This window comes from Pan troglodytes, chromosome 1 (assembly GCF_028858775.2).
Source record: "Pan troglodytes isolate AG18354 chromosome 1, NHGRI_mPanTro3-v2.0_pri, whole genome shotgun sequence".
NCBI classification, from domain to species: Eukaryota; Metazoa; Chordata; class Mammalia; order Primates; family Hominidae; genus Pan; species Pan troglodytes.
In genome coordinates this window covers 20,973,886-21,238,059 of record NC_072398.2, presented here as the reverse complement: position 1 = coordinate 21,238,059, position 264,174 = coordinate 20,973,886, and the positions used below count along the sequence as shown (strand labels likewise).

General features: G+C 53.3%; 6 protein-coding genes and 1 long non-coding RNA gene across 66 annotated transcripts; 4 read left to right on the top strand and 3 right to left on the bottom strand.

Moving 5' to 3' along the window:
* Positions 1–13,472: 13,472 nt before the first annotated feature.
* LOC107974251 (small ribosomal subunit protein eS28-like) lies at positions 13,473–13,682 on the bottom strand. The gene has a single exon (XM_054678731.1). The coding sequence runs from the start codon at positions 13,680–13,682 to the stop codon at positions 13,473–13,475; it is 210 nt and encodes a 69-aa protein (XP_054534706.1).
* Positions 13,683–18,765: 5,083 nt separating this feature from the next.
* On the top strand, positions 18,766–27,649 carry GUK1 (guanylate kinase 1). 14 transcript variants are annotated; one of them, XR_010149939.1, is made up of 10 exons: positions 18,947–19,069; positions 19,830–20,534; positions 24,213–24,326; positions 24,729–24,770; positions 25,545–25,641; positions 26,109–26,247; positions 26,318–26,402; positions 26,764–26,987; positions 27,074–27,159; positions 27,368–27,649. XR_010149939.1 is itself a non-coding variant. In XM_063790918.1 (9 exons), the coding sequence occupies exons 3-9, from the start codon at positions 24,215–24,217 to the stop codon at positions 27,398–27,400; spliced, it is 594 nt and encodes a 197-aa protein (XP_063646988.1). In that variant the 5' UTR covers positions 18,939–19,069; positions 19,830–19,994; positions 24,213–24,214; the 3' UTR covers positions 27,401–27,649. The 14 variants fall into 14 exon arrangements, 12 of the variants coding, with proteins under 12 accessions (XP_063646998.1, XP_016795744.1, XP_016795736.1 ...); XR_010149948.1 differs by lacking the exon at positions 19,830–20,534 and having other exon boundaries at positions 18,933–19,069; XM_063790918.1 differs by lacking the exon at positions 26,764–26,987 and having other exon boundaries at positions 18,939–19,069; positions 19,830–19,994.
* Positions 27,650–27,737: 88 nt separating this feature from the next.
* GJC2 (gap junction protein gamma 2) lies at positions 27,738–38,528 on the top strand. The gene is made up of 2 exons (XM_001145449.6): positions 27,738–28,716; positions 36,438–38,528. The coding sequence occupies exon 2, from the start codon at positions 36,457–36,459 to the stop codon at positions 37,774–37,776; it is 1,320 nt and encodes a 439-aa protein (XP_001145449.2). The 5' UTR covers positions 27,738–28,716; positions 36,438–36,456; the 3' UTR covers positions 37,777–38,528.
* A 4,298-nt stretch (positions 38,529–42,826) lies between these two features.
* LOC100608445 (uncharacterized) lies at positions 42,827–43,458 on the bottom strand. Its single transcript, XR_010149965.1, has 2 exons — positions 43,337–43,458; positions 42,827–43,197 (listed from the first exon to the last, which is right to left on the bottom strand). It is a non-coding gene; the product is annotated as an uncharacterized LOC100608445 (long non-coding RNA).
* An 889-nt stretch (positions 43,459–44,347) lies between these two features.
* Positions 44,348–64,133, top strand: IBA57 (iron-sulfur cluster assembly factor IBA57). The gene is made up of 3 exons (XM_514253.7): positions 44,348–44,827; positions 55,750–56,087; positions 56,180–64,133. Exons 1-3 carry the CDS (start codon positions 44,487–44,489, stop codon positions 56,569–56,571), a joined length of 1,071 nt encoding a protein of 356 aa, XP_514253.3. The 5' UTR covers positions 44,348–44,486; the 3' UTR covers positions 56,572–64,133.
* A 26,932-nt stretch (positions 64,134–91,065) lies between these two features.
* OBSCN (obscurin, cytoskeletal calmodulin and titin-interacting RhoGEF) lies at positions 91,066–261,446 on the top strand. Of its 43 annotated transcripts, none has more exons than XM_016940278.4 (118): positions 91,066–91,229; positions 94,809–95,814; positions 96,485–96,754; positions 97,218–97,478; positions 97,834–98,142; positions 98,607–98,873; positions 99,465–99,746; positions 100,057–100,332; positions 102,362–102,637; positions 107,506–107,781; positions 126,235–126,510; positions 127,355–127,630; positions 128,472–128,747; positions 129,587–129,862; positions 133,024–133,299; positions 139,711–139,986; positions 142,556–142,831; positions 147,184–147,459; positions 151,604–151,879; positions 154,408–154,704; positions 155,755–156,030; positions 156,254–156,532; positions 156,662–156,928; positions 157,056–157,325; positions 158,245–158,511; positions 158,935–159,201; positions 159,415–159,527; positions 159,645–159,798; positions 159,990–160,151; positions 160,239–160,343; positions 161,177–161,443; positions 161,663–161,932; positions 162,309–162,575; positions 162,667–162,933; positions 163,018–163,284; positions 164,424–164,696; positions 165,511–165,777; positions 165,996–166,262; positions 168,568–168,840; positions 169,263–169,529; positions 170,183–170,449; positions 170,550–170,813; positions 171,089–171,352; positions 174,411–174,674; positions 175,036–175,299; positions 175,863–176,126; positions 176,662–176,925; positions 177,290–177,553; positions 180,956–181,219; positions 181,761–182,024; positions 182,384–182,647; positions 186,179–186,442; positions 186,807–187,070; positions 187,622–187,885; positions 188,870–189,136; positions 189,399–189,665; positions 189,757–190,029; positions 190,611–190,883; positions 191,599–191,795; positions 191,984–192,059; positions 196,117–196,389; positions 197,310–197,576; positions 198,343–198,615; positions 199,205–199,480; positions 199,964–200,251; positions 200,392–200,673; positions 201,384–201,757; positions 203,835–204,705; positions 205,819–206,097; positions 215,325–215,403; positions 215,664–215,788; positions 216,048–216,245; positions 216,976–217,008; positions 217,279–217,377; positions 217,544–217,762; positions 218,256–218,316; positions 218,665–218,735; positions 219,469–219,591; positions 219,709–219,848; positions 220,409–220,609; positions 220,755–220,837; positions 221,318–221,491; positions 222,415–222,574; positions 222,979–223,095; positions 223,197–223,361; positions 223,568–223,726; positions 223,910–224,087; positions 224,618–224,731; positions 232,383–232,550; positions 233,320–233,422; positions 233,800–233,929; positions 235,392–235,503; positions 245,134–245,313; positions 247,564–247,663; positions 248,022–248,146; positions 248,660–248,772; positions 248,986–249,154; positions 249,394–249,475; positions 249,561–249,761; positions 250,472–250,532; positions 250,933–251,010; positions 251,316–251,488; positions 251,730–251,756; positions 252,536–252,688; positions 252,787–252,832; positions 253,273–253,350; positions 253,617–255,678; positions 256,529–256,609; positions 256,911–257,021; positions 257,182–257,349; positions 258,278–258,400; positions 258,584–258,754; positions 259,369–259,450; positions 259,628–259,867; positions 260,057–260,280; positions 260,499–260,574; positions 260,839–260,988; positions 261,186–261,446. In XM_016940278.4, exons 2-118 carry the CDS (start codon positions 94,827–94,829, stop codon positions 261,361–261,363), a joined length of 27,330 nt encoding a protein of 9,109 aa, XP_016795767.2. In that variant the 5' UTR covers positions 91,066–91,229; positions 94,809–94,826; the 3' UTR covers positions 261,364–261,446. The 43 variants fall into 43 exon arrangements, 41 of the variants coding, with proteins under 41 accessions (XP_016795767.2, XP_016795764.2, XP_016795766.2 ...); XM_016940275.4 differs by having other exon boundaries at positions 190,611–190,919; positions 200,395–200,673; XM_016940277.4 differs by having other exon boundaries at positions 190,611–190,919; positions 222,418–222,574.
* LOC107970558 (uncharacterized) lies at positions 239,451–254,947 on the bottom strand. 5 transcript variants are annotated; one of them, XR_008537468.1, is made up of 8 exons: positions 251,681–252,538; positions 250,388–250,499; positions 249,271–249,388; positions 248,286–248,365; positions 244,727–244,895; positions 244,004–244,364; positions 243,375–243,484; positions 239,451–242,628 (listed from the first exon to the last, which is right to left on the bottom strand). XR_008537468.1 is itself a non-coding variant. In XM_063790884.1 (7 exons), the coding sequence occupies exons 3-7, from the start codon at positions 249,340–249,342 to the stop codon at positions 243,462–243,464; spliced, it is 705 nt and encodes a 234-aa protein (XP_063646954.1). In that variant the 5' UTR covers positions 249,343–249,388; positions 250,380–250,499; positions 251,681–252,538; the 3' UTR covers positions 239,451–243,461. The 5 variants fall into 5 exon arrangements, 4 of the variants coding, with proteins under 4 accessions (XP_063646954.1, XP_016795905.2, XP_016795916.2 ...); XM_063790884.1 differs by having other exon boundaries at positions 239,451–243,484; positions 250,380–250,499; XM_016940416.2 differs by having other exon boundaries at positions 239,451–243,484.
* Positions 261,447–264,174: the final 2,728 nt, after the last annotated feature.

Below are 264,174 nucleotides of genomic sequence, written 5' to 3'. Positions count from 1 at the left end.
CTCTACCTCAAATCCCACTTCTGACACAACCTGATAAAAGAAAAACTTCAGCCAAATTAAATTTAAAGGAGTTTAATTGAGCAATGAATGATTTGTGAATTGGGCAGCCCCCAGAATCACAGCAGATTCACAGAGACTCCAGTGCAGCCACATGGTGGAAGAAGATTTATAGACAAAAAAAGGGAAATGACGTACACAAATCGAAAGTGAGGTACAGAACGGTTGGATTGGTTACAGGTTAGCCTTTGCCTTATTTGAACACAGTTTGAACACTCAGCAGGGTATGAATGGTTGAAGTATGGCATCTGGGATTGGCCCAGACTTAGCTATTGTTACAGGCGCATACTCCTAAGTTTTCGATCTTGTCTACCTATTAAGCTAGGTTGCAGTTCATCCACAAAAACTTAAATATAGAAGTATGGAGCCCTCAGGCCATATTTAGTTCACTTTAACACATTCTTCTGTGCATTCTGAATTATAATCCTCATTTCTTCTCATTCCCAAGTAAACTCAACATATTTAGAGATAATTTTCTCCAAATTTTTTTTTAGGTTGACAGTTTCAAAGCAGTTTGCAGGGATTTCTCTTTGTCTTTAAAAACTCCCTTTTGTCCTGATTTTCCTCAGGTGGGCTATGACTTTCATAGATGCTGAGTGGATTAAAACAAAGAGTTTTTCACATTATACTCTCAGAACACACTTTTTTTTTAAAAAAAAATCTTTAATCATTGGCTATCACAACATGCTTCTGACACCAGATGGGGATTTCTCCCCACACACTAAGCAAGCAATCAGTTCTGCAGCGGATAGCAGCTCGGTTTCCTTTGTTCAGTTCGACTCTACTTGAATGCCAATCACAAGCCCCAGGTTGCTTTAGCTGTATTCTGGCCTACCAGCTATAAAGTATGGATCCTAGGACCCCCTTTGGATTTGATTAATTCGCTAGAGCAGCTCACAGAATTCAAACACTTAGGTTTCCTGGTTTATTATAAAGCATACAGATGAACGGATGCACAGGGCGAGTTATGGGGCTGAAAGCTCCACGCTTTCTGTGGGTCAGCCACCCTCCATGAACCTCCACGTGTTCAGCTACCCACGCTCTCCAAACCTAGTCTTTTTGGGGTGTTTATGGAGGCTTCATTACTTAGGCATGATTGACTAAATCACTGGCCATAGGTACTCAGTTTAACCTTCAGTCCCTTTCCCCTCCCCAGACATGGGGAGGTGGGGATGAGGCTGAAAATTCCAATCCTGCCTTGATCTTTTCAGTGACCAGCCCCATTCTGAAGCTACCTAGGGGCTGCCAGCCACCAGTCAACTCATTAGCATACAAAAAATCACTTATTTATAGAGATTTCAAGGACTTCAGGTGTTGTATGCCAGGAAAGGCCTTTCACCCTCAAGATTTGCTGAAAATCATCTGACAAAACAGCGATGGATATATATGACACACAAATTTATTAATATGATGGGAGAAAATCTCAGAGTGACTACCCCACCACTGAGTGGGGTACAGATGGTTACTTGCCCTTAAGGGCAAAGGAGATGGGGAAGCATAAATGATTTTAGGAGCTCAGTAAATGATTTTTAGGGGAGTTCAATGGGCTTGAAGAACATACAATGGCCTCCACGAAGTCTGTTGGGCTCAGAGGGTAGACGGTGGTTTGTGACATCTGTCCAGGTGGACTGACTTCAGACTTTCTCCCTGCAATATGAATTCAGTTAATAAAAACTCAGGGAAGGGACCAGAGATAATTGTTTCCTTCTTTAGGCAGATAAGGGAGCTTCAGAGAACAACTTTATCCTGTGCTTTGGGAGAGACAGAGAATTGGGAGACATGAGGTGGGGAAGGTCAGAGAGACCTTGCAGCTTCTTCATTTCTGCATGTCAAAGCGCCATATTTTGGGGATATCTGTTTCTGAGCCCCCAAAATGGAGACAAAGCCTAAATATGTATATTTCACAATATCATACATGCATACCTTTGGTTGCAATCTTTTGCTATTCCCAAATAAAATGTTTTCTTTTAGGAAGCCAGTCTTTCTAAGGCTGACAACCCAAGGGGGTGGCATGGGTTGACTGAAGCCAGGCCTGCACAGTGGTGACCTATGTCACTGCAGGGGCAAGTGGGGTGGGCCAGTGCAGAGCTGTGACATAAGCAGGTGACTTTCCCTATCAGAACTTTCAGTTAAGTCACTTCCATGGAAGAAGGGGCTCTTCTATGAAGAGCCTCTGTAACAGTACTGACTCCATGTTAGAGGAAAACTTGCTTGCTTGAATACAATTATTGCTTTGCTTGAGTCTTTAGATTATTCACTAAAAACAGCCTCAGAAAAAGAGGACCTTCAACAGAGATTTTTTTAAATGTGCCAACCAACAGCTCTGGGAATGAATTGGCCGGCCCGACCATACCCACAGAAGGCCACAAAGCATTGACCAAGAAGGCAAGGATTAAATGCCCACCTGAGAATGCCCACGTTTCACAAGAATGTTTTCATTATTCTCCCTAATTTCCCTTAAAAACCCCTGATTTAGAAGCATGACTCAGAAAGGTGATCTTTGAACCCTAGTTCACTGCCTTCCCTGGGTTGCTGGCTTCTTGAATAAAGCTAACTTTCCTTTCACCAAAGCTTGTCTCTTGAGTTTTTGCCTTTCAAGCTACAAGTGGCCCAGACCTGAGTTCAGTTACACCTCTGCTAGCAACAGCCAGCACCACCAATGAACAAACACTGCCTGCAATAAGCCCCTGTGAACAGTAATTTCTGTTTCAAAATATCTTACATGCACTTACTCTTTTTTGCCTTCAAAAGCTTCCTCTTGCCCCAACCCCTCAAATATGCTTATGGTCCACAAAAGCACATGCATCCCAGATTGCAATTCCTTGGCTATTCGCAAGTAAACTCTTTGTTTTGAGAACTGGTCTCTCTTGCTCATTTTGATACTGTAGGTAGTTAGGCAGACATGAGCAGGGCAGGAGAGGCCCTCCCCCAAACCAGGAATGTCAGACAATCACCAGGTGATAATCAGGCAGTTGCTAAACTGTTGCTTTAAAATAATTGATTGCAGCTGGTGCCAGGGAAAGCTGTCTCCTAATAGATAGATAACACCTGAAGCTGTTAATAAGCAGCTTCCAAATAAGATCTTAGGAGTTGGGTGAGTGGGGTCAAGCATGAGCACTAAGAGGCAAAATGGCAGAGTTTAACTGGTGTATGACCTTCCTCTAGGAACACTCAACTGGTAAGGGAAGAATGCCTCAGATGAGCATGCATACAACTCCAGTAAACACACTGTGCATGTGGCCCCTCCCAAGTGCTGGCAGGCCACTGAGCATGTAGACCGCCCACCCTAAGGGAAGAATCAGGGGAGAAGAGATGCAAGATCTCAGAAACATGCCAATGTATAAGACCCCAAGTCAAAGGTCAAATCGTGCACTTGAATCTCTCAAGTTGTCCTCATGGTCCTCTTTCGAGTGTACTTTACTTCCTTTCGTTCCTGCTCTAGAACTTTCTAATAATAAACTTTCATTCCTGCTCTAAAATTTGCCTTGGTGTGTCAAGAATTCAGGTTGGTGCAGACCCATACAGATTCACCACTGCTAACAATTTCAGAAAGGAGGAGCTTTTCCCAGATCGGCAACCTCTGGAACCATATGCAGTACCCACCTGAGTCCATTGCACTCTCAGCTTCCATGAGTAATCTTTATTCTGTGTGGTTTAGTTCTATCTTGTATTCAAACTCCCTTTTGGTTGAACTCTCTGACTTTATTCAGGATTTGTTTCTATTGACACTGCGTCCTTTCTCGTGTGTTCTGCACTGGAACAGCCTACGTGCAAAAGGCCGGGGGAGCTGAGAGGCTGAAGAAAGAGGCTGACAAATCTGAAATCTCAGAAAAAAAATTTGATAGAGACTTATGTACAAAAGCCATGACTCAGGCAGCCTGCAGACAGTGGATCCCTGCTCTGTTACCCCCCAGACCCAGGCCTTCATAAGGAAGGAATATGTAGGGCAATTGAAGTCAACCCCACAGGGAAAGACAAGAATTTTCCAAAAGGCAGGATTTATGATCATGTTTATGATAATGTGAAGAGATTGTTTTGACATATAGCAGGATGTGCGGTGAGTCCACACTCCTACACGTCCTAGAACTGGGGTTAATCAGAAGTGAGCATGGAAGACTAGCATCCAAGATGGAGTTGCTTTAGCCTGCACATGGTGAGTATTCTTTTGGTTTCATTTTTGGCTGCTTGCATGCAAATTAGACCTTTTCCCCTTGTTTTCATTGTTTCTAAACATCATTTGAGAGCAAAATAACACAACATTGTTGTACACGGTTGAACACTCAAGAGCCACTGGGGTTCTCACCACCATTTTATAACAGATTCGAGTCTCCAAAGTCAAAGACTCCTTTGAAAGGACAAACTGGTCACATACAGGCAATATTACCACTGGGGGCCTACCAGTTTCAAGAAAATTTCTGTGTAACAAGGGCTCCGTGGTCACAGGTCAGACAACTTAGGGCAAAGGCCATCCGCCAAGCAAAACAAGTATCCTGTGAAAGGCATACTTGTGAAAGCAGAACACTTTGTTCAAGAGTTAGTTTCCTCAAAGGACCAATAGGATTTTCTTTTTGCTTTTGAGAGATTAAGAAAGAGAATGAGATTCCCAAATTCTAAAGCATGCAGGGCAACCCTCCTTCAGGACCCCAGCCAGCTCCATGTCCAGACATTCAGGATCACCCTTGTGCACCCTTTTAAACCAATGGGCAAATTACACTAAGGATAATTTGGAGCTCCAATGGCCATTTGCAGATCAAACTTCTGAAGCTTACTTTTCTGAGAACTAAATTAGGAGACCGTGGCTATAGGGTCAGTCTTAATGGGAGACATATTACAATTGGCATCTTGAGGCTTCAAAGCACATTCAGGACTCAAAAATTACCTCTATACAAAACACTGTCTCAAAGCCAGTTGAGACAAGTAAACAATTAAAAGAGGCAAAAAAAAAAAAAAAAAAAAAAAACCTTAGAGGACCAGACTCTCTCCTCCCTGGAACCTCCTCCCTGGCTTCCTACAGCCCTTCCTATGAGCACTGATGACCCAGCTAAATCCCAAGTCTCCTATGTTCCTTTGACCAAGGCTTGGACTAAGGCTGAACTCGGAGCCATTGCCAAGGAATTCCTAAAAGTTACTGAAGACTGTAACTCATTTGCTGATGAATTCAACATGGTAATCCAGGCCTATCAGTCTGGCTTCCCCAGTCTATAACAGCTGCTTCATACACTTGTTGATGAAGGCCAAGCCCAACATTGGATGGCTAAAGCTAACTGGACCCCACCTGAACTAGACAAACGCCCCAATACTGGGAACAAGCTCACAATCTAAAGACCCACAGAGCTATTCTTAAGTTTTCCTTAAAGCCATAGACTGGAACAAGATTCAACTTGTACCCAAAACCAAATGAACCAGTTCAGAATTATTACAGTGTTACAGTTGACTCCGCATCATCTTTAAGGACAATTCTAGACTTCTGTAAATGTTTATTCTACCCGAGTAGCCTTTAATTCTATGTTTGTGAATGGCCTAACTTGAGAGCTTTCCCAGCTTGTTAAAATAATCCACATGGAATGGGGAGCCATGTCCACTCCACATTTAGTAAGGTTGGCCAATCAGCCCCATGAGGATACCAATAAAAAGAAAATTATCAAAATCCTCAACCACCAGCTGCAACAAACAGAAGCCCCCAAACAAAATCCTCCTGGCCCCTACCATTATTATAAAAAACTGGACACTGGAAGAGAGGTTGCTATAAGTTAAAGAGAGTTAAATGACCCCTCCCTCAAAACCCTCAAGGTGTATATTCCTTTATTAAGCCATTCTTGAATTGCTATAAATACCCAAGACTGGGTAATTTGTAAGAAAAAAAAGAATTAATTGGCTCACAGTTCTGCAGGCTGTGCAAGAAACATGCAGCATCTGCTTCTGGAGAGGACTCAGGAAGCTTCCAATCATGGCGAAAAGTGAAGCAGGAGCAAGAGAGAATGGGGGAGGTGCCACACACTTTTAAGCAACCAGATCTCTCGAGAACTCACTCGCTATCATGAGGACTGCACCTGCACCAAGAGGATGGTGCTAAACCATTCATGAGCAATCCACCCCTGTGATCCAATTACCTCCCACCAGGCCCCACCTCCAATACTACATAGAGATTGCAATTCTTTTCTTTCTTTCTTTCTTTCTTTCTTTCTTTCTTTCTTTCTTTCTTTCTTTCTAGATAGGGCCTCACTCTGTTACTCAGTTTGGAATGCGGTGGCAAAATCTCAGCTCACTGCAACCTCTGCCTCCCATGCTCAAGCAATCTTTCCACCTCACCTCCTGAGTAGCTGGGACCATAGGCGCGCATCACCATGCCTGGCTAATTTTTTTGTATTTTTGGTAGAGACAGGGTTTTGCCTTGTTGCCCAGGCTGGTCTCGAACTCCTGAGTCCAGGCAATCAACCTGCCTCAGCCTTCCAGAGTCTTGGGTTTACAGGTATGAGACACTGCCCCCAGCCTGGGGATTACAATTCAACATAAAATTGGGGCAGGACATTAAAACCATATCAACTCCCAGTAATGGGACTCTAGCGAATTGTAGGGATTCTTCTCATCCTTCCCCACAACCATGTTAGGGAAATAACTCTTAAGATCAAGAATGAGGTCCTAACTGTCCTTATAGTTACTGGAGCCACATTTCCAGGGCTCAACTCCACTAACCTCAACCAGCCTCTGCTTTGGAGTAAATACAAATAGTTTTGAGTCTATAACAAACCTCAAGATGTCTTTGTAGTCCTATCTATCCTTTTCTGCCTCAGTCTCTTACAGGATCTCCTTTGTTCTTAGTAATTCAGCCCCTGTCCACATTCTTGGCCAACACTTTTTTAAAAAAATCTTTTTTATATTAAGAGAGATGGGTTTTTGCCATGTTGGCCAGGCTGGTCTTGAACTCCTAGCCTCAAGTGATCTGCCTGTCTTGGCCTCCCAAAGTGCTGGGATTACAGGCATGAGCCAGAGTGCCTGGCCTGCAAACAAACATCATGCAGGACTTTCTTTCTCCCAAAAGGGGAAAATAATTTTGGGATTTGACAAACTAGGTCAAACTGACTCAATCCTGCAACTTCCTGACTCTTTAAATACCTCAAACAAGGAAGATCTATTGGTCATAAAATCCATCACTGCAGATTATAAGGCACAAGGTCTTGTAATGTCGTGTACCACAGTTCTTTAACACTCCAATTGTGCCAGTAAAGAAACTTAATGGTTCTGAGTAGAGATTTGTTCAAGACCTTTGTGCAATAAACAATATGGTTGCACCTCACCACTCAGTTGTATCAAACCCCCATAATTTGCTGACCTCAATTCCAACTGATGGTAGTTCTTCACTGCAATTGATCTGTGCAGTGCCTTCTTTAACATCTGGTCAGCCAGGCCAGTCAAGGCCTTTTGCTTTCACTTGGGAAGGCCAACAGTGTACCTGGACGGTCATGCTCAATGTTTCACTGAGAGCCCTTCTTACTTTCCAAAACCTTTTTTTTTTTTTTTTGAGATGGAGTCTGGCTCTGTTGCCCAGGCTGGAGTGCAGTGGCGCAATCTTGGCTCACTGCAAGCTCCGCCTTCCGGGTTCATGCCATTCTCCTGCCTCAGCCTCCCGAGTAGCTGGGACTACAGGCGCTCGCCACTATGCCCGGCTAATTTTTTGTATTTTTAATACAGACTGGGTTTCACCAGGTTAGCCAGGATGGTCTCGATCTCCTGACCTTGTGATTCGCCTGCCTTGGCCTCCCAAAGTGCTGGGATTACAGGCATGAGCCACCACACCTGGCCTTTACTTTCCAAATTCTAAAGGCCAACCTGAAGGATGTCACTTTCCTCATGGGTCCACTCTACTGCAATATGTGGATGACCTCCACTGTTCTCCCTCACAGGCAGCATGTGAGGAAGACAGTGTACCCTTGTTAAAACTCCTAGCTGGTAAAGTCCATTAAGTTTCTAAGGAAAAATTACAACTGGTAAAAACCCAGGAAAAGTATTTAGGCCACCTAATTTCAGGAAGTGGACCACACTCAGACCCAGACTGCATACAAGACATTTTATAATTCCCTATAATCCCTATAATTCCCTATAAATCTAGAACTGAGCACCAGCTTTGTGGATTTCTTGGGTTTGCTGGATCCCCAGGTCTTCTCTTCTGGCCCAGTGCCTCTGCTAAAACAAGTAAACCAGACCCCATTGTTTGGGAAGACCCAGAAGATGTGGCTTTTGACAAGCTAAACAGGGAATTTTATTAAATTCCCCAGCCTTGGGACACCCTAATTAGCAACTGCTATGGTTTGAATGTTTGTCCCCTTCAAAACTCATGTTGAAACTTAATCCTCAATACAGCAGTATTGAGAAGTATCGCCTTTAGGAGGTGATTAGATCATAAGGGTTCTGCTCTTGTGAATGGGTTAATCTATTCATGGATTTGGGGATTGATGGGTTAATGGATTACTGAGCTATCCTGGGAGTGAGACTGCTGTCTTCATAAGAGGAAGAGAGACCACCCCCCTCACCATATGATGTCCCGAGCCACCTCCCTTAGGACTCTGCAGGGAGTCCCCACCAGCAAGAAGGCCCTCACCAGATATGCCCCCTTGACTTTGGACTTCCTAGCCTCCAGAACTGTGAGAAATAAATTCTTTTTCTTTATAAATTACCCAGTCTCAGGTATTCAGTCACATCAACAGGAGACTAAGGCAACTCCTCTTCTTCACTTGATCTTAGCCAAAAGGCCGAGAAGCGACACAACCCCCAATTTTTCCTTTCTGTACATGAAAAAGAAGGAAGCACCCTGGCAGTTTTAACTGAAAAGCATGCAGCTGGCCATGGCTGGGGGGCTGAGGTGGGAGGATCACTTAAGACAGGAGTCTGGGACTAGGCTTAGCAACATAACGAGACCCCCCCCCAACAAAAAAATTAAATATTAGCCAGGCATAGTAGCACACCTGTAGTCCCATGTACTTGGGAGGCTGTGGTGGGAGGATGACTTGAACCCAGGAGTTGAAGGCTGCAGTGAGCTATGATCACGCCACTGCACTCCAGCCTGAGTGACAGAGTGAGACCCTGTCTCTGAAGAAAATTTAAATTGAAAATTTTTTAAAAGCATGAAAATCAGCATATTCCCATATGATACTACAGTGAACAGTGGGACCTGGGAGCTTGCAGATCTTCTTGTCTGAGGGCTATCCCTGCCACCACCCTGTGGGTCAAATCCACCAAAGAAGTCGTCAGGGGATCTCCTTGGACCATTTTTGTGCCACATTTTCTTCTAGCCACCTCACCTTTTATGAGACCCTTCTGTTAACTACTCCCCATATTACTTTCTCTTGCTGTAATAAACTTAATCCCACCACTCTCCTTCCTCTCTACTCTGGGATGAGATGCCACAAGACTGTCTGATTTTAGTGGATCATCTTTTTTTTTTTTTTTTTTTTTTTTTTTGAGACGGAGTCTCGCTCTGTCGCCCAGGCTGGAGTGCAGTGGCCCGATCTCGGCTCACTGAAATCTCCGCCTCCCAGGTTCACGCCATTCTCCTGCCTCAGCCTTCCAAGTAGCTGGGATCACAGGCGCCCACCACCACGCCCGGCTAATTTTTTTGTATTTTTAGTAGAGACTGGGTTTCACCGTGTTAGCCAGGATGGTCTCGATCTCCTGACCTCGTGATTCGCCCGCCTCAGCCTCCCGAAGTGCTGGAATTACAGGCGTGAGCCAACGCGCCCGGCCAGTGGATCATCCTTTGATTTCCCGAAAGGATTTACAGAAAACTCCCCTGGACTATGTGAAACTATCCTGGTTCACAGATAGCTCATACTTGCAGGATGATCGCGGTGAATATCCTGCAGGTCATGCTACGCCCACTTGCTTTGAGGTTGGGAAAGCAGCCTCTTGACCTTCAGCCACTTGAGCCCAGCAGGTGGAGCTATTTGCCCTCACTGGAGCCTGCTTTCTCGCTAAGGGGAAATCTGCTAACCATTACACAGATAGCAGGTAAGTATTTGGAGTTGCTCATGATTTTGGAATGTTGTGGAAACAGGTTTCCTCACTTTCAATAATGAACCTTATGATTTATTATATGCAATACAAATACCTGCTGCTGTGGCCATGATAAAGGTTCCAGGCCATTTGAAACTAGACTCCGTGGAGGCTAGAGGATACTACCTTGCTGAGAATGTTGCTAAGAATGCTGCCCTTAAGAGTCCTACGGATCAATTCTCTGTCATGGAGTTATCCAGCTGGAAAGATTTTCAAAGGATGATCTTAGAACCATGACTAAAGATGAACATTATCCAGCACCAGAGGCCAAAAAAACCACAACGGGAAAAATACAGGCTGATGGTCCAGTGATAGAGAGCAACTCTGGTGTGGACCAAGTAAAAGGCCTGTCCTTTTACTTTTACCTGTACTTTTACTTTTCTCCATGAAATTTCTGTTAAGTATTATGCATGAATTGAGCCATGGGGCTATGGAAAAGAGGATCACCTTTATGAATAGTACTGGTGGGGCCACGTCAATGGACTTGCTAAAAAGGGCTTACCTGACCTGCCAGACCTGCTTTGAAATCAATCCTGGAAAGCCAGTGTGAACAGCCCTTGGCCATTCTGACCTGCCTAATGGGCCACTCAGGGTTTGGCAGATGGACTTTATCCAGACACTTTCTTCACATGGGTATAAATATGTCTTAAGTAAGTTAGCATACTGAAACATTAATTACTAAGCATAAGTTTAAACACTTTGGCATCGTGTTTTTGTATGGTATAGAAAAGCTAAGTGCATTTAGGTCTAGTAACATGAAATATTGTTTCCAGAAATTATGAAATGGTGAATGCTGATATAAGTTCACCACAATGCTTGCTAGTGTTCTAGAAATTAAGATTCTAACAGTTAAAAGTTGTAATAACATATGGGATTAAACTACTAGAAAGAAAACAACTCTGTCTGCAAGGAAAAAAAGATGTGTTTGATAAGCAAAGATATGAAGAACACATTTTTGTTTAACAAAGGGGTTATAAATGGTTTGTGGAAATTTTGTGTTGTCAAACCTGACTGAAACTGAATGGATTTATTTGAATGGTTTTATTAAAATTAGCTTTAGCATTAATAGTACACTGGTGCAAAAGTAGTATTTGCTCTTTGTTAAGATGACAAAGTTTTCTTGGAGTATTGGTCTGAGAATGTGAAGGATTCTTTTTCCTTTCAATTGGTGTAGGAAAAAAAGATTTTGTGTTTCATCAAGATAATTTTTTGTGCTTTGGCTTTTATTAGGTCTTTATTTTTTATTTTTATTTAGTTATTTATTTTTGAGACAACGTCTGGCTCTATTGCCCAGGCTGGAGTGCAGTGGCACCATCTTGGCTCACTGCAACCTCTGCCACCTGGGCTCATGCCATCCTCCCACCTCAGCCTCTCAAGTAGCTGGGACTACAGGTGCACACCACCAGGCCCAGCTAATTTTTGTATTTTTTGTCAAGACAAGGTTTTGCCATGTTGCCCAGGCTGGTCTCAAACTCATGAACTCAAGCAATCCACCTGCCTCAGCCTCCCAAAATGCTGAGATTACAGGTGTGCACCACCATGCCCAGCCTGGGTCTTTGATTATTTAAGTGAGTCTTCACAATGTTAAAATACCTAAGTTTTTGTTGACAACTCTGTAATCTATATTTGCCTTTTGAAGTATTTTAATTATTACTCTGGTTAAATCAATGATTGTTATTCCACAGTGACCTGAGATCCTATTTTAATCAAGTGTTTTAAACCTTTTTACATTTTGACAAATTTCCCAAAATCCAATTCTAAATTAAGTTTTGAGTCAAGCTAATTTTGGGATATTCCAGAAGGCCTCTGGAACATCCAAAAGAGATATATCAAACCAATTATTTTCATTTGGCATGTTAAATTATATGGGGGCCAGGCACAGTGGCTTGCACCTGTAATTCCAGCACTTTGAGAGGCCACAGTGGATGGATCTCTTGAGCTCAGGAGTTCAAGACCAGCCTAGGCAACATGGTGAAACCCCATCTCTACCAAAAAACAAAAAATTAGCCAGGCATTGTGGCACGCACCTGTGATCCCAGCTACTGAGGTGGGAGGATTGCTTGAGCGCGGGAGGTGGAGGTTGCAGTGAGCCAAGATCGCACCACTGTACTCTGTCACCCAGAGAACAGATTGGGTGGCACTGGGTGTCAGAGCCAGACTCTGTCTCAAAACAAAACAAAACTATATGGGAAGCATTGTCAAATAACTGATGCTAAGCCATCTTTGAATTATTTTTGTGTGGACGTGTTATTAATATGTGTTTCATAAATTGTATAAAATTCGTAAAACTCTGGTATGTTAGCCATGATTCTGGTTATTTTGTTAAATCATTGTATGCCACAGAAATAATTAAATTTCCTTGTCAACTGAGACATTATTATTAGGCACTCTCACCAGATCTTTACCAATGGCCATTTACAGTGTGGTTGTTCACAGTTACTTAGTTTATACTCATGCTTTTCTAAAAGTGTTTTGCAAGCAACTATAATCCTAAAGTGGTTGTGTCTTCAAGGAGATGCATGGAAACCTTGGTGCTTTGGGAAAAATTCTCTCAAATTGGGTTTTTTCCTTTGTTCTCACACTGCCATGACAATCAACACAGAAGACTTCTGTGACGAAAGGTGTAGGGTTTTTCCCCACACACCAGGCAGTGGACACCAGCGAGGTGTCCTCCAGTTCAATTCTAACACTATCTACCTGGAGACAGTGTCAGATTCCACAGGCTCGGGGCTCAGTCCCCAAGACTGCCCCTGACACTCCCAGACACCAGTTGCAAGTCCAGGTCTTGGGAACGTCTGACCAACTGGCTTCAAGTTGGGGGTGCCACAACCCTCTCTTTGGGTTTTATTAATTTGCTAGAGTGGCTCACGGAACGCAGGGAAACGTGTTTTCTTGTTTTGTTTTGTTTTTTGTTTTTGTTTTTGTTTTGAGACAGAGTCTTGCTCCATTGCCCGGGCTGGAGTACAGTGGCATGATCTCAGCCCACTGCAACCTCCGCCTCCCGGGTTGAAGCATTTCTCCTGCTTCAGCCTCCTGAGTAGCTGGGATCACAGGCGCCCGCCACCATGCCCAGCTAGCTTTTGTATTTTTAGTAGAGACGAGGTTTTGCCATGTTGGCCAGGCTGGTCTTGAACGCCTGACCTGAGGTGATCTGCCTGCCTTGGCCTCCCAAAGTGCTGGGATTACAGGCTTGAGCCACCGTGCCCAGCCAATTTTTTTTTTTTAACTTGAAACACAAATGCTTTATTTAAAGACACATCTCAATTCCTGCGTGGCAGGCCGAGAATAAAATAAAGGAGAACGCAGCACACCATTCCCACTGGTCAAGTGGTCGAACCCAACATCCAAGACCCAGCCAGCAGCCAAGCTCAGCGCAACCTCCCGACCTCTGGCTCTGACTGCAACAGGGTGAGCACATCGCCCTCGTACACGGGGCCTTTTACATTGTGGATGATGGAGCAGCTCGCATCCTCCATAAATTCCATGCACACCTGTGACCACTGTCCTTTAGAGCCCGTTCTGCCCAGAAGCTTGGTGACCCTGACAAGCTTGATAGGCTGCATGTGGCTGGTGTCCATGATGGCAGTGCGGCGGCAGTTGGGTGAAGATAATACTTATGTTTGCTGGTTTATTAAGAAGGGTATTTTTAAGGATACAAATCAACAGCCAGATGAAGAGACGCATAGGGCGAAGTCTGGAAGGGTCCTAAGCGCAGGAGCTTCTGTCCTCATGGAGTTGGGGTGCAACACCCTCCCAGCCTGTGGATGAGTTCTTCTTCACCTTTCTCTCAGTCTCCACATGTTCAGCTCTCTGGATGCCCCCCAAACCCTGTCCTGTGGGCCTTCTATACTTTATTGGTTGTCCATGATAGAAGCATGGACAACTGTGTCAAACACGATTGGATAAAAATAAAGTCTGATCTAAACCTAGCAGGACCTGTCCACGTCCTTCCTCCAGAGTATGGGGAAGGACCCTTTCTGGAATGAGGGTCTTTTGATCCACAATCAGATTAGAGTCCTGCCTTGGGCAAGTGAAAGAGAAGGTCAGAAATATTCTGTCTCCTGAGACCCAAAGCACCCAACATGCTTTGTAACAATGGTTCTGGGAACTATGAGCTAGGAACTGTGGACAACATCTCTATATCAGGACACCACAGATGGAAAAGACTCTGACAAGTACAGATTTCTGATCATTTTAAGATCATACCATTGGGCTGGGTAAGAATTTCTAGAACTCTAAGGGAAAAGCTAGACTGACAAAAATTGCTAACCCAACATCAAGCAGGACAAAAATTAATCACATGAGACTAAATGGACTGATGAATTATGGGTTTCTATGTCTTTTTAGAATTCAAAAATATTGCTGGTTCTTTTGTTTTTCAGATTTAAGGAAACCTTTTCTTTTAGGCTATCTATAGCTTAAGGCAATTTGGTAACATACCTTTGTGAACAAAAATGGAGACATTGCTTTTTTCTCCCTACCTGATCCTTCCAGAATTTAGAAACTACTCATGAGGATTCTTATTTTTATGACAAAATAATTATTGGTATATGCTCAATAGAATCTGCTCTTGGCTGGGCATCTCAGCCTCCCAAAAGTGAGGGATTAATCCCAGCACTTTGGGAGGCTGAGATGGAGGGAAGATCACTTGAGGCTAGAAGGTTGAGGCTGTAGGGAGCTATTATTGCACCACTGTGCTCCAGCCTGGGCAACAGAGTGGGAACAGAAGAAGAGGGCAACAGCCTGGGCAACAGAAGAAGAGGAAGAAAGAAGAGGAAGGAGGAGGAGAATCTGCCCTCTTTATAACAGGACACAATTGGAAATATTGGTTATATTATGACTGGGATATCAAAATTGAGACTGTAGATACAGACTTTGCCTGCAGTACTTACAGACGCATTCTATCTACACTGGCTTCCTAGCATCGAAAGATTTTTAAAAGTTCATTTTGAGATTCCTGATCTAAAGTTCCACCCAAGCAAACTTAAAAGAGCCTATGTGGTTGATGCTATTCTCACTGAACTTACCTAAATAAGCAGGGCAAGTTTGATGAGGCTAAACATTTTGCAAACAAATTAGTCTTACTCTGATTATCTCTGGTAGAAATGAGGGGCAACTGTACAGAGAAAATATATGTTTCAGAAGAAAGAACATTATAGTACACTTGTTATTAGATTGTAGCCTTGTTTGTTGTTCTAGAGTTTTTATTATCTACCTGCAGAATGGACTGGACCCTGAATTCTTCTTGTTTCCTCCAACATATGTTGACAACTCTCCACCTTAAGAACAAAGCTACTAAGCTGGACAACTTGATGTAAGCATCAAGGGACAAGTCTCATGCCAACGTGTGGACCATACAGAGTTCACCAAACCATCTGTTGTCATAATCAGAGACAGTCATATTACAAATCAGGACCAGAAGTTGACCATTTTACATTGTGAAGCTTTTCCCCAGATATCCAAAGAAGACTAGCCTCTTGCCCCTCTCAATTTTTCCTTGCTCATGCCTACCTCTTTCACTTGGCAGGCTAATGCTGTAGTTAGAATTTCACACCAGTAGCTTCTGTGGGTTACCTGATAAATATATCGGGTCTGTCAGGCCAGACTCTCATCTTTATGACCCAACAGATTCTTTAGTTTACTTAGTGGGTAAGTTTGGCAACATCCCTGATGCAACTGTTTGGCATCAAAGCAAACCAGACCCACTTTTTCTCACTCCCTGCCTTAATTTTACATAGATTACCTACTAGCTGAACAGGAAGGGGTCTGTGTGGTTTCTGACACATCTTGTTGCACATGGGTAAATACATCAGGTATTGTAGACTCAGCTGCAAAAAATTAACAAACAGGCTATTTGGTTAAAATGGGTAGACTCCCCATCTGGCTTATTGTTTGATCTATTCAGTTTTCGTTGGTTGGGTTCACAGGGACTCTGGCTAAGGAACATACTCCAAACCCTTGGTACTATCCTCCTGACAGTCACAATAGTAGTCTCCCTGGTGTGTTGTATCCTTTCAAATGTTTTAAATGTTTGCATGTGACCATCCATTGAACATCAAATGGCCCCTCTTCAGCTGGAATGACAAAAACTCAAAGAAATGCATGATCATGGCCAGGCATGGTGGCTCACGCCTGCAATCCCAGCACTTTGGGAGGCCAAGGCGGGCGGATCATGTGGTCAGAAGTTTGAGACCAGCCTGGCCAACATGGTGAAACTCCGTCACTACTAAAAATACAAAAATTAGCTGGGCATGATGGTGGGCACCTGTAATCCCAGCTACTCAGGAGGCTGAGGCAGGAGAATTGTTTGAACCCAGGAGGCGGAGGTCGCAGTGAGCTGAGATTGTGCTATTGCACTGGGCGACACGGCGAGACTCCGTCTCAAAAAAAAAAGAAAGAAATAAAAGAAAAGCATGATCATGAAGACACTGTAACCTATCAATGACGTGTTGAGACCAGAAACCCAAACTGATAGTAACTGAGAGAGGCACTTTTAAGTTTTGGTCAAGCTAGGTGAGAGCCTGATCAAAATGGGTAAAAATTGTTTTTAAAAAATCATGGGAGGCCATTGTTTTGGACTGAGCTCTTGCACTAGATCCCAATAGACCAGGCCAAACCAAAATTAAATCACTTATGTTAAATACCACATAAGAAACTAAATCCCAAAACAGATTAGTTTTTCCTCAGTTGGCATAATAAGGAAGTCCCTTCTGCTCTCTAACCCTTACAAAAGAGTAACCTGAAGTAAGCTAAGGTTATCAATCTGTTATTTTTCTATCTTGTTTCCTCGTTCTCCTCACCTTACAAAACCCATGGTTCTGCTATCGCCCAGGCAGGGGCTTTTTTTTTTTTTTTTTTTTTTTTTTTTGAGATGGTCACGCTCTGTCGCCCAGGCTGGAGTGCAGTGGCGCATCTCAGCTCACTGCAAGCTCCACCTCCCGGGTCCACGCCATTCTCCTGCCTCAGCCTCCTGCGTAGCTGGGACTACAGGTGCCCGCCACCGCACCTGGCTAATTCAGGCAGGGGCTTTTATTCTATTTTGTAGAATGAAGGCTGCCTCAATTCATGAATCACGAATAAAAGCCAGCGAGACCTATGAATACATATGACATAATTTTGCCTCTGACAGTGAACTTCCCCTTTTTTTGCCTAAAAAGCTTCTCCTTGCCCACCTCCCCCAATGCAGCGCCTATGGTATGACATAGCACATGTATTCCAGGTTACAATCCCTTGTCCAACAAACTGTTTTATTATTAGTATTTAAAAAAAATAGAGACGAGGCTTTGCCATGTTGCCCAGGCTTGTCTCCAACTCCGGGGCAACCGATCCATCCGCCTTGGCCTCCAAAAGTGCTGGGACTGCAGGCATGAGCCATGGTGCCCAGCCCCAACACATTTTTTTAAAGTTGTATTTTTTAAAGTTTTACTTTTTTTCTTGCTCTCCTGCAGTTCACATTCCTTTTTTTTTTTTTTGAGATGGAGTCTCATTCTGTTGTCTAGGCTGGAGTGCCGTGGCTTGATCTCGGCTCACTGCAACCTCCACCTCCCAGGTTCAAGTGATCCTCCTGCCTCAGCCTCCCCAGTAGCTGGAATTACAGGGGCCCACGACCACACCCAGCTGATTTTGTACTTTTAGTAGAGACAGAGTTTCACCATGTTGGCCAGGTTAGTCCCAAACTCCTGGCCTCAGGTGATCTGCCTGCCTCGGACTCCCAAAGTGCTGGCATTACAGGTGTGAGCCACTGCACCCAGCCTTCAATAAATCTTTTTTAAAAATTTAAAATAATTTTTAGAAATAGAGTCCCGTGGCCAGGTGCAGTGGCTCACACCTCTAATCCCAGCACTTTGGGAGGCCAAGGTTGGTGGATTACCTGAGGTTAGGAGTTCAAGACCAGCCTGGCCAACATGGTGAAACCCTGTCCCTACTAAAAATACAAAAATTAGCTGGGCGTGGTGGCGGGCGCCTGTAATCCCAGCTACTCGGGAGGCTGAGGCAGGAGAATCGCTTGAACCTAGGAGGCCCAGGTTGCAGTGAGCGGAGATGGCGCTATTGAACTCCAGCCTGGGTGACAAGAGCGAAACTCCGTCTCAAAAAATAAAAAAAGAAAGAAATAGGGTCTCGCTCTGTCACACAGACTGGAGTGCAGTGACACGAACACCGCTCACTGCAGCCTCGACTGCCCAGGCTCAAGCGACCGTCCCACGTCAGCCTCCCGAGTAGCAAGGACTACAGGCACAAAAAAGTTTTTAAATTTTTTGGTACAGAAGGGGTTTCCCTATGATCCCCAGGCTGGTCTCCAATTCCTGGCCTCAAGCGGTCCTCCCGCCTAGGACTCCCAAAGAGCTGGGATCACAGACGTGAACCACGCGCCCGGCCACATTCCCCAATTAATGGTTTTTGGAGAGTGGCCGGTTTGGAACGGGCTAGCGGAGTCGTTCGTTAGTTAGGTCCCTGCAGTGTAGATGAAGAACGGAAACGGCGCTGTGTCATAAGCGGGAGGAGGCGGGCTGAGGCAGCGCTGTGACGTAGCAGATGAAAGCCGGGCCCGCGCTGCACTGAGGTACTTCTCTGAGTGACAAGCGGGACAAGTACGCCGTGGGCGGGGCCGGCGGGTAGTGATGTTAGTTCGCGCTGTGTGGAGGCGGGCCGGCGCGGCGCTGTGACGCAGCGGGAGAAGACGGGCTGGGAGGGCGGTGTGCTGAACGCCCCTGCGGTCGCGACAGGCCAGCGCAGGTGGAGGCGGGGCTAGCGAGGCACTGAGGTAAGTGCTTCCCTAAGGGGCGGGGAAGAACGAGTGAGACATGGGCGGGGCAGGCGCCTCATGACGTCAGTCTCGCGCGCGGGCGGAGGTGGGCCGGTGCGGCGCTGTCACGTAGGTTCAGTGGGCGGAAGAGGTGGCTCCGGATGCTGCGGCGCCCGCTGGCCGGGCTGGCTGCGGCCGCCCTGGGCCGGGCCCCACCGGACGGTGAGTACAACGAGCGCGATCGCGAGGGTGACTCGGGTCGAGGCGGCAGCGGTCCCTGCGCTTTGCGGTCGCCCAGTCCACGCCGCCTCCGGATCTCCTCCTAGCCGGGACGCCCTGTGCCGCGTTCAACTGTGGGCCCTGAGAACGGGGGAGCTCTGGAGGGCGGACGGGCTGGCAACGCAGCGGAGCCCGGGTCCCGGAGGGCGGGGCGCTCCTCAGGAGCTGGGCAGGCCGGTAGTTATCGCAGTGTCGAGCTGCTCCTCGGGCGTGTAGGAGCGCTCGGTGTCTTCCCGACACCTGGGCGCGCCGCCAAAGAGAGCAGCTGGGAGTCCCTACCGCTGGTCTGGCGCGGTGTGCGCTCCGGTTGCCACCTCACCCTGCAAGCCCGGGGGTCCTGGGCGGATGGAGCCGGCTATTCCGGGGCTCCCAGGATTCTGCCTACTCCGCGGCACGGCGCAGAGACGGGGACTTGGGGAAACAGCAGGCCTTCCCGACGCATGGGTGTGGCATTTGGGGTTCGGATTCTCCAAGGCCAGAGTCCGGGTTGGGGTTCTTGAAGCTGCCCTGCTGCCATTCTTGAGCGTCGCCTTAGAAGTATGCCCCAGTAAAGACTGGTGTGGGAAGCAGGTGCCTCAAAGTTGATTTTGACCCTGCGTGTGGTGGGCCTCGGTTTCGTCTCTGCATGAAAGAGGTCGGTCCTGAGGCCCCGGGCTGGGTCCTGCTCTGCTGTCTTTGGGCTCATAGCCCCTTCCTGTCTCAGGCTTGCTCTGCTCTTTACCTGGGGTTGCTGTCGAGGACCCTGTGCAAGACTCGGCCGGTTTTTCTTTCTCCCTGATGGACAGACCCAAACATAGCCGCGCAGCATCGTGAAGGGCTGGGGCCTTCACTCCTCTGTGGCTCTGGAAGAGCCCGGTTTCCTCAGGAGGTAAAGGAATGTTCCTGTCCCCCGGGGGAAAGAAAGTGAAAACGAAAGCGCCCTGGCTGCTCCTGGTGTGGTCCCATTTAAAACGAGGTTGCTGAAGGCCAGGACGCGTGCTACCCGGATGTGTGCCCAGAAACCCTGCAGCCAAGAGCAGCCGCCTGGACCACCAGCCTCCCCTTCATCCAGCTGGCCCAGCCCAGAGCCCAGGCCCACGTCTGGTGGTTTGTGTCTTACGAGAGGCCAGGCGGGGGCTGACTTCTCTCGGTTCTCAGAAGGTCAAGCCCTCTGTTACCATCTCCTCGAACAGTGGGCCGGGGGCAAGGTGGTGACTCTGTTCAGTCCTTAGGATGGCTGGAAGCCAGAAGGAGGAGATTATGCCGCCACAGCAGGGAGTGCCTTTCCAGGAAAGCGGCTGCTGGGGCAGCATGGGAGCCCAGTCCAGGGAGCGTTCTGGCAGAGACCATTCCGGAACATGGATCTGCGCCGGCGGCTCCCAGGAGACCTTCCATCTCGGAGCTCCTGTGGAGACCACGTGCCTGGCAGGTCCTTACAGTTGTGGGTTGTGTGGCTTCTTGCCAGGCAACTGATTGGAGTTTGCGACTGTGGGTTGGTGAGAGTGGAGAGCACAGAATGTTGTTTGCTGGAATGCTTCCCTCTACCCACAGGAAGACACCTTTGGCACATGTGTTCTGGTCAGGGCAAAGGCTCCGTGGTTTCCACCGCAAGACTGCAGGAGCCTTGAGGCCTGGGCCACAGTTTTCTCCCTTGGGTGTGCTCCATGGAAGGTGGCTTTGGTGACCGCCCTGCCACTGGTCTCTCCCCAGGCAGGCAGGCAGCCTGTGCCTCCGCCCTGTCTCCAGCGGTGGTGTGGCTGTGCTTCTGCAAGGCCTGCATCCACTCACTGTCTGCCCTCTGCACTCTCTGGCTGGCCAGGGCCCCCAGTAGTCTGCTCATTGTGCCCTCACGCTTGGGCAGAGCCGAACTCAGGGGACCCAGGAAGAGTGGAGTGTTGGCCCGTCCAGAGTTCTTGGCGATTGGTGTGTCATGTGTGCCTCGTGCCCTGTGCTGGGCGAGAGTGGGCACAGCTGCGCAGACAACGCCCTTGGCGAGGCTGGAGCCTGGACCCCTGCCTGGCAGCAGCTGGGCGAACTGGTGTCTTCTGCCTGCGGGCCCAGCCTCACCTCAATAGCTTACTGCTCCCTCAGGAGGGAGGAGGGGAGGCCTGGAAGCCTGGGCTTGGCGGGGTAAGGGGGGTGCAGGGGCAACACCTGTGGAGGAAACAGGCGGGGTTGGGGCCCACCAGCGTCTGCTGTCTGCTCTGTGCTGGGTTGCATCTGTTGGTGTCTGATCGTTGTCAGGGCCCTGTGGTGAAGAGACACACCTGCCGCTTGCTGCTTGCGAGGAAAGGGGGAGATCCCCAACCCAGGAGCCAGAGGTGGGACTCCAGCACCCCCCATTCCTGGGAGTTGGAAGTGAGGCACGAGCTCCCCAATTCCTGGGCATCGGGGATGGGGTGTGGGGCCGAGGAGGGGATGGAGACCAGGGTCTTGTGGTAGTTTGGTGGGATCCTCAGAAGGTGTGGCTCTCCCCCTTCTGAGGACGCAAAAACTCCCAGAGTTTTTGGCGATTGATGTGCCACGTGTGCCTTGTGCCCTGTGCTGGGCGAGTGTAGGCACAGCTGTGCAGACGACACCCTTGGCGAGGCTGGAGCCTGGACCCCTGCCTGGCAGCAGCTGGGCGAACTGGTGTCTTCTGCCTGTGGGCCCAGCTTCACTTCACTAGCTTAGCGCTCCCTCAGGAGGGAGGAGGGGAGGCCTGGTCAGTGGAGGTCACCACTGTGTTTCCTTCCGTGTGGGTTTGTAGTCACGTAGCATCTAGGTTCAGACCCGAAGAGCTTGGAGCCAGGGACTGGGGGGAACAGGGCAGGACCGGCCTTGGGGCAGCCCTGTCAGGCCCACCAGTGCCATGCTGGTTGTGGGTTGGCAGGGCAGAGTGACCTTAAGAAGGGCCAGCTCAGTGGAGCAACAGGACAGAAGCTCACATGGGGTCCAGCCCACAGGACCATTTGAGTAGCTCTCCCATATCGGGTCCTTCGAAGCACATGATCTAGCTTTACTTTTTCTCCTTCGTATTAGAAAAGTCACCATAATACCATCAAGTCATAATTTCTGTGATCTCAGTGCTTCAAGTAGGTGTGTAGCAATTGCTGGATGTCTCCTGAGAACTGTACCCCTTCCACCCTGGCGAGAAGCAGGGGCTCCAGAAATTCACGCAAGTGGCATGGCTCATTGATTGTGGGAGACTCTGGGGGGCTCCTAGCTAGTGCATTATGGGAACCGGGCTGTGGAGCTTGCAGGGCTCGCTGGCTGGGAGAAGCTGAATGGATGAAGAACCCTGGCCACTGCAGTGTGTGCTGATGGTTGGCTGGCACGTAGAGGAGGTGGCAGGGCTGGGTGAGCAGCAGGAGCCAGGTTAGTGGGGAGGCCCGAGCTAAGCACAGGGGCAAGTTCTGCGGGTGGGAGAGCCAGGAGGGCATGGGGTGCATGGTGAGATGAAAACGATGTGTGCTTGTGACAAAAAACCCAGAAGAGGCAGTAAGGAGGGAGGAGTCTATCCCTTATGGAGAGCACATGGACTTCTGGGTGGGTGTCCTGCAGTTCCCTTCCTCTTGAGTCTTTTTAACTGGGGGTCCGGTGTGTTTGTGATCAATGACATGTATGCGTGTGCATGTGTATCTTTGCGGGTACACATGTGTGGTGTGTGTGCATTTGCTTAGTGTGCGTGCATTTGTGTGTGTGTGTGTGCATGCATGTGTGTGTGTTTGTGGTAGGTTTGTGCACACATCCTGCATACCTTTGTGCCTGGGAGTGGCATGTGTGTGGTGGGTGTCGCTGTGCATGATGGAGTTGCAGCCGTGGTGCATTTGTGAGATTACCTCGGTGGCCTAAATTGGGGATTAGGAGGGCATCCTCAGGTCCTTCCCACTGTCTGCTCGTCTGCCCACAGGTGGCTGTGCCCTAAACAGGAGGAGGCCATTCACGCCTCGCCTGAGTTGTGTCCAAGGTGTGCGTGTGGCCAGGGGTCCATTCGCTTCCCTCTAGCCCAGCCCCTGAACACAGCTGCAGTGCACGGCCCCACTCCTCAGCTCAGCTCCCCATCCCAACTCGAAGACGCTGCCCTGGCCCTGTGTGTGCAGCTCACGTGGACTGGGGGGCAGGGCAGGTGCAGGTCTTGGGGCAAGAGCTGGAGCTGTCTTTTCCTTCCTGCACAGCCGCAGAGCAGGTGGATGGGGCTGCTTCCCTGCAAGGGCCGAGGGCCAGGCCCCCTGGGGATTTATTCCTGGCTTAGAAGGGCGGGGCCAGAAGCAGGTGTGGTGGGGATTAGGGACTCAGCACCCCCAGCTCTCAGTCCAGCAGACAGACCCACCCCAGGCTGACTACAGAGGCTGCACCTCAGCAAACAGGTAGGCCCTGTTCTTGGGGAGGATTCCCACCAGGCAAAGGCCAGCTCCCGGGCCCTCACCTGCCACGTGTCCAAGCTAGGATCCTGTTTGCCTTTCCCTTGGGGGCTGGGAGGGAGGCCTCCAACCCCCTCTGGCATTACCAGCATCACAGATAGGAGTCCCAAGTCCGATGAGAAGTTCCTGGAATAGGTGTAGATTCAGTAGATCTTGACAAGACCATATCTGCAGGGCAAGGTACCAGAGGACAGAGGCGGGGACAGGGACACTTCCATTCCAGACCTAGCAGCCCAACACTCAGCACCATGCATGGGAGCGAATGGCTGGACTCCTGGGTGGGGTGGGGGTCTCAGGGCAGGCTCCCAGAGGGCTTGGAGGTGACTCCACCAGGTGGGGATGGCAGCTCCCAGGTAGGGTGTCATCAGAGTAGACAGCATTGCTTGCCAGGGACCCCTGGGGAGGCTGACAGGGTCAGTGGGTTTCAGTTGGGGGGCTCCCCTGCTGAGAACCCAGTAAAGCCGGCCTTCCATTCATCTCCCGTGTGCCCAGAGCCTGGTCTGAGGGCCGCCCTGTGCATGCCGGGCCTTCCAACGTGGCAGAGCTCAGGGGGAAGAACACCCAGGCTCTCAGGAGACTCTCAGGCCAATGTCTCCATCCCTGGGTCAGCCCTTTCCTGCCATGAATTCAGGAAGGCAGAGGCAGCTCAGCAGATGGGGACTAGAGGCCGCACTGCTATCCATAGCCTCTCTTCTCACCCCCAGGCATGTCGGGCCCCAGGCCTGTGGTGCTGAGCGGGCCTTCGGGAGCTGGGAAGAGCACCCTGCTGAAGAGGCTGCTCCAGGAGCACAGCGGCATCTTTGGCTTCAGCGTGTCCCGTGAGTCCAGGGCTCTTGTGGAGGGGTGCGTAGACCTCAAGGCTGCTGAGTAGTCCTAGCACTGTGAGCAGGCCAGGAGCCCAAACCCAACAGGCACACCCACCCTGCAGACTGTCCGAACTCTTGCACACTCCCCCCCCACACAGAACCTGAGGTTATCACACTCCTGCTGTCCTGCGTGCCTGTGTCTCCCTTCCCTGGGTCTGTTGAGTACTGATAACTGGGCCACAGTGTTTCTTTCTGGGAGAACCCTCGCCTTGTAGGCTCCTGCGCCTTCCCAGTGGTGTGCTCCACTGGCTGCCTGCATCCTGGGGCTCAAGTGCTGTCAGGACTGCAAGGGAAATGCTGGGTGGGGCACTGGGCTCCGAGCAGCCCCCGATGGGTGACAGGTCTCTCTGCTAGATACCACGAGGAACCCGAGGCCCGGCGAGGAGAACGGCAAAGGTGAGTGGGGTGGGGCCCTATGGCTGGAGCACCTCCAGTGTGGGCAGGGCTGCTGGGCCCTGCAACTGTGTTGGCTGTGCTGCCCGTCTCCTGCCCCCATCAATCCCTCATCTGTGAGATGGGTCCTTGCCTCCAAGGGCCGGTGAACTCAATCAGGGTGTCAGCGCCACAGCGTGGTGTCGCCTTCCTTGGGTACAGTGTGAGAGGCCGGCCAAGGCCTGGGGCTGTCTTCCTCCCACCCTGGAGGTGGCCACAGTGCTGCTGTCCCCAGCCCTGTCCTGGACTCGGCACTTATCAGCACTTTTGAGCTGTCTTCTGGGGTCCTGGTAAAAAGGGCTGCTCTGCCTGCCTGATTCAAGACAAGGGACCCCCTTCCCAACAGCACCCCCGCCCCTTGCCGTGCAACCCAGTGGTCTCCAGTCACCCCACCACATCGTCCCCTCTGTAACCTGACGGTCTCCAGTTCCCCCACCACCTTCCCCCAGAACCTGTTGGTCTCCAGTCCCCACCCCATCACCACCAACTCCCAACTCCCCACTGGAACCCAGCAGTCTCGTATCTCCATCAGTGAGGACAGTGTGAGAAATGGTGTCTGGCTCAGGCACTTGGCAGCACTTGAGGGGTCCTCAGATGTCTCCTGCCCGGCAAGGATCTGACTAAAGCAGTCGTGGGTGTGGGAGGGGCCTGCAGGCATGCCTGGGTTGGGGGTGGCTGGCCCTGGGCACCCTGGTGCAGGTCCAGTCTGCCCTCTGGACAGCCCCTCCTCTTCCCCAGATTACTACTTTGTAACCAGGGAGGTGATGCAGCGTGACATAGCAGCCGGCGACTTCATCGAGCATGCCGAGTTCTCGGGGAACCTGTATGGCACGAGGTGGGCCACGCGTGGGTGTGGGTGGGCTCCCAGGGTTGCTGTTGGCAACAGGGATCCAGGTAGTGCCTGCTGCCTGCCCGCCATCCACACCACCCGCCCCATGGTTATGAATGCGGCCAGGTTGTGGCCCAGGGCCAGGTTCCCACGTCTGTGGCCCATAGTGGCTCTTTTCATGAGGCTGCTGGGCCCGGTCCTGCCACCGTGCATTGTCCTGGCAGGGTGAAGGGTGCACAGAACACCTCGTGCTCACTACAGGCACCTTGGGGAGTGGGTGGCCTCTGTTCCCTGTAGGCGGGGCAGGGCGTGGGGGTAGCAGGTTTGAGGTGCTGTGGGGTGCTGGGTCCAGGCCAGGTCTAGGCTCAGCTGTGGGAGGAGAACGCTGGGCCCGGGAGGGCCTGGGTGTCCCTGAAGCTCCTGTAGGCCTCAGAGAGCCCTGGCACCCCTGCTGACCTGGCACCTCTCCCCAGCAAGGTGGCGGTGCAGGCTGTGCAGGCCATGAACCGCATCTGTGTGCTGGACGTGGACCTGCAGGGTGTGCGGAACATCAAGGCCACCGATCTGCAGCCCATCTACATCTCTGTGCAGCCACCTTCACTGCATGTGCTGGTGTGTGCTGGGCAGGGTTGGGGGCTGGGGGCCAGGGCATGCCAGGCTCTGATTGCCACCCCCTTTTTAGGAGCAGCGGCTGCGGCAGCGCAACACTGAAACGGAGGAGAGCCTGGTGAAGCGGCTGGCTGCTGCCCAGGCCGACATGGAGAGCAGTGAGTGTGCTGTGGGATCACCAGGGCATGCCAGGAGGGGAGTCAGGGTTCTGAGGTCTGTGGCACCAGGGACCCTGTGGGTCCCCAGACCTCCTGACACCTGGAGTCCCTGTGAGGGTCCTCAGACCTCTCAACTACCTCCCAACACCTAGAGTCCCCGTGAGGGTCCCCAGAACCCACCCCCAGTCACCAAGGGTCTCATTGAGGGTCCTCAGATTTCCCTCTGTTACCCAGAGTCTCCGTGAGGGCCCCCAGACCCCCCATCGCCCAGGGTCCCATGAGATGTCCCCAACCTTCTAGCCCCGGGGGTGTCATGTGCATCCTCTTACAGCTGTTGCCTCTTCTCTGGGTCTGACTGCAGCCCACAAGAAGAGGGCATTTAACGTTCTGCTGTGTGTGTAGAGGATAGTGCAGCCCCTAACCAGAGTCCTGATGGGTGCTGGTGTCCAGATCCAAGGTCTGGGGCTCCAGAGAGAGCAGGAGTGGTGCCTGAGGACTGAGGCCCAGGGGGCGGCCCTTCCCTACCCTGCACAGGCCCGGCTGGGCTGGAAAGCTGTCCCACAGCCGCAGTGAGGACAGCCGCAGGCCAGTGGGCTGCTCTGGGGGTCGTGTGGGACCTGGGGTGGGGCTGCATGGGCTCACTGTGCCCTGACCCCAGGCCCCACCCACAGGCAAGGAGCCCGGCCTGTTTGATGTGGTCATCATTAACGACAGCCTGGACCAGGCCTACGCAGAGCTGAAGGAGGCGCTCTCTGAGGTGGGCCCATCCTTGTGCCTACCTGGGCAAGGCCCAAGGGGAGGCCTGGGGGCCAGGCCTTTGTTGTCCATGAGGCCACTGAGGTTAGATGGGACAGTCCTACCCAAGCACTGGCATGAGACACCGAGGTCCACAGTGGAGGGAGAGCAGGAAGCCCAGCCCTTCCTGGATACCAGCCCTCCCAACTCCCTTTCTTCCTCACTGGCAGGAAATCAAGAAAGCTCAAAGGACCGGCGCCTGAGGCTTGCTGTCTGTTCTTGGCACCCCGGGCCCATACAGGACCAGGGCAGCAGCACTGAGCCACCCCCTTGGCAGGCGATACGGCAGCTCTGCGCCCTTGGCCAGCATGTGGAGTGGAGGGGATGCTGCCCCTGTGGTTGGAACATCCTGGGGTGACCCCCGACCTAGCCTCGCTGGGCTGTCCCCTGTCCCTATCTCTCACTCTGGACCCAGGGCTGACATCCTAATAAAATAACTGTTGGATTAGAAACTCCATAAATGAGTGGAATGTGGCCCCAAGGTTGGTGGGGCCCCATCATCCCAATCGGGCCCTGAGCTCTGGCAGCCCACCCTAACCACCAGCCCCAAGGAGGGCCACAAGGTGGCCTCTGCCTAGGCATCTGCTGCCTGCCGGCTCGTGGCTGCTGCCCCAGGGCAGCATGATGCTTGACTGGCAGGCAGGGAAGGTGGCAGGGCTGGTCCCAACCCACCTGGCAGGCCGGCAAGTGGGGAGCAGGAAGCGGCTGCATGGGGCAGCCTGAGGCTGCAGGGGTGGGCCCTGAGGGCTGCCTCTTGGTGCCCGACCCTGTGGGTCTGGCATGGGCCAGAGGTTCCAGGAGAGGCCCCTGAGCTCTGGCAGCTGGAGGTTCTAGATCTCGAGGTCTAAGGGGTTCCCTGAGGGAGATGCCCCTCCCCTAGCTGCCCCAGGGGCTGTGTGTGGTGTGTGAGGAGCCTCCTCTGCTCAGGCTGCCTCTCTCCTTCCCCAGTGCTCCCCCAGCTTGCCTGTCTAAGGCAGCACAGGGCCGTGCTGCCAGCCACCCCTAGGGTCAGCCCCAGCCCTGTTCTGAGCCTAGGTGAGGTGCCTCTGGGGTGGGGTGCAGACAGATGGGTGGGAGAGAAGGAGGCAGGCAGGGCGCCCGGCCGGAAATGGGGGCGGGGAGAAGAGTCCCCGCCCAGAGCCCAGACTGCCGGAGGATACAGGCCAGAGCCAGAGCCGCCTGGACTGGGCGGCTGGGCAGGAGAGGGGAGGGGAGGGCCCAGGCAGCCCCTGGTCGCTTGCTCCAGGGCAGGTGGACTGAGCTTCGGAGGCTGGGGCTGGCCTCTGACCTGCTTGGGCTTGGAAAGCCCTGCCCGCTGCCCTGCCCCCCAGGACAATCAGGGATTCAGACCCTGAGGCCGAGGGGGGAACAATGGGGCCCTTGAGGGCCCCTCCTCCAGCCCCCATTGTGCTTGGTGGCGAGAGGTGGCCCTGGCTCGGCCACACACCCTCGGGGAGGACCAGCATCCAAGCAGGTGGAAGGGCTCTGAGGGAGACTGGAATTTTCTGGCCTGGAGAAGGTAGGGTGCTGGGGTCCATGTATGTACCTCATGGGGCTGGGGGCTGTTGCCCCAGGAGACAGCCTCACGCTGTGCCCCTGGCCTTGAGGCCCCGAAGGAGGGAGGGCTTCCTAAGGACCAGCCCTAGGAGGGTGCACTCCTTGCGCCTGCCACCCCCTCCTGGGCTCCGCTGCTCCACGCAGATGGTGGGGTGGCCCCCCCACTCCATGTCTGTGTCCTTCAGGTCCAGCTGCCTTCACCGCAGGGTGGGCACCAACCGGCGGGGTCTGCTCTGGGACAGCTGGCAAGCGGGAGGGGGGTGCCTTCAGTACCTCCCCCAGCAGCTGGGGCCCCTCAGGTAGCGGTAGGGCTGGCCTCTGAAACACCAGCCAGCTGCATTGTGTCCAGGCCCAGTCCCCCACCCTCAGCGGCCACCTGGAGGTGAGGGGGCCAGCCTGCCCCTGGTATAGACAGACCTGGGGCCCTGCTCAGTCCCCTCCATAGAAGGCCACAAGCCACTAAGTTTGCACTGGGGCCCAGCCTAGGCCTGAAGCCCAGCAGACCCTGTGGTCAAGGATCCAACCCCAGTGCCTGTCAGTGCTGTGATTAACTGGGTGGAGGCCCCCCCGGGGCGCTGGGGCAGGCCCTCAGTGCAAGGAAGGGGCGGCGTGGCTGAGGACGGGGAGGCCCACACCCCTCTGGGAGGGCGGAGCACCCCAGGGCTGCTGCGCAGGGAGGCCACAGCCCAGGCGCGGGGGCCCCCATCCCGGAGCTGGATGGCAGTGAGCCCAGGATTCCTGGCTGCTGGGCGTTCAGGAGGGAAGAGACGGGTTCGTGGATCCTGCGGGTGGAGGGCAGGGACAGCCTTAGGAGGCTGGGGTAATCATCACCCCCTCACTCCCAGTATGGATACCTACCAGGGCTCGGTTTCTGGAGGGTGTGTGGCTCAGCTCCAGGCCTGCAACAGCCCTGGAGGCTGGCCTGGGGAGCTGCCCAGGCTGCAGCGATGACACACTCCCAGCCTGACCCAGGCCTAACTCGCCCCCTTGGTCCACCTCCAGGGGAGGAACAGCCCCTCACTTCTGGGCCTGACAGCTCTGTTCCTGCTTGGGACCCCGAGGGAGGGAACTCAAGAACAGGCTGCAGGAGGGGCCCACGCATTCACAGCGCCAACAGCGCCAACAACCCCAGGGAGGAGAGGGCTCCACGGGGGAGGAGGCACCAGCCTGGATGCTGCCTTGCCACCTGCACGTGTGCATGGCCCTGGCAGGGGCTGGGGATCCCACAGACTCATACCTCCACACCACGTTCCTCAGTGTCCCCTCACTCCCCTGACATTCCTGAGCACCACACCCATGCTCTTGGGCTCCTGGGGATCTGGTCAGTTCAGGAGCTGTGGCAGGCCATGTAAGGGGAGCCATCATGTGGGCAGGCACTTGGGGTCTTGGTGGGGGCACCTTGCTTTCCTGGGCCTGGTGGGGACTCCTGAGGGAGGCACGTGGTGAGGTTGAGTCTGAATAGGGAGGGTTAATGGCTATGTGTGAGAGTGAGTGTGTGAGCCCAGCTCCATGTTGAGCTCGAGCAGCAGTGTGCATGTGGCAGTGTGCACTGCTTGTGTGTGGGGGGGTGGAGGGAGGAGCATGCCCTGTGTGTACATGTGAAGGATGCATGAGGATGGCTGGTGCCCACACCCAGTGGGGCCTACTGCTGCACAGGCAGGACAGTGAGGCCGGCCACAGAGCTGCTGGGGCAGAGTGGGCATGGAGGGAGGGTTCCAGGCCTCGGGCTTGGGTCCTAGGTGGCTGAGCTCTGCACCTCCCTCTGGACCAGGGCATCCAGAGGAGCATGGCTGAGGGTGCACTCGGGGCTGACCGTCCCAGGGCCTGGGCTGTCCAGGACAGGCAGCTGGGGGCTCAGGCAGGGACATGGAGGACAGGTAGTGGAGCTGCCACCACAGAGCTGAGCTCTGGGCATCAGGGTAGGGGGCTACGGCCTGTCAGCGGGTGAGGAGAAATTAAGGCCTGAGGATGGGTGAGTGCTGTAGCCCCCTCTGAGTGAGGACTGTCCCCACACAGGGCCCTGCAGTGGAGTGCAGGGGAAGGAGGGGACTGTGCCTGCAGGAGCCCCCGGGGAAGTGGGACTGGGAATCTGCTTTGGACTGTGAGTGGACAAGCGACAGCACAGTGCCTGCCATGCGCTGGGGTACCATCGTTTTCAGGGAGGGGAGGAGCCTGCCCCAGGGTCCCGCCTGGTGAACTGTGTGCGTGGGTGCCTGTCTGGTGGCTGCCCTAAACTGCAGAAAACACCCACCCTTCGCGGCCTGCCCTGGGAGGGCCTGGAGGTGGAAGGAAATACCTGGGCCCCTGACCCTGTGCTACACCCAGCAGGGCGGGGCTCGTTCTGCAGTGCCTCAGGACCCTTGTTCAGACCCAGGATGAGCAGGAGCTTGATGGGGGAGGGGGCCCGGCTCTGACCGGTGTCCTGAGATACCAGGACACCAGGACACTGGTCAGAGCTGGCCCAGCCAGGTTTGCAGACAGGCAGCCTCGGCTTGGGCCTGCTTGCCCTGAAACCCTTCCCAGAGGTGGCCCCCACTGTGAGCCCCCATGGTGAGTCCCTTGGCTCTTGCTGCACACCCCTTTGAAGCCCTTCCTGTGAGCCCCCGATGCCACCAGGGTGAGACCGCCCCCACTGTGAAGCCCCCTTTCACACCCTGGCCTAGTAGCGAGCCCCCATGAGACCCTGGTCCCCAGTATGAGAATCCTGTGAGTCCCCGGCCCTCCACCAATGCCCACATCCTCCTCTACTTCCCACAGCCTTCCCTGAGGCTGACCCTGCCTCACCACTCCCAGACCTGGGCCAGGCAGCGTCCTGGCTGGTGGCCTCCTGTGGTCACCCCCCTACCTCGCCCTGACACGTTACTAACCCCAGCAGCTGCCTCCTCCCAGACTCTGAAGCCCAAGGGTGCCTCCAGCTCTTTGGCCAAGCTGAAGCCTCTCCCCACCAATCCTCATTTTGGGCACCCTGGAGGTGTAGCTTTGGGGTGAGATCTCTTGGACTTGTGTGTACATAGTCTGCAAATCCCGGGCCTGGCTCCCTGGGGGCCAGCAACCCTCCCCTCTCCTCCCGAGTGCCTCCACCAAGCCCCTGCTGACAGCCTCATCCTGCAGCACTAGACAGTGCCCACCTCAGCTTGTCCCGCCTCTCTATCATGGTTCTTTCTTTATTTTAAGTAGGGGTTTATTTTACAGCACTTTCACAGAAAAGGGCCAAGGTGTGGATGGCTCATGCCTGTAATCCCAGCTCTTTGGGAGGCTGAGGCAGGATTGCTTGAGGCCAGGAGATCAAGGAGATGACGGTGAGTTATGATTGTGCGGCTGCACTCCAGCCTGGGCGACAGAGCGAGACCCCATCAAAAAAAAAAAAAAAAAGTAGATAGGGTCTGGCTCTGTCACCCAGGATTGAGTGCAGTGGTGTGATCTCGGCTCACTGCAATCTTTCCCTCCGGGGTTCAAGCGATTCTCCCACCTCAGCTTCCCAAGTAGCTAGAACTACAAGCGCACCACCATGCCTGGCAAATTTTTGTATTAAGACCCCATTTCTTTTTTCTTTTCTTTTTTTTTTTTTGAGACAGCGTCTCACTCTGTTGCCCCAGCTAAGTACAGTGGTGCAATCTCGGCTCACTGCAACCTCCGCCTCCCAGGTTCAAGCGATTCTCCTGCCTCAGCCTCCTGAGTAGCTGGGACTACAGGCACGTGCCACCACGCCCGGCTAATTTTTGTATTTATAGTAGAGATGGAGTTTCACCATATTGGCCAGGCTGGTCTTGAACTCCTGACCTCATGACCCACCCACCTCAGCCTCACAAAGTGCTGGGATTACAGGCATGAGCCACCGCGCCCGGCTTAAGACCCCATTTCTTAAAAAATAAAAATAAAAATTGCCAGCATGGTGGCATGTGCCTGTAGTCCCAGCTACTCAGGAGGCTGAGGTGGGAGAATTGCTTGAGCTCAGTAAGATTTACAGAAATGTTGTGAGGATAGTGCAGAGTTCTTATAGACCTCACACCCAGTTTCCCCGTTGCTGACGTCTTGCATTAGCGTGACATGCTCCTCATAATGAATGGACCAGTATGGATGAGCTGGGATTAACTGAGGTCCTTGCTGTATGCAGATGTCCTTGCCTCTCCCCTACAGCTCCTTTTCTGCCCCGCCATGGATCCTACATGGTGTCAGTCACCGTGTCTCCCTGGACTCCTCTTGGTTTCGGCAGCCTCCTGGGTCTCCTTGTATGGGGTGTCCTCACTGTCTGGATGAACACTGGCCAGATGTTCTGTAGGATGCCCCTTGGGTGGGATCCCTTTCACCCTCATGTTTCCTTATGAGTCTTCAGGGGGATGGGTTTTGGGAGGAATACCATGGAGTTGACGTGACCTTCCCATGAGATGCTGTGAAGCATCCACACCATTCACGATGCTTGTGATGACACCTTGGCTGCCTGGCTAGGGTTGGTGTAGGAGGCATGCTGCAGAGGCGCTCTCCCCCTCTCCCTCCCACACCCTCTGAAGCCAGGTTACCAGGTGCAGCCCACAGGTAGGGCTGGGGGTCATGCTCCCCTCCAGTACAGAGTGTCCACATGGCTGCTTTGGATTGACTCTGCACAGAGGAGCTGTCTCCTGTCCCCCATTTGGTTGTACATTCAGTCAGGTACTTTGGCTTCTAATCTATGTCAGTCTGTAATCTGTAACACAAGACTACTTGATTTCTTTCACTGCTCAGAGGGATCCAGTCTCAGGCACTGGGTGCTCTACGTGCAGGTGCTGCTTGCACAGACTTCCTCTCTGACACTACAGTTTGCTCCAGGCTCTTCTGTACATTCCCAGCCCCAGCCCTCGGGTCTGCCAGTTCCCCACCAGGGGTTCCTGATTCCTGTGATTGGGAGTGGAGGTAGGAACCAAGGCCTGGGCCCCAGGTAGATTCTTGCTCCTAGGGTGTTTTCGCACTGAGGCCTTTGCAGGCTCCAGAGCAAAGGTGTGTGTCTGAACCCAGGTGCATCCACATAGCTGTATTTTCTATGAAACTGCCCACGTCTCTGTGAGACACCCTGTGGTCTCCAGCTGTGATCGTCATCACATGGAATAGTCACTAGCAGCATGGAAGGCGGTGACACAGCGACAGCCTCAGGGAAGGGCTGAACCTGTGTGTGTGCGCCTGTGCATGTGTGTGTGGCGAGGCCAGGTAGCAAAGGCTCCCGGCGGGAGTGGGCTCTAGCCAGTGTGGGAGCCGTGGGCAGAGCACATGAGGGGATATCTGGAGCCAGGCGTGGAGTGGGGGCAGGGGACCTGGCACTAAGGCAGGTGAGGCCGTGGCATTTGCTCTGGTTAGGAGTCACAGGCAGGGCAGGAGTCCTGCTGGGTGGGCGTCCTAATGCTCCCCAGGCTTGCAGGCAAGGAGTGAAGTGCTTGAGGCCCTGCAGGCGGGGCCAGGCTCAGGATTGGCTGGGATAGGGAAGCTGCTCTGCAGAGCAGAGTGGCATTTGGGTGTGGCCCTCTGGCACTGGCTGTGCTTGCTGGGCATCTGAGTGCCCATGTTGGGGGTGGCAGCAGGCCCAAGAGAGAATTACAGGCTGGAGGTGTGGATCTGGGAGTCCCCATAGGCGTGGCCCTGAGACCAGGACCCAGGTTCTTCCAGACCATTCCCAGGACCACTATGTGGGTGCAAGTGACACAGGCCCCCAGAGCTAAGTGCCAGCCCTCAGACGCCAGGGCACATCAGCCCAGGGCCGAGCCACGGTGGTCTCCAGAGCTGAGCCAATGGCGCCGTTTCCTCAGCTGAATCAAGGAAGCCACTCCGCAGTCAGCCACAACGGGAATGCTCACACCATGGGCACTGGCAGGCGCCATTACTGCAGGCTGCCCCCAGAGAGCCATTTGTTCAATATTGCCCCCACACAGCTGGGCAGGCTGGCCCTGGCACTGAAGGCCTCCTGCCCCATCTCTCCCTTGAGCCTGCTCTGTCTCAGGTTCCTGTAGGGCTGGAATCAGTGGGCCTTAGCCTGCTGTGATGGGTCAGGTGGGGAGGGAGGTGGGCCCTGCCTACTGGAGCCAGGGGGATAGGGGAGGTGGCCTCAGGGCTGGAGTGTGCCCGCCTGTGCATATGTGTGTGCCTGATCACACGTGTGTGTGAGTGCATGGATCTGTTTGCATGTGTGTGCATATATGTGTATGTGGTTGTGCATACGTATGTGCATGTGTGTGCATACGCACAAGTGTGTATGTGCCACTGTTTTCATGCATGTGCGTCTGCATGTGAGTGCAAAGAAGCATGTCTGTGGATGTACACATCTGTGTTTGCATTAACCCTGTTTGCATGTGTATCTGAGCATGCACGTGTACCTGTGTATGCACGTGTGTGCATGGGTATCTGCATATGCATTGTGCGTGTTCATGCATGTGCACGTGTGTGCATGTGTACACATGTGAATCTGTGGGTATGTATCTGAGTGTGTGTGCACATGTGAATGTGTGTGGCTCTGAGGGGTACTGCACAGATGTGAGGAAGCAGGGCCACTTCCCCAGGAACCCTGACTGCCCCCTCTTCCTGCCCTGGGTGGGGAGGCCTCAGCTGCATAAAGAGGCTGGGAACCTCACCAGCGACTGCTGCTGGTCCCACACCTGCCGCTGCTGCCTCCCAGGCCAGGTACCGGGAGGGGGCCAGAGGCGGAGGGAGCTAAGGGGTCTCCTGCCTCAGCGACCCAGGAGCAGGTACTGGCCCTGGGGCAACCGCCAGCAGAGGGTGGGCAGGGGAGCTGCAGGAGCTCTCCTTCTTTGGAGCACAGGCCCTGCTGCACAGCCCTTTCCTGGGCACTTGCCCACCTTGGGCTTGGCTGGTCTGCGGCATAGCTGTCTCTGAGGGTCGCAGGTGCTGAGTGTGGCCTCACATCACTGGGTCTATAACCTCGCTGGACACCGTCCCTCCTGGACGGACGACTGGCTTCATCCTGACCCCAGCTAGAGATGGTCTGGGTTGAGACCATGGAGGACCAGGAACCTAGACTGGGCGGGCGGAGCCCTGGGACCCTGGGCACCTGAGAAGGGCAGCGGGACCAGCCGGGGGCTGGAGGGAGGATGGAGGATTTTGTGGAGGTGGAGGGACCCCGACGCCCCTGTCCAGGGTGTGGAGGGAGGCAGAGCAGGGCCTCTGGGGGCCGAGGGGCTATGGGGATTGTGGACTGGTGGCACTTTGGGGTCTGGGAGCTGATGGTGGTGCAGGCACGGGGGGCTGTGAAGGACTGAGGGCTGATGGGGCTGCAGGGGCTTGGGGGCTAGGGAGCTGGAGGGGCCAGGAGGGATTGAGTGGCTAGGCAGGCTGGGAAGACCCTTTGGATGCTGAAACTCTGTGGGACCCTCCCCAACAACCTGGATGCGGCTGGGGCTGGGTTGGTGGCCATGGGTGCAGCGGACACTGAGACCATCAGTCCCCACACACTTGAGTGGTGCTTGCCTCAGTGTCCCCATCTGCCTCATGAAGGCAACTCACCCAGCTGGGGCCCTGCATCTGCACGAGCAGGGGCCGGATCAGGTGGGGGCTTCCACTTCCGTTTAAGGCGGTAAGCTCCACGTCATTGACTGTGTAAGCAGAGAGGGGCCAGCTGCGAGGCAAGCCTGGAGCCCCGGCTCTGAGCTCTGAGCGCCGCGGACTCCTAAGTGCAGGCCCCTGGCTGACCCCTACCCCGCCCCACAGGACCCGCCCGCCCGCCCCTATGACCAACATGAGCTGGAGCTTCCTGACGCGGCTGCTGGAGGAGATCCACAACCACTCCACCTTCGTGGGCAAGGTGTGGCTCACGGTGCTGGTGGTCTTCCGCATCGTGCTGACGGCTGTGGGCGGCGAGGCCATCTACTCGGACGAGCAGGCCAAGTTCACTTGCAACACGCGGCAGCCAGGCTGCGACAACGTCTGCTACGACGCCTTCGCGCCCCTGTCGCACGTGCGCTTCTGGGTCTTCCAGATTGTGGTCATCTCCACGCCCTCGGTCATGTACCTGGGCTACGCCGTGCACCGCCTGGCCCGTGCGTCTGAGCAGGAGCGGCGCCGCGCCCTCCGCCGCCGCCCGGGGCCACGCCGCGCGCCCCGAGCGCACCTGCCGCCCCCGCACGCCGGCTGGCCTGAGCCCGCCGACCTGGGCGAGGAGGAGCCCATGCTGGGCCTGGGCGAGGAGGAGGAGGAGGAGGAGACGGGGGCAGCCGAGGGCGCCGGCGAGGAAGCGGAGGAGGCAGGCGCGGAGGAGGCGTGCACTAAGGGGGTCGGCGCTGACGGCAAGGCGGCAGGGACCCCGGGCCCGACCGGGCAACACGATGGGCGGAGGCGCATCCAGCGGGAGGGCCTGATGCGCGTGTACGTGGCCCATCTGGTGGCCAGGGCAGCTTTCGAGGTGGCCTTCCTGGTGGGCCAGTACCTGCTGTACGGCTTCGAGGTGCGGCCGTTCTTTCCCTGCAGCCGCCAGCCCTGCCCGCACGTGGTGGACTGCTTCGTGTCGCGCCCTACTGAAAAGACGGTCTTCCTGCTGGTTATGTACGTGGTCAGCTGCCTGTGCCTGCTGCTCAACCTCTGTGAGATGGCCCACCTGGGCTTGGGCAGCGCGCAGGACGCGGTGCGCGGCCGCCGCGGCCCCCCGGCCTCCGCCCCCGCCCCCCCGCCGCGGCCCCCGCCCTGCGCCTTCCCTGCGGCGGCCGCTGGCTTGGCCTGCCCGCCCGACTACAGCCTGGTGGTGCGGGCGGCCGAGCGCGCTCGGGCGCATGACCAGAACCTGGCAAACCTGGCCCTGCAGGCGCTGCGCGACGGGGCAGCGGCTGGGGACCGCGACCGGGACAGTTCGCCGTGCGTCGGCCTCCCTGCGGCCTCCCGGGGGCCCCCCAGAGCAGGCGCCCCCGCGTCCCGGACGGGCAGTGCTACCTCTGCGGGCACTGTCGGGGAGCAGGGCCGGCCCGGCACCCACGAGCGGCCAGGAGCCAAGCCCAGGGCTGGCTCCGAGAAGGGCAGTGCCAGCAGCAGGGACGGGAAGACCACCGTGTGGATCTGAGGGCGCTGGCTTGCGAGCTGGGCCAGGGAGGAGGAGGGTTGCGGGGCTCCGGTGGAAACCTGCGACCCCTTCTCCTCAGCCTTCTCCTTAGCCGGTGGCCTCAGGCAGACTCCGCCCAGAGGGGCAGCCAGGCTGCTCAGGGAAGGGGCTGAAAGCGGCAGAGGAGTGCCCTGGCTTGGTCACCACTGGGGCCAAGGTGGGGTGGAGAGAGGGCCTAGGAGCCAGAAAGGGCCCTCTGCTGTGGTCTGAACCCCAGGGGGAGTGGGGCATTGACTCCTCCACCCCTGTCCTGAACTGGAATAGGTCCTCTGGGATGCCAGCTCTCCCCTTTGTGCTTCCCTGCAGCAACCCATGGAGGCCCCAGGGTGCCTGGTATGGGCATCAGTTGGTGGGGGTGCGGGGGTGTGTGTCCCCATTCCCTGCAACAGCAAATGGGGCTCCTTCTTCAGCCCTCCCCTTCCCAGCCCCAAACTGAGACAGACTGGGAGCTGGGAGCCTGGGGTGGACAGGACCACACCCTCTTTGAGCTTCTGCGATGCCGGCCTTCCGTTCCTCTGGGAGGCTTGAAGTTCTGCAAAGATGTTGACATGCCTTGCAGCTTGGACCCAATGGGTGGTGGTCAGGGCCTGGGGGCTTGGCCATGCTGGGGGAATGGGGCTCTGGGTTCCTGCCTGTGGCCTGTCTGTCCTCCTCCCTAATTCAGACCCAGCCTCAAGAGGAAAGGGAGTAAAATAAAACTAACTTGTTTATAACCTTGTGTGTGCATGTGTATGCATGTGCACGTGTGGCTATGTGTGTGCATGCACATGTATGTGCATTGTGTGCATGTCTGGGTGTATGCTTATATGTGTATGCATGGGTGTGTGTGCATGGCTACCACATGGGGAGACATGGCTTAGCTCCAGGCTGGCTGGGAGAGGAGACCCCTCCCCAGGGACTGGCAGGGGAGTATGGTCACAGGCGAGCCCCTGTAGCTTGTCAGACAACACTCAGGGCCTGCTCGGTGCCAGGCAGCGTGCCGGGGGCAGGGGTGGGTGGGGCAGGGTGGAGTGCACTGATGGTGAGAAAGAAAGAAAACACACTCAGAGCCTCAGGTTGGGCCGCAGCTCAGTGGATGGAGGGCGGCTGTCTCAGGCCCCGTCATGACCAGGACGTCGGCCAGAGCCTGCAGGGGTGGCTTTGGCGAGGGGCAGGGGGGCTCATTAGCCCCTGGAGCACACTCCGGGTGACTGGCTACCCCCCAGCCTCCCTTAGGCCTGGTGCAGCCTGGCCGGCTGCCCCTCCTGGGCTGCACACCCCTCTCTCTGTGGTGTCCCCCAGCCAAGACTCAAGCCCAGGCTGAGCCCTGAGTCTCACTGAAGCCCAGCTCTGGGCAGATGCCAACTGCAAGCTGAGTCCCTCTCCTTTCTGGGGCTTGCCTGGCTGACCTCTGGCCCCATGTGAGCCCTGACTCAGGGAGCCATGGACAGAAATGCCGAAAGTGCAGCCTCAGGGAAGAAAAGCAAACACCAACCCCAACAGGTGTCCACTCCAGTGGGGACACACCAGGAGCCTCTCCAAGACAGGAAGGGTTTGGGGCTGTGCTGCTGGCGGTGCCGTCACGGGGGAGGCCAGGTCCCTGTGGTGGGGGCCGCGGTGTCCAGCCATGCTGGGCAACTGTGCGTGGCTTACCCTTCCTCCACCTTTGGTTCTGTTCAGGCCTTCACCTGATCGGACGAGGCCAGCCACATTGCAGAGGCCAATCTGCTTTCCTCAGTCCATCTATTCAAGTCTTAGTGTCATCTGGAAATGCACTCACAGACACGCCTAGAATAATGTGTGACCCCATATCTGGGCACCCTGTGGCCCAGTCAAATGTACACATAAAATGAACCATCACAGGCCAAGCACTGTCTCACGTCTGTCATCCCGGCACTTTGGGAGGCTGAGATGGGAGCATCACTTGAGCCCAGGAGTTCAAGATGAGCCTGAGCAACACAGACCCCATGTCTACAAAAAATTTAAAAAGTAGCTGGGCATGGTGGCATGCACCTGTGGTCCCAGCTACTCAGGAGGCTGGGGTGGGAGGATCACTTGAGCTAGGGAAGTCGAGGTTGCAGTGAGCTGTGATGGCACCACTGCACTCCAGCCTGGGAAACAGAGCAACACCCTGTCTCAAAATAAATAAAATTAGCCATCACAGGCAGACTGGAGGCAGAACTGCTGCTTCTTTGGGAAACTTTAGTCTTTGGCTATATATCTAGATATAGATATAAAAATAGTATATAGTATCTGTGTCTATATTTCCTATGGTTTTGTTTCTCTGGAGAACCCTGGCTAGTACACATCCCCCAGCCAGAGCTGTTCAAAGGGCACCCCAGCTTCGAGGGAAGCTGGAAATGATCTCAAACTTGGAGGGTGTGCCGGTTGGGACTGCCATAGCACTGCATCATCCACTGGGTACCTTAAACAACAGACACTGATTATCTCACAGTCCTAGAAGGGAAGGCCAAGATTAAGGTGCGGGCGAGGCTGGTTCCTCCTGCAGCCTCCCTCCTTGGCCCGTGGATGCCATCTCCCCCCTGTGTCCTCACATAGCTGTCCCTCTGTGTGCATCTGTGTCCTAATCTCCTCTTCTTTTAAGGACACCAGCCACCGTGGATTAGGACCCACCCCAATGAACTCATTTTAACTTAATCACCTCTTTAAAGGCTTTGTCTCCAATTATAGCCACATTCTGAAGTTCCTGGAGGTTAGGGCTTCAACACAGGAGTTTCGAGGGGACAATTCTGCTGGTATTAGAGGGTATATGCCCAGTGGGAAGCTGGATTGCCACAAGAGAAGGGGAGACGGGACCCTGGGACAGACCTCCCTTCTTGAACACTTGGGGGTGGGTGGGCCACATCAGGTTTGTGAGCATCTGCTGGTGGGCTTAGGCTCTGTTACCACACCCTCCCAGCGGGATGGCCCTAGCCAGGAGAGGCTGTGCAAGCCCAAGCCTCCACACCATCTGCTAGTCCTCCCTCTAAGACCAAGTCCTGGATAATCTGGATGTTCCCACAATGTCATGCCTGAGCCCCACACCACCACGCAGGCCTGGCATCTCCCACTACAGTGGGACGTGGTATCTTAGTTGCTCCAGTCTGCGGACCCCCAGAAGCTAAACCCATCTCACACTCCTGGCGCTTGATCAGTCACTTTTAGAAAACCCCTGCCTTGGTTTCCCCAGCCACCTGGGGTGGCCACGACGGTGATGAGCTGAGCCTGGCACTGCTGACACCACAGCCCCCCTCCCTCCTCTGTCCTGCATCTTCCGAGCTCTGGGGCGGGTTGGCAGGGGGGCCAGTCGCTGGTGGGCCCAGCCCTGTACACAGCAGGACACACCCAGAGCAGGCGGTGCTGGAGCAGGCTGGCGGGATGGGACTCCATGTCTCACCTCCATCCGTTTCCACAACCTCAGCCAAAACTCTTGGCTGCTCATGGGAGTGCATAGTGGGGTGAGGGGCCAGCTGCTCAGAGACTCCCTCAGAATAGGGCAGTGGCACTCTCCTTCCTCTAGGAAGGGAGGAAGCCCTGAGGCGAGAATAACAGGAAACCACCTTCCCCCAACCCCCCCACAGTACCTGGGAAGCAGGGGCTGCGACCCCTACGCCCAGGCATTTTCCAGTTCTCACTCCCCTGGCCCCTGCTTCAGCCTGGTCCCTGAAGCCAGGACAGGGGCGGGGTTTCCTCCCCCAGGTGCCAGGCCCCAGTCCCCTGCCTGCTGATAAGGAGAACAGCAGCCGGGGTGGCTGGTGCAGAGAGTCCAGGAAGGCTTCTTAGAGGTGGCCTGGAGTTACGGCCTCACATGGCTCTGGCACTGGAATGTGGCCCCCAGGACTCTGGAGCTGAAAGCTCTGTTTCCTTTGAGTCCATTCGAACTGAAGTGGCCCCTGGTGTTCGTGGTGGCTTCTTTGGGGTGGGGGGGCCTAGGCAGGACAGATTCGGAGCCAGTGGGCCCGGCCCGGGGCACCAGGTTGCCGCACGCCTTTCCTGCTGCCTGTGCAGGGGTGGAAGCAAATTCCTCCTCTGGCTGAGGACCAGGCTGACGTGAGCCCAGAGGAACTCGACCCCCGCCCGTGGGTGTTGTCTGCGCCACTCCCTGCCCTGGGTTTCATCCTGCCTGCCTTCCGCTCTGTCCGCATGGGGCTGCCCAGGGGGTACCGGGTCACCCTCAGGAACGCCAGGCTCTGGCAGAGGAAGGGGTGGCGGCTGCAGCCAGTGGCTAGGGAGCGCATTCTAGGCCTGGCCTATCTCAGTCAGGAAGCTGGCGTCTGGCGGGGGACTGAGGCCCAGGGACCTTGGGGGACCCAGCTGATTTGCTCCAGGCTCCTCACCATGCCCGGAGCCTCGCCTGGTTGGGTAGGCAGGGTCCGGGGCCTCACAGGGCTTGGGGCAGGTGGGGATGCTGTGAGGAGGGTCCAGAAGGGCAAGCGGGAGCTCCAGGGACGAGGAAGCTGCAGTGAAGAGAGTGGGCTAACGGCAGGGCCTCCATGGCCACATCCAGGGCCTGCGGGAATTCGCGGACTGCCCAATGTCACCTGAGCCCCTAAGGCATGCTGGCTGCTGGCCCAGGCCCTTGGGACACGGCAGGGAGCTATGGCAGAGACTTTCTGCTTGGCCAAACTCCGGCTGGGATCTGGAACTTTCTCCTAGGCCCATCTGTGCACTTGCTTGGAAAATCCAGTTTTAGTAAGAGCCCTACTGAATCAGTTTAGCCAGAACCCCACACCCTGGATATCTCACCCTCGATGACATCCAATCAGGTCCCTCATCCTCCACCATCACCTGGTGATGTCTGATCACCCTGCCTGCCTAGAGCAAGGACCCTGTGAGGTGGGTTTAGCCAGACCCCTCAGCCCTGATGTCTCCTTAGTCATTCCCACCCACAGACCCCACGCTGCTCCTCGGCTTCTCCACCCTCTGCCCTGCTGTGTTGGGGTTGAGCTCCATCTCCCCCAAGGCCGCCAGGCAGGGCCCCACACCACATGATGCGCCTTGGTGCAGTCTTCCTCACTGACATTACTACGCATCATGAGGAATTTTTTTATTCAACAGATACACAAAGACCTCTGCTTGCTGGGACTCTGCACCATAAAGACACATTGAATAAGTCTTCTTTGGTGCTTTCAGTGGAGGGCAGTGGAGAGGGGAATGTCAACAGGGTGCATGGGCCCTAGGAGGCCAGCAAGGCAGGGATGGCTTGGACCAGGGCAGTCAGACTCTAGGGCTGAAGGCTGCTGGGGCCACCTTGTAGATGTGTCACCTACTACCAGGGAAAGTGGCCACTGTACAGGGCTGCTCAGCAGGGGGCATGGGACATCACTCCTCGAGAAAGCACGGTGGGGTGGATATGTCATAGCAGTGTGTGGTTCCTGCCTAAATTGTCCTCTGTGAGTTCAGCTGTGAAGAGAGGATGAGAGTTATTGGAAGGATGTTCTGTGGGAGGACAGGCTGGGCTCCAGGGGAGCTTGGAGTCCTGCACTGAAGAGGACTATAGACACATGATGGGGGTGACCCTGGCCTGAAAAAAGCAGGTTACCAAGGATGTGATTTGAAGCTGTGATTGTGTCTCATCATGTCACACTGATTAGGGGTGCGGAGGGGTTGTGGGCTGGATGGTGCCTGTCCTTATCCGTGGAGACACTTGGGGATGGAGCCTCCTGCCACCTGCAGCTGAAGTCCCAATGGTCCAGCAAATGAAAAAAATGACACAACAGCCACACGTGGACGCTGGCGAACTGGTAGGAAAGAGGAAGCGGCCTGGTGCGGTAGCTCACGCCTGTAATCCCAGCACTTTGGGAGGCCAAAGCCGGTGAATCGCTTGAGCCTAGGAGTTTGAGACCAGCCTGGACAACATGGGGAGACCATTTCTACAAAAAAATACAAAAATTAGCTGGTGTGGTGGCTAGTGCCTGTAGTTCCAGCTACTCAAGAGGCTAAGGAGGGAGGATTGCTTGAGCTCCGGAGCTTGAGGCCAGCCTGGGCAACATAACCAAGACCCTGTCTTTACAAAAAATAAAAATAAAAATAAAATGCTGACACATGCTAGACCGTGGATGGACTTTGAGAATACTATGCTGAGTGAAATAAGCCGTCGCAAACGACAAATCCCGTAGGATTCTGCTCCTGTGAGGTCCCTAGAGGAGGCACGCTCATGGAGCCAGAGGGTACAATGGGAGCTCCAGGGGCTCGGGAGTGGGTGTTTAACAGGGAGTTTCAGGTTGGGAGGATGAAGAGGTTCTCGAGATGAGTGACGGTGCCCGACATGGGTGGGTGAAAACGAGGAAGGCCACCGAATGGGACATGGGATGGCGCTTAAGAGGTAGGCAGAAACCTCGTTACCTACCGAGGGTGGAGCCTGCGTGCTGACGGATAGGCCGAGTCCCCGCCCCGAAACACAACTCGCGCACGATGCTCCGCCCCACACGCATGCCCCACCCACCCAGCAGGCACGCTCGCCCCGCCCGCCCCTTCCAGCCCGGGAGGCCCTGCTCCTCACGCACGCACTCTCAGTCGGCCCCAACCGGCGCTGCTCCGCCCCTCAGGCACGCACGTTCCGTTCACCCCTCACGCACGCACTCTGCGCCTGCCCCTTCCCGCCTCCCTCCGGCGGCCACCGCCAGGGGCCGCTGTGGCACCCGCCCCTCCCGCTTCCTTGGGCACTTCCCGCTGCCCCACTCTTGTCCAAGATGGCGACCGCGGCGCTGCTTCGAGGCGCCACTCCGGGGCGAGGCGGCCCGGCCTGGCGCTGGCGGCTGCGCGCGGTCCCAAGGTGCCGCCTGGCCCACAGCTCCTGCAGTCCTGGTGGCGACTCAACGGCCGGAGCGGACTGGGCCTGCTTCCGGCTGGACGGGCGCACCCTGCTGCGCGTGCGCGGCCCCGACGCGGCGCCCTTCCTGCTAGGGCTGCTGACCAATGAACTGCCGCTGCCGAGTCCCGCGGCCGCGGGGGCCCCGCCTGCTGCGCGCGCGGGCTACGCCCACTTCCTGAACGTGCAGGGCCGGACGCTGTATGACGTCATCTTGTACGGGTGAGCGCGTGCTGGGAGGGCGCTCGGGGGCGGGCACCCAGGGGAGTGGCCAGGGACCGGCACCCAGGGACAGGGCGGGCGCCTGGGGCCTGCAGAGGGCGTGCGGGGTGGGCACCCGGGGAGGGCCGGGATGGGGTGGAAGCTCAAGGGTGGGTGGGCCAGCGACTGGCACTCAGGGTCAGGCACCCAGGAGATTCCACTTGGGATGGACACCCAGGGGAAGCTCACCCAGGGCCCAGCACCCGGGGGAGGGCACCCAGAGGAGGGCTTGGCTCAACACCCAGGGATGGGTCAGCGACTCGTCCAGGGGAGGCCTGGGTGCCAGCCCACCATATCAGAGCAGAGGCGTCTCTAGGTGGGCACCTCCCACGTGGGCCACCTGGTGACCCTTCTCCCTCCGCAGGGACAGGGGGTTCAGGGGCCCCGCCTGGTGGCAGAGCTGTGTTTCTGAGTGACAGCTTGTGGTGACACTCCCGAGTTCTGTTTACCTTGTGTTTCCCTGTGTCTCCCCATAGCTGGTCACATTGGCATTTGGCTCAGTCATCTGTGCTGACATCACGACTGTCAGTGATGTTCATGCCGGGTCAGGGCCTTGACTGCTTACAGCCTTGGGTTTCCCTTGCCCAGCTTCCAGGGACCTGGATCCCTGAAACCTCCGCCCGGTGGAGTGGATCTGGTTCGCGGCCGCCTGCCTGCTGTCCCTGCTATGGCGGACCCTGTTCTTGTTCTTTTCAGCTTACTCCTGTGTTTTGGTTTCAGGGGATGGACACCTTTTTAATGACTTCCTGAGCTACGTGGGGTGAATTTTTGGACTCATTGTGTCTCTGCTAGTGGCTTTACCTGATATCCTGGCTGGGTGTAAAAATCTAGCTTGGAAATTGTCACCGACAATGTTCACATCACAACTTTGTTTTCTCGCTGCCAGCTTTTCTGAGAAGTCTGGTGCCGTTCTTATTTGTACGTGAACTGTGTTTTTCTCAGAAGCTTTTCTTTATTCTTGATATCGTGAAATGTCATGCTGATGTGTCTTAGTTTGGGCTTTTTCCATATCACATCTCTGGGCACTTAGTGGGCTCTTTAAATCTAGAACCAGAGTTGGTGAAATACGGCCCTGAGGTCAGACCCAGCCCATTGCCGGTGTTTATAATAAAATTCTCTGGGAACCCCACCCGTTGGATTCCAGGTGGTCTGGGGCTTCTTTTTTTTTTTTTTTTTTGAGACGGAGTTTTGCTCTTGTTGCCCAGGCTGGAGTGCAATGGCACAATCTTGGCTCATTGCAACCTCTGCCTCCAGGGTTCAAGAGATTCTCCCGCCTCAGCCTCCCAAGTAGCTGGGACTACAGGTGCCTGCCACCATGCCCGGCTAATTTTTGTATTTTTAGTAGAGACAGGGTTTCACCATATTGGCCAGGCTGGTTTCACACTCCTGACCTCAGGTGATCCACCCGCCTCGGCCTCCCAAAGTGCAGGGATTACAGATGTGAGCCACTGTGCCTGGCCTGGGGCTGCTTTTGTCTAGAGTGGTAGAGTTGTGGCACGAGTGTGGCCCTCAAGCCTAAGTTATTCACTGGCCCTTTACAGAAAAAGTGTGCCCACCCTAGCTCAATAGGCTTAAATCTTCATGTCCCAGTTCAGAGATATAGTCATCATAGTCTGTCTTATGTATTCATTACATTCTGTCTAGCTGCTTTAATTTCTTCATCTTAAGAACTACAGTCTTTGATTCTCTGGAGCCTTCTATGTTAGTACTTTGCTGTTCACGTTAGCCTTACAATGATGTTGATTTTGGTCCCCAAATTCCCTTCCATATTTCTATAGTCCTCTCTTGTCCTTTTCCCTTTGAGTCCTAGTTCAATTGAATTCCTATTCTTTTTTTTTTTTTTTTTTCTTTTTTATTGATCATTCTTGGGTGTTTCTCGCAGAGGGGGATTTGGCAGGGTCACAGGACAATAGTGGAGGGAAGGTCAGCAGATAAACAAGTGAACAAAGTTCTCTGGTTTTCCTAGGCAGAGGACCCTGCAGCCTTCCGCAGTGTTTGTGTCCCTGGGTACTTGAGATTAAGGAGTGGTGATGACTCTTAACGAACATGCTGCCTTCAAGCATCTGTTTAACAAAGCACATCTTGCACCGCCCTTAATCCATTTAACCCTGAGTGGATACAGCACATGTTTCAGAGAGCACAGGGTTGGGGGTAAGGTCACAGATCAACAGGATCCCAAGGCAGAAGAATTTTTCTTAGTACAGAACAAAATGAAAAGTCTCCCATGTCTACCTCTTTCTACACAGACACAGCAACCATCCGATTTCTCAATCTTTTCCCCACCTTTCCCCCCTTTCTATTCCACAAAACCGCCATTGTCTTCATGGCCCGTTCTCAATGAGCTGTTGAGTACACCTCCCAGATGGGGTGGTGGCCGGGCAGAGGAGCTCCTCACTTCCCAGTAGGGGCGGCCGGGCAGAAGCGCCCCTCACCTCCCGGACGGGGCGGCTGGCCGGGCGGGGGGCTGACCCCCCCCACCTCCCTCCCGGACGGGGCGGCTGGCCGGGCGGGGGGCTGACCCCCCACCTCCCTCCCGGACAGGGCGGCTGGCCGGGCAGAGGGGCTCCTCACTTCCCAGTAGGGGCGGCCGGGCAGAGGCGCCCCTCACTTCCCCGATGGGGCGGCTGGCCCGGCGGGGGGCTGACCCCCCCACCTCCCTCCCGGAGGGGGCGGCTGGCCAGGCAGAGGGGCTCCTCACTTCCCGGTAGGGGCGGCCGGGCAGAGGCGCCCCTCACCTCCCAGACGGGGCGGCTGGCCGGGCGGGGGGCTGATCCCCCCACCTCCCTCCCGGACGGGGCGGCTGGCCGGGCGGGGGGCTGACCCCCCCACCTCCCTCCCGGACGGGGCGGCTGGCCGGGCGGGGGGCTGACCCCCCCACCTCCCTCCCGGACGGGGCGGCTGGCCGGGCGGGGGGCTGACCCCCCCCACCTCCCTCCCGGACGGGGCGGCTGGCCGGGCGGGGGGCTGACCCCCCCACCTCCCTCCCGGACGGGGCGGCTGGCCGGGCGGGGGGCTGACCCCCCACCTCCCTCCCGGACGGGGCGGCTGGCCGGGCAGAGGGGCTCCTCACTTCCCAGAAGGGGCGGCCGGGCAGAGGCGCCCCTCACCTCCCGGATGGGGCGGCTGGCCAGGCGGGGGGCTAACCCCCCCACCTCCCTCCCGGACGGGGCGGCTGGCCGGGCCGGGGGCTGACCCCCCCACCTCCCTCCCAGACAGAACGGCTGGCCGGGCAGAGGGGCTCCTCACTTCCCAGTAGGGGTGGCCGGGCAGAGGCGCCCCCCCCACCTCCTGGACAGGGCGGCTGGCCGGGCAGGGGGCTGATCCCCCCACCTCCCTCCCGGACAGGGCGGCTGGCCACGCGGGGGGCTGATCCCCCCACCTCCCTCCCGGACGGGGCGGCTGGCCGGGAGGGGGGCTGACCCCCCCACCTCCCTCCCGGACGGGGCGGCTGGCCGGGCAGAGGGGCTCCTCACTTCCCAGTAGGGGCGGCCGGGCAGAGGCACCCCTCGCCTCCCGGACGGGGCGGCTGGCCAGGCGGGGGGCTGACCCCCCCACCTCCCTCCCGGACGAGGCGGCTGGCCGGGCAGAGGGGCTCCTCACTTCCCGGTAGGGGCGGCCAGGCAGAGGTACCCCTCACCTCCCGGACGGGGCGGCTGGCCGGGCGGGGGGCTGACCCCCCCACCTCCCTCCCAGACGAGGAGGGAGGACGCTCCTCACTTCTCAGACGGGGTGGCTGCCGGGCGGAGGGGCTCCTCACTTCTCAGACGGGGCGGTTGCCAGGCAGAGGGTCTCCTCACTTCTCAGACAGGGCGGCCGGGCAGAGACACTCCTCACATCCCGGACGGGGCGGCAGGGCAGAGGTGCTCCCCACATCTCAGACGATGGGCGGCCGGGCAGAGACGCTCCTCACTTCCCAGATGTGATGGCGGCCGGGAAGAGGCGCTCCTCACTTCCTAGATGGGATGGCGGCCGGGCAGAGACGCTCCTCACTTTCCAGACTGGGCAGCCAGGCAGAGGGGCTCCTCACATCCCAGACGATGGGCAGTCAGGCGGAGACGCTCCTCACTTCCCAGACGGGGTGGCTGCCAGGCAGAGGCTGCAATCTCGGCACTTAGGGAGGCCAAGGCAGGCGGCTGGGAGGTGGTTGTAGCAAGCCGAGATCACGCCACTGCACTCCAGCCTGGGCGCCATTGAGCACTGAGTTAACGAGACTCCGTCTGCAATCCCGGCACCTCGGGAGGCCGAGGCTGGCGGATCACTCGCGGTTAGGAGCTGGAGACCAGCCCAGCCGACACATCGAAACCCCGTCTCCACCAAAAAAATACGAAAACCAGTCAGGCGTGGCGGCGCACGCCTGCAATCGCAGGCACTCGGCAGGCTGAGGCAGGAGAATCGGGCAGGGAGGTTGCAGTGAGCTGAGATGGCAGCAGTACCGTCCAGCTTCGGCTCGGCATCAGAGGGAGACCGTGGAAAGAGGGGAGAGGGGGGAGGGGAGAGGGGAGAGGGGGGAGGGGAGAGGGGAGAGGGGAGAGGGGAGAGGGAGCTCTATCTACCACACAGTCCTTCTCTGAATATGAATTCCTATTCTTAATAAGTGTTTTGTGGTGTAAAGTACAGCTGACTTTGCACTACATAGGTCACTTATGCGTGGATTTTCCTTCACCTCTGCCACCCTGAGACGGCAAGACCAACCCTTCTTCTCCTTCCTCCTCCTCAGCCTACTCAACATGGAGACCATGAGGATGAAGATGTTTATGGTGATCCATTTCCATTCAGTGAAGAGGAACTACATTTCCTCTTCCTTAGGATTTTCTTCCTGGGATTTGTAGCTTACCGTATTGTAATACAGTATATAATAGCATAAAACATAAAAAATATGTGCCACTTGACTGCGTATGTTATACATAAGGCTTCCAGTCAACAGGAGTCTGTTAGTAGTTAAGCTTTTGGGGAGTCAAAGCTTAAAGGTGGGTTTTCAACTGTGTGGGGGCCAGTGTCCCTAGCCCTTGCATCATTCAAGGGTCAGCTGTCTGTCCTTTCTGTGTCTCAGGGCTTTTTCCTCTTCATCCTTTCTTGCCTGGTCTGGAGCTTGTCTGCAGACCTACTGGGCCCCAGTTCCCCTTACCAAGCATATGCTTGGTGGCTCTTCTGTGGCTTTCTATTTGCTCTCATTGTGGGGGTCTCTGTCCTCGAGGTCTGCAGGAGGAGTTAATTTTCTTCACTTGTGCTGGGTGTCTGGTGTGTCCGCCACTGTTCTGAGTGCTGAGGGCATTGGAGGCGGCTCTGTTCTTCCCCAGCTCAGCACTGAAGGGTGACGTCATCCAACTCTGGTCTCCCTTCTGAGATGTGACACAAAGTCACAGGCCAGGGAGCTCCACTCTGAGGGGTCAGGTGGGGCGGGACCATCCTCCGTGGGATTCAGCATCTGTGTAATAATACTTGAAACCCTCTAGCTTCAGTTCTGTTGGAGTTCATGGCCCTGTTTCTCCTCAGCCGTCAGAAGAGGGACACAACAAGGTTACCTCCTTGAGTGTCTCCCCAGGGGTGGTGGGCGACAGGTGTCCAGATGCCACCCCTCCCAGCTATGTGGCGTGGGTGGGCTTAGGGCTGTGCTCGTTGGGCACGTTTAGTTCAGTTCATGAGAGTGTAAACTCTTTTCCTTGTCAGGCTGCTATTGGCTGTTGACCTCCCTCTCTGTGGTTTGCCCCCTCTGGTCACTCCTCTGGGGAGAGGGCAGCCCACAGGTCAGGGACCACTTCTCCCTGGAAGCCTCTGTGTGTTCCTGCTTCTCTGGTCATTCCCTGCCCATCATTCCTTCATGGTTTTTTCCTGACTGTAGGATTTTTTATTTCAACTTTGATACTTAATATATCATCCTGAGCCATCGCTTCCTTAAAGCACCCTATTCTTTTTTCCTGAGTGTAGCGCCTTCTTTCAGATGAAACTATAGTTTTTTGGTTGTTGTCTTTTAATAGGAGTTGCTTTTTAGAGCAGTTTTAGGTTCTCAGCAAAAGAGCAGAATGTGCAGAGATTTCCCATATTACCTCACAACTTCCCCCACCAGAGTGCTATTTTCGTCACAACTGATGAACCTCTGTTGACATGCCATCATCACTTGGAGTGCAGTTTCCATGAGGGCTCACTCTTGGCTTGGTGTGTTCATGAGTTAGGCAAATGTATGATGACACATGTCTACCATTGTAGCATCACATACAGTAGTGTCACTGCCTTGAAATCCTCTGTGCCCTGCCCATCCATCCATCTCCCTTAACTCCTGGCCACCACTGATGTTTTCAGTATCTCCATAGTTTCATGCTTTTCAGAATGTCCTGTAGTTGGACTCATGCATCTGTAGCCTCTTCACATTGGCGTCCTTCACTTAGTGATATGCGTTTAGATTCCTCCATGTTTTTTCATAGCTTGACAGCTAATTTCTTTTTTTTTTAGACAGAATCTTGCTCTGTCCCCCAGGCTGTAGTGCAGTGGCGCAATCTCGGCTCACTGCAACCTCTGCCTCCTAGGTTCAAGCGATTCTCCTGCCTCAGCCTCCTGAGTAGCTGGGATTACAGGCATGCACCACCACGCCCAGCTAATTTTTGTATCTTTTTTTAGTAGAGACGGGGTTTCACCATGTTGGTCAGGCTGGTCTCGAACTACTGACCTCATGATCCGCCCGCCTCGGCCTCCCAAAGTGCTGGGATTACAGGCGTGAGCCACGGCGCCCGGCCGACAGCTAATTTCTTTTAGTACTGGTTAGTATTCCATTGTCTGGATGGACCACAGTTTACTTGTCCACTCATCTACTGAGGGACATATTGGTTGCTTCCAAGTTTTGGCAATTATGGATAAAGCTGCTGTAAACATCCATGTGCAGATTTTCATATGGGTCTGAGTTTTTTTGTTTTTATTTTTTAGACACAGGGTCTCGCTCCATTGCCCAGGCTGGAGTGCAGTGGCACAGTTGTAGCTCACTGTACCTTCAAACTCCTGGGCTCAAGTAATCCTCCCACCTCAGCCTCCCAAGTAGCCAGGACTACAGGTAGTTGAGGTCTCACTATGTTGCTCGGGCTGTTCTTGAACTCCTGGGCTCAGGCGATTCTCCTGCCTCAGCTTCACAAAGTGTTGGGATTGCGGGCATGAGCCACCATGCCTGGCCTCCTTAGCGTCCCTTTCTATCAGTTGGTTTTGATCTCTCTTCATGTAGGAGGCAGAGAGAGGCTGTAGGGTCATGTTGCAGGTAGGATTGTGGTCCAGTGGCCTTGCTGCGAGCTGGCCGGGGCAAGGATGTGGACTCAGTGCAGGGCTCAGCAGGCCCAAGAGTGTCAGGGCTGTGGCCTTGTGTCTGGCCAGCACTGAGGAGCAGGAGAGACTTGTCAGGCCTCTGGTGGCCTGGGGAGGAGGGAGGAAAGAGAAGGGAAGGAGTCAGGCCGGGTCCCAGAGCAGTGTTTTCCTGAACATGACTGGAAACCCTTGGATCTGATGGCCAGGGGACCCTTTCTTTCAGTTGGCTGGGCCAGAGCCACCCCTGACCTCCCTCCTCTTCCTGCACCCTTGCTCCCACCGGGGCTTCTGGGCTCAGCAAACAAAAGCACAGGACACCCAGGTCCGTCTCAGACGAGCAACGGATGATCTGTAGGTGCATCCTATGTGGTATTTGGGATATACTAAAAAAAGTAATTTGTTGTCGATGTGAAATTCTGATTTAACCAGGTACCCTATATTTTCTTTGGCAACCCTGTCCCCTGCACCCCTCAGCGGTATCTGGAAATATTTTTGGTTGTCATGAGGGGGTGGGGTACAGGCCAGGGGTGCTGCTTAGCATCTGGACAGCCCCCACTATGGAGAATCATGAGGCTGAGAAAGCTCCCCAGGCCGGGGCTCTCCTGTGAGGCAAGTCTCCTGGCAGTCTTCAGGTGTGGCAGGGGTTGGGGTGGGCCCGGGGGTCACGTCCCAGCTCAGCTGGTCCTGAGAAGCTGCCTGGTAGACAGTCACCGGCACAGAGAGCTGGAAAGTGCCCTCGACCCCAGAACCTGGGTCCTGTGAGGATATCCACCCTGTGTGAGGCCAGGGAGTGCTCAGCAGATGGGGGCAGCAGGGGGTGTCAGCATGGGTGGGGGTTCCTGCCAAGGCAGGCAGCTGAGCTGGCCCCACCTCAGAGTGCAGGGGCCCTCAGCTTGATCTTTTCTGGGCTCCACTCTTGACTGATGGACCCATGGGGCACCCTGGCCCCACCCTGCCTGCCTTGCCCCAGCTCCTGCCCTTGCCCTGTAGGGCTCTGTGGCCTCCCCTGTGCCTGTGTGCCCGGCTCACTAGACCCTGGACCTGCGGTCCCTCAGCTCCACTCTAGTCCCCTTACTCTGTCCCTCTACTTCCTGGCGTCGCTCAGCTCCTCCCTGCCTGTCCAGGGCCCAGCATCCTGTGCCCATGACCTCACATCTGTCCCTCTGCCCGGGTCCCCCACTCACCTGTGTTTTGGTCCATCTTTGTCTGCTGACCCCACTATAGATTTTAAAGATACAAATATGCATGCACGTGGTTAAAAACTCGCTGATGTCAGATGGCTGGGATGAAAGGACTGCCTGCTGCCTTTCCTCTTGTAGTGCTCAGACACCTCTGCAGGGGAAGCTCCTTGTTTTTTTTGTTGTTGTTTTTTTTTTTTTCACTTCTTATTTTGAAATAATTATAGATTCACAGGAAGTTGCAAAAAAAAAAAAACAAAACAAAACCCGTGGGAGAGATCGCACGGACCCCTCCCCAATTCCCCTGATTGCACACACAGGGCATATCTGGAGTCTCTGGATTTGTGTGTCTTACTTTGTGCGTCTGTGCACGCATGTGTATAACTGCAGTTTTATCACGTGTGAATATCTGTGGCCATCCTCAGGCCCACGCGGCTTCCTGCTCCTGCCCCTGAATGGGCACCCCCAACACCCCGAAACCTGTTCTCAGCTGTAAAATCGTGTCATTTCAGGAGTGTCATAGATGGATGCATCGGCCTGTCACTTTTTAGCCTTACCCTTTTCCCTCACCATAGTGCCCTCAGATCCACCCACTTCTGTCCATCTCCAGCTCCCTGTTCTTGCTGAGAAGTCCTCCATGGTGTAGTGGCACCTTGATTCTCCCTTTCTGGCTGTTACCAGTAGAGCTGGCTGCTGTGAGCTTTCGCTGCAGGTTTTGTGTGAGCTGCAGTCTTCGTTTCTCAGTGATCCATGCCCGGAAGTGAGAGGGCCAGGTCGTGGAGTAGTTGCTTGTTTGGTGTTGTGAGGACCTGCACCCTGTCTTCCAGAGGGCCACCCATTTTGCCTCCCCACCAGCAGCATGCCAGTGACCTGGTTTCTCCTCATGCTGGCCAGTGTTCAGGTTCACCACTGCATCTGTCTGGGCCACATCGCCTGTGTTTCCCTGGTGGCGTGGTGACCTTTTCGCAGCACACCTGCGGCTGCCCCTCTGTGCTGTCCTTGCTGTTCCTCCCGTCATCTTAGCTCATGTGTGTAAATGACATATGTTCCCCTCCCTTGTGGGTGTTGTTTTTGATGTCCTGTGACCGCTGTCCTGGAGTGTGGGCCAGATTCACTGGCTGTCACAGCTGGCTATGCCCACCCTCCCTGCGGCAGGGTCCGCAGTGAGACCTGTGCCTACTGGTTCTGGGTGATGAGCGTGAACGTTCTCTGTGGCTGCTGGCACGTGGGCATGACCACAGGGTAGAGTGAGACTGCAGAGATGAGGGCAGCAGGCCCCTGCTTGGCACCTGAAGCTCTGGGCAACTGGCAAGGACTGAGCCCTCTCCTGGCTGGAAGGGGCTGGGCCACCTGCTCGTGGGCTCGTCTCTGGAAGGCCCTCTGGGGGTCTTACTACCTCCCTGTCTCAGCTCCCACCGGCCTGTGAAGCCCTGTGCAGTCCACACCTGCAATCAACCCCAGCCATGGAGGTGGCTGTACCCCAGGTGTCTCCACTTAGTGCCCCCCCCCCCGACATGCCCCACGCTGCCCGGCCTCTCCTCTTCCCACCATCCGTCTGGTCAGGGGTCATTCTTGTGGTGCCTGCCCAAATCCTTTGAGGAGGGCTGCCTGGAGCGCAGGTCAGAATGGCTCTGGGGTCCCGATTGGGTTCTGAGACTTGGCTTGGGGAGGCAGGTGGTGGGCATGGGCAGAGTGGGCTTCAGGCATGCTGTACCTCCCTGACAACCTCCTGGGCTCCTTGCTCCTCCCTCCTGCCCACCTTAGGACCCTTGGGCTCCTCGATGGCTTCCCTGGGCTGGAACAGGCAGGTCTGGTTCTCAGTGGCTGTGCACACCGTTCCCCTGCGGGGCCCTGCCCATCCCTGCTCCCACATCCAGCGGACTGTTGTCATTTCTGCCCTAGGCTCTGGGACTACTCCGGATGATGCCCTCGGGCAGGCTATTGTAGTTCTGCCAGTCCCTGGGCAAACGGGGTCTGTCTGCCCTGGCCCCTGTGAGCTCGTCTTTGCCTGCTTAGACGAGAGCTCTGGAGGCTCAGCTGCGCACGGCTGTGGGCAGGGCTCTCCATCCGCTGGTCCAGGTGTACCCTGCCTGGCCTGCTGTGCGTTGTCTGCATGCACCCTCGCATTGCTGTGGGCGCGGCATTCTGCGCTGGTCTCCAAGGTGCCCGCATCTAGCTGTGATGCGCGCCTTGGGAGGTGCTGCCCGGTGTGGCTGTGGGCGTGGCTCGATGTGGGCGTGGCTCCCTGCGTGTGGTGACCTGGGCGCTTGCCTTAAAGGCGTAGCCCCTTGTGGCTGAGGGCAGAGCTCTTTGCGTTGGTTCACGGTGTGCTCCTCTGCCCGGGTAAGGCGCGCTCCCTCATGCAGCCCTTTCTGGCCCACTCAGTTGGTGAGCTGCCATGCGCCCCTGCCTCTCTCCCTGCAGGCTCCAGGAACACTCGGAAGTGTCTGGCTTCCTCCTGGAGTGTGACAGCTCCGTGCAGGGCGCGCTGCAGAAGCACCTCGCGCTATACAGGATCCGGCGGAAGGTCACGGTGGAGCCGCACCCGGAGCTGCGAGTGTGGGCGGTGTTGCCCAGTTCCCCTGAGGCCTGCGGGGCTGCATCGCTGCAGGAGAGGGCAGGGGCTGCCGCCATCCTCATCCGCGACCCGCGAACAGCACGCATGGGGTGGCGGCTCCTCACCCAGGATGAAGGCCCAGCCCTGGTGCCCGGCGGCCGGCTCGGGGACTTGTGGGATTATCACCAGCACCGATACCTGCAAGGTATGGGTGGAGTGGGCACGCCGGGCTGGATTGCACGGGTGGAGCTGGACGATGTTCAATTCTCGCTGGTTTCCCCCCTCCAATCCCTGCAGGCGTTCCTGAGGGGGTCCGAGACTTGCCTCCTGGGGTGGCCCTGCCCCTGGAGTCCAACCTGGCCTTCATGAATGGCGTGAGCTTCACCAAAGGCTGCTACATTGGCCAGGAGCTGACGGCCCGCACCCACCACATGGGCGTCATCCGCAAGCGCCTCTTCCCTGTCCGGTTCTTGGACCCCCTTCCCACCAGTGGCATCACCCCTGGTGCCACGGTGCTGACTGCCTCAGGACAGACTGTGGGCAAGTTCAGGGCTGGCCAGGGCAACGTGGGGCTGGCCCTGCTGTGGTCAGAGAAGATCAAGGGTCCTCTGCACATCAGAGCCTCTGAGGGTGCTCAGGTGGCCTTAGCCGCATCTGTGCCAGACTGGTGGCCTACGGTCTCCAAGTAGTCTGAAGCCTTGGCTGGCGCAGGCTGATGGGGAGGCTGGGGCCTGGGGCCTTTGGCCTCTGTCCAGGGTCTTCCCGTCCCATCTGTCTGCTGCGCCTACTGGGTGGGAGCCCTGGTTTCCATCTGGGAAAGTCCCCCTTGTAGGTGCCCTGCCTGGCCCCACCCATGCTCAGGGGCCCCAGGCACGTGGGTTGTTTTCTCCCTGGACTTCCTGTGGCCCCAGAGGAGCCCACCGTGTGAGTGCTGGGCTCCAGATGGCGCCGGGTCCCAATCGTGGCTCCACACAAGGTTGTCTGGGAGGACGGGACGGTGTCTCTGGCCAGCACTGGCAGCTTCCGGGCCTTGTACCCTACTCTGCCTAGCATGAGCCTCATGGGGGGTTGGTCCCTGTGCCTGGAAGCTGGGCGGTGTCCAGGGTCTGCAGGCTGGGGCTCGGGCTTTGGGAGTTGTTTCACTGTGCTTGCTTCCAGCATGTCTCAGGGTGGGGCTATGCGTGGTCTAGAGGGGTCTGGGGCATTGGATCAGGTGGCATGTGGGTGTCTACACATCAAAGAGCACACAGGGATGAGCCACTAGGTATCCCATGCTGGAGGCTTGTGGAAGGCTGTGCCCATCTCCCATGTTTCCCCACCTCTGTTCCTCCTCAGAGCCCTCCAGGAGCGTGGGGTGGGGGCCAGCGCAGGGCTCAGGAGCCAGCAGGGCAGAGTTCTGCCTGTGTGTGCTAGGTTTTGGCATAGCCTGTGTTTGCAGTGAGAGTGACTTGCTGTCAGTCACGGGGCACAGCCTCCTGTTCACCCACTGGCTTCCCCCTTCCCACTGAAGTGTGAGCTCTATGTTTCAGGGCATCTATTAAAGAGTGAGCCACAGGCAGCCCCTTGGGAGCTCTGGTTTCATTTGGGGGAGAGGGAGGTTGGGGGCTTAGTTTTTGTGATCTGGCTGACTGGACCCCGGGAACAGCGCTCCTTTGAGAACGCCCAGACCTACCAGATGAAGCACTTGGCATGGCTGCAGGCCAGCAGGGGAGGCCTCAGAGGCCCAGGCTGGGCGCGTGGGTGCCGAGTCTGCAAAGGACAGCCCCATGGCTGTGAGCTGTCGGCTGCAGGGCGCAGGGCCTGGGGGGCAGGCGTTTGGGCCACCAAGCTGGACGTTAGGGTGGCCACAGAGGGCCAAGCAGGCAGGGAGCCTGTGCTGCCATCCTGGGGGGCCACAGGTGCTCTCTAGAAATCTGCAGCCATGGCGGTTTTGGGGTCAGGGGTCTAAAGGCAGCTCTGAGCTGCAGTGTAGTTTGTGATCACCTAGGAGGAGGGTGTAGAGCGGATGGACAGGAGGAAGCGGCTGCAGCTGGAGGGAAGAGAAGGGCCGTCCAGCCTCACCCGCTGCAGTCAGCTCTCCCATGGGCAAGGAAACAGCTAGGTGGCCCTGACCCCTGCGGTCCTGAGAGCCGGTGGCCTTCAGCCCCTCTTGGACAGGTCATGGTCTGGAAGTGCCCAGCGCAGGATGGATTCCAGACCAGCATCCCTGCAACCTTTTCAGCCCCACTGGCTGCTGCTTTAAACTGGCATGGAGACATTTGATCAGCTTCCCGGCCAGTTTTCTCTCCAGCTCAGCCAGGAGTGGGTGCCTGTGGCCTGTGTCACCAAGAGCTGGTGTCTCCTGCATGAGAGGCATGCACCCCTGGAATGAGGGTCTGTGCCTTGAGCTCAAAGTGTCCCGGCTCTGTCATCTGCCTGAAGTTGCCTGGCTTTTCCAGCAGGGCCTCCCTGAGTGCTGCAGCATCTGGGAGCATCCTAGCCTGTCCCGTGGGTGTGGCTGGGTGAGGGCTAGGAGGTGAGCCAGGAAGGAAGCACTCCGCTCCAGAGTGAGGTGCCGCCTGAGCCATCCTGTGCCCCCTCAGTGTCTTCAGGTCTCTGCAGGTGTCAGGATCTCAAAATACTTGGTTCAGATCAAACACATTTCGTGTTCTTCTGTGTCCTTTTTTTTTTTTTTTTTTTTTTTGAGATGGAGTCTTGCTCTGTTGCCCAGGCTGGAGCTCAGTGGCACAATCTCTGCCCACTGCAACCTCTGCCTCCCAGGTTCCAGTGATTTTCCTGCCTCAGCCTCCTGGGTAGCTGGGACTACAGGCACATGCCCCATGCCCGGCTAATTTTTGTATTTTTAGTAGAGATGGGGTTTTACTGTGTTGGCCAGGATGGTCTCAATTACAGGCATGAGCCACTGTGCCCAGCCTCTTCTGTGTCTTTAAAAAGGAAAGTGTCAGTCAACAAAAGAGCCCCTCTGTCATACAAACCAAGTCAGTTTTCACCAAAATGTCCTTAGTCCTCTCAGAAAGGCCTGGCCTTTAGGACCTTGGAAGCAGGCCCTAAAGCGCATCGGCAGGGTCAGAGCTTTGTGTTCAGGAACACTGGGATCTGCTGAGAGCTGGTGTAGCCGCTCCAAAACTGCACACTGCTTTTCCTGTCTGCTTTAGTTTGTGTTGTAAAAACATAGGAAGTTTGTGTGTGTGTGTGTGTGTGTGTGTGAATTCAAGGCATAAGCTGCAGTTGTGTTATGTGGGTATAGTGCATGGTGGTGCAGTCTGGGCTTCTTACCCTCACACCTCCTGCCTCCCCTTGTTAGAGTCCCCCGCATCCACCTTCCACTTTCTGAACCCACATTGCCTGTTGGGCAGCTCCTGGTTGTGAGGCAGGACGTGTGGTGTTTGACTGTCTGTTTCTGAGCTGTTTTACTTAACACAGTGTATATGGTGCATCTTTAGGAGAGCATGCTTATATTTTCCTTTCAAAGCCAGATATGGGCGGGTGTGGTGGCTCATGCCTGTGATCCCAGCACTTTGGGAGGCTGAGGCAGGAGGATTGCTTGAGCCCAGGAGTTTGAGAGCAGCCTGGGCAACATATCAAGACTCTGTCTCTTAAAAAAAAAAAAATCAGCCAGGCATGGTGGTCCACACCTGTGGTCCCACCTATTCGGGAGGCTGAAGTGCGAGGATCACTTGAGCCCAGGAGGTTGAGGCTGCAGTGAGCTGTGATTGTGCCACTGCACTCCAGCCTGGGCAACAGAGCAAGACCCTGTCTTAAAACAAAGAAAGAATAAAAAAGAAGAGAAGTTGCAGTTGGTAGTATTTCCAGAGCCCGGCAGACAGTGTAGAAACTGTGAGAAACCCACCTCCAAATCAGGCCTTAGATAGAAAACATCCTAAGAAGTATACGTTCATTGTAAAATCATTATCGTCATTATCTTCTAATCCCCAAGGAGACAAGCTCCCTGTTCTGTGTTCTTGTATGAGGCGGTCAGTCAAGCGCAGCCCGAGAGGAGAGGCGGGAGCCCGGGAGAGCCTCTGCTAGACCTTTCCTGGCGCTTCCCCAGGAAAGGCAAGGCAGGGCAGATGTGCGGCTGGCCAGCTGGAGTGATTTCCATGGGCTCCAAGCTGTAGGAGTGGTCCCTGGCTGCCAGAGTGCTCTGGCCAGATAGAGGTGGGCTCTGGACTGGTGAGGCTGCATCGCAGAGGCGTGCACACCAAGCTGGGCCCTTATCTGTAAGGACTGGCTGGCCTGGGAGGGGCAGTCTCACAGCCAGAAGGTGGAATTTTTTTTTTTTTTTTTGAGATATCAAAACATCCTAAGGTACAGGAAAGAAATTGTCAACACACACACAGTACCATAAACAAGGCCCAGCAGAAAGGCAGACAGAAGCACACACACCAATGTTCTGATCTTAGAGTAAGCAGACACATCACATGGAATGAGGATGTTTAATATATTTAAAGAAAACAATTTATGCACAGGAAGCAAGAGACTATAAAAATGACCAAGCAGATTTTAAAAAGAGAACTTGTTGAAATAAAAATAAAATACTCTAAAAAATAATCCATGATGTGTTTCCTGAAGAATCGGGAACTGTTTGAAGAAATGACCCCAAAGTGCAGCACAGAAAGACAGAGCTGGAAAATATGAGATGGGATGAGACAAGAAGATGGAGAGTTTAGTATGACATCCGCAATTTACGAGTAATTCCAGAAGGAGGGGAAAGAGAATATGGGGTGGAGGCAAGTATTCAGAGAAATACGGCTGAGAACTTTCCCAAACCGACAGGAGCCCCTGCTGCTTAGGTTCAGGAATCCAGCAGCTCCCAAGCAGCATAGTTAAAAAGCTCTACCCAAACAGTCACGTCTTGGTGAAAGTACAGAATCTCATGACAAAGAGATCTTAAAAGAAGGCAGAAAAGAAAGAGATTATCTGGAAAGAAGAAAATAAGTAGTTGATTAAAAGCAACAGTGGAAGCCAGAAAGATAGTAAATAATATCTTCAAAGTCCTGGGAGAAAATAGTGATAGCCTAGAATTGTGTACCCAGAAAATCTGTCTTTCAAGAATGAGGGGCCAGGCGCAGTGGCTCACGTCTGTATTCCCAGCACTTTGGGAGGCCAAGGCAGTTGGATCACCTGAGGTCAGGAGTTCAAGACCAGCCTGATCAACATGGTGAAACCCTGTCTCTACTAAAAATACAAAAATTAGCTGGGTGTGGTGGCATATGCCTGTAATCCCAGCTACTCGGGAGGCTGAGGCAGGAGAATCACTTGAACCTGGGAGGCAGAGGTTGCAGTGAGCCAAGATTGTGCCATTGCACTCCAGCCTGGGCAATAGAATGAGACTCTGTCTCAAAAAAGAAAAAAAAAAAAGAGGGCTAAACGCATTTTCATACCACGAAACTGCCCTCACTCCAGAGTTTGCTGCCAGCAGAGCCTAGAGCGTCTAAGGCATGTCTGGGCTTCTGGCGAGGGATCCTCTGGGGAAGCTGGAGATGGAAGGAGTGAATAGGCAGGAAGGTGGATTTGTGGGCATGTCTAAAACACCACATCTAGAAGCTTCTACTTAGAATGCCTACTTTTGGAGTTTATAAAAAAGATGCCACATGTTGAGTTGGGAGAGAGGTGCCCAAACCTACAGTGTTCTAAAGTCCCCCTACTGGTCGGAAGGAGGGCACTTACACTGACTTCAGCATCTGTTACAAGGCTTATCAAAGTTTTCAGATAATCTCTAAAAGAATGGAAATATATCTTCCAAACTATAGAGGGAAGACCATGGAATTTAAAAGCCAGTCCTTCAAGGAGAAATGAACAAACTCAAAATCGTAGTTGGGAGTGTTTTTTTTTTTTTTCTCTGAGACAGGGTCTCACTCTTGCCCAGGCTGGAGTGGAGTGGCATAAACACAGCTCACTACAGCCTCAACCTCCTGGGCTCAGATGATCCTCCTGCCTCAGCCTCCTGAGTAGCAGGAACTACAGGTGTGAGTCATCACACTCAGCTAATTTTTTTTTTTTTTTTTTTTTTTACTTTTTGTAGAGATGGGGGTCTCACTGCGTTGCCCAGGCTGGTCTTGAATTTCTGGGCTCAGGTGATCTTCCCACCTCAGCCTCCTGAGTAGCTGGGACCACAGGTGCATGCTAATTTTTAAAATTTTTTGTTTTTAAATGCTGGTCTTCAACTCTTGTCCCCAAGTAGCTGGGACTGGGGCATGAGGCACTGTGCTAACTTCATGTTGAAATTGAATTGCCGAGTGCTCAATGGCGCCCAGGCTGGAGTGCGGTGGCGTGATCTCGGCTTGCTACAACCTCCACCTCCCAGCCGCCTCCCAAAGTGCCGAGATTGCAGCCTCTGCCCGGCCGTCACCCCGTCTGGGAAGTGAGGAGCGTCTCTGCCTGGCCGCCCATCGTCTGGGATGTGAGGAGCCCCTCTGCCTGGCTGCCCAGTCTGGAAAGTGAGGAGCGTCTCTGCCCGGCCGCCATCCCATCTGGGAAGTGAGGAGCGCCTCTTCCCGGCCGCCATCACATCTAGGAAGTGAGGAGCGTCTCTACCCGGCTGCCCATCGTCTGGGATGTGGGGAGCACCTCTGCCCCGCCGCCCCATCTGGGATGTGAGGAGCGCCTTTGCCCGGCCGCCACCCCGTCTGGGAGGTGAGGAGCGTCTCTGCCCGGCCGCCCCGTCTGAGAAGTGAGGAGACCCTCCGCCCGGCAGCCGCCCGGTATGAGAAGTGAGGAGCCTCTCCGCCCAGCAGCCGCCCCGTCTGAGAAGTGAGGAGCCTCTCCACCTGGCAGCCACCCCGTCTGGGAAGTGAGGAGCGTCTCCGCCCGGCAGCCACCCCGTCCGGGAGGGAGGTGGGGGGGGGTCAGCCCCCCGCCAGGCCAGCTGCCACGTCCGGGAGGGAGGTGGGGGGGTCAGCCCCCTGCCCGGCCAGCCGCCCCGTCCGGGAGGGAGGTGGGGGGGGTCAGCCCCCAGCCCGGCCAGCTGCCCCGTCCGGGAGGTGAGGGGCGCCTCTGCCCGGCCACCCCTACTGGGAAGTGAGGAGCCCCTCTGCCTGGCCAGCCGCCCCGTCCGGGAGGGAGGTGGGGGGGTCAGCCCCCCGCCCGGCCAGCCGCCCCGTCCGGGAGGTGAGGGGCGCCTCTGCCCGGCCGCCCCTACTGGGAAGTGAGGAGCCCCTCTGCCCGGCCAGCCGCCCCGTCCGGGAGGGAGGTGGGGGGGTCAGCCCCCCACCCGGCCAGCCGCCCCGTCCGGGAGGGAGGTGGGGGGGTCAGCCCCCCGCCCGGCCAGCCGCCCCGTCCGGCAGGGAGGTGGGGGGTCAGCCCCCCGCCCGGCCAGCCGCCCCATCCGGGAGGTGAGGGGCGCCTCTGCCCGGCCGCCCCTACTGGGAAGTGAGGAGCCCCTCTGCCCGGCCACCACCCCGTCTAGGAGGTGTGCCCAACAGCTCATTGAGAACGGGCCAGGATGACAATGGCGGCTTTGTGGAATAGAAAGGGGGGGAAAGGTGGGGAAAAGATTGAGAAATCGGATGGTTGCCGTGTCTGTGTAGAAAGAAGTAGACATGGGAGACTTTTCATTTTGTTCTGTACTAAGAAAAATTTTTCTGCCTTGGGATCCTGTTGATCTGTGACCTTACCCCCAACCCTGTGCTCTCTGAAACATGTGCTGTGTCCACTCAGAGTTAAATGGATTAAGGGCGGTGCAAGATGTGCTTTGTTAAACAGATGCTTGAAGGCAGCATGCTCATTAAGAGTCATCACCGGCCGGGCGCGGTGGCTCACGCCTGTAATCCCAGCACTTTGGGAGGCCGAGGCGGGCGGATCACGAGGTCAGGAGATCGAGACCATCCTGGCTAACACGGTGAAACCCCGTCTCTACTAAAAAAAATACAAAAAATTAGCCGGGCGTGGTAGCGGGCGCCTGTAGTCCCAGCTACTCGGGAGGCTGAGGCAGGAGAATGGCGTGAACCCGGGAGGCGGAGCTTGCAGTGAGCCAAGATCGCGCCACTGCACTCCAGCCTGGGCGACAGAGCGAGACTCCGTCTCAAAAAAAAAAAAAAAAAAAAAAAGAGTCATCACCACTCCCTAATCTCAAGTACCCAGGGACACAAACGCTGCGGAAGGCCGCAGGGTCCTCTGCCTAGGAAAACCAGAGACCTTTGTTCACTTGTTTATCTGCTGACCTTCCCTCCGCTATTGTCCTATGACCCTGCCAAATCCCCCTCTGTGAGAAACACCCAAGAATGATCAATAAAAAAAAAAAAAAAAGAAATTGAATTGCCATTCTAACAGTGTTAAGAGATGGGGCCTGTAAGAGGTGATTTGGCTGTGAGGGCTCCACTCTCCAAGGGCGGAGTTAATGTTATGAAAGGGTAAGTCCAGCCCGCTTGTTCCTCTCTTGCCCTCCAGTGTTCAAAGCACCATCTTGGAGGTGGAATTCCCAAGTCGGCCAGTTCCTGGATCTTGGACTGTCCGGTCTCCAGAACCGTGAGCCAATAAACCTCTGTTCCTTGTAAATGAGTCAGCCTCAGGTATTCTCTTGTAGCAGCACAAATGGAGGCAGACACTTCCTTCACCAATCTCATGGGAGGCCCACTCCTGTGAGCTGCCTCCAGTTCCCCAGGCCACAGACTCCATCAGGGCTCACCTGGAGCCATCCCTGTCTCACCTGGAAGCTCTCCCACTCCTCTGGCCAGCCTGGGCATCTCCACCCAATATGAGTGATGGCGACTGATTCCCTTACTTTAGCAAGCTGGGAATAAGGAATGTTTGCCTGTTCTTATTCAGGGGTCTCTGCATCTCCACACTTGCACAGGTTGTGTGTACATACATTTTCCTGTCTTTCTGGTAAGCCCCTGGGGTGGAGCTCTGGGCCACAGGGCAGGAAAACTCAGTGTTGCTAGGAACTGCCAGACATTTTCCCGGAGTGAGTGCAGCATTTACATTCCCACCAGAAGTGTGCCAGGTTCCTGTCATCCTGCGTCCTCGCCAGCGCTTGGTGCTGTCAGTCTTCTTAGTTTCCATTTAGAGATTCAGTGTTTAAATTTTGAACGTCTTGGGTGAACACCTTGGTTTGAGAAAAGTAAGAAAAAGGGTCTGTCTGGCTATGGGCCATGGAGACCCAGGGCAGTGCTCCACGTGCCAACCCTGGGGCAGGGAGCCCAAGCTAGGACTGTGACTGTCTGGGCTGTGGGCATCTGACCATCTCCAGTGTCCCCGTCTTTGATTTCCCTGGCGATGGTGCTAGCTTAGTTTGTGCGCGTCGGCATTTGTGGGAGAAATGAAGGATTAATACATTTTGTTTTATGTCAGACTCTCTCAGTGAGAAGTTCTCAGGGACAATAATAGCAGGGGGTCCTGCTGAAGAAAAACTGGGAGATGGCTGAGCTCTGGTACATCTTTCATTGATTCATTCATTTCTTCATTCATTCAACCATGTATTGAATGCTTATAGCCAATGAAAATAAAGTACACAGTATATTTTATTGCTACGGGCTCTATGGTGAAAAATGAAGCAGGAAAGCGGGACAGGGTGTGTGTGGTGGGGACGGGGTGTGTGTGGTGGGGGGACGGGGAGTGTGTGGTGGGGACGAGGTGTGTGGTGGGGATGGGGTGTGTGTGGTGGGGACGGGGTGTGTGCGGTGGGGACGGGGTGTGCGGTGGGGACAGGGTGTGTGTGGTGGGGACGGGGTGTGTGTGGTGGGGACGAGGTGTGTGGTGGGGACTGAGTGTGTGGTGGGGACGGGGTGTGTGCGGTGGGGACGGGGTGTGTGCGGTGGGGACGGGGTGTGTGCGGTGGGGACGGGGTGTGTGCGGTGGGGACGGGGTGTGTGCGGTGGGGATGGGGTGTGTGTGGGGGGATGGGGTGTGTGGGGGAGGACGGGGTTTGTATGGTGGGGACGGGGTGTGTGGTGGGTGGGGTGTTTGTGGTGGAGACAGGGATGGGGCGTGTGAGGGCACTGGAGGTGTGGATAGCAGTTGGATACCCAGCTGGGGGTAGGCAGTCTGGAGGGTCCTGAATTTGGGAGCTCAGATGTGTGGGCCACCCGGACATGCTGGAGAAGGGCATTTGGGGAAAACGGCTCTGAGGGGTGGACACCTGCCCTCTGGCCTCACCAGCTGTGGACAGGTGTGTGCTGATTGTGTTTCTGGTCTTTTCAGGACGTCGTGCTGGGCTGCAGATGTTGCTGTTTTTTAATTGAAACTTTATTGCCCACTGGACATGGTGGCTCATGCCCCCTAATCCCCACCTAACCCTAATCCTAATCACAGCACTTTGGGAGGCTGTGGTGGGAGGATCACTTAAGCCTAGGAGGTTAAGACTGGAGTGCTATACAATCGCACCACTGCATTCCACAGCCTGGGCAACAGAGGGGGACCCTGTCTCAAAAAAAAGAGAAACTTTTGTTGCCATAATAGTTGTAAGAAATAATACAGAGCGATCCCTTGTTCCCTCTGCCCAACTTTTCCTAACAGTGAGTCTTTGCAGAACACCACAGTCTCACACAAGGACATGGACTTTGATGCCATCCGGTGGCCTTACTTAGCCTCCGCCCATCTCGCTTAGCATCCCCAGGAAGATCCCTGTGTGGCCCTTTCACACCCATGTCTCTAACGCCATCTTATCCCTAATCCCTGGCAACCATAGCCCATCTTCCGTTTCTAGAATTTTGTCATCTCAGAAATGTCATATCCAGCTGGGCATGGTGGCTCACGCTTGTAATCCCAGCACTTTGGGAGACTGAGGTGGGCAGATCACTTGAGGTCAGGAGTTCGAGACCAGCCTGGCCAACATGGTGAAATTCCGTCTCTACTAAATACACAAAAATTAGTTGGGCGTGGTGGCGCACGCCTGTAATCCAGCTACTCGGGAGGCTGAGGCAGGAGAATTGCTTGAACCCGGGAGACAGAGGTTGCAGTGAGCCAAGATCGTGCCACTGTACTCCAGCCTGGGTGACAGAGTGAGTGAGACTCTGTCTCCAAAAAAAAAAAAAAGAAACATCATATCCGTGGGGTCATCCAGGTGCTGCCTCTGGCACGAGGACATGTGCTGGAGCTCTCTTCCAGCTGTTGCGTAGTTCGTTCCTTTTTATTTCTGAGTTGTTTTTCCTAGGGTGTGAGCCACGTCTCTTTGCCCATCTGCCCATTTGTTTTGGGCTGAATCATGTCGCCCCAACAATGTCACAGGCTGAAGCCATCATCCCCAGGGACTCGGAATGTAACTGTGTTTGTAGATACGATGTTCACAAACGTTGATTAAGTTAAAATGAGGTCATATGGGAGGGCCCTAATTTAATCTGACTGTGTCCTGATAAAAAGAAGAAATCTGGACACACAAAAAGACCCCCAGGGTGCACACAGGGAGTAAAGGCCATGTGAGGGCACAGGGAGAAGGCAGGGGCTGCCAGCTGCGGAGAGAGGCCTCGGAGGAACCAGTCCTGCCCCCTTGATCTCGGACTCCTGCCTCCAGGACTGTGGGAAAATCAGTGTGCTGGTGGCTCAAGCCAGTCGAGGCAGCACTGAAGACACGTGGGTTGTTTGCAATTGTTGCTGTTACACCTAAAACTGCCATAAATATTCATGGTCAATTTACTGTGTGAACATGCGTTTTCATTTCTCTGGGCCTGGAAATGTGATTGCTGGGCCATATAGTAACTGCCTGTTCTGTTTTGTAAAAAACTGCTCAGCTGCTTTCTAGAGTGGCAGTCTGGTTTCACCTTCCACCAGCAGTGTGTGAGTGACCTGGTTTCTCCATGTCCTCCCCAGCACATGGGGTGGTCACTGCTTTTTGGTTCTCCCCATTCTGATCTAAGTGTGGTGACCTCATGCTGTGATTTCAGTTTGTATTGTGTTGATGGCCAGTGCCACCGAACACCTTTTCATGTGCTTACTTGCCATCTGTACATCCTCTTTGGCGAAACGTTTTTTGCCCATTCTCTCTGTTTTTGTTTTTTTGTTGTTGTTGTTTTTTTTTTTTTGAGACCGAGTCTTGCTCTGTCGCCCAGGCTGGAGTGCAGTGGCACAATCTCAGCTCACTACAACCTCTGCCTCCCAGGATCAAGTGATTCTCCTGCCTCAGTCTCCCAAGTAGCTGGGACTACAGGCGCCTGCCACCACACCTGGCTAATTTTGTATTTTTAGTAGAGACTGGGTTTTGCCATGTTGGCCAGGCTGGGCTCGAATTGCTAACCTCAGGTGATCCGCCTGCCTGGGCCTCCCAAAGTGCTGGGATTATAGGCGCAAGCCACTGCACCTGGCCATTTTTTGCCCACTTTCTAATTGGATTGTTCATTTAATTCTCGTTGTTTAGCATGTCTTTTTTATTTCTTTATTTTTTTGAGACAGGGTCTGGCTCTGTTGCCCAGGCTAGAGTGCAGTGGTGTGATCTTGGCTCACTGCAGCCTCAACCTCCTGGGCTCAAGTGATCCTCCCGAGTCACTGGGACTACAGGTATGAGGTGCCACACCCCGCTAATTTTTGATTTTGTAGAGATGGGGTCTCACTCTATTGCCCAGGCTGGTCTTGAACTCCTAGGCTCAGACAGTCTTCTCACCTTGGCCTCCTAAAGTGCTGGGATCACAGGAGTGAGCCCCCACACCTGGCCTCAGTAGATACTGTGATACCATATGTCAGATCCAGTCGATTCTCATTATTTGGAAGTAGTTACATCCGTGAAGTCACCAGGATTGCCAAAATAGCAAATTATTATCTATCTCTCAGCAGAGAAATACTGGGAAGGCTCCTGGGAGCCTCTGGTCACATTTTCATCACCTAATCAATGCATAACCTTGCTTTAGGTGTGTTTTGTTTGAAGATACCTGGTTTAATACAGATTGCTGGTGCGTTCACATGGTGCTCACGGCCTGGGGCACTGTAACTCCTGCTTATCTAACACGATCTTCACCAGGCTTGTCACGGCCTTCCTGCACCTAGACAGCCTTCCTGCACCTAGACGCCAGACAGCACTTCAGCACTGTGCTGGGAGGCACCTTTAAACAGCGAAATCACCCACAAAAAGCACAAACGTGGAAAATGTGGCACCAAATAGACCATTAAATGATGCTTCACAATAAGCCAAAAACCACAGGCAGGGCGCAACCTTCTCCACCCGAGCTGGGAAGGAGTGCACTGGGCCACGCAGAGGTTCTCACTGTGCCTAAGTCCACAGACGACTCTGAACGCTCCCAGAGGATTGATTTCGGGGTTACAAATATATTTTATTGAACAGAATGCACAAATGACAATGGGGGATGGTGTCTGGGTTGCAGTATTTCTTCCTGTCGGCAGGATGTCCTCTAGTCCTCTTCACTGAGGCTTTCACAGAGCAAACGCTGTTAACATTTTGATGACGTCCAGTTGATTAAATTTCCCTTTTATGGATCATGCTTTAGGTGTCAGCTTTAAGAACTCTTTGCCTAGGCCTAGATTCTGACCATTTTCTTCTATTTTTTTTTTTTTTTTTCTTGAGATGGAGTCTGGCTCTTGTCACCCAGGCTGGAGTACAACAGCGGCATGCTCTTGGCTCACTGCAACCTCCGCCTCCCGGGTTCAAGCAATTCTCCTGCCTCAGCCTCCTGAGTAGTTGGAATTAAACAGGTGCCCACCACCACGGCCTGGCAATTTTTGTATTTTTAGTAGAGATGGGGTTTCACCATGTTGGACAGGCTAGTCTCGAACTCCTGACCTCAGGTGATCTGCCCGTCTCGGCCTCCCCAAAGTGCCGGGATTACAGGCGTGAGCCACTGCACCCAGCCTCTTCTATGTTTTTTCTACAAGCTTTGTAGTTTTATATTTTCCATTTAAGCCTGTGATCCTTTTTTTTTTTCAGTTGATGCATATTTTTGGGGTACATGTTATAATTTAATACATTCATACAAGTTGTAGAGATCAAACCAGTACACTTGGGGTGTCTTCATCATCTGCACGATTTGCCTTTATGCTAGAAACATTTGAATTACTCTCTTATAGCTATTTGGAAATGTACAATTGATTATTGTAAACTACAGTCACCCTACTGCTCTCTGAAACAGTAAGTCTTATTCTGTCAAATCGTGTATTTGTACCCATTCATCAACTTCTCTTATCTCTACCTCCCCACCCTCCCTGGCCTCTGGGACCCACTAGTCCTCTCCATCTCCACAAGGTCCACTGTTTCAGCTCCCACATGAAAGCGAGAACACACGAAGTTGTCTTTCTGTGTCTGGCTTATTTCACTCAACATAAAGACCTCCAGTTCTGGGCTGGGCACAGTGGCTCATGCCTGTAATCCCAGCACTTTGGGAGGCTGAGGCGGGCAGATCACAAGGTCAGGAGATGGAGACCATCCTGGTTAACACGGTGAAACCCTATCTCTACTAAAAATACAAAAAATTAGCCGGGCATGGTGGCACACGCCTGTGGTCCCAGCTAATTGGGAGGCTGAGGCAGGAGAATTACTTGAACCCGGGAGGTGGAGGTTGCAGTAAGCCGAGATCGTGCCACTGTAGTGGCACGATCTCGGCTCACTGTATCACTCTAGCCTGGGTGACAGAGTGAGATTCTGTCTCAAAAAAAAAAAAAAAAAAAAGACCTTCAGTTCCATTCATGTTGCTGCTAGTGACAGGATTTCCTTCTTTTTTATGAGTGAATAATGTAGTATACATCCACTAAATATAAGTACCATATTTTCTTTTTGTTTGACCTGGAGGCTCACTCTATCATCCAGGCTGGAGTGCACTGGTGATCTTGGCTCACTGCAACCTCCACCTCCTGGGTTCAAGTAATTCTCCTACCTCAGCCTTCCGAGTAGCTGGGATTACAGGCATCTGCCACCATGCCCAGCTAATTTTGTATTTTTAGTAAAGACAGGGTTTCACCATGTTGGCCTGGGTGGTCTCGAACTTCTGACCTGAGGTGATCCTCCCACCTCAGCCTCCCAAAGTGCTGGGATTATAGTTTCTTTATAATGTGTATATAATGATGTGTATAAGTACCATATTTTTAGATATAAGCCATTTTCACTGCAGTGAGATGGTACTTCGGTATCGTTTTGATGTGCATTTTTCTGATGATCAGTGATGTTGAATATTTTTCTGTATATCTATTGGTCATTTGTATGTCTTCTTTTGAAGAATGTCTATTTGGATCTTTTGCCCATTTTTAAATCAGATTACTATATTTTTTTCCTGTTGAGTTGTTTGAGCTTCTTATATATTCTGATTATTACTCCCTTGTCTGATGGGTAGTTTGTAAATATTTTCTCCCATTCTGTGGGTTGTCTCTTCATTTTGTTTCCTTCGCTGTGCAGAAGCTTTTTAGCTTCTTGTTTGCTTTGGTTGCCTGTGCTTTTGAGATCTTACACAGGAAGCATTTGCCCACACCGATGTCCTGCAGAGTTTCTCCAAAGTTTTCTTCTAGCAGTTTCATAATTTCAGTTCTTACATTTAAGTCTTTAATCCATTTCGAGTTGATTTTTGTATATGGTGAGAGATAGGGGTCTAGTTTCATTCTTCTGCATATGGATATCCAGTTTATTGAAGAGACTGTCTTTTCCCCAGTGTATGTTCTTGGCACCTTTGTCAAAGATGAGTTGCTTGTAAATGGTTGGATTTCTATCTGGGTTTTCTATTCTGTTTCAATTGGCCTATGTGTCTATTTTTATGCCAGTACCATGCTGTTTTGGTTACTATAACTGTAGTATAGTTTGAAGTCTGGTAATGTGATGCCTCCAGTTTTGTTCTTTTTTCTCAGGATAGCTTTGGCTATCCTCGGTCTTTAGCTGGGTCTTTTGTGGTTCTATGTAAATTTTAAGATTTTTTTTCTATTTCTGTGCAGAATGTCATTGGTATTTTGATAGGGATTGCATCAAATCTGTAAATTGTTTTGGCTAGTACTGTCATTTTAACAATATTAATTCTTCCAGTCCATCATCAGGGAATATCTTCCCATTATTTGGTGTCCCCTTCAGTTTCTTTCATCAGTGTTTTATAGTTTTCCTTTTGCAGATCTTTCACTTTGGTAAAATTGATTCCTAGGTATTTTATATTCTTTGTAGCTATTATTATCCATGGGATTGTTTTCTTGATTTCTTTTTCAGATTGTTTGCTATTGGCCATGATCCATTTGGAGGTAATTTTTGCATAAGGTGCAAGGTTTAGGCTGAGGTTCACTTTTTCCCTTTTGTGGCTATCTAGCTGCTCTGGCACCATTTGTTGAAAGGCTGCCCTTCTCCACTGAATTGGAGCTGCACCTTTATAGAAAGGAATCAGTCTTGCATATTTGAGGGGACTTTTTCTGGGCTCTCTATTCTGTTCCATTGATGTGTGTGTCTGTCCCTCAGTGGATGCCACACTGCCCTGTTTCTGTGGCCATGTACGGTAGGAAGACTCACCAGCAGGTACAGCAATTCCTCCCACTTCCTTTTCTTTCAAGATGGTTTTAGCTGCTGGGGGTGGTGGTGGCTCACACCTGTAACCCCAGCACTTTGGGAGGCTGAGGCGGGTAGATTGCTTGAGCCCAGGAGTTCGAGAGCAGCCTGGCCAACATAGTGAGACCCCGTCTCTACAAAAAAATACAACAAAAACAATAAAAATTAGCCTGGCATGGTGGCAAGTACCTGTAGTCCCAGCTTCTTGGGAGGCTGAGGTGGGAGAATTGCTTGAGCCCAGGAGGTCAAGGCTGCAGTGAGCCGAGATTGCGCCACTACATTCTAGCCTGGGTGACAGAGTGAGACCCTGCCTCAGGAAAAACAAACAAACAAAACAAAAAACAAACACAAAAAAGCCCCAGAAACAAAAAAATAAATAATTTTAGCAACTGTTGTGCCTGTGCCTTTCCATATAAGTTCTAGAAGTAGCTTGTCTATGCCCATGAAAACCCTTGCTGGAATTGTGATAGGAATTGAATTAAGTGTGTAGATCCTTTTGGGGAGCACTGGCTTATTCTGTGAAGTAGGCAATAGTTGTGGCTCTTCATGGCTCCCGTGTGGCCCCGGTGGAGTCCCAAGATCCATGACACAGTCTTCCTTTTCTTTTAGGCTCCGATTCTTGAAGTGCTACCAGATAGGGAGCGTCCCTATGGGGTCCTTGCCAACAAAGCCCCTCTGTGACCATATTGTGGTCTTTAGGTAAGAAAAGACTGGGGCTGTGTGGCCGTGGCTGAACTGGAGTGCCACGTGGCCTCAACAACTCTCAGGACGTCCTCTGGATCCCTGTGGCCTATGTCCTGGCCATGTGCCCCAGAGTTGGTCCTCATGCCTCATGGCCCTGCTTATTATTTCTGCACTGGGAGAGCCAACCTGTGGGGCCCAGGCGTTGTGGGCAAGATCATGGTCCCTTCCTTCACCCAGCATTCAGATCAGGGACAATAACAGGCGTGGCCATGGTCCAGCAGAGGACCAACAGTTACAGCTGGGAGAATTAATTTAATGTGAACGCTGACCTTTCCTCCCCTGACCCTTCTGAGAAATCTCAGAGCAGCGTCTTCTGAACCAGCGGCTTCTCTGGTTCATTTTGCTCTGATACAACAGGATGGGCTTCCAGGGCATGAGTCCCGGACGTGAGTCCCGGGCATTTGGCTGCGTTTCTGAGGCTGTGGTCACCAGGGAGCAGCCACGTTCTCCCGACGAGTCCCTGCGAGTCTGAGCCCAGCTTTGTGGTCTCAGCTCACTCGGGGTCAGTTGAGGAGCCTCTGGGTGGGGACGTACCAGTGCCCATGAGAACGGAGCCCTGTGTGTCTGATGGTGACCATGGGGTGGCATTGAACAGAGGCGTGTCCCATGTGCCTGGCTGGAATGCAGGAAGAAGAGTTCTCAGAATTGATGAAATATGAGAAATTAGTTTAAAAAATTTTTATTTTTAAAAATTGTGGTGAAATACACATAAAAAATACCCTTTTAAACCATGTTTAAATGTCTCATTCAGTGGTATTCAGCACATTCACGGGGTTGTGCAGCCACCACCCATCTCTAGACCTCCTTTGTTTTCCCAGCCTGAAATTGTTTCCATCAAACACCAACTCCCCATACCCTCCTCAGCCCCTGGAACCACCATTCTCTCTTCTGCCCCTGTGACAGTGACGACTCCAGGGGCCTCTTATGAGTGGAATCACATGGGATTTGTCCTTTTGTGTCTGCTGCATTTCATTCAGCATGTTGTCATAGCTTGTGTCAGCATCCCTTTCCTTTTCAAGGCTGAATACTATTCCATCGTGTGGATGGCCCGCATTGTGTTTATCCATTCATCTGTGGGTGTACATGTGGGTTGTTTCCACCTTTGGTTACTGTGTATAGTGGTGTGTAAACATGGGTGTGTTAATATCTCTTCAAGACCCTGCTTTCCATTCTTCTGGGCAAGGCTGGGCATGTTGGCTCACATGTGTAATCCCAACGCTTTGGGAGGCTGAGATGGGCGGATCACTTGAGGCCAGGAGTTTGAGACCAGCCCAGGCACCATAGTAAGACCCCATTGCTACAAAAATAAAATAAAATTCCTCTGGGTATCTATCCAGAAGTGGAGTGGCTGGATTATGTGGGAGTTTTGTGTATCATTTTTTGAGGAACCTCCATACTGTTTTTCATTATAGCTGCAGCATTTTACATTCCCAGCAGCAGTGTGCAAGCATTCCCGTTTCTCCACATCCTTGCCAACACTTGTTATTTTCTGCTTTTGGATAGTGGCCATCCTAATGGATACGAGGTAATTTCTTTTTTATTTTATTATTATTATTTTTTTGAGCCTGGGTTTCACACTGTCGCCCAGGCTGGAGCGCAACCTCTGCCTCCCAGGTTCCTGCCTCAGCCTCTTGAGTATCTGGGACTACAGGCGTGCGCCACCATGCCTGGCTAATTTTTGTATTTTTAGTAGAGATGGGGTTTCACCATGTGGCCAGGCTGGTCTCAAACTTCTGAGCTCAAGCTCACCTGTCTCAGCCTCCCAAAGTGTTGGGATTACAGGCGTGAGCCACTGTGCCTGGCCTGGTACAAGGTAATTTCTCATTGTGGTTTGATTTGCATTTCTCTAGTTACTATGTTGAGCACCTTCCCATGTACTTTTTGGTTGTTTGTGTGTCTTCCCTGGAGAAGTGTTTGAGTCGTTTGCCCGTTTTAAGATCAGATTGTTTGTCATTTTGTTTATCCATTCATCTGATGCCTGGACTGCTTCCACCTCGTGTCCATTGTGAGTAGTGCTACTCACATCACCTGGGTGGACAAACAGTTCATTCCGTTTTCAAGCAGTCACTGACAGTGTCGCAACTGGCCCTCCTCACAGCGTCGCAATGTACTTGAGGCCAAACCCAACCAGCCCAGGAAGGACCCCCGGGTGGGGGCCCATAGGGTGCTGGGTCTGCAGTCTTCCACTGTGGGGCAGGGTGGGGGCACTGTTCAGAAACTGTCCTTAGCGGAGGAAAATGACACTTTTTTCCCTGCAGTCCCCAATAAGCGTTCTGCTGCAGAGAATGGAGGGCCGCTGCGAGGGGATCCCAAGTGGTGAGGGTTTGCATTCCTCCTGCAGGCACACAGCCTGCGGGCACATGGCCTGCAGACACATGGCCTGTGGACACACGGCCTGCAGCCCAGGCGCCAGGTGGACGGGTCAGCAGAGGCGTTTCTTGGATTTAATTTCCCGACTGGGAATGGGTTGAGCCCCGTCTGTCCCTCTGTGTATTGGCCACACCCGTTTCTTTCCTGTCCCAGGCCTTTCCAAGTCCCTTGTCCTTCTTGCTGATTTTGTAGGCGTTATCTGCGTATCCTTGTCAGTTCTATGTATTGCCTGTATTTTCTGTCAGTGTGAGGCTTGTCTTTCTTTAATGGTGTCTTTTGGGACAGGAGTTTTTAATTCCAATGCAGTGAACTTTTATTTATTTTTCTTAAGGTTTGTGCTTTCTGTGCCTTGCTTAAAAATTCTTTCCCCACCCTAACCTCATGATACTAACTTTTAAGACTTCTGTAGTTATACCTTTCTATGAATGAATGAATGAATGAATAAGAGGGTATCGTTCTGTCACCCAGGTTGGAGTCCAGTGGTGTGATTATGGCTCATTGTAGCCTTAAATTCTTGGCCTCAAGCAATTCTCCCACCTCAGCCACCCAAGTGGCTGGGACCACAGGCATTGCGCCACCATGCCTGGCTAATTTTTGTAGTTTTTGTAGAGACGGGGGTTCGCCATGTTGTCTAGGTTGGTCTTGAACTCCTGGGCACAAGCAATCTGCCTGCCTTGGCCTCCCAGAGAGCTGGGATTCCAGGTGTGAACCACAGCGCCTGGCCTGGACCTTTCTTCTGTAGATTTTTAATCTACTTGGGGTTGGTGTGGATGTATGGTGTGAGGTGGGAATTAACATTTTCTGGTTGACATAACTAGCTGTCCTAACACGATTCACTGAAAGTTCGTCTTTCCCCACTGACCCAGGGTGCCACTTTGGTCAGACTCCATGCGTTCACCTGTGTGAGTTTGTTTCTAGACTTCTCATTCTGCTCCACCCTGTCTGTTTGTCTGCTTCTGTGCTGGTACCGTGATGTCTTAATTACTGTACCATGAGGATCATTCTTAGTAACTGGCATGACGCTATCACAAGCTAAGGTCTTCTTCAAATAACATTTTGACTTATCTGTGTGAATTTTTGAGTCAGCCTGTTTACACACAGTCATGCACACACACAATAGCATTTTGATCAGCATTGCACTAAATGTGTAGGTCAAGTTGGGGAGAACTGACGTCTTTGTGTTACTGAGTTTTCAAGTCCAAAAACATTGCATATCTCTCGCTTATTTATGCCTACTTTAATTCTGCAAAGTTTGTATAATTTTTCTGAAGTCCTTATATATCTTCTTTTGTTAAATGTATTTATTTAAAATAATTTTAATACTGTGGCAAAAGGCATCCTTGCGAAATTGCATTTATCTAATTTTTTGTTACTGATGTTTAGAAATAAATTTGCTAAATTTTAATTGTTCCTAGTAATTATTTTTATATAGGTAGCTTGGGGCTTTTACTTTAGACAATCATATGATCTTAAATTAATGACAGTTTTGTTTGTTTTTGGTAATCCATAAATGTTTAGTTTTTTTCCCATTCCTTTTCTGATGGGTCAGGTTAAACAGGGGTGCTGGTGCCTCACTTGGCTCTTGATCTTAAAGGAAAGTTCATCATTGTTTTACCACTTGGTCTGGTGGTTGTTGACATTTCTTGGTAGGTACTCTTTTTGAGGTTGAGAAAGTTCTTATAACTGGAAATCCTAGTTTGCTAAGATTTTTTTTTTTTAAATCACAAAAGTTTGTTGAAATTTATCAGTTTTGGGGAGTATGAATTGAAATGATGATTACGTTTTTCGAGGAACTTGTCCATATCACCTGTTTTCAAATTTATTTTTATAACATTTGATACGGTTTGGATCTGTGTTCCCACTAAATCTCACACTGAAATGTAGTCCCCAGTGTTGGAGGTGGGGCCTGGTAGGGGGTGTTTGGATCATGAGGGCAAATCTCTTTAACATCTAGCTTTGATCCTCTGAACTGGAGTCCTGCATCCTTGAGATAACTCCACACTCATGATGGAGTGAGAATGACAAAGGCAAACAATACCTCAACATCACCATGGAAACCACTGGGACCTCAGGGGTCATAAGAGGGCCCCAGGGACCCACAGGCTGCTGGGATCACACTTTGAGAACCACTGCTCTGCTGCTCTGATCAGCTCCTTATACTTGCTGCTCGGTAAGTGTTTGAGGCTGCTCCTGTCCTCAACCCAGCTGGGACCTGTTATTTTTTAACTGCAAATGGGATGTGTATTTGTTGAATAAAATTTAACAGTACAGAAGCACATGGAGTAAAAAGCCTGTCCATTTTCCATCTTCTTGAAGGTCACCATGGTCAGCAGTCTGTGCTCACCTCCAGATGCATCTGTGCGTGCAGACATAGATGTCTCTACTCACACACTTATATCCACACACAACACTTTCAAGTGGCCCTTTTCCCAGCTTAGCTGGGGTTGCACCCTTGATGTTCTGCAGCTTGCCTTTCCATGCTGGGTACAGGTGTCATGATGGTGAATTTTACGTGTCAGCTTCACTGGGCCACGGGATGCCCAAACATTTAGTCAGACATCATTTCTGGTGTATCTGTGAGGACGTTTTTGGAAGAAATTAGCATTTGAGTCAGTGACTGAGTAAAGCAGATTGCTTTTCCAAAGGTGGGTGGGCCTTGTCCAATCAGTTGAAAACCTGAATAGAACAGAAAGGCTGAGTAAGAGGGAACTCCTCCTGCCCGAATGTTTTGAGCTGGGACGTTGGTCTTTTCCTGCCTTTGGACACAAACTGAGACATTGGCTCTTCCTGGGTCTTGAGCCTGATGAGTTTCAGGCTAGAATGGTACTGTGGGCTCCCTGGGTCTTCAGCCTGCTGACCGCAGATCTTAGGACTTCTCAGCCTCCATAGTCGTGTGAGCCAGTTCCTTATAATCACTCAGTCTGTTGGTCTGTCATCTATCTATCAGTATCTGTCAGTCATCCATCTCCATCCATGTATCCAATCTATCTAGATCCATCTATCAATCTTCTGTACCTACCTGTCAATCATCTATTTATCTTATCTATCCATCCATCCATCTCATGTATCATGTATCTTACTGGTTCGTACAGAACCAATGAGAGACACTTATATCCATCTCCTGTTGTTTCTGTTTCTCTGGAGAATCCAGAGTAATACAGGTGTCATCCCCCATCAGTGCATGAGGGTCCACTGCATTTTTTCCTGTGATTGCCCCCACCTTTGACAGACCTGTCCTGTGATTCATTTGATTCTTCCCTTGGTGATTGAGTTTGTTGCCAGTTTTTTTGTTTTTGTTTTTTTTTGCCACCATCAGCTGTCTTGAATATTCTGTTTTTAAAAACCTTATTTTGTAGAGACAGAGTCTCCCCATGTTGCTCAGGGTGGTCTGGACCTCCTGGCCTTATGCAGTCCTCCTGCCTCAGACTCCCAAAGTGCTGGGATTACAGGCATGAGCCACTGTGCCTGGCCTTGAATATTCTTGTATCTGTATTGTAATGCATGGGTAAGAATTTCTGTAAGTCACCTGTGTAGCAGACATCTTTTTCAACATTTGTTTTTGGTGTCTTTTGTTGGATAGTCATTTTACATTTTAATGTAATTAAATTTATTTTTTTCCTTATTTGGGATATGTGCTTTTTTGGTGTGTCTTGTTGAAGAAATACTTGCTTGAAAATGTTCTCAATTGTATCCAAAAGAGTTTGTTTTGCTTTTTTTTCCAGTTGAGTTTTAAAATTCATCTCAGCTTAATTTTAAAAAATTCCATCCCCTACTCCCCCTGCAGACCCTGGCAACCATCAGTCTACTTCCTGTTTTTACGGATTTACATTTTCTGGATATTTCATATAAATGGAAGCATACAATATATAGCCTTTTGTGTCTGGCTTCTTTCACTGAGCATAATGTTTTCAAGGTTCATCCATTTTGTAGCATGGATCAATACTTCATTCCCATCTGTGGCTTACTAATATTCCATTGCATGAATATACCATATCTTGTTTATCCATTTGTCTGTTGATAGACATTTGGGTTGTTTTCATCTTTTGACTATTGTAAATCATGCTGCTGTGGACAAGCAAGCATGTATAAATTTTTGTGTGGACATATGTTTCAATTCTCTTGGGTATTTATCAAGCAGTAGAAGTGATGGATTATATGGCAACTCCACGTTTAATCAGCTTGAGTTTCGTGTGTGGCATTGTATTTATTTCCTATGTCTGTTGTAATAAATAACCACAAATTGAATGGCTTAAAACAATAGACTTTATTCTTCCATAGAGGTCGGAAATCAAGGGGTGGGCAGGGTCATGGTCCCTTCAGAGGTTCCAGGGGACGATCCTTCCTTGCCTCTTCCAACTCTCAGTGGCTCCAGGTGCCCCTGGGCTTGTGGCCACATCCCTCCAGTCTCTGCCTCTGTCTTCATGTGGCCACTCTCTTCCTGTGTGTCTTTATATCATCTCATCTCTGTGTATGTCTGTCTCTGTGACTAAATTTCTCCTCCTTATGAGGACACCAGTGGTTGGATTAGAGCCCACCCTGAGGACAGCATCTTAACTTCATTGTATCTGTATAGCCCCTGTCCCTCAGTAAGGTCCCATCCACAGGTTCTGGGAATGAGGAGTTCAACATATCTTTTTGGGAGGACACCACTCAACCCATAATAAGTGTGAAGTAGTAGTCCAGTTTTATTTCTTTTTAGAAGAAATAAAAGATATCTTGTTATCCAGAACATTTTTCTCACTCCTCCACAGGGTCACCTTGGTATCTAAATGTGTGAGGGCCTGTTTCCAGGTTCTCTTTACTTTCGTTGGCCTGTTTTTCTAACCCCGAGTGACTGTCTTAATTACTACAGCTTCCTGAGTAGGTTCTTAGCACATTCAAGAGTCAATGCTTAGAGAGTAGAGACTGTTTCTTGCTGGGACCGTTTTCTCTGCACACTGTCCTTAATGGCCTGTTCTCTTGACTCTTCTAGATGTGCTAGCCCTGGCGCTGGCTATTGAAGAGCTAGCAGTGGCCACATGGAAGCCCTGGACAGCTTAGTGGTGTGCTCTACAAATGACTCTGTCCAGGGCATCTCCCAACACAGCAGTGGGACAAGAAGACAATGACGGGATGTTGCATGAACTGACCCTCAGAACCCAATGTCCAGGAGAACATGAATTGGGATCTTGAAGTTCTTCAGAAAGATCAGAGTGAGTGGTGGCCCTGAGTCACTCTGTAGCAGTCATGGCAGTGAGAAGAGCCACTCTCTAATCAGAATGGAATTGCAAGATTGCCAAATTAAGTCACCCAGTTAATTGTGGCCCTTAATTTTACTCTAGGAATCTGTGCTGTCCTAATCTTAGCATTTCCAGGGAGACATGGCAGCTGTTGGGGGCAGGAGGAATCACCGTGTTCCATGTGACCACCAGGCTCTACAGGCTCTAATTTTAAATTATGACAGGGAGGGAGAAGGCTGAGAACCATGCTGCTGACACTGAGACAAGGGTTCCCAGAGGTTCATTGTCCCTGGACATGGCAAAAAGACTTTGCACAGCCTTTTCAAAGATTTGGCAAATACTATGGGCCAATTTTTATATGCATTTTCTGGCATTTATTTCAGTGGATGCAGGATAGATTATTAAAATTCCTGCACTTTACATTTTTAAAAATCCTTTTTTTTTTTTTTTTTCTTTTTGAGACAGAGTCTCACTGTGTCACCTAGGCTGGAGTGCAGTGGCACGATCTCGGCTCTCTGCAAGCTTTGCCTTCCGGGTTCACACCATTCTCCTGCCTCAGCCTCCCTGGTAGCTGGGACTACAGGTGCCCGCCACCACGTCCAGCTAATTTTTTGTATTTTTAGTAGAGACGGAGTTTCACTGTGTTAGCCAGGATGGTCTCGATCTCCTGACCTCATGATCTGCCCACCTTGGCCTCCCAAAGTGCTGGGATTACAGGCGCAAGCCACCATGCCTGGCCTAAAAATTCTTACACAGGCTTTGCTTCATGAAACCCTTTATCAAATTGTTTGGTCATTTTTCGATTTTCACCTGAGTTGATAATTGCAACTGAATTCATCTTGAACATTGAGAAAACAGTAAGGACCCATGAGAGAATTTTTAGAAGTCAACCAACAATATCCCAGTCCTCACCAGCAGGTGGTTTAAAGCATCTTTCAGAATTTGAAATCAGTTTTAATGATGGTCACTAACATGAATCATATTAACATAATTTTAAGCATGTTGTACTTAATGTTCTGATTGAGATTTTTTAAAGATTCTGTTTTAATTGCTGTTTTGGTGAGAAGAAATGATTCAGGAGGTCTGTGCTTTGTTACCTGTACCCACATGGTGCTCAAGGTTGGGTGAGGGAAAGATGAGCAGTTAAACACACAAAAGTAGGAATTCCAGATCATCAGAGTCATTTAATTTTGTTTTGGACAAGAAACGTTTACATGCTGAATCACTCTGCCTTGTTTTTTTTTTAATCCCATTGTCTCCTGGTATCCATTATTTCCAATGAGAAATCAGCTGTTAATCTCAGTGGGCTGCCCTTGTATGTGAGGAGCTGGTTTTCTCATGTGTATGTTGGTGTGCCTAATGGTGTCCCACATTTCTTTAAGGCTCTGTTCATTTTCTTCATTCTCTCTGTTTTTAGATTGCAGAATCTCTATCAATCTATCCTTAAGTTCTGACTCTTTTTTTTTTCCCTGCCAGTTAAAAACCTACCATTGAACTTCTCTATTGAGTGTTTTATTTCATACATTGTACTTTTCAACTTCAGAATTTCCATTTGGTTGTTTTTATAATTTCTGTTTCTTTATTCTGTATTTGATGAGACATCATCATCGTACCTCCCTTTGCTTCTTTAAGTGTGGTTTCCCTAAGTTCTCTGAACATATTTATAATAGCTGCTTTGAAGCCTTTGCAAAGTCCAACATCTGGATCCTCTCACAGTTTATGTTGTCTGTTCTCCCTCTCCCTCCAGTATAGGTCATACTTTCCTGTTCTTTACATGCCTCGTAATTTTAATTTTTGTTGAAAACTGGATATTTCAGGCAATATATTCTATCAACTCTGGATTCTGATTCAATTCCTCCCTCTCTTGGATTTCTTTTTCAATTGTTTGCTTATGTATTTGTTTAGTGATACATAAGTGGGTATTTATCCAAAGGAAAGGAAATTAGTATATCAAAGGGCTTCCTGCACCCCCATGTTTATTGCAGCAGTATTCATAATAGCCAAGATGTGGAACCAACCTAAGTGCCTACCAGTACCTGAATGGATAAAGAACATGTGGCATATATACACAATGGAATATAATTCAGCCATCAAAAAGAATGAAATCATGTCATTTGCAGTAACACGGATGGAACTGGAGGTTATTATGTTGAGTGAATAAACCAGGCATGGGGGTCATTTTGACCCAGTCTTTGAGGTTTGTTTTGACCCAGGACATTCTTCTTAGCTGTGTCCTGCTGAAGTTCCTCTGGTGAACTAGCTGGCCTGAGGTTGAGCTTGTTGGTCTTAGGTAAGAGGAACAGTTGTTTTCAAGAGCACCCTTAGGGTTGAACTTCCTTTCCCATGTGCTATTTCAAATAAAGTCAGTTCCTATGGGGAGCGCTTTAGAACTTTCTGTCCTTATGAACTTCTTTTCCCCTTTGGCAAATCTGGGAGTCAGTTTTCTGGGCAGTGGCAGCCTGTGGTCTTCTTGGATTGCATCAAAGACCCAGATATACATGTCCTATGATTCCACAGACCCTGAACTGTTCCAGTAACCCAGCTGTGGAGTATCTGACTGGGAGCTCCGTGACAAGGCTTGGTGGTGTGCAGACTTGGTTTCCAGTAAGATTCTGCAACTATTTTTCTAAAGACACACACATACCTGTTTGAGCGGGAGCCAGGCATGGCTGACTTCCCCACAGAAGGGATAGGGCTGGGTGTCACTAAAGGCCAGGCCCTCTGCTCATGATGCTTTCACACCATCTTAGGAGTGAAGCTGATGGGCATCTCAGATTTGGCTTTCTCTGGCACAGGTAGGATTTAAAAATGAGGCATAGACTTTTCCTATGCATGTGTGACATGCTAGACATATGGCCTTTAAGACCACATTCAGGTCCGGGTGTGATGGCTCACGCCTGTAATCCCAGCACTTTGGGAGGCTGAGGTAGGCAGATCATGAGGTCAGGAGTTTGAGACCAGCCTGGCCAATATGGTGAAACCCCATCTCTACTGAAAATACAAAAATTAGCCAGGTGTGGTAGCATGCTCCTGTAGTCCCAGATACTCAGGAGGCTGAGGCAGAAGAATTGGTTGAATCCAGGAGGTGAAGGTTGCAGCGAGCCTAGATCGCACCACTGCACTCCAGCCTGGGCAACAGAGCGAGACTCCATCTCAAAAACGAAACAAAACAAAAACCAAACCAAACAAACAAAAAACACATTCAGAAACCATCAGGGAGATTAAAAGAGGCACAAATACTTCAAAACCAAGGTAATTACTGACCCTGTCTGCTGAGGCAACATACAGTGGCATTGTGAAGAAATGCGCTCACTGCAGCAGAAAGCCACTTCCTTACAGAGTCCCATCCTTGGGGATGGGTTTCCCAGCACTCCTGCACTCAGGTCTCACGTGTCTGTCCCCAGATCTGCTCTTTTCATTCATGATGCAAACTCTGCAGGGTTCTTTTTTTTTTTTTTTTTTTTTTTCTTTTTTTTTTTTTTTTTTTTATTTTTTATTTTTTATTATACTTTAAGTTTTAGGGTACATGTGCACATTGTGCAGGTTAGTTACATATGTATACATGTGCCATGCTGGTGCGCTGCACCCACTAACTCGTCATCTAGCATTAGGTATATCTCCCAATGCTATCCCTCCCCCCTCCCCCCTCCCCACCACAGTCCCCAGAGTATGATATTCCCCTTCCTGTGTCCATGTGATCTCATTGTTCAAGTAGGGACATGGATGAAATTGGAAACCATCATTCTCAGTAAACTATCGCAAGAACAAAAAACCAAACTCTGCAGGGTTCTTACCACAGGCTTGCCTTTGCAAAGACAATGTGATTTTCCTTCTAAAGCTCAGCCAGAGCTACCCCTGTGCTTCAGAGGAACTGGTCCCAGCCTTGTGATCGGTGGGCATGGAGTCCTGGCATGCTGAGCCCTTGCCGTGTTGTGATTGGTTGTCTCAGTGGCTAGCTCTTCACTTTCCCCCATTCTTCTTCTTGTGTTAAAATACAGAGAACACAACATTTACCATTTTGACCGTTTTAAGTGTCCAGTTCAGTGGCATTAAGCGCATTCATGTGGTTGTGCAGCCATCACCATCACCCATCTCCAGAGCTTCTTCATGTTCCAAACCTGACAATCTGTCCCCATGACACACCAATCCCCTTACCCCCACCCGAGCCCTTGAACCCCCATTCTACCCTCTGTCTCCATGTGTATGAATCCTCTGGGGACCTCACAGGAGTGGAATCAGTCTTTGTCTTTCTGTGCCTGGCTTATTTACTCAGCATAATGTCCTCAAGAATTATCTCTATTGTAGATGTTACAAATGTCCTGCTTTTAAAAGCTGAATTAAAAATAAACTGAAGGCCCAGTGTGGTGGCTCCCACCTGTAATCCCAGCACTTTGGGAGGCCGAGGTGGGTGGATCACCTGAGGTCAGCAGTTCGAGACCAGCCTGACCAACATGGTGAAACCCTGTCTCTACTAAAATACAAAATTAGCTGGGTGTGGTGGTGCATGCCTATAATCCCAACTACTCGGGAGGCCGAGGCAGGAGAATCGGTTGAACCTGGGAGGTGGAGGTTGCAGTGAGCTGAGATTGCGCCATTGCACTCTAGCCTGGGCAACAAGAGCAAAACTCCATCTCAATAAATAAATAAATAAATAAATAAAATAAACTGAATAGCCGTCCTTTGTGTGTATCCACCAACTTTTGTTCATCACTCATCTGTTGATGGACACTTGGGTTGCTTCCAGCTCTTGGCTGTTGGGAATAGTGCTGCAATAAATATGGGTGGGCCAGCTGCGGTGGCTCACATCTGTAACCTTGGCGCTTTGGGAGGCTGCAGCAGGAGGATCACTTGAGCCCAGGAGGTCAAGACCAGCCTGGGCAACATAGTGAGACCCTATCTCTATTAAAAAATGTTTTAAAATTAAAAATAAAATGGGTGTACTGATATCTTTTCGAGACCCTGCTTTCAATTCTTTTGGGTGCATACTGATAGATGGAATTGCTGGGTCACATGGGGATTCTACATTTAATTTTTTAGGAACCATCATACTGTTTTCCACAGCGGCTGTGCACCAACTCTTTATTTTAATAAACCTTCTACCATGTAGAAGTGAAATAAATGATCGTATTTAGTAATTATCATTTTTTTCTCTACAATTTACCTTATCTAAAAAGGTAGGATTTTCCATTTTATTTCCCATTTTTGATGTGACTTTGCCTAATTTTGTAATAGATGATTTTAAATATATTTTGTCACCATAGAATAGAATTTTTTTTTCTTTTTCCTTTTTTTTGCAGCACAAACAGAAAAACCAAGAGCTTCTACCCCTTGGTCTTGAAATAGAAACAAAATGAACAAACCCATTTCAAATTAGGAGAACAAGAGAATTGAAATAAGAGATCTTTTCCTCCATAATAGCATTTCTTGTTGTCAGACCAGCTTTACAAAGTAGCCTAACATGTGATCTAAAGAGGAACGTGCTGAGGTAGGCCCAGGAAGACAAAGGCCCTGTTATTTTTATGGTGCAATTTAATACACATGAATAACTTTGTAAATTAGGTGTTTTTCAAAACAGCTTTAGTCTGTTTCTAATATATAAGGAAAATAACTTTCTTTTGTTTTATGCTACCTAAGTGTGTGGTGTCTATCCAATATGTTACTAGGATACATGTTCACTGTAGCTATTCATGATAGCCAAGATATGGAATCAACTTGAATGTCCAAGAAAACATGGTACATATACACAATGGAGTATTATTCAGCCATCAAAAGAATGAGATCCTGTCATTAGCAGCAACGTGGATGGAACTGGAGGCCATTATGTTAAGTGAAATAAGCCAGGCACAGAAAGGGAAATATTGCATGTTGTCATTTGTATGTGGGAGCTAATTTGCACTATGTAGACATATATCAAAGCATCACATTGTACACTTTAAATATGTACAATTTTTATTATGCATCAATAAAGCTGGGATTGGGGATGCGATGGTATAAAAACTAACTCTCCTCTCTACTTGTGCAAGTGCAAGATTCTCATCTGGACAATTGTCTTCAGACTTTTTTGTGTCCTCCTCAAGAATGTTTAGCCTCTTACAGTTAAAAAAAAAAAAAAAAAAAGCTAAATTCAAGACTATGTTTGGGTTTCACCAGTTCTCACTCATGTTGATTTCATGGAGGTAGAGAACTGAATGATGGTTACCAGAGGCTGGGGAGGGAAGCAGGAAGGGAGATGAAGAGAGGCTGGTTAATGGGTAGAGACACACAGTCAGAGAAAATGAATCAGTTTTAGTGTTTAGTAGCATGGTAGAGTGACTGTAGGTAACAATAATTCATCATATATAGTTGACCCTTGAACAACATAGGTTTGCACCACTGAGTCCACTTATACGCAGATTTTCTGGAACCAAATGGGAAGGGAACCAGCAGTGTTCTCAGGATGTCAAACCTGTGTGTGTAGGGAGGGCCGGCTTGTCCTATGCTTGGGTTCCACAGGGCTGACTGTAGAACTTGAGTATGCACAGATTTTGGTATATGCGGGGGTCCAGGAACCAGCTTCCCGTGTATGCTTCAAAATAGCTAGAAGAGAAGATTTGGAGTGTGAAGAAATGATCAGTGTTTGAGGGAATGGTGTCATAAACCCTGACTTGATCATTACACATTGTATGCAGGCATCAGGACATCACATGTGCCCTGTAAATATGTACAGTTATGTATCAATAACAAGTAAGTAAAATTAAAACAATAACTTACTGGGGTAGCAGTCAGATTTACTTGCTCCAAATAGATTTTACTTTGCTTCTGATATGTTACTAGAGAAAGTTTACTTTGAAGTAGTGTATTTGTAAGCAACCCAGCTGCAATGAAAGGAGGTATTTCCATTAAAATATGACAGCATGACTTACAGAAGCCTTTAATTATAATTTACCATTTCTGGCCAGGCACAGTAGCTCATGCCTGTAACACCATCACTTTGGGAGGCTGAGGCGGGATGATTACTTGAGCCCGGGAGTTCAAGACCAGCCTGGGAAACAGGGAGACCCTGTCTCTTAAAAAAAGAAAATCAAAAAATGAGCCAGGCATGGTGGCTCACACCTGTGGTTCTAGCTACTGAGGAGGCTGAGGAAGGAGGATGATGAGCCTGCACAGTTAAAACTGCGCCACTTCACTCCAGCCTGGGTGATAAGATTATGTCTCAAAACAAAACAAAAAGGCCACATCACATTGTACACTTTAAATATAAACAATTTTTGCTTGTCAATTATAACTCAATAAAGCTGGGGCAGGCAGGGGACACGGCAGTACAGTAAAAATCCCTCACCTATCTGCTTGCACAAATGCAAGCAGATTTCCATCTGGGCAGCTTTTTTCAAACTTTTGGCAGTTGCATCCTCACAACTGCCTTATTATTTATTTACATAATATTTAACCCCTTATGCTTAAAAAAAAAAGCCCACGAAACTACAGACTTCATCAGTCTTTGCACTAATGTCCTCTTGTTGAGGAAGAATCTCCTTCAGGGTGGGACAATGCGCTTAGCAGTCACATCTCTGTGGCCACAAAGGCTGCTTCTCATTTATACCGGGAGAAACGTTGCCAGCACAGCTGCTGTGCAGGCTTAAGCAAATTGTTTTCACCCTGTGAGCCTCAGGCCTCTCTTCTATAAGATGAGAAAACACCCTTGTTTGGGAATATCTAATAAGATACTGACATGAAAAGGCCTTATGAACGCAAAAGCGTGACACACCGGTGTGTTCTCTCGGTGCTGCTGGGATGTGCGTTTGCTGAATGTGTGTCATCTACAAGCTGGTCAAGGATGGAAAATGCCTTCCCTCCTAACATTCAGAAGGGAATGAAAACCCTCTTTCCTCCTAGAATACAGAGGAAGAAAGAACTTCATCTTTACACCCAAGCCAAGACACCAGAGATTCTTGACATGTTCAGATACGACTTGGGGATCATAAAATGTTCAGGAAACCCTGCAGGACTGACTTACAGTTTTTTTTGCCTATAGTTTGTGGGCACCCGGGGCCCAGCCACCCCATCGCCTGGGCAGCAGGTGCAGGCCTGAGGCCTCCGGGCCCACCATCCCCCAGGCCTTGGGAGATGGCTGTGAGAACACCCCCTTCAGTTAAACTGCACCCAGGATGCCAGCCCACCCAGCTGTGAAAGCCCCTGGGAGGAGGGCTCATGGCGGGACATCCCTGTGGAAGCTGGCAACTCAAGGGACACAGTGACATTTGCTTTCCTCAGGAAATTGTGTCTGCTCCTCCTCCACCTGTACCCCTTTGAACAGACAGCAGCTCCATGAAAGTTCTCTTTGCAGTGGATTCCAGCCAGGAATAGGCAAGGTCCATGGCCAGCCACTGCATCCTGTGGCCTCCCGTGGTGTGAAGGACACCCTGGGCACAGTGCCTCCGGAAGCTCTGTAGTGTGAATATCCCACTGTCTTCAACAAATACATTGCAGGGAAATAAGGAACAACAGGGGTCCTGTGAAGGAGGCAGAAAATCCAGCCTGAAGGCTGGCAGTGGTGTTTGGAGATGCAGCGGAGCAGGCAGCAGTGAAGAGGGTCAGGAGGGCAGGCCACTCCTGGAGGCTGTGGGGGCATTGCTTCTCCCAGGTCCAGGAGGCCCTGCAAGGGGCTGGCCCGCACAGCCGTCTTCTCTGCACCCTCCACGGCCCTGTCCGGGAGGGGGTGGGGCACGTATTCGAGCACACACAATGCACACACACTTCTGCATGGCTGGGGCAGCTCAGGGCCAAGCTCCTGGTGGGGGAGTGGGCTCTCCTTCCAGCCTTTCCTTTCTCCCTGGTGCTGTGGACTGAATGTGTGTCCCAGAGATTCACACGTTGAAATGCTCACCCCCAAGGTGACAGGATTAGAACGTGAGCTTTTGGAAGTGATCAGTCATGAGATAAGGCTGCAGAATGGCATAACCGTTACTCCAGAGACCCCTCACCCTCCTTCTGATTGAGGACACATGAGAGATGTTGGCCATTGCCCGGAACAGCCTGAGGTACGCTGTGAGGACACATAGAGGCCTGGCACTGGATCAGGGATGGGGCGAAGCCTGGAGGCACAGAGCAGATTCTGAGCACCCCCATCTTCCCCACCCTCCCTCCTGCCACAGCCTGAGCTGTCCTCCTGGGCCCAGCTCCAGATCCTGCCTGGCCGGCCCCTTCTTTGGCTCCCTGGTGCTGGTAGCTGGGGCCCTGTTGGCAGCACACTGCAGGATAAATGCCCCCAGGTGCGGGGTGCAGGGTCCCGCCTCACATGCCATCCTGGCTCCCTCCTCCCTCCATGGAGGCCCCTGTGGGTAGAGACTCGGCTCCTCCTCTGGACATGGGCCCTCCATGGAAAGGCACAGGGCTCCCACTGGGTGGCCCTCTCTGGCTGCTCTTCCCCCGTTGGGGCCTGCCCAGTGCCCGGTCCACACTTCTTCCTGGCCAGGGCCGTGGGGACAGGGCCAGCCCCTCTTGGGTATGAAGCAGGGTGCCATCAGCATCCCCTCGCCAGGGCTGGTCCCTCCCCCCGGTCAGGCTGGGTTCTCACAGGACACTCCTGTGCTCCCATGTAAGGATGACTCTGAGACCCAGCTGAGTGTTCCAGGAGGGCCCCCAGGTGGGCAGTGGCCTGGGCCTGGCCAAGCAGGGTGCACCAGGCTCCTGCCCCCATCCCTCCACCGCTGGCCCTCAGGTGGGTGCTGGGTCCTTCTAGGGGGTGGTCCTGGGTCCCCTCTGGGGGCAGTACTGGGGCTGCCTCAAGATCCATCCTGGGCTCCCCTTGGGGTGGTCCCTTGTCTCCCTCAGAGCCTTCCTGGGTCCCCCAGGCTCCTTCCTGCCCCACATGCCAGGATGCTGGTTTGAAGGGGGGAGCAGGCCAGCTATGGCCCCTGGCCCGCATCACTGCTAAGGACATGGGGTCCCCCCATCCCTGGCTGTGGTCCCCAGCCCGCATCACTGCTAAGGACAAGGGTCTCTCCGTCCCTGGCTATGGGCCCTGGCCTGCATCACTGCTGAGAACACAGGCAACCCTGGCCTCCATCACTGCTGAGGACACAGGGTCCCCCCCGTCCCTGGCTGTGGCCCCCGGCCTGCATCACTGCTGAGGACACAGGCGTTCCCTGTCCCTGGCCGTGGCCCCCGGCCTTCATCACTGCTGAGGACACAGGTGTCTGTTCCCCATCCCTGGCCGTTGCCCCCTGGCTGGCATCACTGCTGAGGACACAGGGTCCCCCATCCCTGGCTGTGACCCCTGGCCTCCATCATTGCTAAGGACACAGGCATTTGTCCCCCCCTCCCTTGCTGTGGCCCCAAGCATCTGCCCTTTGCCTCCCACAGGGCCAAGGGTGAAACTGAATCCGGGACAGTGACACCCGGGCTATTTTGGGGCTGGGCTGGGCCAGCCTGGCCGGCACAAGGGGTGGGGTGGGGGCGGGCCCAGGCTTCTCCAGCTGACAGTGTCCGCCTGTCCTTTTGTCCCCGTCCAGTTTGAGGAGCGGCCGGAGTGTGGGCTGCTGGTAGGCAGCCTGCTGGTCCTGGGCCCTCGGAGGGAGGTGAGACCCAGCAGCCCCTGCCTCCCAGCCTGTGCCCCCAGCCTGCGTGCTGCCCAGAGCCCCCATAGAGAGAGGTGAGGAGACAGAGCCGGGCAGGGTGGGGGCCGTTCTGTGCCCTGGAGGGTGGCTCCACTAAAGGTCACGTCTGGGGAGTGGGGAAGCCTTCAGGGTCTGGCCACGGTGCAGCTCCCTGTGGCGGGGCTGGGGTTCCAGCCTCTGCTCCCTCTGAGCCCCGGAGCTGGGCTGCTCACATGGGGATGGAGCCACTAGGCTGGCCTGGGGCTGCGGGGTAGCCGGGGCGGTGCCCTGCACCCACCGTCCCCTCTACCCCGGAGTTGACCCTTGCTCAGAGAGCGGCCTGGGGGTCCGGCTGGCCCTGCCCCCAGCACTGCTGAGATAGATGCCCGCTGACAGCTGGGGCTATTTTGGGCCTGTTGGCTCAGCGGAGGGGACAGCCAGAGGGGCGCTGACACCTGACTCCAGGAAAAAATTTCCCCAGAACGCTTGAAGCCTCCGGTGGGGTCTAAGGTGAAGCACAGCCCTGGGGCGCTGCCCTTGGAACTTCATGCTGGAAAGGCACGGGAGCACAGGCTGCCCAGGTTGTCTGTCAGTGTAGGGGTGGGGAGGGCCAGCGAGGTGGCACCCTGGGAGCTGCCTCCCACTCTGGACTCTTCCCTATGATGGTCCCGGGCCCCTGGAAGACCAGAGTGGCAAAGTTCTGCAACAGTCAGGGTGGAGGGGCTGCTGAGGGGTGGGCGGCTATGGGTGGGGCCTGTCACCCGGGGCATGGTTTGGTTGGGGGGGGGGGTCCCACAGCGTTGGAATGAGGCCTCAAGGGGCTGAGGAGCCCAAGTGTGGTCCATGGTAGGTAAAAGGCTTTCCTGGGAGGCTGAAGTCTCCCCCTCCTGGGGAAGCTCGTGGGGTGCCCAGACCCAAAACGTGGCAGAGAAAAAAGACAGCCTCTGCAGATGTCCCAGTGCCCGATGGATTCCTGGGAGCCCCACGGGTGACCGTGGTGGCCCCCTTCCTGCTCGGCCTGTTTCTTCATCTGTGATACGGGTTGTCAGGGAGGAGGATGACTCCTGAACCCTCAAGTGTCTTTGCTTGGTGAGCCCCTCTCTGGCCCTAGGCCTGCTGACTGGTGGGGACGCCTCCTGATGGGGCTGCCATGAGCCCCCCAGACCCTGCAGTCGGCCTCCTGGGCCTGCACCAGGCGACAGAATGCAGGGCTATAGTGCCGTCCCTGGCAGCTGATGAGGACCTCAGTGTCTACCCGCTCTTCCCAGGCCAAGGTCAGCCTGTGCACCTCTGTCCCTTCAGCACAGGCAGTAACGGGAGCTCCCTGACCTGTCCCGGTCCTCTAGGCCCAGAGAGGCTACCCACACATGCTGCCTCATCTGTTCCACTGTGACCCTGGCAGGGCCAGCTGGGGATCTGGGTGTGGCAGAGGTTGGGGGAGAGGATGCCCCGTTCTGCTTTTGGGGAACCCACAGACCTGCTATATGATTTTTTTTTTTTAAAGAGACTGGGCCTTGCTCTGTTGCCCAGGCTGGAGGGCAGTGGCATAATCACAGCTCACTGCAGCTTTGACCTCCTGGGCTCAAGCCATCCTCCTGCTTCAGTCTCTTGAGTAGCTGGGACAGCAGGCACCTGCCACCATGTCGAGTTAATTTTTTTTAATTGTTTTTGTAGAGATGGGGGTCTCACATGTTGCCCAGGCTGGCCTCGAACTCCTGGGCTCAAGGGATCCTCCCACCTCTGCCTCCCACAGTGCTGGGATTACATGTGCTTGCCACCACACCTGGCCTGACTGTATGACTTTGGAGAGTGCTGGGGACAGCCCAGAGCTCATGGGCCCTGCAGAGTTGATGTCAAAGTAGCCCTTTGAGTCCTGGGAGGAGCCCTTAGAGGCAAATTCCCAGAAAGGGTGAAACTCGGACCCCGGTCCCTGCTGTGGGCAGGCCCCTGCCCAGGTCCTCCCCAGCCCCAGAGCTCTGCTGTGGGTGGGGAGGCTGGGCTGCAGCATAGGTGCTGACTGCACAGTGAGTCAGCAGACTGGTACCCGCTGCGCGTAGTCCAGCCCTGCTCCAGCCTCAGACTGCCCAAGGGGATTAAGGGGGATTAACTACCTGAATCACAGGACCAGGAGGAGGGCCCGGGAACGTCGCCCTGGCTCAGCCCACAGTGGGCAGCCCAGGCCCAGAAGCTGGTGGCTGTGGCCTGAGAGAGAGTACAGGCGAGGTGCCCTGGCGGGGGCCTCTCCACCATGGGGTGGTTGTGCCTGCCAGGGCTGGAGGGAGTTAAGGCGCCCTGGGCCAGCCCAGTGCCAGTGGGGCCCACTCACACCCGCTGTTCCTACAGAAGAGCTGCATAGGCAGGGTAGTGTCATCCCACACCATCTATATGGGGGGATCTGTACTGGGGCGGCTGGCCTGCTGGGGTCCGCCTGGGGTGGTCAAAGGACAGTGTCACCTGGGGCCTTTGGCACTGGTGTCCACCCTCAACCCTGCAGCATGTCCAGCTGGCCAGTGTGGCTGAGAACTGTGGGGTGACCAAGTTAGGCCTGGCTGACCCAGCCCAGCTGGTCTCAGCCTGGAGGTCTCTAGCCCTTCCAGGGGGGATGTTACTGGCCTTGCCAGCTCCAGACTCTGGGGTCCCCCAGCTATGCTCCCAAGCCAGATCCCTGACTGTGCCCTGCCCTTGCATCCCAATCCCACCTTGGGGCTCAGTGGAGGGGCCTGGGAGCAAGCAGCTAAGTGGTTTCCAGTCCTTCCCGCTCATGGATAAAGAGCATGCCCCTGGGGAGGAGGGAGGTGTGTGACTCTGCAGAAGAGGTGAGGCCCCTCTGCAGCAAGGGCAGCTTCAGGCCGGACTGGCCCCTCAGTGCAACCTGGAGGGACTGCTGAAGGAGAGCTGCGTAGGGGTCGGGGGGAAGAGGAGGGAGTAAGGGCTTTGCCCAGGGCAGAGGGTGCATCTCACCTAGAAGAGGCTCAGAGGGGAGCCTGCCAGGGTGGAGAACCGGTGACCTCCTTGTGCGATAGGCAGAGGAGACGGGCATGAGACCGGTGCCCATGGTGGGCCTCCTGCACCCAGGCCTGCCGGGGCTCAGCGAGCCTCCCCTTCTTGATGTGGGGGACACACAGGCCAGCTGAAGTTTTAGGCCCGAGAGGCAGCAGTGTGTGGGGTAGGAGAAAAGATACCACCCCGCAGGTAGGGAGTGGCCTACAGTGCACCAGGCAGGTCTGCCTGCCTCAGGAAGGTGCAGAAAAGCTTGTAGGCTGGGAGGAACCAAAAATAGCGGGCACTGCGCGGGAGGGGGCCCTGCCTGGTTGCTAGGGGGTGTAGGTTTGGGACATGTGCTCCAGTAACTGCAGCTGAGGCAGGGGGTCCCTGTAGGTAGGGAGAGGGAAGGAGATGTTCTCAGCGGCTAGAAGAGCCGTTTTCAGGTAAGGTTACCAAACCCCAAATGCCCAGAAAGGGGCAAGTCTGCACTTCTGGGTCACGGTGCCCACCGGTGATGCTTCCTCAGGGCGCGGGGAGTGGGGGGGAAATAGGATGTGTGGAGGTGTTGAACTGGGTTCCTCAGGCGGCACGGTGGGGTGCACCCGGGCCTCATTCCAATCCCCACTAAGGCCATCCCCACCTACTTGCAGGTCCCCGCCGCCACCCTCATGGATCAGCCACAGTTCAGCGGGGCGCCCCGCTTTCTCACCCGGCCCAAGGCCTTCGTGGTGTCGGTGGGCAAGGACGCCACCCTCAGCTGCCAGATCGTGGGTAATCCCACGCCACAGGTGAGCTGGGAGAAGGACCAGCAGCCGGTGGCGGCCGGCGCGCGCTTCCATCTGGCCCAGGACGGCGACCTCTACCGCCTCACTATCCTGGACCTGGCGCTGGGCGACAGTGGGCAATACGTGTGCCGCGCGCGCAATGCCATAGGCGAGGCCTTCGCTGCCGTGGGCCTGCAGGTGGACGCGGAGGCCGCGTGCGCCGAGCAGGCGCCGCACTTCCTGCTGCGGCCCACGTCCATCCGCGTGCGCGAGGGCTCAGAGGCCACCTTCCGCTGCCGCGTGGGTGGCTCCCCGAGGCCGGCAGTGAGCTGGTCCAAGGACGGGCGGCGCCTGGGTGAGCCCGACGGCCCCCGCGTGCGCGTGGAGGAGCTCGGCGAGGCGAGTGCGCTGCGCATTCGGGCGGCGCGGCCGCGCGACGGCGGCACTTACGAGGTCCGCGCCGAGAACCCGCTGGGCGCTGCCAGCGCCGCCGCGGCGCTAGTGGTGGACTCGGACGCCGCGGACACGGCCAGCCGGCCCGGGACCTCCACGGCCGCGCTCCTGGCGCACCTGCAGCGGCGGCGCGAGGCTATGCGCGCCGAGGGCGCCCCCGCCTCACCGCCCAGCACCGGCACGCGCACCTGCACGGTGACTGAAGGCAAGCACGCGCGCCTCAGCTGCTACGTGACCGGCGAGCCCAAGCCCGAGACGGTGTGGAAGAAGGACGGCCAGCTGGTGACCGAGGGCCGGCGCCACGTGGTGTACGAGGACGCGCAGGAGAACTTCGTGCTCAAGATCCTCTTCTGCAAGCAGTCGGACCGCGGCCTCTACACCTGCACGGCGTCCAACCTCGTGGGCCAGACCTACAGCTCTGTGCTGGTCGTAGTGCGCGGTGAGCTCCTGGGTGCGGGGCGCGCGGGCCCAGGCTCCTCCCCAACCCGTGCACCTGGGTCCTTTCGCCCTTGCGGTCTGCCGTTTCCCACCCGCGTCTGTCCGGTCGTGGAATCCAGGGTTGCAGGTGTCCGTTCCTGGGTGTGCAAAATGGGGGCGACGCCCCACGACCTGTCCTAAAGACCCGCAACCCGCTTTCCCCACCCAGTCCCCTGCCCGCCCCGCCCCCTTCGCATGCCGTCCCCCCAACCCGCCACCGCTGGCCCACAGACAGGGGCGAGAGGTGTGAGAGGGGCGGGGCCGCAGGGGATCCCACCTCCTCAGCCCCGCCCTCTCCCTCCCGCTGCTCCCAACCCAACCTCCACCACTCTGCCTTCTGCTCTTCTACTCCCCCGCCCCCCAACTTCCTGTCTCCTCCCCTGCGCCCTTCCCAACCCTTAGCCCCTCTGCCTCCTGCTCGCTCCTCTCCCCAGCCCACTCCTCTACCCTGCACCCTCTTCTTTCCAGCCTCCCAGCCCCTCTGCTCCTGTCCCCTATTCCTTCCCACACCCTCACCTCTGCATCCTCCAGTCTCCTTTCCCGCCCACAATTCCCCAATTTCCCCCTTCCCACCCCGCCGTCGTCCTGCACCCTCCGGCCCTGCCCCTCTCACCAGTCTTCTCTCCTGGCAGAGCCCGCGGTTCCCTTCAAAAAGCGGCTGCAAGATCTAGAGGTGCGGGAGAAGGAGTCGGCCACGTTCCTGTGCGAGGTGCCCCAGCCGTCCACTGAGGCCGCGTGGTTCAAGGAGGAGACGCGGTTGTGGGCGAGCGCCAAGTACGGCATCGAGGAGGAGGGCACCGAGCGCCGCCTGACCGTGCGCAATGTCTCGGCCGACGACGACGCGGTGTACATCTGCGAGACGCCAGAGGGCAGCCGCACGGTGGCGGAGCTCGCAGTCCAAGGCAGGCGGGGCGGGGCACGGGGCGGGGCACAGGGCGGCTTCGGGGAGGTAGCGGGGGCAAGGAGGCACCGAGGAGGGAGCCGGGGGCGGGAGAGGGGGGAGCCAGGCCGCACGGGCTGGGCGGGCACGGGGGCGGGCAGGGTGCAGACGGACTGGGCTTGCGAGGTACGAGTTGGGACTGGGGCAGGCAGGGGCGGGACTGGGGCGGGAAGGGCAGGTAAGGTGGGGGCGGAGGAGCAAGCTCGGGCGGGGCACGGGGTGGTGATTAGGGGGAAGGGGAGACGGAGTGGGCAGGGATCTTGTGGGACCGAGCTGGGACTTGGGCCGGCGGGACAGGTAAGGGGTTGCGCGGGGGAGTGAATCGGATGCAGCTGGGAACCGGGAGACAGGGGGCGAGCGGAGGAGCGAGTCTGGAGCGGGGCGTGCAGGGGCTGGTCTGACTGGCCCGGCTCCCTCCACCCCAGGAAACCTCCTCCGAAAGCTCCCTCGGAAGACGGCGGTGCGCGTGGGCGACACGGCTATGTTTTGCGTGGAGCTGGCGGTCCCGGTGGGCCCCGTCCACTGGCTGCGGAACCAGGAGGAAGTGGTGGCCGGGGGCCGCGTGGCCATCTCCGCGGAGGGCACGCGCCACACACTGACCATCTCCCAGTGCTGCCTGGAGGATGTGGGCCAGGTGGCCTTTATGGCTGGCGACTGCCGGACGTCCACCCAGTTCTGCGTGTCGGGTGAGGGCCTGAGGGTGCTCCCAGGATGGCAGCGCTTCCCTGCTGTCTCCCTGGTCCCAGTCCCCTGACCTCCATTACCTCAGCTCTCTGGGCTTCAGCCTGCTGTACGGAGGGCCGCGGGGCAAGACCATAGCCCTGGCCCTCCAAGGTTAGGCTCCCTGAGCCCCCGCGCAGTCTTTCAGCTGCAACCAGAGAAGTGGCTGCAGGTTTGGGGCTGGAGGTTGTGGCCAGTGGTCCAGGTCCCCAGAGCAGCCCCAAGAGAGCTGGGGATCCTGTGACACCCCTCCAGGTGATTCCAGACCCAGGGCTCAGGAAGAGGCTCCCAGTAGGTGACCTCTGCCCACCCTCTATACAGCCCCCAGGAAGCCTCCCCTGCAACCCCCTGTGGATCCTGTGGTAAAGGCCAGGACGGAGAGTTCCGTGATTCTCAGCTGGTCCCCACCACCCCATGGGGAACGCCCTGTCACTATCGACGGCTACCTGGTAGAGAAGAAGAAGCTTGGCACCTACACCTGGATCAGGTGCCACGAGGCTGAATGGGTGGCTACACCTGAGCTGACCGTGGCTGATGTGGCGGAGGAGGGGAACTTCCAGTTCCGAGTGTCAGCTCTCAACAGCTTTGGTCAGAGTCCCTACCTCGAGTTCCCGGGGACTGTCCACCTGGGTAAGTGGGACCTCCCTGTTACAACCTATGGGGCTGCTCACCTGCCCCGGAATCCCCCAGGTCCAGCCTCAGGGGAGGCCAGAGTGGCCTCATGGAGACTTTCTGTGGGGAGGGGGGCTGCCAAGGCCTTGCCCTGGTGCAGTGTCTGTGGTGGGAAGGATAGGTGACCCCACTACAGGGCCCCTGGGAGCCTGCCTGTCTCCAGCAGACCCAGGGGATGGGGCTCCAGGGCTGCCCCACTCTGGTGGGGCTTGTAGGATGCTGGAGGGGTCTCAGGGCAGCTGTACCTTGTCCTTGTTCCTTCATGAGCCTGACTCGTGCTATGGTAGCTCTGTGTGCTGGCTGGGCTTCCTGGAGGAGGAACATTTAGGTCTAGGCTCTGTAGGAAGAGAAGGGGAAGGCAGAGACCCCCTCAGCACTCCCCACTCCTCCTCGGCCCCTTTCTGACGCTGCCTGCCCCACAGCCCCCAAGCTGGCCGTGAGGACACCGCTGAAGGCGGTGCAGGCGGTAGAGGGTGGCGAGGTCACTTTCTCCGTGGACCTCACGGTGGCCTCAGCGGGTGAGTGGTTCCTGGATGGGCAGGCCCTGAAGGCCAGCAGTGTGTATGAGATCCACTGTGATCGCACCCGGCACACGCTCACCATCCGGGAGGTGCCCGCCAGCCTGCACGGGGCGCAGCTGAAGTTCGTGGCCAACGGCATTGAGAGCAGCATCCGGATGGAGGTCCAGGGTAGGTGGAGGGCCCCAGCTTGGGACCCTGAGCCTCATTTCTCCAGGGTGGGCGGGGTCAGGGCTCCAGGTAGGGCTGCTACAGGTCTGAGGGCCCCAGGACACCCTGTCAGCCTGCAGGTCACTGGGATGAAGCAGGCAGGGTGGTGGGCGTGCGAGGACTCACCCAGGCTGGCTGGTGGCACTGGTCCCTGGTGTCTGGGTGAGGGCCTGGGGCTGCAGGGGTCCTGCTGGGCAGAGCCTCATGTCTGTCTCCCCCCTTTCCTCCTTTCCCCCTCCTGCCTCCTCTATCTTGTTAATCTTTTCCCTTCCGTTTCTTTCCTGCTTTTTTCTGTCTCTGCCATCCCATGCCTGGCTGTTTCACCTCCGTCTCCCCTGCTTCTCTGGTGTATCTGTGACCTCTGTTCTGCCATTGTCTCCCCTGCCTGCCTCTCCCTCGCTGTCCTCCCGTGCTGTTCTCCTGGGTCCCTCCCTTTATCTTTCTGTGCCCCGTGTCTGTCTCTCCTTGTCTCCACTTCCGTCCATTCCCCTCTGTTCACCTTTCTGTGCCCCTCCATCCATTCCCCTCTGGCCACGCATACCCGGCCCCCAGCGGCCCCAGGGCTGACTGCCAACAAGCCGCCAGCCGCAGCTGCCCGGGAGGTGCTGGCTCGGCTGCACGAGGAGGCGCAGCTGCTGGCTGAGCTGTCAGATCAGGCTGCGGCTGTGACATGGCTGAAGGATGGTCGCACACTGTCCCCAGGCCCCAAGTATGAGGTGCAGGCATCGGCCGGGCGGTGGGTGCTCCTTGTGCGAGATGTGGCCCGGGACGATGCAGGCCTCTACGAGTGCGTCAGCCGCGGGGGCCGCATCGCCTACCAGCTGTCCGTGCAAGGTGGGAGCAGCTGGCAGCCTCTGTGGGGTTCTCTGACTTTGTGGGGAGGGTGAGGGACAGGGCAGTGGAGGCGAGCCCAGCTTGGTAGGGGGAGGGACTCCATAACTGGGTGGTTGCTCTGGTGGGCACAAGTCCCAAGGTTAGAGTCAGCAGGCCGCACTGGCTGCTTGCCCAAGCAGGGCCCCTCTGGCCTGGTGAGCCTGGGTGTCCTGTGTGGTCCCAGAAGCCGGACCAGCTCCAGCTTGTGAGCACTGTGGCCAAGTTCATGCTCAGGGCCTCTGCAGTGCCTGACCCAGCCTGTGTCCTGCAGGCCTCGCGTGCTTTCTGCACAAGGACATGGCGGGCAGCTGTGTGGATGCCGTGGCTGGGGGCCCAGCGCAGTTTGAGTGTGAGACCTCCGAAGCCCACGTCCACGTGCACTGGTACAAGGATGGCATGGAGCTGGGCCACTCTGGTGAGCGCTTCTTGCAGGAGGATGTGGGGACGCGGCACCGGCTGGTGGCAGCCACAGTCACCAGGCAGGATGAGGGCACCTACTCCTGCCGCGTGGGCGAGGACTCTGTGGACTTCCAGCTCCGCGTCTCTGGTGAGCACGCTGTGTGTGCATGCGTCTGGGCCCATGTGGGGTGGGGAGCAGGTCCGGCTGCCTCCAGCAGAGCAGGATTGACCTTCCTGACCCTTCTTTTCTCCAGCAAATGGTTGACAGTGTCAACTGAAAAAAAAATCAAGGTTTTAAAAGAATTAGTTTTATTCAGAAGGCTTGAGGATTGCGGCCCAGGAGTCTTTCAGACTTTCTGTTAAGCTGCTCCAAAGCAGAGTTTCAGTCTGCAGCTCATACATAGGTGGGGAAGGCTCTGCAGCTGCTCAGAAGGTACCTTTAGAGCCAGAGCTCCTCACAGCCTGGGTGCACCTGGTTACAGATGACAGAGGCACAGTCATGAATACTGCCAGACGTTATCTCACGTGCAGGGAGAAGAAGGGGCCAGCACCATTGAACTTACCTTTCCTAAAATTGCCGTACTTCAGGCTAGAGACATGGGAACCCGCACTGTGTCCCCCAGGGCTGCGCTCATTCACCGGGCCAGGATTGGTGAATTCTGCTGGCAGACCAGGATGAGCAAACACAGCTTCTTATGTTTGCTGCCTCGTCCCAGAGAACATTTGCTTCTCTGTTTGGGAAAAGAAATGACTGACTAACTTCTTCTCTGTTTGGGAAAAACAGAGTTAGACTAACAACTAACTTCTCTGTTTGGGAAAAACTAACGTTTACGTGGGTAAAGAATCTAAATGTAGAAAATAAGAAAAGATAACATGAAGGAAATTGTGGAAAGTGGACGTGGACCTGGTTTTCTTAGGCTTTAGGATAATCTTTTCCATCTGTACATGGGCCTCTGTCTCCTGCTGTGTCTCGTCCTCGCCGCCAGGGCTCACTCACAGCTCTGCGGACGCTTTTGTGTATTGTGTGTTTGTGGGCCAGGGTTAGGGCTGGCACTTCATTTAAAATGTGTTTTTATTTTATTTTGTATTTTATTTATTTTATTATTTTATCGTTTTTGAGACAGGGTCCGCCTAGGCTGGGGTTCAGTGGCACCATCTCGGCTCACTGAAGCCTCAACTTCGCAGACTCAAGCAATCCTCCCACCTCAGTCTCCCAAGTAGCTGGGACCATAGGCGCGCACTATCAAGCCCAGCTAATTTTTGTATTTTTTGTAGAGATGAGGTCTTGCTATGTTGCCCAGGCTTGTCTCAAGCAATCCTCCCAGCTCAGCCTCCCAAACTGCTTGGGCCAGAAATGTTTCTAAAGCCCTTCTCTTCGTTTTTAGGATGAGGGGACTGATTTTGAGCAGAGCCACAGACTGGAGTGTCTTTGACAGGTTAAGATTTGAATGTAGGGGGCTCTGAGCCCTGGCTCTTTCTGGAAGCCTCCTGGGCTCAGAGATGTTGGCTGGGAGGCTGAAGGAGGAGCACAGAGGGCTTCTCAAGGAGCATGGCTGCCGGGCCTCTGTGGGCCGGATTCCGCTCACAGACCCCACAACAGGGAAGGCCCCATGGCCAGGCTCTGGAAGACTATCCGGCTGGCTTCCAGGGGGAAATATGTGGGCGTTTAACGTATAAAAGTTTAAAAATCATGCCAGCCCAGCCCTCCTTTCACAGTCCAATGGCCAATTCATCCACAACGTAGAACACACCCTGTGCCTGCTCTCTGTTGTTTGAATAATCAGGGGAGTGTCTGTGAAGCTGAACCCTCTCTCTGTCTTGGTCCACGTGATGGCCCGTGTCCATAGGCAGTGGACCTCCAGGACAGGCGGGAGTTTAGGGGAGAGAGAGACAGCATGCTGGGTCTGCGAAGGACACTCAGGCCACCAGGCCCTATTGATAGCTTCTCGTAGGCACACGCCCTGCCCTCGTGGCACATGCCAGGGCCCTCACTGGGCAGGGGTTGGGCATCACAGCTGCCTGTGCATGGGAAGAGCTATGCCTGAGCACACGGACCATGGAGGAGCCCATGGCAGGACTGTTCGTGCCTGGGGTACAGAGTCTGATAACCTGAACCAGGCCCTGCAAACCTCACTTGGAAGGGCCTCTGACCCCACCTCCCCCCTTATGCATCCCAGAGCCCAAGGCGGTGTTTGCCAAGGAGCAGCCGGTGCGCAGGGAGGTGCAGGCTGAGGCGGGGGCCAGTGCCACGCTGAGCTGTGAGGTGGCCCAGGACCAGATGGAGGTGACGTGGTACAAGGACGGGAAGAAGTTGAGCTCCAGCTCGAAAGTGCACGTGGAGGCTTTGGGCTGTATGCGGAGGCTGGTGGTGCAGCAGGCGGGCCAGGCAGACTCCGGAGAGTACAGCTGTGAGGCCAGGGGACAGAGGGTCTCCTTCCGCCTGGACGTTGCAGGTGGGTCCCTAGTGGCATGGTCAGCACCTGTCCAGGCGGTGGAGCGTGTGCTGCACTGGCACTCAGCACCTCTGCCCCTCTCTGCGTCGCCTGTTCCTGGCCTGTAAGGGATGGCTGTGCTGCCCGCAGTGGTTCTGTTAGAAAATCCAGCATTCTTGTGCACACCCACAGAGCACTGTGCTGCACTAGCCAGGATCCCTTGTGTGTTTATTCAGAAGCCTGTTTTCTGCTCCTGGTTGAGACCTTGCACAGACCTGTGGCTTTTGTCTTTGTTCTGAGGGAGCTGCAGTTGTGCCTTCTGTTTAGGGCACTGCAGTCTCAGCTGACCATGGAGTCTCCTCTCCCTTGGGGACCCTTAGTGTGTCCCCTCTGCTCCCAGACTCAGTGTGTGGGGACGGCGTTCCTTGTCTTCCCCTCCTGGCCGCGCTACTGCCTGTAGCTTCTGCCTCTAGAGTAGAAAGAACCAGGAAGGTGCCGGAAGCTCATGCTTGACTGGAGTTGCGTTAAGATGACCTTGTGTGGGCCCCGCCAGGGCTTTAGAGTGAGCCCCCCAGGTGGGTTCGTCGGCAGCCCCATCACCTGCCCCTGAGGGTCCACATGCCTGTGCCCTGCCGAGGTCATGCTTTCCTCCGGGCCACCTCGTTCTCTTCCTCTGCTTCCTAAAACACCGGACATCTTCATCTTCTTCCTGCAGAGGACGCTGGGACCTCTGGGCAGTCCTGTCGCTCCTGCAGACCCCTACTGCTGCCTCGGCTCAGCCCGATCCTGGCCGAGGAAGCTCTGTGCATCTGTCGCCTGCGTGATGCGGGGAGGCCTCTGGCCACTCCCACCTTAGTGTTTAGGCTTTTTGGTGGGAGGCAGAATGCCCCTGTGGTTGGCCACCAGCTCTGGGACAGCTTTGGCACCACTCCCCGTGGGGTAAATGAACCCATCCCTGCCCATCTCAAGCTACACATGTGGCTTTGCTGAGTTTGGGGTTGGGAAGGACGGTGGTGGCTCTCAGGAGCATGTGAGCAGCTCTGGCCGCTGTGGTGCCTTGGTGCCTACAGGTGCTCCGTGTGTCCCCTGGAGGTGCTGGTCTTGGTTGTAGGGGGAGCAGCCCTCTCCTCTCGGTGCTCCATGGGTGGGGCATGGGACGCAGGGATGCAGCATGTCCCTATCCAGCGAGGTCTTTCCCAAGACCCTGCTCTGTAGCTGCCATGCTACTGTGGCTGCTACCCTGTATGCAGGGAGAGGGTCAAATCAGCAAAACTGGTTTTTTGTTTTTTGGTAATTTTTTGTTGGTTTTTGCTTTTTGCTAACTTCTTTCAAGATTTGTCTCTCCTCCCGGCTTCCTATGTTGGACTATCATATCTACATTGTCTTGGTGCCTGAGTTAAAATTTCCAGTGTAATATTTGATCGCACATATGAAGTTGTCTTTGTTATCATGAAATTAAGGAAGCTCTGGTGCCAACAGTTTTTTTGTTTTGTTTTGTTTTGAGACGGAGTCTCATTGTGTCACCTAGGCTGGAGTGCAGTGGTGTGATCTTGGCTCACTGCAGCCTCAACCTTTTGGGTTCAAGTGATCCTCCTGACATGGCCTCCTGAGTTGCCGGAACCACAGGCATGTGCCACCACACGTGGTTATTTTTTAAGAATTTTTTTGTAGAGATGGGGTCTTGCTGTGTTGCCCAGGCTGGTCTTGAACTCCTGGCCTCAAGCAGTCCGCCTGCCTCGGCCTCCCAACATGCTGGGATTACAGGTGTGAGCCACTGCACCTGACCAACAACTTTTTTTTTCTTTTTGAGGTGGAGTCTCGCTCTGTCGCCCAGGCTGGAATGCAGTGGCACAGTCTCAGCTCACTACACCCTCCGCCTCCTGGGTTCAAGCGACTCTCCTGCCTCAGCCTCCCGAGTAGCTGGGATTACAGGCACATGCCACTACGCCCAGCTAATTTTTTTATTTTTAGTAGAGACAAGGGTTTTGCCGTGTTTGCTAGGTTGGTCTCGAACTCTTGACCTCAAATGATCTGTCCACCTCGGCCTCCCAATGTGCTGGGATTACAGGCATGAGCCACTGCGCCTGGCCCAACAATTTTTTAATAATGACATTTGAGATGTAATTGATGCACAGATTTTAAGTGTATCATTCGAGGGATTTTGGAAAATGTGGATACCATGCACCACCATGTCTGCATCAAGGTACTGAGCATCTCCATCCCTCTAGAAAGTTCCTTCATGCAGTCCACCCTCCACCCTGCCCCAGGCAGCTGCTGCCCTGATTCTCTCCCCATAGGTCAGTTGTGCCTTTTCTTTCTTTCTTTTCTTTTTTTTTTTTTTTTTTTTTTTTTGAGATGGAGTCTCACTCTGTCTTCCAGGCTGGAGTGCAGTGGCGCAATCCCAGCTCACTGCAAGCTCTACCTCTCTGGTTCATGCCATTCTTCTGCCTCAGCCTCCCGAGTAACTGGGACTACAGGCACCCGCCACCACGCCTGGCTAATTTTTTGTATTTTTAGTAGAGACAGGGTTTCACCATGTTAGCCAGGTTGGTCTTGATCTCCTGACCTCATGATCTGCCTACCTCGGCCTCCCAAAGTGCTAGGATTACAGGCGTGAGCCACCGTGCCTGGCACAGTTGTGTCTTTTCTAGAACGTCATTGAAATGTTCAGAAACCCACCCTCTACAAAATGACTTGAAATGGGACATCAAATGTATAAGGAACTTTGAAAAAAGGGATTGCCCAGGGACCAAAAAATAAGAGGGGACTGTAGGATGAGTGCAGTGGCTCACTTGTAGTCCCAACATTTTGGTGGGCCAAGAAGGGAGGATCACTTGAGCCAGAAATTTCAAGACTAGCCTGGGCAACATAGTGAGACCCCGCCTTTACAAAACATGAAAAAGTAGAATAATAATAATAATAAAACACAAAAGAATGACTGGGTGAAGTTGGGGTCTGCGTGTACCTTGCAGTACCATAGAGCAGTCAAAACGAGCAGGAGCACAGGGCTCTGCATTGCAGCTGAAGAAGGGCGATTGACGCATGCAGCACTGTGCTGGAAAAGCAGGTTACAAAGCACAGAATGACGTTATGTGTTTAGTGGTTAACAACACGCAGTGGCAGCAACACATGGCAGCTGTGGTTTGTCTCCTGCCTGGAATCTCCGGAGACGCTCTTCTTAGCGTGCCACACACGTCACCTGTGTGAATCCTTGGTCATTCTGTTTCAGACAGCAGGAAGTCGACCCACAGAGGTGAAGTCACTTTGTCCAAGGTCACACAGTGGGTAAACGGTTGAGCAGAGCAGCCTGACTTGCACATTCACCCTCAATAAACACACGTACTGAGATAATAAAAGGAGATTCCAAAACCAGGATTCAGGCTGGGGTTACCTCTGAGGGGCTGGGAACTAGTGGTGATGGCGTTCTTCTTTCTTTAGCAGGTGGGGAGTGTGTGGGTGTTCATTGTATTGGTTTTTTCTTTATTTTCTGCATATTCTTTCTTACCCACTGATCAATAGCATGTACATATTGTTTAGAAACAGGAAGGCAGAACCCAGGGGAAAAATGAAGGGACTTTAAACTGGAGTTTCTGCAGAGCCAAGTAGGGTGTGGGGACAGGTGGAGGGGTAGGGCATGGTGTGTTTTGGTGTGTTTTAGCTTATTTTTTATTGTGGTATTCTAGTTTTTAATACTATTTCGTCTGCATGTGTATTTGTAGCTAGTTAATGGGCACAGATAGCACCTAAAGAGAAAACTGTTCTGATTTCATTTATTCAGAGTTCGAAGACAGGTTCTACGGTTAGGAATGAGAATGGTGGTTGCTTTTGTGGGGGAGGCAGCTGGGAGCTGTGTGGGTGTGGGGTGTGGGTTACACAGGTGCAGATAGCTGCCAGAACTCATAGAATTGTGCACCAGATCTGTTCATATCACTGTGCATACATGTTTGTGCATATCACTGTGCGTACATGTTATCCTAGTTAAGAGGTAGCATAAGAGATTTTTGTTTTTAGAGACAGGAATTTGTTCTGTTGCCCAGGCTGGAGTGCAGTGGTGCAGTCATGGCTTACTGCAACTTTGACCTCTCAGGCTCAAGCAATCCTCCCGCCTCAGCCTCCTGAGGAGCTGGGTACTCGCATACCACCATGCTTAGCTAATTTTTTAATTTTTTGTAGAGACAGGGTCTCACTATGTTGCCTTGGCTGGTCTTGAACTCCTGGGCTCAAGCAATCCACCTAGCTTGCCCTCCCGAAGTGCCAGGATTACAGGCGTGAGCCACTGGGCCCGGCCTCATAAGCAATTTTTCGATGTATGAGTTTCCTCTCTGTGTTGAGGGAAACCCCAGACAGGTATAGGGCAACTCTGGCTTTAGTGCAAACCAGGGGAGAAGTGGCCGGGGGATGGTCTGTTTGGGTCATGGTTTTGTGGGAGAGAGGTTCCCACATCTCCTGTGATTTTCAGCGTGAACCCAAGAGGGTGTCTGTGTTTGCTATTTCTCCAGGCTTTCTGGGTTCTCAGGCAGAGTTTTCATAAGTGCTGAGGGCATGGTGTGGGCATTTCACACAGTACCAGCAGCTTTTCCTTTCAAAGGGGCACTCTGCCGGGGTGGTGCTTTTCTCTAAGGTGTTGTGGAATGTTTGGACTCCAGAGTATCTGCTGCGTGTTGCTGATGGGCCTTGGGAAGTTCTTCCCCATGCTGATGCTTGAAGCTTCCAATATGCATTCTCTTTTGCTCAAACCCATGTCCGGCTGGCGGTTGGTGAGGCCACTGTTCATGGGCCACAGACAGCCCGTCATCAGTGGGCTCCAGCCTGAGCAGCCTCTGCATCTGAAACTTCAGTTTCTGTGCTCTGGAGTCTCTGACTGTGCATCCTTCCCTGTCCATCCCCAGAACCCAAGGTGGTGTTTGCTAAGGAGCAGCTGGCACGCAGGAAGCTGCAGGCAGAGGCAGGAGCCAGTGCCACACTGAGCTGCGAGGTGGCCCAGGCCCAGACGGAGGTGACATGGTACAAGGATGGGAAGAAGCTGAGCTCCAGCTCGAAAGTGTGCATGGAGGCCACAGGCTGCACGCGCAGGCTGGTTGTGCAGCAGGCAGGCCAGGCGGATGCCGGGGAGTATAGCTGCGAGGCTGGGGGCCAGCGGCTCTTCTTCCATCTGGACGTCAAAGGTCAGTTGATAGAGCAGACATTTGAGCATCTCATGGGAGCAGGTGTGGGGGCAGTGTTTCAGCGTAGGCTGGGACAGTGCTTGGCGGCCTCCTAAGGGCCTGTTTCAGTTAATTATCTGCTGCTGTGTAACAGATCACTCCAAACTTAGAGGCCTGAAAGAATGATCAGTTTACCTGTCACCATTCTGCAGGTTGAGAATTTGGTCAGGGCTCAGCAGGGGTGGCTCATCTGTATTTCATGTGGTGTTGGCTGGGGCTGGGGGATCTGACTGGCCTCATTGGTGCACCTGACTGAGGTCCAAGCTGGGATGGCTCCAGTGGATGGGGGATGGCCAGGACAATGGACCTGTCTCTTCTTGTGGTGTCAGCTGGCTTCATTTCCATGCCTGCAACCTCATTCTTTCCTCCGTGGTTGCTCTCTTTTTGGACTTCTTTCCATGGTGACTGGATTCTTCTCCTAGGGAATGGTAGAAACTATGAGGCTTGTTAAGCTGGGTTCTCAGGACTCCCAGAGTGTTACTTTCCCCCATGTCCTGTTGCTCAAAGCTAAGCGTAAGGCCAGCCTAGTCTGCAGGAACTAGGGTGTAGAGAAGTAGACCCTACTGTCAGTGGGGGAGTGGCATGTCCTGTTGTAGAACATTGTGCACCCAGGGTGTCTTGACTCATCACAACCTTTTTAACAGTCTATCATAAGGACATGGGATCTGTTTAATTCTCTGCCATCCTGAACATGTTACCTTTTTCTTTCAAATGCTTGCCTCATGGTCACAAGGTGGCTTCCATAGCTCCAGCCATCATGTTCAAGATGGGAAGATGTGGAAAGGGTGTGTATTAGTTTTTTTGTTTTCTGCTTATTTTTTTAACTGCTTTGTAACAAATTATCACCAACTTAGTGGCTTAAAACAATGCTCACTGAGTAGCTCACAGTTCTGTAAGTCAGAAGTGCAGGCATGGTGTGCCTGGGTTCTCTGTTCAGGGTCTCAGAAGCTGAAGTCAGGTGCCTGCTGATTAGTTCTCTTGGTTCCTATTTCCAGCTTACCCAATTTGTTGGCAGAATTCAGTTCCTTGCAATTGTGGGTCTGTGAGCCCATGGGTCCAAGGCCCTATTTCTTGGCTGGCTGTCAGCCAGGGAGCTGCTGTCAGATCCTAGAGGCCACCTCATTCTTTGCCATGTGGCCTTCATCATCAGGCCAGTAATGGGTAATCTCCCTTGTGTCAAGTCACTCTCAGACTTCAAATCTCTTTTGCCAGGGAAGAGACCCCTCCCATTTATGGCCTCACCTGATTAGGTCCAGCCCACTCAAGGTCATCATCCTTTCGAGGAACTTAAAGTCAACTGATATGAGACCTCATTCCATCTGCAGGCTTCCTTCACAGCAGCACCTAGATTTAGTGTTTGGGCATTCTTAGAATTCTGCCTCCCTCATTATGGATGTTTCTGGCTGTCTCTTCTGTTTGGAAAACAAAAACTTTTCTTGAAGTTGGGAGTACATCAACCCCCATGCCTCCCTGACTTGGTGGGGGTCTTGCAAGACCTTGCTCAGCTCCAGGTAGCCTGGAGAATGTGCCTATGGCCTTATAGCCTTGGCAGGGGGACGTAGAGGAGGAGGAGGTGGACCTGGGATGGGAGAAGCTGGCCTGGGACTGGCCCCACAGCCCATACCCCACAGCCTGGGTTTCCACCCCTTTCTGAGGCAGGCTGGCGGTAGGATCGGTGCATGTGTGGGGTCAGACTGCCACGTGTGTCTCATTCCTGTCTGTCTGCTGAGTGACCTTGGGTGAGTTGTTGATGTTGTATCATCCCCAAATTCACATCCACCTGGAACCTCAGAATGGGGCCTCATTTGGAAACAGGGTCTTTGCAGATGTAATTAAGTAAAGCACCTTGTGGTGAGGTCATGGACTAGGGTGGGCCCTGAATCCAGTGACAGTGTCCTTAGACAGACCGGGAGACACACACAGAGGAGGCAACCATGGGAGACGGAGTCTGACTCTGGAGTGATGCGGCCACAAGCCCAGAGACTCCGGGAGCCCCCAGGAGCTGGGAGAGGCAGGGTGGGTGGGTCCTCCCCTAGAGCCTCCTGAGGGAGCACAGCCCTGCTACACCTTGATCTCAGATTTCTGGCCTCCAGAACTGTAAGAGGATGATTTTCTGTCATTCTGAGCCACTTAGCTTATGGTGAGCTCTTACGGCAGCCCCCAGAAACTCAGACAGTTGGCCTCTCTGTGCCTCAGTTTCCTCATCTGTAACATGGGATTCATGATTGTGGCGTCTGGGGACTGTGCTTGTTTAGGGCACTGTGAATTATAGCTGCTGGGATTGGGTTTTGGGGGATAAATAGGTCAAGGAAGGAGGGCAGGGCCAGCTTGGTGGTGTAGACACTGGCTAGCCTTCACCCCAGAGGGCCGTGGTGCGGGGTGGGAGGGGACAGAGGTGTGCCAGGCTGCAGGAGCTCAGAGGCACTAGCTGCCAGCAGAGTGGGCACCAGGGTCTCTGGAAAGGTGTCAGTGGCAGTGGCTCATCCAGCCTGTTTCCCTGTCTGTAAAATGCGGATCCCAAAGTGCACCCGGCTCTTAGGGCAGGAGAGGGGATTAACATGAGATGGTGCTTGGCAGGGGTGCACTAATTGCTTTATCCCATCTTCCTGCTGCTGTTTTTATCCCTAGGGTGACACACGACTCAGACACTAGGGGGCCCAGGCTTGCACATCTGCGGGCTCTGTCACATTTGTGCTCCAGGGAGAGAAGCAGACAATGTCTGCAGTGTGGGCCAGGGGTCCTGTGTGGCCACACAGAGGAATGCTGACGTTCAGCAAGTGCCTGGGTCCATGAGGGCTGCTAGAGCAGAACACCATAGCCTGGGTGGCTCAGAAACCACGGAAGTGTGAAGTGTGCTGCTTGCAGCTCTGGAGGTCAGAAGTCCAAGAGCAAGGTGCCAGCAGATTCTGTGTCTGGTGAGGCCGCTTCCTGTTTCATAGACGGTGCCTTCTAACTGAGTCTTCACAGTGGAAGGGGCGAGGGAGCTTTTGAGGTCTCTTTTATAAGGGCATTGATCTCATTCATGACCCAAGTGCCTCCTAAAGGCTCCTCCTCCTAACACCATGACCTTGGGGATAAGGATTTCAACGTGGGAATTTTGGGGGCCACAGACATTCCAACCATAGCAGTGAGAATGTGGGAGCTAGGTTTTGTGATGCTCTCAGGGTTTTACCCCAAAGGCAGGACTGGCAGGCTAGCGTGTTCTCTGTGTAAGTGCTTTTGTTAAATTGACTTCTTAACATATTGTATCACGCCTATCTGCTGTTCTTGGAATGTTGTGTCCCCGCCATAGTTTATGTTGAAACTTAGTCCCCTGAGCAACAGTATTAAGAGGGGGCCTTTGGGAGGTGATTAGGCGTCGAAGGCTCCACCCTCGCGAATGGATGAGTACCCCTAGATTATAAAAGGGCAAGTTCACCACTTCCATCCTGTCTCGCATGTGAGACACAGCAATAATGTGCTGTCTTGGAAGCAGAGAGCAGCCCTCACCAGGCAGCTGAACCTGCTGGCACCTTTTCATTTGTTTGGTTTTTGAGACAGGGTCCTGCTCTGTCACCCAGACTGGAGTGCAGTAGTGTGACCACGACTCACTGCAGTCTCGACCGCCTGGGCTCAAGCAATCCTCCCGCCTCAGCCTCCTGAGTAGCTGGAACCACAGGCACGTGCCACCATACCTGGCTAATTTTCTCAATTTTTTGTTTGTAGAGATGGGGTCTTGCTATGTTGCCCAGGCTGATCTCAAACTTCTGGGCTCAAGCAATCCTCCCACCTCAGCTTCCCAAAGTGCTGAGATTACAGGAATGAACCACTGCACCAGACCTGATTGATTTTTTAGAGTACGTAATTCAAGTAACATAAAATTCACCCTTTTACAGTGTACGATTTGGTGGTTTTTAGGTTGCATAACCACACCACAGTCTAATTCCAGAACATTTTCATCAACCCTAAAAGAAACTCTATGCCCCTTCATAGTCACTCCCCATTCCCCTTCTCCTCAGCACTTAGCAACCACTAACGTGCTTTTTGTCTCCCTGGATTTGCCTGTTCCGGACATTTCATTTAAACAGAATCATATAATATGTGGCCTTTTATGTCTGTCTTTTTTTTACTGGGCATGATGTTTTCAAGGCTCATCATGTTGTAACATGTATCAGTACTTCCTTTTCATAGCTGAGTCACATTCCATTGTATGAACAGATCACATTTTGTTTATCTATGCATCAGTGGACAGGCATTTGAACTGTTCCCACTCTGGCAACTATACATAATGCTGCTATAAACGTTTGTATGCAGGCTTTGTGTGAATGTATGTTGTCAGTTCTCTTGAGTAGATACCTAAAGAGTAGGGTGGCCAGGTCATACGATAATATTATTTACCTTAGTGAGGAACTGTCAGACTGTTTTCTAGAGTGGCTGCACCATTTTACATTCTTCAATCAGCAATGTATGAAGGTTCCAGTTTCTCTACATCCTCACCAACTCTTCTTGTTTTTATTTATTTATATTTTATTTATTCTTTTTTTAGAGTCAGGGTCTCACTCTATTGCCCAGGCTGGAATGCAACGGTGTGATCATGGTTCACTGCAGCATTGAACTCCTGGGATCAAGCAATCCTCCCATCTCAGCCTCCTGAGGAGCTGGGACTACAGGTGTGCACCACCACACCCAGCTAATTTTTGTATTTTTAGTAGAGATGGGGTTTCGCCATGCTGGTCTTGAACTCCTCACCTCAAGTGATCCACCCACCTCAGCCTCCCAAAGTGCTGGGATTATAGGCGTGAGCCACCATGTCTAGCCATGATGCTAGACCTTTTTTTTAGATAAATGATCTGCAAATATTTTCTTTCTTTTTTTTTGATTATGTCCTTTGCTGCATGAAGGTTTTAATTTTGATAAAGTTTAGGCTGGACATAGTGATGTGTGCCTGTAATCCCACCTACTTGGGAGGCTGAGGTGGGAGGATTGCTTGAGCCCAGGAGACTGAAGCTGCAGTGAGCTATGATTGCACCACTTTACTCCAGCCTGGGCAACAGAGTGAGACCCTGTCTAAAAAAAAAATTTTTTTTAAAATAAAGCTTAATTTATCCTCTTTTGTTGCTTGTGTGTTAGGTGTCATTTCTAAGAAATCATTGCCCAATCCAAGGTCACGAGATATACACCTCTGTTTTCTTCTAAGATTTTAGTAATTTTAGCTGTTACATTTAGGGCTTTGATCCATTTTAAGTTAATTTTTGAATATGATGTGAAATAGTTGTCCAACTTCATCATTTGCATGTGGAAATGCAGCTGTCCTAGCATCATTTGTTGAAGACATTTTTCTCCATTGAATTTTCTTGGCACCCTTGACCATAAATGTAAAGGGTTTATTTCTGGATTCTCAATTCTGTTCCATTGATTTCTAAGTTTATCCTTATGTTAATACCACAGTCTTAATTACCATATCTTTGTAGTAAGTTTTGAAATCAGAAAGTGAGTTTTCCAACTTTGTGTGTTTTCAAGATTGTTTTGGCTATTCAAGGTCTACTGCATTTCCGTATGAATTTTAGAATCAGCTTTTCAAATTTTGGAAAAAAGGTAGGTGGGATTTTGATAGGGTTTGCATTGAATGTGTAGATCGATTTGGGGAGTATTGCTGTTTCTTCTAATCCATGAGTATGGGATACATTTCTATTTATCTGGGTCTTTTAAGATTTCTTTCAATGGTGTTTTCTAATTGTCAACATATAAAGTTTGCAGTTCCTTTGTAAATTTATTGCTAAGTAGTTAATATTTTGGATGCTACTGTCCATGGAACTGTTTTCATAATTTCAGTTTTGGAGTGCCATTGCTAAGGTACAGAAAGAGAATTGACTTTTGTATATTGGTCTTTTATCCTGCAACCTTGTTGAACTTGTTGATTAGCTCTAATATTTCTTTTGTGGATTCCTGAGGATTTTCTGTACACAAGATCGTGCTATCTCTGAACAGAGACAGTTTTACTTCCTAATTTGGGACGTTTCTTCTTTTTAAAGTGTAGGCATTTACAGCTGTGCATGTCCCCTGAGCAGTGCTTTCACTGCATCCCATAGTTTGGTTTGTTGTGTTTTCATTTCCATTCATCTTAAAGTATTTTCTAATTTTTCTTTTAATTTCTTTTTTAAAAGTGTGTTGCTTTATTTCCACATATTTGTGTATTTTCCAGTTTTCTTTCTGTTTTCTAGCTTTATTCCATCATGGTCAGAGAAGATACTTTGCCTGACTTCAACTTTTAAAAATATATTGACACTTATTTTGTGGCCTAATAGATGGCCTATCCTGGACAGTGTTCCATACACACTTGAGGAAAATATGTATTCTTCTCCTGTTGATTGGAATATTCTATACAGTCTCATGTTGACTGGAATATTCTATAGAGTGTTCTCCCTGTGGGGGATAGGTTCCAGGACTCCTGTAGATACCAAAATCCATGGATCATCAAGTTCCTTATATAGAATGATGTAGTATTTGCATATAACCTACGCATATCCTTCCTTATATTTTAAATCATCTCTAGATTACTCATAGTACCTAATATAATGTAAATGCTATATAAATGGTTGTTATACTGTATTTCTAAAAATTTATATTACTTTTATTGTTGTGTCATCATTTTTTTTCCAGAATATTTTTGATCCTCGGTTGGCTGAATCTGCACACGTGTAACCTGCGAATTTGGAGGGCTGACTGTATAAATCAGTTAGGTCTAGTTGATTCATAGCATTGTTCAAGTCCTCTTGGCTTTAACAGATCTTTTTTCCAGTCATTCTGTCTATTATTGAAAGTGGGGTATTGAAGTCTCTAATATTGTAGACATTTTTTCTTTCTTTAATTCTGTTGATATTTGCTTCTCACATATTGCCCTCTGCTTTAGGTTAGTATATGTTTATAATTGTGATATCTTACTGAGAGATTGGCCCTTTCACAGTGTGTAGTGTTGTTTGTTTCCTCTGGCGGTTTGGTTTCAGGTCTGCCTTGCCTGGTATTTGGGAGCCATTCCTGCTCTTTTGGCTGCTATGGTTTATGAAGCATCTTCGAGCCTTCCACCTGTTTGCGTCTTTGGCTCTAAAGTGTATGTCTTATAGATAGATGAATAATGACTTTTTAATTAAGAATTAGTTTTATAATTGAGCTGAAATTCATATAACATACAGTTAACCATTTTGAAGTGTATACTTCAGTGGCATTTAATGCATTCTCAATGTTGTGCAACCACCACCTCTGTCTAATTTCAAAATTTTTCATCAGAAATTTTTCGCCAGAACACCCCATAGTCATTGGGTTATTACTTTACATTCTTCCCTCCCCCCACCATCTGGCCACCCTGCGTTTTGCTCGTTGTCTCTACAGATTCGTTTGTTCTGGATACTTCATGTAATAGAAATCATGCAATATGTGTCGCTTGTATCTGGTTCTTTTACTTTGTGTAAACTTTTCAAGATTCCTCCAAGTTGTGCGTAACATGTTCCAGTGCTTCATTACTTTTTATGGCTGAATAATGTTCCATTGGATGTGTATATCACAGCATATCACAGATGTTGTTAATTTTTGTTGCTGTTTCTGTTGCTTTTGTTTGTGTATGTTTAGTGACTTTTCTGAACTAATTCTGTAAAGTCTATGTTCCTTATCATGGGTGGCCACTGAAGCCTCTGCTCAGTGAGCTTATTGGCCAGCTGATGATTAGAACAGTGATTTTACTAGATGTCTCCAACAGTAAGTCTGCCTGTCTTTGGGGCCTGTGTGTGGAAGTTGGCCCATGCATTCAACACAGCTAGGCAGACGACAGCTCTACCTGTGCCTTTACTTCTGGCCTCACAGAACCTCAAGGCTAGCCAGCTGTGTGAGTGTTAGGCCTTCTCAGGCATTGCCTGAGTGTGCACACAGCCTGTGCATATGTGTGACCCTCTCTGTGCCCAGGAGTGTGTTGTTGGAGCTTTCCAAAGCCTCCTGTGGATGTCTTGTTCTCCAGTATTTCCTTTTAGGCTAGAGACTTTTGGTTAGACTATTGTTCATTGCAACCGTTCTCCACTGCTTCAAGCAGCCATGGTGTTTGTAATTACCTCTGATATTTTTTCAAAAAATGCTTCTTAAGAAAATACTTTTGCACTGGGTGAACTACTCAGGCCAAATAAATTCAGCCCTGGTGAGCGAGTTTTCCAGGGAGCTACCAAACAGGTGAAATAATGACAGTGCTCTAGGAATGGCCCTCTCTGCGGGTTGCCAGGGTGCTGGTCTTCATCCTGATTGTGGGCTGTTGGTTTTCACAGTTATCTCAGAGCTAGAGTCTGGTAGGTTTAAGAATTGGGTGGGTTAAAACACCACACATCTAGCTACTCTTACTGAGATGCAGTTGTTTTTCATGGGTGAATGCTCCCCAGATTGCTGCAAGTCTTTGATTAATTTTCAGACTTCTGAAAAGTTGATTTCAACATTTTTTTTTGGCCAGTGCTTTTCTTTCTTTTGTGGAGGAGATGTTTTTCAGAAGTTATTATTTTGTCATTTTTGCTGACATCTCTGCCAGGGGTTTTTGAATATTGAACCAGCCTTGCATTCTTTGGATGTGTTTGTGTTTGTGGTGTGTTATTCTTCTTACATACTGGATTCAGTTGGCTGATATATTGCTGAGTATTTTTATTTTTATGTTAATGGAGAATTTTAGTTTGTGGTTTTCATATACTGTCTTTGTCTGGTTTTGATATCAGGGTAATGCTGTCCTCAAAAAAATGGGATGGAAAGCATTTCCCTTCTCTTCTGTTTTCAAGAAGATATTGTGTAGAATTGATGTTATTTCTGTTACTTTTAAAACATCTTTTTAAGTTATTTCATTGACGAAGCAAGTAAAGCCATCTTGGCCTAGAGATTTCCTTTTGTGGAATATTTAAATCACCAAGACAATTTATTTAATAGATGTGGGACTGTACAAGTTGTCTATTTCATCTTGGGTGAGTATTGGTAATTTGTGGTTTCTGAGGAATTGATCCATTTATTCAAATGGATTTAATTTATGTGCATGGAGTTGTTTGTAGTGTTTCCTTATTACCATAGTGTCTGTAGGGTCTGCAGGGATACCCTTGTTTCATTACTGATATTGTTAGTTTGTCTTTTCTCTCTCTTTTTTTCTGTGTCTTGTTAGAGGTTTGTCAGTTTTATTGATCTTTTCAAGGAACCAGCTTTAGGTTTCATTGATTTTCTCTATTTTCATCAATGTTATTGATTTCTGCTTTTTTCTTTATTTCCATCCTTCATCTTGCTCTGGGTTTATTTTGCTCTTCCTTACCTAATTTCTTAAGGTAGACTATTAGTTTCCTGATTGAAATACTTCTTGTTAATATAAATATTTCATACAGCAATTTTTTCTCTAAGCACTGCTTTAGCTTTATCACACACATTCTGATGTGGTATTTTCTTTTTTTTTTTTTTTTTTTTGGAGACGAAGTCTCGCTCTTATCCCATAGGCTGGAGTGCGATGGCACGATCTCAGCTCACTGCAACCTCCGCCTTCCAGATTCAAGCGATTCTCCTGCCTCAGCCTCCCATGTAGCTGGGATTACAGGCATGCACCACCACATCTGGCTAATTTTTGTGTTTTTAGTAGAGACGGGGTTTCACCATGTTGGCCAGGCTGGTCTTGAACTCCTGACCTCAGGTGATCCGCCCGCCTCGGCCTCCCAAAGTGCTAGGATTACAGGCATGAGCCACCACACCTGGCCCTGATGTGGTATTTTCATTGTTGTCCAGTTGAAGATAATTTCTAATTTCCCTTGATACTGCCTCTTAAATGTGTAGATTATTCAGAAGTGGGTTTAATTTCCATGTGTTCAGAGATTTTACTGTTAACTTTCTGTTACTGATTTGTAGTCTAATTCCATTTTGGTCAGAGAACATAACTTTGAAACATTTCAATTCTCTTAAATTTGTTTCCTGAACCAGAATATGTCCTAGGTGGGCGAACATTCTATGTGTTCTGGAAAGGAGTGTTTTCTGCTGTTGTTGGGTGGATCCTACCAGTGTCACTTAGGTCATGATGGCTCATGGTTCAGTTCATCTGTATCCTTGATGCTTTTCTGTCTGCCAGTTTTATCAGTTATTGAGAGAAGAGTGTTGAAATCCTCAGCTATGATTGTGGATTTGTCTGTTTTTACTTTCAGTGCTATTGATTTTTGCAGCATATATTTTGAAGTTACATTGTGAAGATCATTTTGTCTTCTTTGCAAATTGACATCTTTATCCTTATGTAATGTCCCTCTTTCTCCCTGGTAATTTTCTTTGTTCTGAAATTTTCGTTGTTTGATATTAATATGAACAAACAATCCAGACTTGTGTTATTAGTGTTTGTATTACATGTATTTTGCCATTCTTGTACTTTGAACCTGCCCATATAATTATATTGGAGGTGAGTTTCTTGTAGATAACATGTAGTTGGCTCACTACTTTCCAACTGATAATCTCTGTCCTACTATGGATGTGTTTATTCTATTTTCATTTATGTTGTGATTAATATATTTGGATCCAGGTTGACTATTTTATTACATTTTTCTGTTTTTTCCCCTTTTTTTCCGTTCTTCTGTTTCAACTTTTCTGCCCATTTTGGGTTATTTAGATTTTTTTTTTTAGTATTTCTTTTTAATGTATCTATTGTGATTTTTTTTGGTCACCTATGGATTGCACTTAACATACTTAACTCTTCATCATCTACTTAAGATCAGTATTTTATCACCTCCACTGGAATAGAGAACTCCTACCATCACATAGGTCTCTTTTACTCCCTGACCTTTAAATTATTATGGTAGTTATCTTACGTATTATCTCTACATTCATTGAAAACCTCATCAGATAATATAATTTTTGTTTTTTAACTATGAAATTTATTTTAAAGAACTCAAGAGGAGGAATATAATCTGTTTTATTTGCCTAGATGTTCAGCATTTCTGTTACTCTTGCCTCATTCCTGCTGTTGCAAGTTTCCCTGAGATATCATTTCCCTTCTGTCTGAAGGACATCCTTTAGCAATTCTTTTAGAGCAGCTCTGCCATCAATGCATTTTCTTAGTTTTCCTTTATTCAGAATGTGTCTATTTCACCTGCATTCCTGAAAGATATTTTTGGAAAATTGAGAATTCTGGGTTGATGGTTCTTTTCTTTTAGCACTTGAAAAAATGTTCCACTTCTTCTGGCCTCCATGATTAAAAAAATATTTAATTGACAAATAAAGATTGAATATATTTAAGCTGTACAACATCATGATTTTACACACACACACACACACACACACACACACAGAGTGAGAAATTAACAGTCATTCAAACTGTTCCCCTACAAATAATGTGTTGGTCTTCTCTGCTTGCTTTCAAAATTTTTTTCTTTGTCTTTAATTTTTAACTCTTTTAAAATGATACATGTGGGTGTGGATTTTTTTGGGTTTATTCTGTTTGGGGCTTGCCAAATTCATCTAATCTGGTTTATGTCTTCTTCCAAATTTGGGAGATTTTTAGTCATTATTTCTTCAGATTATTGTTTCTGAACTATATTTTATCTTCTGCTTCTAGGGATAATGACTTCAATGTTAGATCTTTCAGAATCATCTTACAGGTCTCTGAGGCTCTGTTTTTTTGTTTTGTTTTGTTTTAAATTCCTTTCTCTCTGTTGTTTGGATTGGATAATTTCTATTGATCTGTCTTCAATTTCACTAACTTTCTTCTGTTATTGATATTCAACTATTGAGCCTATACAGTGAATTATTTCAATTACTGTCTTTTCTTCTTATAAACTTTCCACTCAGTTCTTCTTTATATCTTCTCTTTCTTTGCTGAGACTTTTTAATGTTCCCATTCCTTTCAAGGGTATTTGCTTTTACTTGTTGAAGCATTTTTATATTAACTGCTTGAAAATCGTCAGATAATTCCAGCATTGGTGTCATCTTGACGGTGGTAGCTGTTGGTAGTCTTTTCATGTGCATGCTACTTGATTCTTCCTATGCCCCGTAATTTCAGATGGTGTCCTGGGTATTTTGAAGACTATGTTACATGACTTCGGGTCTTCTTTACATACTAGGGGAATGTTGATTTTTTTTTTCAAGCTGGAAATCAGCCTAGTTGACTTCTGTGGGTTGATGTCTTCAAAGCCTGTGTGGTTTGATCTGTCCTGCCCGTGCACCTCCTGTGGTCGTGTGTATGTGGGCAGTGGTTTGTCCCCGAGTACAGTGACGTGTGCCTCTAGGGGGAGCCCTGGAGTTCTTGAACAACTTTGTGTTCTATTTTTCGAGCGTCTCCCTTTCCAGGACCCTCTCCAGGACTTTCTGCTTTCCTGGAGCTTGCCTTTCAGTTCTACAGACAAAAAACTGGAGCTCTGTGTTTGCTGCCCTGATACTGCTTCTTATGGTTGCAACTGTATGTGCCAGAGCTGAGCGCCAGGAGGACAGAGAAAAAAAAAATCAACAGTGCTTACCCTTGAGATTAGAGCCCCTTCCATTGAAGAGGAGTGTTTCCTTTTTTTGTTTTGTTTTTTTGAGATGGAGTCTCGCTCTGTCACCCAGGCTGTAGTGCAGTGGCACAATCTTGGCTCACTGCAACCTCCACCTCCTGGGTTCAAGTGATTCTCCTGCCTCAGCCTCCCAAGTATCTGGGACTACAGGCACCTGCCACCACACCCGACTAATTTGTATTTTTTGCTTTTTGATTTTTTTTTTTAATTGAGACAGGGTCTCACTCTGTTGCCCAGGCTGGAGTGCAGTGGTGCGATCTTGGCTCACTGCAACCTCTGCCTCCCAGGTTCAAGTGATTCTCCTGTCTCAGCCTCCCGAGTAGCTGGGATTACAGGCATGTGCCACCACGCCTGGCTAATTTTTGTGTTTTTAGTAGAGACGGGATTTTTGCCATGTTAGCCAGGCTGATCAGGTGATCCATCCACCTCAGCCTCCCAAAGTGCTAGGATTACAGGCGTGAGCCACTGTGCCTGGCCACATATGGCTAATTTTTGTATTTTTAGTAGAGGCGGGGTTTCACCATGTGGCTAGGCTGGTCTTGAACTCTTGACCTCAAATGATCCACCCACTTCAACCTCCCAAAGTGCTGGGATTACAGGCGTGAGCCATTGTGCCTGGACAGAGTGTTTCCTTTATCAGGAGTTTAGTTGTTCACACCTGCATGGTCTGGGGTGTGAGAAAGAAGAAGAAACAGGGGTGTCTTCTGTCCTCTCTGAGCACTTGTGCTTCCCTCTTCCATACCTTGAGGGAGGCTGCAGGATTCACTGGGAGCCTGCTCTGCACAAATGCCCGCCTCTGGGTTTTGGGTGCACAGGTCATGGGATGAAGGGTGCTGAGACTTTGAATGCTGTTCCTCTGCCGCCCCCATCTACCTGCTGCTCTCCTTTCTGAGTGTTCAGATAGCAGCTCCTTGGTCTCACGGGTGAGATATGGGGTGTGCACCTCCAAGAGTGGAGCCACCAGTAGGTGCTTTTGAAAACTGCAAGTTTTATTATAAATATGGAAATGAACCCAGACCTTGGCATTTCTTGTGTGAGACAAGTCTAAGCATCCTTGCGAGGGTATTTGTATCTCATTCAGGCGAATGTGGCAGGTAAACCACCAGGTAGGTAGCTGGGGGCCTGATTCAGTGGCTCAGCTGCACTGAGGGGCCACCGAGACTGCTGCATGCCTCCTCCCTAGTGCAGCTGCAGGTGGGCAGTCACCTATGCACTCACACACACATACATGCACACAGTGCACTTACACACACGTACTCTCACACACGCCTACACATACATGTGCACACACATGCTCACAATGCACTCATATGCACACACATATTCTAACATGCACACCTACACACACATGCACTCACACATATGAATGTACACACGTGCACACGTGCACTCACATGCACCTACACACACTTGCACAACATACACACGCACACATGCATTCACACATACACCACCCACACATATGAACACACACACGTATAAACTCACACACACACTTGCACATACATGCATACATATCCCAACAACACATTTACATATGCATAAATACATTTAAACACACACAAACAACACACAAGACATATATACACACACATACATAGACACACACAAACCTAAACATAATACACACACAATACCTACATATGCACTCACCTGCATATATACACGCATAGACACCTCACTCCCACATACACCTATATACACATATACCCCCATACTCACTTATACCATATACATACATTCAAACACATGCACACTTGCACACATACATATACACATTTAAACACATATACACAAACATGTACACACGTGCATACACATGCTTCATCTTCTCATATACACACAAATACATGCATGATACACATACACACACATGAAAACACACTTAAACATACACACTTGCTCATACATATTACATACACATATTAAAACACATTCCCATTCTCAAACACATCCACATGCAGTGTGATTGTGAGTGATTTTGTGAAGTGCATATCAAAGAGACACAGTTTCCCTGAAAGTACTTTGTGAGTCCTTCTCTAAAGCAAACATAACAAATGTCAAAGAGCTTGGGGAAGCCCTCCCTTGGTGATCAGGCAGATTCGAGGGCCATGGAATGAGCGGCAGATGCAGCTGCCCAGCTGGTTGAGTATGCTGCGGCTGTGTGACTGGATTTGCGTCTGTGCTCATGCTTAGAGGTGCTCATGCGGAATGCTGGTCTGCCACGTGCCCAGTGCTAGCACCGCTGCTGAAGACATGTTGCTGACAGGCTGCTGTGTGGGTCCTTGCAAGATCCTCGCAGTGCCTGAATCCATACCCGGGTCCCTGAGAACATCTGGCTGCAGAGGTTCGGCGGTAACACTTAGTCAACTTGGTTTAAAAACACAGCAGCTCTTTTAGTGATCGTTTTGAAGACAGGTGTGGACTTGGAGGTGCATTTGAAAGCTGGTGTCCACTCACTTGGGCTGTCCTGCACACCTCCGGAGTGGACTTTGGTCCTTAATTCCTGGGGATGAAAACATAGAAGTTTCACAGTTAGACTTTGACTGCATCATGGAGACTAGATTAGGATGAGGGGGGATCAGAGGCGGGAGGCTCTGCCCTGCCTGGTCCAAGGAGGGGAGGGCCGGGCCTACAGAGGGACAGTGGTCCCGTGGGTGGAGGAGAGGGCTGGGTCTGCAGAGGGCCCGAGGTCCTGAGGGTGGAGAGGAGGCCATAGGCTCAAGAGCCATTTAAGAGGTGGAGCACAGGCTGGGCGCGGTGGCCCGAAGTGTAGTCCCAGCACTTCGGGAGGCCGAGGCGGGCGGATCGTGAGGTCAGGAGATTGAGACCATCCTGGCTAACACGGTGAAACCCCGTCTCTACTAAAAATACAAAAAGTTAGCCAGGCATGGTGGTGGGCACCTGTAGTCCCAGCTACTCGGGAGGCTGAGGCAGGAGAATGGCATGAACCCAGGAGGCGGAGCTTGCAGTGAGCCAAGATTGCACCACTGCACTCCAGCCTGGGCAACAGAGCAAGACTCCGTCTCAAAAAAGAAAAATGAAAAAAAAAAAAACACAGGTGGAGCACAGCAGAGTGGTGGCCAGGCGGGTTCAGGGTTGAGAACAGAGGAGATGGGAGGTGAACTGCAAGCTTGGGCAGATGCGTAGATGCAGGGGCTGTATCTGAGATGGGGCAGTAGGCAAGGAGTAGGTGTGCAGGGAGAAATGGGTGAGGAGCTGTTCCGTCCTGTCCAACCTGGGGCTGGAGTTGCCACAAAGGCAGTGGCAAGGAGTTCCCACAAGGGAGTGCCCCAAACGATCCCACAGTGGGATGGTTAGGATTCCACAGAAAGAAGCACCAAACCCCAGGGCGATCAGTCCAGAGCTTTATTAGAGGAACTTGCTTACAGAGGAGGACTGCAGCATATTCTTGTAACAGACAGCAAGAAGGCAGATGTCCCACCCAGGCATGTCTGCCATGAGGGGTCAGGGTATGGAGTTTATCTCAGGGTTGAGGACTCTGGCTCAGGGCCAAGCAGGGTGGCTTTCTCTGTATTTAGCAAGATGGCGGATTTCTCAGAGTCTTGAGCAACAGCCTAAACACCTTTATCCATGCCTGGTTCAAGCCTGGAGGGGAAAACTTGCAGGTGGGTCAGGACAGATAAAGAAAGTGCTGGGGATGTTGGGGGTTGCTATATTAGCCTATGTGGGACATCCAGGAGGCAGTAGCTCTCTGGGCTGGACCTCGGTCGATGCTGAGATGACAAGGGAGCTTTGGGATTTGTTGGCATGTCAACGGCAGGAGAGGATGGGCGTGCACCAGGACACCATGGGCAAGGGACCATGATAACAAGGCTCGCCCTGGGGCAACACTGAGGAGGCTGAGACCACCAAGGAAGAGGCCCAAAGGAGCAGGAAGAGAATTTAGAGAGTCATATTTTGGGGTCAGTGAAGACTTTGATGCATAAGTGACGTGCAGGTGTGAATGCCATGGTGAAGCAGGAGCGGCTGGGGAAGGGCTGAAGGACCGCAGCCCCAGTGGGCACAGGTGACCTTAGCAGGAGTAAGGGCTCCATGGCTGCTGAGCAGATCTGAGATGAGGATGTAGACACAGCTGGTGTCTACAGCTGTTTCCCCAACCAGGCTTTGAAGGGCAAGAGAGAGAGAGCAGGGGTAAGATGCAGGGCTGGTTCTGGCCCCTGTGGCCTCTGGTTACTGCTGTGACATGAGGGGGTGTCAGAGCCTCACCACCTGCTGCTGTCCATCTGCCAGCCCTAGCAGAGCCACCAGGTCATCAAGGATGAGCTAGTGAAAGGCAGGCAGCTGGATGCATCATTATTTCCTTTGTAAAAATTAATTTACAACATAAAAACACCACCTTTTGTATGTTGGGCACAAATATGTTTTTAAAAAGATTTTAAAAAAATCTAAGTGTCCAACAGCAGATGAATGGATGAAGAATATGTGTTGTATATTATGGTATGCAGGGGGATGCTATTCAGCTGCCACTCAACAACATGGGTGAAGCTGGAGGATGTTATGTTAAGTGAAATAAAACATAAAGACAGTTACTGCACAGTCTCACTTATATGTGGAATCTAAAAATGTTGAACTCGTAGAAGTGGAGAGTAAAGTACCAGAGGCTTGAGGGGGAGCTAGGTCATGGAGATGTTGGTCAAAGTGTACAAAGTTTCAGTTTGGAGGAATAAGTTCAAGAGATCTATTGTACAACATGGTGACTATAGTTAATAACAATGTATTGTATTCTTGAAAATTGCTAAGAGAGTGGATTTTTAGTGTTCTCACCATAAAACGATACATATATGAGGTAATGCATATGTTAACTAGCACAATTTAGCAATTCCACAGTATATACATATTTCAAAACACATTGTTCATAATAAATGTATACGTTTTAGTAAATTTAAAAAAGGACTTTTAGGATAAACTACAGAGAGTGAGGAAGAAGCAAAAATAATAAAAGAGGCCATGCAGAAAAATTTCAGAAATGATAAACAACATGAATCCTAAATTTATAGATTCACAAGGAATCATTGTAAGTGTAAAGAAGATAAATTCTCGGCTAGACATATCATAGTGAATTGTAGAAGGCCAAAAACCAAGAGGAGAGCCTTAAAACTACCAGACAGAAGAATATATTAACAGAACAACAGTTACCTTTCCTATAGATTTTTCAGCAGCAATGAGGAGCCCAGAAATGAAATAATGGCATAATGTCCAAATTAGCAAGGGAAAACAACTGTCAACCTACAATTCTATACCCAGCTAAGCTATCATTCAAAAGTGAGTGTGAAATAAAGACATTTTCAGGAAGTAGATTGACAGAGTTTACCATTCACAAAACCTTCCTGAGAGAATTACCAATAGATACACTTCATAAGAGGAAAATGTCATCTAAAGTAACAGAATAGGTGCTGAAAGTAGTGATATGAGGAAACCAAAATAATGAAAAGATCCAATCCCAAGGCCTAGGATTAGATTATACCAATGGCAATTGGCCCTCTAGAAGTTGTAGGCTACATTAGCAGTCCTTTGTGAGTCAGGGCTACTGCCCATTTTGCCAGTGTTACTTAAGGAATTATCTCTGAAAATACCTATGCATTGGTGTGCAGGTCACAAACTGTGCTTCTCTTTGTTTGTATACTTAGGAGATCACAGCTGGTAAATAAATGCCAGAGCCTGAATTGCAGCATATACCAGTCTGAAAATTATCTAACTGGGAGGCTTCAGATTCTGAGAACTAACCTATTGCCTGCCCTGTGCATCTTCAAAACGTAAAGTTCTTTTTGTTGAGAAATCCAGGAACAGGGCAGGCTTGTGGCTGAACCATCAGAGTTTTGAGATCAAGAAGGTAGGCCCTCATTCAGTTCTAGTAATTGGAATATGTCTGACCCTGTGTGTCCCACTCTGTCCCCAGAGCCCAAGGTGGTGTTTGCCAAGGACCAGGTGGCACACAGTGAGGTGCAGGCTGAGGCAGGGGCCAGTGCCACGCTGAGCTGCGAGGTGGCCCAGGCCCAGACGGAGGTGATGTGGTACAAAGATGGGAAGAAGCTGAGCTCCAGCTTGAAAGTGCATGTGGAGGCCAAGGGCTGCAGACGGAGGCTGGTGGTTCAGCAGGCAGGCAAGACGGATGCCGGGGACTACAGCTGCGAGGCCAGGGGCCAGAGGGTCTCCTTCCGCCTGCACATCACAGGTGGGTTTCTTGAGATCTTTCTTATGTTCCTTAGGATAATTTTTAGTGACATTAGCGTGGAGGTGCCACCTAATTGCCTCTTTTCTTACAAAGCTTCCCCTAAAATAACAACTAGCAGGTATTAATTTTGTGCCAAGGGGCATAGATTTTGTGAATGCTACTTGTCTTTCTGCTTGCTTAAACTTCAAAACAATCCTATAAGGAGGAACTCTGATTATTCCCATTTTAAGATAACACACAAGGAAGTAATTTACCACAGTTCACAAAGCCAGAAAATTGCAGTCAAGATTTGGACCCAGTATTCTGGGATTATTATTCCTTTTTTTCTTCTTGAAGAGTTCTATTTTCAGTATTTATGTTAGCAGCTCTGCTGGTTATATATATTCTCTCATTTTTTTTTTTTCTCAGATGAAAACATATTTGTTTTCCCTTTGATTCTGAGGGCTGTTTTATGTGGGTATAACGTTACAGTTTAGCAGCTACCCCTCCACCCCCATAATATTTTAAAGAGGTCATTCCATTGTCTTCTGATGTCCATATTTCCTTTGAAATATCAACTGTAAGATTTATTTTGGATATTTTAAGGGTCATGTATCTTTTTTCATCCTGTTGCTTTTAAGATTTTCTTTTTGAATTTGCTTCATGGCATTTTTTTCTTTGATGAACCTAGGTGTGGTTTCCTTTGTCTTCATCCGAGTTGGGATTGTAGAGCATCTTGAGTCTGTGGGTTTATGTCTCTCATCAGCTGTTTGCTGTTACTGAATCCCGAATCTTCAGTGCCTGTGAAATGGGTTGGTCCCAGATTTGTGTCTCTGACTGTGTGTCTGTCCTTGTCCACCCTCAGAGCCCAAGATGATGTTTGCAAAGGAGCAGTCAGTGCATAATGAGGTGCAGGCTGAGGTGGGGGCCAGTGCCATGCTGAGCTGTGAGGTGGCCCAGGCCCAGACGGAGGTGACGTGGTACAAGGATGGGAAGAAGCTGAGCTCCAGCTCAAAAGTGGGCATGGAGGTCAAAGGGTGCACACGGAGGCTGGTGCTGCCACAGGCGGGCAAAGCAGATGCTGGGGAGTACAGCTGTGAGGCTGGGGGCCAGAGAGTCTCCTTCCACCTGCACATCACAGGTGAGTTTTTTGAGGCCTTTCTTGTGCTTTTAGGATAGTTTTTAGGGACTTTGGGTACATATGGAGGTCTCACCCAAGGACCTTTTTTTCTCATAGAGCTTCCCCTGTAATAACAACTAGCAGGTATTAATTTTGTTCTGAAGGCCTAGATTTTGTGAAATGCTTCTTGTCTTTCTGCTTGCTTAAAATTCAAAACTATTCTGTGAGGAGTAACTTTGATTATTCCCATTTTAAGATAACACACAAGGAAGTAACTTACCACAGTTTACAAAGTCAGAAAGTTGTAGTCAGAATTTGGACCCAGTATTCTGGGATTATTATTATTTTTTTCTTCTTGAAGAGTTCTATCTTCAGTATTTATGTTAGCAGCTCTGCTGGTTATACATATTCTATCTTTTTTTCTCATACGAAAATATATTTGTTCTCCCTTTGATTCTGAGGACTGTTTTATCTGGGTATAACATTACAGTTTATCAGCTATTCCTCCACTCCCTAACATTTTAAAGAGGTCATTCCATTGTCTTCTGGCGTCCATATTTCCTTTGAAATATCAACTGTAAGATTTATTGTGGACATTTTAAGGGTCATGTATCTTTTTTCATCCTGTTGCTTTTAAGATTTTCTTTTTGAATTTGTTTCATGGCATTTTTTTCTTTGATGAACCTAGGTATGGTTTCCTTTGTCTTCATCCTGGTTGGGATTGTAGAGCATCTTGAGTCTGTGGATTTATGTCTTTCATCAGCTGTTTGCTGTTACTGAATCCTGAAGCTTCAGTGCCTGTGAAATGGGTTGGTCCCAGATTTGTGTCTCTGACTGTGCATCCTTCCTTGTCCACCCTCAGAGCCCAAGGGGGTGTTTGCGAAGGAGCAGTCAGTGCATAATGAGGTGCAGGCTGAGGCGGGGACCACTGCCATGCTGAGCTGTGAGGTGGCCCAGCCCCAGACGGAGGTAACATGGTACAAGGACGGGAAGAAGCTGAGCTCCAGCTCAAAAGTACGCATGGAGGTCAAGGGCTGCACACGGAGGCTGATAGTGCAGCAGGTGGGCAAAGCAGATGCTGGGGAGTACAGCTGCGAGGCTGGGGGCCAGAGAGTCTCCTTTCAACTGCACATCACAGGTGAGTTTTTTGAGGCCTTTCTTACGCTATTAGGATAATCTTTACAGACTTAGGATATGTATGGAAGTCCCACCCAAGGGCCTTTTTTCTCATAAAGCTTCCCCTGTAATAACAACTAGCAGGTATTAATTTTGTGCTGAGGACCTAGATTTTGTGAAGTGCTTCTTGTCTTTCTGCTTGCTTAAACTTCAAAACAATTTGCGAGGAGGAACTCTGATTATTCTCATTTTAAGATAACACACAGGGAAGTAACTCACCACAGTTCACAAAGCCAGAAAATTGCAGTCAGAATTTGGACCCAGTATTCTGGGATTACTATTCTTTTTTCTTCTTGTAGAACTATGTCTTCAGTATTTATGTTAGCAGGTCAGCTGGTCATATGCATTCTCTTACTTTTTATTTCTCTTGTGAACACATATTTGTTCCCCCTTTGATTCTGAGGGCTGTTTTATCTGGGTATAACATTACAGTTTAGCAGCTACTCCCCACTCCCTAACATTTTAAAGAGGTCATTCCATTATCTTCTGGTGTCCATATTTTCTTTGAAATATGAACTGTGAAATTTGTTATGGATATTTTAAGGGTCATGTACCTTTTTTCATCCTGTTGCTTTTAAGATTTTCTTTTTGATTTTGCTTTGTGGTAGTATTTCTTTGATGAATGTAGGTGTGGTTTCCTTTGTCTTCATCCTGGTTGGGATTGTAGAACATCTTGAGTCTGTGGGTTTATGTCTTTCATCAGTTGTTTGTTGTTACTGAATCCTGAATCTTTGGTGCCTGTGAAATGGGTTGGTCCCAGATTTGTGTCTCTGACTGTGCATCCCTCCTGTCCACCCTCAGAGCCCAAGGCAGTGTTTGCCAAGGAGCAGTTGGTGCATAATGAGGTGCGGACTGAGGCAGGGGCCAGTGCCACACTGAGCTGTGAGGTGGCCCAGGCCCAGACAGAGGTGATGTGGTACAAGGATGGGAAGAAGCTGAGCTCCAGTTCGAAAGTGCGCGTAGAGGCCGCGGGCTGCATACGGCAGCTGGTGGTGCAGCAGGCAGGCCGGGCAGATGCTGGGGAGTACACCTGTGAGGCTGGGGGCCAGCGGCTCTCCTTCCACCTGGATGTTTCAGGTCAGTGCTTTGGGGGTACTAACTTTGTAGAGGTGATGATGAGACTGGCTGATAGACTCTGGTGCTCTTCCCATTAGCCTTTACCTCTGTTGTTTCCTACCCTCCCAATTCTTATTTCATAACTGGTGTGGTTAAGGGAGGCCAGATGGGAAGGATATGTGTGGAGGGAGAGGGGCTGTTGCTGTGTACCTGGAGTGGTGTTTTCATGTGATAATGCTCAATCATACGTTCCCATCATCTGCCTAGAACCTTGCTGCTGTTCCTTCTCTACCAGGCCCTGTGGTCCAAGGTAGACCAGGTGTCTCCACCTGGGGTTGTGTGAATTTCCTTCTACTGAATGTCTGGCACCTCTCACATGCCTGCACCCCATACCTCATGCTTGTTCTCCCTAGTGACAGATGTTTGAATTTAACTTGTCTGGGAGAAGGGGAAATTTCAGCCACACAACCGTACATAGAATTATCTCAAGATCACACTGTGGATTATCTGATTTTCTATGTCCTGGGACCTTCTCCCCTCCTTTGCATGGACATGGAAGCTGCCTGTGCACCCACAGGTAGCAAGACCTAGATCCATGTTTGTTGCAATGTCTGTGTCAAGTAAAACAGCAGCATGGATTGGTACATATGAGCCTGTGATATGCACCCATGAGGTCTGGAATTCTCTTCCAAGAACAACTCTTGTTTTCCATTGTTTTTAGTTAGAACATGTCAGATTCTCCTTGGAGCTTGATTTTTAAATTTAGAAATGGAAAGGAATAAGTAGCTTAGGTGACATTACTAGGTGCTGATACAACTGAGATGCAATAGTAGCAGTATATTAGTCTGTTCTCACACTGCTAATGAAGACATACCCAAGAGTAGGTAATTTATAAAGGAAAGAGGTTTAATTGACTCACAGTTCCACATGGCTGGGAAGGCCTCAGGAAACTTGCAAGGCCTTAGGAAACTTACAATCATGGCGGAAGGCACCTCTTCACAGGGCTGCAGGAGAAAGAATGAGTGCTGAGTAAAGAAGCGAGCTCCTTATAAAACCATCAGATCTTGGTGGTAGTAGTCACTCACTATTACAAGAACAGCATGAGGGAAACTGCCCCCATGATTCAATTACCCCCACCTGGTCTCACCATTGACACCTGGTGATTATTACTATTCAAGGTGAGATTTGGGTGGGGACACTGAGGCAAACCATATCAGGCAGCCCCTGACTGGCAAAAGCAGTATTTATTCAGTAGCATTTCCCAGTAATTATGTTGTGCCTGTGGCTTTTCCTGACTGGGTCATAGAGAATTCTGAAACTACATTTATTTTCTTTTCATTAAGAGAATCTTAACATCAGAGATCTGTGGGCTGCAGCCTCATGTTGACGCCTGGGGGCCAACACATAACAGTCTGGTATTACCACCGTGCAGTGGTTTGTGGGTGGGTATAGATGCCAGTAAACCCACTATATATCTTTCTAAAATGCTATTTTAGGAGAGTATGACAAATATTTACTGGTATTAAATATGAACAGGTTCAACAAATTGTTAAATTGCTTAAAAAGTATATAAAAAGTAACATAAGAAGAAATAGACAACTCAGATAGTCCTATAAGTTTTAAATAAATGGGACTAGTAACAAAAATATTTTCAGTAAGAAATTTCTAAGCAATATCTAACAACTTTACAGTAAATTATACCAAACAATCTGCAAATAAATTATTCCATGTTCATGGAGATTCTTCTAGAGAATACAATGAAGAGAGACACTCTCTGATTTGTTTCATGTAGATAGCATAACATTGATACAAAGTAGGAAGAATTAAAAATATAGGCCAACCTATTATGGATAGCAAGGACAAAATCTTAAACAACATGTTATTCATATATATTTAGCAATATACTAAGAGAATAGTATGCTATGAAGAAAGTCGTATTACCCAGGCATGGTGGTGTGCACCTGTAAGTCCCTGCTACTTGGGAGGCTGAGGCAGGAGGATATTTGAGCCCCAGGAGTTGGAGGCTGCAGTTAGCTATAATCACGTCACTGCATTCCTGCCTAGGGCAACAGAGCAAGATCCCATCTCTAAAGAAATTGAAAAACAATTAGCTGGCTGTGGTGGCATGTACCTGTAGTCCCAGCTACTTGGGAAGCTGAGGTGGGAGGATGGCTTGAACTCAGGAGACTGAAGCTGCAGTTAGCTATGATGGCATCACTGCACTCCACTCTGGGTGACAGAGTGAGACCCTGTCTCAGAAAAAAAAAAAAGAAGAAAAAAAACAGATTTTGGGCAATTAAACCATATGGGAAAAAAAATCAGACCAGGATCTCAACCACACACAAAGTCAACTCCAGTTGGTTAGAGATGTCAGAATCCCGGGGAAACCCATACAAGCCTTAGAGGAAAAGAGAGATGTTTCTAGTGACTTCACAGTAAAGCATGACTTCCTAAACAGAACACACATGCCCTGACCACAAAGAAACACATTTGATATATTTGAATACATTAAAATTAAAAATTTTGATTCTTTGGAAGACACCATAAGAGAATGAAAAGGCAAGCTATGCAGAAAAGGAAGATATTTCTAACATGCTAATGCTCTAGTATGCTAGAGCTCACTGCTGTAGTATTTAGATGTAAAAAGAGATCCTAAAATGAAGGTGTAAAAGAAAGACAGTGCTATTGAAAGTCAGACAAAGCACTTGCACAGTGACACCACAGAAGAGTGGAGACTCCGTCCCCAGACCATCAGAAGGCGCCCAGCTGACAGTCCTCCTGACATGGCCCCAGGAAGACATGGGAGGCCCAGGCCCTCCTCCAGGAGGCCAGAGCTGAACCTCCTGACTGGCAGGAGCAGGAGCTTCAGACTCTGGGGCCCTGGGGTGAGGACGCACCCTGCACAGTCCCATGGGGAGACCCCGGCACATCTATGAGGGGAGCTGTGCAGGCGTCAGGACTCCAGTCCCTGCCCTGGAGGATCTGTCATGGTGGCCCTGCCTGGGACAGCCCATGGCACCATGCAGGATGGATGTAAAAACTATGTTTCTTGTGCTGGGAGGCAGTGGTGCAGCCTGGAGAGCATCTGTCCCTCGCACTTCCCCTCCCAGGCCTTGTCTCCCCAGTGCTGCCTTCCTGACCTAGATGGTGGTGGTAACCCTGTGCATCCCTGCCTTCCCCAGAGCCCAAGGCGGTGTTTGCAAAGGATCAGCTGGCACACAGGAAGGTGCAGGCCGAGGCAGGGGCCATTGCCACGCTGAGCTGCGAGGTGGCCCAGGCCCAGACAGAGGTGACGTGGTACAAGGACGGGAAGAAGCTGAGCGCCAGCTTGAAAGTTCGAATGGAGGCTGTGGGCTGCACACGGAGGCTGGTGGTGCAGCAGGCATGCCAGGCGGACACCGGGGAGTATAGCTGCGAGGCCGGGGGCCAGCGGCTCTCCTTCAGCCTGGACGTGGCAGGTCAGTGCTTTGTGGGCACCGAGGAGCCTCTTCGGAGGTGATGGTGGTTCTGGCTCGTAGCACCAGCATATCTCTGTGCACTTTCCTTCCACCTTCATGTCTCGGGCTTCCCATCCTCCTGCTCCCATTTCCATCCCTGTGGCTGGGCCAAGGGAGGGGTGTGCATGGGAGGGAGAGGGGCTGTTCCTGCAAACCTGGAGGCGTGTTTGCACTTTGTAATGCTCAGTCACTCGTTCCTAGCACCTGCCCAGAGCCTTCCTGGTGCTCCTTGGCTTCTGGGACTCTGGATCTCCCTTGTCTTAGGTTCTGAGGTTGACCAGGCATCTCTTTCCTGGGGCTCTGTGAATATCCTGTCAGTATATGTTCTGGCAGCTACCATATGCCCTCACCCAGCAGCACATGCTAGTTCTGGTCAGCGAGAGATATTTTGATTTTTTTCCTGGTGGAGTGACCCAAACCTTCATTCCTGAAGGGTCTAGGTCATTTGTAGTCCTGCCTGGATTGGGTTGTCGTAGTTTCCCATTGACCTTAATCGCAGGGCATGATAATACTGAGAGATGTCCTAAGAGATTGCCTGTATTCCACGCATATGCCTCCTTACCTCCATTGTGAAGTAGTAGACTGATTTCTTCTTGATAGTTCGGGTCAGTCACCCCAACCAACAATGTAACTCCCTTAGCCTGTTGACTTAAAGGTAGGAGGAGCCCAAAGTGGCCAGGTGGCAATCTTAACTTCCAGTTTAATGGGATCGTTGTTGTGTCTCCTGGTGGCAGCATTCCTCCTTCAGGAACTAAGACCTCTAAGCCGGCAGAACGTAATGTCATGGGAACAGGAAGCAAAAATTTTGCTAGTGGGTCACTAGGGGTGATGGTGAGTGGTGCCACTTCCACTTCCATCCCTTGATTCCTGGATTCGTGAATCCTGGCTATGGGAAAAACAGTGCCATATATTGGACACCGATTCAGAGCATAGACAGCCTCTGGAGAACTTTGCCCCAGCCCTGCAAAGTATTGTCACCTAGTTGGCATTGGAATTGTGACTTCAAAAAGCTATTGCACTGTTCTATCAATCCACTTGCTTCAGGATGATGGGGAACATGGTAAGACCAGTGAATTCCATGAGCATAAGCCCACTGCCACACTTTTTTAACCATAGAGTGCTTTGGTCAGAGGCAGTGCTGTGTGAAATACCATCACGGTGGATAAGACATTCTGTGAATCCATGGATGGTAGTCTTGGTCAAAGTGTTGTGTGCAGGATAGACAAACCCATATCTGGAGTAAGTGTCTATTCTGGTGAGGACAAACCATTGCCCTTTCTATGATGGAAGAGGTCCAATATAATCAACCTGCCATCAAGTAGATGTCTGATCACCCTGAGGAATGGTGCCATATCGAGGGCTCATTGTTCATCTCTGCTGCTGGCAAATTGGGCACTCAGCAGTGGCCTTAGTCAGGACTGCCTTGGTGAGTGGAAGTCCATGCTGCTGAGCACATGTGTAACCTCCATCCCTGCCACCATGGCCACTTTGTTCATGGACCCATTGGGTGATGACAGGGGTGGCTGGGGAAGGAGGCTGAGTGGTGTCCACAGTCATCCTATTCACCTGATTATTAAAATCCTCCTCTGCTGAGGTCACCCTTTGGTGAGCACTCGCATGAGATACAAATATCTTCACAATTTTTGACCACTCAGAGAGGTCCATCCACATACCTCTTCCTCAATTTTCCAATCATGCTTCTTCCAAGTCCCTGACCATCCAGCCAAACCATTGTCTACAGCCCATGAATCAGTGTATAATCGCTCATCTGGCCATTTCTCCTTCAAGCAAAGTGCATAACGAGGTGCACTGCTTGAAGTTCTGCCCACTGGGAAGATTTCCATTTGCCCCTGTTCTTCAGGGATGTCCTAGAAAGGGGCTGTAGTGCTGCAGCTCTCCACTTTTGGGTAGTGCCCACATATCATACAGAACCATCTGTGAACCAGGCCCTAGTCTTCTCTTCCTCTGTCAGTTGATCATAGGGAACTCTCCATGAGGCCATTGGTGCAGGCTGGAGGAGAGAAGGCAGGGTGGCAGGAGTGGGAACCATGGGCATTTGAGCCACTTCCTCATGTAACTTACTTGGGCCTTCAGGACCTACTTGAGCCCGATCATGTATATACCACTTCCATTTGATGATAGAATGCTGTTGTGCATGCCCAACTTTATGGCTAGGTGGGTCAGAAAGCACCCAGGTTATGACAAGCAGTTCAAGTCACATGGTGACTTGATGATCCATAGTCAATTGTTCAGTTTCCACCAAAGCTCAGTAACAGGCCAAGAGCTGTCTCTCAAAATGAGAGTAGTTATCTGCAGAAGATGACGGGGTGTTGTTCCAAAATCCTAAAGGCCTCCACTCTGATTCACCTGTGGGGGCTGCCAAAGGCTCCAGACAGCATCCCTATCTGCCACTGGCACCTTAAGCACCACTGGATCTGCTGAGTCATATGGCCCAAGTGGCAGAGCAGCTTGCACAGCAGCCTGGACCTGTTGCAGACCCTTCTCCTGTTCTGGACCCCACTCAAAACTGGCAGCCTTTTGGGTCACTTGATAAATGATCCAGAGTAACACACCCAAATGAGGAATGTGTTGCCTCCAAAATCCAAATAGACATTGTGCCTCTTTCTTGGTTGTAGGAGGGGCCAAATGCAGCAACTTATCCTTCACCTTAGAAGGAATATCTTGACAGGCCCCACACCACTCAACCCCTAGACATTTTACTGAGGTGGGAGGTCCCTGAATTTTAGTCAGGTTTATTTCCCATCCTCTGGAATGCAAATGTCTCACCAGCAAGTCCAGTGTGTTTGCTGCTGTGTATATCTGTGTTCCCTTGGCTGATACATAGGGAAGCCTGAGAAATACAATTAATGTCCTTTTTTTTTTTTTTTAAATAAAGAGAGTGTTGATGCCAAATAGGGGTGGGCTGAAGTCCCATGGTGACCTCTGGGTGCTAACACATAAGTTTGGTATTACATCAGCATCAGTGTTATATGGATGTGTATAGATAACAGAAATCCCACTGTATATTTCTGTGAAGTTATTTTCAGAGAATATGACAAAATGTTTTATGTAATAAATTTGAAAAGTTGTGACAATTTGGCTAATTCCTAGTAAATTACATGAAAACTCACATAAAAGGTTACAGAAAACTTAGTCCTATAAGTTTTAAATAGATGGAGGCAGTAGTAAAAAAATCTTTTAAACCCAATAATTTTCTAGTAAACTGTTTCAAATATTCTGGAAAGCAGTTACTCCATATTCATGAATATTGTTCTGGAGAATAGAAAAAGGAGATTGACTCCATATGCCATTTTATGGTTTTTTTTTGTTTGTTTGTTTGTTTGTTTGAGACAAGGCCTCACTCTATTGTCCAGGCTGGAGTACAGTGGCACAATCTTGGCTCACTGCAGCCTCTGCCTCCCAGGTTCAAGTGATTTTCCCACCTCAGCCCCCCAAGTAGCTGGGATTACAGGGATGCACCACCACCACAAAAATAGCATGTGTGCCAGCTATTTTTTTGTATTTTTTTTTTTCAGTAGAGACGGGGTTTTGCCATGTTGTCCAGGCTAGTCTCAAACTTCTGGGCTCAAGCTATCCACCCGCCTTGGCCTCCCACAGTGCTGGTATTACAGGCATGAGCCACCATGCCCAGGCCATCATTTTATGTAGATAGCGTAACATTAATACCAAAATCTGACAAAGGAAGTAGGAGGAATTAAATTGTCGACCAATCTATATGGATTTGTCATTATGGATATCAAGAACACAATCATAAACAAAGTATTAGCAAATGGAATTCAGCAATGTATCAAGAAGACAGTGCACTCTGTTGAAGATCCTGGTCCCAGAATGCAAGGCTGGTTTGGCTTTAGAAGCATTAGATCAGTATAATAAGCTTGACCTTAACAGATTGAATGAAGAATGATGTAATTATCTCAATAAATGCAGATTAAAAGTATTTGATAAAATCTAGAAGATATATTTGAGAAAATTTAGCATCAACTCATTTCATAGGATTCTTAACAAACTTTACAGAAGTGTTCTTCCTTAATTTGATAAATGGTACTAGAGAAGCACCACTAGGATCCCACTCAGAGCAAACCTTGAAAGGTTTGGTTCAGAGAAGGAGACAGGGCAGTGTCACCACTTGTATCCAACATTGTACATAAGGATAAGGAGGAAAATAACGCAAAAGGCATAGCACTTGGAAAAAGTAAAAGTGAAATTTACTGATGATATGGCCATCCACTTGGAAAATCCAATAGAGAACTTAGTAGACTAAGTAACATTGAGAATGATTATTCTGTTAAAAAAAAAAATAACACACAGAAAATACTTCTGTATCTATATACAACAGTAAACAGTTGCAAAATGAAATTTGAAAAGACTTACAGTAGCATCAAAATTACAGTGTTTCTAATTCAAAGTCTAATAAAGATGTTTAAAGCCTGGGGAGGGGCTAGGAAATTGCTGTATATTTTGCAAGACGATTAAGAGATCTAATTAAATGGATACAAAATCATGAAAAATTAAAATATATTCATTAACAATCAGGATCCAAACAATTTTTTTTTTGTGGGGGAATGAAAAGAAAATCAAAGTATGAACATCACTCTACCAGATGTCGAAAATTATCATAAAGTTACAGTAATTAAGACAATGGATTTCAATGAATGGTTAGGTATCAGAACAAAGAAACGGAATAGTGAGCTCAGAAACAGTTCTATGCATCAGTGATCTCTGGATGTCCCCCTTCCTTTTTTTTTTTTTTTTTTTTTTTTAACCATGGCATCTGTGCAAGAAGTAGAGAAAGGATAGTGTTTTCTTTTTTTTGTTTGTTTTGAGATGGAGTCTAGCTCTGTTGCCCAGGCTGGAGTGCAGTGGCGCCATCTTGGCTCACTGCAAGCTCTGCCTCCCGGGTTCATGCCATTCTCCTGCCTCAGCCTCCCGAGTAGCTGGGACTACAGGTGCCCGCCACCACACCCGGCTAATTTTTTTGTATTTTTAGTAGAGACAGGGTTTCACTGTGTTAGCCAGGATGGTCTTGATCTCTTGATCTCCTGACCTCGTGATCCGCCCGCTTCAGCCTCCCAAAGTGCTGGGATTACAGGCATGAGCCACTGCGCCCAGCCAAGGATAGGTTTTTCATAACTAGTGTGTGGACCATTTTAAACATATGGGAAGAATTAAAGCATATTGGTAATTCATAGCATGCGCGAGAGTCAGCTCCTGGTGGGTTAGAGACCTCAGGGTAAAAGGTAAAACAATAAACCCCAAGATGGTAAGCATAGGCTATCTACAGAATTTAGGGTAAGGAAGTGTTTAAATAGAACACAAATGCCCTAACCACAATGGACAAGATTGATGTATTTGAGTACATTAAAACTAAAAGGTCTGATTCATCAGAAGGTGCCATAAGAGATGAAAACCCAAGTCACACAGGTAGGGAAGATACAAAGTGCATAATTGTGACCTCTCTAACATTAAAATATATGAAGAAGACCTTAAAGCCAGCGTCCCCAACCCCCAGGCTGTGGACCAATACTGTTTTGTGGCCTGTTAGGAACCAGGCCGCACAGCAGGAGGTGAGTGGCAGGTGAGCATTCCCGCCTGAGCTCTGCCTCCTGTCAGATCAGCAGCAGCATTAGATTCTCATAGGAGCATGAAACCTATTGTGAACTGTGCATGGGAGGGATCTAGGTTGTGCTCCTTATGAGAATCTAATGCCTGATGATCTGAGGTGGAACAGTTTCATCCTGAAACTATCCCACCAACCCACATCTGTGGAAAAATTGCCTTCCATGAAGCTAGTCCCTGCTGCCAAAAATGTTGGGGACTGCCTTCTTAAACTGAATAAAGACAACAAGACAGTGCTATTGATAATGGGACGGAATTGAGTAGTGACACCACAGAGGAGCAAACAGGAATGGCCAATCCTCTAGAAAGATGCTCAGCCCTGTGAGCCATCAAACAATGAAGAAAGCCACAGCAACACACCCCGCTGAGGCCAAAACTGACCGTCCTGACAGTGGCAGAAGCGGGAGCCTCAAGGCTGGGGTTCTGTGGTGAGGATGCGTCTTGCACAGCCGCATTGGGAGACCCTTGCTCCATTCATGAGGGGAAGGGTGCAGGCTTCAGGACCCCAATCCCTGCCCCAGATGAGCTTGTGTGGGCAAGATCTGTCAGCCACCCCACCAAAGACAGCCTGTGGCACCATGCAGAATGGATGGAGAAACTTCCTTGTGCTGGGAGGTGGTGGTGCAGCCTGGAGAGCGTCTGTCCCTTGCGTCTCCCCTTCCAGGCCTTCTCTCCCCAGTTCTGCCTTCCTGACCTAGATGGTGGTGGTCACCGTGTGCATCTTGCCTTCCCCAGAGCCCAAGGTGGTGTTTGCCAAGGAGCAGCCGGTGCACAGGGAGGTGCAGGCCCAGGCGGGGGCCAGCGCCACACTCAGCTGCGAGGTGGCTCAGGCCCAGACGGAGGTGATGTGGTACAAGGACGGGAAGAAGCTGAGCTCCAGCTCGAAAGTGCGCATGGAGGCTGTGGGCTGCACACGGAGGCTGGTGGTGCAGCAGGCGGGCCAGGCGGACGCCGGGGAGTACAGCTGCGAGGCGGGGAGCCAGCGGCTCTCCTTCCACCTGCATGTGGCAGGTCAGTGCTTTGGGGGTTGGAGAGTGACTTTGTGTGGAGGTGATGATGAGACTGGCTGATGGACTCCACGGCCTCCAGTGCCCTTTCCATGAGACTCCACCTCTCCACTTCTCCATGCCCTCACTTCCCGGTTTCATACCCTTGGCTGCGCCAGGCTTGGCCGGATGGGAAGGTGCAGGGAGGGCCAGGCCCTGTGGCGCACCTGGAGCAGTGCTCCCATGCAGTGCAGCCTCATCACACTGAGCCCCTACTCCAAACCCCCATGCTCTTTGGTGTCCAGGCCCCTGGCGCTGTCTGGACCTGTGGTCTGAGGTGGATCAGGTGCCTCCCCTGGGAAAGTGGGGATGTCCTTTCTGTCGTTCAGTACCTGCCTCCCTTCCGCACCACGTGGGGCTTCTAGCCCATGAGAGACGTTTCAAATTCATATGACCCACATAAGGGGAAATTCTGCCCATGCAGTCCCACTTGGAATTCTCTCCAGACTGAACTTTGGGGCATCAAAGCTTTTGGTGTCCCAGGAGCCTCTTTCCTTTTTTTTATTTTATTTTATTTTATGGATCTAGAAGCTTTAGAAGCTCACTGTGCACCCATACGTGGCAAAATCTCGGTCCTTGTTTTCTTGCAGTGTCTGTGCAAAAAATCCCAGCCCAGAGGGCTGGTGACTGTGCCCCTGGGATACAATTGCAAGATTCCAAGTGCTTTTCTTTTTTTCTTTTTCTTTTTTTTTTGAGACGGAGTCTCGCTCGGTCGCCCAGGCTGGAGTGCAGTGGCGCCATCTCGGCTCACTGCAAGCTCCGCCTCCTGGGTTCACGCCATTCTCCAGCCTCAGCCTCCTGAGTAGCTGGGACTACAGGCACCCGCCACCACATCAGGCTAATTTTTGTATTTTTAGTAGAGACGGGTTTCACTGTGGTCTCGATCTCCTGACTTCGTGATCCGCCTGCCTTGGCCTCCCAAAGTGCTGGGATTACAGGCATGAGCCTCTGTTCCCGGCCTCTTCTTAAGGCTAATCTGGCTTTCCTTTTGTCTCCAGTTAACAACTTTCTGAGTCAGAATTCCCCCTTGGAGTCTGATTTATGAATTTAGCAGTGGAAAGGAAGAAAGAGCTTAAGCTATCTCAGCACACCTAATATATGTATATATTTTGTTAAGAGAGTCTGGGCACAGTGGCTCATGCCTGTTGTAGTCCCAGCACTTTGGGAGGTCGAGGCAGGAGGATTGCTTGATCCCAGCAGTTTGAGACCAGATTAGGCACTATAGCGAGACCTCGTCTCTACAAAAACTACAGAAATTAGCTGGATGAAGTGGCACATGCCTGTAGTCCCAGCTACTCAGGAGGCTGAGGCAGGAGGATCACTTGGGCCCAGGAGTTCCAGGCTGCAGTGAGCCATGATCACACCACTGCACTCCAGCCTGGGCAACAGAGTGAGACCCTGTTTCTGGAAAAAAAAATAAAAGCAACAACAACAACAAAACAGGCTAAATGTCAGAGAGAAAAAGGTTGTGGTACTACATTGACTCCCAAATGCCAACCCATGACAGCTTGGCATTCTATCAGTATATAATCATTTGTAGTTGTGTATATATAGATACCAAAAAATCCCACTGTGTATCTTTCTAAAATATTGTGTTAAGAGAGTGTGATAAATTCTTTAATGGTAATACATTTTATAAGTTTTGGAGAATTGCCAATTTGTTAGAGAAAACTATGAAAAAGTTACACAGGAAGAAACAGACAACTCAGATAGTCCTATAGCTTTTAATTAAGTGGAACCAGTAATAAAAAATATTTTTATAAAAGGTCTAAGCCCAGTGGATCTACTGATAAATTATACCAAATATTCTCAAAACAAATTATTGAATGTTCTTAGAGATCCTTTCAGAGAATAGAATGAGAAGATACACTCTTGAACCTGTTTTATGTGGATAGCATAACATAGATACCAATTATGACAACAGTATAAAGATTTGAAATTACAGGCCAGTCATTATGGATATCCAGGCCAATGCTTCAACAATATATTTTCAAAGTGGTATGACCAGTATGTCAAAAGGAAAATGCACTATGATAAAAGGCATAATTTAGAAATGCTATACTCAATATATTCAATATTCAAAACATCAGAAAATGTCATGCATGACATTAACAGATTGAAAGAGAAAATCTCAATAAATGCAGAAGAAAAGTTTGATAAAATTTAACATCATAAATTCTGAACAACTGTTTGATAAAGTTTAGCATCAGGCCTGGCACGGTGCCTCATACCTGTAATCCCAGCACTTTGAGAGACTGAGGCAGAAGGATTGCTTGAGCTCAGGCATTCGAGACCAGCCTCCCAAGCAGCAGGGACCACAGGAACATGCCACCATTCTGCAGGGTGCCCTGGGGATGTGACAGATCCTGCATGCAGAATGGATGGAGAAACTGTGTTCCTTGTACTGGGAGGCGGTGGTGCAGAGCCTGGAGAGCATCTGTCCCTCGCACTTGCCCTTCCAGGCCTTCTCTCCCCAGTGCTGCCTTCCTGACCTAGATGGTGGTGGTCACCCTGTGTATCCCTGCCTTCCCCAGAGCCCAAGGCGGTGTTTGCTAAGGAGCAGCCAGCACACAGGGAGGTGCAGGCTGAAGCAGGGGCTAGCGCCACACTGAGCTGTGAGGTGGCCCAGGCCCAGACAGAGGTGACTTGGTACAAGGATGGGAAGAAGCTGAGCTCCAGCTCGAAAGTGCATGTGGAGGCTGCAGGCTGTACACAGAGGCTGGTGGTGCAGCAGGCAGGCCAGGCAGACACCGGAGAGTATAGCTGTGAGGCTGGGGGCCAGCAGCTCTCCTTCCGCCTGCAAGTGGCAGGTCAGTGGTTTGGGGATGCTGAGTTACCTTGTGTGGAGGTGATGATGAGATTGGCTGATAGACCCCAGTACTCTTTCCATTAGAGTTCATCTCTGGAAGTCTCTCGTAATCCTACCCGCCATTTTCCTACCCATGGCTGGCCCGAGGTTGGCCAGAAGGGATGAATGCGTACAGGAGACACTGTGAGTTGTGTTTCCAGGCAGTAATGCTGTTCACATATTCCCAGCACCCAGTCAGAACCCACAGGTGCTCCCAGGTGTCCAGCCCTTTGGCTCAATTGAACTGAGGGGCTGCTACTGGAGGCTGAAGTAGACCAGATGTCTCTCACCTGAGGCCATCTGAGAGCTTGCACCCAGCCTCACCAGCCCGACCTGAGGGGCTCCCCCTGTGGAGAGATGGTTGAATTCCATTGAACAAGGATAAGGGCAAATTTCAGCCACACAATCATTCTTGGAATTATCTCATGATTGAACTTTGGATTATCCAAGTTTTAGGTGTTCGGGGACCCTCTTCTCATCTTTCTTATGGGCATAAAAAGTCTCTGTGCACCCACATGTGGCAAAATCTATATCCTGGGTTTTTTTATTTTGTTGTTGTTGTTGTTTTTGAGACAGAGTCTGTCACCTAGGCTGGAGTACAGTGGCACGATCTCAGCTCACTGAAACCTCTGCCTCCTGGGTTCAAGCAATTCTCCTGCCTGAGTCTCCCAAGTATCCAAGATTACAGGCGCCTACCACCACACCTGGCTAATTTTTGTATTTTCAGTGGAGATGGGGTTTCACCATGCTAGTCAGGCTGGTCTCAAACTTCTGGCTTCAAGTGATCCACCCGCCTTGGCCTCCCAAAGTGTTGGGATTACAGGTGTGAGCCACTGTACCTGGCTTGTTTTTATTACACTGCCTACAGAATAAATGCAGAACTGGGAATTGGTGGCTCTGGACTGCAATACACCACTGTGAGGTTTGGAATTATCTTCTGAAAGTATATGTTGTTTTCATTTGCTCTTATGTCAGAACATTCTGTGACTGAACTTCCCTTAGTTTAATTTTGTATATTTAAAACTGAAGAGGAATAAACAAATCAAGCTACACCAGCACACATTTTAAAGATGAATTACTATACAGCAGCCACTGACAGATAAAGCAGTATGTGTTTCATACCGTTCTAATAATTCATGGCTAGTTGATAGAGAAATCTGAGAACGAGTTCTATTTTCCTTTAGTAAGAGAGTCTTTTGTCGGATGGAGGTGGAGTGCAGTCACACACTTGTTCATAGGTACCGACACTTAACATTGGTGTCACATCAGCATGTAGGAGTTCTTGGGGGTGTATAGATGCCAGAAACCCCACTTTGTAGGTACTTGAAATGTTGTTATTTGAGAACATGCCATTATTATTATTATTATTATTATTATTATTATTTTGAGACGGAGTCTCACTCTGTCACCCAGGCTGGAGTGCAGTGGTGCGATCTTCGATCTTGGCTCACTGCAACCTCCTTATCCTGGGTTCGAGCGATTCTCCCACCTCAGCCTCCCGAGTAGCTGGGACTACAGGCGCGCGCCACCATACCTGGCTAATTTTTTTGTATTTTTAGTAGAAACAAGGCTTCATTATGTTGACCAGGCTGGTCTTGAGCTCCTGACCTCAGGTGATCCACCCACCTCAGCCTCCCAAAGTGCTCTGATTACAGGTGTGAGCCACCATGCCTAACCCTATATTTATGCAAGTAAATTTGAAAAGTTTTGGCAAATTGATCAATTTCTTCAAAACTATATCAAAAGTAGAAATAGGCAAGTTGAACAGTCCTATAACCTTTTATAGAAATGCAACAAATAATCTTCTCATAGAAGGTTACCCCAGTGCTCTACTGTAAACTGTACCAAATATTCTGGAAAGAAATTATTCCGTGTTCATAGACGTTCCTCTAGAGTATTGAAAAAGGACCTCAGTGCTCTATCTCATTTTATGTAGGTAATAAATATCATTAATACCAAGCTCTGACAGGGTGAATATGAAGAATTAAAATTGGTCAATCTCTTATCAATATCAAGGCTCACTATCTTAAACTAAATATAGCACCCTGAATTCAGCAATTTATCAAGAGGATAACACACAATGACAAAAGTCATAGTCCAGTAATGCAAGGCTGGTTTAACATGAGAAACATTAGAAAATCAGTACAAAATGTGACATTAACAGATTGAAAGAAAAACGAATGTGATTACTCCAATATGGAGACTAAAAGCATTGGATAAAATACAACATCATAAATATGCCAAAAATATGTGGAAAAATTTAGCATCAATTCGTGTCATACAATTCTTAACAAACTCTAAATAAAAACATTTTTCCTTAATTTCATAAGCAATAGTATAAAGAAAACAAGCTAACATTACACAAACATGAAACCTTGAAAGCATTGCCTTTGAGATTGGAAACAGGACAAGGACACCATCCATCACCACTTCTTCCAACATTGTATAGCAGACAGAGGAGGAAAAGAAAGTACAAGGTGGAAAAGTTGGAAAATAAAACATGCACCTCACAGATGATATGGTTATTAATTTAGAAAGCCCCAAAAAAGTAATTATTAGTAAGAGATTTGGGAATGGTTACCACATAAAAGAATCAATATACAGAAAACATTTCTAGATCTATGTACCAGAAACAAGCAGATGGAAAATAATGTTTTAAGAGATTTCCAGTACCATCCAAAATCTTGTAGTCACCAACTGCAAGCCTAACAAAAGATCTTTAGATGGTTTGTGGGGGGAAATTATTAAACATTGTTGAGAGACAGTAAAAAATATCTCAATAAATGGTTAGAAAGCTGTAGGAGACCTGAAAGTGTAAATCCCAGTCAACCATAGTTCTGTTGGGTAAGAGAATGCTGACAAGCGCATAGCAAAGGCCAAGCTGCCCTTGAGGAATGCAGTGTGGGGGCCTTTGCTGTACCAGACAGCAGGGTGTCCTCTAAAGCAGCGGTGCTCCAGATACCTGGACCCAAAGGCAGGAAGAGATGAACAGATCAAAATATTTGAATACTGAGCTCAAAACAGCTTTGATGGAATCAGATTCCTCCTCCCTTTCTTTATTTTTTACCCTGGTGCTAGGAGGTGGTGTAGAGGAAGGGTGATCTTTTCACAAATGGTGCTAAGACGATTAACTGTTTACAAAAATAAAATAAAATTGGGTGTCTACCTCCCCATACAAGAAATCAACTCAATGTGTGGGTAGTATAGCTCTTACCAGATAATATAGATAATATAGATTATCTGGTGACCTGTGGGTAATAGAAGATGTTTTGAACAGAACATGAATGCACTAGCCACACAGGATGAATGATATATTTGCCTGCAATAAAACTGATCACTTTATTTCATCAGAGGACCTTCATACAGGAGTGAAAGGGCAAGGCACGGAGATGGAGAAGATGTTTGTAACATACATAGCATTTAATTATATGAAGTTCCTAAAAATAAATATGTAAAAGACAGTGCTATTGAAAATTGGGGTTGGGCATGGTGGCTCATGCCTGTAACCCAAACGCTTTGGGAGGCCAAGGCAGGAGGATTGCTTGAGCCCTGGAATTTGAGACCAGTCTGGGCAACATAGCAAGACCCTGCCTCTAGAAAATGAAAAATTAAAGAGCTAGGCATAGTGGTACATGCCTGTAGTCCCAAGCTCCTTGGGAGGTTGAGTTGGGAGGATGTCTTGAGCCTAAGGATTGAGCCTGCAGTGGGCTATGATCACACCAATGCACTCTAGCGTGGGCGACAGAGTGAGACCCTGTCTCAAAAAAAAAAAAAAAAAGGAAAGAAAATTGGGCAAAACACTTTAATAGTGACATCACAGAAGAGTGAAGACTCCGTCCCCAAACCATCAGAAGGTGCCCAGCTTGACAGTCCTCCCGACAGGGACCCAGGAAGCCACAGGAGGCCCAGGCCCTCTCCGAAGAGGCCAGAGCTGACCCTCCTGACAGTGGCAGGAGCGGGAGCCTCAGACTCTGGGGCCCTGGGGTGAGGACGTGCCCTGCACAGTCCCCTGGGGAGACCCCGGCACATCCATGAGCGGAGATGTGCAGGTGTCAGGACCCCAGTCCCTGCCCTGGAGGATCTGTCATGGCGGCCCTGCCTGGGGCAGCCCTTGGTGCCGTGCGAAATGGAAGGAGAAACTGTGTTCCTTGTGCTGGGAGGTGGTGGGGCTTCTCCCGACCACACAGCCAGTGCAGAGCCTGAGGCTGGTGAAGGTTCTCTTGCTCCCTCCGCCCTGCCCAGGCCTTCTCTCCCCAGTGCTGCCTTCCTGACCCTGATGGTGGTGGTCACCCTGTGCATCCCTGCCTTCCCCAGAGCCCAAGGCGGTGTTTGCCAAGGAGCAGCCAGCGAGCAGGGAGGTGCAGGCCGAGGCGGGGACCAGTGCCATGCTGAGCTGCGAGGTGGCCCAAGCCCAGACAGAGGTGACGTGGTACAAGGACGGGAAGAAACTGAGCTCCAGCTCGAAAGTGCGAATGGAGACCGTGGGCTGCACACGGAGGCTGGTGGTGCAGGAGGCAGGCCAGGCGGACGCCGGAGAGTACAGCTGCGAGGCCGGGGGTCAGCGGCTGTCCTTCCACCTGCACGTGGCAGGTCAGTGCTTTGGAGGTCCTGAGGAGCCTCTTCAGAGGTGATGGTGGTTCTGGCTCGTAGCCCCAGCATATCTCTGTGCACTTTCCTTTAGCCTTCATGTCTTGGGCTTCCCATCTTTCCACTCCCATTTCCATCCCTGTGGCTGGGCCAAGGGAGGGGTGTGCATGGGAGGGAGAGGGGCTGTTCCTGCAAACCCGGAGGCGTGTTTGTACTTGGTAGTGCACAGTCACACCTGTGGGGCGCCTTCCTGGTTTTCTTAGTGTCCAAGGAGGCTCGCTGCCCCTGGCACTGGGGGTTGAGGTGGACCGGGTGTCTGTCACATGCACAGAGGTGAATGTGCTGTTGTTGAATGTCTGGTAGCTCCTGAGTCCTCACCCTATGGAGCATATGGCTCTTGCCAGGGGGAGGGGAGATGCCTCCATTTCATCCAACCAAGATCATGGGAGTTTTCAGTCACCGAATTGTCCTTGGAATTTTCCCAAAACTAAAATTTGGCTTATCATAGTTTTAGAGAAAGGGGAACACTCTTCCCTCTTCCCATATGTTACAAAATGTAGATCCCTGATTTGTTGTGATTGTGTGAATCGTAAGGAGTGGCGCCCCAGTGGAGATGTGCCTGCAGTGCATCCATGGGCTTAGAATACTATTTCTAAAACAAAGCATGTTTTCCTTTTGTCCTCAATTGGAGTATTTGGTGTCAGTGTTCTCCTTGTAGTTTGATTTAGAAATGGAAAAGAATAAGTAGAGTAGGTGACACCACCACACTTCGTCAAAGGCGAGTTCCCTTCATAGCAGCCTCTGTTTGACGTGTATTTACTTTATAGAATTTCCTAATGGTTACTGTGTTTGAGCCTCCATGGCTGCTTCATGGAGAAGTCTGAGAAACAAATCTATTTTCCTTTCATTAAGACAGTCTTACTGTCCAGTAACCCTGGCTGTAGGTACTACACTGACCTCTAGATGCCACCACATAACAGTTTGTTATTGCATCAGCATAGAGTGGTTTTGGGGGTGTATATACACCCAAAACCTCACTTTGTATTTTTGTCAAATTTTAAGAGAATATGACAAATTATTTTATAGAAATACATTTGTGGTAATAAATTTTATAGTAATAAATTTGAAAATATTGACAATGTGGCCAGTTCCTAGAAATATATCAAAAGTGACACAAAAATAAATAGATAACTCTAGTAGTCCTAGAAACTTAAAAAAAATGGAACCATGAAAACCATCTGCTCATAGCAAAAGATGTAAGCCTGGTGGCTCTAATTGCTAAATTATACTAAATATTTAGGAAAGAAATTATTCTATGTTCATACAGATTCTTCTACTAGGGAACAGAAAAGCAGATATACTCCCCAGATAGTCTTGTAGAAACATGATATAGCCTAGGGCAGTGGCTCATGCCTGTAATCCCAACACTTTGGGAGGCCAAGGTAGAAGGATCACTTGAGCTCAGGAGTTTGAGATCATCCTGGGCAACATAGCAAAACCCTGTCTCTAAAAAACAATTAAAAAATTAGCTGGGTGTTGTAGTGGGTGCCTGTAAGTCCTAGCTACTTGGGAGGCTGAGGTGGGAGGACTGCTTGAGCCCAGGAGGTTGAGGTTATAGTGAACTATGATGGCGCCACTGCACTCCAGCTAGGTCAACAGATTGAGACTCTTGTCTCAAAAAAAAAAAAGAAAAATAAGAAATATAATATGGATATCAAAATATGACAAGGAATGTTAACAAGGATTAAAATTTTAGACCAATCTATTATGGATATCAAGGCAAAATATTAGCAACTGAATTTAGCTATCTATCAAGAGGATAAGACCCTCTAAGGAAGGATGTAGTCCCAGAATGCAAGGCTGGTTTAGTTTTAGAAACAAGTGCATCTATATAAAGGATGATGGAATTGGATGCAATGAAAAAATTATGTGATCTCAATAAATACAGAATACAATGTTTGATTAAATTTAATATTAAAGTTCAGAGGTAATATTTGATAAAATTCAGCATCAATTCATGCCATGAAATTCTTAACAAATTATAAAGTATCGTTCTTTAATCTGGTCAGTGGTACTGCAGAAAACACCAGGTAACTGCATATTTAAAGAGAACCTTGAAAGCTTTGCCTTTGAGATAGGAATCAGCACGTAGAAGCCAACCATCCCCACTTCCATTCAGCACTGTACAGCAGAGAAAGGAGGAAAAGAAAAGAAAAGGTATAACACTTGGAGAAAAACATAAGTGGGATTCACAGATTATATGAGTATCAATTCAGAAAATCCAAAAGATAGAGAGATAAATAATAAGATAAATAATAAGTAATAACAAATAATATGAGAGTTGAGAAACATCACATAGAAATTCAACATGCAGAATACACATATATATGTATGTATGTATATACGCATACACACACACACTAGCAACACAGTTGTAAAGTGAAATTTTAAAAGATTTACAAGAGCGTGAAAAGCATCAAGTATAGTAAAGATGTCTAATACCTCAGTGGAGGAAAATTGTCAGATATTTTTGTTGTTGAGTCAGGATCTCACTCTGCCACCCAGAGTGGAGTTCAGTGGTGCAATCATGGCTCACTGCAGCCTCAACCTCCTGGGCTCAAGAGATCCTCCCACCTCGGCCTCCTGACTTGATGAGAATACAGGCTTGCACCACCATGCCTAGCTAATTTTTTAAGGAATTTTTTTGGTAACGACAGGGTCTCACAATTTCGCCCAGGCTGGGCTCAAACTCCTGACTTCAAGCAATCCTCCCACCTCAGCCTCCCAAAGTGCTGGGATTACAGGTGTGAGCCACTGTGCTTGGCCATTGTGAAACATTTTTGACAGACAGTAAGAAGACCTAAATAAATAGATAGAAACCCATGGAAGACTCAAATATGTTAATGCCCAGTCAAAACCCAAGCAAATGTTTTTCTTTGGGGAGGTGAACGTTGAGAAGCAGATTCTGAAGGCCAAGTGGAGTAACACACTCTTGAAGAGCCACTTGTGAGCATTTGTCTACCAGATATCAAGAACATTCAGCTGCAGGAATGGAGACAGCCAGGCACAACACAAGGACAGTTGTCAGACCAAAGGGACAGAATCGTGAGCTCATGATCAGACCCAAATACATGGATTCTCCCTTTTATTGCTTCTTGTTTTTTTGTGTGTGTGTGTTTTATGTGTTTTTTTTTTAACCTTCACACCTGCACAGGCAGTGGAGAAAGGATGATCTTCTAAAAAAAAAAATAGTTCTTTGATTTTTTAACCTTATAAAAGTTTAGACTAGTAACTTATTTCACACTGAAAAGTGAGTTCCAGGAAGGTTAGAGGCCACAGAGTATAAAAGGTAAAACCATAAAGCCTCTAGATGATAACATAGATTGCTAAAAACTTCAGGGAAAGGAAAGATTTCTTAAAACTAAACAGTGGAACAATGGTATATTTAACTACATTAAAACTAAAACTTTAATTTGTCAAGACATCATTTGAGAGCGAAAAGGCAGGTCAAGGACATGGGTAAGATGTTTACAAATACACAGTTATCATTTGCTAGCATTTAAAATATATAAAGCGTTCCTAAAAATAAGGAAGGAAAAGACAGAAAAGGCTACTGAAAATTGGACAGAAGCCTAAAGAGCGACACCCCAGAAGAGCTGACGTAATGGCCAGAAGTGGTGGAAAGGGCTCCACCTTGCATGTCACCAGGCAATGCATGACAAAGCCCAGGCCTTCCCCGCAGAGGCCACCGCTGACCCTCCTGACAGTGGCAGGACTGGAAGCCTCAGTACTCTGGGGCCCTGCAGTGAGGACACGCCCTGCCCAGTCCCATGGGGAGACCCTAGCATATCCTTGAAGGGAGCTGTGTAAGCATTAGGAACCCAGTCTCTGCACTGGAGGAGCTCGTGCACAGAGGGTTTGTCACAACTGCCCCGCCTGGAATAGCCCATGGCACTGCACAGTGGATGGAGAAACTGTGATTCTTGTGCTGGGAGGTGGTGAGGCTTCTCCCAGCTACATGGCCAGTGCCAAGCTTGGGAAGGTTCTGTTTCTCCTACTTTCTCGTCTAGGACCTCCTACCCTAGGGTGGTCTTCCTGACCTGGGCAGTATCTTTGACCTCGTGTGTCCCTCCTTGTCCATCCCCAGAGCCCAAGGTGGTGTTTGCCAAGGAACAGCCAGCACACAGGGAGGTGCAGGCTGAGGCGGGGGCCAGTGCCACGCTGAGCTGCGAGGTGGCCCAGGCCCAGACAGAGGTGATGTGGTACAAGGATGGGAAGAAGCTGAGTTCCAGCTCGAAAGTGCGCGTGGAGGCCGTGGGCTGCACACGGAGGCTGGTGGTGCAGCAGGCGGGCCAGGCAGAGGCCGGGGAGTACAGCTGCGAGGCAGGGGGTCAGCAGCTCTCCTTCCGCCTGCAGGTGGCAGGTCAGTGCTTTGGGGATGCTGAGTGAGCCCTGTTTGTAGCTGCTGCTGTGACTGGAGTAGAACCACTGCTGACCCAGTGGGCTTTCCATTAGACTCCATCCCTCAACTTCTCCCATCCTCTCACCTCCTACTTTTATGCCTGTGGTGGAGCTGGGCTGCTTAGTGGGGAAGGGAGTGAACGGAAGGGTCAGGGCCCTCCTTGTCCATGTTGGGTGGTGTTTCTGTGCAGACATGCTGGGTCACATTTTCCCAGTACCTTCTCCAAACTACCGATGTCCCGAGGTGTCCAGGACTCTGGTCCTATCTAATGCATGAGATGGCGGTAAGCCAGACGTCCCTCCCTCGGGGATACTCCTGCAGTCCCTGCACGGCCTCATCTGGCCCCATGTGAGGGCTCTCCCTGTGGAAAGAGATTTTAATTCGTTGAGTCAGGGTGTAGGGAAATTCCAGCCACACAGTCTTATTTGGAATTATATCAACACTGAACACTGGGTTCCCAAAGTTTTCAGTGTTCTGGGACACACTTCTGTCCTTCCCTGTGGATGTAGAAGCCCTGTCAGAGCCGTGACTAAAACCCAGATCCACAGCGTTAGTGTGTGCAAAACGAGTAAAGAGCAGCACATTGGCAGGTGCGCACACGTGACGTTGGAATTCCATTTCGGAAGCCAATCTCACTTTCCTTTTGCATTCTGTTAGAATGTTCTGTGTCTGAATTCCCCTTGGAATTTGGATAGATTTAAAAGTGATAGGAATAAGTAGCTTATGGCACAGTGACACACTGGTAGAATTAAGTTATGGTGGTAGCAGTCGCTGACTGGGGAAGCCATATTTACATCATCCTGTTTCCTTGATGAGTCCTGTGCCTGCCCCCTCTCCAGCTGATTCATAGGAAGTCTGAGAATGACCTTTACTTTCCTGTTGTTTGTTAGGAGAGTTTAACTTCAAACTCCAACCCTGAGCCCTGAGTGCCACCACATAACAGTTGGTGTTATATATATCTAAAATGGTTTACAAATGTGTAGATACCAAAAATACTCACTGCAAGTAAATTTGAAAAGTGTTAACAAATTATATAATTTCTAGAAACCAAAAACAGACTTAAGAAATAGATAACCTATATGCAGTTATCTACTGTTACTGAAGTTATCTCAGTTACTACAACCTAGTAAAAACTAGAACCAGTAGTGAAAAATCTTCTCATCAAACATGTGGCCCTACTGAGAAATTCTTCCAAATGTTCTGGCCAGAAATTCTTCCATGTTCATGGAAATTCTTCTGGAGAATGGAAAAAGGAAGATATACCCTCTAACTCATTATATGCAGATAGCTTAATGCCATGACTAAAATCTGGCCAGAAAATAGGAAGTTTGCACATTGTAGATCAAAGAATTATGGATATCATGGCCAATTTTTTAAACAAAATATTAGTAAACTGAATTCAGCAATACATCAAGACAATCATACAGGATGATGAAATTCATAGTCTAGGAATGAGGGCTGCTTTCATGTTAAAAACATTAGAAAATCATGATATGTGATTGAAATTTGAAAACAATGTAATTATCTTAAACTCAGAATAAAGTACCATATTTGATAAAAATTTAACCTCATATATTCAGAAGAAATGTCTGGCAAAATTTAGCATCCATCATGCCATAAAATTCTTAACAAAGTATAAATAAAAGTTTTTTTTTCCTAATTTGACACAGGGTATTACACAAAAATCACAAAGGGAGACTTTGTAAGCTTTGCCTCTGAGCCAGGGGACAGCATGAGGAAGCCAGTGGTCAACACTTCCATCCAGCATTGGATGGCACAGTTAGGGGGAAAGTAAAACGAAAGGTGTAAAAGTTAGAAAAAAGTGAATTGACAGAAGATACGGTTTACCCAGAAGATAAATTATTAGAGAGTTGAGAAAGATCAACCCTTGCAAGATCTGTGTGAAGAAACTTCCGTACATGTAGACTAGCAGCAAGCAGTTGGAAAATGAAAACGTAAAAGATTGACAGACGCCTCAAAGGCATCATGTTTATGATCCCAGTCTAATAAAAGATGTCGAGAGGTTCTGTGGGGGAAGCTATGAAACACTTTTGAGAGACAGTAAAGATCTAAAGTGGATAGAAGCCATGGAAGAATGAAAGACGTTCAGTCTCAATCAAAATCCAAACAAATGGGGTTTTGGGGGATGCAAGGTTGAAAAATGACAAGTGGATTTAAAGCTCCATACATGCTTGAAGAAGAGCTGCATGTGCAGGTACCCTAGTCCCTGCCCTGGAGGAGCTCATGCATGGAGGGTTTGTCATAGCTGCCCCACCTGTGATAGCCCATGGCGCCGTGCACAGTGGATAGACAAACTGTGATTCTTGCGCTGGGAGGTGGCAGGACTTCTCCCGGCCACGCAGCCAGTGCAGAGCCTGGGGAAGGTTCTGTTTCTCCTACTTCCTCATCCAGGCCCTCCTATCCTAGGGTGGTCTTCCTGACCTAGGCTGTATCTTTGACCTTGTACGTCCTTCCTTGTCCATCCCCAGAGCCCAAGGTGGTGTTTGCCAAGGAGCAGGCGGTGTTTGCCAAGGATCAGCCGGCGCACAGGGAGGTGCAGGCTGAGGCAGGGACCAGCACCACGCTGAGCTGCGAGGTGGCCCAAGCCCAGACGGAGGTTATGTGGTACAAGGACGGGAAGAAGCTGAGCTCCAGCTCGAAAATGCGTGTGGAGGCCGTGGGCTGCACACGGAGGCTGGTGGTGCAGGAGGCAGGCCAGGCGGATGCCGGGGAGTACAGCTGCGAGGCTGGGGGCCAGCGGCTCTCCTTCCACCTGCATGTGGCTGGTGGGTGCCAGGGTTAGGCAAAATGGAGGTGATGCTGAGTGTTGGGTGTGAAACTACGAGGGCATGTTTGGGTGGCCCAAGGTGCTGTGGGCCCTGGCACCTTCCCTCTCTGTAGGCCTCAGAATCTGTGTCCCCAGCTCTCCCCAGCAGCTCTCAGGCCAGTGTCCTTATGTCATGAGACTAGAGCAGGCCCATGGGCTGAGTTGACCATGGTGTGTGCCCTGCAGTGGCTGAGCTGGGGGTGGTAGGGACAGTAGCATGATGTCCTTGGGGTGTGGGTCTGGGGTCTGGGTCTGGTCTCATGTGAGGACCCCTGTCTGGGTGGTAGGGACAGTAGCGTGATGTCCTCGGGGGTCTGGGGTCCGGGTCTGGTCAGATGTGATGACCTCTGTCTGGGTGGTGGGGACAGTGGTGTGATGTCCTTGGGGTGGGGGTCTGGGTCTGGTCTAATGTGATCTGCTGACTCCTCTGTGGGTGCTGGGTCATGGGAGGGCCCGGCAGTGACTGGAGAGCGTGTACTGGGTGGTGGGGGCTTGTCTCTGTGTTCTGGGCCCTAGATCTCTTTAAGCCTGTGCTGGGCCCCTTGGTCATCACCATGTGTCCACCTGTCTTTCTGATATCCATCTCCCTTCCACCCTGTCCCTGAGCTGGGGACAACAGACCACGCTCAGCTTGGCACCCTCTTTCCAATGGCCCTGCCAACACTCCGCTGCCTCTGGGCTGGCCCAGGTTGCTGGTCCATCTCTCCTGACCCTTCACGTCCTACTGCCTGTGGCCCTGTGTGGTGGGGAGGGCTGGCGACAGGTGAGGGCCCCAGGGCCCTGGAAGACCGAGGCAGGGAAGGGGCCGCATCCTGTTCCCAAGGGACATGATGGTGGTGCTGCCAACATGCAGCCTTAGACCTTTGGCTCTGGTAGTGCCGGGGGGAGCTCTGTGCGTCACCGTGCACTGCTTAATGATGGACAGCCCTGCCTGGCTGTCACTGGGCTGACACATGGGCTGTGTCTGCTCTGGAGCCTCTGACCCTGCATCCCTCCTTGTCCATCCCAGAGCCCAAGGTGGTGTTTGCCAAGGAGCAGCCGGCATGCAGGGAGGTGCAGGCGGAGGCGGGGGCCAGTGCCACGCTGAGCTGTGAGGTGGCCCAGGGCCAGATGGAGGTGACATGGTACAAGGACGGGAAGAAGCTGAGCTCCAGCTCAAAAGTGTGCATGGAGGCCAGCGGCTGCACACGGAGGCTGGTAGTGCAGCAGGCGGGCCAGGCGGATGCTGGGGAGTACAGCTGTGAGGCGGGGGGCCAACGGCTGTCCTTCCGCCTGCACGTGGCAGGTCAGTGCTTTGGGTGAATCCACCTCGCCTGAAGCTGATGGCCACACTGTATGGTCCCTGGGATTCTGGATGGTGGTTGATGGTGCTCAGGACTGCACTGGGCCATCCTTGAAGAGCAATGGGTATCAGGGGTGCCAGGTAGCATTAGGGTGGCCCTGAAGGGGAGCGGGGCCGGTCCAGGGATGACAGGGTCCCCCTCTCATGCCAACTCACCTCTACCCAGAGCTGGAGCCCCAAATTTCAGAGAGACCCTGCCGCAGGGAGCCTCTGGTGGTCAAGGAGCATGAAGACATCATCCTGACCGCCACACTGGCCACACCCTCTGCGGCCACGGTGACCTGGCTCAAGGATGGTGTGGAGATTCGCCGCAGCAAGCGGCATGAGACAGCCAGCCAGGGGGACACCCACACCCTGACCGTGCATGGCGCCCAGGTTCTGGACAGTGCCATCTACAGCTGCCGTGTGGGCGCAGAGGGGCAGGACTTCCCAGTGCAGGTGGAAGGTGAGCCGGGCATGGGGCGTGGGGCGGGGACTCCTCCAGACACCTCTGTCCCAGAGCTGGACAGGGGCGAAGCTGGGGCTCAAGTCTGGTCTGTTAAGAGCCCGGCTGATGTCCCCTTTGTGCCCACAGAGGTGGCCGCCAAGTTCTGCCGGCTGCTGGAGCCTGTGTGCGGCGAGCTGGGCGGCACGGTGACACTGGCCTGCGAGCTAAGCCCAGCGTGTGCAGAGGTGGTGTGGCGCTGCGGCAACACACAGCTTCGGGTGGGCAAGCGCTTCCAGATGGTGGCCGAGGGGCCCGTGCGCTCACTCACTGTGTTGGGGCTGCGCGCAGAGGACGCAGGGGAGTACGTGTGTGAGAGCCGTGATGACCACACCAGTGCGCAGCTCACCGTCAGTGGTATGTAAGGGGTCAAGTGTCCCTATCCAGGGCAGCCTCCTGGAGGAGGCGGCCTTTGGTACTCCTGCAGCGTAGGGGCTCTGCCAGTCCTGTGCACCCGCCTCTTAAGCAGTGCTCCTGTCTGCAGTGCCCCGAGTGGTGAAGTTTATGTCTGGGCTGAGCACCGTGGTCGCAGAGGAGGGCGGCGAGGCCACCTTCCAGTGCGTGGTGTCCCCCAGTGATGTGGCAGTCGTGTGGTTCCGGGACGGTGCCCTGCTTCAGCCCAGCGAGAAGTTTGCCATATCACAGAGTGGCGCCAGCCACAGCCTGACCATCTCAGACCTGGTGCTGGAGGACGTGGGCCAGATCACCGTGGAGGCTGAGGGCGCCTCATCCTCTGCTGCCCTGAGGGTCCGAGGTGAGTGTGGGGGGCAGCAGGATTTGCCTGGCTGGCCAGGGCTCCTTGCACAGGCACCTCCCCTGTGGGCTGGTTCTGAGTGGGCACCTGGAACTGCTGTCCTGTTACAGCTGGTCCGGCTGACCTCAGGAGACACGAGGTGTGTGGGCTGCAGAGAGGAGACTCGGGTAGGCTGGATGGGCCAGGTGCCTTCTCTTGGTATAGAGAAGATACAATCCTGCAGGTGCACCTGGTGGGGAATGGGTGGAGGCTGAGGCAATCCAGGGAGGCTTTCTGGAGTAGGTGGGTGCATACTTAGCCTGATGGATGGCAGGGAAGAGAGAGTGGGGTTAGCACCAGTGCAAGCAGTGACATGGGCTTCCCATGCTGCTGAAGCCAGAAGCCAGAACTTGCCCTGAAGGGAAGTGGGAGTCATGGCAGGTTCTAGAGTAAGGGAGTGATGCAGCAGATTCACCTTCTGCGGAGTTGACGGGTGGCCTGAGGCAGAGAGGCCCGCCAGCGCCTCTTCCTTAAGCTGCGCAGGAGTCCTGGGCTTTGCTAAACCGCCGTTGCGCCTGGGGAAGCTCTGTCTTCCCCCCCTCTGCAGTTCCTGCCAGTGCTACTAGTGGGGATCACGTCTAGGATTTCGAGGCACAAGGGCCTGGCGTCTTGTTCAGAGCAGGGGAGCTGGAGGTGGGAGCGGGGCTTAAGGAAGCTCCCTGGTTTCCTCGCTTAAAGTCGCACCCGTGAGGGTGCGCAGCTGCGGCCCGCGTGTGGCCAGGGCCGCGCTGTTTGGATTGGGATCCCGGGGCGCGGTGCCGGCAGCTCTGCCTGGGCCCGGCTCAGGGCAGGCGCCGGGGCTGTGCGGGCCCTCTGTACCTTGGCTTGTCCGTGGAGGAGGGCGAGGGCCACCGTGACCTCCCCTCTCCTGCGACCCCAGAGGCGCCTGTGCTGTTCAAAAAGAAGCTGGAGCCGCAGACGGTGGAGGAGCGGAGCTCGGTGACCCTGGAGGTGGAGCTGACGCGGCCGTGGCCGGAGCTGAGGTGGACACGGAACGCGACGGCCCTGGCGCCGGGAAAGAACGTGGAGATCCACGCCGAGGGCGCCCGCCACCGCCTGGTTCTGCACAACGTAGGTTTTGCCGACCGTGGCTTCTTTGGCTGCGAGACGCCGGATGACAAGACACAGGCCAAACTCACCGTGGAGAGTGAGCCGCGGGCGGGAAGGGCGGGGCATCGAGGAGGAGTGAGGAGGGAGGCGGGGCATTGAGGATTAGTGAGGACGTAGGCGGGGTGCTGAGGGGAGGAGGGAGGAGGGGCACTGAGGAAGAGGGAGCGGAAAAGAGAGGAGGGAGGTGGGGCGCTGAGGGGAAGAGAGAGGAGGGAGGTGGGGCACTGAGGGGAGGAGGGAGGAGCGAGGTGGGACACTGAGGGGAGTGGCGGGCCCTCTGGAAGGGGCTTAGGGTTGGGAGAGGGGCAGGTCTCCCGCCCGAGGGGCGAGCGGTGGGGGTAGGCGTGGGGCGGCTTCCCGGCCCTCCCCGAGCTCCTGGGGAAGCCGGCTGTGCCCCAGGGTTCTAAAGGCGGTGGTCTCAGAGCAGCGGCTGACCCGTGACACCGCGTGTGCACCGCAGTGCGCCAGGTACGGCTCGTACGGGGCCTGCAGGCAGTGGAGGCACGGGAGCAGGGCACAGCTACCATGGAGGTGCAGCTGTCGCATGCGGACGTGGAGGGCAGCTGGACTCGTGACGGTCTGCGGCTCCAGCAGGGGCCCACGTGCCACCTGGCTGTGCGGGGCCCCATGCACACCCTCACACTCTCGGGGCTGCGGCCAGAGGATAGTGGCCTTATGGTCTTCAAGGCCGAAGGAGTGCACACGTCGGCGCGGCTCGTGGTCACCGGTACGTTGGGGGGCCGGCAGGGCACAGCACAGAGCACGCCTGCCTGTCCCGAGGGGGCCCCGGGAAGGTCGGTGGGTTCTCTGGGGACCTAGATGAGCCAGCTCCGTATAACTCCGTCCAGCTGGGGCACTGCCCCACCCCTGTCCCTGTCCCCATCCTGAAGGCTCCTCCAAGCCCTTTTTCTCTTCCCACCTCCTCCTTCCTCCTCCCCAGAGCTTCCCGTGAGCTTCAGCCGCCCGCTGCAGGACGTGGTGACCACTGAGAAGGAGAAGGTTACCCTGGAGTGCGAGCTGTCACGTCCTAATGTGGATGTGCGCTGGCTGAAGGTGCCTCCCTGCCGACCCTACTCCGTTGCCTCCTCCCCTCCTCTCATGTGGGCGGGCCCAAGCAGAACCCCAGGGCCGGACCACCTGAGTGCCTGACTGGGCCTCTGCCCTGCACAGGACGGTGTGGAGCTGCGGGCAGGCAAGACGATGGCCATCGCAGCCCAGGGCGCCTGCAGGAGCCTCACCATTTACCGGTGCGAGTTCGCGGATCAGGGAGTGTATGTGTGTGATGCCCATGATGCCCAGAGCTCTGCCTCCGTGAAGGTACAAGGTGAGGGCTGCGTGGGGCATGTGGGGCATGGCAGGTGTGGGCACCTCCTCCTGTCCTCCGTGTCCCCCAGCCAGGGGCTTGGCAGCTCTACTTTCACCTTCACAACCCTTGGCATGCTGGGGCACTGGGTGGGGGGTGCTGGGAGCAGCTCTGTGTGTCCGGGTGTGGCAGGGCCTCCCTTGCCACCCCAGGCCGCAACATCCAGATCGTGAGGCCCCTGGAGGATGTGGAAGTGATGGAGAAGGACGGTGCCACCTTCTCCTGTGAGGTCTCCCACGACGAAGTGCCTGGCCAGTGGTTCTGGGAGGGCAGTAAACTGCGGCCTACTGACAACGTGCGCATCCGCCAGGAAGGTGCGAGGACAGGCGGCTGTAGTGGGCATGGCCCAGCCCCCAGGTCTTCCTCTGCCCCCGCCCATACTGAGCCGCCTTTGTCCCCAGGAAGGACATACACTCTCATCTACCGGAGAGTCCTAGCGGAAGATGCAGGAGAGATCCAATTTGTAGCCGAAAATGCAGAATCGCGAGCCCAGCTCCGAGTGAAGGGTGAGGTGGGGGCTGAGGGGAGGGCGGGGCTGGACGGTGTGCATGTGTGGCCAGCTGGCTCAGCACAGGCCCGGACGCCCCAGGCCCGCTCTCAGGACGAGGACAGCAGGGACTCAAGAGGAGGGAAGGGGGTGTCACCTCCTTGGCAGGAAGATAGGGGCCAGAGAAGCGGCCATGAGGGGCTTCTCCCTTCCTTAAAACAGATCCTGAAGAATTCTCCCTCGGGCTGCAGTGAGTGCTGGAGAGGCCAGGCATGAGGTCCTGTGGGGGAGGCATGGCAGGGGCGGGGGGTTCTACCTGGTGGCAGCGAGGAGGAGGATCAGGGAAAGTGGTGCTGGGGTGGCAGGGAGGGAGGCTCTGCAGACAGGTGGGGTGGGGATGGGCCAGTAGGGCTAATCAGAGGTATGCGGGGAGGAACATGAGTTCCTGGGACTGGGCTAGGGTATGTGGTTATGGTTCGGAAGTGGGGGTTTGGGGAGAGGACTGCAGGGGGTGGGGCTATGTGGGGCAGGACCTACCCTGCTCTTGGTGGGCCAGGACAGCGGGTAGGACCTGGGCGGTGGAAGTGGGAGTGTGGGATATGGGAGGGCAGGGCGGGCAGAGGTGGGTGCATTCCCCTTGCTTGTGGTCTGCTCTGTGGAGCAGGTCCTAGCACAGCTCCAAGGGGGACACTTGGCCTGACCTCCTGCTGGCCCCTGGCGGGCAGACATGGGCTGTTGGGGCCTAGTGGGGTCCAACTGAGGGCCCAAGACCCTCAGTGCCTTGTCGGAGCCTGGGCCTGGGAGCCTGGAGCACCATCTCTGATCCACCCCATGCCCCCACCACGTTCACAGAGCTGCCAGTGACCCTCGTGCGCCCGCTGCGGGACAAGATTGCCATGGAGAAGCACCGCGGTGTGCTGGAGTGTCAGGTGTCCCGGGCCAGCGCCCAGGTGCGGTGGTTCAAGGGCAGTCAGGAGCTGCAGCCCGGGCCCAAGTACGAGCTGGTCAGTGATGGCCTCTACCGCAAGCTGATCATCAGTGATGTCCACACAGAGGACGAGGACACCTACACCTGTGACGCCGGTGATGTCAAGACCAGTGCACAGTTCTTCGTGGAAGGTGCAGGCAGGGAGGGCAGCTCTGCAGGTTGCTTTTGTTGGGGAGAGTCTCCCAGGTCCATGGTTTGCCCTACACTCCTGGAGACGCTGGGTCCGGGCAGCTCAGGAGGATGCTAGCATGCATCTAGCAGGGCGGGGGCTTGTTCCCAGGAAGGAACCCTGCCGGAGGGGCAGCATGTCCTATCCGCGGGATCCGCCAGCGACTGCTCCTCCCCAACAGAGCAATCCATCACCATTGTGCGGGGTCTGCAGGACGTGACAGTGATGGAGCCCGCTCCTGCCTGGTTTGAGTGTGAGACCTCCATCCCCTCAGTGCGGCCACCTAAGTGGCTCCTGGGGAAGACGGTGTTGCAGGCTGGGGGGAACGTGGGCCTGGAGCAGGAGGGCACGGTGCACCGGCTGATGCTGCGGCGGACCTGCTCCACCATGACCGGGCCCGTGCACTTCACCATTGGCAAGTCTCGCTCCTCTGCCCGCCTGGTGGTCTCAGGTGAGCACTCCCACCCCGGTGGGTGGACGTGGGGCAGAGCCACAAGAGGACAAGGTTCAGGGCTGTTGGGAAGCCTGGACAGGGCTGTGGGTGGGTACAGGGCAGGGCCATGGGAGGAGAAGGCTCAGGGCAGTGACAACACAGTTCAGGGCCACAGATGGATATCGCTTAGGGCCAGGGGAGGACACAGTTCAGGACCGCAGAGAACACAGCTCAGGGCCAGGGGAAGACATAGTTCAGGGAATGGTGGACACAGCTCAGGGCCAGGGGCGGACACAGTTCAAGGCCATAGGTGAGCAGGCTCAGGGCTTGGCAGGCAGGGCAGGGTGATTGGTTCCTGTGGTGCCGTGGCCCAGCCTCTCCCCACTCCCTGCAGACATCCCCGTAGTCCTCACACGGCCGTTGGAGCCCAAGACAGGGCGTGAGCTGCAGTCAGTGGTCCTGTCCTGCGACTTCCGGCCAGCCCCCAAGGCTGTGCAGTGGTACAAGGATGACACGCCCCTGTCTCCCTCTGAGAAGTTTAAGATGAGCCTGGAGGGTCAGATGGCTGAGCTGCGCATCCTCCGGCTCATGCCTGCCGATGCTGGTGTCTACCGGTGCCAGGCGGGCAGCGCCCACAGCAGCACTGAGGTCACTGTGGAAGGTGAGGCATGAGGGGCATGGGGCTACTGAGAGGGTTTTGGGGAGGGGTTGCCTGGTGATGTGGACACTGAGGCCTGGTGTGTCTCTTGCAGCGCGGGAGGTGACAGTGACAGGGCCGCTGCAGGATGCAGAGGCCACGGAGGAGGGCTGGGCCAGCTTCTCCTGTGAGCTGTCCCACGAGGATGAGGAGGTCGAGTGGTCGCTCAACGGGATGCCCCTGTACAATGACAGCTTCCATGAGATCTCACACAAGGGCCGGCGCCACACGCTGGTACTGAAGAGCATCCAGCGGGCTGATGCGGGCATAGTACGCGCCTCCTCCCTGAAGGTGTCGACCTCTGCCCGCCTGGAGGTCCGAGGTGAGTCATCCCACGAGTCTTCGGGACTCCCCACTAGGAATGGGACAGGCGCTGGCCTCCCTCACCCTCCTATCCCTCCTGCAGTGAAGCCGGTGGTGTTCCTGAAGGCGCTGGATGACCTGTCCGCAGAGGAGCGCGGCACCCTGGCCCTGCAGTGTGAAGTCTCTAACCCTGAGGCCCATGTGGTGTGGCGCAAAGATGGCGTGCAGCTGGGCCCCAGTGACAAGTATGACTTCCTGCACACGGCAGGCACGCGGGGGCTCGTGGTGCGTGACGTGAGCCCTGAAGACGCCGGCCTGTACACCTGCCACGTGGGCTCCGAGGAGACCCAGGCCCGGGTCAGCGTGCACGGTGTGTGGCTGCAGGCACGGCAGAGCTCAGGGAAGGGAGGCGTGCTGGGTGGGCATGGATGTGGGGCCGGCCACTACCTGGGTGGCCCACATCATTCTCTGAGATTGAAGGGCTGCTCTGCTGAGCCGGGGAGGTCAGGGGAGCCTTCTGGGGGAGCCATGGCTTGATGTGGTCCTGTGAGGCCTGGGTGCAAGCAGGTGGACCCGGGGACAGTGGGTCCCGGAGCCAGAAATTGTCCCCGGAGCCAGGGTTGGAAGCTGTGCTGTCCCTGCCCGCTGGTCCCGACGACATAGCCTGGGGATGTTGCCCTGTACCAGGGGACGTGTCTGCATGGAAGTCATCAGGCCACTATGGGGACACCAATGGGGATAGCCAGGGAGAAGCCGAGATGCCAGGCAGGGGCTGTGAGTAGGCCATATCTCTGTCCTTCACGGGGCCCCAGCAAGGCCCTAAGGCCACTGGGCTGGCAGGGTAGAGCCATCCCTGAACCCAGCCCTGCAGCCTTGGGGGCGTGTGTGCCCTGGAACCTGTCCTGCTTTTCAGGGGAAGTTCCCTCAACTGCAGGGTGGCTACCTGGCCCCCTCTGTGTGTGTGCCCGGTCCCAGTGGCATCCTGGTGTGGGTGACAGGTGGTGTAACCAGCCTGTTTGCTGGTCCTTGACAGTCTTGTAACGAGATGGGAAGGGGCAGGAGGCATGGTGAGTTTGTCCTGGAGCTGGGACTAGCCTGCCTGGAGGCCCCTCATCCGGGGTCCTGTGCCTCCTCTCCTCCCTGTGATGACCATGGGTTCTCCCTCTCCCTGCCACACTGATTGGAGCTCAGATCTGTTGGTTATGCAGATGCCAGGGGACAGCCAGCTCCAGCAGAGGGGCATCTACTCATTGGCTGGTGCAATGTGGCACCCTGTCCCCCAGGGCCTGGCCTCTCCCAGGGTCTGGCACCTCCCAGGGTTTGGTCCCTGTGGGGTCTGGTCCCTCTAAGGAATCCAGCTCCTCCTGGTGTCTGGTCCCTGTGGGCTCTGATCCCTCCTAGGGTCTGGTCCCTTGGGCTCTGATCCCTCCCAGGGTCTGGCCCTTCCTAGGTCTGGCCCAGGGCAGTGCTGTCCTCTTGCCTGGCCTGACAGTCTCTGATGGCCCGCAGATCTGCACGTGGGCATCACCAAGAGGCTGAAGACAATGGAGGTGCTGGAAGGGGAGAGCTGCAGCTTTGAGTGCGTCCTGTCCCATGAGAGCGCCAGCGACCCGGCCATGTGGACAGTCGGTGGGAAGACAGTGAGCAGCTCCAGCCGCTTCCAGGCCACACGTCAGGGCCGAAAATACATCCTGGTGGTCCGGGAGGCTGCACCAAGTGATGCCGGGGAGGTGGTCTTCTCTGTGCGGGGCCTCACCTCCAAGGCCTCACTCATTGTCAGAGGTAGGCAGGGCCTGCCGGACGGGGGCTTATCACCTGGGCTGAGGAGTGGGGACCCTGGGCCTGTCCCCAGGAGTCCAGGAGCTGGGCCCCCTGGCTACAGAAGCTGGTGGGGGGGGGGGCTTTTGGGGCCTGCCTCCCCCAGCTGCTGCAGAGCACCCCTTCTAGAAGCCGCAGGGCCTGAGTCACCTGCTGGATGCTGGGGGCGGTTCTCGAGTGGAATTGGGGTTGCACTCTTTTCTGAGCTCTGATATAGGCCTGGATTCTTTTCCAATCCGTGGTCTGAGTGCCCTGAGCACTTGGTAGCTCCCAGAGCTGTGACTCACAGGGCCAGTCTGGCAGCACTGGCCTGAGGCCCCAGCCACCTGCTCTGCTGACATCACCGCCAGCACCCGAGTTCGCGCCCCTGACGAGCACACTTGGTGCAGCTCGGTGGGGCACACTCAGAGGACGCCAGCGTGGGCCTGAAAGATGCCAGGGGATAAAATTCTGTAGTTTTTGATCTTCCTGCCTCCCAAGTCCCACCGTGGTGACAGTGGGGACACTAACGTTCCAGGACTCTGAAGCTCCTGAGGGCCGAGGTCCCAGAGTTTGGGGGTTGCAGGTTCTATTATCTTGGTCACCAGAGAGTGAATGTTGTCAAACGCTTGTCCTTGCCCCAATCCTGGTCATGGTGGAGGTGGTAGGTTTTGGCTGGGTCTGTGCCTGGGGCTATGGCTGTAGCCCAGATGGTGGCTGGGGCTGTGGCTGCAGTCATCTGTGGCTGGTGCCGTGGCCCTGGCTGTGCTTCAAGGGCAGCTGTCCCTGCTCCCTTCAGAGAGGCCGGCCGCCATCATCAAGCCCCTGGAAGACCAGTGGGTGGCGCCAGGGGAGGACGTGGAGCTGCGCTGTGAGCTGTCACGGGCGGGAACGCCCGTGCACTGGCTGAAGAACAGGAAGGCCATCCGCAAGAGCCAGAAGTATGATGTGGTCTGCGAGGGCACGATGGCCATGCTGGTCATCCGCGGGGCCTCGCTCAAGGACGCGGGCGAGTACACGTGTGAGGTGGAGGCTTCCAAGAGCACAGCCAGCCTCCATGTGGAAGGTAAATGCCGCAGGAGCCCCACACGTGGCCCTGGAGTGGCCTCTCTGCCCTAGCGGGGCACGGGGCCACCCCTGGAGCCTGAGCTGCTCTGTCCCAGGTGGAAGGGCTCAACTCAGGTCCCAGAGCTTCTGCAGCCGGGCCTGGAAGATAACGGGGCCGGCCTGGGGTCTGTGCAGGCCTCACGCCCCACCTATTCTGCCTCCATCTCCCTGCCCCAGAAAAAGCAAACTGCTTCACAGAGGAGCTGACCAATCTGCAGGTGGAGGAGAAAGGCACAGCTGTGTTCACGTGCAAGACGGAGCACCCCGCGGCCACAGTGACCTGGCGCAAGGGCCTCTTGGAGCTACGGGCCTCAGGGAAGCACCAGCCCAGCCAGGAGGGCCTGACCCTGCGGCTCACCATCAGTGCCCTGGAGAAGGCAGACAGCGACACCTATACCTGCGACATTGGCCAGGCCCAGTCCCAGGCCCAGCTCCTAGTGCAAGGTGAGGCGGCCAAGTGTGCTCGGGCCTAGGCTTTGAATGGCACGGAGACTTGGAGGTGGACAGGCCCAGCCTCAGTTTCTTATCATGAGGGTATAGGGGTGCACCCTGGGTGGTCACTGAGGCTCCCCAGCATGGCTGTGAATGAGCTGCTGGTGCTCACTTACTCGTGTGTTTATTTGGTCACTGTGTTTCTCCCACATGCCCCGTGTGCCTGGCCCCCATGCGTAAGCTCAGCGTGTATCTGTACATACAACGTGTCACCCTTATCCCAGAGGGACAGCCTGACTCAGCCGTGCCAGGCAGCCTCAGGTGCTCCCAGGGAAGAACTGATGGTCATTAGGGTTGTCATTGAGAGTTACAGTGGCATTTTAGTCTTTTTCTTGTTGTTTACAACAGAATACCTGAAACTGGGTAATTTATAAAGAAAATAAATTTACCTCTTACAGCTCTGGAGGCTGGGAAGTCCAAGGTCAAGGGGCCACATCTGGTGAGGGCCCTTTTGCTGACAGGGACTCTCTGCAGAGTCCCCAAGGGATGGCACAGGGCATCCCATGGGGAGGGGGCTGAGTGTGCTAGCTTGGGCCTCTCTTCATCTTCTTTTAAAGCCACCACTCATATGGAAGCACTTTAACCCATTAACCTGTTAACCCATTGATCCATGAATGGGTTAATCCATTCCTGCCTTGGACCCAATCCCCTCTTAAAGGCTCCACCTCTTATTATTGCCACATTGGGATTAAGTTTCAACATGAGTTTCCAGGGGGACATTCAGATCATAGTAGGTGGCTGTTCGATCTTACTGTTTGGCTCCACATTTGAGTGGCAGGCAGAGTGAGAGCTGTCATTCTCTCGACTCTGTAGATAAGAAAACTGAAGCTTTAGTGGGTCCGTGGCCAGGGCAAGGTCATCAGGCACATTGGGATCAGAGCAGGCGAGGCCCAGCCCCATCACCACAGCCTTCATTTGGCTCTGAAGTCCCGGGCTGGTGTCCAGAGCTGAGTTTGCAGGAGGTCCCTACTGGGGTCTGACCACAGGGCATTCACAGGGTTCAGTATTTGAAAGGCCCCAGTTGTGATCATCAGAAGTAACGTAAACCAGGAATCATCACTGATTTTTCCTCTCCAATGGATTTGGTGACCCTGGTGAAAGTATTCTGTTAGCACAGTAACGCCCCATGATCTAATAAAGTTGGTACCCAGAGTTAATTTTTAAAAAAGTCATCAAGAGTGAGAGTCATAAGATAACAAAAGATGCTCTTTTAAAGTTTAACATGGCTGGGCTCAGTGGCTCACGCCTGTAATCCCAGCACTTTGGGAGGCTGAGGCAGGTGGATCATGAGGTCAGGAGTTCTAGACCAGCCTGGCCAACATGGTGAAACCCCACCTCTATTAAAAATACAAAATTAGCCAGGCATGGTGGCGCATGCCTGTATTCTCAGCTACTCAGGAGGCTGAGGCAGGAGCGTTGCTTGAACCCGGGAGGCGGAGGTTGCAGTGAGCCAAGATCGCGCCACTGCACTCCAGCCTGGGAGACAGAGTGAGATTCCGTCTCTACAAAAATAAAATAAAATAAAATAAAAATTTAACATATGAGGATGTCGACTGGCCTGGTCTGGGAGTCCAAGCCATTTCCTTGTTTGCCATCCACTGATGGGAGCTCTTCCTCTGTGTGCGTTGCCTGGGCTGGGGTCAGCTTCTTTGAGGTGGAGTTGTGCCTGCAGGACACTCGTGCATGCAGAAGGAATCTGAACGCAGGACCTGTCTCTATATTCATAAACGCTCATCTCTTACCATCCCTAATTCAACAGCCAAAAAACCTTGTTTCTAGGAATTCACATTTCCTATCTTCCAAGCATTTGATTTAAATTTCAACATAAATGTAGCCATTTTTTTTTCACACTCCTGTTTCATCTGTTACTACAAGAGTTAATTTCATGGCACAATTGTAATGATACACACAGCTGTGTAAGCAGGTTTGGGAGCCAACCGCTCCTGGGAGCACAGCTTGGAAAGGGGGCAGGAGTGTGCTCTCCTGGGTTCTCAGCAGGCTGCAGACTCACCCAGCAAGCCTTGCAGAAGGACCTCCAAGGTGCAGAGAGGTGGGCTCGGGGCTCCGAGTGGCCCTCAAACAAGTATCTTTGGACCATTCAAGCTCTGACCCACTTACTGTTTCCAGAGTTCTGTCCCTGCAAACTTGTTAAAACACAGCCACCTTGCTCTGTCCTGGGGAGCGTCTGTCCTGGGGAGCACTGCTGGCCAAGCCTGCCCAGGACGGTGGGGCCCCTGAGCAGTCTGTGCCTTTGCAGGCCGGAGAGTGCACATCATCGAGGACCTGGAGGATGTGGATGTGCAGGAGGGCTCCTCGGCCACCTTCCGTTGCCGGATCTCCCCGGCCAACTACGAGCCTGTGCACTGGTTCCTGGACAAGACACCCCTGCATGTCAACGAGCTCAATGAGATCGATGCCCAGCCTGGGGGCTACCACGTGCTGACCCTGCGGCAGCTGGCGCTCAAGGACTCGGGCACCATCTACTTTGAGGCGGGTGACCAGCGGGCCTCGGCCGCCCTGCGGGTCACTGGTGGGTTGCATGCCCGCATTGCACATGTTGCTCAGAGCTGCAGACAGGTGGAGAGGTGGATGGCAGCTCAGCCATGTGCCCAGTATCCCTGGGCTCACAGAGAAAGCACCATTGGCTTACTGTGGGGTGGGGGCTCGGAAGGCTGAATTGGGCTCTTTCAGGATGGATGCTTCTGCATGGTTTGCAGAACTGTGCTTGGCGTGGCCCGGGCCAGGCTGCATCCCCACTGGGGCAGGAGCTGCACGGAGCCTGCCCTGTTCCCTCTGCAGCCTTTTGCGTGGCCCCAGCGTGAGGGTGGCTGGTGGGTGCTGAGCCAGGGTGTTGCCTGGTCTGCAGCGAGACCCAGGGTTTCTCGCCGTTGGCCCCTCCAGTGGCAGCACGACAGGATCCCACATGCTCCTGCTTCTCTCTCTGTCCCCTAGAGAAGCCAAGCGTCTTCTCCTGGGAGCTCACAGATGCCACCATCACAGAGGGTGAGGACTTGACCCTGGTGTGCGAGACCAGCACCTGCGACATTCCTGTGTGCTGGACCAAGGATGGGAAGACCCTGCGGGGGTCTGCCCGGTGCCAGCTGAGCCATGAGGGCCACCGGGCCCAGCTGCTCATCACTGGGGCCACCCTGCAGGACAGTGGACGCTACAAGTGTGAGGCTGGGGGCGCCTGCAGCAGCTCCATTGTCAGGGTGCATGGTGAGCCCCAGCAGCCCCAAAGCCCAGCCACAGGCCAGGTGCCTATAGCTCTCTTCTCAGGCAGCACCGTCTTCAGGGCAGGGCATGTGCGCCCACAAGGAGCCCAAGGCAGGAGCACCCAGGCTCCCGTACATCCTGTATGGGGCACCCATGGCTCCCCATGTCCTTCCTGGCTCTCCCTGGCACCTTGTCCACCCTGCTCGGCTTCCGCCCTGGCCTCTGCCACCTGCAGGAGCCGCCCCGCAGAGCTGTCTCCTCTGCGTCCCTGAGGGGACGTCCCTCTGTGCATGCCTGTGTCCCTGACCTCCCATCTTAGGAGGTGCCAGCCACAGTGGCTTAGGGCCCACCGTGACCTCATTTGACCTTACTTTCCTCATCACAGCCACGCTTTGAGGTCTGGGCTAGGGCTTCCAACTGTGAATTTGGCGGGCACAGGTCCCTGACACCCCACCCTTCTGTTCTCCTGCTTGGTTCACCCTTTCTATCCCTCACCCTCAGACCTGCCCCTTTCCAGAAGTCTCAAGGTCGCTGCCACAGGCCCCAAAGGAGAAGGGGGACCCTGCAGCTGATGTCCCCAGCCCTCCACCACCTATAGGGGACCCCTAGTGGACTTCAGTTGGGGGAGGGCAAGCTGAGCCTGTGCCTGTCTGCAGCGCGGCCAGTGCGGTTCCAGGAGGCCCTGAAGGACCTGGAGGTGCTGGAGGGTGGTGCTGCCACACTGCGCTGTGTGCTGTCATCTGTGGCTGCGCCCGTGAAGTGGTGCTTTGGAAACAACGTCCTGAGGCCAGGTGACAAATACAGCCTACGCCAGGAGGGTGCCATGCTGGAGCTGGTGGTCCGGAACCTCCGGCCGCAGGACAGCGGGCGGTACTCATGCTCCTTCGGGGACCAGACTACTTCTGCCACCCTCACAGTGACTGGTAAGTGTCTCTGTCCACCCTGCCCATGTGGCCCAAAGATGCCTCTTCCTCCAACGCAGGGGAGCAAAGACGATGCTCTCTGTGTCTGACTTTCCTGCAGCCCTGCCTGCCCAGTTCATCGGGAAACTGAGAAACAAGGAGGCCACAGAAGGGGCCACGGCCACGCTGCGGTGTGAGCTGAGCAAGGCAGCCCCTGTGGAGTGGAGAAAGGGGTCCGAGACCCTCAGAGATGGGGACAGATACTGTCTGAGGCAGGACGGGGCCATGTGTGAGCTGCAGATCCGTGGCCTGGCCATGGTGGATGCCGCGGAGTACTCGTGTGTGTGTGGAGAGGAGAGGACCTCAGCCTCACTCACCATCAGGCGTAAGACCGTGTATCCAGAGCCGTGTCCGGTGTCCAATTTTTTACCTCTGCTGTCAGTCGTACCCATTCTACCGCACATCACGGAATCCCTTCCAGCTTTCTGGGCTGTGGAAGGAACCAGGAGAACCCGGCATTTGCAGCCAGACTCCCACCCTCGAGGCACCCTGGGACCTGTCCTGTGGGAGTCTGTCTTATCCTCCGTCTTGCCATGGCCTGTCCCCTTGTGCTTCCCAGAATCTGATCTCCTCCATGTCTGTCTGTCCATCTCTCCCCAGCCATGCCTGCCCACTTCATAGGAAGACTGAGACACCAAGAGAGCACAGAAGGGGCCACAGCCACGCTGCGGTGTGAGCTGAGCAAGGCGGCCCCCGTGGAGTGGAGGAAGGGGCGTGAGAGCCTCAGAGATGGGGACAGACACAGCCTGAGGCAGGACGGGGCTGTGTGCGAGCTGCAGATCTGTGGCCTGGCTATGGCAGATGCTGGGGAGTACTCCTGTGTGTGTGGGGAGGAGAGGACCTCTGCCACTCTCACCGTGAAGGGTAATGACTGCTCCTGGCCACGTGCATGGGTGGCTATGTCTGAGCGGGTGTGCACATTCCTGCTTTGTGCTCACGTCTGCGCTGTGGCCTTCCCTGTCTTTCTGCGTGTGGTTCCTTCATTCCTTCAGTAGGGATTCCCCACACCTGCTGCGTATTACCCGTCTCAGGAGCAGGAAGACAGCAGAGAAGAGAGGGCTGTTTGAGCCCTACAGAGTTGTAGGCAGAGACAGAGGATGTGGGGAGAACCAAATCATTACAAAAGTGAGATCACAGATCTTCTCCAGGGTAAACACTAGGAAGGCAGGAAGGCAATCAGGAGGAGCCCCAGAAGCGGAACACAGACGGGAGTGGGGGGATGGCAGGTGGGCTGGAGTGCACAGCCAGGAAGGGGAGGGTCCATTGTGAGGAGGAGAGAGGCAGGGTGACTGTGGGGAGGAGGTGATGGGGGTGACTGTGGAGAGGAGGTGATGAGGGGTGACTGTGGGGAGGAGGTGATGGGGGTGACTGTGGGGAGGAGGTGACGGGGGTGACTGTGGGGAGGAGGTGATGGGGGTGACTGTGGGGAGGAGGTGATGGGGGTGACTGTGGGGAGGAGCAGCCACAGTGACTCTTTGTGTGTCAGGCAAGCAGAGCCGCTGTGTGGAGTGGCAGGAGGGGCCCAAGACAATCTGAGATGGAGGCTTTGACCAGGACAGAACGTCCGGAGCCCTGTGGTCCGCCTACGGCAGATCTAGGGTGTCCTCACGTGTGGGTGGTGGGAGTGGATCTCAGCCATGGCTGGGTCCCCTAGGGACGTGAGACTGCAGAACTCGCCCTGGGCCCTGAACCTCTCAGTCACAGCAAGGAGAGGATTCTAGCCTCAAGCCACCAGTGTTCTCAGCAGAAGGGGCAGAGCCCTGCAGGCCTGGCCTTGTGTGTCTGTGGAGCCGGGACCCATGGCCCGGTGTGGCTGGTGGCGTGGTCTGGCGTGTTCAGGTGCTCGGGGCCTTGAAGGGCCTGGCTCACTTCCGTCAGGGAAAGCACATGGCATAAAGCCAGCCCAGGTGGAGGGCTCGGGCACCTTACAGGGAATGCAGGGAAGGACTCTCCCAAGCTCAAGGGCCTTCTCGCCCAGGACTGGTGGGCTCCCCTCACACCACAAGGAGCGATCCCTCAGCCAGTGAAGGGGCAGGTTCTGGGGGCCAGGCACAGCCATCTGGATGCCAGTGCCTGAAGCAGGTAGCTCCGGTCACAGGCACAAGTGTTGTAGACCTTTGTGGAGAGGCCGGGCCTCCATGCACCTCCAGTGGTGTCAACAGAGCACAGACAGCTTCCAAGGCATGGAGGCACCACACTACCAGGCTTGCCAGGACACCCCAGAGGGGCATAGACTTCGGGCCCTGTCACATGGCTGTGTAGCATGTTGGAGAGACACAGAGACCACAGGGGCCTGGGGGCTAATCTGTGTCCTCCTCAGACCGGTGGCTGAAGAGCAGATGACCAGAGTGGACCCCTGCCGGCTGCCTGAGGCAGTTGCTTCCAGAAGTGGGCGAGTTCCGGGGAAGCTTCAGGTGGTGGGTGCCCTGCTGGACCCCCTCTGATGCCTGCTAAGAGGGCACCCTTGCATGCTGGAAGTTTCCACCGGACCCTGAAGCCCCAAGGATGCTCCGAGCTGCAGTTCCCCAGGGGGCGTCCAGGGGATGAAGCTGAGCACTCTGAGGCTCCAGTCTCCATCTGGTGGGCTGGGAAGCCACCCAGCCTCAGTGCACAGGAGACAGTGGCCCTCGTCTGTCCCTGTGATCCATGGCTGTCTCCTGCATGCAGGGCATGTCCGGGTGGACGGTTCCTTCATGTATTCAGTTGGTTGTTTCTTATCTGCTGGACCCATGCACCAGGGCACCTGCTGCGTGGGGTTCCTGCTTGCATCATGAACACAGGGTGACAGTCAAGGTGGAGGGCGGCACCCTCCTCTCTCCCAGCAGCAGGCTCCTTACTCCCTGTCTGCCCTGGGCTCTGGCCGCAGGAGCAGCAGGAACTGATGAGAAGCAGGAGCCTGGATGATTTCGTGGGAGATTTTTAGGCAGCTGATTTTGTGTCTTTTTCCTCCAGCTATTCATCAAGATCATGAGGCTGGGTGTGGTGGCTCACACCTGTAAACCCAGCACTTTGGGAGGCCAAGGCAGGAGGATCATTTGAGCGCAGGAGTTTCAGGCCAACCTGGGCAACCCAGGGAGACCCTATCTCTACAAAAAATATAAAAATTAGCTGGTTGTGGTGGTGTGCACCTGTGGTCCCAGCTACTCAGGTGGGAGGATTGGTTGAGGCCAGAAGTTTGAGGCTGCAGTGAGCTGTGATGGCACCACTGCACTCCAGCCTAGGCGACACACTGAGACCCTGTCTGAAAAAGAAAAAAAAAATTATGAAGGAGCTATGAAATAGGGAGCCACAGAATGAGGCCAGGGCCACAGTATAGTGTGAGCCACCAGGCTGGTCTTGGGCCCTTGAGCATGATGACAAATTCAGTCTGAGCCAGGATGGGCTACAGAAGACCCTGGGGATGGGGAGATCTGGTTTGGTTCCGTTTCTGCCTCCCCATCTCATGGGTCCTGTGGCCACTGCATGTGTCTGCCATCATCTTGGGGTCCCTGCTAGGATTCCAGCTCCTCTGTGTCCTGAGCGGCTTTCCCCTGCGTGTCCATGGCCAGTCTGTTCTCTGTTCCCAGGGCACTGTTTCACGTCCACATGTCCATGCTTTAATTCCTAGTTTCCTCCAGAGCGGGAGTGTGTCCTTGCTGAGTGTCCCCAGGTGTCTCCAGAGGGCCTCATGGTTTTTATGTCCTCTCCAGCCTTGCCAGCCAGGTTCATAGAAAGTATGAGGCCTGAGGATGCCTCAAAAGGGGCCATACCATGGTGCTAGTGGGCTGGACCGTGGGAAGCCGCAGTGCACAGCCTGTACTCAGCATGCCCCAGGAGCAGCCCATGTTCAGATGGCTTCCCTGTCTTCTCAGTGTTGTCCATGTCCTGTCTCTTCTGTGGGCTCAGAGGGTGTGACTGTGGCCATCTCTTTCTGATCCCTCAGCCCTGCCAGCCAAGTTCACAGAGGGTCTGAGGAATGAAGAGGCCATGGAAGGGGCCACAGCCATGTTGTGGTGTGAACTGAGCAAGGTGGCCCCTGTGGAGTGGAGGAAGGGGCCCGAGAACCTCAGAGATGGGGACAGATACATCCTGAGGCAGGAGGGGACCAGGTGTAAGCTGCAGATCTGTGGCCTGGCCATGGCGGACGCCGGGGAGTACTTGTGTGTGTGCGGGCAGGAGAGGACCTCAGCCACGCTCACCATCAGGGGTAAAGATCATGTGTGGCCTTGTGGACCCGTGGCTTGGTGTCTACATGTCACTGAGTCATCCTCATCTTCCAATGTGGCACAGCCCCTGTGGCAATCCCGGGGTTGTCTTTTCTCCAACTGAGGTCCTCCGGTTGTCTCCCGCCTACTCTTCTTGTCCAGGAGGTGTCCTCATGCTCATGTTCATCCCTTTGTGTTCTCTGTTCTTCCTGGGCCATTTGCTTCCTCCCCATGTGAATGTTTATTTGCTCCTTCACATGTGGTCCTTTGGTGGTTTGTGTGGCTCCTTGTGGGTGTCCATGTCCTGTCCACAGAGTCTTCCAGACAGTCTGATGATCTCAGCGACTGCTTGGTCCTTCCCAGCTCTGCCTGCCAGGTTCATAGAAGATGTGAAAAACCAGGAGGCCAGAGAAGGGTCCACGGCTGTGCTGCAGTGTGAGCTGAACAGTGCAGCCCCTGTGGAGTGGAGGAAGGGGTCTGAGACCCTTAGAGATGGGGACAGATACAGCCTGAGGCAGGACGGGACCAAATGTGAGCTGCAGATTCGTGGCCTGGCCATGGCAGACACTGGGGAGTACTTGTGTGTGTGCGGGCAGGAGAGGACCTCGGCTATGCTCACCGTCAGGGGTAAAAGCCACATGTGGCCAAGGAGAGCCATCTTCTGGTGTCCATGTACTGATGTCATGCCGTCTGTCTGTACTCACCCCATGTGCTCTCCCTGCATCTGTGCCACCCTGTTCCCATCACTCTGCAGAGTCCCTTCCAGCCTCTAGAGCTATTGTGGGAACCAGGAGAAACTGGCCTTGCAGCCAGCTTCCACCCCATGTGCCTCCAAAGATGGGCTCCATCATGTTGTCCTGTTGGCTTCTGCACCTTGTCCTTCATGCTGTCCTGTCCTCCCCCCACAGAGTGCTCCAGAGACTCTCACGGTCCTCATGTGTGTCTGACATACTCTGGCTCTGGCAGCCAGAGTTACATAAAGTGTGAGGACTCAGGAGGCCATGGAAGGAGCCACAGCTACAGCGCTGACAGGCTGGAGCATGGGAAGCCCCAGTCCACAGCCTGTGCTCAGCACACCCCACATGTGGCCTGTGTCCAGTTGGGTTCTGTGTCTTTGTGCCATCCATGTTCTATATCTTCCATGTTCTCAGAGAGCATGATTGTGTTCATATATTCTAACCCTCCCCCAGCTCTACCCATCAAGTTCACAGAGGGTCTGAGGAACGAAGAGGCCACAGAAGGGGCAACGGCCATGCTGCGGTGTGAGCTGAGCAAGATGGCCCCCGTGGAGTGGTGGAAGGGGCATGAGATCCTCAGAGATGGAGACAGACACAGCCTGAGGCAGGACGGGGCCAGGTGTGAGCTGCAGATCCGCGGCCTCGTGGCAGAGGACGCTGGGGAGTACCTGTGCATGTGCGGGAAGGAGAGGACCTCAGCCATGCTCACCGTCACGGGTAAAGGCCACATGCAGCCAAGCAGCACCATGCTCTCATGTCCACGTGTTGACTTGACGCCATCCATCTCTGCCCATGCTGCGTTCTCTCCCCATGTCTGTGCCTGCCTGTGTAACTGCACGAGCTTCTTCCAGCCTCCAGGGCTGTTGTAGGAAGCAGGAGGAAGCAGCCTCTCTAGCGGGCTCCCACTGTGTGCCTCCGAGGACTCTGTCAACATTGTCACGTTGGATTCTGTGTCTTCCATCCTGTCACATTCTTTCCCCTGATGTTCTCCATGTGTTTCTGACCCTCTCTGGGCCTGGGTGCCAGAGATTCCTATAAAGCCTGAGATGTGAGGAGGCCACAGGAGGGGCCATGGCCATGTGCTGTACAGTCTGTACTGAGGCAAGTCCCAGTCCACAGCCTGTGCTCAGCACACCCCCATGCGGCCTGTGCCAAGTTGGGTTCTGTGTCTTGTCTCTGCCATCCATGTCCTTCCTATCTCTTCCAGGTACTCAGAGAATTTGATTATATCTGTGTCTTTTGACCTCCCCAGCCATGCCTTCCAAGTTCATAGAGGGTCTGAGGAATGAAGAGGCCACAGAAGGGGACACGGCCACGCTGCGGTGTGAGCTGAGCAAGGCGGCACCGGTGGAGTGGAGGAAGGGGCATGAGACCCTCAGAGACGGGGACAGACACAGCCTGAGGCAGGACGGGTCCAGGTGTGAGCTGCAGATCCGTGGCCTGGCTGTGGTGGATGCCGGGGAGTACTCGTGTGTGTGCGGGCAGGAGAGGACCTCAGCCACACTCACTGTCAGGGGTAAAGATCGTGTGTAGCTATGTGGACCATGGCTTGGTGTCTACACATCTCTGTGTCACCACCTTCTGCCTTCAAATGTGGCATGGTTCTGTGGCAACCCCATGGTTGTCTGTCCTTTAACCAGGGTCCTCTGGGCATCTCCCTCCTCCCTTCTTATCCAGGAGGTGTTCTCATGCTCATGTCCTTCTCCTTTTGTGTTCTCTGTTCCTCTGGGGCCATTTGCTTCCTCCCCATGTGTACGTTTGTTTGCTCTTTCACGTGTGGTCCTTTGATGGTTTATGTGGCTTCTTGTGGGTGACCATGTCTCGTCCACAGAGTCCTCCAGATGGTCTGATAATCACAATGACTGCTTGGTCCTTCCCAGCCCTGCCTGCCAGATTCATAGAAGATGTGAAAAACCAGGAGGCCAGAGAAGGGGCCACGGCCATGCTGCAATGTGAGCTGAGCAAGGCGGCCCCTGTGGAGTGGAGGAAGGGGTCTGAGACCCTCAGAGGTGGGGACAGATACAGCCTGAGGCAGGATGGGACCAGATGTGAGCTGCAGATTCGTGGCCTGTCCGTGGCAGACGCTGGGGAGTACTCGTGTGTGTGCGGGCAGGAGAGGACCTCGGCCACACTCACCATCAGGGGTAAACACCACATGTGGCCACCTGAGTGATTCCTGTCTCCTCCCACCTAACCCACATGATCTGTGCTCTCCCAGTGCCTCTTGATGTCATTGCCATCTCATTCAGTCACTCCCCTGTGTGACACATCCCACAAATGCACTTGGAACCCACTTGGATGACCTAATCTAGGGCCTGGGAATATGCACCTCAGGGGTGAATAGGGCAGGGACCCAAAGGAGAGCCCCACAGACAGACGTCAGGGTCCAGGAGAGCTGTCTGGGGCCACTGGCATCTTGCTGGGGCTTGCACATGTGCACGGGCTCTGGGGCCCCAGGCCTAGAGGTGAGGGCCTGTGTTTCTGCTGATGGACATGCACAGTAGGGTTGGGGGCTCACCGAGGAGGTGGTCAGGCCAGGCCCCACTAAATCTGCTGAGAGTGTTTGAGTGGTTCTTGTGGTCATGCCAGGCTCCTGAAGGACTGCTGCCTTTATCTGCTCGGCAGACACAGCAGAGCACTGCATCTGGGTAACTTCACAGCAGATATTTATTTTCTCAGACTTCTGGAGTCTGAAATTCCAAGATCAAGGAGTCACTCGGTTGGTTTCTCCTTAGGCCTCTTCTCTTGGCTTGTAGATACTCTGGTCATATTGGATTGGGCCCATCATAACAACCTCATTTTACCTTTCAAAGATACTATTTCAATACAGTGACATTGTGAAGTACTAGGGGTTAGGATTTCAACATACATGGATTTGGTGAGGGGACTCAATTCAGACCATGACATTCTGCCCTCTGGCTTCCCACAATTAATTACCGTCTAACATGCAAAATACACTTACTCCTTCCTAACAGCCCGTAATCTTAACCCATTCCAGCATCAACTCAAAATCAAAATCTCATCTGAATGCATCTAAGTCAAGCATGAGGGAGGTGAAGTATGAGTCATTCCAAGGCAAAATTCTTCTTCAGTTGTGAAGCATGAAACCAGACAAGTTTTGTGCTTCCAAAATGCAGTGGTGGTGCAGGCATAGGATAGACGTTCCTGTTCAAAAGACGGGAAGTTGGAAAGAAAAAATGGGTCATGGATCTTATGCAGGTCTGAACCTAGCAGAGCAAATTTCACTAGATTTTAAGGCTGGTGACTCTGTACAGTGGCTCACGTCTATAATCCTAGCACACTGGGTGGCCGAGGCAGGAGGATTACTTGAGGCCAGGTGTTCTAGACCAGCCTGGAAAATATAGCAAGACCCTTTTTCTAAAAGAAAAAAAAAAAATTGTTAGGTGTGGTGGTGCACATCTGGGGTTCCAGTTACTAGGGAGGCTGAGGCATGAAGATCACTTGAGCCTGGGAGTTTGAGGTTGCAGTGAGCTATAATTGTACCACTGCACTCCAGCCTGGGTGACAGTGAGACCCCATCTCTACCTTTTTTTTAAAGTCTGAAAAATAATTCTCTTTGACTTAATTCCAGTCCTCCATGCCAACCAGAGTGTTATCCCCAATCTCTCAGACCTGGGTAATATCCACTCATCCTTGGGTAACAGCCTCTCCCCCTCCATTCTGGGAAGAGGTGGTCCTGATCCGTGGACCTGTAGTGGCAGCCCTGCTGATGCCTTTGGGGTCATTCTTTTATTTTGAAGGATAAGACATGTTTGCAGCCATACAGTGATATTAGCTCATTCTGTTGAATCCCAGAAGTCTGATAGCCTTCCTTCATTTTATCCCACCTCAATCCAGTTCACTCCAATCTGCTGGTATAAGATTATCAGAAACTGAGTTGGCCTCCCATGCAATTCATGGAGGTCCACACCATCAGACAAGAGGCTTTTCCAGATAACTGCATCTCTATTCCTGGCTTCTGTTGAGATGACTAATTGGATCCATAAATTGCACACCTGGTGCTTTAGCAAATGGTTGTCTAGCCACACCCTTGATGTTCTCTTCAGAACAGTTTCTCATTTTTTACCATGTGGTTAGGCTGAAGAATTTCCAAAGCTTCAAGTATTGGTTCCTTTTTTATTTACAATTCCTTCTTCAATTTATTTCCCTCCTCTTGCACTTTACAATAAGCAGCAAAGAGAAAACAGGTTTCACCTTCAACACTTTACTTAGAAATTTCCTCAACTAAACGTGCAAAATTTTATTGTTTCTTAGTCCTACCTTCCACACACAACAACACAATTCGGACAAGTTCTTTGCCACTTAATAATGAGGATCGCCTTTCCTCCCCTTTCCAATAACCTGTTCTTTATTTCCATCTGAGGTCTGACCAGATGTCCATCTTTTTTAATGTCCATCTTTCCATGAACAGGTTGTTCACAGCAATCTAGGTTTTTTCCAACATGCACTTCAAATATCATCCAGCCTCCACCCATTACCCAGTTCCAAAGCCACTTCCACATTTTTAGATAATTGTTACAATGGCACCCTACTCCTGATACCAATATTTGTGTTAGTTTTCTGACTAGATGTCTGAGGTGAAGTGTTATTAGGTTGACTTCCTCTGAGGCTTCTCTCCTTGGCTTGTTGATGCAGTCTTCTGTTTTTTCACGTGGTCACTCGTCAGTGTGTCTCTGTGTCCTAATATCTGCTTTTTATAAGGACACCAGTCATATTGGAGTTGGGCACACCCTGACAACCTCATTTAACCTTAGTTACCACTTTAAAGGCCCTATCTTTAATACAGTCATGCTCTGAGGTTCTAGAGGTTAGGTTTGAATGTATGAATTTGGGGGGACACAATCAGACCATAACGGGGTAACCAGGGTGGGGCTTGCTCCATTGTACCTTGTGAGCTCTCACTTTGCTTAGAGTCAGGAGGGAAGAGAGGACAGCAGGTTGAAGGGTCAGAGGTGTGGTGTAGAAGCCGCATCTGGAGTCTGTTGGGGGTTTTGGTGATTGAGCCAAGGCAATGTGTATCCAGTAAAGTCAGGACAGGAGCAGTGAGGTGGAGACAGCAGGTCCTTGTGTGGGCTGGGATGGTTGGCAGTGAGCCGAGGTATGCCCATGCATGAACAGTGCTGGATGGAAGCCCTGCCTGGGATGGGTATCTCCTGTATGAGAATGGGGAAGCAGGTGTCAGGACAAGGAGGTGCCTCCTGTGAGGCTGGAGAAAGAGAGAGAAGAGAGAGATGTATCACATTATTGCATATGTGGAAGTTGCAGGAGCCTGTCTTGCTTCCTAGTAATGATAGGACATGGGTAGGACAAGATGCCCTTTGAGAAGAGATCCAGGATGGAGCCCATCTCTCAGCCAATCTGCACCTCATAGGCAGAACACAGGAAGACCTCAGTCTCACATGGTCTTTGGTCTGCCTTATCCCATGTCTTCGAGATCTGCTTCTGTTTCCTTCCTAGATAATCAGGTTGCATCCCTCAGATCCTCCAGAGGGTTTGATGGCTTCTGTCCATGTGACCCTTCCTAGCCCTGCCTGCACGATTCACTCAAGATCTGAAGACCAAGGAGGCCTCAGAAGGGGCCACAGCTACACTGCAGTGTGAGCTGAGCAAGGTGGCCCCTGTGGAATGGAAGAAGGGTCCTGAGACCCTCAGAGATGGGGGCAGATACAGCCTGAAGCAGGATGGGACGAGGTGTGAGCTGCAGATCCATGACCTGTCTGTGGCGGATGCTGGGGAATACTCATGCATGTGTGGACAAGAGAGGACCTCGGCCACACTCACCGTCAGGGGTAAAGTCCATCTGTCCAGATCTGCGTTCTGGTGTCCAGTTGTTCACTTCTTGCCATCAATCTCTGCTCATTGCGTGGTCTCCCCCAGACTGCCACACTCTTCACGTCATGCCACACTATCCCTTCCAGCTTCCTGGGCTGCTGAAAGAACCAGAAGAAACTCTCATCTACATCCAGATTCCCTCTCCTGTGATACTGTGGGCCCTGTTCTATTGGATTGTGTCTTGTCTTTCATCTTGTCATGTCCTATCTACCAGCGCTTTCCAAGGAATTTAATGTTCTCTGTGTTTTCTGACCCTCTCTGGCCCTGCATGGCAGATTCACGTTATCTCTGAGGCCTGAGGAGCCCACGAAGGGGCTCCTTCGTGGTTACTTCGTGATGTTACCAGGCTGAACAGAGGGAATCTACAGCCTGTGCTTGGCATACCCTGCATGTGGTCTGTGTCCAGTTGGGCTTTGTGTCTTCTCTGTGCCATCCATGTCCTGTCTTTTTCATGTGCTCAGTGTAATTGTGTCCATGTCTTTCTGATCCCTCCACCAGCCCTGCCTGCCAGGTTCACAGAGGGTCTGAGGAATGAAGAGGCCATGGAAGGGGCCACAGCCACACTGCAATGTGAGCTGAGCAAGGCAGCCCCTGTGGAGTGGAGGAAAGGCCTTGAGGCTCTCAGAGATGGGGACAAATACAGCCTGAGACAAGACGGGGCTGTGTGTGAGCTGCAGATTCATGGCCTGGCTATGGCAGATAACGGGGTGTACTCATGTGTGTGTGGGCAGGAGAGGACCTCAGCTACACTCACTGTCAGGGGTAAAGAACCTATGTGGCCATGTGGGCTTGTGGCTTGGTGTATACACCTCTCTGTGTCACCACCTTCTGCCTCCAAATGTGACACATCTCCTGTGGAAACCCTGTGATTGTCTGTCCTCTAACTGGGGCCCTCTAGGTATCTCCTGCCTCCCCTTCTCATCAGTAGATGTCCTCCTGCTCATGCATGTCCCTGTGTGTTCTCTGTGCCTCCTGGGCCATTTGCCTTCTCATTGTTTATATATTGCTCATCTTGCTATGGTCCTTTGGTGGTTTGTGTGGCTCCTTATTGGTGTCCATGTTCTGTCCGAAAAATCCTCCAGACAGTCTGATGATATCAGTGACTGTTTGGTCCTTCTCAGCCCTGCCTGCCAGATTCATAGAGGATATGAGAAACCAGAAGGCCACAGAAGGGGCTACAGTCACACTGCAATGTAAGCTGAGAAAGGCGGCCCCCGTGGAGTGGAGAAAGGGGCCCAGCACCCTCAAAGATGGGGACAGGTACAGCCTGAAGCAGGATGGGACCAGTTGTGAGCTGCAGATTCGTGGCCTGGTCATAGCAGATGCTGGAGAATACTCGTGCATATGTGAGCAGGAGAGGACCTCGGCCACGCTCACTGTCAGGGGTAAAGACCACATGTGACCACCTGAGTGACTTCTGTCTTCCCCCACTTAACCCACATGTTTTGTGCTCTCCCAATGTCTCTCAATGTCGTTGACATTTTATTCAGTCACTCATCTGTGTGGTCCGTCTCACAAATGCATGCTGAGGACCCACTTGGATGGCCTAATCTAGGGCCTGGGCATACAGACCCCAAGGGTGAATAGTGCAGGGTCCCCAGGTGTCAGGAAGGGAGAGCAGCAGGCAGGTGTCAGGGTCCAGGAGAGCTGTCTGGGGCCCCTGCCATCTTGCAAAGGCCTGTGGATGTCCACCAGCTCTTGAGCCTCAGGCATGGAGGTCAGGAAATGTATGTCCTTTGACAGACATAGCGATGGCTCAGGCCAGGCCCCTCTTCAGGCTGGTGAGTGTTCTGATTGATCCTTGTGGTCATTCCAAGCTTCTAAAGGAGTATTGTCTTCATCTGCTCAGGCTAACGTAACAAAGCACTGCAGACAGGGTGGCTCAAATAACACAGATTTATTTTCTCAGAAGTATGGGGCTGAAATCTCAAGATCAAGATGTCAGCTCCTCTCTTCTTGTAGACAGCTGTCTTCTCCCCATGTCTTCACATGGATGTCCCTCTGTGTGCATATGTGTGTCCTAACCTCTTTTTATAAGAGCACCAGTCATACTGGATTTGGAACCACCCTAACAACCTCATTTTACCTTTCAATGATTGTCTTTAAATACAGTGATATTCTGACGTGTACTGGGGGTTAGGACTTCAACATATGCATTTTTTCTGAGGCACAATTCAGACCATAACACTCCACCATCTGGATTCTCAAAATTCATGGCCTTCTCACGTGCAAAATATGTTTGCTTCTTCCTAACAGTCCCAAATCTTAGCCCATTTCAATATCAACTAGTCCAAATCACCTCTAAATATCATCTGAGTCAACTGTGAGGGAGATAAAGTGTGACTTATACAGAGGCAAAATTTTTCTTCATCTGTGAGGCTGTGAAATCAGACAAGTTATTTGTTTTGAAGTCACAATGGTGGGACAGGCATAGGATGGACATTCTGAATCAGGGAGAAACTGGAAAGGAGGAATGAGTCACGGGTCCCAAGTAAGGTGTAACCCTAGCAGGACAAATATCATTAGGTTTTAAGGCTTTGGATTAATACCTAGTCCTCTCGACCCAACAGGGTTGCAACTCTACCCCCTCAGCCCTGAGTGGAGGTGTCTGGCTCTCTGTAACTGAGGAGGAGACAGCCTTACTTCCAGGCCTGTGCCCTCTACCCTCTGGTTATAATGCCATTCCTGTCAACTCCTGAACCAACTTTTGGGTCATTATTCCTTTTTCTTACAGAATATCTTGTTTATATCCATGTAGCTCTATTGGCCCATCCTGTGGATTCTCAGAAGTCTGACATCCTTCCTTCATTTTGTCCCATCTCTGTTCGAATCAGTTCAAGCTAGCAGCATTTCCTCTGGTATAAAGGTCTCAAAAACTTTGTCCCATGTGATTCATGTGGGTCAAAGCCACCAGACAAAAGAATTCTCCACAGATCTTTCCTTGATAATCTTATTTTTATTACTGGCTTCTGCTGAGAGGGCTGAATGGATCCATAAACCACACACCTGATCTGTTTAGCAAATGGTTGTCCAGTGTGGATATTCTCCCCAGAATAATGCTTTCTCATTTTTTTTTGCAGTATGTATAGCCTGAAAATTTTTCTGTATCTTCAAGCTCTGGTTCCTTTTTGCTTAACAAATCCTTTTTGAATTTATCTCTCTCCTCTCACATTTTCATATTAGAGAGAAATCAGGCTATGGTTTCAATTCTTTGGTTAGAAACTTCCTCAGGTAAATATATCCAATTTTGTTGTTTGCAAGTCCTACCCTCCACAAAACACTAGAATAAAATTTGACCAGGTTTTTGGCTACTTTATAACAGTGATTGTCTTTCTCCAGTTTTTAATAATATGTCCCCCGTTGTCATTTGAGGCTTGACCAGAATCACTTTTAACACCCATGTTTTCATCGACAATTGCTGCCTGCAAACACTGTTTTTTGGCATGCACCTGAAATATCTTTCAGCTACCTCCCATTACCGAGTTCTAAAGCCACATCCACATTTATAGGTATTTGTTCCTTTGGCACCCCACTCCTGGTACCAAAGTCTGAATTTGTTTGCTTGGGTTGCCATAAAGAAAATGTCATAGACTGGGTGGTATAAATAACAGAAATCTATTTCCTCACCATTCTGGAGGCTAGATGGTTGAGATCCAGGTGTCAGTACGGTTGGCTCCTTCTGAGGCCTCTCTCCTTTGCTTGTAGACAGCCATTTTCTCTGTGTCTTCACTGGTCCTTCTCTGTTTGTGTCCTAATCTCCTTTTCTTATAAGGACAGCATTTATATTGGATTAGATACCACCCTTGTGATCCCATTTAGCATTAATCACCTCTTTAAAGGCCCTATCTCAAAAACAGTCATATTCTGAAATAGTGGAAGTTAGGACTTCAACATTTGACTTCTGTAGAAACACAACCCGTAGCAGTCTATGGCTATGTAATCGGGTTAGGCCCTGCTCTGCTAACTCGTGAGCCCCCTGCCTGGAGTCAGGAGGCAAGAGAGAATGGTAGATTGGAGGTTCAGAGGTGTGGTTCAAGGCCACATTTGGTGTCTGTCATGATCTAGGTGATATGAGTCAGGGTAATATGTGGGAATGTGGATTCAGTAGGGTCAGTCTAGGAGTATGTTGGATGGAGGTAGCAGGGCCTTGTGTGGGCTGGGATGTTGTACGGTGCACCAGGTATATCTAGGCATGGGCACTGCTGGATGGAAGCCCTGTCTGGTCAGGCTATCTCTTGTGTGAGGGATGACAATGGGGCAGTGGATGTTGGGACCTGAAGGTGTCTGCTGTGTCATCATAGAGAGATGTCCATCACATTATTGCATATGTGGGTTGCAAGTTGGAGGAGCCTGTCTTGCTTCCCCATAATGAAAGTTCACAGGTAGGATAAGATGCCCTCTGAGAAGAGATCCAGGATGGAGCCCATCTCCCACCCAATCTGCACCTCACAGGCAGAATGCAGGAAGTCCTCACTGTCAAATGCACTTTGGTCCGCCTCATCCCAAGTCCCTCCAGCCTTCCTGCTTCTGTTTTCTTCCTGGATGTTCAGGTGTGTCCCTCAGATCCTCCAGAGGGCTTGATGGCTTCTGTCCATGTGACCCTTCCTACCTCTGCCTACCCAATTCACTCAAGATCTGAAGACCAAGGAGGCCTCAGAAGGGGCCACAGCCACATTGCAGTGTGAACTAAGCAAGGTGTCCCTGTGGAGTGGAAGAAGGGACCTGAGACCCTCAGAGATGGGGACTGTGTTCTCTGTTCCTCCTGGGCCGTGTGCTTTCTCACCATCTGTATATTCATTTGCTTATTCTGCCATGGTCCTGTGGTGGTTTGTGTGCCTCCTCGTGTGTGTCTGTGTTCTGTCCACAGAGTTGTCCAGTTAGTCTGATGATCTCAGTGTCTGCTTGGTCCTTTCCAGCCCTGCCGGCCAGATTCATAGAAGATGTGAGAAATCACGAGGCCACAGAAGGGGCCACAGCTGTGCTGCAGTGTGAGCTGAGCAAGGCGGCCCCCGTGGAGTGGCGGAAGGGGTCTGAGACCCTCAGAGATGGGGACAGATATAGCCTGAGGCAGGACGGGACGAGGTGTGAGCTGCAGATTCGTGGCCTGGCTGTGGAGGACACTGGAGAGTATTTGTGTGTGTGCGGGCAGGAGAGAACCTCAGCTACACTCACTGTCAGGGGTAAAGATCCTGTGTGGTCACATGGACTTGTGGCTTGGAATCTATGTGTCTCTGTGTCACCACCTTCTACTTCCAAATGTGGCACCCCTGTGGGAACCCTGAGGTTGTGTGTCCTCTAACTGGGGTCCTCTGGGCATCTCCTGCCTCTGCTTCTCCTCATCAGGAGATGTCCTCCTGTTCATCCCCATCCCTGCGTGTTCTCTGTTCCTCTTGGGCCATGTGCTTTCTCGCCTTCTGTACATTCATTTGCTTATTCTGCCATGGTCCTTTGGTGGTTTGTGTGGCTCCTCGTGTGTGTCTGTGTCCTGTCCACAGAGTTGTCCAGACAGTCTGATGATCTCAGTGACTGCTTGGTCCTTCCCAGCCCTGCCAGCCAGATTCATAGACAACATGACAAACCAGGAGGCCAGAGAAGGGGCCACAGCCACACTGCACTGTGAACTGAGCAAGGTGGCCCCTGTGGAGTGGAGGAAGGGACCTGAAACCCTCCGAGATGGGGACAGACACAGCCTGAGGCAGGATGGGACCAGGTGTGAGCTGCAGATTCGTGGCCTGTCTGTGGCAGATGCCGGGGAGTACTCGTGCATGTGTGGGCAGGAGAGGACCTCAGCCACACTCACGATCAGGGGTAAAGATCACATGTGGCCAAGCAAAGCCATGTTCTGGTGTGCCAGTATTGATTTCATGCCATCCGTCTCCACTCATTCCATGTTGTCTCCCTGTGTCCATGTCATCCTGTTCCCATAATTCCCCAGAATCCCTTCCAGCCTCCCGGACTGTTGCAGAAACCAGGAGAAAGCAGCTAGCCAGCTCCCACCTGTGTATCAGCATGGGCTCAGTCACATTGCCCTGTTGGGCTCTATGTCTTGTCCTCCATTCCCTCATATTCTGTCTACTGAAGTGCTCCAGATGATCTGATTTCCATGTGTGTCTGGCCCTCTTCAGCTCTATATGTGCCAGATTCATATAAAGACCGAGGTGTGAGGAGGCCACAGAGGGGGCCATGGTCATGTGCTGTACAGCCTGGACTGAGGGAAGCCACAGTGCACAGCCTGTGCTCAGCACATCCCAATGTGGCTCATGTCCATTTGGGTTCTGTGTCTTTTCTGTGTCATCCATGTCCTGTCTCTTCTGTGGGCTCAGAGGCATGATTGTGTCCATATCTTCTGACCTCCCCAGCCCTGCCCGCCAAGTTCACAAAGGGTCTGAGGAATGAAGAGGCCACAGAAGGGGCCACGGCTATGTTGCAGTGTGAGCTGAGCAAGGTGGCCCCTGTTGAGTGGAGGAAGGGACCTGAAACCCTCAGAGATGGGGACAGATACAACCTGAGGCAGGATGGGACCAGATGTGAGCTGCAGATTCATGGCCTGTCCGTGGCAGACACTGGGGAGTACTCATGTGTATGTGGTCAGGAGAAGACGTCGGCCACTCTCACTGTCAAGGGTAATGACCACACGTGGCCACATGGACTGATGTGGGTGTGTGTCCTTCCTCTGTGTGCAGTTGCAGGCACCGCACACCTTCTCCTTGTGGATGCTCCTTTCCTCTTCCTCCTGCTGTTTCCTCTGTCCCCTCTGCTCATGGGTTCCAGCGTTATCCTGTGCCCTGGTGTCTGTACTGAGCTTCAGCCATGTGACCTTGTGTACCAGTCATGGTTGTAGGGAAGGAATTCCCACCTTGTTTCCCTCCCACTGCCTCCCATCACCACCTAATCAATCCAACTTTCTGCCATCCTTCATTTGAGACCTGGAGTCTTTTAGCCACAGGGTCTCATGTCCTTCTCGGAGGGAGGCCTCTGGCACCCAGGAAAGGGAGGCAGGACCTAGAGCCCTGGGCCCTGCAGGCTGGCCCTGGTTCTCAGTGTAGCCTTGTAGGGCAAACAGCCCCCATGGCACTTGAGGGTCTAAGGGAACCTGGTCCCTGCCCTGGAGTCTGGGGGACACGGCCCTGTCCTGGGGTCTGGAAGACACGGCCCCACTCTGGAGTCTGAATACACATCCCTGCCCTGGGATTTGGGTGCCCACAGAAGGGAGGTGGAACCTATAGCCCTGGGCCCTGGCCTCGCCCTGGGATCTGGGGGACTCAGCTCTGCTCTCAGGTCTTGGGTACAGGGCCTCACCCTGGGTTCTGAAGTACACATCCCTGCCCTGGGCTCTGGGGTGTGTGGCCCTTTGGGGGCTGGGTGGGGGGGCCCTGGGTGAGAGGACAGCCTCCTAAGCCCTGGGTAGATGTAGCCCCTCCGTGCTTTCCCACCACACTGCCTCCTCACTCCTGAATCACAGACTGGTGGTCCCCAGTACCATCTGAGGCAGCACTGCCTGTGGAGCCAGGCCAGGGAGCTGGGAGGAGCCCAGGCCCTCATCTGCTGGCCTGGAGAGCGATGCCTGGTATAGATCTGGAGCTGACCCTGCCCCCTGCCCCCTGCAGCCCCACAGCCAGTGTTCCGGGAGCCGCTGCAGAGTCTGCAGGCGGAGGAGGGCTCCACGGCCACCCTGCAGTGTGAGCTGTCTGAGCCCACTGCTACAGTGGTCTGGAGCAAGGGTGGCCTGCAGCTGCAGGCCAATGGGCGCCGGGAGCCACGGCTTCAGGGCTGCACCGCGGAGCTGGTGTTACGGGACCTACAACGTGAAGACACTGGCGAATACACTTGCACCTGTGGCTCCCAGGCCACCAGTGCCACCCTCACTGTCACAGGTGGGCTCCCAGGCTAGCGTGGCCCAGGATATAGCGCAGTTCCTGTGCTTTGGGCAGACCCTCGGGGCTGCCTTCCCACCTGGGGCTCCCAATTGAGACGGCTCCACAGGGTGGGAGTCCTACCTGCCTTGAGGCCCTGCCTCCTTCCTCGTAGCTGCTCTGATGCGGTTCCCCCTCCCCACTCTGCCCTGCATTACACCTGTTAGTTCCCCCTTATAGCTCCTCAGGGACCTGCCCTCATGCCCTGCTCCCTCCCCTGCAGCTGCGCCTGTGCGGTTCCTCCAAGAGCTGCAGCCCCAGGAGGTGGATGAGGGAGGCACTGCACACTTACGCTGCGAGCTGAGCCGGGCGGGTGCGAGCGTGGAGTGGCGCAAGGGCTCCCTACAGCTCTTCCCTTGTGCCAAGTACCAGATGGTGCAGGATGGTGCAGCTGCAGAGCTGCTGGTACGCGGAGTGGAGCAGGAGGATGCGGGTGACTACACGTGCGACACGGGCCACACGCAGAGCATGGCCAGCCTCTCTGTCCGTGGTGAGCTGCTCACCAGCCCCTGCCTCCCACAGCCCCTCACTCTTGGTCAGTGGCAAGGGGCACTAAGCATCCCTTCCTGCATACTCCCCAGTCCCCAGGCCCAAGTTCAAGACCCGGCTTCAGAGTCTGGAGCAGGAGACAGGTGACATAGCCCGGCTGTGCTGTCAGCTGAGTGATGCAGAGTCGGGGGCCGTGGTGCAATGGCTCAAGGAGGGCGTGGAGCTGCATGCAGGCCCCAAGTACGAGATGCGGAGCCAGGGGGCCACGCGGGAGCTGCTGATCCACCAACTGGAGGCCAAGGACACGGGCGAGTATGCCTGTGTGACAGGCGGCCAGAAAACCGCTGCCTCCCTCAGGGTCACAGGTGAGTGGTGGGGCCTCCCAGAGGAGAGGGTGAGCCTGCCATCCCACTCCCTTATGGTTGCCTTCTGGGTGCACCTGAGTCCCCTGCTCTCATGCTGTCTTCCTCCTCACCCCTGCACCTCCCGGTGTACCTGTCAGGGCTCTCTGAGAGAACCTGGGCAGCAAGGAAACAGGCTGCAGCCCCTCAAGCCCACCCCTGAGGCCGGTGTGTGGGTGCCCTGCTGAGCCCCCACCTGTTTCTTCTGCAAGCCTTGCCTCCCTGCTGTGCTAGCCAGGGAGGAGCTGGCTGCAGTGTGGGAGTAGACAGGCAGTCGAGTGTCCCACGACCCCTTCCCATTCCTGAGACACAACTGCCCTCTTGGCCCACACCTCCAGCCCAGTTTCTGTCCCCAAAGAGCTCAGTGTCATGGCGGGATCTGTGCTTGTGAGCACATCAGGGGACAAAAGCCATGTGGGACAGATGGGCCATGGCAGAAGAGTGTGAGAGTGCCCAGGAAGGCTTCCTGGAGGAGGGGGCATGGGAGCTTGGCCTGGGTTCTTTTACTTGGCTGGTAAAGGGAACCATCTCGCCCCACCCCTCAGAGCCTGAGGTGACCATTGTACGGGGGCTGGTTGATGCGGAGGTGACGGCCGATGAGGATGTTGAGTTCAGCTGTGAGGTGTCCAGGGCTGGAGCCACAGGCGTGCAGTGGTGCCTACAGGGCCTGCCACTGCAAAGCAATGAGGTGACAGAGGTGGCTGTGCGGGATGGCCGCATCCACACCCTGCGGCTGAAGGGCGTGACGCCCGAGGACGCTGGCACTGTCTCCTTCCATTTGGGAAACCGTGCTTCCTCTGCCCAGCTCACCGTCAGAGGTAGCCACAGGCGGGCCCCACCAGTGACTGCATGGGGTGAGAATGTCTGGGCCCTGCTGGGTACGGAGACATACGGCAAAGGTTCCTGCCTTTGGAGGCTGGGGGCCTGGCAGGGAGGTGGACCTGTGAGCTGGCATTTCAGGGCGGCCCTAGGATGTCAGGGGAGAATGGGCTGAGCCAGGCTGGTGGGGCAGGTTGTCGTGGGCTTCCAGTAGGCTGACACAGTGTTGGAGTTTGGGTCTTGGCCCTTGCAGGGGGGCCACTTCAAGCCATAGCCCACTCCCAGCCCTCGGTCATCTGCACCATCTCCTCTAGTTCTCACACTAGTCCCATTTACCCACCTGTCATCCATCCTTTCATTCATCTGTTTATCCATTCACCCATCCATCCACCCATTCACTATCCATCCATCCATCATCCATCCATTATCCATCGATCCATCCACAATCCATCTATTTATCCACTGATCAGCCATCCATCCATCCACCCATTATCCATCCATTCATTCTTCCATTGATCCATTCACCCATCCACTGTCCATTAGAGCAGACTCTGCCTGCAACTGGAATGGGGAGCTGAGAACAGGCCCCCATGTGCATGTCTTTGTGCACTAGGGGAGGATACCCAGGGATAGACTCCCGGGACGATGAGACTGTGTTGATTGAGGGGGCACCTCAGATGCTGAGGCTGACACCCATGCCTCCCCTGTGTCCAGCTCCTGAGGTGACCATCCTGGAGCCCCTGCAGGACGTGCAGCTCAGTGAGGGCCAGGATGCCAGCTTCCAGTGCCGGCTATCCAGAGCTTCAGGCCAGGAGGCCCGCTGGGCTTTAGGAGGGGTGCCCCTGCAGGCCAACGAGATGAATGACATCACTGTGGAGCAGGGCACACTCCACCTGCTCACCCTGCACAAGGTGAGGCCTCTGGGACCTGAGTGTACCAGGACGGGGATGCTTCCAACTCCATTCAGGAAGGCCTTCCACCAGGGGGTTGTGCTGGGGAGGTGATGAGCTCCTGTCATTGAGGTCTGGCAAGCTGACTGGGCTCCTTCTGGTCGGGATGGGGGCTCCCAGGGCCAAGCATGTCTCTCCCTGCTTCCTAGGTGACCCTTGAGGATGCTGGAACTATCAGTTTCCACGTGGGCACGTGTAGCTCTGAGGCCCAGCTGAAAGTCACAGGTGGGCAGCCCCTTTCCACACTGGTCGCTCTGCCTGCAGATGCCCAGTTTCCTGGGCACCAGCACAACCTACCCAGTGGCAGCTGTCAGCGGGCGGGGGGCAGAAACCCAAGACTTCCAACAGTGATCTTGTCTTGGGGCTGGCAATTTTCCAACCCCTGGCCACTGAAGCCATGGACCAGAGAGGTCACTGGGGGGTAGGCTGGTAGAGGTAGTCTTGAGAAATTCCAGGGTGTGTGTGGGGTCCCTGTCCAGGATTAATGCCACCTGCGGGAGGGAGATGGGGGGCCCAGCTGCCATAGGCTTGGGCCCTAAGGTGGAGGCAGGACCTTCCTGACTTCCACCCTCCAAACGCCTACTCCTATGATATGGATGCACGCACATGCCAATGCATCCATGTTTATACACATCTGCATGCCTAGACAGGCTCAAAGGTGCAGATGCAAAAGCATGCCTATGACAAGTATATGGATTTGGGCAACCATGCAAACAAGGTTTTAGGAACCTTCAGCTTGGCTCATACCTTGCCCCCAGAGCTGGTCATCCCTGAGTGCTAGTTCTTGAGTGCTCTTCCCCTACTGTTCTACCTTTAGGTCTCAAACGGGTCCCATCTGTGTACTCATCATCCATCTATTCATTCATCCATTTATCCATTTACCTATCCACCTTCCACCCATCTGCTATCCACCATCCATCCATCCATCCATCCATCCATCATCTGTCCATTCATCTATCATCCATCCTTCTATCGTCTGTCCATCAATCCATTCATAATCCATCCATTCATCCATTTATCATCCATACAGCTACCATCCATCCATTCACCATCCACCATCCATCCATTCACCATCCACTCATCCACCATCCATCCATTTACTATTCATCTATCCATCCCGCTGTTCATCCATATATCCATCCATCGGCCCATTCACACATTCACCATCCATACATCATTTATACATCATCCACTCATCTATTCATTATCCATTCACACACCCACCATCCATCCACCCACCCACTGATCCATCCGCTATCCATCCATTTACTATCCATCTATCCATCCACTGTCCATTCACCCATCCTTCCATTCATCTACCATCCACCCATCCATCCATCTACCATCATCTACCCTTCCCCCATCCACTCATGTATTCATCACTCACTCATCCACTATTCACCTATCTTTTCATTCATCCACCACCTATCCACCATCCATCATACATTCACAATCCATTTGCTGTCCATTCATTCACCGTAGAATATACCCTCTAAGCTCCTACCCTTAACCAAGTCCTGAACCTCATGATGGACCAGATGCAGTCTGCCTTCAGGGGGTCTCCAATCTGTTGGAGGAGTTGGACATGAAGATAGTGTGTCCTTCATCCTAGATGCCACCTCCCACTCCCAAGTCCTTAAAAGGAGACAGATGCAGTCAGTTCTGTTGCCTGTGGGTTTGGGAAAGGTTCCAGATGCTAGTGCCCTCAAGTTGAGTGATGAAGATGGGAAGTTTCCCAGGTGTCCTGAGCAGGGGCAGGATAGCAGGGGCCTGGTGTATTCATCAGAGTGGGCAACTGTATGGAGCAGCATGGAGCTGGGCTGTGCTTTGGCCCCTCTCTAGGTGAGGTATTCTCAGCCTGGGTGAGCTGGCTCATGTACAGACACCTGGCTATGACCTTTTGGTGAGGGCCCTGGCACAGGTGTGTAAATGGGTGCCCATCCCAGGCCCAGGTAGGTGTTGTGGTGGAAGAGCTTGGGAACTTGCTGGAGACAAGAATGAAGAGTTGGTGGGGCAAGATGAGGAGGTGGTCAGATGTGCACTTGGGGAAGACAGTCAAGGGAAGATTGGGAGCTGGTGCTGGGGTGTCAGTGGTGCACACGAGGAAGTGCATGGAGAGGCTTCCAGTGGAGGGCCTGCTTGGGCGGGCACAGGGCCTGATTTGCCTGGTGTTGTCCTGATGGGTGGCTGGTATCTCTGTAAGTTCTCCCTACTCACGCTTCCTCACCCCATGGGATGGAAGTGTCTGGGCTTTGCCAACTGCAGTTTCTCTCTCTTTGTGAGGAGGCTCACAGGATGGTCTCAGGAAGTTTCTCGGGCAAGCAAGGATGGAGGGCGGCATCTCTGTTGCCCGATCCCAGGCAGCAGGTGGTGGAATAAGCCTTTGGTTCTGTGTTCCTCCCTTGCCTGTGGGGTGTGGGGTTCAACTCTGTGGGCAGCAGTAGCCTGGGCACGTTCTCCTATCTGCCGTGACCACCCTGAGTTTCCATCTGAGAAGTGGGTGGGAGGGAGGAGGAGAGTGTGGAAGGCACAGGGCAGGCAGTGACCACAAACATGTCTGGGAAGCTCCTTGAGTTTGGGCCCTGCTGTGTGACCAGGCAGGGAGCAGTTGCCACTCAACATAAGGGCCCTGGAATTCTGGGCTGAAGGGACCTTGGAGGACATCTGGACAAAATGCCCTCTTGGGATGGGAGAAGCGTCCGCTTCCACACCCCCAGGGACAGGGAACTCACTTTCTGAGGTGAACTCCCATCCACTCACAGTAGCAGGCCCTGTGGCTTCTCCTTCCCAACCCACATTGGGTCAGATAAGTCACCAAAGGCCAGAAAGAACTCCAGCCATGGGGCTTGGAGCTTGTCCATTCTGCCTTCTGAGAAGGGCATGTGTGCCTGTCATCAGCCTCCTGTGGGTGAAACCAGGCATGTTCTGAAGGGGTGCGTGGGGGTGCGGGTCTATGAGCTGGGGCTGAGCCACTCTCCACAGGCTCACTGTGGGTGGCCTCTGTGTCTCCCTCTGTGATCAGGGTGGGCCAACTTGCCTGGGTGGATTTCTATTCCCTAACCCTAGGTCACCCTCCTGGTCTGGGTGATGTCTGCTCTGGCAGACCCGAGGGTGGCCCCTGTACCAGTTACTAGCCCCAAGGCTATTCTAGCAAGTCCCACTTTTGGTGGGGGTGAGGGGACAGGGTCTCCTGCTGCCCAGGCTGGAATGCAGTGATGTGAACATAGGTCAGTGTAGCCTCCACCCCCTGGGCTCAAGCGATCCTCCCACCGCAGCTTTGCGAGTAGCTGGGATTACAGGCACATGCCTCCACAGGGTCTCACTATGTTGCCCAGGCTGGTCTTGAACTCCTGGGCTCAAACAGTCCTCCCACCTTGACCTCCCAAAGTGCTGGGATTACAGACATGAGCCATGGTGCCTGGCCAAGTCCCACTTCTGACACCAATTCTAGAGAACAACACACTGTTTTTCTCCTATTATACTCTCACAGCACAGAACACTCTGTGACCAGATGTGTGGGGGCCATACACCAAGCGATTCTCTAGCAGACAGCAACTGGCTGTCCACACTTCAATTCAATTCTGATACTTTCTATGTGGAGTTAGAGTCAGATTTCATAGATTAAGAGCTCAGTCCCACAAGACTGCCCCACTTCAGATGCCAGTGGGAAGTCCCAAGCCACCCACACTTCTGACTGAACAGCTATGAATTGGGGTTCCCACTACCCCTCCTTGAGTTTGATTAACTTGCTAAGACAGCTCCCAGAATTCATAGAAACACTTGTATTGAGCAGCTGTTATAAAGGATACAGCTCAGGAATAGCCATGTGGAAAAGATTTAAAGGGCAAAGGATGGGGGTGGGGGTGGGCATAGACCTTCCATGTCCTCTCTGGGCGTGCCATGCTCCCAGCACTTGCATATCTTCACCAACCTGGGAACTCATCAAATCTCATTTAAGAGCTTTTATAGAGCATAATCTCTGTTCCCCTCTCCCCTTCCTAGAGGTGGGAGGGTGGGAAAATTCCAACCCTCTGAACACTTGGCCTTTCTAGAGGCCCATTCTGATGTTGTCCAGGACCCCTACCTGAGTGACCTCATTAGCATAAACTCAGATGTAGTCAAAGGAGTACATTATGAACACTCAGGAACTTCTGAGGGCTTTAGGAGCAGAGACACAATCTATTCTTGTGCCACACCCCCACACCAGTGAACCCTAAAGTGGCCCAGTCCTGTGGACTCCAGGGTGTCCCAGCCTCGCCCTCCTTCTTACCTTCTTGTGCAGAGGCAGTGCCGTGCCTGGTACGTGGCTTGCAGAATGTGGATGTCTTCGCGGGGGAGGTGGCCACGTTCTCCTGTGAGGTGTCTCACGCGGGTGGGCCGGAGGCCCGCTGGTGGCTGGATGGGACCCTGCTACAGGATGGCCCCCAGAGCGCCATCACTGTGCGAGATGGGATCTTTCACTCCCTCATGCTCTCAGGCCTGGGGGTGGCCGACTCCGGCACTGTCACCTTCCGCGCAGGGCCCCTGGTCTCCACGGCCAAGTTGTTGATCAAAGGTATTGGCCGATGGGAACCTCTGCCATGCTGGCACTTTTGTATGCTTCCTGCGGGCTCCTGGGATCAGGAATTGGCCCCCAGGGCCACAGAGTGGGCACCACTCTATGCATGCTGTCTGCCTACAGTGGCATAGGTGGGCATGGAGGGTGGATGAGAAGTCTGGGCTTAGGGAGTGGTGTAGCTGGACACCAACCTGCTGGCTACCACCCTGCTGGCCACACGTGCCCAGCCATGAAACCCAGTCCCTTGTGGAGGCAAGAGCAGCCCCTGCTGAGCCTATCCCTGCTGTCACCTGCTTCCTCCGCTGTGGGCTCAGGCTGGGTTTGTGCCCTTCTGGGAAAGAGCTGGCCGTATGGGAGCCCCCTCCCAGTGACTCACATGGTGCCTTTGCCCCCTGTGCGCCCTCAAAGAAAATGTGGAAGGTTCACCTGGGTCCTGGGGCAAACAGCCATTTGTGGAGTAGGATTTGGACAGTGGAGATGGGACGGGGACCCCAAGAGAGATGGCAGAGTCCTTGCAGAAGGGGCGAGCTGGGCTGGGGCTCTGGCTCCTGAGCCAGGGCCAGAGGGCATGGGGTAGGGGGACTTTGGAGGGTGTGTGTCCCTGTTGGGGCCATGTGCCCAGGGCTAGAGGGAGGTAGGGGCAAAGGGGACCAGGAGGGGCTCCCCCGAAAAGAGACCAAGCCTGACAGTGCTATCTCCCATGGGTGGGGGTGAGGTGTGTCTGCAGCGGATAGCCCTGGGCTGTCGTGGTGGGCCCCCTTCCCTGGGCCATGTGCCAGGCGGTCACTGCTCTGCCATTGCCTGCCACAGCTCTGCGCTTGCTGCCGCTGAAGCCTCTAACGCTGATAGCAGAGGGTGGGATGGCTGTGGTGGCTCAGCTCCGGAGGCTGACATGTGTCCGGCATGTTGGCCGACAGATCCTGTGGTGGAGGTGGTCAGTGCCATGCAGGACTTGGCCGTGGAGGAGGGTGGCTCGGCCGAGCTCCTCTGCCAGTATTCACAGCCCGTGCAGGCCACGTGGAAGATGGACGAGCGGGAGGTGCGCACAGATGGGCACCGTGTCATCATAGAGCAGGACTGGAACGTGGCCAGGCTGACCTTCAGGCCGGCCTTGCCCTGTGACAGTGGCATCTATTCTTGTGAGGCTGCGGGCACCCGCGTAGTGGCCCTGCTGCAAGTGCAAGGTGAGGCCGCCTGGTGAGCAGCCCTAGGCCCGGGGCAGCTTTGGCACAGCTTGGGCTGTGCAGTGATAGTGGAATGGCAGGCAGTGTCCGGTGGCGCTGGGACACAGGTGGCTCGGACAGGTGGGAACAGGCCCCGTAGGTGGCAAGCTCGCTGCACCAGGAGCTGAGCTGTGGGTAGGCATGGCATGCACAGCTGCTGAACTTGTGGCTTCCATGAAGAATGTGTGGCCAAATTCGAGACTCCTACATGTGAACCCACAAGAGAATGAGAAAGGGAGGGGAGAGCAGAAGGCAGTGGATTAGGGAGGAGATCTCTGGTTGTTGTGAGTCTGAGCATGGCATCCCAGGGACCAGGCAGCAGGTCTGGTAGCTCTGTTTGGGGGTGCAGAGAAAGGGGGATGTTCCCAGACCGTGAAGCTGCAGCAGGGCCATGGCGGGTAAAGCATGGCTCTGAGCCTCATGGCTGTGTTTGAGCCTGGTTGTGCGGTTGGCGAGTTTCTAGTCTTGTGAACACCTGTGAGGTTTCTCACCTGTGAGGTCAGAAGCCCAGTGCCAAAGTGGGCAGGGCATAGTGGTGGTGGTGGGGGGTGCTGGGTGACCACAGAGGCAAGCACGGGTGGCTCCACCCTGGATGCTGAGTGCCCACCTCCACATAGCTTCTGGGGAGGGGGCATTTTGTTTGGCTCTTTGTAGTTTTTAGGGCACTCCCAAGGGACGTGGGGACCCTGGAAGCGTGGGCATGGTCTGATCCTCCCTCTCCCCGCAGCCAAGAACACGGTGGTGCGGGGGCTGGAGAACGTGGAGGCGCTGGAGGGCGGCGAGGCGCTGTTCGAGTGCCAGCTGTCCCAGCCCGAGGTGGCCGCCCACACCTGGCTGCTGGACGACGAACCCGTGCGCACCTCGGAGAACGCCGAGGTGGTCTTCTTCGAGAACGGTCTGCGCCACCTGCTGCTGCTCAAAAACTTGCGGCCACAAGACAGCTGCCGGGTGACCTTCCTGGCTGGGGATATGGTGACGTCCGCATTCCTCACTGTCCGAGGTGACTGTGCTGTGCCGGTGCGGGACGGGGTCAGATCCTTCCCACTAGAGACCGCGGTAGGCGGGTGGCAGAGGGGGCGGGGCTGCGGGCTGCAGCTGCAGAGGGGACGTCAGTCTCCGAGACCCTCCCGCAGGAGGCTGGGCCGCCGGAGCTGCAGAGGGGCTGAGGCCCTGGGAGCGGCACAAGGGGCAGGGTTCGCCAGGGGCCGGCCCCTCCCACCTGAGGCCGGGAGCCACCCACTTCCAAGTGGGTAGAAGCCCCCGGGGCCGAGGCCCAGGATGGGTGGAACGGTGTGGGGCGCCGTGCGCTGAGACCAGAGGCTCTCCGGAGCCAGGAGGGGGACCTGTTGGTCTCTGGGACCCACAGGAGGCTGGGTTGAAGGCAGGCAGGACTGGGGGCCAGATGAGAGGTGTCTCTCGCGGGAGGCTGGGCTGTCTTCTGGAGAGGGGCTTGCTGGGGCCGCAGGTGGGGAGCTTCGGCCTCCCAGACCCCTCCCACCCACGCAGGTGGGACGAAGCGAGGGTATGAAGCCCAGGCCCTCCCTGCTCCGGCCCTTGCCCTCACAACCCTTCCTTGGGCACATCCGCAGGCTGGCGCCTGGAGATCCTGGAGCCTCTGAAAAATGCGGCGGTCCGGGCCGGCGCGCAGGCCCACTTCACCTGCACGCTCAGCGAGGCGGTGCCCGTGGGAGAGGCGTCCTGGTACATCAATGGCGCGGCAGTGCAGCCGGATGACAGCGACTGGACTGTCACCGCCGACGGCAGTCACCACGCCCTACTGCTGCGCAGCGCCCAGCCCCACCACGCCGGGGAGGTCACCTTCGCTTGCCACGACGCCGTGGCCTCTGCGCGGCTCACCGTGCTGGGTGGGTGGTGGGCGAGCTCCCTTTTCCCTCCCCTGCAGGTCGGGTCTGGGGCGCGCCCCGCCTCCAGAGCTCGCGAGTGCGTGGGTGACCATCCTGGGCTGGGTTCTGCAGCATCTGCCCACTCCAGAGCCTGGGGTTGACTGCCTGCGGATATGGGCCTGACCATGGGAGTCTGGGAGGCTGCTCTTGGCCAGGCATAACCATGCATGAGCCTACCATCCTGTGGATTCCTAAGGCCAAGGTCCCTTCATCCTGCCCCATCTCCCCCTCAGCTCCCCGGACTCCTAATGCAGATCTGAGCCCAGCTCTGGGGAGACAGGAGGTACAGAGACTGCCAGGGGCTCTCCATGCTGGGTGGGCTCTGGGCACATATAGTCTCCATGTGACATGCACCTGCAGCCAGTATCAGAGCCCAGTGACTTCCAGAGGGACTGTTGGTGCCGACAGGGAGCCACCCCCCTGACCGGTCCCCCTTTTCCCCAGGCCTCCCTGATCCCCCAGAGGATGCTGAGGTGGTGGCTCGCAGCAGCCACACTGTGACACTGTCTTGGGCAGCTCCCATGAGTGATGGAGGCGGTGGTCTCTGTGGCTACCGCGTGGAGGTGAAGGAGGGGGCCACAGGCCAGTGGCGGCTGTGCCACGAGCTGGTGCCTGGACCCGAGTGTGTAGTGGATGGCCTGGCCCCCGGGGAGACCTACCGCTTCCGTGTGGCAGCTGTGGGCCCTGTGGGTGCTGGGGAACCGGTTCACCTGCCTCAGACAGTGCGGCTTGGTGAGTTGCTTCATTGGGGTCTGGGGAGTTCACAGCCCCCACAAGCTGGAGGAGGGAGGGGTCCCCGGGAGTGGGGCCTGCACCCTGGGTGCATCTTTGCTGATGGGGCCTGTCCTCTGTCCGTGGACGCTGTTCCCCAGCAGAGCCACCGAAGCCTGTGCCTCCCCAGCCCTCAGCCCCTGAGAGCCGGCAGGTGGCAGCTGGTGAGGATGTCTGTCTGGAGCTTGAGGTGGTGGCTGAGGCTGGCGAGGTCATCTGGCACAAGGGAATGGAGCGCATCCAGCCTGGTGGGCGGTTCGAGGTGGTCTCCCAGGGTCGGCAACAGATGCTGGTGATCAAGGGCTTCACGGCAGAAGACCAGGGCGAGTACCACTGTGGCCTGGCTCAGGGCTCCATCTGCCCTGCGGCTGCCACCTTCCAGGGTGCGTTGTCCCTGTCCTTCCAGGTTCCAGGGTGGGGAGCTCTGGTGTGGGGGTGCAGCTTGGCCTTCCTCTCACAGGCTCTCTCAGGGAAGGGCTGAGGGTCCTTTTGAGGACCCCATCACATGGGAGAGACTGAGGCTCCATAGGGAGATGCGGCAAACCCCATGTTGCAGAGCCTTGATGGCGTAGGCCAACCTGCCTGTCCCTGAGCAGGTCCTGGGTGGTGCAGCCCTTGGTTCTCCTATTCTGGTCCCTTTAAGCTTCTGGGCCCCTGCACACAGACATCCCCTGTACTCTGAACCCCCTGAAACCCCCGGTACTCTGATCCCTCCCACACTCTGAGGCCTGTTCCCTGAACTCTGAGCCTAATCCTCCCTGCATGGCAGCCAGCACCCCCATGAGTCTAGGCGCTCTATCCCAGAAGCAGGGCCAGAAGGGCTCAAATCAGCCCAATTTGCTTTTGCAGAGTCCTTTCCTGTTCCAGTCATCACATACCCTATGCAGGGAGGTAGACTGAGGCCTCACTCAAAGTGGGGGAGCTGAGGCTCAGGGGCTCTGAGACTTGCAAAGATTGTGCCATCTGAAGTAGCTAGTGCCAGGTGGGGAGAGAGGCCTAGCAAGACCACAGCCCAGCTGCATACTGATAAGCAGCTGAGGTCTGGGATGATGGCTCTGAACTAGCCCACTGACTAGTATTTTGCCTTCCTCAGTGGCACTGAGCCCAGCCTCTGTGGATGAGGCCCCTCCTCAGCCCAGCTTGCCCCCCGAGGCAGCCCAGGAGGGTGACCTGCACCTACTGTGGGAGGCCCTGGCTCGGAAACGTCGCATGAGCCGTGAGCCCACGCTGGACTCCATTAGCGAGCTGCCAGAGGAAGACGGCCGCTCGCAGCGCCTGCCACAGGAGGCAGAGGAGGTGGCACCTGATCTCTCTGAAGGCTACTCCACGGCCGATGAGCTGGCCCGCACTGGAGATGCTGACCTCTCACACACCAGCTCTGATGATGAGTCCCGGGCAGGCACCCCTTCCCTGGTCACCTACCTCAAGAAGGCTGGGAGGCCAGGCACCTCACCACTGGCCAGCAAGGTGAGCCCCCCCAACTTGGCCTGCAAGGAGAGGTCTGAGACCTTCATCATCTATCCATCCATCCATCCGTCCATCCACTATTCATCCATTTGCCATTCATCCACCCATCTATGCATCTACTCATCTATCCATCTTTTCTTCCATTCATCCACTCATCTGCCATTCATCCATCTATCCATGCATCCATTCATCCATCTTTCCTTTCTTCCTTCCATGTATCCATCCATGCATCTTTCTATCCATCCATTCATCCATACACCATTCATCTATCCATCCATTCATGCATCCATCCACCATTCATCCACCCATCCATGCATCCATCCATCCATCCACCATTCATCCATCCATCCATGAATGCATCTTTCTAGCCATTGTTCATCCATCCATCCACCATTCATCTATCCATCCATCCATGCATCCGTCCACCATTCATCTATCCATCCATCCATGCATCCATCCACCTGCCATCCACCCATCCATGCATGCATCCATCCACCATTCATCCATTCATTCATGCATCCATCCATCTAAACCACTCATCTACCCATCTATGCATCCATCCATCCATCCTTCCTTCCATCCACCCATCCACCCATCCACCATCCATCCATCTATGCATCCATCCATGCATGCATCCACCCATCCTTTAATTCATCCAACTGCCATCCATCTCTTCAGGCAACCGTTTTTCCATCCTTCCATCCTTCTACCTAATCAATCCATTTATACATCTGTCTTTGCTTACTTTCATCTGTTTATGCATCATCCATCTACCATCCATCCATCCATCCTTCTGTCCATCCATACATGATCCATCCATCAATGCATGCATTTATTCTCTTCTGTCTGTCCACCATCCATCCTTCAATCCATGCATCTGTCTATTCTTCCTTCTATCCATCCATCCATGTATCCATTCTTCCTTTCATTCGTTCATCCATTCATGCATTCATTCTTTATTCTTTTCATCCACCCGTTTATTTATGTGTCCATCTTTGTTTCCTTTCATCTACTCATCTGCCATGTATTCATATGTTCATCTTTCTTTCCTTTCTTGCATCTATCCATCTATCCATCCACCATCTATCCATCCATGCACACATTCCTCCTTCCATCTAGTCATCCATCCACCCATCTGCCATCTACATACTCATCCATCTATCATCTATTCACCATTCTGCCATCTTTCCGTAATTCTTCCATCCATGCTTGTATCCATTCATCATCCATCTACCATCCTTCCATTTGTCCATGTATGCTTCCGTCCTTCCTTCTTTTCATCTATTCACCCATCCTCCTATCTGACATGCATCCATCTACCCACTATCCATTCATGTATCTACTCACCATCCTGTTATTCATCCATCTACCATCCACCCACCATCCTTCCATTCCATTCCATTCATCCATCCATCTACTATCCATCTGCCACTCCTGCACCTGTTCACCTGTTCATTCATTTATCTGTCAGCCTGTTTACCCACCTATACAACCATACAACTCCATCCATCTGCTGTTTATCATCCATCCACCTACTCATTCACCCATCCATCCACCATTTGTCCATGATCTATTCCTGTACTTGCTCACCTGTTTGTCTGTTTATCTGTCAGCCTGTTTCCATACCACCATCTGTCTAACCATTCACTCATCCACCAGTCACCCACCCACTCACTCATCCATGCATCCATCCATACACCTGTTCTCCCATTCAACCATCCATTCATCGATGTATCTCTCCATCCACCCTGCATCCATCCATTCATATACACATCTGACTGTTAAAACTTTTGCCTGAAAAGTTGGAACTGGTCTCTTTATGGTGTTCTTCACAACCCTGTTCATCCTGGTCTGAGTGACTGTGTAAAGTGATTTCCAGGAAGTGGGCTTGCTTTTTGGAAGGTGCTGTCAGACATCTAGGTCAATTGAAGCTAGAGTGGGTCCAATTGGTAGGAGGAAAAAGGGCATACTGGAGCAAGACCTGGAGCTGCCCCTGCCATGCGCTCGACACCTGTTGTGCCCTGTTCCTGGCCTCAGATTCCCTATCTCACCATGACGTCAGGCTCTGTGCCCACAGGTTGGGGCCCCAGCAGCCCCCTCTGTGAAGCCACAGCAGCAGCAGGAGCCACTGGCTGCTGTGCGCCCACCACTGGGAGACCTGAGCACCAAAGACCTGGGTGATCCCTCAATGGACAAGGCAGCTGTGAAGATCCAGGCTGCCTTTAAGGGCTACAAGGTCCGGAAGGAGATGAAGCAGCAGGAAGGGCCCATGTTCTCCCACACATTTGGGGACACCGAGGCACAGGTGGGGGATGCTCTGCGGCTGGAGTGTGTCGTGGCCAGCAAGGCAGATGTGCGAGCCCGCTGGCTGAAGGATGGTGTGGAGCTGACCGATGGGCGGCACCATCACATCGACCAGCTTGGGGATGGCACCTGCTCTCTGCTGATCACTGGCCTGGGCCGTGCTGATGCTGGCTGCTACACCTGTCAGGTGAGCAACAAGTTTGGCCAGGTGGTCCACAGTGCCTGTGTGGTGGTCAGTGGGACAGAGAGTGAAGCCGAGAGCTCCTCTGGGGGTGAGCTGGATGATACCTTCCGCCGGGCTGCCCGGCGGCTGCACCGGCTCTTCTGCACCAAGAGTCCGGCTGAAGTTTCAGATGAGGAGCTCTTCCTGAGTGCAGACGAGGGCCCTGCAGAGCCAGAGGAGCCCGCGGACTGGCAGACATACCGCGAAGATGAGCATTTCATCTGCATCCGTTTTGAGGCGCTCACTGAGGCCCGCCAGGCGGTAACTCGCTTCCAGGAGATGTTTGCCACACTGGGCATTGGGGTGGAGATAAAGCTGGTGGAACAGGGGCCTCGGAGGGTAGAGATGCGCATCAGCAAAGAGACCCCTGCCCCTGTGGTGCCTCCAGAGCCATTGCCCAGCCTACTGACTTCTGATGCTGGTGAGTCTGCACACAGCCTTGGTCTGGGGTCACGAGCCAGGGTGCAGAGGCAGGGAGAGGCAGGGGAGAAGGATCCAGGCTAGTCGTAGCTAGAGTCTGCTGCAAGCTCAAGGGGTTGCCTGTGCCCACCACTGGGCTCTTCGCAGGTGCAGCCCACTGAGGTGTGAAAAGCCCTGACTTTGAGGTTAAATAGAGCTGAATTTGAACTTCAACCCTGTCTCTTACTGGCTATGTGCTTTGGGGGAAGCTGCTTAGCATCTCTGTACCTCAGCTTTCACATCTGTGAAATGAGAATGGAAATGCAGTTGTACCTTGGTATACACAGAGGATGGATTTCAGAACCCTCATGTGTACCCAAATCCACACATACTCAATCCCCAAATCAGCCCTGCAGAACCTATATATATGAAAAGTCAGCCCTCCCTATACAGGGTTTTGCATCCCACAGATGCTGTATTCTTTGATCCACGTTTGGTTGAAAAATATCCACATATAAGTGGACCCATGCAGTTCAAATGCATGTTGTTCAAAGGTCATTTGTATTCACTCTCTAGAATTTTTTAAAAATGAGACTCTGAAATGTGACCTGTATAAAATGCTGCACTCCTCATGGTCCAGTCTGCATACCATTTCCCATTCCAGCATCTAGGAGTAATTAAAAAGCCATTTCCTTATTTACTTGTGTCTCTCTAGGAATGTTAAAGAGGGTATGATGAATGACCCACAGTGTTACTTCTTGAAACTTCTCTCCAATTTTGAGCCTCTCCCTTGCTTCAAATCCCTCACCTGCTCCTCCTGGACTTACAGGCCACACAGTCTTTATCTTTGCTTTACCTCCCTTTTCCTCCCTGTTTCCAGCCCTTTATCCCTTTTGCCTCAAAGTAGCTTGGGAACCAAGCTGGCAAACAGAATTCTTAGAGAACAAGGAAGAGAGAGAGGCTTAGTAGGCAAAGATACCATTCTGTTTAGCTGTCAGTGTCTGTGAATGCTCCCATATGAATGATTGTTCCGTACATCATATGTGTCAAACCATTCATCTGGTGGCAACTTGCATGTATGTGGCAGCCGGATGTGATCATTGTTCCCTGGGGCTAACTCACCCATCTATCCCAGCCCCAGTGTTCCTGACTGAGTTGCAGAACCAAGAAGTGCAGGATGGGTATCCTGTGAGCTTTGACTGCGTGGTGACAGGTCAGCCCATGCCCAGTGTGCGCTGGTTCAAGGATGGGAAGTTGTTGGAGGAGGATGATCACTACATGATTAATGAAGACCAACAGGGTGGCCATCAGCTCATCATCACAGCCGTGGTGCCAGCAGACATGGGCGTCTACCGCTGCCTGGCCGAGAACAGCATGGGTGTCTCCTCCACCAAGGCTGAGCTCCGTGTGGACTGTGAGTACTGCGTCTGGTTTGGTGTCTCCAGGGTGGGTGGTGTAGGGGCTCCTGAGTTGGTCTTGAGGATAGTTCAGAGAGCATTCGTCTCAGCCCAGGCAGGATTTGGGGCCTCACTGTCTTGTGGCTGATGGAAAGCTGTCTGGGAGCTAGGGCCAAGACACGCCCCTAGTCTGGAGCCCCTTGGGGTAAGGGGTTGAGGGATCTCATCTCTGTGAGAGGCATCCTGGCTGGGACAGAGGCTCAGGAAGATTTGGAAGTGGACCTCATGGAGTAAGGTGAGGGGGTCAAGAAGGGTGAGTCCAGCCTACCCCAACCACTCCCTTGAGGTCCCTTTTGAAGGCTGTCAGATGGCTTGATCAGGAAGCCTCTCAGGAGAAGCTCAAGGGCATGGTGAATGGTTTGTGGCACTGTGGCATTATGAGAAATATTTATTTGACCTTTGTCCTCAGTTCCTGACACAGAGCTTCTAAATCCCTTGGAATTTCCTGGGTGATAGGAGCATCTTTTGTTCTAATAAGGTGACTCTTGGTGGGCCCCTAGTTAACTTCAGGATGAGGGGTGGTTTCCAGAAAGACCAAGCCTTTATTAGAAGCCCAAAACTGTCAGCACTACCTCCATCCTCTCGGGAGGGTGGGGATGCTGGAGATTAAGTAATTTATCATGCCTATGTGATGCAGCCTCCATACAAACCCATAAACTAAGATGTTTGGGTAGCTTGCGGGCTGGTGAACACATGGAGGTGCCAGGATAGTTGTGCAAAGTGCCGCTCCTCTCCCTCACACCTTGCCCTATGTATCTTTTCCATGAGGCTATTCCTGAGTTATATCCTTTATAGTAAACCATTAGTAGTAAGTAAAGCACTTTTCTGAGTTCTGCGAGCCATTGTTGCAAATTATCAAACACAAGGAAGAGGGTTGTAGGAACCTCCAATTTACAGCCATTCAGTCAAAAGTATGGGTGGAAATCTGGGACTTACAACTGGCATCTAAAGTGAGAACATACTTGTGAGATTGATTCTGTTAATGTTTAGGGTCTGTGCTAACTTTGGGCAGTTAATGTCAGAATTGAATGGATGTGTTGTACATCCAGTTGGCATCAGATGTGTTGTGAGTGAAAACAGCTCAGGGACAGACTCTGGAGCCACAGAGTTGGGTAAAATCCTGGATCTGCTACTTACCAGCTATGTGATCTGGTAGAAGTGACTTTATCACTCAATGCCTCAGCCTCCTCATCTGGAAAATGGAGATCATGGAAACTGTCTTGTGGTATAGCTATGAGAGTTAAGTGAGTTGATTCATGTAAAACATTTAGTAGAACAGGCTGGGTACATAGTTAAGCACAAATTGTTACCTGGTATGCAAGGCAGTTGTTGGGACAGGAGAAGGATGCTGTATCTTTCAGCCTGATAAAGTCTCACTGAGTCCTCCAGCCTCTGGCTGGTACAGGCTATGAGATGCTAAAGAAAGATTTCTTTTCTTTCTCCTGCCATCCCCTTGCATGTTGAGCCTGATGCCACGGGCCAGGCAGACAGTTTTGGAGGTGCTTTGGGGCTGGATGGGCAGCCATGGGATGGCCCTAAGATAGAACTAATAAATGGTTTCAAGAAGATCACAAGATACTAGATTGACATGCAAAAATCAGTAGTATTTGTATATACTTAAAATGAACACGTGGAAACCAAAATTAAAAACACAATAATATTTATAATAGCTTCAAATAAAAAATTTTTTTAACTTAGATGTAAATACAACAAAACATCTACTGGATCTGTGTCCTGAAAATTACAAAATGCTGATGAAAGACAACAGAAAGGACCTAAACAAGCAGAGAGACATACCATGTTCATGGATTGGAACTCAACATAGCTAAGATGCCAAATTGATATGTAGGTTTAATGCAGTTCCTATAAAAATCCCAACAAGATTTTTTTATATACACAGATGAGCTTGTTCTAAAATGTATATGGGAAGGCACAGAACTTAAAATAGCTAAAAACCATTTTGAAAAACAAGAATAAAATGGGAAGGACCATTCTACTTAATGTTAAGATTTACTATTTAGCTTAAGTATTAAAGAGAGTGTGGAATTTGTAGAGGGATTGACACATAAATCAGTGGGACAAAATGGAGAATACAGATTTAGACTCATACAAATATGTCCAAGTGATTTTTGACAAAAGTGCAAAAGCAATTAAATGGAGGAAGGATAGAATTTCAACAAATTTGGTGCTGGAGAAATTTGGACATGCATAGGCAAAAAATGACCCTTAACCTAAACTTCACACCTTATATGAAAATTAACTCAAAATCAATTGCATCCTTAAATATAAAACTTTTAGGGAAAAAAAATGGCAGAGAATCTTTAGGATCTTAGGCTACGAAAAGACTTCTTGACTTGACAGTTAAAGCACCATCCATAAAAGGAAAAACTGGTAAACTGGATCTCACCAAAATTGAAAACTTTTGCTCTGAGAAAAACCCTGCTGTGTAGAGGATGAAATGTTACAGATTGGAAGAACGTGTTCACAAATTATGTATCTTGTAAGGGACTTTTATCTAAATAAATACAAAGAATGCTCAAAATTAAGCAGTAAAGAATTTTAAAAATCCAGTTGTAACATGGGCAAAAGACTATCCAGTCATTTCATGGGAGAGGATATGCAGAAGGTAAATTAGCATATGAAAGATGTTCAACATCATTAGCCATTAGAGATAGTCAAGTTAAAACCCCAATGAGATATCACTGCATAACTACCAGAATGGCTGAAATTAAAAATGGTGATAGCACCAAATGCAAGTGAGGATACAGAGAAACTGGGTCACTCATACATTGCTGGTGGGAAAGTAAAATGGGCCAGCCACTCTGAAAACTGTGGCAGCCTCTTACAAAACTAACCATGTGCTTACCATATAACCCAACAATTTCTCTCTTTTTTTGGCATTTATACCAGAGAAATGAAAAAATTGCATTCAAACTAAAACCTGCACCCAAATGTTCATAGCACCTTTATTCCTAACAGAGCCAAGGGCTGGTAACACCCGAAATGTCCTTCAATGGGTAAATGGTTAAACAAACCACCTATGTACATCTATTCTATGGAATGCTACTCAGCCATAAAAAGGAACTATTGATGTATAATAACTGTGATAAAATTGCATCTTACTACATAAAATTAAATATATAAACATACACTCAATTGTGTTCTTGTAAAACTTTTGAAATCTCAACAAAATCAATGGATTGCATCAATGTCAGTCTTCTAGTTGTGATATTGCACTGTAGTTGGTGAGATGTTGACATTGCAGGAAGGTGGATGAAGAATAAATGGGATCTCTATATCGCTTCTTAGAACTGCGTGTGAATTTACAGTTATTCCAAAATAAAAAGGAAAAGGAACTATTAAAGAAAAGTCAATTATCTTAAATAAGAACTTATATATTTATCCACATCATTCCATTTCTGAGTGCATCATTCCATTGTGTAGATCTAGATTTCCATCTGATACCATTTTCCTTCTGCCTGAGGACATCTTTTAATATTTCTTATAGTGTGGGTATGCTGGAATTCCTTCAGATTTTGTGTGTCAGAAAATGTCTCTACTTCACTTTTGTTTTTGAAAGATGTTTTTCCTAGGACGGTTTTTTTCTTTCCACATTTTAAAGATGTTGCTCCACTGTCTTCTAGCTTGCATTGTTTCCAGTGAGAATTAGAATGTCATTCTTGTCATTGATTTTCTATACATAACTTGTCTTTGTATAAGGATTTAAACTTTTTACATATTTGCACACCATAAAATTCATCATTTACCAATGTTCAATTTAGTGGGTTTTAGTATATTCACAAGGTCTGTGCAACCATCACTTCTGTCTAATAATATGTTCTGGAATATCTGATTCTGGAACATTTTCATCATGCCTGAAAAGAAACCATTAGCAGTTACTCCCCATTCTCCCATTCCCCCAGCCCCAGGAAATAACTAATCTACTTTCTGTCTCTATGGGATAACCTATTCTGGACATTTCCTATAAATAGAATCCTACAATACATGGCCATTTCTGTCTGCCTTCTTTCACTGAGCATACTGTTTACAAAGTCCATCCATGTAGTGGCATATATTATTATTGTACACATTTTTTATGGCTGAAAAATATTCCATGGTATGTGGAGTATTTATGCATTTATCAGGTGGCATTTATCCATTGGTTGTTTTGGCTGTTATGAACAATGCTGCAGTGAACATTTGTATATGAGTGTTTGTGTGAGCATGTTTTTAATTCTCTCATGTATATACACCTAGGAGTGGAATTCCTTGGTCATGTGGCAACTTGGTTGAACTCCTAGAGGGACTATCAAGCTTTTCCACAGTAGCCACATCATTTTACATTCCCATCAGCAATGTACAAGGGTTTCAATATTGCCACATCCTTGCCAGGACTTGTTATTGTTCATCTTTTTGATTATAGCCATCTTAATGGATATGAAGTGGTATCTCATTGTAGTTTTGATTTGCATTTCCCTAGTGACTAACTTTTCATGTGCTGGTTGGTCATTTGTATATCTTTGGAGAAATGTCTATTCAAATTTTTTGGACATTTTAAAATTGGGTAATTTGTCTTTTATTTTTGAGTTGTAAGAGTTCTTCATATATTCTTGATACTAGAGTCTTATCAGATAAAAGATTTTCAAATATGTTCTCATTCTGTGCGTGTCTTTTTACTTTCTTGAGAGTGTTCTTTGAGGCACAAAAGTGTTAAATTTTTTTTGAGATAAGGTCTTACTCTGTTGCCCAGGCTAGAGTGCAATAGCATGATCCTAGCTCACTGTAGTCTTGAACTTCTGGGCTCAAGTGATCCCCCTGCCTCACCCTCCCAAGTAGCTGGGACCATAGGTGTGTGCCATTATGCCCAGCTAATTTTTTAATTTTTTTTTTTGTAGAGGCAGGGTCTTGCTATGTAGCCCAGGCTGGAGGGCAGTAGTCTAATCATAGCTCACTGTAACCTCAAACTCCTGGCCTCAAGTGATCCTCCTGCCTCAACAAAGGTTTTAAATTTTAATAAAGTACAATTTATCTACTTGTTCTTTGGTTGCTTGTGCTTTAGCTGTCATTTCTAAGAAACTATTGCCTAATCCAGGGTTATAAAGAGTTACACCTATGCCTATAGTAACTCATATATTTAAGTCTTTGGTCCATTTTGAGGTGTTTTTTTTTTTTTTTTTTTTTTTTGTATATGATATGAAGTAAGGGCCCAAGTTTGTTCTTTTAATGTGGATACCCAGTTGTCTCAGCACCATTTGTTGAAAAGACTATTTCCCCATTGAATTGTCTTGGAATTCTTGTCAAAATTTGATTTTCTCTAAATGTATGGGTTTATTTATGAACTCTAAATTCTGTTTCATTGATCTAAATGTCTTTCATTATGCCAGCACCACACTGTCCTGATTGCAGTAGCTCTGTAGTGGGTTTTGGAATTGGGAGGGTAAGTCCTCCAACTTCCTTCTTTTTCAAGATTGTTTTGCCTTTTCTGGGTGCCTTGCATTTTCATAGGAATTTTAGGATCAGCTTATCACTTTCTTCACAAAAATTCTCTAGGTATTTTTAAAGATTTAAAAAAATAACTGGTTATGAGTAATTTGATTATGATTTTCTTTGGTGTACTTTTCTTCATGTTTGTTGAGGTTGGACTTTGTTAACCCTCTTAGAACTGTGAGTTTAGAGTTTTCATTAAGTTTGGAATTTCTGTGACCATTATTGCTTCAAATATTCTTTTCTTCAATTACAGGTATATTAAGCCATATTATTATTATCGCTTCAAATATTCTTTTCTTCAATTACCTGTATATTAAGTCACATGGAGTGTGTACAGTTCACTAATGCTCTTTTCACTTTTAAAAATTCCTGTGTCTTTCATTTTGCATAGTTTTTATTCATGCCTTTATGTCTACTATCTTTTCTTCTGTAATATCCATCCTATGAATCTCATTCATTTTATTATTTGTCTCTATAAGTTCTACTTGAGTCTTTTGAAATATATTCTACATCTCTACTTAACGTTTTGAATGCAGAGAATACAATTCTAATACCTGTTTTCATGTCTCCTCTACCAGTTCTAACATCTGCATCAGTTCCAGGTTGGTTTCAGTTGATTATTTTCTACTTTATGGGTCATCTTTTCCTGTCTCTTGGTATGTCTGGTGATGTTTGATTGAGTGCCTGACATTGTAAACTTTACCCTATTAGGATATTTTGTATTTCTGCATATCTTCTTGAGCTTTGTTCTGGGATACAGTGAAGATACTTGGATGCGATTTTATTCTCTGGGGCCTAGCTTTTATGATTTCTTTGGTGGCTCCAGAGCAGTGCTCAGTCTAGGGCTAATTATTTCCCACTACTGAGGCAAGAACTTTCCTGAGTATTCTACTCAATGCCCTTTGAGTTAGGAATTTTTCTAGTCTGACTGGTGGAACCAGGAGCTATTCCTGGTACTGTTTCCCCTAATCCTTTCACGTGGGTCTTTCCTCACATGCAGATACTAATCAGTATTCTGCTGAGTCCTTGAGGCAGGTCCTTTCTCTGTACAGCTTTCTTTTCTCCAGTACTTTGTCTGTGAACTCTAGCTGCCTTAGTCTCCCAGGACTCTGAGCTCCATCTTCCCATCTCAAGGAGTCTGCTGGGCCCTACCTCAGTTTCCCTTCCCTGAGCCTACAAATTCAAGGCAGGAAACTGGAGCAATCATAGGGCTCATCTTTGTTTCCTGTGTTTAAGAAATCACTGTCCTGGCCTGGTGCACTTTGGCTCATGACTGTAATCCCAGCATTTTGGGAGGCTTAGGCAGGTGGATCACTTGAGCCTGGAAGTTCACGACTAGCCTGGGCAACACAGTGAGACCCTGTCTATACAAAAAAAAAAATACAAAAAAATTAGCCAGGAATGGTGGTGTATATCTGTAGTCCCAGCTACTTGGGAAGCTAAGGCAAGAGGATTGCTTGAGCCTGGGAGGTTGAGGCTGCAGTGAGCTATGATTGCACCGCTGCACTCTAGCCTGGGTGACAGAGTGAGACTCTGTCTCAAAAAAAAAAAGAAAAAGAAAAAAAAAAGAAAAATAGAGACATAGAATATATTTTATTTAATGTTTTTATCTCTCAATATTTATTTTTCAGTTCTTTATTTTTTCCATAAGTTATTGGGGTACAGGTGGTATTTGGTTACATGAGTAAGTTCTTTAGTGGTGATTTGTGAGATTTTGGTGCACCCATCACCTGAACAGTATACACTGCACCATATTTTTAGTCCCTCGCTGCCACTCCCACGCTTCCCCCCAAGTCCCCAAAGTCCATTGAAACATTCTTTTTCTTTTTTTTTTTTCTTTGAGATGGAGTCTTGCTTTGTCGCCCAGGCTGGAGTGCAGTGGCGCGATCTCGTCTGACTGCAAGCTCCACCTCCTGGGTTCACGCCATTCTCCTGCCTCAGCCTCCAGAGTAGCTGGGATTACAGGCTCCCGCAACCACACCAGGCTAATTTTTTGTATTTTTAGTAGAGACGAGGTTTCACCGTGGTCTCGATCTCCTGACCTTGTGATCCACCCACCTCGGCCTCCCAAAGTGCTGGGATTACAGGCATGAGCCACCGTACCCAGTCAGTCCGTTGTATCATTCTTATGCCTTTGCATCCTCATAGCTTAGTTCCCACATATCAGGGAGAACATATGATGTTTGGTTTTCCATTGCTGAGTTACCTTACTTAGAATGATAGTCTCCAGTCTCATCCAGGTCACTGCAAATGCTGTTAATCCATTCCTTTTTATGGTTGTATAGTATTCCATCATATATATATATACCACAGTTTATTTGTCCACTCGTTGATTGACGGGCATTTGGGGTTGGTTCCATGATTTTGCAGTTGTGAACTGTGCTGCTATAAACATGCATATGCAAGTGTCTTTTTCAAATAATGACTTATTTTCCTCTGGGTAGATACCCAGTAGTGAGATTGCCAGAGCAAATGATAGTTCTACCTTTAGTCCTTTAAGGAATCTCCACACTGTACCACAGTGGCTATACTAGTTTACATTCCCACCAGCAGTGTAGAAGTGTTTCCTGATCACAGCATCCACACCAACATCTGCTGTTTTTTAACTTTTTTATTATGACCATCCTTGCAGAAGTTAGGTGGTATCACATTGTGGTTTTGATTTGCATTTCCCTGATGATTAGTGATGTTGAGACAGAATATATTTTAAAAACCCAAGTAGAACTTCCAGAGATAAAAAAATCCAATTGATAGGATTAATAGCAAGTACAGAAGAAGATTATAAATTTATTACAGAAGAGGCCGGGCGTGGTGGCTCACGCCTGTAATCCCAGCACTTTGGGAGGCCGAGGCGGGTGGATCACGAGGTCAGGAGATCAAGACCATCCTGGCTAACACAGTGAAAGCCCGTCTCTACTAAATATACAAAAAAATTAGCCGGGCATGGTGGCAGGCACCTGTGGTCCCAGCTTGGGAGGCTGAGGCAGGAGAAAGGCATGAACCCACGAGGTGGAGCTTGCAGTGAGCCGAGATCGTGCCACTGCACTCCAGCCTGGGCGACAGAGCGAGACTCCGTCTCAAAAAAAAAAAAAAAAAATTGTTACAGAAGAAAAAATACATCATGCAAGGACATGATAGAAAGAGGATGAGGGAGCTCTCTGGGGTCCCATGGAAGTTCCACCCTCATCACCTAATCACCTCCCAAGGGCCCACCTCTTCATCCATAGGGGATTAGTATTTCAGCATATGGTCTTTGGGGGCATCTCAACATTTAGTCCATAAGAGAGGGTAAGTCCAGCCTCAGTCACTCCATCTTGACTAGAAACACTAGTCCTAGCTTCTGGTTTTGAGGCCTGTATCTTTTCATCCCATTATTCCCTAGTAGGATGGAACTGGAAGGTTCTACCACTATCACTGTTTCTTCTGAGGCCCCTGGATCATTCGATATTAGTTTGTTGTGTCAAAGAGGCTTGTAGTTAGTTATAGGCCTTGAAGAATGGGGCTAGTAATAGCCTGAGGTGGAGAGGCTACAATGTTGCTGTTCCCCCTGTGACTTCCTAGCTCCCAAGTCTAAGTGGCTCCCAGGCAAGGCTCTGTAGTCAGGACCTCTGAGGGCCGAGGCCATCCTGGTGTAGTAGCTTATGCTGGGGCAGACGGGATGGCAGACCTTGCTCCAGCTCCCCTCTTCCTTCCCCAGTGACAAGCACAGACTATGACACTGCAGCAGATGCCACGGAGTCCTCATCCTACTTCAGTGCCCAAGGCTACCTGTCCAGGTAGGGGCTGCCAGAGGTGGGCTGTGCCCCATGGACTGACGTCGCAGGGCCTCTCGGGGAGTGATGCTGCTGGGTGAGGGCAGGGCTTGGTCTGACAGCATCCAATCCTGGAGCCTTCCTCCAAGCCCTGGCGGTCTCTGTCCACTCAGTCAGCAAACAGGGGCTTCCAGCGTCATCCATGCCCAAGCCCCTCAGCACCCCTCCCGCCCTGCTCCCCTCGATGCCCTGCTTTATGGCTGACCCCTTTTCTGTTCTGCCAGCCGGGAGCAGGAGGGAACAGAGTCCACCACTGATGAGGGCCAGCTGCCCCAGGTGGTGGAGGAGCTGAGAGACCTCCAGGTGGCCCCTGGCACACGCCTGGCCAAGTTCCAGCTCAAGGTGAAAGGTGAGAAGGAGAGGGAGTGGGGACACAGCCATGGCAGGATGGAGGCCAAGGAGCCATACCCCATCAGCCACAATTGAAAGGAGACCCCAGCAGCGGGGTCAGGCAGTCACTCATCCCTGCTGCCTGGGTGCAGGAGGCTGACACTCCGTCACTGGTGGTGTGGGGACCCTCTCTCCAGGCCTTCATCTGTCTCCCATCTGGAGGGCACAGTGCCCGTGGGTGGTAGCCCAGGCTGACCACTCCTCCTCCCTTGGTCCAGGCTACCCTGCTCCCAGATTATACTGGTTCAAAGATGGCCAGCCCCTGACCGCATCTGCCCACATCCGCATGACTGACAAGAAGATCCTGCACACCCTGGAGATCATCTCCGTCACCCGGGAGGACTCTGGCCAGTATGCAGCCTACATCAGCAATGCCATGGGTGCTGCCTACTCGTCTGCCCGGCTGCTGGTTCGAGGTGGGTGCTCTGAGGGGCTGGGCAGAGACTTGGGCCCTGGGCAGCATCCTGGCCAGGGCTGACATCCCCTGCACACCCTGCCATATCAGGCCCTCAGCGAGGATCATTGGTCATTGCCCCTTGGTACACAGTGGCACAGGCGGCCGGAAGTTGGCCCTTCAAGGAGTGGGTGTGCAGCCCTCTGTCCTGACTGATGGGCAGGCTGGAGGTTGAAGTTGACCCAGGAAAGTGGGTCAACACTGCGGCTCTAGGTAGATCCATGCACAGCCAGAGCCGGTGGTAGCTTGGGACTAGAGGACCCTATTTCCTTATTGTTCAAAAAGTTCTGATCACTGAGAGTTCATTCCAAGTTTCACCCAAACCCGTCCTGCCACTGCTGCAGCTTTCCCCAGCGTCTCCAGGTGTGAGTCCTCTGCTGCTCTGGGCAGCATTATTTGGTTGTGTGCTGATTCCAGTGTGGGGCCACAGAGTCTGTGGCAGGGCGAGGGTGGGTGGTGGGTCATCGGGTCTGGTCCATGCGGCCTGTTGCCTCTGTCACCTGAGTGTGTGAGTTCCAGGGCTCCATGGCCCAGGTTTCAGGCAGGGGTTAGGGCATTTGCTTGGGGAGCAGCGCTGCCCTTGGGTTCCCCCACTGTAGGGGGCAGAACTGCCAGGCACCCGCACAGCGCCGGGTAGGAGCCACGGTGGGGGCCTGTGTGTGCTGGGTGTCTGACTCTAGTGCCTCTTTCAGGCCCTGATGAGCCAGAAGAGAAGCCTGCATCAGGTGAGGCAGCCCCAGACAGGCAGGGAGAGGCCAGGTGGCCATGGGTGCTGAGGGCCTGAGCCTAGGGCTGGCTGCAGTGGAGGTGTGGGTGGCCATGGGCTGGCTCAGGGAGGGCGCAGCAAGGAGACAGCCCGGCCGAGGGGGAAGTGTGGTGCTGTCCAGGTGCTGGCTGTGGAGAGCCACCTGGGCGTCTGCAGACATCATCCGGGGCCAGGAGGCGGGCGGTGGGGGCTGTGCCAAGGTCTCTGCCAGCCAGCCTGTGTCCCCTAGATGTGCATGAGCAGCTGGTGCCGCCCCGAATGCTGGAGAGGTTCACCCCCAAGAAAGTGAAGAAAGGCTCCAGCATCACCTTCTCTGTGAAGGTAGAAGGTAAGGCGTTTCCTGCCCGCAGCTATGGAAAGATCACCCCTGGGGGATGGGACAGAGGTGCCCCCTCCCCACTCACATCATCCCAAGGGAAGGCCTGTGGCAGGTCTTCATCTCCAGAGACCCCGCTCCTGGTGGGGTGTACCCACCACCTCCTGCCTGCCCCTAGGACGCCCGGCGCCCACCGTGCACTGGCTCAGGGAGGAGGCTGAGAGAGGCGTGCTGTGGATTGGCCCTGACACACCGGGCTACACCGTGGCCAGCTCTGCGCAGCAGCACAGCCTGGTCCTGCTGGACGTGGGCCGGCAGCACCAGGGCACCTACACATGCATTGCCAGCAACGCTGCCGGCCAGGCCCTCTGCTCCGCCAGCCTGCACGTCTCGGGCCGTGAGTGGGGGGTGGGGGGATGGGGGGATGGGGGGCTGGGGCATGGGGGGTGGGCACTGGGTGGCTTTGGGGTCTCCTTGGGGCACACTGCCCATCACCACCATCTGGGCTGGGACCCTGTGGGACCCCCTCCTTCCTCTTTTCATTCTCTGACAGCACCAGGGAGACCCCAAAATGGGTCAGGCCCTGGTGGTGCTGGTGGTTTTGAGCCTCAGAGTCGCCTCTGGGCCCAGGCCCCGTGGGTTCTGCACCGCTGGCTCCAGAGACATTTCCTGAAGCCCCCTGCATCCTGGGCCTTGCTTAGCCCATCTGAGGACAGGAACCCCTGTTCTCCTCCCATCACTGTCAGGGTGACCACGGGCCAAGAGTGGGATGGGGAGGTGAGCTCGGGCACAGCCCCTGCTCAGGGCTTCGGAGGGACCCAGTCCAGATCTGGAATCAGACGTGCCGGGGTTGGGAGCACCATCTGATGGCTTGCCGGTCCTCCTGACAGTGCCTAAGGTGGAGGAGCAGGAGAAAGTGAAGGAAGCGCTGATTTCCACTTTCCTGCAGGGGTGAGTGAGGGTTGCCCCTGCAGGCCAGTCCGGTCAGGGCCAGGGAGGACGCTCTAGGAGTGGGGGACAGGACAGCACTGCCCCTGGGGAGAGCACCTGTCCCGGAGCGTGTCCTGGGTCTGCCCCATGCAGGCCATGTGGTTTGGGCCAGCTCTCTTCCTTCTCTGCATCTCAGTTTCCCCATTGTAAAGTGAGGGCTTCTGTTGGGCCTCTCTGGTATGGAGCCCCTTTCTCTGGTATCTTGGTTTGTTGCCCCCAGACCCTCTTTTTGTCAGGAGCTTCTGCATAAGGACAGAGGGTGGTGGGGTCCAGCCCAGGCCTCTCAGGACACCCCCTTCACCTGTTTAGGACCACACAAGCCATCTCAGCACAGGGGTTGGAAACTGCGAGTTTTGCTGACCTTGATGGGCAGAGGAAAGGTACAGTCAGGGTGGGTGCATGCCTGTGAGGGGCCAGGGTGGCTGATCCCCTGATGCTTGGGGGCAGGGAGGAGGCTGCCCAGGGGTGGCTCCTGGCCTCAGAGGCCCCTCCTGAGCAGCACAGCCTTGGGACACCTGCTCACACAGCCAGGACCAACCCATGTTCTCTTAGGCCTGGACTTGAGGCTTGGTTAGTGTCAGAACCATGTCTGATCCCCGTGGATCCGGGAGCCTGTGGGGTCCCTGGGCCGGCCCTGGGCACAGAGCTCACATCCAGCAGGCTGTGTAGATACCTGGGTCTGGGTAGAACTCCTAGGTGCTGGGCACTGAGAACAGAGGCAGCACAGCCCCGCTTTGGACCCACGGCTCCTCCTGCAGCCTGATGCGCAGGTCTGGCCTCTGCTGACTCTGTCCCCAATGCCCCTCGTCCACTGTCCACTGGCGGCCCCTGCTGTGCCCTCTGTCTCTGGACATTCTCAGCCCCTTGGTCACGCCTCGGCTTGACGCTCATGAGCCAGAGTGACTCCTCATCCTGGCCAGTTCCCACTGGCCTCCTGCCCTGCCGGCCACTGAGTCTCATCATCTCCCTGCTGGACATCAGCACTATGCGGGGGAGGCCTTGGCTCTTTGTTCACCATTGGCTCCCAGGGCCCAACATGGGCCTATGGCATGGGGTGCCTGGTATACATCCGAGGGGCACGCAGCCACCTGAGCAGAGCGTTTGTATCCGCAGAAGAGCCTCTGGCTGCCAAGGAGGCCCTCGGCCACCTGTCCCTCACTGAGGTGGGCACAGAGGAGTTCCTGCAGAAACTGACCTCCCAGATCACTGAGATGGTATCGGCCAAGATCACGCAGGGTGAGGGGCAGCAGCCCATGTGCCAGGGTCCCTGGGGTGTGTCTGGGGTGTTTGCCCTTCCCCTGAGCCCTGGAGAGCCAGAGGCAGGCCAGGGTGTCATGATCCTTGCACCCCCAGCCAAGCTGCAGGTGCCTGGAGGTGACAGTGATGAGGACTCCAAGACACCATCTGCATCCCCCCGCCATGGCCGATCACGGCCATCCTCCAGCATCCAGGAGTCTTCCTCAGAGTCAGAGGACGGCGATGCCCGAGGCGAGGTGGGCGGCTGGAACCCTCTGGGAGCAGGGCAGGGAGAGGCCCTGACCTTCCTGAAGAGAAGGTGCAGGGTGGAGAGGGACTCAGGAGGCAGGACCCCCATGGGACTCTAGGGAGGTGGGACCGCACCAAGGTGCATAGGATGCAGGAACTGGTGAGAACAGGATCTTCTCCTCACGGGGCCCGGCAGAGACTTGCCTTCTGGGAGAGCCATTTGTTTGATTCATTCATTCACTCCTTTGTTCCTTCAATGGAGAATGTGTCTCAGGCCTCAGTGTACCAGGCACCCTGTTAGGGCTTGGGGTGGGTGTGGAGATGGGGAGAAGGTAAACAAGTAACTGAGTGTAGGCAGTCCAGGCCTGGAGACCCTGGGGCTGTGGTGACCTCTAAGGTTGGGGGTGGGGCAGGGGAGGTCTCCCACATTCCCACTGTTCTGCGTGGAGGGGGAACTGGGCGTGTGCACGCTGACTCTGGGGATCCCTGCCCTGTGGCTTAGGATCTCGGCAGGCCCGGCTGGCACCTCCCGGGTCTCACCACTTCAGCACCCCCATCCCTCTCTCAGATCTTTGACATCTACGTGGTCACCGCTGACTACCTGCCCCTAGGGGCTGAGCAGGATGCCATCGCGCTGCGGGAAGGCCAGTATGTGGAGGTCCTAGATGCAGCCCACCCACTGCGCTGGCTTGTCCGCACCAAGCCCACCAAGTCCAGCCCCTCACGGCAGGGCTGGGTGTCACCAGCCTACCTGGACAGGAGGCTCAAGGTATCTGAATGGCCAGGCAGGAGGGGTCCTCAGGGGTCCTGGAGGCCCCTAGGAGGGTCGTCCCAATTTGAGGGGCGAGAGCCCGATCCCCGCGGGGCAGGGCCAGAGCTCAGTACCCCAACAGAAAACTCCTGTCCCTCACCAGCTGTCACCTGAGTGGGGGGCCGCCGAGGCCCCTGAGTTCCCTGGGGAGGCTGTGTCTGAAGACGAATACAAGGCAAGGCTGAGGTGAGTGGCTGCCGGGCCGGAGGTGGTGGCACTGGCATCCCACCAGCTGGACAGTCTCCCAAAGAAGCAGGCCGCTTGCCCTGGCTCTGGGTCCAGGACCTAACCCTGGAGGTCTTGGGGTCATGGCCATGCTGATTCCTCTGCGGGGGCCTCTGAAACAGCGCTCCTGTGTGAGCCTGTCAGGGATGGGTGGGGGCCGAGGACAGCAGAGCAAGCCCAGAGCTGCCTGGGTTCCCACAGCTGCCCTCCCAGCCTCGTGCTGGCAGGACCCATCTGGGTGGCTTCCTGATGTTGGGGCCGGCCTTGTCCAAGAGGGAGCCTCTCTCCACCTGCTCTCCCACTTCCTGCGAGCAGGCAACAGGCTGCGCAGCAGGAGGCGCTCCCATCTAGCAGCTGAGGGAGTGGGGGCCTCGTGGCCCACAGTCCCTGCACGGGAAGCAGGAGCTCTGTGGTCCCTTACGGCAGCCCCCTCCTGCCCAGCTCTGTGATCCAGGAGCTGCTGAGTTCTGAGCAGGCCTTCGTGGAGGAGCTGCAGTTCCTGCAGAGCCACCACCTGCAGCACCTGGAGCGCTGCCCCCACGTGCCCGCAGCCGTGGCCGGCCAGAAGGCAGTCATCTTTCGCAATGTGCGGGACATCGGCCGCTTCCACAGCAGGTGGGTGGGTGGGGCCACACACACACACACACACACACACACACACACACACACACAAGTCCATGCATGGACGCACTGTAGGGCCAGGCCTCCTGCAGGTGGGTTGGAGCCAAGGGGGGAGAGAACCTGTGCTGATTTGATTTATCCCTCAGCACCCCTCCCCTCAGAAACCCAGACATGTGTACCTGGCTTACTCATGGGAAGGCCTGCGGTGCACCAACTGCTAACTGGCATGTGCGCAGGCCCAAGTGCATGCACACCCTCACACGTGTGCACACATGAACACATACATGTGTACAGGTGCAGCCTTTAACAGCATACACCCATGTGCATGGCACATGTGCACATCTGTAAATGCACACACATGCACACAGTACATACACCCACATACACGTGCACATCACCTATGTGCACACAGTGCATGCCTATAGACGTGCACACGCATATATGCCTGTGTACATGTATATATGTTATACACATGGACACACATATGTACATGCCCCCACACTATCTCTGCACATCTATGCATATGCACTTCTGCACACATGTGCACACCCAGCATGTACATGCACACCCTTTCATTTGCACACTTTAATACATGCACGCATGCATATAGCATACAACACCTCCTTCCTCCACCACCTGCCTGTGTATGCAACCACATGTGTGCTCATACACATTTACATGCCTCCACAAATGTGCACGCCCACATACATGTACATATGTAATATTCATGTGAGCTTTCATACACGGCACACAAGCACTTATTTGCATGCCCACACATGTCTGCACGCACACTCTCACAGACCCCGGGAGCCACAGGGCCCCAGCCCTTGTGCAGGGACCAGCTTCCTCCCAGAGGTGAGGGCTCAGGGCCAGGCTATGGGGTGCAGGCTGAGTCCTGATGCCATCCCCCTTCACAGCAGCTTCCTGCAGGAGCTGCAGCAGTGCGACACGGACGACGACGTGGCCATGTGCTTCATCAAGAACCAGGCGGCCTTTGAGCAGTACCTGGAGTTCCTGGTGGGGCGTGTGCAGGCTGAGTCGGTGGTCGTCAGCACGGCCATCCAGGAGTTCTACAAGGTGCCCATGCCTGAACTCATGGGCTCCTGAACCTCAGTGCCTGCCCTTGGCTCCCTTTGAAGGCTCACTGAGCCCAGGCGTCCTCCAAGGTTCTTCCTGTTCTGCCCACATCAGAGCCTGCGCTCATCTTCCCCGACCTCGCCACTGCCCACAGCCTCCCTGCACCCCCCTTGGGCCTCAGTTCAGAAATGCGGGTGGAGCTGCTTTTGCAGCCCTGTGCTTCTGGGAAGGCCACTTCAGCAGCCCAAGTCCTGTGCTTGTCACCTGTCAGGAGATGATGACAGCTGTCACCTGGGGTGTAGGCTGTGTGTGCACCCTGGGGACCCACCCTCCAGCTCTCAGGGACACAGCCATCAGTGGGCCTTGCACTCCTGCCCTAAAACCCACCCTCCTGGTTCCCACAGAAATACGCGGAGGAGTCCCTGTTGGCAGGGGACCCCTCTCAGCCCCCGCCACCACCTCTGCAGCACTACCTGGAGCAGCCAGTGGAGCGGGTGCAGCGCTACCAGGCCTTGCTGAAGGTGGGCACCACCTCCCCTGCCCCGCCTCCTCTGCCCAGGCTGGGTCTCTTGGGGTCCAGCCTGTGGAGCATTCTGAGCCCTGACCTTCGCCCCGGCCCCAGGAGCTGATCCGCAACAAGGCGCGGAACAGACAGAACTGCGCGCTGCTGGAGCAGGCCTATGCCGTGGTGTCTGCCCTGCCACAGCGTGCTGAGAACAAGCTGCACGTGTCCCTCATGGAGAACTACCCAGGCACCCTGGAGGCCCTGGGCGAGCCCATCCGCCAGGTTGGGGAGGGCCAGGGGCCGGGGCCGGGAGATGCATGTGATGTGGGTGGGTATTGGGGTGCTGGGGGCTTGCATCTGGGGCTGCCAGGAGGTGGCGGTGTGTGCATGAGTTGAGCAGAGCACTGGGTACCTGGGTGGCTGTGGGGCCTGCACCGCTGGGCAATCTGGCCCACCACAGGCTGACCGCAGCCCACACCCTCCCCCAGGGCCACTTCATCGTGTGGGAGGGTGCACCGGGGGCCCGCATGCCCTGGAAGGGCCACAACCGTCACGTGTTCCTCTTCCGCAACCACCTGGTAATCTGCAAGCCCCGGCGAGACTCCCGCACCGATACCTTCAGCTACGTGTTCCGGAACATGATGAAGGTCTGCAGGCTCTGGGCTGCTGGGCGGGGCTCCCTGTCCCTCAGCTCCGGGGTGGATGCCAGTGGCCACACCTGCAGCCGCTGGTCCAGGGTGGCCTGAATGTTTCCTTGTCGGGTCCCACATCTGTTGAGGATGGTCAGCCTGTGTCCCCCTCCCTGTGCTGACACCCTCCCCCACCCACAGCTGAGCAGCATCGACCTGAACGACCAGGTGGAGGGGGATGACCGCGCCTTCGAGGTGTGGCAGGAGCGGGAGGACTCGGTGCGCAAGTACCTGCTGCAGGCACGGACAGCCATTATCAAGAGCTCGTGGGTGAAGGAGATCTGTGGCATCCAGCAGCGTCTGGCCCTGCCTGTGTGGCGTGAGTGTCCACCTTCCCGGGGGCCCAGGTGGCTGAGCCAGGATGGGGCACCCGGCTGCAGCCGCACAGGTCCCTGCCTGGGTGGGTGTGAGGGGTGGGCTCGTTCCTGGGACAGACGGCTCAGCCAGCCTGTGGCATGTGACGGCTACAGCCTCATGGGGAGCCCCTGGGCTGGGTGTTGGGTTGGCCCTGATCCAAGGTCGGGGATACCATGGGGGCCCCAAGCTCAAGGCACCCATCCGGATCATGTCAGGGGCTGTGAAGGGTCTGGCAGCCCGGGGTCTGCTTCCTCAACCAGAACAGAATCTTCCCCCGAGCCCCCACTGCTCTCCATTTAACACGCACCTGCCTCACTCACCTGACTCCAGGTGGGGACCTTGGATGAGGGATGACAAGGGACAGTCCCCATAGGGGCCACACCATCAGATGTGGGGCTCATGGTGCAGGGCAGGTGACCTGCCAGGTGCACCTGGGGGTGCCGCAGCCCGATGTCCCCCCACAGAGCACTCAGGGCTGTTGTGTGTCCTCAGGGCCCCCGGACTTTGAAGAGGAGCTGGCCGACTGCACAGCCGAGCTGGGTGAGACAGTCAAGCTGGCCTGCCGCGTGACGGGCACACCCAAGCCTGTCATCAGCTGGTACAAAGGTAAACCCCGGGGCCAGGGGCTGTGGCCTTCCTGTCCAGGATGCAGGCCCTGCAACAGAAAAGAGCTGCCCGAGAGAAACAGGCTGTGAGGGCTGGGGACCCAATATGGGATTTGGCTGGGAGTCTGGGGCATGGACAGGCCTTATATGTTCACTTGCCACCCGCCTTCCGAATCAAAGACAGCATGGTTGGGGACACGGAGATGCCGAGGCTTGGAGAGGAGGGAGTTCAGTGGGGGCACTCGGCTCTGCAAAGCTGCTAGTCCCATAGTCAGGGCTGATTGTGGCCAAAGGGCCCAGGTTAAAGTAGCTGCCGGGAGAGCCACCTAGGGAAAGGTCCAGGCGGCACTATGCATGAACTTCCAGTTGTCCCCTCCTGGGGGGAATCATTTCTGCCAGTGACAGCACGTGACGACATGCACGGGATGGTGCCAACCAGGTGCTTCCCTGGCCATGGTGTCCAGGGTTTTGCAGGCTCAGCTGTGGAATCCTGGCTCACTGCTCTGTGGTGGGCCTTGGGCTCCAGCCCTTCTGGAGGCCAAGTTGATGCTGCATGGCCCAGGGACCCCCAGGAATCTCAGAAATCTCACGGTCAGCATAGATGATCCCATGTGGCCCAGGGCTCCCAAGGAGAACAGATGCTTTTACCAGGCAGGATATCCCAAGAGCCTGAGATCACCTCCCAGGAGCTGGGGGCCTCTCCCTGGGGAGCATCAATCCTCCCTTGTGCTGGAGCCATGTTGGGTTTCAGCAGCAGAGGGACACAGTTTGGCTCTATCATCTGTCACCTTGTCTGTAATGCCAGGAACCTGCTGGGGAGGGCCAAGAGGGGACCTGGGACACCAGCCTGCAAGCCACCGTGCTGGAGCTGGGGACCCAGGCTCAGGGGTGGCTGTGGATTCCAGGGCCGTGTTGAAGGCTGAACTGGCCCGATTTGCTGATGGGGTGGCTGGCTGTGTGGAAAGAGCTTGGCATCCAGATGCTCACACAGTTGGGGCTGGACATCCACCAGGGTGGTTCCTTTTACAAAGGTGGAAGGCTGGGGAGAGGCGGGGTGATGTGCAGACAGGGCTGGGTGGGAGGAGGAAGCACCAGGCCTGGGAGGACCCTGCAGAATTGAGGTGCCTGCAGGGATGCAGGCGGAGGCGCCGAGGGGCGGTCGGAGAAATACAAGTAGGGCTCAGGAGAGGGATGTGGCCGGAAACGATGAATGGAACATTGTCAGCTCACGGAGCGTCTGACCTGCCAGTCGATGCAGACGCAGAGTGCGTGTGGAGGGGTGAGGCCCAAGCACCCAGGCTTGAGAGCCCCCACTTCCAGAGTCTGCAGAGATGAGGGGACACGAACCCAGGGGAAGGAGCGGCCAGGGAGGTGGGGGCCCAGGAAGCCAGCCAGGGAGAAGCCAACGGGGAGTGGGCAGGGGGCGTCCAGGGCTGCCAGGGTCCCCAGAACTGTGGAATCTCCCATTCTACCCCTCACACATGTGCAAGTCAGCCTGTCACGGTTTACACACATACACATTACACACACTTGTACGCACATGTACATAGCGACACATAGATACATGCTACACACTCATGCATATGTACATACACACCATATATATGCATTACACGTGCATGTACATTAACACTATATGTGTAATATACATAGATGCACATCACACATACAGATACTACACATAAATGCATAGTATACAATATATATACACAAATACATACCACACACATGAATATGTTCATAGATACACATTATACAGGTACACATATATGCACACATACCACATGCACATGGATCATGCACAAGTGCACACTACATGCACCTATACAGCTACATAGATATATACACAGATACATGCAAACATGCACTATACACATACAGAGATGTATGCACATTACACACACAAGTACATACTTTACATATGCACACACACTTTATACACAGCTACACATGTGCATATATGCACACACTGTACACATATAAATATACATATTAGAGACCACACATATGTGCACACATAGATAATACTGCACACATATACATATGTACATAGCCAAATACCATACACAATACACATGCACAGATACATGCAACACACATACATGCTACACACAGACACCACGCATGTATATTCATAAATACTACACATTCATGTGCATGCATACATACACAGTACACATATATACACACAGACCCACCATATACATAGGTACACAGAGGCATATGTACTACACACATATCTGCATGTAAACATGCACAAATGGTACATATACACATATATACATGTATAGTTACTTGCACACACACACAAGACACAAGACCTGTTGGTCCAAGACAGAAATGGTTCATCACTCAACATGAGGCAGCAGCCAGGACAGGCTCTTGCCGCAGCTCTCAGGGGTGGTGTGGGAGAAACCTGCACACGCATGCGCTGCACCGGATTTCAGGGGCTGCATCTCACCACCTCGGGTGTCTCCAGGGAGGGAGGCATCTCTGCTCCACTGTCCTGGAATGTCTCCTTGTGTGAGCGCTGCTGTCTGGAGCATCTGGGCTGGCCAACTGTGGGGCATTGTGCCCCAAAAGACCCAGCTCCACCCTACTTCCACAGGCTCCAGCCCCTGGGGGATTTTCCCACACTTGTGCCCAGCCCTCAGCCATCCTGGCTAATCTGACTGATGCTGGCTGGTATGCCGTCCTTCCGGTGTGACTCAGGCTGCATTTATTCAAGCCTCTCAGCAGGGGAGATGCCAGCCTGTGGGACTGCCCTGGACCACCCCAAGGCACCAGCCAACATGTGTGTGGCTCCCACACAGGAAGTCTTGAGAACACAGTTATTGTTTACAATTTGGGGGCTCCTATGAAGGCACACATCAGTACTGATTGATGGTACCTCCCAGATGACCCCCCAGGGGGTCACCTGGGCTGTCAGGTGAACCTCATCTGGCCTGGCTGACCGGCCTCCAAGCCCCCAGTTCAGTCCTTATAACCGAGTGCTGTCCTGGTGTTGCAGGCACCATCTGGGCACTCAGCCCTTCCTGTTCTCCCTGTCCACAGCAGCCGGGCCCGCGGGTCTGCCCATGACTGAGAACGGGGCTGGAGAGGAAGGACTCCAGGGAGTTTTGCCGGGGTGTGTGGGAGGGGCCATCCCAGTGTCCACTGGTCGGAGCTGATGAACGCAATGGCTTGGAGGGCTGCCCTGGGATACTTCTGGAGGAAGGCTTGGGTGGGTCATTAACGCCTGCTCCCTGGGGTCTTAGGAGCTCCCCTCCTGCCACCTGTCCAGACCTCTCCTCCGGGAGGTTAGGTTCAAGAGGAACAAAAGCTTTTTTATCAAAGCCTGCCAGAAGCCAGTTGAATGCCCTGAGCCCTGCTCCCTTTGGACCAGGCTGCCACCAAGGGGTGGTCATGGCAGAGCCTGGGTTTCCCTGTGGATGGAGGCCTTCCCCTGTCCCTTGCTTCCTAACCACCAGCCCAGTAGGCAGCTTGCAGGAGAGAGCTCCTCTGTGGGGACAGCTGCACTTGGTGACCGGGCTACCTTCCAAAGGTCCGCAGGCCAGGAGGAGGTGGGCGCAGTCAGACCGCCATCCCCTTGCTGAGTGGCTCTTGTGGTAGATGTCATAGGACATCAAACTGCAGGGGGTGTGTGTGGCACACGTGGCTCATGTTAGCCACACGCTTTCATGGTGTGGCTGGAGACCCAAAGCAGCCTCACAGCAGGTGGCCTCCACAGAGACCCTGGAGAGGGACAGCTGGCCTAAGGGCCATGGAGAACATTCCCCTCGGCCCTCTGCAGGTTCACTAAACAATCACTTGCAAAAGGCAGACAGATAGGAGGAAAGGCAGACACACTTATTGAATGTGTAGACACTGGATCCTTCAGAATGAAGACCCAAAGACCCAGAAGAAGCTGTCCATTTTAATGCTTAGCTTCCATAAAGTATGGACAACTGTGTGGAAATAGGATTGGGCAAATAGGGTTGGATCTAGTGAGAACAGACTGAGTGGGGACACCCGCTAGGCCTGTCTGTCTGGATTCTTCTTGGCCTTCTGAACAGTGCCCTTTTCTTCTGGGTGAGAAGCACGACCCTTGCTGGAATGGGGGTCTTGGATCCACAGCCAAACAAAGTATGTCAGATCATTTCTTCATGGCCAGGTTTTACACAGAACGATGGAGAGAAAATTGGAGTCCTATTTTTAGGCTTTCTGGCTGGCTTTAGAGAAAAAGGTGTCCTGGTTTCTATGACCCACCTTGGGGAAGAGGGATTCTGTTTCTATGTCAGCCTGGGAGGAGAATGAGGGGCTAGAGACAGGAGGGGAGGAGAAGGTCAGAGATAAAATTTTGCTTCTGAGGCTGCTTGGGAAGCCCTCATTTTGGGGTCTTGTTTTCTGAGCCCCAACACTGGGTTCATAGGAGCGGTATGCCAGGATGGAGAGTGGGTTCACCATGTGTACTGTGTCTTCCTTTCCTGTAGGCTTGAGAATGTCTCTCCAGGATGTCCCCAGTCTGACATGTGATGTAGATTTCTGCGTCTGTGCCCTGCCTGTGGTGGGGCTCAGCGATGTGGTGTCCTGGGGGCTCTGCACAGGAGCCTTGGCGGTCTGGCTGGGGTGTCCCCATCAGCAGCCTTGATTCACTTCATTGTTCATTGCCCCAGGAAGAGGTGTCTTTAACTTGCCAGCCTATTGAAAATTATCTCTGATCCTGGCATGGTGTCGCATGACTGTGATCCTGGCTGCTTGGCAGGCCGTAGCGGGAGGAGTCCATGCACTCCCTGCCGTGTCCCCTCTGCCTTCCCTTGGGGGAGTTTGTTGTCTCGGAGAAATTGCTTGAGCCAGGAAAGGATCTGTGGTATAGAGGGGATGGAAGGGGTCAGAGGACAATGACGGAACAAGGCACACCTCTGTGGCTCAGCCAACCATGGAGGTAGGACCCCGTCTCTACCGCAAACACAGAGATCCTCTACTGTCACCCCCAGAAGAATGGAAGGCTAGCATGGTGGATGCAGGAGGCTGCTCCACAAGATGCCCAAGCTGTGGCCGTTCTTCCTTAGTGCAGGCTCGGTGCCCATCCTCTCCCCTCCAAACCAGCCAGACCTAGATGGGCTGAGCCCTCTCCTGCCTCTGCCCATCGTGGCTGCTGGTGGCCCTCCCCAAGCACTCAGTTCAGGCACGAGTGTCCGTGGCTGTGGTCTGAACAGGGTTAGAATCTTCCTCAGATCCAGCGCTGGCTCTGGCATTTATTGTGAAATGGCTGAACTGAGGCTGAACCAGCAAAGTCCCTGGCAGGGATTGGAGAAAGAGTGCCAACCAAGGCACTGCCCAGGTGTCTGTGTTTGAACCCACTTCTCAGTGCTCAGCATGCAACTACCTGCCTAGTTTCTCTCCTTAGCAGGGCAACAAAGTAGAGAAAGAGATCCACAGGGCCGCTTCTTCTTTCCCTTCCAGAAGGCCATGCCTCTGACAGTGTCACTTCCGTGTCCCCAAAATTGTAAACCAAAAACTGTGAAGGGCCCAAAATTTTACCCCACTTGCAATCTTGCAAGCCAGCCTGCCAGCCAGATATAGACAAAAGACACAAGACTCATGGGTCAGAGACAAAGACTTTTTACCAGCAGTGCCTCAGTGTCTCTCATCATTGCCCCCACCCGTTTCTGTGAGGAGGTGATGGAGCTAGGTGTTAGTTGCATGCAGGGGTTGTCCCATGAGAGAGAAACCGTGAATCTTAGGAGACATGGAGCTCTTTTTATGCGGCTGCTGGTATATCTGCCCATGCTTCACTCCAGAGATAGGGGGTGACTTCCTACCCTGGGATGCAGAAATGTCTCCCAGGAAAGGAATGGAAGGGTTTTGTCTCTGTTGTCCTGGAACACAGCCAGGCAGATGGGCATCTTCTGCTTCACTCTCCTTACTTTCTACTCTACTCTCTTCTTCTTCTATTCTAAACCTGGCTGTGAGTGCCTTTGCTCAGAGGGCTGAAATGTGGAATCTGAATTCCAGGGAGAATTGTTTTCCCACAGCAAGATGAGGACAGAGCTGCTGGTAGCGTGGCGGCCCTGACAGGAGCTTTGGGGGAGAGAACTGGAGCCCAGGGGATGGGCTTAGTGGGGATGGGAAGAGACGCCTTGGAGGGTGTGAGCACAGCTCCTTTCTGGAGTTGCCATAAAGGGGTGTGGAGATCTGAGGTGGTAACCAGAAGGTTTTTGAAAAAAATTATTTAAAATTATTTCTGAGCTGGGTGGGGTGGCTCACACCTATAGTCCCAGCTACTCAGGAGGCCAAGGTGGGAGGATCACTTGAGCCCAGAAGTTTGAGACCAGCATGGGCAACAGAGTGAGGCCCTGTCTCTACGGAAAGTTAAAAAATTAGCCAGGCATGGTGGTGCACCTGAGGCGGGAGGATCACTTTTGCCCAGAAGGTCGAGGCAGCAGTGAGCTGTGATGGCCCCACTGCACTCCAGCCTGGGCAACAGAGCAAGACTCCGTCTCCACAAATATATATGTGTATATGTGTGTGTGTGTATGTGTGTGTATAATATACATATATCTTATAGTTCTATACAAATCATAAGTCGGTGCTGGTTGTGACCTTTGTGATTTAAGCAATCTGTGGGGCATATCCGGCACTATTGGAATGTGAATCGATGCCGTTTTATGTATTTAGACATTATGTGGGAAGGAGTTCTCCACAGTGAGAGGCCGTGCCTTCCCATCCCTCACCCGGGAAGGAAGCATTCCTTGGCCAGAGGTGTAGTCAGTTGTGTGTTCATACCAGGGTGATTTACTTCACATTCTTCAGTCTTCAGATATTCGTATTAGAAAGCCGTGCGTTTGGAGGCACGAGGATGTGGCCTGGGAGAGGAGAGTGGAGTTGGGGGTGAGACTTTGGGCTGCTGTGTCCTCTGCAGGGGCAGGTTTAGGGAGAGGAGGCATGGAGGGCTGTGGGCAGTGATTTTGAGAAGGGGCTGCAGGCCCTAGGCTGGGCAGGCAGGGGTGAAGAGGGGATCAAGGTGCTGTGAGCTGGGGTGCAGTCAGTGCATTAGAGGTCCTCAGAGTATCACAGGACTGCTGAGAGCTGGGGTGACCAAGGACTCAGCTGCCCATAGAGGATGTTCTCTGTGGGGCTCAGGTCCCTTGGCCTGCCCCCTGCCTCTAGCTAGTGTCCAAAATGGACAGAGAAAGAGACAGACAGTGAGAGACAGAGAGACAGAGACAGACACAGAGACAGAAAGGTGCAAAAGGCACAGACAGAAAAATAGACAAAGACAGAGACATGGAGTCAGAGACAGAGATACAAAGGCAGAGACAACAAGGAGACAGAAAGAGAGATAGAGACAGAAAACAGAAACAGACACAGAGATAGAGACAAAGAAAGAAATTGAGTCCAAGACAGAGAGACAAAGAAAGATGGAGATAGAGAGGCAGAGACACAGAGAGAAGGTGAGCTCGTGTCAGCCTCTCCCTCCAGGGTTGCAGGTCAGCCTGGAAGCTGGACCTGGCAGGGAGCCTGTGCCTGGCCCTTGTGCTACAAGCGTGGCCCCTCCATCCCCTCCCCGACCATAACTGCAGCCCCCAGGCCAGGCCCAGCTTCTCCCTGCTGATGAGGTGAGCCCTTGGGTCCCCACCTGGGTGACGGCCCCCACTCGTCCTTTCCAGATGGGAAACCAGTGCAGGTGGACCCCCACCACATCCTCATTGAAGACCCTGATGGCTCGTGTGCACTCATCCTGGACAGCCTGACCGGTGTGGACTCTGGCCAGTACATGTGCTTCGCGGCCAGCGCCGCTGGCAACTGCAGTACCCTGGGCAAGATCCTGGTGCAAGGTTAGCCTGAAGGCCTTCCTGGGGGAGGAGCCGCCCTGAGCCTCCCACCATGGCAGGCCCAGCTGCGGCGGGGTGGTGGGACAGTGGGGTGGACACATCTGACCATGTTCTGAGGGGATCATTGGGGGCTCATAGAGGGCACTGGGAGGGGTGGGGATCCTGCAGCCCCTTCCCTGGCATCACCCTCAGCTCCATCATGGCATCTCTCTGTCTCTCTGTATGTCTCTGTGTCTGATGCACTGTATCTATCTCTTTCTGTCTTTGTCTCTCCTTGTCTGTATGTCTCTATCTCTGTCTTTGTCCTTTGATCTCTGTCTCTGTCACCCTGTCTCTGTATGTCTTTTTCTGTCTCTGTCCTTCTGTTTGTCCATCTCTATGTGTCTCTCTGTCTTTCTGTTTCTCTGTTTCTCCATCTCTGTCTGTCTCTGTTTCTTTATCTTTGTCTCCGTGTCTATGTCTCTGTCTCTTTCTGTCTCTATCTCTGTTTCAATTTCTCTTTCTCTGTCTCTTTCTGTCTCTGTTTTTCCATCTCTGTCTCTTTGTCTCTATCTCTATTTCTCTCTGTCTCTATATTTCTCTGTCTCTCTGTCTCTGTATCTTTATCTCTGTCTCTCTGTTTCTCCATCTCTTTCTTTCTGTCTCTGTGTCTCTTTCTTTGTAAGTCTTTCTGTCTCTATCTCTGTCTCTGTGTCTGTCTCTGTCTCTCTGTCTCTGTCTCTAATGTTTCTATCTGTCTCTCTCTCTGTCTCTTCCCTCCACAACCCCACAGTCCCACCACGGTTCGTGAACAAGGTCCGGGCCTCACCCTTTGTGGAGGGAGAGGACGCCCAGTTCACCTGCACCATCGAAGGCGCCCCGTACCCGCAGATCAGGTGGGGCCCAGGCCTGCCTGGGGATGGGGCATGAGGGGGTCGGCTCCCACCTGGAGCATGGGGCACGGGCCATGTGTTCCCGTGTCAGGGTGGGCTAGACATGGCCACTGGCCTTCAGCTGAGAATGGGCTTCGTGGGGCTTTGGTTCATTCTGGATGTGCGGCCCCCCTCAGCCGAGAGGACACGGCCAGGCTCTGTCTTGGCTTCTGGAAGGGTGGGCTCTCTGAGGATCCCTGGGGTCTGAGGGCAGGGCAACCGGGTCGTGAGCACAGGTAGCACAGCCGGGCGTGGCCCTGAGATAGGACATAGGAGGATGTCGCCGGCGGGGTAGAGCATGGCCCAAGTCCTGCCTCACGTGCCCTCCGGGTGGATTCCAGGTGGTACAAGGACGGGGCCCTGCTGACCACTGGCAACAAGTTCCAGACACTGAGTGAGCCTCGCAGCGGCCTGCTAGTGCTGGTGATCCGGGCGGCCGGCAAGGAGGACCTGGGGCTCTACGAGTGTGAGGTGAGGAGTGCAGGAGTGGGGACCGGCCTCGGGGCCCAGGCCATCCTTGCTGGCCATCCTCTGGGGTCTGATTGTGGAGGGGCTTAAGAGCCCAGTCCCTGTCCTCAAGGTAGGGGGCTCTCGGCAGAGGCCAGGGGACACCATACCCACTGCTACACCCTTGATGACAGGCCAGAGGCCACCATGCCACTGTCACTCCCCCATCACAGGCCGGGGGCCACCAGGCCACTGTCACTGTCATACCTGGCCACACCACTGCCCCATGCCCTGGCCTTATTCTTCCTCTGCCTCTAAGCCTCTTCTCTGCTCCCATGTCAATCTGGATGCCTTCCTTGACTTCCCTGGCCATTTCAAGGATGCCGCTTGGTTTTTGCCTTTGGGGGACCCGGCTGGCCTCATGAATTTTGTCATTCGTGTCAAATGGAGTGTCAGTCATCCAGTGTAGCCCGGCCCTGCTCAGGTACCTTTTACCTGTGGAGACATCCAGCCTACGGGTGGACAGAGCTGCCTTCTGCTCCAGCCACTGTGTCTGCAGGGCCGGGGCAAGGGCTCCTCAGGGTGGGGCCCAGGCCCAGTTCCAGTCCTCCGGTCCTTCAAAGCCTGCAGTGCTCGTGGTGGTCGTGGTGGCTGTGTGCCAACTATGGGTGCCCCAGGCTCCAGGCGCTAGCTTCTGTCCAGTTCCTCCAGGGGCACTTGTCCGGCCACCACCTCCCACCGTGTGGCTGCTGCTGTGAGCCTGTGGGGAGCCTGCCCCACACCACTCTGGCTGGAGAAGCCAGAGACCCAAGTGAGCTCTTGATTTGCACTGTCTGATACCATTACTAGCCACACACGGGGATTTAAATTTAAATTTAAGTCAACTAAAGTTAAATACAAAGCTAGGTGCTGTGGCTCACGTCAGTAATCTCAACAATTTGGGAAGCCAAGGCAGGAAAATCACTTGAGCCCAGGAGTTTGAGACCAGCCTGGGCAACATATTGAAACCCTGACTCTGAAAAAAAAAGAAAAACTAAAAAATTAGCCAGGCACAGTGGTGCACACTTGTGATCCCAGCTACTCGGAAGGTTGAGGTGGGAGGATCCCTTGAGCCCAGGAGGTGAAGGCTGTAGTGAGCTGAGATCGTGCCATTGCACTCCAGCCTGGGTCACAGAGCAAGACCCAGCTTTAAAAAATACATAAAATGAAGTTAAGTTCAGTTAAAGATTCAGTTCCCTGGCTGCTCTGGCCCCATGTCCCATGCTCAGAGCCACACGTGGACAGGGCAGATGGAGAGCATCCTCATCACTGCAGGGGGCCCTAAGGCCGTGTGGGTCCCCCAGGGATGCTGTGGCGGGGCTGGGGCCCTTCCCTTTGTGGGAGACACACGAGGATGGGGGCTGCCCATGCTCCCAACATGGCCACAGGGAGAGGGCCCTACCCGTGGGGAGCCTTGGGCTCTGAGCCGGCCCTGCCGTCCTTGCAGCTGGTGAACCGGCTGGGCTCCGCACGGGCTAGTGCGGAGCTGCGCATTCAGAGCCCCACGCTGCAGGCCCGGGAGCAGTGTCACAGGGAGCAGCTCGTGGCTGCAGTGGAAGGTAAGTCCCACCCCTGTCCTCGCCACCAAGGCGGCTCCCCACGGCCCAGACCCAGGCTGGACCCTCACAGGCCTGGCCGTGTCCAGGAGGACAAGACTCTCACCCTTCCCAGTCAGGGTCTGCTGCCTGGAGGACCCTGGAGGAGGGGCTGGGCTGGCACCGTGGGGCAGGGAGAGCCACAGATGGTAGACGGGGAGGCTGCTGTGGGCCAGGCACAGGTCCCAGCCCCCTGCTGGAGGCAGCACCTGTGTGGGCTGGTGGAGGGTAGCCCCTGAGCCCGGGCCTGGATGGAGGCTGGAGAGGTCACTCTGGGTGGGCGGGGTTCCCAAAGCCGCTGCGTTCCGGAGAGGGGAAGCCTGTGCGCAGAGGCCAGGCCTACACCCAGGGCAGCTCGCCGGTGGCAGACAGGAGGCGGTGGGCCTAAGGCAGTGGGGAGGTTGCAGCAGGAACAATAGGAAGGACATCTCTGCAGAGGGCCAGGCCGCTGGGCCCCAGCTTGGCTCCCAGGAGAAGGAGCAAGTGTCAGGGGCCTGGCCCCTCTATTCAGGGTAGGGCTGGCTGTGGAGATACCTGGCCTGGTCTGGGGCTGCTCCTGGGGTCCTGGGAGGGCCTTGGGCTGCAGAATGACTTCACTAGGGATGAAAGGTAAGGGGCGGAGGGAGAGGTGGGGCACATCACCTCATTTCTCCAGGCTCCCGGATGCTTTGTTCAGGGCAGGGGCAGCCAGGATGGGAAGAGGGTCATCGGGCATCCGTCTTGGGCTCCCAGTTGGAGCTGCCCATCTGGACAGGTTTTGAGCCTTCCATCCCTGGGGACATGCAAGTGGAGGCTGGTCCAACACCTGGCAGAGCTGCAGCTGCCACTGTGGGATTGGTTGGAATACATGTCCTCCAAGTCTTAAACATTGGCTCCTGCAACCCCACCTCAACTGTCTCTCCCAGTGCCCAGTGTCTGAAAGCCAGTTGCCCATCTGGACCCCACAGAGCTGGGCCATCTTTGATGCCCTCCATGACCCTCAGGGAGACCCCTCCCCTGCTGGGCAGAGGTCCTTGTTCCTCAGCCCACACGGTGCCACTGGCACTGGCCAACCTCCGACTGTGAGTACCCCATGTCTGATGTGTCTCTGGGGGCCCTGAGACCTCCGTCAGCCCCACAACTGGTGGCCATAGCACCACACAGAACTGCTTCTGGAGCCGCCAGCACCTCAGCCTCCCATGAGTCTTGTGTCTCATGGCCAGCTGGGACACCCAGGGCTGCCTCTTGCTGGTGACAGGAGCGTCCTCCACAGTCGTTCACTTGGCTGTCACAACAAGTCTCTCTCTGGGTCTGGAGGAGGGGGTGGCAGGGGAGAGAGGCCACCAGTGCTGGACAGGGTGTCAGCGCCTCAGCAAGGTGAGAATGCAGGTCCTTGAAGAGCCTGGAGCTGGAGCCAACGCCTCCCCGCTTCTAACTCCTATCCTGCTGCTTCATCTTTAACCCAGCAGCTCTGCAGCCTGAAAAGGCCCTGGCAGGCCTCTGCGGGGTGGGCGCTGCCCCCTCACTTGTGAATCATGCTGCGCACGGCTGCATCCCTCCTGTAGTCGCAAATACTCACTCTGGCCCACAGCCGATCAGGTGACAGTTTAGGTCCATGAATGAAGGTGCCACAGAGTGTATGGGCCCAGAGGCGCCTGGCTGTCAGCCCCAAGTGCAGGGAGGATGAGTGGGGAGGCCCCGGGTTTTCCCATCACTCTGTGCAGTTCCCATCACTGGCCTGCAGGTAGTGGACACATTGGCTTTCTCTGGGGTCAGCTTAGTCTAAACACACAGCGCCTTTTGGTTGGATCTCATTCTCTCCTCACATGGGCTCTCCTCTCTCCAGGGGGAGCCTGTGAAATACACACCTACGCATATGTATACAAGTGCATGCACACACGTATGCATGCACATACATCTGTGCACATACACACACTTGCACGTGTGTGCACAGAAATGCACAGTACGTGTGGCTCCCAAGTGCACATATAGACGCAGGCAGTCCCTGAAATTCACGTGCTCCTCATCTGAGACAGGTGTAAAGCCTTTCTCCACATGGCAGTCCAGCAAAGCAGATGGTGTCCCACCCCCTGACCCGGAGCTGTGAGGCCATGTGCCCCAGGCCACGTCACTTGACTTCTGGGCCTCCTGCTTGTTTTTTTCCCTCAGGGTGCTGGGGAGGGTCACTGAGATGTGAAGGTGCTGGTGGCCCGTGGACTGCCCGCTGGCCAGCTGGCTTGGGCTGAGAGGGGGCCATCTTTGTGCCCTGATGATTCTGCCCAGGAGCTGCAGGGGAGAGTCCTTGAGGTGACTGGGAGGAGGAGCTGCCTGATCCCAGATGCGTCCCATCCGATCACTGGAACCACAGGCCCCATCCTGCTGGCTCTGGGGAGGGAGGCAGCTAGGAAAACCTGGAGAGACCATGGAGTGTGTGGACTGAGGATGCTCCTATAGGGAGATTTGGGCTGACGCTCACTCAGAGCTCAGCACCCTGTCCAGGCATCCCCTGGGGCTGTTCTTGGTAGGACTTCTGTGGCTTTGTGCCACAAAGCTCAGTTGTGCCACTTTCAGGACTCCAGAGTCCCTCTCTCCTGAGGATTTTTTGTAACAGAGTCCCCAGCTGCCTCAGCCTCAGTGTGGCCGCTGGCTCCCTGTGCAGCCACAGGCCATTTATTCCCTTCTAGGACTCGGTTTCTATGTCTGAGAAGTGGGATTGTAGGTCTGACAAATTCACGGGGCTCCCTTGGCACATGGGTTGAAGGAGAAGCTGGAATTTCTGTGCAGGGAGCATAGGTAGGGTCCTCATTCTCCCCCCAGTCCCTGCAAGACCCTCGAGAGGGACAGTGGGTCCTGCCTTCATGAGGGGATGCATTGTCCTCAGCCCTCATTCCGCAGCCACTCAGGACAGGCATTGTCACCTCCATGTCAGAGGCCCAGGAACTGGGGCTCTGAGTAGACAGGCTGCCCAGGGGCAGCTTAGCAGGTGACTACAACGCTGTGCCACTCCGATAGCTCAGCCCCTAGCACTGGCTGGTCTGTAACCCTCGCTATTCCGACTGTTTTCTTTGTAGTCACTGAGCAAGAGACTAAAGTCCCCAAGAAAACCGTCATCATGTAAGTGCAGGCGTGTTCCTAACCTTCCTTCTGACTGCAGTGCCTCCTGCATGCCACTGACCTGCCTGGATCATGCCTGTGTGGCCCAGCCACCTGCTTGCTGCCTGTCTGCTCACATAACATGCACCCTCTGACTGCCAGCACCTTACAGGTACTTGCAGTTACCTTGTATAGGCACCTTCCCCTGGGGCCTCGATTACTTCCACACTTCACAGCGCTCTCTTCCAGGGCCTCAGTACACTCCGTGGTCCCACTGTTGCAGCAGAGTAGACTTATTCCACACACTTCACAGTGGTTCATCTAGGGGTTCATCAGGAGCTAGGCCTGAGAGCTGCTTTCCTCAGTGGGCCAGAGACAGAATTCTAATCCTCAGCACCCTGGGATTTACGACAGTGTTGTCCAACAGAACTTTCTGTGGTAACAGAAATGTTCTATATCTGCCAGGCGCAGTGGCGCAGGCCTGTAATCCCAGCACTTTGGGAGGCCAAGGCAGGTAGATCCCCTGAGGTCAGGAGTTTGAGACCAGCCTGGCCAACATGGTGAAACCCCATCTCTACTAAAAACACAAAAATCAGCCGGGTGTGGTGGCGGGCCCCTGTAATCCCAGCCACTCAGGAGGCTGAGGCAGGAGAATTGCTTGAACCCGGGAGGCAGAGGTTGCAGTGAGCCAAGATCGTGCCACTGCACTCCAGCCTGTGTAATAGAGCAAGCTCTGTCGCGAAAAAAACAAAAAGAAATGTTCTATATCTCCCCTGTCCACCACAGTAGCCACTAGCCACTTGCGTCTGTTGAAGCATCCGGAATGTTGTCCAGTGTGATTGAAGGACAAATTTTAAATTTTAATTTTTGTTCATTTGAATTTAATTTACATAGTGCATTCATAGTGGACAGCACAGCCTTAGGGCCCTTAGAGGTCCCCAAGCCCGATTTTCACATTTGGAAGATGGGGAAACTGAAGTTCAGGGAAGAGAGGAGGTTAGCTCTGGGTGGCTAATGACTGGAAGCCACTTCCCCAGTGCCACACCCACCGTCCCTTTCTTCATCCTTCAGTGCCTCAAGGATTAGGAAAATCACACATGCTGCTGCTGCTGAGGTAACACAAGAGGACCAGAAATGGGTGAACCCATAAATGTAGAGTTGGTTTTGACCTGAATAATCTGAGAGGACTTCCAATAGAAGGTGTGTGCAGGCGGGAGTGATGGAAGAGCTTGCAAAAGCCAGGAGGCAGGAAAGACTGTGGTTTCCTAAGGCCAGATGGCTGAGAAGCTCCAGCATGGGAAAACTCTTAGTTCTCAAGGGGCCTACAACCTCCTAAAGGGGCCTTCAGTTGGCTGTATTGTGGGAAAATCCCATTGCCAGACATTTGTTGAGATCCTGGGTTAACCCTTCCTTGGCTTTCTCCCTCCTCCCCTAAAACAAGTTGCTCCTATGATGCCACCCCACAATAGATGGGGCTGCCTGGATGCTGGTGAGCACCCCACTCCTGGAGGTATGCAACGGTGCCAGAGCCTCACATAGAGTAGGTCTACATTTTGTCCCTTTGGGAGCACTATTATTATCTACATTTGATGGATAAGAAAATGGAGGAGCAGAGATGATGCCAGAATGCCCCACTGGCAAAGCTTCAGAGGCGACTCACGCCTAGGGAAAGGAGGACCAGGTGATTTACAAGCATACAAGTCCAGTCTGTTCCAGGCTTAGGAAGGTGGCAACCCTCACTCTGCAAAGCATAATTTACCCACTCAGCTTGAGGATTGGAGGGAGCCAAGTGCATAGGCATAGCACTGAACCCAAGGGTGGACCACACAGGGAGAGGCACTGGGGAGGCAGTAGACCTGAGAAGGAAACAGGACTTGGAGACAGACCCCATATGCTGTGCTTGCAGTCTCAGTACAGGATGCCCATGTGTCCTTGTGGGGGTGGCAGTGAGTCCAGCATTTGGGGGATATTTAGGAGTCCCCATCCACCTGTTGGGCTGCACTCAACTTACCACCCTGCATCAGCAGATCAGGCAACATGAGGTGAGCAGATGGGGTTAGGCCCAGGCTCTCAGCAACAAGCCTACTGCCCTAGAGCCTGGGTGTGAGGCAGGAAATCAGGCCTGTGGGCACAAGTGGGCCACATCTCTGAGCCTCAGCTTCCCCATCAGTTAAGTGGAATATATCACTCCCTCCTTAATAGCTGAGGGCTGGAGGAGGCAGGACCTGTCATTGCTGTGCACCCCAAGGGGTGGTCACACATCTCTGGGCTCATGCCTGGGAGCAACTGCTTCCAGATGGAGCCCTGAGTTAGATGAAAGCAAAACTAAATGAGAGAGAGACAGTACTTTGGACAAAGCAGACAGCTGGCAGTAGCTCACTTGGTGACGACTTTGTCACCTCATACATGCCACATCCCTTGTCTTGAGCCTGAGGGAAGTGCAAGGCTGAGGGCAAAATGAGTAACAGGCAGGGAAATGGTATGTGTTGTGTGTTACTCAGCACGTTCTGCTTCCCTACGTGTTAACTCAGTTTGCTCTCAGTGCTCAGCAAGGTCAGGGGCACAGGGCACCAGAGGAGGACCTGGGCTGACTGCTCTGCTTCTCCCTCTTGGCCCCAGGCAGATTTTGAGCCTCTTTGACCCTCTCTGTCCCCTATAAAGTGGGATCAGACCCTCTCCCAGGTTACTGCAGAGTCAGACAAGAGAGCTTGCAAAGTTCCCAGCCAGTGCCCCATGCACAGCCACGTACAGCCAACCTTGCATTCTGCCTCCGTCACTCCTCCCCAATCCCATTTTGGGAGATGGAGCCAGGCAGGAGGAGGGGCTTGTCTGATATCACACGGCTCATCATGGCCAAGCCAAGTCTGGGGCCACGTATCACCCAGGTTTCTCCCTTGGCCTGCCTAAAACCTTTCTGGGCCTCACACTTTCAGACCCAAAGGCCAGGAGAACAGGTCTGAGCTCAGCCCCCACCCCACCCCCACGGCATAAGCTGTCCAGCCCGTCCCTGGCTGAGGAGTTTCAGGGTGTGCAGGCCCTGCCCTATGAGAGTTGGCCACGCACCATCCCCCATGACACAAAGCACAAAGGTGGGATGGACCTGGAGGGGAGACGGGCACCGGGGCCACTGCAATCAGGATGTGACCCGGTTTTTGGAGGCGCTTGCCTATGCAGTGCGGCACGGGCCTCCCCACGTACCTCACCTCTTGTTCTCAGATCTGCACACCAGAGACAGGTTGGCCACATGGGACCTTGTGCTTTGTTTCTTTAGTTCTGTGGCAGGGGGTGGGGGACTCTGTAGGTTGGGCTCACATGCATGTGTAAGAGTTCTTTGTGCACTCTCACTGCTGGCTTGCTGGTACAATAACCTGAGCTCTCATGCTGCCCTGGCAATCCTGGGCGCTGTGCCCATCTTTTCTCGGGCCCTCTCCTCCCTCCCCCAGAGAAGAGACCATCACCACTGTGGTGAAGAGCCCACGTGGCCAACGACGGTCCCCCAGCAAGTCCCCCTCCCGCTCACCTTCCCGCTGCTCTGCCAGCCCGCTGAGGCCAGGCCTACTGGCCCCCAACCTGCTGTACCTGCCAGGTGCTGGCCAGCCCCGCAGGCCGGAGGCAGAACCAGGCCAGAAGCCCGTGGTGCCCACACTGTATGTGACGGAGGCCGAGGCCCACTCTCCAGCTCTGCCCGGACTCTCGGGGCCCCAGCCCAAGTGGGTGGAGGTGGAGGAGACCATTGAAGTCCGGGTGAAGAAGATGGGCCCGCAGGGTGTGTCTCCCACCACAGAGGTGCCCAGGAGCTCATCGGGGCATCTCTTCACACTGCCCGGTGCGACCCCCGGAGGGGACCCCAATTCCAACAACTCCAACAACAAGCTGCTGGCCCAGGAGGCCTGGGCCCAGGGCACAGCCATGGTCGGCGTCAGAGAGCCCCTTGTCTTCCGCGTGGATGCCAGAGGCAGTGTGGACTGGGCTGCTTCTGGCATGGGCAGCCTGGAGCTGGGGGAGACCGGCATCACCCTGGAGGAGGAGGGCACCATGGAGGAGGCGGGAGAGGAAGAGGGGGAAGACGGAGACGCCTTTGTGACGGAGGAGTCCCAGGACACACACAGCCTTGGGGATCGTGACCCCAAGATCCTCACGCACAACGGCCGCATGCTGACACTGGCTGACCTGGAAGATTACGTGCCTGGGGAAGGGGAGACCTTCCACTGTGGTGGCCCTGGGCCTGGCGCCCCTGATGACCCTCCCTGCGAGGTCTCGGTGATCCAGAGAGAGATCGGGGAGCCCACGGTGGGGCAGCCTGTGCTGCTCAGCGTGGGGCATGCACTGGGTCCCCGAGGCCCTCTCGGCCTCTTTAGGCCTGAGCCCCGTGGGGCATCACCACCGGGACCCCAGGTCCGTAGCCTTGAGGGCACCTCCTTCCTCTTGCGGGAGGCCCCGGCTCGGCCTGTGGGCAGTGCTCCCTGGACGCAGTCTTTCTGCACCCGCGTCCGGCGTTCTGCGGACAGTGGCCAGAGCAGCTTCACCACAGAGCTTTCCACCCAGACCGTCAACTTCGGGACAGTGGGGGAGACGGTCACCCTTCACATCTGCCCAGACAGGGATGGGGATGAGGCGGCACAGCCCTGATGCTGCTGCCATGGTGGCTTGGGGCAGCGGGGAGAAAGGAGTGTCCTTGAGGCCTAGGACGCTGCCCGGCCTCAGCAGCAGCCCTGGGAGCCTCCTGAGGGCCCTCCCTGTCCCTGGCCACGGGCCCTTCTTACCTCACTCAACTTCAGCCAGGAGGACTGGGTGGTGCTTGCAATGTTGGAATGACCGGCTCAAAGACCTCAGCTCTGGGCTGTTTCCTGTCAGCCTGGCAGGAGCCTCAGGACTGTGGACGAAGGATGTGGCCTTGGGCATTTGTCCTGTTCCCACATGGGCCTGGTCCCTCCCTCCTGGCCCCAGCCACAGCTGCCAGGCCTGGCATGGCCTTGCCTCTCCTGCAGTCTTGGTGGCCTTGCCTCTCCTGCAGTCTTGGTGACTGAGACCCTTGGGTGGCGCTTCCCAGCTCTGCAGGCCCTCCTGGCCTTCTCTGCAGGGTGGACACAGGGTCTGTGTGTGGGCAGCAGCCCCTGTCTCTCAGCAAGAATAAAGCAGCTTCCTGCGCACCTCTCTGATTCTCCTTGCCTCTCCACTGGGCAGCCCTGGGTCCCCTCTACCGGCAGCCCTGGGTCCCCTCTACCGGCAGCCCTGGGTCCCCTCTACCTGCAGCCCTCAGGGGAGCCCCTACCCTCATCTGCCCTTGACTGTGAAGTCCCCTGGCTGGCCACTGCCTGTGGAGTCCCGGCCCACCCTGGGGTCCCTGAGTGGACCTGCGGCAGCTGGTTCCCATCATGGAGGGGCCACTCACAGGGGCACATGGCATGGCCAGAACAGCCAATCATGCTCCTTCCTGGTATGCGGGGTGCCAGGCAGGCCTTCCCCAGCCCTGGGCAGCTGGGACTGTTGTCATGGCAGACGTGGGGATGTGGTGACCCCGTGGGGCTCAGGATCTCAGCATCAGGGGTCAACTTCATTGTCTCTGGCCGGACGATCCCAGCACCATTAGAGTAAAACCCGAAGCCCTCCAGCCCCGAGGCTGGCTCAGGGGTCCTGCTGACTGCCTTGGCGTGAGGAGGGTGGAGAGGAGGGTGCCCTGGCAGTGTAGAGAGCAGCCCGGGTGTCCTCTCCAGGCTGGTGACTGGGGATGCAGCAGGGGCCCTCAGCAAGGGCTTGAAGACACAAACAAGGCGGGAGGGTTGGGGCAGGTGACCTGCTGGACCCGCGTGTGAGGTGCCTGGCTGATGACCAGGTGGACGGGGAGGCTGCTGAGGGGGAGCTGCCAGTGGGGACCACGCCCAGCAGGGCTCTGCAGGAGTCTCTTGCAGCCAGCAAGGGGCCAGGTGGGGCGGCCGGGGCCGGGGTTGCAGGTGGAGGGGAGGGCAGATTTGGGTCACAGGTGGAGGAGAGAAAGATGCCCGACAGGCGGGTGCAGGCAGGGGCTGCCCTGGGAGGGAGGGCCCATCCCCGGGGAGGGGTCCACGGTCACGGCCGCCTGGACGCCCACGGAACCCAAGCTTCCTCTGGTTCTCACCTTGGCACTAGGCTGTGCCCAGGTTTGAGGAGAGGCCAGCCCTGGTGGGGGGTTGTGATCAGAGGCAGAGCCAGGGCCTGGGGCGGGTATCCAGGCCTGGCTGCTCCCTGGAGGTGGCGACACTCTCCCGAAGGTTCCAGGGGAGGACGAGGCTGAGCTCGCGGGGGGTCTAGGAGGAGGAAGTGCCTGCCTGCAGCATGGGTCTGTGTTTTTTTTCCTTTCTGTGTCCCAGGCCTCCACCTCCAGGCAGCCTCCTGAGAGGGGAGTGGGTGGGGAGCAGCCCAGTGTCGGCCCACCTGGGCGGTCTCTGAGGAGGGGGATGGGGTTCCTGGAGACCCCTCCGCAGGCTGCAGCTATCCCAGACCCCTGGGCCTCACCCCCTCTGCACTCATTTGCCCCTTCTACAGACACCACCCTGGAGCGAGCGGACCAGGAGATCACATCTGTCCTGAAGAGACTGCTGGGCCCCAAGGCGCCAGGCCCCTCCACAGGGGACCTCACTGGCCCTGGCCCCTGCCCCAGGGGGGCACCCGCACTCCAGGAAACCAGCTCCCAGCCCCCAGTCACCAGAACTTCGGAGGCACCTGGTGAGGCCCAGATGCATGCTGATGACAAAGACCCCCAGGGATTGACCCCAACCCTGGCTGTGCAACATGAGGGGTGCCCATCCCATGGGCATTAACTGGCCAGGCCCCAGTGACCCCGATTTGGAATCCCAGTGGCTCCATGCACTGGGGGTCCTGGGCAAAGCCTACCTCTTGCTTGGCCTCAGTTTCCCCATCTGAATCTGGCACAGAATGGGTTCTGGAAGGTTCCTCCTGCTCTAAATCTGTTCCAGGAGCCAGAGGCTTCCCATGCTTGGCCTGTGATGGCCAATTCAGGTGCCCTGTGCTCCTCAGTGGACAGGGAGGAGGAGGAGCAGGGGGTGAGAAAGGAGAGGAGGAGAGAGAGGAGAAGAGGGAGAGGAGGAGAGGGGCAGAGGGGGAAGAAGACAGAAAAGGAGGAGGAGGTGGAGGAGAGAGGGGCAGAAGCAGCCAGTACCCCAGACAGACCAGACCAAACTGGCTGCTACAAGAGCCAGCTCTGTGGGTCACTCAAGCCCTTTCCCCCAGGTGTTATGATCACCTAAGCCCCTTCCCCCAGGTGTTGGGGGTCTCCTGTTATGAAGCACTTTAACGGCTTTTTTGTCTTTGGAACGGGGTCTCACTCTGTCACCTACGCTGGAGTGCAGTGTGCAGGGATACGACCACAGCTCGCTGCAGCCTCAACCTCCTGGGTTTAAGCGATTCTCTCACCTCAGCCTCCCAAGTAGCTGGGACTACAGGTGCATGGCACCATGCCCGGCTAGCTTTTTTATTTTTGGGTAGAGATGGGGTATTGCTGTGTTGCCCAGGCTGCTCTCAAACTCCTGGGCTCAAGCCTTTCTCCTACCTCAGCTTCCCAAAGTGCTGGGATTACAGGTGTGAGCCTGGCCACCAACCTGCTCGAGCCCTGGCCTCGCTCCAGCCCAGTCCTCAGGTCCCCGATCAAGGACCTTTTCCTAAAGGGACAGATGGTGCATCTGGGGAAACTGAGGCCTGGGTTGGGGGAATCTCATCCCAGGCCCTGCTGCTCGCCGCAGGTGGCTGGGGGGCCTGGAGTCAGGCGTCCAGAGAGCCATGAGGACAGGGCTGGAGCGAGGCCAGAGCTGGGGCAGGATGGCAGCCAGACTCCTCCCCTGCCCCGTCCAGCGTCCTCTGCATCCTGCTTGTGTAGGCTTCTCGGGTCCATGCCCTTCTCCTTCTCCTTGTTTGGCCCAGACCCTGCCTTGGTTATCTTCACACAAAGGACCATCACGGCCTTGCGTCCTGCGTGTCTACCCACTCTGGTCACCCCACCCCATCTTGCAGGGCCTTCCCTGATGCACCCTCCCCAGCCACCCCTACCTGGTCCCATCACCTTGGAGAAAGGCCATCAGGCTGGAGCCAAGCAGGATGAGACCTCCAGGGCACAGTGCCCTCCCCAAGGACTGCACGGGACAGCCCCCCACCATGGTCTCACGCTTAATTCCCTAAACACATGCTCCAACCAGAGTTTCCAACAGTCCCATAGTCCCTGTGCTGCTTCTGTGGCCTCCCGCAGGGCCAGGGGGCATAGGGTTCGGGACAAGCAGGCCACCTTCCCCCATGAGATGAGAGGGCCACCCCTCGGGTCTGCTTTCCCACAACAGGCACGGAAGCCCCCAGGCCTTCAATGAGCTCAGGCTCCTCCCTCTAGCTGCCTGGGCACCCTGGGGCCACCTAGGGCCAAGGGGCGTCCCTCTAGGCCCCACCTTGGTGTACACTTGCTCCGTGCACCTATCACGGGGCTGGCTGGGTACAGGGCCTGGCCCAGGAGAAGGGGCACAGCATCCCTTTTCACCCTGGGAAGTGGTCTCTTCTCATTCTTCTGGCCTGTCACCCTTCCCCCCGCAGTGATTGAGGGCTGGTGTCTGCAAGGGAAGGACAGGTCAAGGCTGGGGCGGGGGTCTGGGAGGACTGGCCCTGACCCTCACTCTCACTCTGCCTCCTGGGTGGAGTGCACCCCGCCACATCCAATGGGCTGTGTGCCAGGGCCACAGTGGCTGAGCAGACAAACCTGCCCCAGGTGCCGTTTGGCCCATCCTGGGCAGATCGCGGGCTCGTTCACAGGCCTGACGCTCGTTCACTCTGTCCGATGCCTCTGCAGAGTGGGCATGGGTTGGCCTGCTCTGGCCATGACCCCACCCACCCTGCCTGTGGCAGGCATCCGTCCCACTCGTCCACCTGCTTGAAGCTCACGTGTACCCGACTCCTACAGCCACCTGCCCTGTCTCCCAGCAGCCATGCCCCCGAGGGTGCCACAGCCCCTCCTCCACAAAGGCCCAGAGCAGGAGCCGGAGGCCATTGCCAGAGCCCAGGAATGGACTGTGCCCATTCGGTAACCTCCCCAGACTGCTGGGTCCTGCAGTGGGGGCCAACCCCCATGGGACATCCCAGGGCAGGCAGGGCAGGGCACGAGTTACCGCGGTGGCCTCACAGCCCTCACTCCACTCCTTGCCAGCAGCCACCCCGGACAGGGCAGGGCGGGGAGGAGAGGCCACCCTTGGGATGAGAGGTGTTGGGGGGCCCCCTCCACACTAAGGGTTGGGCCCCCATCTGCACATCTCATCCCAGAGAGGCTTTGCTGCAGCCTCTTCCGAGTAGTGGTGAGCAGGGATCCCCTATCTCACTGGGAGGCCTGGCTGCTCAGAACGTGTGGCGGCCCGGCAGAGCCTCACCCCACTTCCTAACCCCAGGATGGAGGGTGCAGCCTGGCCCGGGGCAGGCACAGGGGAGCTGCTCTGGGACGTCCACAGCCACGTGGTCACAGAGACCACACAGAGGACCTACACATACCAGGCCATCGACACGCACACCGCACGTACGGGGTTGGGCCCAGCTGGGTTATAAGCGTGATCCCCATGCCTCCTGCCCAGGGCCGGGGGGCATTTGCACATGTGCAAAGGCCTCCCAGCCTGTCCCAGCCCTGCCCCAGCCTGGGACCCCCACATTCTACTCACCGTGTCTCCTCAGAGGGGCCAGAACCCTCCACTGGGGAGAGGCAAGTGGCGGTGAACTTGGTGTCCATAGGACCCTGTCCCTGAGAGCGACAGCTGAGTTAGTGAGCTCCACCGGCCCCACCAACTCCTTCTGATCACCTGGCCAGCTGAGGTCAGAGTGGGAGAGGCAGTGGTTCCATTGAAGGAGTACCCCTAACTGTCAGAAGCCTGGGCGGTCAGGATGGGGTGCTGTCGCTTGGGCTGCGGGGGGCGTTCAGTTGCCCACAGTGTATCTCAGGGTCTCACCAACCATCCAAGCATGGTAGGCTGTGGCTGGCACCCAGGGTTGTGTGGCTGGGGAGGTGGTCTCCACAGTTCCCTCCCTGCCCTCCCAGGGCCCCCATCCATGCAGGTAACCATCGAGGATGTGCAGGCACAGACAGGCGGAACGGCCCAATTCGAGGCTATCATTGAGGGCGACCCACAGCCCTCGGTGACCTGGTACAAGGTAGGCGCGCAGGTCCAGGTGGGTGAGATTCGGGGATGGCCCCAGGAGCTGGGGGGCCCACGGGAGGTGGGTGCAGTCCACACCGTGCACTTCCCCCACATCCCCCCTAGACTGGACACACAGCAGGTGTCGGAAGCACTGCTCAGTGAAGGGTGGGGTGATGGGGTCCCCCAGAGTGGGCTGATAGCAGCCCTGCCGGTCCTGTGCCTCCAGGACAGCGTCCAGCTGGTGGACAGCACCCGGCTTAGCCAGCAGCAAGAAGGCACCACATACTCCCTGGTGCTGAGGCATGTGGCCTCGAAGGATGCCGGCGTTTACACCTGCCTGGCCCAAAACGCTGGTGGCCAGGTACTCTGCAAGGCAGAGCTGCTGGTGCTTGGGGGTGAGTTGGTCTACCCCTCCTGGGCCCCAGGCTCTGCAGCCGGGCTGGCTGGGTATAGGTCTTGGCTCCATGGGGCAACCTCTCTTCCCATGGTGGTACCTGGGTGGGTGTGGTACCTGGGTGAGTGTGGTTCCATAGTCTTGGGTCCACGGAGCAGCTCCCGTCAACATCACAGCATTGGGTTCCATGGGGATCAGGGTGGTCACCTTTGCCCATACCAGCCGCTTCCCACTCCTTAGGGGACAATGAGCTGGACTCAGAGAAGCAAAGCCACCGGAGGAAGCTGCACTCCTTCTATGAGGTCAAGGAGGAGATTGGAAGGTAGCACCCAGCCCCCTTTCCCCTGGACTGCCGGATGGCTCCTTTCCCCAGGCCACCTGGGCTTCCCTCACTCCCTCCTTCCTAGGGGCGTGTTTGGCTTCGTAAAAAGAGTGCAGCACAAAGGAAACAAGATCTTGTGCGCTGCCAAGTTCATCCCCCTACGGAGCAGAACTCGGGCCCAGGCATACAGGGAGCGAGACATCCTGGCCGCGCTGAGCCACCCGCTGGTCACGGGGCTGCTGGACCAGTTTGAGACCCGCAAGACCCTCATCCTCATTCTGGAGCTGTATCCTGCCCTCAGCCCCTGAGACGGCTTGAGGAGGGGCAGGCAGGGCCAGGCCGGGGCTCAGAGGAGCCATGTGCACGGTGTCCCCTGCCTGGCTGGGTGGTGGCGACAGCCACCCAGCCAGGAATTTGGGTGGGGAGTCTTCTGTTCCACGGAGCAGTGACTGGAGTCCCCAGGGGCTACTGGTGGCTAGCTGGCCCTGATGACCTGATGCCCTCAGCAGGGATGGCGGGGGTCCACTCCCACTCTGTAGATGGCCTCTTAGAGAGAAAGGAGCTGCCTGGCCCGGCTACTCTGGGGCTCACCCCGCCACCCACATGGCCTTGTCTTGGGGGGTCTCCTCTGGTGCTCTTGACAGGGCGTCAGCTGGACACATGCCCCCCTGCCCAAAGTTGGTGTCCTCTTTGCAGGGAGAGGGTGCTGGATGGGCTCTGTACAGAGGGGACAGGATGCCCCCTCCCACTGTGCCACTGCAGTGAGTGGCCTTGGTCCCCAGGGTCAGCCTGCAGCCCCTCCCTCTCCTCAGGGCTGGGTGCCATCTAGGGTTCAGAGGGGTCCCCGCTCCACCCTCCTCAACCCTGAGCATCACCCCCTGCTGCCCCCAGAGATCAGATGTACCCATAGACCTGGCTGCCTCATTGTGAGTGTGGGTTTCTGGGGACAGGCAGGTTTCAGCCTCCCAAGCCTGCTTTTCCTTGATGGGATCCCAGGTGCTCATCCGAGGAGCTGCTGGACCGCCTGTTCAGGAAGGGTGTGGTGACGGAGGCCGAGGTAACTGGGCCGCCGCCCGCCACTGCCCCAGCCATGCACCCTGCCCCAGCCCCCACTCAGACATCGGGTCCCTGCAGATACAGTCCCAGCCACAGCCCTCTCTAGCTCAGGGGCCTCTGGGGCTCCCCAGGGCGTGTTGACCCCTCGTTGGGCTCTACACAGCCTGCCACCCTGCCTCACCTGGCCAGCTGACCAGCCGACCAGCCCTGCCTGCCCCTCCCCCACTGAGGTTCACAAGTCCATTGTATCCTCCCCACCTTTGAGGGATCTCCTGGCTTAGGGGCACACAGGGCCCAGGAGGGCTTTGCATATCAGCTGCCGAAGCCAGGAGGAGGCTGGGCTTAAAGTGGAGAGGGAGGCTGGGGCTGGGCTCCCGCCTGAACAGCAGCCCTTGCCGCAGGTCAAGGTCTACATCCAGCAGCTGGTGGAGGGGCTGCACTACCTGCACAGCCATGGCGTTCTCCACCTGGACATAAAGGTTCGTATGTCCTCACCCCTGCACCCCAGAGCCTGGGGCCTGCAGGCCAGGTGGGGCAGGCCCACCACTCCCAGCCTGAGAGGACTTGCTTGCCTCCAGGGACAGGGAGCTCACCACCTCTAGGCAGCCCTTTCAGGTGGGGCGTGGCTCTGGTGGAGCAGAGGCTGTCCCCAAATGGCTGCACCGGGTGCTCCCCACTGTCCCACCCTGCCCCCGGGCCTCTGGGTGTCCCCACCAGGCCTATCAGCCCCAGGAGTCACCCCCTTAGGGCACGGCTCTCACCCACTCCCAACTCTCCCCAACAGCCCTCTAACATCCTGATGGTGCATCCTGCCCGGGAAGACATTAAAATCTGCGACTTCGGCTTTGCCCAGAACATCACCCCAGCAGAGCTGCAGTTCAGCCAGTACGGCTCCCCTGAGTTCGTCTCCCCCGAGATCATCCAGCAGAACCCTGTGAGCGAAGCCTCCGACATTTGGTGAGTGGGTGGCTGGGCCAACGGGTCTGGGTCTGCAACTTCTCCGGGAAGCCAGTTCCCACAGATGGCTGGGCCCTCTCCTCTGCCCCGGGGAGGCAGCAGGCAGCCTACTGGTCAGCCAAGGGGTCCTCCCTGAACCTGTCTCCTCCTGCAGCCCTGGGCTCCCCCCTTCCCTGTGTGTGTGCCTCTTACCTGACGGCCAGGCCTGGGGTGACGCACAGTGTGCGCTTTTGTCTTGCAGGGCCATGGGTGTCATCTCCTACCTCAGGTGAGCAGAGCCCTGCCCCATCAGCTGCCTCCTCCAAAGCTGACATGAGACCCCTCCCTTGTAGGCCCACCGAGGGCATGTGCACTGCTGGCTGCTCCCCAGATCAGAAACCCGAGACCCAAGGGGCTACTATCTTGGGAACAGGCGGTCAGCCAACCCTGATAAGAGGTTCCTGCCCGGAGTGTCTCACAAACACCCTGTCATCAGAGGGCTGTGCTGGGTCACGAGGCAGCCAAACCACTGCCCTGCAGGACTGGGGGTTGTCCAGCAGCCGCTCATAACAGCCACTGCTGCCCTGAGGATGATGGTGGTATGGTATAGACTGAGCCTGGACCTCCTCAGCAGGCTGATCCTTGATTCCTAACTCAGGCTGATCTTGATCCCTGCCCCAGACTAAGCCTGGATCCCGATTTCAGACTAAGGCTAGTGCCACCCAGGCTGATTCTAGATGCCTGCCCCAGCCTGAGCCTGGATCCCCATCTTAGACTAAGGCTGGAGCCTACCCAGGCTGACCCTACATCCCTGCCCCAGCCTGAGTCTGGATCCCTACCTCAGACTAAGGCTAGTGCCCACTTAAGCTGACCCTAGATCCCGTCTGCTACTTGAGCCCAGATACTCACCCCAGGCTCAGTCTGGGTCGCTGTTCCAAGCTGAGCCTGGATCTCACTGGGGAAATCAGAGAAACTTGCTGGGATACTCAGAGCTAGATGGGAGTGGGACTAAGAGCCCATCTGCGGTCAGGGCCTCATCTGAGGGCTGGACCCTCCCTCTGTCTTCAGCCTGACCTGCTCATCCCCATTTGCCGGCGAGAGTGACCGTGCCACCCTCCTGAACGTCCTGGAGGGGCGCGTGTCATGGAGCAGCCCCATGGCTGCCCACCTCAGCGAAGATGCCAAAGACTTCATCAAGGCTACGCTGCAGAGAGCCCCTCAGTGAGTGCACCCCCAGGCTTCTCCTGCCCGAGGCCAGTCAGCCCTGCCCCGGGGGCAGCTGACCACCTGGCCCCTCCTGAGCCTTCCTCTCCCTGTAGGGCCCGGCCTAGTGCGGCCCAGTGCCTCTCCCACCCCTGGTTCCTGGTGAGTATCAGGGTCAGCCCCACACTATGCAGGGGGAGCCTGAGGCCAACAGGGGCAGGGCCTCTGGGCAACAGGGCATGTGAGCACAGAACTGTGGCTGTGGCCCGGCCTCTGCCCAGCCCAGAGGACGTTTGTCCCTGTGCGTTAGTGAGAGGGCTGTGGGAACCTCAGGCTGGAACCACATTTCAGTGCCCCAGCCCCCAACCCCCAGCAGGAGGCAGGGAGAACTGCAAGGAGCTCAGGGACAGGGGGTCGCTGACACCTCTGACCTCTGGCCTTTGCCATCTGCCCCACCTGGACATCTTGGGTGAGGGCTGTGGTGTCCTGGATCCAGGGAATCCCAGGGCTGGGGCTGCCCAGAAGGGCTTCCATCATGGGAGGGGCCCCTATCAGGGCACCATGGTCTCTCTGCCATGTGGCTGCCCACCTCGGTCTCCCAGAAATCCATGCCTGCGGAGGAGGCCCACTTCATCAACACCAAGCAGCTCAAGTTCCTCCTGGCCCGAAGTCGCTGGCAGGTGAGCCGTGACCATCTGAGTAGGGACCAGTGAAGGGGAAACTGAGGCCCCACGGGGCCAGCTGCGCACCCAGAAGTGCAGGGAAGCGGGGCTGGGCTCCCTTGAGCATGCTGAAAGGAGGCAGGAGTCATCTGCTGGGCACAGCGGGGTTGGGTGCACACAATCCCATGGGGCAGGAGGGCGGAATGACTGCACCCTGGGGGCAGAGGACCCCAGAGCTCCTGGGTCTCCCCACCTGATGCCTGCTGCCCCCCATGCGGTTCCAGCGTTGCCTGATGAGCTACAAGTCCATCCTGGTGATGCGCTCCATCCCTGAGCTACTGCAGGGCCCACCCGACAGCCCCTCCCTCGGCGTAGCCCGGCACCTCTGCAGGGACACTGGTGGCTCCTCCAGTTCCTCCTCCTCCTCTGACAACGAGCTCGCCCCATTTGCCCGGGCTAAGTCACTGCCACCCTCCCCGGTGACGCACTCACCACTGCTGCACCCCCGGGGCTTCCTGCGGCCCTCGGCCAGCCTGCCTGAGGAAGCCGAGGCCGGTGAGCACTCCACCGAGGCCCCAGCTCCGCCTGCATCTCCCGAGGGTGCCAGGCCACCGGCCGCCCAGGGCTGCGTGCCCCGGCACAGCGTCATCCGCAGCCTGTTCTACCAGCAGGCGGGTGAGAGCCCTGAGCACGGGGCCCTTGCCCTGGGGAGCAGGCGGCACCCGGCCCGGCGGCGGCACCTGCTGAAGGGCGGGTACATTGCGGGGGCGCTGCCAGGCCTGCGCGAGCCACTGATGGAGCACCGCGTGCTGGAGGAGGAGGCCGCCAGGGAGGAGCAGGCCACCCTCCTGGCCAAAGCCCTCTCATTCGAGACTGCCCCCCGGCTGCCTGCCTCTGGCACCCACTTGGCCCCTGGCCACAGCCACTCCCTGGAACATGAGTCTCCGAGCACCCCCCGCCCCTCCTCGAAGGCCTTCGGTGAGGCACAGCGACTGCCTTCAGCCCCCTCCGGGGGGGCCCCTATCAGGGACATGGGGCACACTCAGGGCTCCAAGCAGCTTCCATCCACTGGTGGCCACCCAGGCACTGCTCAGCCAGAGAGGCCATCCCCGGACAGCCCTTGGGGGCAGCCAGCCCCTTTCTGCCACCCCAAGCAGGGTTCTGCCCCCCAGGAGGGCTGCAGCCCCCACCCAGCAGTTGTCCCATGCCCTCCTGGCTCCTTCCCTCCAGGATCTTGCAAAGAGGCCCCCTTAGTACCCTCAAGCCCCTTCTTGGGACAGCCCCAGGCACCCCCTGCCCCTGCCAAAGCAAGCCCCCCATTGGACTCTAAGATGGGGCCTGGAGACATCTCTCTTCCCGGGAGGCCAAAACCCGGCCCCTGCAGTTCCCCAGGGTCAGCCTCCCAGGCGAGCTCTTCCCAAGTGAGCTCCCTCAGGGTGGGCTCCTCCCAGGTGGGCACAGAGCCTGGCCCCTCCCTGGACGCTGAGGGCTGGTCCCAGGAGGCTGAGGATCTGTCCGACTCCACACCCACCTTGCAGCGGCCTCAGGAACAGGCGACCATGCGGAAGTTCTCCCTGGGTGGTCGTGGGGGCTACGCAGGCGTGGCTGGCTATGGCACCTTTGCCTTTGGTGGAGATGCAGGGGGCATGCTGGGGCAGGGGCCCATGTGGGCCAGGATAGCCTGGGCTGTGTCCCAGTCGGAGGAGGAGGAGCAGGAGGAGGCCAGGGCTGAGTCCCAGTCGGAGGAGCAGCAAGAGGAGGCCAGGGCTGAGAGCCCACTGCCCCAGGTCAGTGCAAGGCCTGTGCCTGAGGTCGGCAGGGCTCCCGCCAGGAGCTCTCCAGAGCCCACCCCATGGGAGGACATCGGGCAGGTCTCCTTGGTGCAGATCCGGGACCTGTCAGGTGATGCGGAGGCGGCCGACACAATATCCCTGGACATTTCCGAGGTGGACCCCGCCTACCTCAACCTCTCAGACCTGTACGATATCAAGTACCTCCCATTCGAGTTTATGATCTTCAGGAAAGTCCCCAAGTCCGCTCAGCCAGAGCCGCCCTCCCCCATGGCTGAGGAGGAGCTGGCCGAGTTCCCGGAGCCCACGTGGCCCTGGCCAGGTGAACTGGGCCCCCACGCAGGCCTGGAGATCACAGAGGAGCCAGAGGATGTGGACGCGCTGCTGGTGGAGGCTGCCGTGGGCAGGAAGCGCAAGTGGTCCTCGCCGTCACGCAGCCTCTTCCACTTCCCTGGGAGGCACCTGCCGCTGGACGAGCCTGCAGAGTTGGGGCTGCGTGAGAGAGTGAAGGCCTCCGTGGAGCACATCTCCTGGATCCTGAAGGGCAGGCCGGAAGGTGAACCCCCACCCCACCCCAAGCATCCTGCATGTCCAGGGGCCCCCATTCTGTACCTAAGGTTACTGCACTCCAGGTGATGGCAGGAGGCTCCCAGGGGCCCCCCGCTGGTGTCCAGGTGCTGCCCACACCTCCTGTCCCTGCCTCAGGCCTCTGAATCTTGGGATCACCTCTACAGCCCTGACAACCCTCCCCACAGGGCAGCTGAGACCCAGCCCTGGGACCTAACATAGCGGTGGAGGTCTGGGGAGGCTGTAGGTGGTATGCCCCTGGGGAAAGCATTTGAAGGGGCCAGAGTCTTCCTGAACCATAATCCTCCCTGAACCGAGTCCTCCCGAACGGCCCCAGGCCCTCCCTGACCCCAGACACCCCAACGCTGCACTCTCCCAACCCCAGATCCTGCCTGACTGCAGACCTTCCTAACCCCAGATCCTCCTGAGTCCTCCTTGACCCCATAGTCCTCTCTGACCCCAGACCCTACCTTACCCCAGACCCTCCCCAACTCCATACCCTACCTGACCCCAGACCCTCCTGACCTCAGGCCCTCCCTGACCCCAAAACCCTTCCAGACCCAAAAACCGTTCACAACCCCATAGTTCTCCCCGACCACATAGTCCTCCCTGGCCCTGGACCCTCCTGACCCCGTGCCTGGAGGTGGGGAGGGTGCCTGGTCTTCGTGTTTCCTCTGTCCTCTGTGGCCTGGAAGTCTGGGGAGTGGGCAGCGGGCCGGCCGACCCCAATTTCTTCCTGTCCCAGCTGCTCGGGGTCCTTGCAGCCAGAGGCAGCTGGTACTACCCAGAGGGGCCGGGCCTCCTGACCATGACCTTCACTGGCCCCCTTCCTCCTGCAGGTCTGGAGAAGGAGGGGCCCCCCAGGAAGAAGCCAGGCCTTGCTTCCTTCCGGCTCTCAGGTCTGAAGAGCTGGGACCGAGGTGAGCAGGCCCAACACAGAGACCAGGCCCCACTGCCTCTCAGGGTCCCACCAGCATGGCCAGACCGGTGGGGAGCAAGCTTGCACTCACATGGGTGTGGGAACAGATGAGGGGTCCTGGTGGGTGTGGTGAACTGAGCAGTCTTGGAGGACTTCCTGGAGGAGGTGATGGTGGTGCAGATGGGCCAGGCTGGGGAGTTGGCAGTGGTGGGGCAGGGCTCCTCCTGGTGTCTCCAGGGTCCAGGCCATGCTCTGGGGCCTGGAGGTCACCCCTGAAGGCTGACCTCACCCTCCCTCCTCAGCGCCGACATTCCTAAGGGAGCTCTCAGATGAGACTGTGGTCCTGGGCCAGTCAGTGACACTGGCCTGCCAGGTGTCAGCCCAGCCAGCTGCCCAGGCCACCTGGAGCAAAGGTAAGAAGCTGTCCCAGGGGCTGGGGGCTGTGTGAAATCGGGTGAGTGGCCATCCTGTGAGCTGGCCACACGGGATGCCTCGCTGTCCGGAGGAAAACTGAGGCCCAGGGAGAGGTGTGAGGCCTGGCTGTGGCATGAGGCTTGCTCTGTCCTTTTGCAGACGGAGCCCCCCTGGAGAGCAGCAGCCGTGTCCTCATCTCTGCCACCCTCAAGAACTTCCAGCTTCTGACCATCCTGGTGGTGGTGGCTGAGGACCTGGGTGTGTACACCTGCAGCGTGAGCAATGCGCTGGGGACAGCAACCACCACGGGCGTCCTCCGGAAGGCAGGTACGTGGGCCACACTGGGGGTCCCACCAGGCCAGGGAGGCTGGGCTGGGGCTGCTGGGAAGCCTCATCCTGCGTGGAATGCTTCCGGGCCCGTGCATTGGCTGCTGAGGCATCCGCTCCCTGACCCTGAGCAGCCCACATCCCTATGGGGCCAGGCACCACACACGGCCAGGGCTGCAGGAGGCCTGAGAAGGTCAACACAGAGTTCTGACCGCCCAGGCTGCTTTGGGCTGGCAGGAGGCCCTGAGCTGGTCCCAGCAGAAACAACCAGCCTTGGGAAGGATGGCCGGACGCAGCTGCTGACGTTACAGGGCTTGGAAGGAAGCCTGTTCATCCACGCTCCCTGCCAGGGAGAAAGCCCATCCCATTGGCCACTTGCCGGGAGAACTGAGTTTCTCGGGCGCATGACCCATTGCACCATCTTCCCACGTTCCTTCCATGCCCATCCCTCTGCTTCCCGTTCCATGCCTCAATCAAAGTTGAGTTACAAGCACAACACAGTTCCCTGGGGCGTGTTTCTGAGGTGGTCAGGATGGGGGCTACAGGCCTAGCTCTGGGACCCCTGGCCCAATGCCCAGAGTGGGCCGGCCTGCTTGAACCTGTGCAGGGCAACCCAGTGAAGCCCAGCAGCCCCACCAGGGCCCTTCTGACCAGAGGCTCGGCCCCTGCACAGGGTTCTGGTCACACCCAGGTGGATGGGCCAGCCCAGGAGTGGGATCTGGCAGGGCAGACTCCTCCCCAGCCCCTCGCCAGGAGAGGCCCCTCCTACCAGTCCTCACTGTGACTGGACCCTGAATGAACAGGACCAGGGAGGGTGGGCTCCAGAGCCCTGGTGGCTGCCAGGGTGAGGCAGGCGCCAGCCAGATATTGGCCCCTGGAGGCTGGGTGCCCACCCTGGAGTCACTGACCATTGGGCAGTGCCTTGCAGAGCGCCCCTCATCTTCGCCATGCCCCGATATCGGGGAGGTGTACGCGGATGGGGTGCTGCTGGTCTGGAAGCCCGTGGAATCCTACGGCCCTGTGACCTACATTGTGCAGTGCAGCCTAGAAGGTATGAGGTGGCCCCTGCACCCGAGGCTCCGGCCACCCCTCCCGGGAGCCATGTCGAGGGGCCCTTGGGGAGATGCCTGGCCTGCTGTGTTCCCATGGGTGGCCTCAGGGAAGGGTTTCTCCACCCCCACTGACGTGGTGTGTGGAGGCCTCAGTGGCCCCTCATGTGCTCCTGTGTGGCCAGGCGGCAGCTGGACCACACTGGCCTCCGACATCTTTGACTGCTGCTACCTGACCAGCAAGCTCTCCCGGGGTGGCACCTACACCTTCCGCACGGCATGTGTCAGCAAGGCAGGAATGGGTCCCTACAGCAGCCCCTCGGAGCAAGTCCTCCTGGGAGGGCCCAGCCACCTGGGTGAGCCACACCACACTCGGGGCTTGGAGGGTGGGAACAGCAGCTAGAAGACCCAGATTACGCTCCCTCCTGTGCAGGGTCTCCATAGCTGTCCACTTCCTTCTGGGGAGACAGCTGCTCCTGGGCTTGGCATTCGAGGCCTACACACTTTAGGGGCCGCCTCACCCCTAGGCCCCCCCTTCACTCACCTACACTCCCATACACTCATTGACGAGCACACAAGTCCATTCTGCTTCATTCTGAGTGTTGGTAGTGAGAGTTGGTAGTGACTGGCCTGTGCTGCCTCTAGCTTTGGTGGAGGAATGCTAGGGTTGATTAGTAATGTCTGCCCTGGGCTCAAGGGAGGAAGAGAGGGCATGATTGCTATGGGTGGTCCATTCTCAAATGCCCCTGCAGCCCTCACACACACCCTCACTCAGGTTGCCTCTCACTGCTTGCTGTACCCCCTCCCTGTCCCCATACCCCCAGAACCTGAGGAACAAGAGGTGGGAGTGTGTAACTCAAAGTCCCAGTTGTCAAGGTGCCTGGGAAGGGGTGATGGGAGACGTGGGGAGAGCTGGGGCTGTGGGGATGCCCTCTTCACCCCCTCTTATCACCTGCCCCTCCTCCCACAGCCTCTGAGGAGGAGAGCCAGGGGCGGTCAGCCCAACCCCTGCCCAGCACAAAGACCTTCGCATTCCAGACACAGATCCGGAGGTGCAGTGGCCTGGGGGGCTGCAGGCGGGTGGGGCCAGGGCCTGGACCCCCCCTTGTTGGCCACCCATGCCCCCACACCCACCATCTCGCTGAACTGGGCTCCTGCTGCTCTGAGTGTTGGGAATCAGGGAATGGGAGGGGACCACCCACCAGCCTGACCGCTGTCCCCTTGAGCAGGGGCCGCTTCAGTGTGGTGCGGCAGTGCTGGGAGAAGGCCAGCGGGCGGGCGCTGGCTGCCAAGATCATCCCCTACCACCCCAAGGACAAGACAGCAGTGCTGCGCGAATACGAGGCCCTCAAGGGCCTGCGCCACCCGCACCTGGCCCAGCTGCACGCAGCCTACCTCAGCCCCCGGCACCTGGTGCTCATCTTGGAGCTGTGCTCTGGGCCCGAGCTGCTCCCCTGCCTGGCCGAGAGGTGAGGGTGGCCTGGGGTGGTGTGGTTGAGCTGATGGACGGACTGATGGACGCAGGCCTCTGGGGTGGGGCTGGAGGACCAGGCCCCTCTGCACAGCCAGTGCCCCTCCCAGTCCACGGGGAGTAGTCTCAGCCCTGGCCCTGGTGGCCCCCACCCCGGAGCCTGGGCTGAGCAGCTTCTGCCCCCCAGGGCCTCCTACTCAGAATCCGAGGTGAAGGACTACCTGTGGCAGATGCTGAGCGCCACACAGTACCTGCACAACCAGCACATCCTGCACCTGGACCTGAGGTCCGAGAACATGATCATCACCGAATACAACCTGCTCAAGGTCGTGGACCTGGGCAATGCACAGAGCCTCAGCCAGGAGAAGGTGCTGCCCTCAGAGAAGTTCAAGGACTACCTAGAGACCATGGGTGCGTGTGTGGACAGTTGGGGGAACCTCACCTGGGGCGAGGGGCAGGAAGAAGCCCCCTCTCCTCCAGTGCTGTCCTCTCTCCCAGCTCCACTGCCACCCACTCAGCCGCACACCTGGCCCACACACCTGTGCCCCACCTATCCCACCTGGGACCACTCACTCATGCCTACCACCTGTGTCCCTCCACCTGAGCCCAACCACATGTGCCCCTCCCAGCTCCAGAGCTCCTGGAGGGCCAGGGGGCTGTTCCACAGACAGACATCTGGGCCATCGGTGTGACAGCCTTCATCATGTGAGTCCTCCAACCTGTCTGGGGGTTGCTAGATGGGCGGGGCAGTCTCCCCCCTCCACCCGAGGGTGACCTCAGGGCCCCTGCACCCCCGTCCACCCGAGGGTGACCTCACGGCCCCTGCACCCCCGTCCACCCGAGGATGACCTCACGGCCCCTGCACCGGCCACCCGAGGGTGACCTCAGTGCTCCTGCATCCCCTCCCCCTCCGCCCTGGTCTACCCGAGGAGGGTGACCTCAGGGCCCGTGCACCCGCCACCTGCGCAGGCTGAGCGCCGAGTACCCGGTGAGCAGCGAGGGTGCACGCGACCTGCAGAGAGGACTGCGCAAGGGGCTGGTCCGGCTGAGCCGCTGCTACGCGGGGCTGTCGGGGGGCGCCGTGGCCTTCCTGCGCAGCACTCTGTGCGCCCAGCCCTGGTAAGGCGCGCCCCTCTCCTCCTCCTTCTCCCCGCCCCCTCCTCCCGTCCCGCCCCCTCCTCCTTCCGTCCCGCCCCGCCCCGCCCCCCCACTCCCTTTCCCGTCGGTACTCTCCCTTCCCCCTCTCCCCTTTTCCACTTGCCTTCCCCACACCCTTCCCGCCGCTGGGCTACGTGCTGAGTCTATGTCCGTCCCAGGGGCCGGCCCTGCGCGTCCAGCTGCCTGCAGTGCCCGTGGCTAACAGAGGAGGGCCCGGCCTGTTCGCGGCCAGCGCCCGTGACCTTCCCTACCGCGCGGCTGCGCGTCTTCGTGCGCAATCGCGAGAAGAGACGCGCGCTGCTGTACAAGAGGCACAACCTGGCCCAGGTGCGCTGAGGGTCGCCCCGGCCGCACCCTTGGTCTCCCCGCTGGGGGTCGCTGCAGACGCGCCAATAAAAACGCACAGCCGGGCGAGAAGTCTTCCGTCTCGTTGCATTATTTTCTTTTGGGGAGGAGAGGGAGTGAGGGCTCTGTCCCCGCCTTTCTGGCTGGGGCGCCGATCAGGCTGCCCCGCTGTGTTTGGGCCTGCGAGCCCCTTAGAAGGCGTCCTTAGGGGTCGCTCTCTCCGATGCTCCGCGCGTTCAGCCCCGCGGGGCGTCTCCGTCCTCACACCCATGCGCGTTTATTCCACCCGCCGTGCGCCTTCCTCTCTTCCATCACGCTGACCTGCAGCCCCGCAGCCCGCTTTCTCCGCCGTCGGGCCAGCCGCTTGTTTCCAGAACTTCTCTGCCCCGGGAAGAGTTCTTGGGCAAAGCGTGCAAGCGAGGGCGGGAAGCCGCGGGCCACGATCCGCTGGCGGAGAGGAGGCTTCAGAGTCGCTGGCGCGTGGCCTCGGTGAAAAGCAACCCAGTGTTTGAGATTCCATGGGCAATGACTACGCTGGCCGAGCCCCGCCCTGCTCCTTGCCAGGAGTGCAGGAAGCCTGGGCCGTGGGGTGCGCGCGTTGTCTCTCAAACGCTGCTGAATGTCCTTTCTCCTATTCTTTGACGTGGGAAAGGGAACTTGAGATAGGTGCAGCCCAGGAGACCTGGGAGCTGGCAGGGAGGGCCTTCTCCTCTTGCACATAAAACCTTTTGCAGAGGTCCCTCAGACACAAGGCCAGGCCCCTCATACCTATGTCTAAGCATAGATGGAGAGGAGGCTAACCGACCCCTCTTGGCTAAAATGGGTCATGCTGATTCCTGGCCAGCTTAGATTTATGGGGACATCCAATGATGGAGTTGTCCTGGCTCTCTCTGACAGCATGCAACCCAGAATGAGGCCCGGTTGTTTTAAACACTCCTTTTAATCACCAAAACAGTCAGCTCTTCATAGCATCCTCTTCTCGAGCAGCCCCAGGGTTCCCGGGGTGGGGATATGTTCTCCACTGTCCCCAGCAACAAGGCTGACGTTGGACGACAGCTTCATTCCTGGGGGGCTGGGACTGCAGGGTGTAGACAGCAGTCTCTACCCTCCTGATTCTCAGCTCATCTCAGGGGCCCAATGACGACCACATGCTGATGGGTCCATTCTGCAATGTCCAAATGCTGAACACCTCCCCTGAAATCTTACTGAGCCCAGGACACTTTGAATCAAAATCCAAGCATCGGCCAGGCACAGTGGCTCACACCTGTAATCCCAGCACTTTGGGAGGCTGAGGTAGGAGGATCACTTGAGCCCAGGAGTTCAAGACAAGCCTGGGCAACAATAGGGAGACTCTTGTCTCTACAAAAAATAAAAAATTAGCTTGGCATGGTGGTGCATGCCACCAGCATGGTACCAGCTACTCGGGAGGTGAGCCCAGAGGTCAAGGCTGCAGTGAGCTGTGATTGTGCCACTGCACTCCAGCCTGGACCACAGAGCAAGACCCTGTCTCTAAAAACAAAACAAACATCTTCTAACTTGAACTGACTGCCCTCACTCCCTCTGCCCCTACACTGCCTCTGACTTTACCTTCCTCCTCCTTTACGACCTCCTGAGAGTCAGCATGTCACCACTCAATGCATCACAAAGGGCACAGGCACCGTGCACTCACTTTCCCAGGACACTGATGTCAGGGCGGGGTGGGGGGGAAGGTAGTATCTTTTCCTCACCCATTGCAAGGCGCATGGATGAACCTTGCATGTATGGCCCCAATCACAAAGACAGGTTAACAAGATAAAGCATGACACACATCTATTTAACAAAAGGTTTTATGTGACAAGTGAGCCTTCAGAAACAAAAACCCAAAGAAACAGGCAAATCTGTCTATTTTTTATGCTTGGGTTTGATGAAGAATGAACAGTCATGTAAAAATATGCTTAGACAAAAAGCAGGTGCAACTTAATGGTAATAAACTGGGGGCAACTTGCCAAGGCCTGTTTGTTCAGATTCTTCTTGGCCTCTGGAATGAGGATCCTATGACCCGCTTTTGGGGGAGGTAGGTCAGAGAATTCTCTTATGGCTTCCTTCAAGGCAGAAAAGCAGGAGACGGTCAGAGAGACACAATTTCCTTCAGCTTGAGATACTCAGCATGCCAAGGTGCCGTAATTTGGGGTATTGCATTCTGAGCCCCATCACTGACATCTCACAAAACTGTAGTACAATATGACGACCATTAAGACTGGTACAGTCAAGACAGAGAACATTTCCATCTCGAGGAAACCCTTATGCTGCCCAAAAAGGCATAAAAATAACCACACCCACTTTCCTCCCACAGTAACACTCCTTAACCCTGGCACCCAACAATTTGTTCGGCACTAATATAACTTTGTCATTTTAGGAACGTTCTATAAATGGAATAATCCTATATGTGGTATCTTTTGCCTGGCATCTCTGGAAATTCATGAAGATTGCTCTATGTGTCAATAGTTCATTCCTTTGTATTGCTGCAGAATATTCCATGTTATGGATGCACCACTGTTTGTTTAACCACTTATCCATTGAAGGACATTTGGGTCATTCCCAGTTTTGGGCAATTACAAATAAAGCTGCTATAATAATTCATGTACACAGGTTGCTGTGTGACTGTAAGTCTTTATTACTCTAGGATAAATGCCCAAGAATGCAATGGCTGCGTCGTGTTGTCATTTCATTGGCCAGCTTTATATCCTCGTGGGTGAAATATCCATTCATGTCTTTTGCCCATTTTCTAACCAGATGTTTTGTTTACTTAAATGTTGAGGATGA

What these genes read in the sequence shown, in the direction of transcription:
- LOC107974251 (XM_054678731.1), bottom strand. Translation starts at nt 13,682, where the DNA reads ATGGACACCAGCCACATGCAGCCTATCAAGCTTGTCAGGGTCACCAAG.
- GUK1 (XM_063790893.1), top strand. Translation starts at nt 20,339, where the DNA reads ATGGCTGGAAGCCAGAAGGAGGAGATTATGCCGCCACAGCAGGGAGTG. An exon ending in CTTTGGCTTCAGCGTGTCCC is followed by an intron (nt 24,327 to 24,728) that starts GTGAGTCCAGGG and finishes TCTCTCTGCTAG; the next exon opens with ATACCACGAGGAACCCGAGG. An exon ending in CGGCGAGGAGAACGGCAAAG is followed by an intron (nt 24,771 to 25,544) that starts GTGAGTGGGGTG and finishes CCTCTTCCCCAG; the next exon opens with ATTACTACTTTGTAACCAGG.
- GJC2 (XM_001145449.6), top strand. Translation starts at nt 36,457, where the DNA reads ATGACCAACATGAGCTGGAGCTTCCTGACGCGGCTGCTGGAGGAGATC.
- IBA57 (XM_514253.7), top strand. Translation starts at nt 44,487, where the DNA reads ATGGCGACCGCGGCGCTGCTTCGAGGCGCCACTCCGGGGCGAGGCGGC. An exon ending in TATGACGTCATCTTGTACGG is followed by an intron (nt 44,828 to 55,749) that starts GTGAGCGCGTGC and finishes CTCTCCCTGCAG; the next exon opens with GCTCCAGGAACACTCGGAAG. An exon ending in CCAGCACCGATACCTGCAAG is followed by an intron (nt 56,088 to 56,179) that starts GTATGGGTGGAG and finishes CAATCCCTGCAG; the next exon opens with GCGTTCCTGAGGGGGTCCGA.
- OBSCN (XM_016940272.4), top strand. Translation starts at nt 94,827, where the DNA reads ATGGATCAGCCACAGTTCAGCGGGGCGCCCCGCTTTCTCACCCGGCCC. An exon ending in GGCTATGCTCACCGTCAGGG is followed by an intron (nt 175,300 to 175,862) that starts GTAAAAGCCACA and finishes ACCCTCCCCCAG; the next exon opens with CTCTACCCATCAAGTTCACA. An exon ending in TTCTCCACCTGGACATAAAG is followed by an intron (nt 251,011 to 251,315) that starts GTTCGTATGTCC and finishes TCTCCCCAACAG; the next exon opens with CCCTCTAACATCCTGATGGT.
- LOC107970558 (XM_016940416.2), bottom strand. Translation starts at nt 251,744, where the DNA reads ATGACACCCATGGCCCTGCAAGACAAAAGCGCACACTGTGCGTCACCC. An exon ending in ACTCACAATGAGGCAGCCAG is followed by an intron (nt 249,389 to 250,387) that starts GTCTATGGGTAC and finishes TTGTCCCCTAAG; the next exon opens with GAGTGGGAAGCGGCTGGTAT. An exon ending in TGGCCATGCCATGTGCCCCT is followed by an intron (nt 243,485 to 244,003) that starts GTGAGTGGCCCC and finishes CTTCGTCCACAG; the next exon opens with TCCTGAGGCTCCTGCCAGGC.